At 40.7% G+C, this 288,358-nt stretch overlaps 1 protein-coding gene and 2 long non-coding RNA genes across 13 annotated transcripts; 2 read left to right on the top strand and 1 right to left on the bottom strand.

Annotated features, from left to right (window-relative positions):
- Window positions 1-69,393: 69,393 nt before the first annotated feature.
- Window positions 69,394-176,086, bottom strand: SATB1 (SATB homeobox 1). 10 transcript variants are annotated; one of them, XM_074945678.1, is made up of 13 exons: window positions 156,166-156,294; window positions 154,784-154,914; window positions 153,184-153,419; window positions 149,171-149,347; window positions 148,395-148,521; window positions 147,535-147,658; window positions 125,411-125,522; window positions 121,733-122,187; window positions 113,605-113,817; window positions 99,114-99,269; window positions 73,927-74,130; window positions 73,308-73,403; window positions 69,394-69,988 (listed from the first exon to the last, which is right to left on the bottom strand). In XM_074945678.1, the coding sequence occupies exons 3-13, from the start codon at window positions 153,392-153,394 to the stop codon at window positions 69,533-69,535; spliced, it is 2,331 nt and encodes a 776-aa protein (XP_074801779.1). In that variant the 5' UTR covers window positions 153,395-153,419; window positions 154,784-154,914; window positions 156,166-156,294; the 3' UTR covers window positions 69,394-69,532. The 10 variants fall into 10 exon arrangements, with proteins under 10 accessions (XP_074801779.1, XP_074801781.1, XP_074801778.1 ...); XM_074945680.1 differs by lacking the exon at window positions 154,784-154,914 and adding an exon at window positions 156,005-156,074 and having other exon boundaries at window positions 156,166-156,218; XM_074945677.1 differs by lacking the exon at window positions 156,166-156,294 and adding an exon at window positions 156,005-156,074.
- On the top strand, window positions 157,471-160,832 carry LOC141983024 (uncharacterized). Of its 2 annotated transcripts, none has more exons than XR_012638273.1 (2): window positions 157,471-157,766; window positions 158,704-160,832. It is a non-coding gene; the product is annotated as an uncharacterized LOC141983024 (long non-coding RNA). The 2 variants fall into 2 exon arrangements; XR_012638274.1 differs by lacking the exon at window positions 157,471-157,766 and adding an exon at window positions 157,833-157,867.
- Window positions 176,087-176,594: 508 nt separating the features above from the next.
- On the top strand, window positions 176,595-206,416 carry LOC141981679 (uncharacterized). The gene is made up of 3 exons (XR_012637881.1): window positions 176,595-176,606; window positions 177,425-177,487; window positions 206,107-206,416. It is a non-coding gene; the product is annotated as an uncharacterized LOC141981679 (long non-coding RNA).
- Window positions 206,417-288,358: the final 81,942 nt, after the last annotated feature.

Below are 288,358 nucleotides of genomic sequence, written 5' to 3'. Positions count from 1 at the left end.
CAGCTCCGTTAACCATTGTTACATGGCCTGGTGCATAAAGCAGGAGACGGAGGCTCAAACTCATCACTGGCATGAGTGGGTGCAATGCCGTTTACTTCTATGTCAGCAGGATTGGGCTCCAACTGTGACTTTAGCAGTGTTCTGTTCTCTTAGACCAACAGGAATTTGGCCTTATAAATCAGGAATCCTGGCTTCTATTCACTTGTTCACTGTAGAATAGCACATACTTTCTGTGACTCTGTTTATTTATCTGTAAAGTGGGTACAATAATACTTACCTAACTCCCTGGCATGTTGTGACTTTTATGGCTTGATCATGCTTCCACTAAATTCTTTCATTTATTTCATTAGTAACAGGGGCAGACTCTTAAATCATTAATGCTTGCATAGTGCTTTGAGATCCTTAGAGGAACGAATCCAAGTGAAAAGTATTATAATTATTAGATATTTTATTTATGCTTAGTGGAAAAAGAACAAAGCCAGCAGGAGGCTCAATATGATGAAAAAATATCTATCTACTTATATTGTCCTCATTACTGTTGTATCTGAGCCCCTCGCAATCATTAACAGATTTTATCCTCACAACACTCCTGTGAGATAGCAAAGTAGTATCTCCATTTTACAGATGGGAAACTAACACATTGGGTATATTAAGTACCTTGCTATAGGTCACACAAAACATATGTAGTTGCAAGAAGTATGTAGCTAAGATCTGATCGCAGGTCTTTTGAGTCCCAGTCCAATTCCCTATCTACTAAAATATTGTTCCTCTTTCCAGTGTACCTACAGCTTTTGCTATCAGACTATTGCAACTGGGTGGGCATCTATGGGGATAGGTAGGTGAAGAGAGGCATATTATTGATCTGACGCTTCTCTTTCATTTTTGTGTCATTATTTTGTTCTTTGATTCAAATGAACAGATAAAAAAATTGGATTGGGGGTGGGGGGGAGAGACAGGGAAAAGGAGATTGAGGTACAGTAAAGTGTCCTTCTAATGATAATAGAGGTAGGGCAGGTTGAATTGACTAATGAAATATTTAAATATATTTGTTGTTCTTGTTAGAGATTTTTTTTACAGTGTTCTGTTATGCGATACTTATGCAGTAATTGCTTGTTGACCATTTAATTACACAAGGGCAGATTCTGCCACCCTTACTCATGCTGAATACAAAACTCCCCAAGTAGTCAATGAGTCAATTCACTAAATAAGGCACTACTCAAAATGAGTGAGAGTGGCAGAATCTGGCCCACAGTAATTACCATGTAGTGACATGGTATTTACATAGTAATTACCTTACTCATTCTTCTTATTATAGAGAGTTACATGATTATTTTTGTCTTCCAAACCCAGAGTGCAGGCAACATGGTAATTACTTTTGTGCATAAGTCTAATCGTACAGATACTTTCGTACTCTCCCTGTCATATGCACACACATATACACACACATACTCTACAGGCAGTTATGTATTGAGGTATTTCTCAATATGTCTTATTAAGACACCATGCAATGAAATAGTTCTTTCCTGATACATGTGCCGTGTAAATTAAAGGGTTGTAATATAGGACAAATGTTTCCTTTCAGAAAACAATCCCTCTGTTTATACAGGTTGTGTTTTAAGTCCCATGCTATGTTTTTTAAAAAGATTCTTTTATAGTTTCTTTATATATTTCAATTGCTACGAGTTGTAGGGAGCAAGAAGGTGGTGCAGTGGCTTAATACTTTTACCTTTGAGGACTTGAGTTCAAATCCTACTTTAAAAATGAAAATGAATTTGGGAATATTAACCTAATCTCCAATTATATCAGACATCAGACACTCACCATTGATTAACCAATTTATTTGAGCATAAGCTTTCGTGAGCTACAGCTCACTTCATCGGATGCATACTGTAGCTCACGAAAGCTTATGCTCAAATAAATTGGTTAGTCTCTAAGGTGCCACAAGTACTCCTTTTCTTTTTGCGAATACAGACTAACATGGCTGTTATTCTGAAACTCACCATTGATTAAGGTCACTGACACATTGACTAACAGACTCATTTTTTATGGAGAGACGTACTCATAATGCCATGAAGTTTAAAATATGGCTAAGGAATGCTCAGGAAGAGAAGAAAGAACATACCAGCCAAAGTGCAACCAAGATCACTTTGAATTCTGAACTGGCACTCGTGGTTGGATTATTACAGAATTAGTAGCTGCTGCAGATTGTAACTGACTTCAGATAGCATTCTTCCACTTGCATTATGCTGACATGACTAAAAATAACTTAGTGCAGACATGAGAAGCTATTTTCCCCTATACTTTTTCATCATCAGTTTCTAGTGCAAATCTGATGGGCACAGAAACTGGAGGAAATAATCTTGCCCATGTCTGAGAACAAAGGGCCAGAACCTGGGAGGCAGTGACCATGAGTTGGTTGAGTTCAGGATCCTGACGCAGGGAAGAAAGGTAAGCAGCAGGATACGGACCCTGGACTTCAGGAAAGCAGACTTCGACTCCCTCAGGGAACGGATGGGTAGGATCCCCTGGGGGATTATCATGAAGGGGAAGGGAGTCCAGGAGAGCTGGCTGTATTTCAAGGAATCCCTGTTGAGGTTACAGGGACAAACCATCCCGATGAGTCGAAAGAATAGTAAACATGGCAAGCGACCAGCTTGGCTTAATGGTGAAATCCTAGCGGATCTTAAACATAAAAAAGAAGCTTACAAGAAGTGGAAGGTTGGACATATGACCAGGGAAGAGTATAAAAATATTGCTCGGGCATGTAGGAAAGATATCAGGAGGGCCAAATCGCACCTGGAGCTGCAGCTAGCAAGAGATGTCAAGAGTAACAAGAAGGGTTTCTTCAGGTATGTTGGCAACAAGAAGAAAGCCAAGGAAAGTGTGGGCCCCTTACTGAATGAGGGAGGCAACCTAGTGACAGAGGATGTGGAAAAAGCTAATGTACTCAATGCTTTTTTTGCCTCTGTTTTCACTAACAAGGTCAGCTCCCAGACTGCTGCGCTGGGCATCACAGAATGGGGAAGAGATGGCCAGCCCTCTGTGGAGATAGAGGTGGTTAGGGACTATTTAGAAAAGCTGGACGTGCACAAGTCCATGGGGCCGGACGAGTTACATCCGAGAGTGCTGAAGGAATTGGCGGCTGTGATTGCAGAGCCCTTGGCCATTATCTTTGAAAACTCGTGGCGAACGGGGGAAGTCCCGGATGACTGGAAAAAGGCTAATGTAGTGCCAATCTTTAAAAAAGGGAAGAAGGAGGATCCTGGGAACTACAGGCCAGTCAGCCTCACCTCAGTCCCTGGAAAAATCATGGAGCAGGTCCTCAAAGAATCAATCCTGAAGCACTTACATGAGAGGAAAGTGATCAGGAACAGTCAGCATGGATTCACCAAGGGAAGGTCATGCCTGACTAATCTAATTGCCTTTTATGATGAGATTACTGGTTCTGTGGATGAAGGGAAAGCAGTGGATGTATTGTTTCTTGACTTTAGCAAAGCTTTTGACACGGTCTCCCACAGTATTCTTGTCAGCAAGTTAAGGAAGTATGGGCTAGATGAATGCACTATAAGGTGGGTAGAAAGCTGGCTAGATTGTCGGGCTCAACGGGTAGTGATAAATGGCTCCATGTCTAGTTGGCAGCCAGTGTCAAGTGGAGTGCCCCAGGGGTCGGTCCTGGGGCCGGTTTTGTTCAATATCTTCATAAATGATCTGGAGGATGGTGTGGATTGCACTCTCAGCAAATTTGCAGATGATACTAAACTGGGAGGAGTGGTAGATACGCTGGAGGGGAGGGATAGGATACAGAAGGACCTAGACAAATTGGAGGATTGGGCCAAAAGAAATCTGATGAGGTTCAATAAGGATAAGTGCAGGGTCCTGCACTTAGGATGGAAGAATCCAATGCACCGCTACAGACTAGGGACCGAATGGCTAGGCAGCAGTTCTGCGGAAAAGGACCTAGGGGTGACAGTGGACGAGAAGCTGGATATGAGTCAACAGTGTGCCCTTGTTGCCAAGAAGGCCAATGGCATTTTGGGATGTATAAGTAGGGGCATAGCGAGCAGATCGAGGGATGTGATCGTTCCCCTCTATTCGACACTGGTGAGGCCTCATCTGGAGTACTGTGTCCAGTTTTGGGCCCCACACTACAAGAAGGATGTGGATAAATTGGAGAGAGTCCAGCGAAGGGCAACAAAAATGATTAGGGGTCTAGAGCACATGACTTATGAAGAGAGGCTGAGGGAGCTGGGATTGTTTAGTCTGCAGAAGAGAAGAATGAGGGGGGATTTGATAGCTGCTTTCAACTACCTGAAAGGGGGTTCCAAAGAGGATGGCTCTAGACTGTTCTCAATGGTAGCAGATGACAGAACGAGGAGTAATGGTCTCAAGTTGCAATGGGGGAGGTTTAGATTGGATATTAGGAAAAACTTTTTCACTAAGAGGGTGGTGAAACACTGGAATGCGTTACCTAGGGAGGTGGTAGAATCTCCTTCCTTAGAGGTTTTTAAGGTCAGGCTTGACAAAGCCCTGGCTGGGATGATTTAACTGGGAATTGGTCCTGCTTCGAGCAGGGGGTTGGACTAGATGACCTTCTGGGGTCCCTTCCAACCCTGATATTCTATGATTCTATGATTCTATGATTCTAACCTCAGCTGGTGTAAACTGATGTAGCTCCATTAAAGACGACGGAGCTATGCTGATTTGCACCTGGTGAGGATCGTGCCCAAAATGTAGAATGATAAGCATGAGCTATGATCCTGTATGATACAGTAAATGGCTTTAATTTAGGATGAAGTATATAATTTGAGAGGCATTCATAATAAATGTAAAAATCCCTTAATATACACAAGACTTTTTATTTCTTTTAAATATTTTAAATACCTGTAATGCTACTGAATATATCTTATCCATAGGGATATTAAATTCCCAATTGCTAGGCTATAAATATATTAATATCTTATATACCTGCTCCTTTCCCCCATGCGTGTTGTTCCTTGAAGAAAAAACTGTGGAAGAAACATGGAAGAAAATGCATTGTTTCTCACATAGTAATCTACATTAAAAAAAAAAAAGGAAATGGTTGGGTTTCCTGTTTCCTACCTGGCTATTTATGTTAATGTGTTATCTGAAATGTAAGTGGATTTGGGTGACTGTGTTGCACCAAAGACACAACAAAGGTTTATAAAGCATCATCACAATGAGTAGAACTCTCTGAGAATATTGACAGTGACTAATGCTGTGCTTGTCTCAATGGCAGCACTCTATACCTTACCCACTTTCTACAGAAAGCAATCATATTACTACCGATCAGTTCTTTCTGTCCAGCAACCTGAAAACAACCTTTGCTCATCGATTCACTTAGTTCAGTCATTTATGCTACACTAAAGTAGATATATGCTGGTCAAAATAAATGGTTTATTCATCCTCTGCTCAGTGATGAGGGTGGGGATTCAGGCTTGTGATCCTGAGATATTTTACATGCCTTACAGTAGGTGATCCTCACTTTAATCTCAACCTGATGTGGCATGAACAGATATTGCTGGTTAGAACAAGCACAAAGCAGCCCTTTTTACCTTAGCCTATAGGACATTCTGTCCTGAAATTTTAGTGCACTCTGGCAGACCCTTGGTCCGGGATGGACAGAAGAAGAGGAGGAGGAGGAGGAGGAGAAACAAGGTACAGGAACAGAAATTGAAAGAAAGAGTGAAAAGGAAAGATAGTACATAGGAAGGAAGGATAAAAAAGATAAAGGATAACGTATGAAGTCAAAGAGGAGGAAACAATAAGGTTTGGGGGAAAGGTTTTTACTATGTACAGCAGCATACAAAAGCTACTTCTAGCCATATGATGTGAGCCTTCAAATATTTAATCTGTCATGGACTATGTGATCCCCATAACTTATGTTGATCCTCTCGGCATGGACCTCATAACTACCTTTGGTTGACTGGGTTCCACAACATGCTTATCTACTATGCTAAGAAACTCGATTGGACTGTGTTGATTTTTCCAGGATGCTTTGGGGACTCCATAATGGCGTGTGCAGAAGCAGTAAAGAAATTTCAGAGAGAAAGAAAGTAGCAGTGTGCAACAGCAGATCTTGCATGGGTGGACTGACAGATTGAAGAAAGTAACAAGCAGAAGGTTATTTAGCTGCTATTGCCGAAAGCCATGACTTTGACAAGTCACGTTTAATATGTAATTTCCTACTCTTTTGAATGCTCTGGAGCTGAGTTGAGAACATAATGAGAGGTAGCATCCACAGGAAATGGAGGTTTTCAATCTTCAGGACTCTTAATTCAAATAAAGTTTCTGGGGTGCCTTTGCAGCACTAAAAGAAAGTCAGCAACTGTGTATGACCTTTCCAATTATTTCCCATGGGACGTCCGATGGGCCTACACTGGTCCCAGAAGCGTAAACCCTTCACCAACCTTTCTCCAGTTTCACTTAAGAGAGCAAGTTGAATTTGAAAAAGAGTGTCAGAAGTAAAGGTCAATGCTTTATTTACGTGAGCTTTATATGCTAGACTTCTCCCTCCTGCTTTCACTTTCATTCCCCAGGGATCACTGCCTAAACCACTTCACCTCCTGAAGAACTATTATAGTGATAATATTCCTCCATCTGCAAGCTTGGATCAAAGTGCATCTTCCCTTACAAGAAATTTTATCAGGCCACAGTATGCCACATACTAGCATTTCTTGTCCTTTGTGCTCTTTTTCCCCATTGCCTGGCTCTATCTGGGATTCAATATACTAAAGAGAGAAGTCTGACTCTTGTTGCCCTGAGCCAGCATGAAAGCATAGTTTTAGGAGAAAACACAAGTAACTTACCTCACAGGGAGGAGTTGAGAAACTTAACTATTTACTGTTTGCAAAGCACTTTGAATTCCTCAGAAGAAAGGTATGCTGACATAAGGACATATTATAGCAGTTGAAAAAAACCTTCAATTCTGATTATGGAAAAGCCTCTCCATTTCACCATTTCAAATCTCAGGTATGACTGCTAAATAGGGAAACCTATTTTATAACATTAGAGGCCGATCCAGTGACCACTGATGTCAGACCATTGAGTGTAATGGGAATTGCACGAGGCCCTTAAAGAACTACCAATTTTCTACTAAAGAAGACATCTAGGTATCTGGTACCATTCTGTCAAGCTTCTTAACGTAATCGTTGGTGACAAATCTGAAGCTGTCATGGGAGGAATTTCCCAGTGATTGTAAACTCTTTGTGGCTTCTTTTCTTTTTATAAATAACCATGCCTGACCTACAGTGTGGTGTAAATATGAAATACTGAAAGGGAAAGCTGGGTGAGCACTGCAAAACATTTTGTGCAAATACTCAAACTTAAAACTAAATGTCTTTTGTCTGTGCATGTGCCACTTTTGCTCTCCCTTTCAAGGCACTGAGATACATGAATGCTCTCAGACTGGGAAGTTTAAGCTCCCGCACTGGAGTATTTGTAGATGGCACAAGTTCCAGATGGGGAGGAGCAGGCTACGCTGCGGCCAGCGTTGGGACTGGCCTCTTGTGTTGATCTTTGCCTAAATATATCTTTTGGCAGCCCCATTTCTCCATCCTCTGCTGCAGCAGCTACTTTTTGCCAGTGAGTACTGATGACCAGTAACGGCATTTAGGATGTTTTATATGGGGCACTGCCGAAGGACAGGGTTCCCCAACACTTTTTAAGAGCCTTGGCACCAGAGGCAATTACATGAGCCAGACAACAGCATACCTGTCCCCTGAGCGGGAACCTGTAATTACTTTGTGTGAATATGAGGAGACAAAATTAAATATAATCTTTACACTAGGCCAGGACATTTTTCTGTCGCTTACTGATGAGTTGGGTAAGGCCAACAGCTAATCTGCTGCTCCTCCCTTAGAGATTTAGTTCCCCTTTAATTCCCTACTATAAGAGTTATTTTCATCCACCTTGGTAACAGGAACAACAACATGTGACTCTCTTGACCAATCACAGCTGATAGACAGAGCTAGAATTCTGAATGTCGAGTATCAAATACTCATACTGGCCTGTTTGTGAGCACACCACTGAGTAAAAAAAATATCAAGTGTTACTGAATGTTGAGTAAATTCAAGGAAACAATCTGTTCACAGATGTACCAGGAGCAGAAAAAGAGAGTGAATTAATCAAATACATTATCTGTTGCATATTATCCACTCAGTTTTAATAATAATAAAACAAGTACATATAGAGTATGTGTATATAGATGGGTATGAATTCATTGATATATGTGATGTGTGTGCATACTTTTGAGTGTAGGTATATCTTTTCTCTACATGGTGAAGGCATCTTCCATTATTTTAAAACATCACAGCAAATACTATAACGAATCCCATTTTGCTTGGGAAAGTATGAGCTACTTTCCCTACATGTTGTAAGGTACACTCCCTTTTTGTCTCTATTTCTAATCATTTTAACACCAAGATCCTTTTTGGACCTCAGATGTTTACAAAACTCCCACCCTCTCTCTTAAAAATCACTGCAGTGTAGCATGCACATGCGCACATGTTAAACAAGCCCTCATAAAATGCCTATCACATCATTATTTTATGTTTAAACATTTTTATTTCTCCAGAGAATTTAAAATACACAAACATGTGACTTCATGCAAAAATGATCCAAAAGAGATTATAAATACAGCTATAAATGTCAAAGTTCTCAAAACATTTCACTGGCTCTATCTTCAGAAGAAACTGTTTACATAGAAAACACACGTCAGTTTGTTTTATTATTGTTATTATGTGTTAAATGTTACAAATGCAATCTGTCTGCCTTACACATAAACTATAGTCTCCAAATATCTTAAAAAATCACTTCTAATAGTTGCAAGGAGGGATAGTAGAATAATTTAGTGGGATATTAAGCATTCTCCCCACAGCAGAAAAGACATTTGAGCTTCACAGAACTCTTATCAGATATAAGCTAAAGTTAGCCTTAATTTTTCCAGAAGTAAGTACATTGTAATGGATCATCACTCGTTTCTGCATGCTTGTAAGTGGTATTGGAGAATCTGTAGCTCAAAGTTCTGACCTATTAAAACACATTTCTTTTGACTCTAGGAACAGGCAATTCTGTTTATTTGTTGGGAATAATGACACAAATTTCCTACATAACATTTATTCACTTCCACTTCTAGCAGCCATCAGTGTGAGGCCCTTTCCTCCATAAATGATTCTGAATCAGATAACCTAACTAAACAAATGTTAAGGCTCTTGTGAAATACAATTGGTCTGAATTTGTCATAGTATGTCTAAAATCCCCAGCGTGGGAGAAAGTTCCAATAGCATAACATAAACTAGCATATGTGTGGACTTTGTGATAGATACATAACTTAGGAGCAAGAACATGAGGAATGGAGGATATTTTTCTTTGGTTCATTAGGCTGGGATTCACTGAAATTGACATGTTCCGGTGGGAAGTTTCAGTTTAGGAGAAATGACATTTTCCAGTGGGAAAACATTCCATCAGAAAATTTTCAACTAGCTCTATTTGCTGCCCAAATGGAAACAATTTTACTCTGATATCTTGTAAGCATCTCTTGATGTGCCTGCATGAGAGAAGGACATAGGAAAAGAAAGGAGTGAAGGAGGAAGGAGTGAAGCTTCAGGAAGTCCAAATCACACTTGAGTTGCAGCTAGCAAGGGATGTTAAGAGTAACAAGAAGGGTTTCTACAGGTATGTTAGCAACAAGAAGAAGGTCAAAGAAAGTGTGGGCCCCTTACTGAATGAGGGAGGCAACGTAGTGACAGAGGATGTGGAAAAAGCTAATGTACGCAATGCTTTTTTTGCCTCTGTGTTCACAAACAAGGTCAGCTCCCAGACTACAGGACTGGGAAGCACAGTATGGGGAGGAGGTGACCAGCTCTCTGTGGAGAAAGAAGTGGTTCAGGACTATTTAGAAAAGCTGGATGAGCACAAGTCCATAGGGCCAGATGCACTGCATTCCAGGGTGCTAAAGAAGTTGGCGGATGCGATTGCAGAGCCATTGGCCATTATCTCTGAAAACTTATGGTGATCGGGGGAGGTACCGGATGACTGGAAAAAGGCTAATGTAGTGCCCATCTTTAAAGAAGGGAAGAAGGAGGATCCGGGGTAGTGATCAATGGCTCCATGCCGAGTTGGCAGCCAGTATCAAGCAGAGTGCCCCAAGGGTTGGTCCTGGGACCGTTTTTTTTCAATATCTTCATTAATGATCTGGAGGATGGCGTGGATTGCACCCTCAGCAAGTTTGCAGATGACACTAAACTGGCAGGAGTGGTAGATACCTTGGAGGGTAGGGATAGGATACAGAGGGATTTAGACAAATTAGAGGATTGGCCCAAAAGAAATCTGATGAGGTTCAACAAGGACAGAACAAGGAGTAATGATCTCAAGTTTCAGCAGGGGAGGTTTAGGTTGGATATTAGGAAAAAAAATTTCACTAGGAGGCACTGGAATGGATTACCTAGGGAGGTGGTGGAATCTCCTTCCTTAGAGGTTTTTAAGTTCAGGCTTGACAAAGGGTGGGATGATTTAGTTGGGGATTGGTCCTTCTTTGAGCAGGGGGTTGGACTAGATGACCTTCTGAGGTCCCTTCCAACCCTGATAGTCTGTGATTCTAAGCTACCAGAGACTCCATACAACCTTGCAACATTCCTCCAGCTAGCAGAGGGACATCACCTCCTGACCCAAACCTTCTGACACAAACTTTTAAGCAGTCCCCTTTAAGTAATGAATATTTAGTGTTAGAGCTATGGTGCCTACCATGAATCCCAAGATATCCATACCGGGAGATGAAAGAAAATAGATTTTTCAGATTTCAGAGTAACAGCCGTGTTAGTCTGTATTCGCAAAAAGAAAAGGAGTACTTGTGGCACCTTAGAGACTAACCAATTTATTTGAGCATAAGCTTTCGTTAGCTACAGCTCACTTCATTGGATGCATACTGTGGAAACTGCAGAAGACATTATATACACACAGAGACCATGAAACAATACCTCCTCCCACCCCACTCTCCTGCTGGTAATAGCTTATCTAAAGTGATCATCAAGTTGGGCCATTTCCAGCACAAATCCAGGTTTTCTCACCCTCCGCCCCCCCCCACACAAACTCACTCTCCTGCTGGTAATAGCCCATCCAAAGTGACCACTCTCTTCACAATGTGTATGATAATCAAGGTGGGCCATTTCCTGCACAAATCCAGGTTCTCTCACACCCTCACCCCCCTCCAAAAACCACACACACAAACTCACTCTCCTGCTGGTAATAGCCTATCCAAAGTGACCACTCTCCTTACAACGTGCATGAAAATCAAGGTGGGACATTTCCAGCACAAATACAGGTTTTCTCACCCCCCCACCCCCATACACACACAAACTCACTCTCCTGCTGGTAATAGCTCATCCAAAGTAACCACTCTCCCTATAATGTGCATGATAATCAAGGTGGGCCATTTCCAGCATAAATGCAAGTTTAACCAGAACATCCGGGGGGCGGGGGGGGGGGGGTAGGAAAAAACAAGGGGAAATAGGCTACCTTGCATAATGACTTAGCCACTCCCAGTCCCAGTCTATTTAAGCCTAAATTAATAGTATCCAATTTGCAAATAGAAAAAAGAAAAGGAGTACTTGTGGCACCTTAGAGACTAACCAGTTTATTTGAGCATGAGCTTTCGTGAGCTACAGCTCACTTCACGGCTGTTACTCTGAAACCTGTCAATTTGCAAATGAATTCCAATTCAGCAGTTTCTCGCTGGAGTCTGGATTTGAAGTTTTTTTGTTGTAAGATAGCGACCTTCATGTCTGTGATTGCGTGACCAGAGAGATTGGAGTGTTCTCCGACTGGTTTATGAATGTTATAATTCTTGACATCTGATTTGCATTCCTTCTGCCCCTCCACCCCCACGAACATGATACAGTTCTGTGGTGACCTAGAATCCTATTTTCGACGTCTCCGACTCAAGGAATATTTCCAAAATACCTCTGAACAACATACTAATCCACAGAGGCCTCCCTACCAACATTACAAAAAGAAGGATTCTAGGTGGACTCCTCCTGAAGGTCGAAACAGCAGACTGGACTTCTACATAGAGTGCTTCCGCCGACGTGCACGGGCTGAAATTGTGGAAAAGCGGCATCACTTGCCCCATAACCTCAGCCGTGCGGAACACAATGCATCCACAGCCTCCGAAACAACTCTGACATCATAATCAAAAAGGCTGACAAAGGAGGTGCTGTTGTCACCATGAATAGGTCGGAATATGAACAAGAGGCTGCTCGGCAGCTCTCCAACACCACTTTCTACAAGCTATTACCCTCTGATCCCACTGAGAGTTACCAAAAGCAACTACAGCATTTGCTCAAGAAACTTCCTGAAAAAGCACAAGATCAAATCCGCACAGACACACCCCTGGAACCCCGACCTGGGATATTCTATCTGCTACCCTGGGATATTCTATCTGCTAGAGGTCATCTAGTCCATAAACCTGGCAATCCTGGGCGCCCCATCATCTCAGGCATTGGCACCCTGACAGCAGGATTGTCTGGCTATGTAGACTCCCTCCTCAGGCCCTACGCTACCAGCACTCCCAGCTACCTTCAAGACACCACTGACTTCCTGAGGAAACTACAATCCATCGGTGATCTTCCTGATAACACCATCCTGGCCACTATGGATGTAGAAGCCCTCTACACCAACATTCCACACAAAGATGGACTACAAGCCGTCAAGAACACTATCCCCGATAATGTCACGGCTAACCTGGTGGCTGAACTTTGTGACTTTGTCCTTACCCATAACTATTTTACATTTGGGGACAATGTATACCTTCAGATCAGCGGCACTGCTATGGGTACCCGCATGGCCCCACAGTATGCCAACATTTTTATGGCTGATTTAGAACAACGCTTCCTCAGCTCTCGTCCCCTAACGCCCCTACTCTACTTGCGCTATATTGATGACATCTTCATCATTTGGACCCGTGGAAAAGAAGCCCTTGAGGAATTCCACCATGATTTCAACAATTTCCATCCCACCATCAACCTCAGCCTGGTCCAGTCCACACAAGAGATCCACTTCCTGGACACTACAGTGCTAATAAACGATGGTCACATAAACACCACCCTATACTGGAAACCTACTGACCGCTATTCCTACCTACATGCCTCCAGCTTTCACCCTGACCACACCACACGATCCATCGTCTACAGCCAAGCTCTGCGATACAACCGCATTTGCTCCAACCCCTCACACAGAGACAAACACCTACAAGATCTCTGTCAAGCATTCTTACAACTACAATACCCACCTGCGGAAGTGAAGAAACAGATTGATAGAGCCAGAAGAGTTCCCAGAAGTCACCTACTACAGGACAGGCCTAACAAAGAAAATAACAGAACGCCACTAGCCGTCACCTCAGCCCCCAACTAAAACCCCTCCAACGCATTATTAAGGATCTACAACCTATCCTGAAGGGTGACCCAACACTCTCACAAATCTTGGGAGACAGGCCAGTCCTTGCCTACAGACAGCCCCCCAACCTGAAGCAAATACTCACCAACAACCACATACCACACAACAGAACCACTAACCCAGGAACCTATCCTTGCAACAAAGCCCGTTGCCAACTGTGCCCACATATCTATTCAGGGGACACCATCACAGGGCCTAATAACAGCCACACAATCAGAGGCTCGTTCACCTGCACATCCACCAATGTGATATATGCCATCATGTGCCAGCAATGCCCCTCTGCCATGTACATTGGTCAAACTGGACAGTCTCTACGTAAAAGAATAAATGGAAACAAATCAGATGTCAAGAATTATAACATTCATAAACCAGTCGGAGAACACTTCAATCTCTCTGGTCACGCAATCACAGACATGAAGGTCGCTATCTTACAACAAAAAAACTTCAAATCCAGACTCCAGCGAGAAACTGCTGAATTGGAATTCATTTGCAAATTGGATACTATTAATTTAGGCTTAAATAGAGACTGGGAGTGGCTAAGTCATTATGCAAGGTAGCCTATTTCCCCTTGTTTTTTCCTACCCCCCCACCCCCGACGTTCTGGTTAAACTTGCATTTATGCTGGAAATGGCCCACCTTGATTGTCATGCACATTGTGGGGAGAGTGGTCAGTTTGGATGAGCTATTGCCAGCAGGAGAGTGAGTTTGTGTGTGTATGGGGGTGGGAGGGTGAGAAAACCTGGATTTGTGCTGGAAATGGCCCACCTTGATTATCATGCACATTGTAGGGAGAGTGGTCACTTTGGATAAGCTATCACCAGCAGGAGAGTGAGTTTGTGTGTGTGTGTTTTTTGGGAAAAAAGGGGGGGGTGAGAAAACCTGTATTTGTGCTGGAAATGTCCCACCTTGATTTTCATGCACGTTGTAAGGAGAGTGGTCACTTTGGATAGGCTATTACCAGCAGGAGAGTGAGTTTGTGTGTGTGGTTTTTGGAGGGGGGTGAGGGTGTGAGAGAACCTGGATTTGTGCAGGAAATGGCCCACCTTGATTATCATACACATTGTGAAGAGAGTGGTCACTTTGGATGGGCTATTACCAGCAGGAGAGTGAGTTTGTGTGGGGGGGGGAGGAGGGTGAGAAAACCTGGATTTGTGCTGGAAATGGTCCAACTTTATGATCACTTTAGATAAGCTATTACCAGCTGGAGAGTGGGGTGGGAGGAGGTATTGTTTCATGGTCTCTGTGTATATAATGTCTTCTGCAGTTTCCACAGTATGCATCCAATGAAGTGAGCTGTAGCTCACGAAAGCTCATGCTCAAATAAATTGGTTAGTCTCTAAGGTACCACAAGTACTCCTTTAGATTTTTCAGAGTTTACCACAAAGCCCAAGGTTTTTGATAAGTGAATTATACAGAATTAGGAACATTCCTGATGCTGCTTCAATCCTGTGTCATCTATGTAAACGAGCATGTTTACTCCTAGAGACCTTGAGAGATAAGATCTCCAATCTCATCACCATGGTGGAGCGCTGTAGTCTAAAATTACATTGCCCTCTACTGATACAACACTTTTCAGTATAACCTTAGGAATTTTCTATTATTTGGATGCATGGAGATATCAAGACAGCTATTTTATGTCTTTTTTTTCCGCCAGGAAAACCCTTTGTAAATGACAACTTTTAAGTCCTTGATAATGTCCATGTAAAATAGCTGTGCATGCACAAACCTTCTGTAACAGAGTGGTAAGTCCTCGATGGACTTGGGGACTGTAAAATAGTATTTATTCACTCCTTCCCCACGTTAGATGTCTCAGACAAGCTTAGGAAAGACAAAGACTGGATAAATTCATGGAGGTTAAGTCCATTAATGGCTATTAGCCAGGATGGGTAAGGAATGGTGTCCCTAGCCTCTGTTTGTCAGAGGGTGGAGATGGATGCAAGGAGAGAGATCATTTGATCATTACCTGTTAGGTTCACTCTGGGGCACCTGGCATTGGCCACTGTTGGTAGACAGGATACTGGGCTGGATGGACCTTTGGTCTGACCCAGTATGGCCATTCTTATGTTCTTATGATTGTGTGATACTCAAAGGCTCTTTTACTGGCAGAGGAAATTCTTGTTCCAATTATGGTTAAACATGGGAAGTGACCATCTCTTCATGCTGGAGAACTCAGCCCACTTGTTCACACAGAACTAAGGCAAACTTATCAGACTTACCTCTGCTCCTGTCCCATCTGACCTTGATGAGGTTAAAGACTGAGAATTTTGGCTATCAGGCTAGACATTAAGCTGTTACAGAGAAATATCTGTGATTGAAAATGTAAAATATTTGTTCTGGACCCAATCCTGTTCTCTCTAGCTGAGGGTATATTATTGCAGTTCTGGTAAAATGACTGATTGTGAACAAATGCCATATGTAGTTGTACCCAAAATACAGTGTCGTGAACCAAGTCGTATAATTTCATACAATACCATGCATGCATAGAGTTGTCCACAAGCATGCTTGTTGAAATGCTGTCTCTATGCATGATTCTCATGAGTGATGGGCAAAACTTAAAAGAATTGGGTGCTTATACAAACCATAGGCAAATTATCCAAACCTATTTGATCTATATAATAGGGATAAAAATCTGATAAGAACAGGATTCATTTATGAAAGAATGGGAAAAAATGTAAACAAAAGTTTTAAACTCCCCTCCCAGTAAGATTTTATTTAATGATAGGTTTGTGTCTTATTTCACTTTTAACATATTTCACCAGCCATAGAATTTTTACATTTAGTTGAGATCCTAGGAGGAAAATGTGAAAAAAAATATTAGATGTATTGTACCACTTTTTGTGCTGCAGCGTGTGATACTGAACAGATTATTCCATTTGCTGTACTGCAACTTTCAGTCTTTTGAAAATTGGAAAGAAGAGCTATTTACAGCAATTATTTCCCTACCTTCCATTCCTGTCTAATACAGTGACAAAAACATAATGGATCACTTTGTTCATTGAATAAACAACCCACAAATTCAACTTTATAAGGTACATTCCCAAGAAACAGATATATAAGCCTGGCAAATGCACCAAGACCCCATCAGGGATGTTTGAACTAAATCTTAATTTGTCATTCATGAACACTTCACATGCCCCTCTAAATGAGTGATGTGCTGCATCATCGACAGGAAATGTAACAGACTGCACGTTGGAGATAGAAAACAGGGCTTGTGGGATTGTTTTATTGAACATTGCACAGGTGTTAACAAGAGAGGTGGGCTGCACATATTCATCCTAAAGTGGAAACTCAGATCAAAGGACTGTGCAGAAATCGGATGGCAAGTTACAAACTATTCTTAGCCTGCCTTGCCTGATTATAAACTGGATGTCCACTCCCATCCTGGATGTCCTTATTTCTAATAGGATTACTTAGTCACATTACTTCATAGATTTGCATAGTAATGATTTGCTGATACTTTGACATCACAAGCTCAGTCCTCAGTTGTGCCAAGTTTACACCTGAAATGACCTCAAGGGTGACTTAGAGCAGTCTTAGAGCTTTTGTAAGTTATGCAAGCTGCAACTAGTCACTGCTCCCAGCTGAGCACCCTGACAGCATACCCTCTCGGCACTCCTGTCACGCCCGTTATGTGACAGGAGGTGCAGGGCTGGGGACATTTAGCCATTTATACCAGCTTTGCACCACCTAAGGATTCCCTAGTGTCAGAGGAAATCCTCAGCTGCCTTTACCATTGCCACCTGGATGCTTTGTTGCTACCCCAGCAGTACAAACAGATAGAATGGGGGCCAAGGATTAAGAAGCACCATTTTCCAGGCATAAAAATATCAAGGCCTCACCCATTTGGAGAGTCTACCTTTAGTATGGTAGTTGCCTAGAGAGCACCCACTCCCCAAAATGAGCTGGGAGATTAAAAGACCAAAATTGGGATGCACACCTCTCTAGTTCTACTACTTTGTAATTAACGGCTGTTGTTTTGTTTTGTTTTGCATATTTTCTCGCTTGCCAGTTTTCAGTATGTCTGAGAGCTTTGTTTCAGTCCAGTGGCCATGGCGGCAGGCTGTAGGCAGTGGGCTGAAGCAATGAGATCTTCGTGAGATACAGAAAATATATTTAAAAATGGCAGCAACAAGGTTTTGCTGGTGGTAGCTTGTAACTGAAATAAGGAAGTGAAAAATGCCTGTCCGCAGGGCTCAGAAGGCATTAGTATGCTGTGTGAGCTGCAAAGACATTTGCTCTTGCTGAGACCAAAGAAACAGATGGAGACAGAAGCACTAGTCTCCACTTACACATTTGGTTAACATCTTCTCAGCTTAAGGTTCCCTTCATATCTCTGTGCCCTCCAGTAAGTATAGTAATGGCTACTGAAGAAAAGTCTATGTCTTTGACACCATAGCTTCTGAAAAATCAAGTGTAATGCAAAAAAAGAGCACTTCCCAGTGAATCCACAGGTCTTTATTTGTATAACAGTATTGCTTGGAGGCCCCAACTTATAAGAGAACCCCATTTGTGGCAGGTGCAATACATACAAATAGTAGGAGAGTCCCTGCTCTGAAGAACTTACAGTCTAAATAGACAAAACAGACAAGAGGTGGAGAAAGGAAGTATTATCTTGCCCATTTTACAAATGGGGAACTGAGGTACAGACTAGCGATTAAGTGACTTACCCAAGGTCACACAGGAAATTGGTAGCAGAGCTAGGAACTACACTCAGATCTCTTGAGTCCTGGTCCAGATTCTTTTTTCTCTCCAATGCTAATGTTACTGCAATGTACAATTATAGACTCCCAATATTAAAGGTAGAAAGAGAGGCACTTAGTGTGGAAAAGTCCAGCCTACTAGAAGTCAAGACAAGACAAATCACATCCAGACAATTGCATTTTTAAAGTTTTGTGAAGTGTTTTGTTTTGGATTCTGTTTATTTGCTCTTTCAATCCATAAAGAGCACTACACCAGACATTTTCCCAAGTAGCTGAACTACCCCTGCAGACAGTTCCTCCTTAAGCTATATGCAAATCCTTCTGGAAGCCTGGAATGATTTGACTTATTAGGTTCCTGTCTTCTATACCCAAATCATCTAATTTACATGTATTCAGCTGATTGTTTGTTTACTTAGCATGCTATGCATTCACTCTTTATAGATTCACCCTCCATACATGCCCTGTACAGGGTATGCTTATGTGTTATGCAGGAGCTTTTCCTTTGTTTACCTCCCATTAATCCTCTGGTGAGGCACATGCTAAAGTCTCCCATGCATCAAGCAAAGGCTATCTCTGTGTTGTACAGTGTGTGGTGTTCCTCGTTCATTATCTTCCCTTGCTGTTTGTCAGATCCCTTTACTCTATGGCTGTGTCTCTTCTCTTGCTGGCAAATGAGACACTGATATCTGTTTTGCATTCTTTATGTACACCAAAAATAAACAAATGATGAGCGACACACACCACAGCAGGATTAGTGGGTCAGAGAATTAGCTTACATACTGCTTAGAATCATTGAAAGAATGGCTTCATAAATCCTTGAAGGGAAAACTGGTCTCAGGCCAGATCTGTGGGGATAACCTTTGGCTACATATCAGTTTAATACACAAGTTCAGTCAAACAGAAAGTTTCTGCTTAAAAAGGCTTCAGGAGAAAAGGAAAAATAGGGGCAGTAATAGCCCTTTTCTTTCTAATAAAGAATACATTCAAAATTCTCAGACATGGGTATTTAATGTTGGACAGTAAAACCCATATTTAAGCACTTACATAAAAATCGCCATATTTATAAAGGTATGAGTCACCTTTCCATTGACTGCAATGGGCTTTGGATGAGGCCCTATGTTTGTATTTGTCTTGTAGCTAAACAGAAACGTTAATGTCTCTTGCTTGTAATCCCTAATACATGCGGAGAACAAAATTTGCCCAAGTGAAGTAAGGAAGGAATAAAATAAACATAGAGATCATGCTTGGCAACAAAAGCAAACAGCAGGCCCTCCAAAGTAGCCTACAAAACCCTGCCTGTGAACCGTTCTTGAGATTCAGTGCTATTTTCACATAATACACACTTTCTGGGACTACCGTGGTAATTGCTGCAAGAAAAATAATTTTAATCTGGTAGCTAACTAAATTGGATTGGAAGCCAGTGCTTAGATCATCCTACAATATCATTGACTTCAGGGTAAATCTAAATCTAACATTGCAATTACCAGTTTCAAATTATTATTACTGTTATTTTAAGTCACACATTTGATGGCCTGTATGACCTAGGGAGGATGTGACAGAACCAAGAGTGGTCAAAGGATAGTTTCCTGGGCTGTCCTGGGAACCTATCAATGTATACATGTCATATCTAGCGGAGTTGATTGATCGAGGAAGAGAGAGAGAAAAGGACAAGAGGGATGTTGGTTTTGCATCCCTGTCCATCCTGGCTAATAGCCATTGATGGACGTATCCTCCATGAACTTATCTAGTTCTTTTTGGAATCTTGTTATAGCCTTGCCCTTCACAACATCCTCTGGCAAGGAGTTCCATGGGTTGACTGTCCATTGTGTGAAGAAATGCTTCCTTCTGTTAGTTTTAAACCTGCTACCTATTAAATGTTCATCCATTTGCTTTTAAAAGTCATCATTTCATCCTTTATTCCTGACTCCTCCCTACTTACAACTCTGTATTACTTCACAGCGATGAGATGGGGGTGAAAGGCTTTCCCTGAAAGGTCTAGTAGCACTTTAGAACTTGAACCTCACAACATACCTGTGAGTCAGGCAAAAACTGTTATACCCACTTTAGAGATGTTTAACTGAGACAGGCCCAGGATCACATGGATAGTCAGTCACTAGCAGAGCCAAGAATCCTTATACCTAGTCCCCAGAAAACTCTTTACTCCCTGAAATCTACTAGGGCAGAATCTTCACAAGTAAAATCAGAGAGGTCAAAAAGAATTTTATTAAAAACAGAGAGCGAGTACGAGTGTTTGCCCAGCAGACAGGTTCTTGCAAGCCGTATTTTTCAACATACCAGTAAATAACCATTGAAAATGTCACTAATATTTTCTTTGCAAGCATCTACTTGCAAGAGCCTCTCAGTAGCACAGTGGTTTCTCTTAAACATTTAGCATGTCATCATATGTGTAAAGGCAGGGAATATTTTCTCAGCATACCCCAAACAATTTGAAGTCTTTTGCTAAAATAACAAAATAGTGCTCCACTTAGCCAAACCCACAAATACTTGTACAATTAAACAGTGAGCTTTGTAGTCAGGATGGGGAAAAAAGCATTCTCTCGCGTTTTGTGGCGCCAAGTGGATTTTTTTTTCTGCTGCTAGATTAAGTTACGTTAACCAATCCAAGAAACAGGGCAACCCTGAACAAACAATAAATGAAAGCCTTCTCTTTTAGGAATGCTTAATTCATTAGCTTTGATATCTGGAAGGACTGAAATGCTCTGGAGGTGATATGTATAATCATTCTCACCTGGTGATTAAGAGGTTTGAGGGAATTTTGGAGGATAACAATAAAACAAAATGAGCAGGAGTCCTAAGTGGCACCTTAGAGACTAACACATGGATTTGAGCATAAGATGGCACAAGTCCTCCTGTTCATTTTGGGGATACAGACTAACACGGCTGCTACGCTGAAACCAATGAAGAAATGGTTGGTCAGAACCAAAGGAATAGAGGAAGCCAAGGCTCCTCCTCCTGCCTCCTTCACCTTCCAGAGTTCTCCCTCTTGTACGCGCATTGTAAACTTTGCTTTTATAGACAAGTCACCAGCCACTCTTTCCTAGCCTCTAATTCCTGTCTATAATGGGTAGAGGGCTAGAATGGGAGAGGATACGAAGGGAAGGGTGATGTGGGCAGTGTTGGTGGAGCAAAGTGAGAGGTAGGGGAGATGTAGACTAGAACCGAATAGTGAGCAGCCTCAAAGGTCAGGACAAGAAGCCAGTAGAGAGCTTCAAAGAGAGGGTTGCTATGGTAAGAGGAGTAGGTAAGGAAGATGATCTTGGTGTCAGTATTTTGGGCGGACTGCAGAGAAGCATGGTGGGCTCATGTCCTATGTGCACACGGATTCCATGCTTCTTCCATAGTGCTGCAACCCCCATTACAGCAGGCTCGTTGGTTGGGCTGGGAGTATGGACAACATCATGGTTCATTTTGTGTGTCAGAGCCATTTAAGAGTTGAACCCTAGTGCAAAAGAAATACCTTCATGTGTCAGGATGGTTTTGATTTGAAGAAGGAGCTTATTAGTCACTAAAAGGAAAAAATGCCATTTTTATGTGTCACATCTGGTCTATTGATTAATTAAAATTATCCTCTTCATAACATAATAACTGGAGGACAAGCATTTCCAGAGTTGATTTTAAAAGTATTTTATGCATCTGACAATAATGGGGTATAAAAGATGGTTGTTATAATGTGGAAAGTGTTGACGCATTCTAGCTGAACAACTATTCTGCTGTTATGATACATAATTTCAGCCTTTTCATTACTAGGGACATTTTCATAAAGACATGGTCTTTATCGCTTGAGAGATCATCTGCTCCTGCTGCTTATTCCTCACTTGAAGCCATATAACATACAGTCCTCTGTGACATCATAATCATCTCCAGATCAACTAATTATGATGCCACACTCACAGGAGTGACTTCAAGTGAGGAATAAGCAGCAGGAGCAAATGAACTTGCTAAGTAACAAATAGTCTGTTTTCAGGCAAATGTCCTTAGTAATAAAATACAAGGAGGGAAGAAACCCACGGAAAACATGACATATGGGCAGAAATGTTTCTAAATGGAATGTTCTTTAAAGTTTTTCGCAAGTGCCTCTTTAATATCATACATGCTAACTCGTATTCCTGGGCCAAATTCTGTTTTAATTTACATCAGTGTAAAACAGGAGATTTTATTCAGTTGCATTAGCAGGGAGCATAGAATACAACAGATTACTCTCGATTTGCTCCGGTTGTGTCTCCCATTGAAAATAGTGAAAGATCCATCTCCTGGCACTTTTAAATTTAGACTGGACAAAATACAAGAGAATAGATTATAGGGTATAAACCTTAAATGGCAGGGACTTCAGTGTGTAGTTAGTGATTTACACCCGTGGAGCTGAGAGCAGAATTTGCCCATCTCTAGCCAGTGTCTGAACATGAACCTGTAATTGCCCTTCATGGATAGGAGTGAGAGTGAAAACATCTTTTCACTAATGTCACAAAAGCGACAATACCCTTTAAATGACAGCTCTGAAAGGGAAAATTAAAATGCTAATGGCCACTTTGGCAAGATAATACCATAGAAAACTTCAGTTTCCTCATGTATCAATTTGATTTCAGCGGAAGAACAAAAAAGATTTGTGGAAACTGATGACTTGGTGAAGGAGTAGGGTTTTTTTTTAATTTACAAAAAAGTACACTCTATATTGAACAACAACAGATGTCCTAGGAGTGAATGCAAGGCTGTAATTCACTCTCAAGGCTCTGCGGCTGTTCATAAACTGCTCAAGCCCTTTATGACATCAGCAGAGTCCCTCAAGTGAATTACAGTCTTCCATTCACTTTGGGGCCATACATTATTGTATGTAACTGGCAGCCAACATACAGTTGGCTCATGTCACAGACTGGTTTTGCAAGCAGACTAAGAATGAAGGAGAAATGCATTTTTCTCAACAGGAGAGATTTTTTTCTAAATACCCCTTGTTATTTTGGGGGTGCTTTCTGGGGTAGCTGTAGCTATCACATAGCCTAATGTGTTAGCTTTGGGATTTACAGCAGATTGGAAAGGAGGTGTGATGATGAAGGGATTATGAGCACTATTAAATCACCAGGATAATGTGAAGCCTCAGTTTCATTTTTTCTGGCTGCACTGCGTGACAGTGGTGGGAACGTACATTACCCCTTTGTGACGTGGTATGTGGAACAGGTGTTCTATCCCACAACAGATTAAAATGGCACCAATTCCTCTGAGAAACAGACATTTCACTATTACTAGAGAGTGGCCCAGATGGTGGATATTTTGATATCAGTGAAACTTTAATATTATCTCATAAAGATTTCAAGTGCAGTCTAAGTCCAACACACTTATAAACTCATTTCCTAAAGTCAAACTGAAAAGCTCTATTAGTAGAATATGGTGCCTTGCACTAATAACTGACAAGCTAATGAGCGCTAATAAATGATTTAAGTTATGCTTGACTTCTCTAAAAACATTTTCAGGAAGGAGTGAGAAGATTCTCACTATATCTCTTTCAGGGTTTCCTCTTCTTTTTGTTAAGTGACCTGAAACTATAACTCCTTTTCATCTTTCTACACCATATATTGGAAGAAGACTATTTGGGGAACTTAAATTCTGTCCAGAACTTGAATTCTCCATGTAGAGAGTATAAACATTGCTTCTACAATCCCTTACAGAAAAAATACTTTCTATTCCTAGGGGGAAATATACATAAAAAGCCACCATTTGCATTGAGGGAAAAAAAGAGAATATCTGCAAGTGTGTGTGTATCATAATCAGGAGAGCTGGTGAGCTTGCTTTTAAAAACCTCCAGCTGGAGCATGCTCAGTGGAAGGAGTGGGAGGAGACTGGTGACTCAGCAGTACAAATGAAATTTTATTAATCTCTATTTTTATTACCATCTCCTGCTAGCAAGAATGTACAGGGAAAAGTTAAAATAAGGACTATTTAAAGGGTCAAATATCATTTTTAAAGGATAATTACATTGATCAGTTTTTGCTTTCCTGTGTTGCAAAGCATTATGGGAGATAATAGGCTATAATAAAGCCCTTCCCTGGAAGGTGCTACACTAACATAGATAGAGCTGTGGTTAGGAATAAGGTATGGTGTGTTGGTGGTGGGTGGCCTTAGGGCTTTATAAGTGAATTTTGGAGTACTTCAATTATCCTGTTTTTAGCTGAAAATCTACCTGCAATTTATTGTCAACAGTAAATTAATTGAAATTAATGGAGCTGTACCAGGAATTAATTCTATCCTATGCTCTTTGAGGAGGAGGAACTATCTAATGTTCCTTAATTGCTCCTTCTGGCTAATGCATTCAGTACAAATAACTGAGTGGAGAGGCAGTTGTTTCCAATCTTCTGCTGGAGTAAAAGTTGCTGTGACATAGTTCTTTCAGGGAAGAAGTGGGTTTGGAGAATGCCCTAATGGGTAAGCCTGTACTTTTTCTGGAATAGAAAAACACATACTAGAAAATAACAAAGGTGACGTGAAACTTTACCAATTGAATGTGTTTTCTTTTGGGTTATTTTTCTGAATTGTAAGTTTTACACTCACTTTGCACAAGTGGAAAAACTATGTAAGGTGCCTGGGAGTTCAGATTCAATGTCTGAAGAAATCTTATTCTCCAAGTTAAATTAAATTGGCTTTTGAAAGAACACTGCCTAACGTGCCATAAACACAGAACAATGGAAATGGGTTAAGCAGTGTGGGAAGTGTCCAGAGACCTGTAGTAGGCATGATCTTATTTATCACTTTTCACTAATGATCTGGAAGAGGGAATCAATGACAGGTTAATAAAATTCATAGTCAGCTGATACTAAATTGGAGGGGTTTGCAAATGTCCATGAGGACAGAAATAGTACAAAGGGACATAAAGAAACTAGAATCATCAGCAAAAGAGACTCATAGAAGTGCAGGGCTGAAAGGAACCTTATCAAGTCCAGCCATAGCATAATGAGATTCAGTTTGGGGGTGTGGGTAATAATCCAAAACACTGATATTCAATGGGAAGCAGTAATGCTGGAAGAAAGATACACTGCAATAGGCAGCATATTAGATGTCTTTAAACTGCAAATATGTCAGCAAATAAGGGTCAGTGCAATACTGGGCTATCTATGCAGAGACATTATATCACGGAGTACAGAGGTTATAGTTCTTCAGAAACTAGAGTTCCTCTTTTCTGAGCACCACATTGACAGAAAGATGCTGCCAAACTGAAGGGAGATCAGAGAAGTGATCAGGAGACTGAAGGGTTTGACTTAGTGTATGAGGAAAGAACAAGAGTTGAAGCTATATAAGTTCCATTGGTGGTATACACACACAGGAATTAGATAACGTTAAATACTCTTCTTAGAAGGTTGCAATGTAGTACTACTTATTTCCTAGTATTTAGAACAATGGTACCCAAGATCCCCCAAAACAGAGAGAGAGAGAGACAAAACAGCCTGTTACTGGAAACAGAGAGATACAACTCACCACACCCTACTCTAGGCTGGCTGGCTGCAAACTGACTTTGATTCTTTGATTGCAGGCTTCTCTACAGAATCCTCTATCCTGCAAGCAGGACCAGGAAACCTCCCCCTCCCACACACCTCTCCCCTCCCCTCCTGTTGCTCTATGCTTAAGTGATAGCTTGCAATTCCAAAACAGTCCTCAATACACCACAATATGTATATCGTTTATTTGGCTAAAATCTACTATGAGGTGAGGGACAAAACCAACAAATATTTGAATGGTCGGAACCCTGGAGTTGAAGAGGAATTACTCAGGGTGGTAGATACCCTGGAATATGATTTAGCAATTAAGAGATGAAAACCAGGAAAGCCTCTGGAGAGTAAGCTGTATTAAACTGGGAGACAGTTTCCCAAGGGAATTAGTGTAAACACCATTTTTTTGGGACACACAAAATGAGATTGGACAAAGTACTGTAAGGAACAATTCTGCACTGGCAAAAGGAAAGGCTGAATAGCCTAATAGGACAGAGCTAGATCTTTTCCATCTTAACTTCAATGATTCTTCTGCTAGCAACAGGGGCGCTGGAACAATTTGTATAGTAGGGGTGCTAAGTCATTGAACCAAACTGTAAATCCTGTATATAATGGAAACCACTTCAAGCCAGGGGGTGCAGTAGCACCCCTACTTCCAGCACTTTGGGCTATCAAGCTAAAATGAAGTTAATTTTTGTAAACTTAATAAAAAATAAAATAAAAGACCTTTAGACATTGCAAATGTTCCAATTAAATAAATACCTCCGAACTGTTTGTTAAAGTGCTACTGTTCCCTTTGATCCCCACAGCAGCAAGTTTGCCATCCTATCATAGGTAGACTCGTCCAGACTGGTCTAATGCTGAGTGTTCTCCCAGGTGCCTCCATTATAAAATGGTCTCTCTGCTGACATCTCTGTGCAAGTCGTTATTGCTTTTTTCAGCTTGGAGAGATGCTCTCATCTCAAACCAGTCATCTACATGTTAAGCTGTATTTAGAACAAATCATTTTAAAGCAAAACAACAACAAAAACAACAAAAGAGCGATACTCATTTTTTTCCAGATTTTTATCAAAATGTTTGATGTTGTAGAGATTTCCAAACAATTAATGTGAAATTGGGGCTTGTTGTTCCCATGATTTATTTACCATCTATAGAGAACTCAGCTGTGGTGCTGCTGTTTCTGCTGCTGCTTTTTTTCCCTCCGTATTTAGAGTTGAAAAAACTGGTAAACTCTTCTAAGGGGCATGTTTTCAAAGGATTAAAGTCGGCAGGAATCATGAGGCTAAAGCCAAAGCTGTGTGAAATGCCAGTATAGCCCCAAAACATATGCAAAAGATGTCTGGCTTTGTGGTTTGTTACAAACTCAAAACTCCGATAGATCAGTGGTTAAAGGATCGCTACAGTATGCAAATCAGTCAGAAAAAGCTTTTGTCCATTTTGGTCCCATTTGATCTGGCTGTTTTCAGATCAAAGCTATATAACATTTGTGACCATGAAACCCAGTAAAAACTACAAGGAACATCTGGGACCTAATGGACTGAGCACAGAGATAGAAGTCAAGTGGTATAGGGCCCGATTGTTTGGGATCCAGCTCCTTTACGCAACTCCAGATGCATAAAGAGGCACTAAACCCATCAGATCTAGCTACTATGAAATGCCCCTTGTGCAGTTTCCCCAAATGACACAAAACTCTAATGACTCTATACAACTCATGAGCAAACCCAGCTGGCTGGAGCATTGCTGCATTCTGGTTATACTCAGCTGCTGCAACAGCCCCTTTTCACATTGTTCTGGGGGCAAGGCAGAAAATGGGGAGCACCATGTATATCTCAGCAGGAACAGAGACTCAAGCTTCAGGATTTTTTCTTTGACTCTGCCATTGATTCACTGTGTAGCCACTTAGTCCAAATTTTCAAATGTGGCTTCTCTTGCCTGAGGGAAGGGGTCAAGGAAGCAGTCCTGCGGAGATGGTTGACCTCTGCCACCATATAATGCAGGGGAGATCTGCACACGTATCAGAGGGATATTATCTGATGCCAGTTTTCTTGCTACATTAAGCCATGCACATCTAAAGCAGAGCACCCAAAACATTAAAAACCCCATAATTGAAAATGTAGGCCTTGATTCCCAAGCCTCTCTTACCCCATCTGCAAAACTGGGATAGGAATTCTTACAAACCTTTGTAATATACTTTGGTGTCTATGTGCAATGTATCACGTAATTAATTAATTATTCTTGTTATTTATTTCTGTGTGAGTGTCTGGATTTGTCTGAGTGAAGATTGTAAGAGGAAAATATTTCCGTGAACTCCTGGGAGGCAAAATGCTCGAGTTTCACAAAGCTCTAGCTAAAACCAGCACAACGCCTTGAAGTGTTACCCTGTACAGTTTAACAAAAAGGAAACTTGTGCTTTTAATGCCACATCTAAGATGGCTTTAATTGATACATAATGTTTTTATTCCTTAGATTAAGTGAATTGCTATAATTTGTTTCACTAATCTCATGTGACTCACCGCCACTTTGCCTGCCCTCTACAGAATGAGCCAAAGTTCCACCCCCAACTCTGCTGCCCCCCAAGATCTCCAGGTGGCAACTGTCCCCCACACGGCCACCTTGATTTTTTTAAATGTTCCCACCTACTTTAAATAGTTGAAGCTACAGGTGTAATGAGCTAAATTTAGTTTTCAGGTTCAAGCTTCTAGGTTGGTCACAGACAATTTAATTTAGTGGAGGACCCTGGATGACACTCCAAAGGATGGATCTAACTGTTATTCAAAAGAAAAATGATTAGTTAAAGAGGCATACAATTACCAGTTACACAGGTTCTACAATTATACTCACATTCAAAGATGCAATGGGGTATCAATGGGTGATCAGTCCACTAACAACAAAATGAAGTATACCCTTATAACCCTGTAACCCCAGTACCCATTTGGTGTTAATGGAGATCTCCCCAATTTAACAAGGCTACTCCTTTTATAATCCACTATCATACTAATTAACATTAAACCTACCTATTATCATATTTGCATTTCTGCCACCTATTTATTGGCTCTTTACATAACACATTCTTTTAATTAGCCTGGGAAGGACATTGATGCAGATGTTATCAGTACAGATGGCGTTTTAATAAAACATTCACCGTTCTCAAAAACACTCATTACAAACCCTGCTAAAGCCAGTTCTAACCAGAACCTAGCTGCAGCATAGCCCTCTGTCATTTTCTAACTTCAGTTTGCCCATCTTACTGTCTCCCACTTCGCTCTAACTTTTACTCATACTAACAAACTCAATTGCCCGTACTCCTCTATCTTTAGCCTGACTTAATCAAAATCTCAAGTCGACATAATTCTTAACCTAACCCATTCTATAGGCTGCCGCTGCCTCCAGAGGCTCCTCTGGTTTTCCCCAGCTCCTCCCTGACAGCAACAAATCCAGAGCTGCCCTCACTTGGGCTGCCCCAAGGATCCCTCTTGAAAGGTTAATCGCACAGGGCTGCTGTGGCATGCTGTGGCCTCTTTGGGTATGTCTGAGCCGTAGCTGGAAGCCAGCCTCAGCCTGGGTAGACAGACTCGCACTAACGCATTATAAATAGCAGCGTGGACGTTGCGGCTCAGGCTCTCAAGCCTAGTGGGTCAGGTGGGGTAGAGAGCCCATGCTGCAGCCTGAGCTGCTGTGTCCACACTGCTATTTTTAGTGCACTAGCTCAATCCCCGCAAGCATGAGTCTGTCTATTTGGGCTGGGAGACTCATTCCCAGCTGTAGGGTAGAAGTAACCTCTGGTTCCCACCCACAACCTGCCCTCTCCATCCTGAGGCCTGCCATTCTCTGTCCCACCACTCCCTGCCATCTGCCTAGAACCTCCCTGCTTCCCCAAAGTGCCTTATAGACAACACTCTTGGGGGGTCCCAGGAAGAGGCGCAAGGGAGGAATGCCATGGAAGTAGGTTGACTTTGGCCACCCCGCTGGACAGAGGAGATCTGCAGAGATATCTGGGGGGATACAACTAAGGCCCAGCTTAGGAGAAAATGGCTGAGGGCAGGGGGAAGAAAACAGATTGAATGATTGTTTTTTAAAGTATTTTTCTCAACTGGAAAATGTTAGTATTTCTTACCTCCAATCTTTTGAGAACACCACCACTCCTTGTCTGAAAACATACTGTATGATTACATTTAAGGGCCGTGATGTAGCCTGAATTAGATCTAATAACAGCCATCATGTATAGAATCTTAGAAGTAGTGGCACATAAATAAACAAGCTGGGATATTGTACAAAATTGAAATAAGGAAGGTGTGAAGTTAGAGACTTGATTTATCTGAGGAAATCTAGAGCCAAGAATATTGTTATGGGCCTGGCTCCTAGAGGCAAGATTTGTTAGCAGAGCCTGTCTCTAAATATTTATGCTCAGATAAATAATTGCTAAATAATTCCAGTTCTCATCTGGAAATTCAGGATCAGGACTAGCCTAAATTAGTAGTTCAGTAAGATGGTATATTGGTGTTTTATACAGCAGTTCTGTTACTCAGTGACACTTGTAACTTTCAGGATATAATTAATACCCTTTTATAAAGTGCTCTTCGTGGGCTGACATAGGGAATAGTTCTTTAAGTATTTCTTTAAAACAAATGAAGCACTTAAAGGCAAGATATTCAGTATTATTTATCTGAGAATTATTAAATAACCTGGAGTTTTCAGCTGTGATTGTACGCCCAGCTTTGCATGACTATTTTTGTCAGCTAACTTTGTGTGTGTGAGATTATACTATTACTGTCATTATATAGGCTTCCACAGTTTAGGGACAAGATTTTTTCCCAGTGTTCTTTTTACCATGTTGGCTAATGCTTACTGTGCTCAAGATTAATTGTGTGCCCCCTGTAAGGAGTTTTTTATGGAGAGACTCTAGAAGAAATTACCCCTTATGAACATACAGGGAAGAGAGATCCTCATCACTCAATACAGCTGGGAGACAGAAATCTACAGTACAATATTCTTACATTTTCCTGAACTCAGAGCAATGTTCAGGGTGAGCGAGGGGGGATTTGATAGCCTCCTTCAAGTACCTGAAGTGGGGGTTCCAAGAAGGAGGATGGAGCTCGGCTGTTCTCAGTGGTGGCAGATGACTGAACAAGAAGCAATGGTCTCAAGTTGCAGTGGGGGAGGTCTAGGTTGGATATTAGGAAACATTATTTCACTAGGAGGGTGCTGAAGCACTGGAATGGGTTACCTACGGAGGTGGTGGAATCTCCATCCTTAGAGGTTTCTAAGGCCTGGCTTGACAAAGCCTTGTCTGGGATTATTCAGTTGGGGTTGGTCCTGCTTTGAGCAGGGGGTTGGACTAGATGACCTCCTGAGGTCTCTTCCAACCCTAATATTCTATGAGTATGTGGCAAAGGGGATTTTTCTGCGTTTATGATGAAGAAATGCAGAAACATTTAAAGGGACACTGTCAAGATTGGAAATAATAATAATGTAGGCCCAAATTTGACTGACCTTTCTCCTCTATCCCCCTTAAAACTGATAAAATAAATGAACAAAAGAATTCATGAAAACAAAGTTGCATGCCACAGAGGGAAGAAAATGGAGAAAGAAATCCAGTGAGTGATCTACTGCCCTATCTATCAGACCATGCTGTCAGAAAGGTGAAAGAAGAAGGCGAAGTTATGTGATGTCACGAAGGAGACTGTCAAAAGAAAGATGAAAAGTCTGAGCCAACTCATGGAAGCAATAAAAACATAGAATTATTTATATTCTGAATTTTAAGGACTATCTGAGAAATTATCAGGTTTATGGGAAGTCTTTGGACTCTATCACACAAGTGTACAAAGCAGCAACTAGTCTTCTGAAGCAGATATATTCTGAATGTTTATGCAAAAACAATTCCTTTATATATTTTCAACTGCTCCCAATCTAGTTTAATCAATTAAAACAACATTAAATGCATTTGAATATCTCAGCTCTTTCTCTTATCAATATAATTCTCAAATGTTTTCTTTTCGGAGCCCAAGGTGATGAAAAATAGATTCATTCACTGTATTACTTCTTATAATTGTGGTTCCAAGATTTTTTTTTCTATTTCTGAAGCCACAAGAAGACTTTATGTGGCTCTAAAACTGCTGTTGGTTTTCATACCACAATACACAAGGGCATATCTCTCCTTCAGGCTGCAATTGTTTGCAATCTGGAGATAAAGGCACACTTGATAAAACACTTTTAATGATGTTAATATTAATACTTTGGTAGAATACTTTATCCTCTAGTAATAGCTTTAAAGAGTTTGTTGAGATTTTGTCATCTCATGCATTTTAATAGAAAATTAAGTTTGTAATTAAGAAGAAAAAATACATCTACCTGTTATTTCATTTTACTTACACTGTCATGTAATGGCTGCCAGTGGACTAATGTATATTTTGCACCATATGTAGCTCAATACTCATGGTGAATGCTTGATGTTTCAGGAACAGAACTGAAGTATAAACTAATTAAAAACATAGGGCTAAGTTGTAGCATGTAGTGACTGCCCATAAGAAGGTTCTGTACCAAGTTGCCCTTTCCCAAGGAGGACATGGAGAGGCATTTTGCATGTAGAACATATTGCAGCAGTGTAATCTGGAGGTAGCAAAGGTTCAGATAACTGTGGCAGGGTCTGTAGTGTGGGGACAGAAACACAAAGATCCATGCTTTAAGCAGCAATTTTAGCAAACTCAGGGAGTTTGTAGGTAAAATCCCATGGGAAGCAAGTCTAAGGGGAAAAACCATTGAAGACAGTTGGCAGTTTTTCAAAGAGACATTATTAAGGGCACAAGAGCAAAGTATCCCACTGAGTAGGAAAGATAGGAAGTATGGCAAGAGACCACCCTGGCTTAACCAGGAGATCTTCAATGATCCAAAACTCAGAGTCCTACAAAAAAGTGGAAACTCGGTCAAATTACAAAGGATGAATATAAACAAATAACACAAGTGTATGTAGGGATAAAATTAGAAAAGCCAAGGCACAAAAAGAGATCAACCTAGCTATGGACATAAAAGGAAACAAGAAAACATTCTACAGATACATTAGAAGCAAGAGGAAGACTAAGGACAGAGTAGGCCCATTACTCAATGAGGAGGGAAAGACAATAAGAGAAAATCTGGAAATGGCAGATGTGCTTAATAACTTTTGTTTCGGTTTTCACCAAGAAGGTTGGTGGCAACTGGATGTCTAACATAGTGAATGCCAGTGAAAATGAGGTAGGATCAGATCTAAAATAGGGAAAGAACAAGTCAAAAATTACTTAGACAAGTTAGATGTCTTCAGATCACCAAAGCCTGAGGAAATGCGTCCTAGAATATTTAAGGAGCTGCCTGAGGAGATATCTGAGCCATTAGCAATTATCTTTGAAAAGTCATGGAAGATGGGAGATATTCCAGAAGACTGGAAAAGGGCAAATATAGTGCCCAATTATAAAAAGGGAAATAAGGACAACCTGGGGAATTACAGACCAGTCAGCTTAACTTCTGTACCCGGAAAGATAATGGAGCAAATAATTAAGCAATCAGTTTGCAAACACCTAGAAGAAAATAAGGTGAATAATAACAGCATGGATTTGTCAAGAACAAATTGTGTCAAACCAACCTGAGAGCTTTCTTTGACAGGGTAACAAGCCTTGTTGATATGGGAGAAGCGGTAGATGTGGTATATCTTGACTTTAGTAAGGCTTATGATACTGTCTTGCATGACCTTCTCATAAACAATCTAGGGAAATGCAACCTAGATGGAGCTACGACAAATTGGAGAAAGTCCAGAGAAGAGCAACAAAAATGATTAAAGGTCTAGAAAACATAACTTATGAGGGAAGACTGAAAAAAAATTGGGTTTGTTTAGTCTGGAGAAGAGAAGACTGAGAGGAGACATAACAGTTTTCAGGTACATAAAAGGTTGTTACAAGGAGGAGGGAGAAAAACTGTTCTTCTTAACCTCTGAGGATAGGACAAGAAGCAACGGGCTTAAATTGCAGCAAGGGCAGTTTAGGTTGAACATTAGGAAAAACTTCCTAACTGTCAGAGTGGTTAAGCACTGGAATAAATTGCCTAGGGAGGTTGTGGAATCTCCATCATTGGGGATTTTTAAGAGCAGGTTGGACAAACACCTGTCAGGGATGGTCTAGATAATACTTAGTCCTGCCTTGAGTGCAGGAGACTGTACTAGATGACCTCTCGAGGTCCCTTCCAGTTCTGTGATTCTATGAAACTAGAAAACTCCCTAACCAGGAGTTCCCCTGCTAATTAAGATCTTTAGAGTCACTACTGCCAGACCTCCTGGCACTTTCTGGTATCTGTGGAGGACCAGGAACTCTATAATCACTCTACAGCATCTGCTCATTTCATAAAGTGTAGACTGAAGAGTGCTGTTAACATCTGCTCCTAGCAGGAGCAATCTAGGCTACAACAAAATGCCCATGTTAGTGCCTGTGTTATCACTGGCCATCACACTACCCCCATTAGCAGTTAAGATATACTTTCAGACCAGAAATAAGATGTACACTTTTGACAGTGATGGTAATTAATTTTTTGGAACAATTTACCAAGAGTCATGGTGGATTCTCCATCACTGACAATTTTTAAATCAAGACTGGATATTTTTCTAAAAGATCTGTGGTAGGATTTATGTTGGGGAATTCTGTGGTCTGTGTTAGACAGGAGGTCGGACGAGATGATACAACAGTCCTTTCTGGCCATGGAATATATGAATCTCTATGTTCTACCAACTTCTCTGGCTGTCTTTTCCCAACTCACCAACGTTATCATCTTGTCTCTGTTAAACCTTAGCCAGCTGGACCTCAAAGTCCCTGGGATATTCAGTCCACTGAAACAGCTGGATGACCGGTAACATAGGTGTAGACCTGGGTGAATCAAACCCCATGTCCCCTCACTAACTCTCCCAGAAGTTTGAGACATTGAAGGAGAGGGTTGGAAAAACAGATCTGCCTTGGTACCCTGCATGAGAATGCTATGAGCTACAAGAAGCAACTATCCACCAGATGGGCCCTCTCAAAGTCAGATTCCCTGCTAGGGTTCACAGGTGCCCCATAATCTATGGTATCAAAGGCTTCTGCTACCTAAAAGGGAGGGCCATGAAGTATGTGATGCTATCTAGAGTAGGCATGTTTCACCCTCACACAGAAAAGCTCTAGGAGAAATTCTGCCCCCAAGACTAAATCCCCCCATCCCCAAGTTTTCCCTGTGGAGTGCAGCTCTGCACTGCCCCTTACATGGGACTAACTTAATGGGATAACTGAGCAATATGAGTGATACAAGGACAGATACAGTTGTATAAGTCAATCCGTTTGGATAGTGTGGCATTCTTGGTGGTATAGTTGTTTGTGGCTGCCATGTGAGTAATAGCTAAGATTGCCAGTATAAAGTACTGCACCAGTAATGGGTTTCAGCTAAATAGAGATGGGTTTGAGTATCATTTTTGTCATGGATCTTAATTTTGAACAGGTAGAGTTTAAGGAAGTTGAAATTAAATTCTAGAATTACAGTAAGTGAGTACATCACCATTTTGAACTCAACATTTCACATTGTGATAGTTGTTGTGGGAGCTCTTGATCAGCCATCGTCAGAGCAATAAATTGGCCAACTTTTGTGACAGTTTATGAAAATGCAGCCTGAAAAAGTACAGGTTTTAAATGTCCTTTGACCTTTTATCCAATTATAAATCAAAAGATCTTCATAATAGAAATAAAAATTAATTACCCAGCTTTCCCTCTTCTCAGATTGGCAAAGCTATCACCGTCTCTCCTTGACATGCTCTTTGTGTCAGAGCCAAGGATAGCAAGCCACTATAAAGAAGAGAAAATAAACATTTGCATCTTCCCTCTTATTCCCAGGTTATCTTAACCAAGTTCCAGCAGATTCCCACTTTGCTGGGCTTCCTTACACAGTCCGACTACTTCCTCATCTGAAGGAAATTGCCTCCATTCCTGGCAGCAGGAATAACATTTCTGGGGAGGAAAAAGTTTCCACTCCTCACACCTGGAAGGATTTTAATCCTCTTGTTGCTGTGCAGGGTTCATGCACTGCATCACAAGCTGCCACAATATCCTGTAGCCACTATTAGTGTTGATCTGTAACTCAGAAATGCAAGGAATTGATCTTCCTGCTGTAGGGTTTTCTTGGCTGTATGTACAGCTCTCTTAGTCTCTCCACTTGTGGGTAACGTGAGCTGCTAGTAATATGATCAACCCATATTTTGTTCAGAATGACTTAAATTCTATTGCAGTGAATTATGGTCTGTTGTTCTTCACCAGTTGTTCTGGAATACCAAAATGAGCAAAACTGTACTTCCGTTTCTTGATAAGTACATGTTATGTCTTTCAAATATTTTGTTTCTATATACCTAGAAAAATAATCCACAATGATGAGGTAATGTCCTCTGAATTTACATAAATCTGCAGCTAGTCTCTTCCAAGGTCTCTCTAGTAGGGGTGTTTTGTACGCTGTATGGTTCAGCATTGTCTCTTAAGTTGATTTGTACTTGATCTCCTTTCAACAGACCAATATAATCAAATCCTCCAAGTTTTTCTACCTTTCTCACAAGGCCCGTCATAGCTGCCAGACTGTGGCTGAGAGAGCTGTTGGTCTGTGGCCATGATCACATGCACTCTGAATGCATAAGTTCAGCTTGAAGTTGGTCCAATAAACCTTGTCTCTCTAACTTTTGTCTTCGTAAGTTTTTTCTGTGGTGAATTGGTCCATGCAGTTCAGAATACCTTCAGGGATAGACAGAGCTGTGTCAGGTGACTTCAAGCCCCCTATGTCTGGGAGGGTTTGAAGGTGATTGTAGGTCTCTTCTGAAACTACTGTGATATCAGCTCCTGAGTCAATTTTAAAATCAATAGTCTTGCCATGAATATTCAGTTTCACTCTCCAGGCAGGCTCTTATGTCATCACAAATGACAGATCTCAGAAACAATGGCTCTTGATTGTAATATGAGTCAGCTTCCTGACTGCTTTGGTGTGGCAAACAGCTGCAAAATGTCCATGTTTCATGCATATATTACACCGTGTGCCTCTAGCTGGACATGCATCATCTCTTGGAGTATAACTTTTTCCACACCTTCTAAATGTAGGCTGGAATTTGTCTGTCTTAGCCTGGGAGTTCTCTCCTTGCCTCAGGGGTTTTATGATGACTTTTAATACTCAAATGTCTGTTTATAGCTTCTAAGCTAGTTTCAGGTTTTTCAAGTTGCTCCTGCCTTTTGTTCTGTTTGACTAATTCTGGCTGCTTTTGCTATCTGTATAGCTGTGGTTAAGATTAAATCTTCAATTGTAGCTGATGGGAAAGGTTTTCATCTGTTAGACCAGGGTGAGAAACCTTTTTTCTATCACCAGCAGGAGGAATTAACCTTTTGTGGGCCCGGCGCCAAACATATTTTTGGGGCCCATGGAGGCAATGGAGCATGGCGAGGGGCCAGCCAGAGGCAAAGGGGCATGGCATGATGGGGCGGCCCTGCTCTGCCCATTGTGAGGGCACTATTTACAAACTGGCAGTTGCCAGAAGCACAGTGGCCTGCCCAGCCCTGTGCTGCCAGCATGCCTCTTCCCCTTGGGGACAGGCCCATGCCTCACCACACAGCCCCCCTGCCCAACACTCCCCGACTCCCTATGGCCAGAGGCCCCCCGGACCCACTATGCCCAGCGCCTCCCCCAGACCCACCCACAAATGCACAGCGCCCTGCGCACCCCTCCCCACAGCCCCACCACAATTGCCCAGCACCCCGCACAGAACCCCAACTCCCTAGTGCCCCAACACACACAGATCCTCCCCGTCCCTTCACAGCACCCTCCCCACCATACTTCCCACAGACCCACTCCCCCAAGCCTTGCCTCCTGGCTGCACTCACTGGCCCTGCTGGGAGGCGACTGTGTCTGCTGGGCTGAGCTGGCAGCGCAGCCAGGGCTGGTCCCTGGGCCGGGAATCGCTCCGGCCCCTCGGGAGTGGCGCGATCAGCCAGGCCAGGGCCTGCCCCAGCCAGGGTCCCTCAAGACGCACTTGCCTGGAGGGGCCCAGCCAAGCCCTCCACACTGTTTCCCCCCGCCCCCACACACACACCTGGCTGAGACTGGCCAGGCTTCTGCACCCATCCCAAGCGGCTCAGCTCCAGGGAGACAGGTGGGGCCTCACAGGTGGTGGGAAGCAGAGACTGCCCAGAGCCAGAGGTGCACTGGGGTCTGGCCAGGAGACTGAGAGGAGCAGGGGGTGGGACCAGGGGGCGGAGAGGAGATCTTGGCCAGCCAGCAGGCAGGCCGAGAGGAGCAAGTGGTGAGCAGGGGGAGCCAGTGGGGTCTCAGGGCGCAGTGCAAACGGAGCAGGCCGTGGCCCCTTCTGAGCATGGGCCCGGCTCCATGGAGCCACTGGAGCCATTGTAAACCTGGCACTGATCACCAGTGATTGACCCACAGAAAAAAATCTATCGCGGGCAACACGTAAGTAAAAAGTAATTTGATTTAGGGGTTTTTTTTAGAGCGAGAACTATAAAGCGTTCAACTCACCTGCTTTTTTAGTGTGACAGCTGAGGTTACTTTTCCTTGGTGAGTCTTGTTATAGCTGCTGGCACTGAAGATGTTGCTACTTGCAACTGGTTTTCCAAATTCACGTCTGGCATGCAGGCAGCTCTTCGCAAGAGAAAGCTTTGAAAAGAACTGCTCACAACAGTATGTAGTACCAAATAGTGATACAATTTTCAGCGCATCTCCTCAAGTTTGGAAATTCAACGGCACCTACATAGAGTCTGTAGAATTCCAGCAGAGGCAGGTTGTTGTATTTACCCATAAATTCACTGTTGCTTTGCAGTTCTATGACATCCTGTTGAGAGTTTTCAGGTACATTGACTACTTCAACATTGAACGGTGTGGCAAAAATGTTTAATTCCAGTCCCTTCACTTTTAGGTCTTGAAATTGCTCACAAAATTTCTGAAGTAAATTTGCACACTCCCTGGCATACTCTACTGTCAATGCAGGTTTTTCTCCCTGAAGGGTTGGAAAACGCGCCATGTTGCCCTTTTCCAGTTGCATTTGCCACAGCTTTAACTTAGCTTTGAATGATTTTATGTTTGAAGGAAGAGAAGTAAGAAGCTGGTTAGACCCTTGCAATTTGACATTTAGGTCTGACAAGTATTGAGTAATGTCGACTATGAATGCCAGATCATACAGCCACTTGGGATCACTCAGCTCAGCCACCAGTTTTCCCTTTGTCTCCATGAAAAGTTTCACTTCATCCCGCAGTTCATAAAACCACAGCATACTCCCTCAGCTCAGCCATCGCACTTCACAATAATAAACTAAATCACCATACTCTGATTCAAGGTCTTTCAATAGCTTTTTAAACTGGAGGCTGTTTAATCCTCTACTTTTCATGAAGTTAATGCTTGATATTGCTATCGACATTACATCGTTCAGTGTCACAGATTCTCTTGATGAATGATGCAATGACACACAATCGACTTAGTTGGATGAGGACGATCCATTTCTTTCTTGACTAGGGCAACTAATCCCATCTGAGATCTAACCACAGCTGAAGCACCATCAGTAGTAAGACCACTCAATTTTTCAAATGATAAAATAAGTCTGTGCACTGCCAACATAACCTTCTCAAAAATATCTTCACTTTTCGTGGTGTCATGCATTGATACTAAAAGCAAGTCCTCTCAAATCTCAAAACCTGGTGTGATTCCATGCAGAAAAATAGCCAGCTGGGCTGTACTCATTATGTCTGTTGTCTCATCAATAGCCAGAGTAGAACTCAAAATCAGCCACAGAATCTTTGAGACATTTCAATATCCTGAGTCTTATCGTTAATTCGATTTGACACTGTCCTGCGAGATAAGTTCACACTCTCAAATAATTTAAGTTTCTCTGGAGCCAATAAAGCTGGAGTCACAAGGATGCACTCCTTTACAAACTCTCCTTCTGAATGAGGCCAAAGTTTTTTTGCGATAAGTTCACCCACTACATAATGGGCTTGCGTAGCACTGTCCATCTCCTTTCTTGGTCTTGTGAAAATTGCTTGCTGAGCATTCAGATTCTTTTTAAGTGCTTTAATTTTGTCCACATGCAGCTGTCCTTCAAATTCTGTATATTTGATATGCTTCATGTTGTAGTGTCTTTCTAAGTTTGATTTTTTTTTCATGACAGAAATCGCTCCTCCACAAATTAGGCAAATGGGCTTACATTTCACCTCCACAAAAAAATAATCATTTGTCCATTTTTCATTAAAAACATGACATTCCGCATCTACTTTTCTTCTTTTGTTTGCAGTAGCCATTTTAAAAAGTAAGCATACAGGATTGGAACACAGTTTGTATGTTCAGGCAACCCACAACAACAGGGTACAGTAGCTGAATAATGAACATTGAGAGGAAGGAACATGCTGCATGGTTGGGAGGAAATGACAACCGCGTTGTACGCACAAGATTAGAAAATTAGTTACTGGTTGCCATGCCAATGCAAACATTACCCAGCACCCACTCCTCCATCAACACATTTGAATAAATAACAATGATGATAGGCTGCATGCACTAAAAATACTATTAAAAAAAGTTAAGTGCTACTGTCATAGGTCTATATTTTTAGAAATACTTGCTGCAGGCCAGATGAAATTAAAAAATGGGCTGGCCCATGGTCCGTAGGTTCCCCACCCCAGCGTTAGACCAATAACTAGTCTGTCTCTGATATCTTTGTGTTTTGCATTCCCCAAATCATAATTTTCAGCTAATGTATGCAGAACTTTTATAAAAAAAATTCAACATTCTCCCCCCCACCTTTTTTTTTTTTAATTGTCTGGTGAGAACATGCTCTTTCATAAACCACATTTCTCTGAGGTATAAAGTAGGCATCAAATATAGCCAGAACCCTTTCACAGTCATCTTTGTGATTGTCTTCCGTAAAGTCACAGGATTGGAGAGATGCTCTGCCTGCTTCACGATAGCATAAATGAGAGAAGATACCTGTATATTTCCAGTTTCTTTGTGGAGTTTGTTTGCAATTTGAGTTCTTGGAAAATACTCCTTCCAGGATGTCCATTGTGAAGATTTGCCAAAGCTGATGTTCTCTGGAGCATTGAAGAGTGGCATGTCAATGAGAAACTGCAACAGTTGTTGCTGGTTTCCTTCTGTGTCTGTTCTTAGTTTTACTCCTGACACCATGTCATGTTCTTCTATTCCAGATATGGACTGCTCACAGTGCTTGCTTATGCACACCAGATGTGTTCATCATAAGATCCTTCACTGTTTTGCCAGATTGACTAACCTTTGTTTAAATTAGGCATCTTACACACAGTGCCACCTAATGGCTGAACAGTGTAATACAATTTAGCATTCCATTACAAGTTGCGCTTCTCAAATTTTTGTTTCATTTTCCAATTTAACTCCAGAGTTATGAACACCTCTGGAATGGAAGTTGTTTGTAACTCTGAAATGTTCATAACTCTGAATAAAACCTTATGGTTGTTCTTTCAAAAGTTTACAACTGAATGTTGACTTAATACAGCTATGAAACTTTACTATGCAGAAGAAAAATTCTGTTTTTAACCATCTTAATTTAAATGAAACAAGCACAGAAACAATTTCCTTACTTTGTCAAATCTTTTTTTAAAACTTTCCCTTTATTTTTTTTTAGTAGTTTACATTTAATACAGTACTGTATTGTATTTGCATTTTGTTGTTGTTGTTGTTGTTATTTTTGGTCTCTGCTGCTGCCTGATTGTCTATTTCTGGCTCCAAATGAGGTGTGTGATTTGTATCTCTGGTGTTCATAACTCTGAGGTTCTCTGAGCATATAACTTAGTGCTGCCTGTGAATTGATATGGTTAACCTGAGGATAATTGCTTTGTTGCATAATTAAATGTTTTTGTTTGTTCAGCAATTTCAGCCTAGGTCTACCTCTCTGAGTTTCAGGTAATTATAGGCCTACAGCTTACTTTCAAAGAGGACAACAGATTACATCAGTCTTCCATTGTTTAGTGGGGATCTAGATAATATTTCTTGAAATTTACAGTAATCTCAACAAAATAAACAATTATTCGTTCCCTTGGCGTGAATGAGGTATCCTCTAGCACTTTCCAGGAGTGCTAGAAATATAGGCAATAGAAAAACAGAATTCTTTCTTGCTGAATTTCCAGCACCCATGATATAGTGCTTTCTTTTATTCTGCTTCTTCTGGGATTGGTTGAATAGGATGCCTCCTATCCTCCTTCAGCCAGAGAAATGATTTCTTAGTTAATTTATTATTTGACTTGCTATTCTAGATATAATAGTTATTCCTGGAGTTTGTCCATTCTTTGTCAACTCCCTGCCCCCACCCCCACGACCAGTCATTTCCCTTCCAAATAGGCTCCATTCATTGTTTTGTGTAATTTTGCTATCTAGACCTCTCAAAGGCTCAATTCTACAAATTCTCAATTCTTATTTCTATGAATAATCCTTAATCACCGGAATAGTCCAGATAGCTTCAGTAAGATTGCTCATTTGACTAAGCACTACTCTCTCTGTGTCTTTTTCAGTCTAATAACCTAAGTTCGAACTGGTCAAAAAGTAAATATGATGATGATGATGATGATGATTTATTTGCAATAAAAAGCGGCGTATAAAGTTGTCAGTCTAAAAATTCAAAATTTCAATAAGAAGATTGTCCCAGAACTTCAAGAAAATTTCACAAATGTTTCGACATATTTTTTGGACCAATTCTAGCTATGGTATTTCTAAAGTGCATTTATTAGAAAGCTGCTTTACTTGTACAGTACGTACTCTCATAAGTCTTGTAGTATCATACTCTTAATTTTGTTTTAGGAAAGATGCTAAGTCTGAAGTATGTACTTGTCTATTGAGAGTACCATCATGCTTTATGACTTCTCGCAGTTGTCCGAGGATGGATTTTTATGCAGTTGTCTTCCTCCAGTCACAGGAAGCTTTTTCAAGAGCTGTAATAAGATTTCCATCTCCAGAGGACCCACTGGGTTCTGTAGATAGCAACTCTAAATCAAGTTGTTAATACATACTTGAAGGAAGCGTGTTCCAAGAAAATGGTACTCTCCGCTCTGATGTAAAACAATAGCTCACCAACACAGAATAACTAGTCACTGCAGATGTTCAGGGATCACTGCTAATTATATGAAAAGCTGGCAATCACTAGATTCCAAGCACCATATGTTGTTTCTCAGAAAAGTTAGGCTGCTCCCATCCAAGAGGCTGCCACCACTGTCGAGAAGCTAATACAAGAGTTAAGTGTCTCAGTGGACCTGCACTGGAGCCAAAGATATAACTTTGAAGCTGCCACTTTACAGACATATTCTAATGTTTGTGTGCCTAAGACCTAGACATGAGTACAGCAGCCCAAGTCAAAACCATAGTGGGAGTTATTTATCATTACTTATGACAGCAGTCTCACTAATGAGTATCTGTGATAAACTATCCACTGTGGGAAAATAAATAGCACAGGTAACCCACAACTGCTTATTATTAATACATATATTCTGGTTTTTTTTCTACACTTACAGTTTAATCATAAAAGTGTTTTTAATTTGGGGGACACCATTTTTGACTAGCAGAAATTTCAGGTATGTTGCAACAGAAGAATTTGAGGTTGGGAAATACAACAATTTGTTACTACAACAATATGACCATCTTGTTCAGTGGCTTGTTTGTGTTCATGTTTTGTACTGCCTTGACCTTTCCATTGCATTATTTTAATTAATTTATTTAGTTCACAGGCATAGAAATGTCCTGTCTGCAGATTACGCAGTCAGTCAAGGCTCTTTGACAACTATTTCTTCTTTATAAATTCATCCATATTCTATCTGTAGGAACAAGGGGCCAATTAGATTAGTCAGCAGCAAAATTCCCATTTACTTCCATGGGTGTAGGATTGGTCCCAGGAGAGATGCAAAAACAGGCCCATGAGTACAAGGTCTCATAGCCTTACAGCTAACAATATGCCAAACATATTACAAAGTATAATTATATTGAAGATTTCAAAAGGTCTGGTGGTAAGTGTCTAATGTAGTATAGAAACTCTGTACAGTATATGCTTATACCATAGCCATTTCTGTTGTAGCTTCGATGTTCTATCCAGCCTGTACTCAATACTTTTTCCTTATGTGAGATACCGTGTTTAAAAGCAAATGATAGTGCTCAACTATAACAACTTCAGTGAAGAATAAACTTAAATAAAAGAAGTAAACAGAGGCCAGGGATTTTTAAAATGATGCCTAATGCACCTAAATACATGGCCTAATTTTCCCTTTCCTTGCAGTCCATGGGATAGCTGGGTGCACAGAAGATCTGGAAATAAAGTAACTTATTTAGATGCCTGTGTAAGGACACAGATGCCTAACTTTAGACACCCAGTTTTGAAAATGTTGGACTGTTTTTAATCATATTTGTAATTCCCCTTTAACTTAAAAATGAATGTATTAATCTCATTCGGAAGGAAATGTTTTTGCTAGATTTAAATTAGAAAACAATTATGAACAGCACTGACTAAATACAGTAGAAACACTTACACAACTCCGCTCCTAAATAGCAAGAAAAATAATAGGACAACATAGAAAGTTACAATAATAAATACAGTCACTAAGTCTCATCAAACAACATGGAATTTAGCACATCAAAAGTAAAACCTTTACCTATTATTAATTATGACAGTAATTTCTATCTCACAACATTTCACATAGCAACTGTTACCAAGAAAATCTGCATTTTGTGCTAAAGGTGCATCATCGCATGTGCTCGAGCTGAAGCAAGAGTTGCTACAGTTGCACCTTCATCTGATGCTTAAAACTGTAATGCTCACTATCCTGGTTACACATTTAATATTTAAAAAGTTTTAACTGTTAAATATCACATATTATGCCTCCCTTAGAAAACATCTCCTTTGTGCATACCTACCATATATTTTGATGATGGAATTCATTAGTAAGTAGTGCAATCAATGTTTGAGCTGCACTGTTCCTCCATTACTGATATTCACAACAGTGATGTCTTGGAGCATCTTTATTTCAGGATAGGTTTCAGAGTAGCAGCCGTGTTAGTCTGTATTTGCAAAAAGAAAAGGAGGACTTGTGGCACCTTAGAGACTAACAAATTTATTTGAGCATAAGCTTTCGTGAGCTACAGCTCTCTTCATCGGATGGATTTATTTCAAGAGTTGGAGACCATGTACTGTCATGAGCCCATCTAATTCCATAGGATAATCAGTGTCAAAATCAGAAATCAGGTGTAAGATGGTGCAAGCTAGACTTCATGAAAGTTAGGCTCTCTTACACTCAATTTGAACCCCTTAGGCTCACACTGTCAGACCTATTTTCACCCCTTTACTGATACGTAAGGTACTCCAAAGAAGGTGAAAACAGGGGGTTATCTGCTTCAACTGACACCTTCTTACACACTCCTGTTAGTTGCTTTTCTTGCTAAACTTCTCTTTTCTGGCCTCATGTTGTGACTTAAAGCAAATTAGACCAAATTCAGCATTGGTGAATAAGGACGTTGTAAGTTGGTAAGCGGGAGTCAGTGGACGTGAGTCTCAGTAAATAAGTAAATCTAGAGGGAGTCATCGTTGGTGTAACACTGAGCAAACCTCAAAACACTTAATGTATTTATGCTTGTGAGACACTCGGATAGTATGGTGACGGGGCCTCAAAAGTACCTAGCTAGACAGACAGATGATGAAAAGCCAGAAGAAGGTGTAAGTTACTCCAGTTTAGACTGATACCAACTCTCTAAATTTGGCCCTCAGTTCATGCAGATAAATAACTATTGGAATATATGTTTATGCAGTTAAATTCTGTTAGGCTTGTATTTTAAAATGTCATTGTTACTTTTTTTTAATGAAATTCCTGAGAGAATTTTTCTGGTTGTTAAGCAGTAACATAGCTGTTTGTTACTATAGGCTTGTTTTCTGCTGTGTGCACACCTCACATTATCTCTGTCGAATCTGGGTTCCTTTAGTTTTCCCCCTTACGTTTTCTTTAGATATATACACAACCTGAGGACTTGGCCCCCCTGTGTAAGTGTCATTCCATTGATTTCAGTGGAACATTCAGCACAACATTGATTTACACGGGTCAAAGTTGAAATGTTGTTGTTGGCTATATATGTAGTCCTGTTTTAAGGTTGTGTGTGATGAGAGTAACCTGTGAATGGGTGCACAGTCGCTTTGCATTTGAGTTACACTGCATACCCCAAGACAGCTTCTCTTTATTTAGAGATGTTTCAACTATCTGGTTTTTCCACTAATTAGGCAGTTAAACAAAGCTTAAAGGAAAAGCTACAATTTTTTTTGTTTTTACTTAAATTTTTATTGTTGTTTTGCATGTTTGACAACAAGCCATCCATAATGCATACATAGTAACAGGATAAGTAATACTCCCAACAGTGCTAAGTTTGTCAGAAAAATAGTCTCCTCCCAAGGCTGATGTCAAAGCATGTACATAGACCAAAGAAAGATCTGCTACCTGCACAACTTTTGCAGAGTTCTCTAATAAAGCCCTCCTTAAAACAGGTTTCAGAGTAGCAGCCATGTTAGTCTGTATCCGCAAAAAGAAAAGGAGGACTTGTGGCACCTTAGAGCCTAACAAATTTATTTGAGCGTAAGCTTTCGTGAGCAGTCTCTTGGGGAAATTCTGCAGTGCTTATTCAGTCCTCTCTCTCAACCTAAACGCCCACTGGAAGGTTCTTTGAAAATCAGATCTAACTTTATTTAGGTGCATAGCTATGAATTTAGGTGCCTAACATTTAGACACCACGTTTGAAAATGCTGAGCACAAGGATCAAAGAGAGAGACACTGATGATAGAAAAGACCTATTTAGGTCTTCTTATCCAATCTTCTGTCAATGCCAAACTGTTAATAGCCTGATTAGAAGTTGTTAAGGAAACTATTAGCTAGTCATGGGTAGAAAGACAAAGTTCTGTCATGAATTAGAAGCCACTTAAGTGATAGAAAACAAAATGTAGAAATAGCCAACTTTCAATATGGAAGGAAGTGAATATGATTGAATTTATCATAAGTAAGTTCAAGGTGATGTGCACTGGAAGGAATAGTTTAAACTATTCATACATATTGCTGGGTTGTAGCCAATAAGGAAGAAATATCTAAGCATCATTGTGGACAAAATGGTCTATGATTAGAGATGATAGAATACCAGAAAAAAATGACTTGTTGAACAATTGACAAGTAAAAGCAAATGTAGTCAAATAATTAATGTGATGAATAGTATTGGGCCAACTGTAACTACAGAGGTTTTACACCATACTCTAGTCCTGGCCGCTACTGGAGATGGGCTAATGGAGTAGACCAGTAGTCTGATACAGTATGGCAATTTCTGTATCACTCTGTTCTCTATTGTATGTCATTTAATGCCTTCATGAAGTCCAGTTTTCAATTATTTCAGTAATGGAGATTTCCTTGGGAGCCTCTTCCATAGTCAAATAGATCTCACGGTTAGGAAACATTTCATGATATTCAGGCTAGATTTAACCAAACTACCTAAATCTCTTGAAACATCCATAATGTAAGTGGAAATCTCTCAAGGACATTCTTGTGTGATTTCTGTATTTCCCGCTGCTTTCTGAGCCCAAATCACTGTGAAGACAGCCTTCCTCAGGGTGACTTGGCAATTCTGCTTTACCCAGTTAGAGACTGATTTTTGTACAGCAACTAAGAAGTGAGAAGGAAATGTGTCAGGGAGTAATCACAGGGGCCTGCTGAGCCTGTCACTCAGCTACTTATCATCTATAAGCCTAAGTAGGCACATGTCTCTTTGCCTAAGGAGTTTAAGTGGTCTATGGCTATGTGTGTGCAACGTGCTTCATGAATTGGTCCCCACACCTGAAACCTCCCATACTGAAGAGAGGTTATGCTGGGTTCATAAGTGTCTGTGTGGGAGGGAGGGGTCTGCCTTCACAGCCCACCTCCTGACCTGTTTCTCAATCGCTTCCCATCTCTTAGAAATGATCTATCAGCTGGAAAGATTGTACTCACTGAGCATTAGCCTTCCACCTATCTTGCAGGAATAACAGCTTTCCCTTTGAGTCTGACTGTACCTTTATAGGCAGTGTCCTGAACTGGAGACTTTGTGGAGCCCCCTACCCCAGTGTGGGATCAGGAGGCATTGCGATCATATCCATTTTTTCCTGCAGCTTCTTGGCATGCAATGTACCTACTGTATTTGGCAGCTTGTGCTTCCAAAGCATATCAGCATGTTCTGGAGCATAGAGTTTTTAAAGTACAACACTAGCCCCACATGTCCCTTTTGAAAAAAGTGAGGGTCAGGTTAAGTAATCTTTGGATTTTAAGAACATAAGATTGGCCATACTGGGTCAGACCAGTGGTCCATCTAGCCCAGTGTCCTATCTTCCAACAGTTGCCAGTGCCAGGGGCTTCAGAGGGAATGAACAGAACAGGTAATCATCAAATGATCCATCCACTATCGCCCATTCCCAGTTTCTGGCAAACAGAAGCTAGGGACACTTCAGAGCACGGTTTTGCATCCCTGCCCATTCTGGCTAATAGCCATTGATGGACCTGTCCTTCATGAATTTATCTAGTTCTTTTTTGAACCCTGTTATAGTCTTGGCCTTCAAACTCTGGCAAAGAGTTCCACAGGTTGACCGTGAGTTGTTTGAAGAAATACTTCCTTTTGTTTGTTTTAAACCTGCTGCCTATTAATTTCATTTGGTGACCCCTAGTTCTTGTGTTTTGAGAAGGAATAAATAACATTTCCTTATTCACTTTCTCCACAGCAGTCATGATTTTATAGACCTCTATCATATCCCCCCATAGTTGTCTCTTTTCCAAGCTGAAAAGTCCCTGTCATTAAATTTCAGAAGTACTTGCTTATGAACGTTGAGTGGTTAGAGCTGACGGGTACCTTTTGGCTTCCTTCTGATTCCAGGTGGAGTTCTCCATGATTTGAGCCAACAGCTGCTGCCTGAATAGAAGGGAAAGGGCTACTGCTCCAAAGGCCCTCAGGACTCTGCTGGGCTATGTACCTTCCAGGTGCAAGCCCGCGTGCCCTCTGGGTCACCAGGTGGTCTGGCAGGCATTTTCAAATTCCACACTGTCCTCTAGGGCTAGCCAAGGCTTCATCTTCAAAGTTTGCAGCCATTTGTCTGTCGGCCACTATACATTTGACACTAATACCTGAGGCAATTAGTACTCTTACAAACCAATGGTGAACTGCAGTTATAAACTGAGTTTAACATGTGCCGGGCACTGCTTCTATGAAATGTAAGTAAGGTTTATAACAGCAATATTTGAGTGAATAGGGAAGGGAAATGGACTCTCTCTGCAGCTGAGCAGCTTGCATTATGGTTGAAAGTAAAGGAGGGCTCTGGATTTTTGTGTTTTCTTTGTTTTTGTTTTTTTTCTCTGTGGCATTGGAAGATCAATTTCTTGGCCAGACGGAATACAGGAGAGAAGCTCATACTTTTGTAATTCTCTTTCACAGACAGTGAGTTTGTAAAAGAATTATGGGTTTCTGTAAATTAGGATAAATAACCTCTCTGAACTACACTGTAGTTACATACAAAACCATAACATGTCCTACAGCAATCTCTTTGCAGAGCTCTGGCCTACCTTGGAACTGCCAGTGATTGACTGAATGCTGTCACTGCTCAGAAGCATGGAAATAAATAGAAATACTTGTGAAATCTTCTAACAACAACAAAAAAGTTCATGACATTTCCCTCCATCCAACTCCTGACATATTTATCCTTCAAAAATACATTTGAAAAATATGGGAGTGATTCTCCGCTCTGCTCTGCATTCTGTATACTATAGATTTTGTGCAGTTATGCTGTCATGTAAATTACAGCAGTCTGTACAGCCTCCCGTCCTCTCTCTCTTTCAAGGAGACCTAATGACTGATGCCTCAGCAGGAAGTTGTGGTGATGGTGATTCTGTAGGTGGCACTTTCGTCTCTGAATTCATCCTGAACCAATGCCCCAGGAACAGGGCCTGAATGTTTGATTCTATAGACATGTACTGGGAAGTGGTGTGGGGCTGCATGTCCCCAGTGTGAGTGCAAGCAGGTTTTGTTCTTTAAGTCTACACCATGTCTACGTGAGCTCCCGGCCACACAGAGTTTGGTGCAGCCACAGCTGGTGCTGGTAGCTGACAGCCTGTACATAGAGCAAAGCAACACTACTCAGTAGAACATGAAGACAGTCTGACCCTGCTGAAATGACAAAAGAGTTTTAAGAAGGCAAAATATACACTTAATAGCCACAGAAAGCTCCCAAGGCACGTTACAGACTATGCCTCATCCTGCAACTGGATCCACCTCTGGCCAAGTGTAGGATGGACCTGTCTATCAAGTACATTTCACCCAAACTCTATCTCCTGCAGCCATAGGTGTCTTGCTCACTGTGGGGCACAGGGGCATCATTTGCTATGGAGATGTGGGGGTTAGTTGCCACCCCCTGCCTTTACCCCCTCCTTGCCTGCTGGTGCTGCAAAGTCTTCAGACCTGGAGGGGTTACTGTGGGGCAGGCTAGGCTGGGGCTCCTAACTGCTGCATTGTCAGTGCTGGTCCCCTCTCCACAGTGGCAGACAGGAAGAAGTGGCGTTGGCCTGGAGCTGAGTGCAGAGTGAACTGGGTCCCAATCCCTGCCCCAGGCTGGCCATTGGTAAGACACTCCTGCTGGCCTTCTCTGTTCCCTGGGAGAACACTGGCCTGCCATCTCCCTACCCTCCCTTGGGCTGGGATTGTCCTGCTTACCCCCATCGGAGCAGCCATGGCCCCCATGAGGGAGGTAGAAGTGGGGATGCTCAAACAACTTTGCCCCTCCCCCTGAATTTTTCTGAAATGATGCCCCATTTGTTACCAGATGGTCCCATTACTTTGGGGTATGCTCATTTATTAGGGTTAGTCTTCCGGGGGGGGAGGAGGGGGCGGGGAGGTTCTGTAATTCTATTAATGTACTGCCTATGTCACTTGTGTGTTCATATGGAGCTCTACTTCTCCCTTCTGCAAGTCCCCTCCCAGTGGAGCCATCCTGCAGTACGTAGGTTCCCCAGGGCTGGATTCCTCCAGCCCTAGGACTAGATGAACACACACTAACAGAGCAAGTCTGAGTGGACTGGGTCAATCACCACTCTCAAGCTGATCCCCTTGTATGTCCCTGTACTCAATGGGCTGGGTTAAGCAGCACTTTCAAGCTGTCACCCTTATGTGCCCCGGCCTCAATAGGCTGGGCTGAGCAGCACTTTCAGCCCAGCCCCTTATATGCCACAGGTTTAACACGTCGCTATCCCACCTTCACGGCGCAATTGTACTGGTAGTAACCTACCTGATGAGCAAACCCCACAGTATTTTTGGGCACTACAGGGATCTTTAGCTTAGGTAAAAGAAGCATTGCTGCAGAGTAAATGGGGGAAGCTAAAAACACAAAAGAGTAAAGTTCAGAGAGAGAGAAGCAACCAGCTTAACCATAAAAGTTATTTATTGAATAATAGTGATAACTACACAAGGAGAGCTAAACCAACATAACATACACATAACTACACAAGGAGAGCTAAACCAACATACATTATTAAAGGTTAATACCTGAGATAGAAAGGAAAACAGAGAGAGAGAGAGAAAGAAGGGGATCTCACCCACTCCATGAGGCTTGAACTGGTCAGGGTTCCCAGGTGATGGTGGTAGTTCAGGGTCCTGAGGGCAGGAGACAGGCAGAGGCCCCAGCACGATCAGTCAGGAGAAGATGGAGTCCCAGTGGAACTGATGCATAGTTTGGATCTAAGCATCAGAACACTGACTGGAGGGTGAGTAGGAATTTTTGTAGAGAAAATACAATGGTTCAAGGGAGAACACTAGATTTGTTTATGGGTAAACTGATGACTCAAGGGTTTTCTTTAAGCTAGACAATAGGAGCTGATCACTCGTGGCTATGGGTGGTGTTTTCTTCCAGGGAGCTCACAATGCAACTAGGCTGCTTCAGTATTTTGGATATCAATCAAGGATTTATTACTAGAATTGGTCTGATAATTGCTGAGCTGGGTGTGTGCAGGCATAGGTTCATTAACATCTGGAGCAGAGACTCCCATGATGCAGTGCGTCCCTGCTTTTCTGATCCTAGAGTTCAGTGCGGTTCTCTGTTCTCCATTCTGTATGCAAATTGAGATGTCTTCCTGTCCCATCTTTCATGCAGATGAGGCGAGGGGAGTTGTCTCTGTTTTCCATTCTGTGTGCTAATGGAGAGGTCTTAATCTTGTCACCCTTGTCAGGAGGGGTCTAGGTGTGTCTCCCACCCGCCCTTCATTGCTCTCTGCAAGCCTTTTCTCTGATTGGTTTTGGTTCAAGAGGAGACGGGTGGTGGGGGGTGTCTTTCATGAGTCAGACAGGCTAGATACTGTGCCCTGGTTCCCCCAAAACACAGAGCTGACTGGTATCACTGTTGGGGTGCCTTGTGTCCTTGGGGTACTCAGGAGAGCTTGTGGAGCACAGCTGTGCCTGGTCCCTGTCATGAGGGGTAAGGAAGGGGAAGAACAGAGGGAAATGAGCAAGGGGGGAGTAGAGACTAATCCTAGAGACTCATCCACCCCTGCAAGCTCCAATCCCAGCCCACCCTGAAATGCTGAAGGTGGATGGAGATGCTGTCACTTGAACAAGTTGTAAAATAACAATCCTGACCACTTGCGGTCATTAAAGCTACCACAAGCATTTTCATGACCCATAACTTAGCCATGGCTTCCTGGTTAAATTCCAACTGGTAATTATACTTTTACTCAGCTAGGAAACTCTTCAGGGAAGGGGCCATCTTGCTGTTCTAGATTTAATCTTATTTCTATTAATCCTGGAGCCCCTTCCTTAACGCCATTGCATCTTATCAACATTCTTCCTGTGACTTTCTCCATTTAGGGCTTGTGTTCATAACACTGCCTTATGGTACATGTGCTCTGTAATAAAACTCTAATATTGTGGGCAGATTAGCTGTAGAATAATAAGCTTCATTACAGCTGGCCGTGACACCAGCCTTTTGCTTTTATCAATGCATTAAGAGCTCTTCATCTGCAGTTATTACTTAAAAGAGGGCACAGCAGCAATACTGTAAGGTTGAGAAGGCACTTCCATTTATAATAAGCCTGTTCCTTTACATGTTCTGTGATTCAGTCATGGCAGAGCTCACTGCAGAATCCGCCCCATTCACACAGCACTGTGCGCCGAAACCAAAGCTTTTGTTTTTAAAAATCACATAATTCCAGCCTTTCTTTCTGTCAAGAGCCTATTAAAAAAGGTCATCCAATGTAATGCAATGCACTGATGTCTGCAGACAGCTAGAAACAGTGTTGGGCCTGATTCAGTTACTCAGTTCCTGGACTCAAGACAAGGAGGGGGGTCATAAGAGAGCCATTCAACCCCTTGTGGTAGGCCCTCTGCATTGTTCTCCATGTTCTCAACAATGGAGCTCGCATCTGCTGCCTTAAAGCAGCTTTAAGTCCACATTGTGCTGCTGGACTTACCAATGGCTGAGGATCTAGCCCAGGGTCTCTGTAAGCACCCTTTTCCCAGGTGCTTATATTTTTCTTATAACTTTGCTATCTTTCAGTTCTCTATCGAAGATCAGCGCTTTTAAAATGATCCTTTATGTTGATATTTCTCATGGATTTGGGGGATAGTGGACCATTTGGGGATGTTTGACTGTGAGTAAGGGGTGGTTTTTGTTTTGTTTTGTTTTAAACCAGTGACCATTTTTTTACGTGTTTTTAAAACCAGCTGAAAGTTGACTTTTTAAAAGTCACTTCAAAGTTGCTATAAATGTAAGCCCTACTGGAAAGCCCATTGAAGTCAATGAAAGTCTGAGTTGGTATCAGGCCCTGATCCCTCAATGCTTAGTGCTTTTGGAGAAATTTGGAGTAGAATTAACAAACTTATAACACTTAGAAAACTGCATCTCTGAAACAGCTAATATGAACCACTGTTGGGAGCCCAAAGACTCATTACAAAGATTTCCCAACCTGCTTTTAAAATCCTGGTTATGAGCCTAAATCTGATGCTAATTAGAATGATTGTATTTCTTTCATCTTGTTTTTTATTCCTGGGTCAAACAGTGTTGTCGTCAATTCTGGCAACAAACACTTTTCTTTCCAGAACACATCTCTTATCCTGCAGTCTTTGGACAGCCTAAGAGCTGTGCCTTGTGCCAGTGTTACTGAAGCAAGATGCCCTTCATTTTTCAACCAGAGTTTGAGCGTATGCCAGTGTTACATGCACAAATCTGATTTATGGCTTTAGCTAAGTGAGTGCATGTGTTTCCATCAGAGTTGACTTCAAATAGGTGTACAGATTGCCTGCCAAACATATTGGTGGGTTCATCACCAGCCTTGCCTATCATCACATGAAAACTCCTCCTGTTCCAGAACATGCTTGAGCTTAGAGTGAGTGGAGAGCCTGTGGGATTGAACCACTGACTTCAGAAGGCTTAATAGCAGGTTGTTTTTCTTCTGCAGCTCACTAGAGGATTTGGTTGTTGACTGACAATCCTGTTCCAACACAGGGTAACAATCTCTGGGTTTCTAAGACCTCTCTCTTTTTCTCTCTCTCTCCCTCTCTCATTTGGTCAGTTCTGACACTTAAAATATACCTTGTTTTCTGAAAGATTTCTACCAGTATGAAAGCAAGCCAGTAGCTCCAACTGGAAATTCCCCTGCAATTAGTCATCTATCCCAAAATGGAAGAAACTTTCAAAGTGTAACATTTGGGGTGGGGATGTTGAGGGCATTGCTTGGGAGTGGTAGGTGACTGGATGGATGTAGAAGGGCAGGAGTCTAGGAGAAGGTATGAGAGTTTCTGACAGGAGCAAAAGGAGGAACTTATCCTGCGGGTAGAGGACTGTGGGGCACAGAGGAGGGGCATAAAACTGTGCTGTCTGGTCTCAGAATGGAAAGGATGTGTGAGGGGCAGGAAGAGAGGATGGATGGAGGCAGGAACAGGAGACTGGAGCTTGGATGAAGGGGACTTGGTACTACCTTTAGGCCCTCCTGATTCTGGACTGCTCCAGGGACTGGAACAGCCCCTGGTGTAGCACAGGGTGTCTGCACTGCAATGTAAACCCAGGGTACATGGGACTTGAGTCCGCAGGCTCAGTGTTTGTAAGCCTGGGTTTGAGCATCCACACTGAATAATGACATTAGGTTTAGAATTTCTGGACCTGTGCCCCACACCTGTGCTCACATGTCCACACCGCACTATGCAGACCTGAGTCACAAGCTTCCTAGCACCCTCGCCAGCTCTAGCCATTCTAGCCCTTTGTTCATGGTGCACTGTGGGAAAACTTGACTCTCCATCCTTTAGCACTTTACAAGAAGTTGTCTCAGTCTGCCAGCATTTCCAGCTGAACCATGTTTGGGGCTACATGCTGCTGCCAGATGGAATGAGGAACATGGATAAGTCACCTTTCTGAAGAACTTGTCCTGCTTGGGCTTTCATGCTTATTTCAGGGAATGGACAGAGCATCCATGAGATACTAGTGGATGTTTCTGTGGCATTTTCTGATCTACTGAAGGCACCCCTCAGAGGCGGAGGAAGAGGAGGACAATGCAGACACGACAAGCTGATGCTACTCTGAATCTCTGTATAGCTGCTGATGTCCCCTATCTAGCCTAGTGCTTCTGGAGCAGGGCCACAAGAACAGATTGGTGGGACCTCAACCTCATGCAGACCTGGGATGAGCAGCTGTGGTTAAGGAACTTTCACATGAAGAAAGCTAGATTTCTGGAGCTTTGTGAGCAGCTTTCCCTGGCCCACCAGTGTCACAACACAAAGATGAGGTTGGCCATGCCAGCCCAGAAGTGGGTTGTTATAACCATCTCGAAGCTGGCTACCCCTGACAGCTTACAGGTCCATTGCTAACCAGTTTGGTGTTGGAAGGTTGACTGTTGTGACCGTGGCAGCAGAGGTTCCTGAGACAATCAGGAGTGATTATATCCAAATATGGTGGGGATAAACAACAGCCCTGAAGGGACTGCTGGTTTTGAGAGAATGCGGTTTCCAAACTGTGCTGGAGCCATTGATGGGACTTGTGTGCCCGTAGTTTGCCCCCTCCAGAAGCACAAGAGTTTATAAATGGCAAGGTCACTACTCCATAGTTATGCCAGTGCTTGTGGACCACAGAGGCCCATTTATGGATACCAATGTGGGTTGCATTGGAAAAGTTCATGATGCCAGGGTTTTCCACTGATTGGGAGTTTACTGGCCCTATTCTCACCAAATGAGATAGTTATTCCATTTATGACCAATCCTGACTGTTGTTCTAGGGGATCCCATGGACCCCTTTGTGCCTCGGCTTATGAAACCATATCCTGATCTCAGAGGCCCTGGCAAAAGAAGGTTCAGTTACACTAGCAGGTGTAGAATGGTGGTTGAATGTGCATTTGACAGACTGAAATCCTGCTGGCGCTGTTTACAGAACTGTTTGGAGTCCAGTGTCATCAATAGCATCCACAGGATTGTGCTTTGCTATGTTCTTTGCAATCTCTGATTCCAAAGATGGGTCACTGGCCCTTGAGTGGCCCCATGACAATAATGAATGGCTGAACTGGTACAATCTGCCAGCAAGTGTACCTGTCATAGCTGGAGAAAAATCTAGATGAGCAACAGACATCTGGAATGCTTTGTGCACCCATATTACAGTGCAAGGGAAGAGGGAGAAAGGGATGTTTGTTACTGTAAAAGTTGCTGTACAAATACATGTATGCTACAAATGGTGTGTGTGTGTGTGTGTGGTTGTCATGAATTGTGAATGAGATGACGGCTTATACAATGGGTGGGGGAAGGTTGTGTGACATGAATTATGGCTTTTCATTATGGATTGATCTGAATAGATAGATTGTGTTTGGATGCAACTTCCCGGTTATACCTTATCATGGCTTTACCTTTATTCTTTGAACTACACATTATATGAAGTGATGGTAATACACTTCTGGATTGAAATAAAACCTTTATTTGTGAACATGGCTGTACAAATAAATAAAGAATTGTCAGGCAGGCCAGTTGCCATCAGACCACCAAAAGCAGTAGTAAAATAAAAGTGCATAACACAAACGTTAAACCGTGAAATCAGTGCAAACAATTTCCCTACGTTTGCATGTCCCCTGCATCCCTGTTTCTGTGCCCTTTCTAGTGCATTTAGCTTAGACTTGGTGCCACTGCAGGGAGGTGGAAGACTGCCTGGGGTACATTTAACCTGTTGAACTAGTGTTCGGTTCCAGTTGCATGGACCACCTACCTGTGCTATTGTCTAATGCGTTTCTGGTCTGCAGTGCATGGGACTCAGTATGTGGTGCAGCAGCCTGAACTCTTGTTGCCATTAGTGCAAGCTGCCTCTCAAACAGCTCCTTCTGCTGCACTCTACCTTCCTCCTACAAGCAACATTCCTGCTCCAGAAATTGCAATGCAAGTCTCTCCTCATACGCTGCAATTCTCTCCGGGTGCTCTCCGGATGCTTTTCTACTGGCCAGGAATCCTTTTCCCATAGACAAGGGCTGGTGGCTCTGTGCTGCTCTTTACGGCCTCTGGTTTCTCAGTCTTTTCAGGCATTCCACATTCTGGAGGTCAGATCAATCCCGGAGGTTCCTGCATGGCAAAGGGACCTTCTAGTCCAAGCTAGCCATGGCAAGCCAGCTGTGTAGGGCAAGAGGTTTTCAAGCTTATGATGACTGAGCAACACACCTACTGGCGGAGTGGGCGGATGATCTACAGAGAGGGGCCTTAAAAATATGCCCTTCTCTGAAATGTGACTACTTATCTGGAGCTATCAGCACCTGGAATTGGGTCAAAATGCAAGGGGGAATCAAAATGGATTACTCCCTCCCTATGGCTTATAAAACAGACTGCGCTGCCTACATCTACCTAAGGACTACACACAAACACACTCCATAATATAGACTTGCAAAGAACTGCATAGCCTGCATCCTTTCCTCCCCCCTTCTTCCCGCCCCCCCCGCCCCAGCTTGTAATAAAAATTGCATTGGGTCATAAGCCAAAAATTCCTCCCATTCATGTATTATTAACAACACACATGGAGCCAAACATTTAATCAGTTTCCAAGTATTTCTGCTTCTGTGTCTGCTGCTGTTTCTGTGGCGGGCTGCTCCTTCAGGGTGGGGTCATCCAGGACGTGCTGCAGCTGCTCCTGTGGCAAAATTTCCTCTGGGACAGGGGTGAGCACCAGAGTCATCTTGGCAGCCTGATCCGGTGCCTATTGGCTCCCCTCTGGTGCTGTACTAGATTTTGGGGTCAGATGGTCGCCATCCTGACTGACCAGGCTGTCATGAACTGCTAGGGCCTCAGTGCTTGGCACAGTACCCAGCACCCAGTCAAATGCCGTGTAAAAGAGACGGGGTGACAGGGAGTTCCCATCCAGGGCATTCCGATGGTCGCTCTTGAGCTGCTTAATCCACTCCCTGTGCTCGTCCCTAATGCGGCCAGCTTGTCCGCTAGTTCTTTGTACATGTTATTTCTAGTTCTCTTACTAATGTCAAACATCTTATTCGCCTTGCACCAGAGATTTGCCAGAATCTGACTGTACTCCCGTAATCAAATATCTGCATGGTTGGCAAAGGACTTCTTTTTGTCAGTGCCCATGGGGCTAATGCAGGAGACAATTTGCTCTGTGTGCAGGACAGTGGTCAGAATAAAATGAAAGGGTTAAAGGTAGAGCAGCTGTACTTGACTCAGGGCGGTTGCTTCCATTTCCTGGGAGTTGATTTGCCACTCTTGGGATAGAAAGGATAGGATCACTAGGATCACTAGGCCATTGGTGGACTCTCAGGACCCAGGCCCAAGCTGCATCCATATTGCAACATGATGCATTTTGGCCCACTGGGACTCAGGGTCTGACTCTCCCCCTCCCACCTCACCCCCCAGATGGTCCTTAGGACCTGGATCCTGAGGACTTACTGGTCCAAATCAGACAGCTTTTTGTTTAAACAGAAATAGGTTTCGGGCTTGAGCCTGAGCCTGGGTTTACATTGCAGTGTAGACATACCCTTAGATATCTCTGGTGACCTAAGTTATGGCAGCCTCTCCAAGCTGCCTATGGGGAGCAGCACTGCACAGAACCTCTTCAGCACTGTGTGCTGTGGCCCCAACCCTGGCAAGTCCCCAATGCCAGGGCGTTTCAAGGGGCTTTCAAGAGATTTAAAGCTCTGTCTGCAATGCTTGCACCAGAGAAATCCCACCATCCCCCTTGATGCACACTGGGCTTTTAGGGATCCTTTACCACACTCTAGCACTTTCATGTGGCATAAATAGGCTGGAGCAGAGTCAAGGATCGTAGAATTGAATATAGGTGTATATGAAATCTATATAAATACAATTAAGAACTAAAAAATAGCAAAAATAAATGTGATGGACATGGCATAATAACATGTAAAGGTAGAAAGGATGGTTACTAATCTATTCCACAGGGGAAGTCATCCTTAAAGACCCATTTCTCCCATGCTGCCAGCAGTGAAGCTAATTAAACTTCTTAAGTTATCTCTGTCCATTCCCCTCTTTCCCCTAAACACCATCTATCTTTTTGTCTGTCCTTAGACTCTGAGTTCTTGAGGGAAGAACCTTCCCTTTTTGAACATATGCAAGTTCTCGGCATATAATGGGAGCTACCACAAACAAATACTAAATAATAATGACTGGGGCTGGTCCAATTTTTAGTGTTGAAAGAATTTCGGCTGAAAAAAATACGTTTTAAGTTTAAATTGAATTTTTTTGGTAGGAAAATGTCAGTTCCAATTAAAATAAGTTTTTCGGCAGGAAATTTTGAAACCAAAAGTTGAAAACAATTTCCCCCATTCCGAAGGGCATGGAAAAACCAAAATTTTCCCGACAACAAAATTGAAAATGAAGGTTTTTTTTTTCTTTTTTTCAAAATTTCTCATTAGAAAAATTTGGTTTTCTAAACCGCTGTAATTATACTACTTTGTACGAACCCCGTTGTATCACATGCCGCGGATAATATGCAAACTTACTGTTTGGATCCAATATGAAGCCCAAGGTACAGAAAATTGGCCTCTGCAGCTTCTGGTGGTGTTTAGGGGGCAGAGAGCTAACTGATGGGAAGCTCTCCACTTCCTGGACACCCCTGCAACTCAGTGCCAAAGAATTAGTGGGGAAGGGATCGTAGCTTTTGCAGCAGGCTAGGTTTCTCTCTGGTTGAATCAGTCACACTGTTGCGGTGTCAGCATCTGTAGGCTTCCAGGACAGTCGTGGCTTTTTTGGCCTCCAATATTTTGTGCTGGATTGGGACCATCAACTGAAGTCTGGGCATAAAATAGGAAGTTGTTTTCATCTGGCCTGGGACAATAGTTATCCATCGTACCATCCGTCGTACAGTCCATCCAAGTGCCAGTCACTATCTGTTTTATTAACTCCTATAAAGAACTTAGGTTTGGCTTCCTTTGAACTAAGCTGGGGTTTCATTTGATTTCAACTGCATAGCCATCTCCGTGTAAAGATGAGGCAGGACTAGTTCCATGCCAAGAAGCAGCCCACCCTTGCTGGAGACAAGAAAACAAACATTTTAACAGTATAATCAATCTTATGGAGCAGATGGATGTAGTAATTAGAGCAAAAACAATTTTGCCAAGACTATTAAAATTTCTCCAGTCTATCAGAAAGAGGGTGTTGCCACTGGTCAATAATTTTCTCATTATTGCAAAAACATTATTACTCGTTGACTAGTTTGTGGGAAATAGAAAAATTATTTTTGGCTTTCTGACTTTGTTTACAACAATGAGACTGAGACTTGCAACCCAAAGGCTTAAAAAAAGTATGCATTTTTCTTGAATTCAAGGTGTCTTAAGCCATAAAATAATGCAGTATTGGTAGAGTGTTTTTTTCATTGTGCTCCTCCGCATGCTGTTTGGATGCATATTACAAAACTTAAAACAAACTGTTGCCAACCAGTCAGCTTCACCCATTTTTCTCCCACTCATGCGCATTGATAAGTATCATAGCTATGGGCCCAAATTTTTAAAAGGCCGGAAACCACTTCTACTTAGAAGCTGATATACCAGCTGAATAATGAACTGGCAAATCGTAATGAGACATGGGTGGAATTTTGGAATTAAAAAAATAAATTACACAAAGAAGAAAGATATATTAGGGCCCACAGTTATACAGGAGTATTATAGATTCCAGATATCCGTTTATTTTGTATCATAATGACACTATATAAATCCATCATAAGCTCAAACCTTGAATATTGCACACAGGTATGGCCACCCCATCTCAAAAATAATATATTAGAATTGGAAACAGTAATATTAGAATTGGAAAAAGTACAGAGAAGGGCAGCAAAAATGATTAGGGGTATGGAACAGCTGCCATATGAGGAGAGATTAAAAAGACTGAGACTGTTCATCTTAGAAAAGAGAGGACTATGAGGGGGATATGAGAGAGGTCTATAAAATCATGAATAGTGTGGAGAAAATGAATAAGGAAGCATTGTTTATTCCTTCCCCTAACATAAAAGCCAGGGGTCACCCAATGAAATTAATAGGCATCAAGTTTAACACAAACAAAAGGAAGTACTTCTTCACACAACGCACAGTCAACCTGTGGAATTTGTTGCCAAGGAATGTTGTAAAGGCCAAAAATATAATTGGTTCAAAAAAGAATTTAGGTAAGTTCATGGGGGATAGGTCCATCAATGGTTATTAGCCAAGATGGTCAGGGATGCAACCCCATGCTCTGGGTGACCCTAAGCCTCCAACTGCCAGAAACTGGGACTGGACAACAGGGGATGGCTCATGCAATAATTGATTTTTTGTTCATTCCCTTTGAAGCATCTGGCACCGGCCACACTATCAGTAGACAGGATACTCAGTGAGATGGATCATTGGTTTGACCTAGTGTTGCTGTTCTTATTTATTTATATTTTCCTTTGTTTTTCCCCCTTCTCCTTACTTCATTCTGTTTCTTTTTCTGCCATCCTTCCAATTCCAATGAATTCCTTTCCAATCTGTATGTGTTATTTCTATTGTGGTTTTGCTGTTTTATTATTGTATATTTCAATTTTTGTGCCTGTATACACGTGCAGTGGTACAAAGACATAAAGGATATGTATAACAGCAAGCATGTGGCACGTGTGTTCTCCTTGTAAGGGTGCTCATCCAGGTACTGTAGTGTCCTTGAGGTAATTTTAAGTGAGGGCAGCAATTTAAGATAACCTACCACAGTCCTCTCCTTCCTCAAACAATTTCCCACTCTACAGTTATAATTCCGCACACTTTCAACTGCCTGGGGGAAAAAACAGATAAGCCCATTTATTTCTTGCATTTTAGCCTAACAAATCACCCAAGTGAGGCTCTGGCAGATCACAAGAAGGGGCAAACTCCAGACTGAGGGACCGCACCATTGGGAATTCCCTGCTGTCCACTGCTAGGAGTTCAATGACAGTGGCAGAGAGCAAGAGTATGCAAATAAACAGCAACTGCTACAGTGGTCTGCAGGGGACAGAGCAGGTGCCTCAACTAGCCAACCAATTCAGGGCTTCGTGTGTAGTGGATATATATGTATGTGTACTGCATATTGTAAACAACCTGTTAGCAGTGATGAAACAAATCGAATGTCATGGCTATGGCACAAGATGGCTATGACTTCAGAGCCATACAATATAACGCACCAGATTTGCGTGTGCTTGGTGCAGAACCAGAGGGACTGGGGCAAAGTGGCCTCAAGGCATTTTTGCACAGCCTTGATCCCAGGGCCAGTTAAGGACTAGGCCAGTCCCTGGCACGAGTTAGAACAGTGCGGAGGTTGCTCGAATTTTTCATTGGCTGCCCATGACCCTTAGTGGGGCTATTCCAGCTGCTAAGGATCAGCTGAATGCGTCCTGGCCGCTCCCCTTTTCCCTAGACACAACTCCTGTGTTGGGAGATTAGAGGTGGTGGCACAGTGCATATGGAACATGGAAAAAGGTGGAGAGATGTAGCTGAATCTTAATCCTTGTCAGTATAAATACTAATTATTTGGATTACAGCAGCACATTTGCACCAGTGTTTTCTTTAAAGGGTTTATAACAGATGAAAGTTTGCTTTGAGTTGAAATATGGCATGCCAGGACTCAGAGCAGGTGCACAGTTTTGTTGCCATTCTTAGAAATGAATCATTTTGTCAATATTTTTTGTTGCTTTCAGAAAAAAATGCAGGTATGTAATTAAAATAGTTTCCGAAACAGAATGCAAAAAATACTTATTTACTCATTGAACAGTAACAGCTCTCTCTTTCAGGTAAACCACACATGGATTTACAGTTAGTACAAGGGACACGTTTATTAAATTGTAGCTAGACTGCAATTCTTCCAAAGGAGAGAGATGGAATGGCACTAGCTTCTACAGTGCAGGGCACCCGAGCAATATCTACAGTAAACTGCAGGAGCCTGTCACATAAACTATAATATTACCATATTATTTCTTATCCAATAGTCTGTATGTAATCAATCATTTAAAAGACTACATTCAACTAATGTTAAAGTTATGACACAGTGACTGTCCAGGGCCCATTTTAAGAGGGAGAGAGAAAAATGTGGCAGCTCTAGAACTGGTCTGTTTCTCTGACAATTTTCAAGAAAGAAAACTCATCGTTTGAATCTGTTTTTCATTAACTAACTTAATGTTAGTTGTCAACAGGAAAGGGAAGGGGCTACTCTCTCCTCCCCAAATTTAGTTTGTTTGGGTTTTGTGGGCCAAAAAAGGGGGAAATGTTAACAAAAACAAAAGTTTTCATTTCAGCCCAAAAGCTATTCTTTGACGAAAAAATTCAGCCAGTTGTAGGTGGGAGCAGTCTCTCTAGCAGGGTTAGGAGGGCAGTTTTGAAAGGTATTCCTACATATTGGTTTGACTAGGAGCATTTGCAGTGAAGAGTTGTAGGAACTGAAGTTCTGATGAACCTGCCTGTAGGAATGCAGGATTCTCTGTCCAAAAGCCTCTTTGTGTGTGTGGAAAGAAGCCTTGTTCGGTGTTGGAGTTGTCCTACATCTTATTTTGTACCGTACTGAGTGTACTTGTGTTCTAAAAATGTCCTTTCCCCTCACAAATGTATCATATAGAGACTGTATCTACACCTAGATGCTTTGTAACCATTTTCACAACTGCCAGCTGGTGCAACTTACAGCAGGCCCCAGGTTGCACAAACTCATGCCAGGGTTGGGGCAAAGAATCAGGGAGCTGTAACTGGTTATTGGGTTTCAACCTCACCTTCTTTACCTTTCTGGGGCTGTCCTGGGAGTCTGGGAGGGAGGAGTGCCAGCTGGGTGAGTTTTAAGCAGGAGGCAGTGATAGACTCACATTCACAAGAGCAAGAAAACGCAGAGTTAGAGCTCAAACCATTCTGCCCTGTTATAATGTGATGATGTAACCCATGAAGGGCAATATTATGTGGGAGATGGTGGGAGAGACAGTTTCCTCCCCTGCTTGCACTCCTGAAAGGGCCTGGAACAATCTGCATTCATGCAATCAAAGACAGTGCAAAGCTGGTACCAGCCTATCCAAAATAAATGGGGAAGGAGCAGGGCAAGCATAGGACTTAGGCCCCATTTCTGAGCCCCAGGTCCTAGAGCAGGCTGTAGCAGTGGTTGCCCACTCCGCAGCAGAGCTCCAGAAAGGTGACACCAGCCTGTGCGCTTGTCTACATGTGGATGCTACATCAGATTAGTTTGTTTGCTCTAAGTGCAGTGAATTAACTGCAGCGAACTGAAGTACGACTACACCACGTTGGATAAAAGTTGGATTAAAGTACTTTCCTCGTTAGGCATTGTGTAGTCCAAATCACTTTTTCTAGATCAGCCACTACAGTAAACATGCCGGCCATGCAATGTGTTTGAATGTTAAACTCTATAGTGCTGACGTCTTGAGCAAAGTGGGGGAAGATCCCTGGGGAAGAGGAAGAACAAGCTCTGGAAAGAGGGTTTGGAGGCGGCAACCGTGGCTGATGGTTGTGGGATTTGATACTGTAGGGAAAGAAAACTTCATAGCCTTACATCTGTGGTACAAACAGCACTTTGAGCATGCTAGAGGACAGGGAAGCAGGTTAAAAGCTGAGCAGGCAGAGAAGATCCTAGCTCCACTCAACATGGAAACAGACAGTGGATAACCAGAAACAAGTGATTTAACCCCCCTCTCCCCCCATACAGTTGTATTTAACACAGAACATAATCCTGGTACAGCTCTGCGGTAATTTCAGGCTGGCTGCTAGTAGCGCTAACCTCCACTGCAGTTTCAGTATGGCTGTCCGCATGGGGTTCTTGTATAATCTCTGAATCGGGTGGGTCGTACGGTTCTTGGCTGCCCAGAAAAACCTCCTTTTGTGTGGTCCCCGTGATATGTGGGCCAAGTTCGCTTTCCATGAGAGTCAAGGGGGCTCGCTGGAAAACTGTCACTTGCAAAAATGCAGTCCAGTTCCTCATAGTATGGGCTACTAGTGGGATCATTACTGGAGGTCCTGTTCTCCTCCCATGTCTTCAGGTATTTCTGCCAGAGCTCCTTTGCTTTGACTCTGCACAGGCATGGCTCAGGGAGGGATCCTCATCTTCATTTGCTCTGACAGGGTTTTGTAGATGTCTGCATTACTGTGACTCTTCTGGAGATGAGATTGGATGTGCAGCTCTCCAGAGAGGGCAGTCAAGTCCGGGTCCATGCAGAAGCAAAGCACGCATATCTACTCTAATGGCTATGTGATTCCAGGTGTGTGAACTCATGGCTATGATTGACTGACTGCCAACACTTTATCAGCAATGTGACAAGAGTGCCCTGGAGCAGCTGAGACTACACAAGTACAGACAGGCTGATACAGATGTGAAGCAGCGCAGTATGGGATAGTTGTAGGAGGACTGCCAGCGGTGGAGTAGTGAGGAATAGGTTCACATAAACTCTAAAGTGAACAAACTCCCTGCAAAGTTCCTGTTCCAAGGGAGATTACTGACTGTGACCTAAGACACCAAATAACTGGCTTTAAAAAAAGGTTGAGTGCATGCAAGTTAGTTTAAGATGAACAACCTGAAGTTACCCTGATGTAACATCCCTGTGTAGAAAAGCTCTTAGTGTGTCTAGTCTAATGACCCTTCCACTATGGGCATGTGAGGCATAGCATAATATTAAGTAAAATGATGCAGCGCAAAGTCTCTGCAATACTTGGACATACTAGGGTGTGTTGTATATGCTAAATAACCTTCAACACTGGATGATCGAGTAGGACCTTCTGGGCCCCCGACTTACAGTGACTGCTGTTAAGTGTGGGAATCTCATAGCAGAAAGGAAGGTTGCTAGCAGTGTTTGATACTTGCCCAGTGCACAATCTTGGCATTAATTCAGAATTTCACTATCTAAATCAGGCTCTCCATTGAGCTGGGAGCTTTCCTTTCCCTTTGTCATGCCCTCCTAGTTCAAGAAAGAAATTCAGCAGAGAACCTTATTGAAAAACCCTATTGTTTTTAATTATTTCCTGCATCTTCTCTCAAAACTTAAAAAAGCAGCTCTTCAAACACAACTTTAGAAATCCAGTATGATAAGAAAGGGAGGCCTTAACTTGGTAATGAGCCTTCAGTATTTGTGACTGTGAACACTGATTGACCAAAGTCATATTGTTTGGATTTGGAGCCTTTTGTGTTACATCACAGCCATATAGCAAGTCCAAGGGCATGCACACCTGGGACTATATCACAAACATGTAAATCCTACCCTGTAGCATAGGGAAAAGTGGGGGAAAAGGCAGTAATAATATTCCATTTTCTGCCCTCCTTTTTATTGCCCTTTTTTTTTTTTTTTTTTTAAGTCAATGCTCAGCTTTTGCTTTGTAGCTAAAGCCCTTAGTCTTATCAATCTCCCTTCTCTCCTGCCTACTGTGTTTTGCAGGCATTTGGCCTTCTTTACAGCTTAAATGTTATTCACAATAAACATTTTTCTTAGTATATTTTAATGATACAACATCCGAGCCATAGTTGTATCATTGCTAAGCTTTAAAGATCAACTTTAGTTCCAAAGCCCAACTGGGACTGTTTCAGTGCTCCCAATTCAGTTTCTTAATAGTACTTTGACCTTAAAGCAGCTCAGTTACTTGAAAGATACATCAGCTGGGCTTGGGGGGGGGGGGGGGGAAGAGGACAAAGGTAATGGGGAAAAGGCAGTGCAGTTGTAAACAAGCACTTACAAAAGCAGCATATAGAAAACCCAAAAGGAGAATTTATTCGCAATAGGAGGGAAAAGCAGTTTATAAACTTGATGGTATTTGCTCTTATCCTGCTATTTTGAGGTGTGGTATCTGCTGCCTAAACCAGGGCATTAGAAATACGTACATAGTAATTTATAGAGTGCCAGGATATATGTTCCATAAACAACTGCCCCTCCCATCCCAACACCACACCACAACATTTTAAATGATGCAGCCATACGCAGCCGTTACTGGTACACTTCACAGGCAGATGAAGGCAGCTGATGTCACCCTTCACACTAATATGCTCAGGACCTGATTCTCCTCAGACTAAGTCAAGTCCATTGATTTAGCTAGTTATTCCTGATTTACACCAGTGAAAGGCCCTATCCACACTAGGGATTTGTCCTTATGCCAGCCAGCTGTGTAGGGATTTGAACTAGTAAAGCTTGCCCCTCCTTGAAACCAGGGGGAGCTCCACTGTGCAAACAGTGGCTTCCTTGGTCTGCAGCTAGACTGATTGTGCTGTCACTGAGGGGAGTGGCCACAATGATAGCAACTGGCAGCCAGCAATCAGGACCCTAAAGGGAGCACCAGGAGACCAGGAATGCACACATTCTTGTGTCCGACTCATTTTAAGCATGCAGAGCAAAAAAACCTGTTTTGCTATCTACCCTGTCTCTCCTTAAAGAATCTAATATTGTTATAGGGGGAAATTTTCACAGACACAAATGACTGACTGCCAGTTGTAGCTTGGCAAATTATAATGGGGAAGATTTCCAAAGTTTTAGTTATTCTAGAATGATTACATTGAGTTTGCAAACTCATGTTAAAAATGGAACTCACTGGGGTTTTTGGACTTTTTGTTTTGTTAGGCTAATGAACTATGTAGTATTGTTCTTCAGCTGTGGAGTTTGATCTCACCTCCCCAGTACAGATCGTACAAGCCTAGGCATCAATTCAATGCCTATTAGTTATTACGGCTCTAACAACCACCTTATTAATGATCATTAAAACTGCTTTTGCCTAGTAAGGGATTGTTCTACACAAAGACCATTTTTCCTATTTATTTTGTGACTATTTAATGTTAATACCTAAGTGTAAGGAACAGTGTTAGCATAATTCAAGTACTATAAAATAAAACCAGCTGCATCCATTATACGTGCATTACTGCCAGGAATTGTACATATGTTTTTGCCTGATAGCCTCTTGACTCAATAATATCCTGCTATCTCTGCTGGGCAGGCAAGTTTTTAACCAAGAAAAGACAGGTTATGATTTTCATAATCAGACTGTGTTTCTTTTTAAAGTATGTTATCCAAATTCAAATTTTAAGAAGGTCATCTTAAAAAAGTGTTTTGTGATCTTAACAATTGAAAAAAAGTCATCTTCGAAGTGGTGGCAAGAAGGTACAACATGCACTTAGAGCAGAGATATTTCTTTAGGATATACACATAAGCAGACAAACCCTGCCATATCATACCATACAAACAATTTTAATTGTGTAGTTACAGTCAATAACCACTCCTAGTCAGAACATTTCTGCATAAAGAAAATTGTGATACACTTATAAAAACAGCCAGCTGTAACAAAATAACTGGTGTTTTCATAGCAATAAACTCATAAAAAAGAAATACACCTTTATACAGAAAATTTATACAGCTGTAGCTTTAAAATTGATTGTAAACCAAAGGAAGACACATTGCAAACATCAATTATTTTCACATTAATTGCATAAGTTTCTAAGGTGATCTATTAGTTTTATTTACCTAAGCTTATTTGCATGATAGTAAAAATTGCATACAACAATAAGAGTGAAGCTTATAGTATGAATTGCTTGGATAACATAGAGCACTTTTTATAGGCAACTGTGTAAAGCACATTTTCTCTATTTAAAACTTTTAAGACACTTTGTTTTACTGCCCATCAAAATACATTTATAAATAGAAAAAAAATCAGTATGATAACAAGAGAAGCAATATTACATTTAACGGAAACTTCCCAAAAAATTAATTACAACATGACGCTGCAGGATCTACAAATAAATAAAGACTAAATTGTGTTTCACATTTTCTTTTCATTTTTTTAAAATCATATAACAATGAGAATAGAAAAAAAATACAGTGACCTTTATTTCCAAAACAAAAACAAATCTGAATTACGGCAGTGCCATATAATACAAGGCATTTGTTGGCATATGTTATCTTTAAACTGCATTCCACAGTCTATAGTTCTTTTGTAACATACAATAGACCAAGAGTAACAAAACTCTTTTTTTTTAAATAAACGTGAGTTTCCAAAGACCAAGTGTGGAGTGTTACAGTAATAATTAAAAAAAAAAAAAAAAGAGAAACAAATCACAAAGGTTGTAATGCTTGTCTGAAGGCTCCAGAATCAAAATCACTGGTATCATGCTTATTGGGTACACCACAGTGTAGCCAGTGAACACAAATTAATATCAAACAATCCTCAACGCTTCATCTGTAGCTGCAAAGCAGTTTGTAAAACAGAGTAAAACATCTAGTGCAGTCTGCATTATTCTTTTCTTTTCCCCCCCAACTTTTGTGCAAGTTTTGGAAGATTCATTGACCAAACAATGAATAAGAGAGGTTTCTGACACAATGCAAGATGGAATTTTCGTTTCATTATTAAATACCAGTGGCACTGTTGAATGAAAATAATACTTTTCAGATCAGTCTTTCAATTCAGCATTAATCTCTGTGTTCCCTTCTACTGATAATTCTTCTTCTAGTTTCACTGAAAAAAGTGTGTTTGCATTTTTGTCTTGGATGTTATCTTCTAAATCCTTAAGCAACTCTTCCTCCTTGTATTCTGCAACATCCACCTCCAGCCCGGAATTGTCCTTCAGCTTCCCATGGTGCTTGAGATAATATCGCTGGTTCTGAAAGAACTTGATAATGGTGTACTTGGGTAGGTCAAGCTGAGCCGAGAGAGTCTGGATTGCTTCTTCGTCCGGATATAGGCCTACGTCTTGTATGAAACTCTGTAGGATTCCCAGGGCTTCAACAGAAATCTTTGTTCGTGGTCGGGGTTTCTGACGATTTTCATCCTCTGATTCAGCTGGTGATGCCACTGTTGGTTGCCTTGGTGGTAGTCTGGGACCTGGCTGCTGTTGCTGCTGCTGCTGCTGGAAGACAAAGTAAATCATTTGGTAAATGTATTTTTGCTGATATTTTTATCCTACCCCACAAATCCAGATATCGAAGTATAATTTGTCAAGTTAAAAAGAAAGGCCCTGGAGATTTGAAAAAAGACTTACTACTGCCCAATGAGTCAGAATTAAAATACAAATTAGTTCCCCTCTCTGTGAACGGGTGGTGGGAGAAGGGGAGGAATATTGGTAAAATACTCAGGTCTTGTCTAGATTACGATTTGACGATATGGTGGTAGGACATGTTAGGTAACACTTTCTAACTAACATTTAAAGAGTCAAGTGCAGACGAGGCACGCTAACTTGAATGTGTGTTAACTGGCAGAGTTAAAGCCTAGAGGTGGGCCTAGGATTTAACATGTTCGAGTCTACACTAGACTTGAAAATGTGTTAGCTAATATATTCTCTCTTATTCTGACATGGCATTTTAAAATCCTAGTCTAGACAAAGACAAAAAAATAAAAAAAATAAATAATCAGGAGCTTGGAATTCCTCATTTCTAATCATCACCCTGACAGTACCTTTTTGTGTGACCTTGGGAAGGTCACTTAACCTGCCTGTGTTCCAATATCCCAACATACAAACTGGGAATAAACATACATACTTACCTCAATTGAGTTAATATTTATACAGTACTAAGATACAAAATGCTAAATAAGTTGCATTATTATTACTAGAAGTGAACATCCAGCATTCCAAAATGTCAAGCAATAAAATGACCCAGGATGCACATCACAGAGGAATATGACAAAGCAAATCATGATGTAAATAATTAACTAGAGTTTAAAATGAAGGTTTGGAAGCAAGGAATTCAAAGACATTTTAAAAAGGTGATGCACTGAGCCCTAGGGACAGAAATGTTTTTCTCATCACCGGCTGGAGCACAGCACATTATAAGATCATGTTTAAATCAAAAGTGAATTTGTTAGCTACTGCTTTGGCTGAGAATTATGTTCCTTTACAGCACAAAAAGAATGGTTTAATAAGATATTTTGGATCAGCAAATTTCTTGTCATATGGTGCAATTTAAATAAAGTAATACTTATTGTTTTAAAAAATGAACACTAGATAGATCTAGATTTTCTCTAATAGAATATTTTAATTGTTCTTATATAATGGTAAATTTAGATACAGACAGTGGTGAGCTGGAGCCGGCTCGCACAAACCGGTTGTTAACCCGCTTCCCTGCAGGGGGCGCTGAGGCTTTGATTGGCTCCAGCTGAGAAGTGATGTAATTCCTCCTCCAGCCGCCAGGGATGCTGAGCTGCGGGAGCCATGTGGGCTGCCACCTGGCCCTGGGCACGAGCCCTGGTGCTGCTGCTGCTCCCCTGGCCCTGGGGCTCCCGCTGCTGCCTGGTGGGTCCCCGGCTGCTCTGCTGGGCCTGGGCTGCGTCCTGCTACTTGGGCTGCTCTGAGCTGCTCTGCCCATGAGTGCCTGCAGCCAGCCCCTGCTGCACCCCCTGCCCTGTATCCAGCCAACCCGTCTCCATCCACCCCCGCACCCCCTGCCCGCAGCCAACCCCTGCTGCATGCACCCCCACCTTGCCCGCAGTCAGCCCCTGCCGCGCCCCCGCCCTGTCCACAGCCAGCCCGTCTCCAGCCACTCCCGCACCCCCTGCCCGCAGTCAGCCCCTGCCACACGCACCCCCTGCCCTGCCTGCAGCCAGCCCCGCACCCTCCTGTCTCCAGTCAGCTCTGTACCCCCTGCCTCCAGCTAGCCCTGGCCCATGCCCCACGTCCACTGGTACCTGCAGTTCCCAGGGCAGTAACCCTGCACACCTGCTTCAATGAGGAGGGCAGGGAGCAGCTGGGACCCACACATGTGCACACCTTAAGGTGACCAGACAGCAAGTGTGAAAAATCAGGACAGGGGGTGGGGGGGTAATAGGAGCCTATATAAGAAAAAGACCCCAAAATCGGGACTGTCCCTATAAAATCGGGACATCTGGTCACCCTAGCACACCCCCATGGAGTAGCGGGGACCCACACATGTGAAACGGAGCTCATTTCTAGTTCAGGTCCATCTTTTTAAAAAAGAACTTTAGGTAGGGTTAACATACACCCGTATTTTCCTGGACATGCCCGGCTTTTTGGTTCTTAAATCGCAGGGAAATACGGACGTATGGTAACCCTACTGGTACAAAAAATACATACTGTGGCACATCCCTTAAATCAGAACTTTTTATAGGGAACCAGTTGTTAAGATTTTGGCAGCTCATCACTGGATACAGATACTATAATTATGGCCCCAGTCCTGCTAATATTTATGCACATCCTTATCTTTATGCACTGCAAGTAGTCCCATTCTTGCCTTAAGTCCCAAATAGATGTATGCCCCTACTCAAAGTGCTTAACTTTATGCATGTACTTAAGTCTTTGCAGGATTAGGGCTTTTCAGAGTTAGCACATATATTAATTACACAATTGATGCATCTACAAACAATTACAGTATATAAAAAATTCCCTACCATACTGTAAATACAAATTCAAAATACCCAATCTTGCAACCCTTATTCACACAAGTAGTCAGACTGATATAGTATAATGCAACTACTCGTGTGAGTAACATTTGGAAGATGAAGGACATAATTTTTATCAACAAAGCATGCCAATCTGAGAAAGCAGCGTAATATTAGAATATTTATACTGTGCATAAGCTTTTCCTTTTATCCCCCTAAGAAGTAATGTTATTAAAAACAATGTACATTTTCAAACAAATGCTGCTTTACTACTTAATACAGATATTTCTCTCTCTTTTTTGCTAAATCAAACAGTAAGTTTCCAGGCTTTCACAATTATTTTAGTACTCAATATCCTAAGGGATTTTCTTGTTCAGTTTGTTTTATCTTTAATACACACTCATGTTGTTTCTGGCTGCTGGATAACTCCATTCTTTGTAGATTTGTAAATATTTTTCCATATTGGAAATACAAGTGATCCACTAAGCCTCAGTGGAGGTTGGGAACTCTGAATGCTGTGGGTATTTTCTGCCCTTTGGGGCAGCAGTTAAAGGCTGATCTCAGATCTTTGAACTGACAAAGCTATTTAATTCCTTTTTGTTAAACGGACGCATATTGGAACTATTCTACTACATTTTGTGTGATATTCTATCTGGTTCATGTGTTGGGATGCAGTGGAGCAGAGGGAAAACTACCTCCCCAGGTGAATATTGAGGCCTACCATGGCTAGTTCAATGAGCGTATCTTTTCTAAGTATATAGATAAGCTGTTTCTCGGTTATCTGGGAGTGGGTCCTGAAACCCTCTCCCTGACACATTTAACTCGTGCCAGCTCACCTGAGGAGCAGCACCCAGCCAAGGTCCAGTGGTCAGCAGGCCTGGTAAGAAAGCGCCTCTATGCTCTCCTTTCACAAGGGTGGTGGGAGAGGGGCTCTAAAGGAAAAACAAACAAACATTGACTCATCCCAAGTTTCAACTGGGAGTAAATGGGATGAGGAATTAGGTCTGGTCCCCCTCCCTCCATTTCTGCTTGAAGTGAACCATTGCTGCTGAGTATTTGAGTCTATGGTACTTGGATTTTAAAAGACACCACTTAAAAATATCAGTTCCTTCCACTTTGTAGGTTATGTAAGTATCACAACTGAACAGAGAGTAATGCCATCTTTCTAATTCTGACCTCTAACGAAACTATGTGAAACTAGCTAAGGATGTCTAAGATAAGTAATCAATTATTCCTCCTCCAATCAGATACATTTGACCCATCAGGTCTATGTAAGTAAGTTTGAATATGTTCACACTCTCCTTTTAATTGTGAAGGAAGATAGCAGTGCACTATTATCTTTTACTGAGAAACCTCTGTTTAGTCTGGCAGGAAGAAAAGAAACACTGATTTCCTTTGCTGCATTTAAAGCTTTATTTACTTAGTGCTATATTGGATTGGCCAAGGTAAACTAACCTGAATCTGCTCTGCTGGAACATGGATAATGTGGGAAGGTCTGTCACCATGGTGATGAACTGCATTGCTTTCTTGTTCATAAATGGCATCTCGTTCAGGCTGAGGAAGACTGAGGAACCTTCGGATCATTGAAAGATTCTCCCATAGGGTCCTGTTTTCTGGTGAGGGATCTTCCTTCCAACGTAACAGTTCACAAAGCCACCCCTTGAAGATAACATCAAAGTATCATTTAATAAGGGATAGATTTTACTCTCATTTACATTTCCTTTGGAGTGAATGGGGTTTTACAGGGACAAACAAGGGCTGAATTTGTACTTTTACATTGCCTCATTTCCCTCCCCGCCACTTTTCTTTGTCAGAAATTACTTTCGTTTTAAATTCTGGAGGCCTCTCCTGAAATCTAAAGTAAATACTAAATGTGTCAAGAGTCTGTTATATTATTTTACAATCACAAAATAGGAATTTTTTGCATAACATGTTTTCAGTAGTTTCACATACTTGCTATATATTAACAAACAAATTGATCAAGGCAGTATCCCTTACATACTCCAAATATATAGTTAGTGTTCTGTTTCATCTAACTCCAGTATGTTCTTTCTTCTGTTTATTTTCTTTTATGTAAGCCAATATCCATCTCAGGGTATTAAGAATGTATTTTAGTAGCTAGTAGATGTCTTCTGGCTGCTGCTTCTTATTTCTTCCCCCCCCGAATTCTAGTATGATAATTTTTCTTATTCAGAGTAAAAATACTTCAAAAATATCTCGTCTGTAGTTCTGCCTCATGTAAATTGTTATGATAAAGGAGTTCCATAATGTCCTTTTAAAAGAAAGGAATCCTTTGAGTAGACATTAAGTTATATGTTCTTCCTCATTGCTACATACAGAGGTGGCTTTGCAGGTGAACTTACTCCATATGATAACTTTATCTATTTCAGATCCTTTCCCTTTAAAATAGACTTTAAAATCAGATTCACAAGTTTATTTGATATTGTGGATTTAAAAGGGGATATGTTCATAGGTATGCACAGGAACATGCCCTTTACACCATTTCCAGATTATAGCAAATTATCTAAGAATGCACCCACTCCAACTCAGACATGTTCTAGGCAAACAGACTAAATGTATGACAAAAGACTGTCCCATGAGAAATGTAGCAATTGCTAATTTGCTTCAAAGACAGACATACAGTTTTATCTTGAACGTTTAGCAACTGGTTTCTTATGGTACCTTAAAATTAAATCTGGGGTACTTTCTGCCTTTGTATTTAATGTTTGAAAGGAATAGCGCAGACACAAACTGGCTAATATAGTGTGCAGCGACTCTGCATTTCTTTGCAAAATGTGAAAACAATTACAAAGACAAAACATTACAAGTACACCGGAGCCCCGCTAGAACGCGTGTCTATATAGCGCAAATTCGCATATAATGCGGTCACAGCCATGGATCCCAAATGTAATTACTTTAATTGGAATTAATTTTAACGCGGTACCACGCATGGATCCCAAATCCCGTGTTCTAGCAAGGGTCTGGTGTATATAACATTCACAATTCTTTTTTTAGCTCAAGGATTTTTTTTAAACTAGCTCTATAAAATTTTTATTTCTTAATGCTGTAAGTAAGATAATGTGATATTTTAGTGGACCAACAAATAATAAATTCAGAAACCTTTAGACCCCTTCTTCACGTACTCATGGTTTATCCAGTTTACTATATTTTCTGTAGATACACTAACAATGGAAATTTAGATGTTCTTGGTGCCATACATACTTTGTCCAGAAGCTAATTTCAAAGTGTAGTTTTTAAAAAACCATTAAAGAAGAGAAAACAGTAGAAGTAGGTGATTTAATTCATCCTGTGTTATTTGGAGGGCTGAAAATTTAAAATATATGGTCTTGGTCACAGGTGGCAGATTAAACAATGGATATGGAGGAAAACATATGGAAATAATGAAAAAGAAATGCTTTAAATAAATATGGTGGTAACACAGTTGAGAAACCGAAAACTTAAACAGGGCCAAATCCAGATTTGTGGTGAACAGGTACTCTGGGTAGAGAAGATAATGTATTAGAAAACTGTCCTTTGTGGAAAAAATGGGATAGAAATCCAACCTATTGCTCAAAAGAGTGCTAGTGAGAGAGAATGGCTACTGTGGTGTCCAGTGTAACATAGGCTAAGAGGTCTAGTCTAGGAATCTGATTAGGAAATGTAGCCAGCTCCTTAGCACATATGCCATGATGTCCACCACATGCTAGATGGGGTTGAAGACATTTCCTTTTTAAAGCAGCAGCAAAGTGCACCTAGCTGTACATTTCTCCTGCCTGTCTTAAGGCATCATGCTGTATGGGGGTAGGTTAGTGCATGGACCACACATGCACTCAGCATGATGCTGCTCCTTCCAGTCTTCTGTGTATTTCATAGGCAGAGGGACAGTATTCTGCATTTTTTTAAATTATACAGCATCAGTTAAATTGATGGATAATGTAGGTTTTTGTTTAAAAAATTTCAAAATCCAATATTAATAAAAAATACTGTGAAATTTTTAATTAAAAACAATGAAAATTGTCTTTCAAATATTTGCAGCCTGCTATGCTTCCCACCCAAAATGTGTGGCATTGTGCTAGTGATCCTGAAGCGGAAAATGAAACTGACAAGTCTGTTTAGATCATAGGAAGCAAAAAAGAAAAAGAAACAAACTGCAGTTATCTAAGGTATAAGTAACAAAAGCAAGGACATTTGTTTTTTAGCCTGACACTGTCCATTAGAACCTGGGCATATGTGGTGAACATGTGGACCACAGATGTTCTTTAGGAAAGATTCATCACAATTATGCTGGCTTAACAAATATTTCAGAAAGAGAGCTTTGATTCACTTAAAATATTTTTTCCTCATATTGTCACTTCAGTGTTTCTATACATACTAGATTGATTCTTATTTTTATTAATTGCCCATGACTAACATAACATTTCCAGTAGTTTGCTATTAACCTTTGCCCTGAAATAATATCTCTAATTCCTTATCTAAAAATCATTTGATGAATTGTAAGTTGAAGCGTGTCTCCTTAGCTTTCCAAGGAAATGCAGTGATTTTAAGAGACTGAAATCAGATGCTTCTTACAAACTATTTCAACCTGCAGCCATAGACTGCTATTCTAAAAAAAGTGTCTATTTTTCCATTTTATTCTTCACATATTTTAAAAGGAGCAGATAGACATTTTGTTGCAACATCTGTGTGGCAATATGGAAATAACCAATTTGTTTCTTGTAAAATTACAAGGGTAAAAAAATTTACTGGACTGATCTCTACTATGTATTTCTGAATACTTTTATAAAGCCTGATTTTATTAAGGTTTAAATGATGCAGGGGGTGAATGGGCACTAACAGAAGTTGTATGATCTAGCTCCCACAGGGGACCAAAATCACTGTTCCAACATCAGTTCTTTTAGACTAAAAAGTCATTAATATTTTACATATTTCCAGGTTCAGTGTTCTGTACCAGATAAATGCCTCAATCACAAAATTCAACACACTGAGAGAGGATGTGAGAAATGATTTTATAATATTTAGAAAAACAATTGGATGGACTTTCAAAACCATGACATCTTTTGTTTTCAATCTGTTTTTACTTGGAGCAAAACATGAACAGATGTAGTTAATGTAGCTTTTAAATTTAGAAATGAACCCAACAGGGCCAAATTCTGCCCTTCTATGATAGTTTAAATCTGGAGTAATTTTATTGACTTTAATCAAGTTATTTCTTATTTACACCAGTATAACTGAGGGCAGAATTTGATTCACAGTTTTCATGTTTTATAGCTTCTCAAAATTATAGGACTATAAGATAATAGGCAAAAGACTTACTACTCAAATCAGATCACAACTGTTCTTTAGTGCATACAAAGCACAGTGAAGAAGCAGCAGCCTTTCAAAAATTAGGCCAATTCAAAAATAGCAAGCCTAAAAAACTAAAACATCCTTGGGAACAACCTAAACTTTAAACATAGTATGTTTGCCAGGCAATATTACACTGAATATAAAGAAGGTATAAGACAAAATATAAACATTTAGCTACATATAAATACACTTATAGAACTTTCAGAACGTTACTACTTTTCAAACCGACAAAGTTTAATGTGACACCTTCTGTTCTAAAACCTTTGTTTCTATTCAAAATCACGCCTTTAGCTGCTATCAATCACTATGCTCTCCCTATTACTTAAAATACTAACATGGGCCCTGGATGAGCTGAAAATGCCATGCAGATGAATTCTGAGATAATATGTTCAAACCTGTTATATACAACACAAATCCTGTAAAGTTATGTATTGTAAACCTACATTTATTGAGAACTAAAAGTCTTAAATCCATCTGCCACAAAGGAAATACCGTTATGCACTTTAGAGTAACCAAGAACCATCTGCAAAGGTCTTGCTACAGTAAGCAAAAAAATTAAAGATGCTAAACCTAAATATTATTAAAAAAAATAAGTCTTCTGACTGACTTTTTGTTAGGGTGTCATTAAAGAAACATAAGACATTAGAAAGCAGAGAAACTGCCAAACTATTGCAGGAAAAAAGGAAAAAACACACAAAAAGATAACGACAAATGTTATAGTCCACAACATATACCATTGTATGCTTATTTTAAAGAAAAAATTCAGCAGTTCTAATCTCAATAGCCCAGTTATGTATTTTTCTGAAAATTTTAATTGTATCTGATTTAAATACAAATCCTGATCCTCACCCTTACTCTCACCTCCCACTTTCTAGCAAGACAATTTCTGGTTTCCTCAGCACTTTCTTTTTTGAAGAAGTTGATAGAAGTCAATTAAACATGGAATAGGTAAGCACCAATTCTTATTAAAATCAAGAAGGATTGCCTTTCTGCAACCAATCAACATTTGCTAAGCACTTCCCTCCAGATCTGTGGCAGGGCCAGGAGGCTCACCTTATTTTTGACTGTGCCAAACAACCAGTCTAGAAGGAAAGGAATTCAGTAAAGAGCAACTAAACTTCTTTGTTTGGTAAATCTATTAATGGTAAAAGGAATAAAATGACAAATACTTCTTACTGTATTAACTAGCAAGGAATCAAATATATATTAAAAAAAGATTAGCTCTAACTTGAATTCTAAATGGCAAAACATTTTATATCATGTATGCTAAGATATGAAGAAGGTTCTTTCATATATTACATGCAGGAGTATTTTGTTGCAATCTCTGGGGTATATACATTATAAAAATATATGGCATTAGAAGAAATCAGCCTAAATAGGGAGGTATTTGATACAAAACATTTTAGTGGAAAGCATGAATTACATTTCTGCATCCAGTATGAACAAGGATTAAGTACATTATCCATTAAACAGTACTTCTAAAACTCAAAAAATTCAGTATTGTAGACTAAACTACAGTAGGCATTTTGAATGAGCACATTTTCAGCAATAACTATAAAGCTAGCAATTTATCATTCAGCAAATAATTTTCTACTTTTAAAAGAATCTGTAAGTGTTACTTATGCTAATGAACACCGTTTTTAATCTGCCCACAAACATGCTAATAGAGGGCAATTTTTTTTATTTACAAAGCTGAAGGCACTCAAGTGTAATTTCATATCAATGTTCTATAAACTGGGTAAAATGGGCTCTTAATCGTCTGAGCCACCAAAATCCTTCACCTTTAACACAAAGGCTTAAAGACAGAACAATAGATGCAAACTGATGAACTAAACTTCTAAAACTGACTTTCTCCCTTCAAAATTATTCAACTTGCTTTACAAATCTCATCTTTGTTAAAATGGCTTTGTTCATTGCCACTGATACTTCCATTACTTTTGGAGCTATGAAGGCAGAACCCATGTATAGGAAGGAAGAAATACAGGGTGGAAAGCACTATCACAGTGAATGTCTGTTTTCCTCAGGCTTTAACTTGTGAGCTGTTCATTGTGCAGGAAGGTTGCTTTTGCAAAAAGAAGTCATAATACTTTGAACAATGAGATACATAATGGTGGCAAAGGAGTACTGAAAGCATTTTAAATTATTTACTATGTTAAAAGGGTGAAATGGTACTTTAAATACATCAAATTTCATCATCTGGGCCATTTTTTGGTGGCAAAGTGGTATTGATCTTTCCAAATGCTTAAAATTAACTATTTCCAGAAGGTCATTATTTGATTAAAGACATTAAAGTTGAGGGCAAGAAATGATGCACTTTGTCTTCTTTCCCATTCAAATAATCATGTAATTTAATCAGAACTATCCCTTCATGTCCTGTAATAAAAATGTTTGTCTTAAGATATTGTTCTTTACCTAACATATTAACCTTTAAATGTTATGAAGTTCTTAAGAATAATCTTTGCTAGAGAAGATTCTTCCATAATGTAATGAGAGAAATCCCAACATTTAAATTGATAAGGATAAATTTCCTCTGTACATTGATTAGAAAATGCATTAAACCCTTCAACTATGATTTCTCAGTGTTCAACAGAACCTAGAAATTCAGAGTTCTGAATAACCAAATTTTACATACAGTATTTTGAAGCAAAGATGTGCCAACTATTAAATATATTGCTCCAACGTTAATAAACATAGTAAAATGGAACTATAAACTTGAGGTAAAGTTATATAAAAACATTTCAGTTGGCATTAATTTTGTATTTGAGAAATATTCTATTTTTACTAAAGAACAAGTAGTAGTAAAAATTTAAGGTTCATCATTTTTGGGCTGAGACCATTTAAATTTTACTTGTTACTGGGTGAAAGATCTAGGTTCAGATCTAGGTTTTACTTGTCAAATAAGGTTACCTTTCTCTGGCAACTTTGTAGCGAGCAGGAATGGGAAAGAGCTCTTTCTCTTGAGATGGCTAGTTGGCTATGCTGGAGTAAGGAACACATGCTTGTCTTGTCTGTGTTGTCAGATATCACTTTATCGAGCTTCCTCCCACACAAGATTCCATCTAAGAATTTAAGGCTCAGAGGATTTAATTTGAATAATTAACTGCTGACCAAGCCTGTTTAAGCCTGGCCATTGAGTTAACTGCCCTGGCTTTCATTGCCAATCTACCCACCACTAACACAGTAGGGATGTTTTCTTTACCATTAACTTGTATTCACCCTGGTATCCACTCCTTCCTAATGTTTCTTTGACAGAGGAGTGGGAAATTGTTTTAGTTTTGGATGGGAGATATTTTGTATTTATCCTGCTCATCCTTTTACAGATGCATCTTGTTTCTGGCCATCGCCTTTTCTCTCTAGTTTCAGACACGTTTTTGAGGGTTCTCAGAAAGGGTTATTGTTATCCAAAGCTGATAGTTTCTCTTCTTCAAAGGACTGAGCTAGAGCTTGCGGAAGGAGAATTTGCAGGGATTTTTACTTTTGCCCTTCGGGGGACGGTAGGTGTCCCCATCAGAGGAGAGGTCACTTTTCTTGCATTTTAGGGGGCTTAGACCAGGAGCTGGGGGCAGACAGGGGTCCATCTGTGTGCTTTTTACTCTCCCAAACTAAATTGAGAGGAAGTGTAGATGAAATTCAAGAAACTGGGATGGCACACTGAGATTTCTATCTATAGAAGTGAATTGTACTAAAGGAAAGGTGGACTTTTGGACTAGCTTTGGAGACTCCTACTTGGTGAAGATGTTAATATTTGCAGTCTTGAGAGCAGAGGAAAACAGACCTTCCCTTGTGGAGGTCTCTCTGGAGGAGTCCTAGCTAGTGTCGGGGGATAGAGAAGCCACAATAAGCTGCAAGCACGGCAAACCTCTTCCCTCGGCAAAGTGAAAGTCCATGAGCTGGAAGCCATCATGACAGAGCTCCCCTCCTGTGTCTCCTTAGAAGGTCTCCTCATAGACACAGCACATCTTGACTTTGGTTTGCTCTATTTGGCCTGCTCTGATAATTGGGGAACTAGGAGAGGAGCCTGGCAAGTAGTCCCTGTTTGAGAAATAAAGCCCCTGAAACTTTGGCTCCCAGAGAAAAAGCGTAACAAAAATGATTTTACTTGCTGTGACCCCCATTCAGCTTCAGAAGATAGACAAGGTGCAAGAGGCAGAAAAATCTGCTGTGAGGGTGGAAGGGGCGGGACCAAGTCCTGAAAACTCATGGACAAGCCTAAACTAGTATAGCACTTAAGGAAGCATAATGTAACCGAAGTACCTCAGTTGGGGAGTGTGGTCAGGATCCAGAAATGCTCTGTATGAAAACAGGAAAATGTGGCTGCACAAGTACATAACCAGTAACACAAAGGGTTCATAATTTAAAAAAACTGATTAAAACAAGTTCTCTTACAACTTGGCTTTTTGTTTAAATGTCTCAATGAGATCTAAAAAAACAAACTAAGTTTGAAGTTTCTAGGATCTTCAGTATATGAGTTATCCAAATTTGAACTACTATATTTTAGTTATCTATTCTCTCATACTATATATTACTCTGTCTGTACAGTCACTCCCTTCTTTCCTGTATCTACATACATTTGCAGCATTTGTTCCAGCACTGAATTTTCCAACTGGAACTGTACCAAAAAAAAATAAAAAACAAAAAAATTTTTTTTGCAATGCCAGCCTGTTAGGAAAATGATAGGTCATACCTCATGTTTTAGGCCTTTGTGGAAACAAATACATTTCACCTGCTGTTCAGCATGATTTACAAAGTTTGTTTAATGTAAAAAAGCATATATATGATCGTGTTGACTGTCCGTTTGTTTGCCTTATGAACCCACTACAGCCACATCCTCCCTACTATACTATACTTCTGGGCCACTTTTAATAGTATGTGTGGACAGGAGATGAGAATCCTCTTAGGGCGCATATAATATTGTCTTGGTCCCCTTTACAGGGGGATGCATTGTAAAGGCTGTCAAAGTTCTGTGTGAATTTGAATTAGATTTTTTTTTTTTTTTTTTAGCTCTTATAAGAATAGATGAATAGGCATAAAATGCTTTCTAGAGAAACTAAGGTCTATTACATGAAGGGCAATGGGCTACTTGATTTTTTGGAAAATGGAAATAGGCAAACAGCTTTCGTGACCAAAGTTTCCTAATACTGCACTAACGTGTTTTTGCCAGTTAGAGCCTTTTTAATGAGTTTATTATTGTCTTTTCAAAGTTTATGAAATTGGTTTGTGTGTGTCTGCAAAATTCACAATTTATTCATTTCTGACCCAACAGCACTGCTGTTCTGTCATTCAGTAAATAGAGATTGCTCTTCAGTATATTATATGACCTCTATCGATCTAGCTGAACAAGAACTTCACGCTTCCTCTTGAGGGTAGGCCTTCAATATAGCAGGGATGAGAGGTGTCACCACAAGACCATCTTACAAATACAATTTTAATAGAGACAACCTGAGGGTTTCTTCTCTGCTCTTTAGACTTTCTCCAATCCAAAAGAGGACTACCGCTGTTTCTTTGTTACATAAGCTGACTGATTCCTTTGCATCAGCTACTGGGATTTCCCCAACCCTAAATCAGGAAATTTGAAACTGATCATATGGAAGCGTTAATGGCATCTATGCACTTATTTTACAGTTTAACGGAATCACTAGAACACAGATTGGTTACTTATTCATTATTAACTCTTCAGCTGCACCAACCCAAAGTTTTCATGTTTTAGGATTTTTTTTAAATGATCACTCCTGATAGTTCTGTCAAAAAGGTTGGTTTCTTTATTTATTATATTGGCTTTTGTTGCCAGAGGATCAGCAAAAAGGGTGAGCCTGGATGTGATCAGCTGGGATTAAATAAATAAATAAATCAATATGTAGCTGTCAGTACAACAGATGGGAATTAGTATAAAAGAACTTATAGGGCTTGTCGGAAGAGAGGTAAACTTCAAAGATAAGGGATTCATTTTTTTCAGCTAGGGAAGGATGAAGAAATTGATGTTCCTGTTTCTCGAGGTATCATATTTAATCCATTAACCAGTCACATCATCTTGCAGTTCTAATCTGTTACAGCACCCTCCCTTTGATGTGAAAAAACCCAGCTAATAGTGGTACATAATGGTGTTTTGTGTACACTTTTTCCTGGCATACTTCAAAATAAAAATTTCCCCTCCAATCCCATGTGTGCATCTTTAACACCTGTCCACCAGAAACTTACAAAAATGCCACCAACTTCAATTCATATTTGTATTTTTTTTAAATAAAAATATATAATTTTTAACAAAATACGGAAATGGAACATTAAAGTAGAAAATTCATTTACAGCCAGGAGGTGAGAAAGAAAAGAAAGAAACTGCATATAATTAGCTAGCTGGCTATTGTCCTGATCCTGCAAGCTACTTTGTGCAGGCAGACCCCTGTGCTTACTTGGATCCACGATGAAATCAGGGTGAGCGATACCGGGGGCAAGGACCCAGCCTCATGGAGCAGGATCAAGTCCTAAAACTGTATCAGATATGTACCCTCCATATATACATGCACTTATGGGAGAAAAAATTCTGTGCCTAACTAAAAATGTAATTATTCAACTCGTTTTGTACTCAGCTATAAAAGTAATCTAGATTAAGAGCTGCCCCCAAACTTAGTTCCCTATCTCTCAGCCTCCTCCACTTTTCTTTTCCAACTATATTTTTCTTCACTTCAGTACAAATAGCAATGATAGGCACAAGCCCTAATCAAAAATATAATAAGCATTCTTTTGCAAACCTTATATAAAATGCAACTATATTCATATGTAAAAAGACAAAGAAAAAACAGGAAAAATAATAATGGATTGTATAAAAAAATGGTAGGTGATGCTTTATTCTCCTTTCTTTTCCATCATTCTTTCTTCTACACATACAATACAAACGGCACTGTAAGCACCAACTACACGAGACAAAAAGGTGTTTAAAAATCAAAACAAGAAAAAACAACTGCCAATTAGTTAATAAAGTCAGCCTTAGTCTGGTACATTACCCTTTACACTGTAGGGCTATAAAATGGGTCACTGGGTTTCACAGAAGGGTGACTGGAAAATACAACCCCACATCCCTTACACATACTGAAGAGAAGTTGCATGTAAAAGGGCCTGATTTCACAGCAATAGCACGGCTTCCCTCCATAGAACTGAAAAAAAAAACTACCAATATGCTTAGTGGCCCCTATATTTATTTTTAAAATGTGCCATGAATTTTTCTTTGGCTGCTAGACCTACAGTTGAGTTAAGCAGGAGTCTTTAACAGAAAGGGTCTGGCGATTTTTTCAAACCTTTTTACCACTAACAACTTACAAGCGAACAGCAAATGTTTATTATTAAGCTACTTATAGAGGTTGAACATTTGCTTCTTTGGAAAGGCCTTTGGTAAACAGACCTTGGGGACAGAAGAGCCACTTTCAAAAAATAACTCACATGTTCTTCTTAAAAAAAAAAAAAAAAAAAAAACACGCACAAAAAGCCCTAAAACGAAAAAAGGTTCATAATCCTTCTTTCTAGAAATTCATTCTTTCCTCATAGAAAAATGAACTACAAATTGAAGAATGAGTCCAGATCCCTACAATTTTCAAAAACATTTTAAACTACAACATTCAGTTTGACTGGGATAATTTCCCAGTAAGTTACATCACCCCACAAAAAGTGCATATCCCAAAACATATTTCCATTCACCACTTGCCATATTCTTGACCCAAGTCTCAATTTTTTAACAGCTCCATATATGCATATTTAAATTAGACATTTAAATATTCCTGAACAAATTCCTTCTATATTCCCTTTTGGAACAGGGTATATTCAGTGGTTTTCAGTTTCTGAATAAATGGCACCTCATGCTATTAAAATATGACAACACCTCAGTTAAGATGATGAGGGTAAAAGTTGTAAGAAAGAAAACGTTTCTCCAACTTCTCCTCCAGGTTCTGCTGATATAGACATTTTACTACAGCCAAGGTCAGAGAACTTAGCAATGCCAGCTGTCTCAAGGCCCCTTAGAACCTCTTTAAAATGAAGATCTTAGGAGATGGTGAAGCTCCAAACAGATGAGAAGGCGACAGTGATGAGAACATATCCCACATATGACAAGGAAAAGGCCCCTGCTTATCACATGGTGCCTGGGAGAGTGGTAAGCTGGGTCAAAAGTGAAATAAGGGGAACGGTCTGTTCTCCTTCCTCCTGACTGGCCAAGGCAGGGAAAGCCTACGGGAACTGTCCCCCAATGTTTTCAAGTACTTTGCTTCTGTTTGGTGAACTCTAATAAAAGCCTGGAGGAAAGGCCCTTAAAAAGACTAATGCTTGGATCTTTATTTCCCTTCCCTAGCTAATGAAACTGCCTACCAGCTCACACTATCACTTCTGGATGTCTTCACAAATGCATCTTCCTCTAAGATTTCCTCCACTGAGTCACTTGTCTGGCGGTACTAAGCCAGGTAAGTTTTGTTCCTTATATTTATTTCCACCCAATGGCATTTATTTGGAGTTTCATACAAAAGCGAATAGTTCCAGTGATGTCTGGTAATAAATCTTAGAATCAGGAGCAGCTAGGTGCCACTTGAAGCCGAACAAAGTGAATCTCTTTTCTTAGGCCAACTCCTTCCTCATATTAAATCAGGGTAGCAAATCATTAATTAAAGGTGAACCAAAAATGAAGTTACATTTGAGCCTTTCACAGCCTGTTTGTTTTTGTGTTTAATATAGTTGGAGGAAGTTCCTGTATCTACAACATTCCCCACCAGAGACATTAATATCCTGATTCAGTAAAGTACTCAAGCATGTGCCTAACTCTAAGCATGTGAATAAGGACACTGAAGTTACTGATGTTTAAATACCTTGCTGAATTGGAGCCTAAGGCTTTAGAGAATTCTACTGAGGACCATTTAAGGTCTCATCGATTTTTAATTTGCCTCTCAAATACCACCCTGATGTAACCTGAGAAGTGACAGAACATTATTCTATATAGAATAAAGTTGAGTTGATCACTGAATATCAATTTGGATAAATATTTGTGAACTGGGATTCCCCCTACACCTGCTGTGTCACTTGTATTAGTCTATCCATTGGAATAGTTTGGATATGCTATATTCAAATTCTGAAATATGGGCAAGTTAAATTTGGAGGATAGCAAAAATATGCAATATGAAAATCTATTTAATTTAATTCAATTGAATTCAGACCAACAAAATTTTGTCCTCTCTCATTATGACTAAGAATCCTACAATATTCTTTTCAGTGCTAACAATTTTTAGCTATACAGCTTATAAAAGACAGGAAATACAGATCTATACTCTCCAACCTCTGTTCGCTTTAATTTGGATCTGTCAATCCTCTATTAAATTGCTTCCCAAACTGCCATATAAAGGCCCAGCAAACATATTATCACTTTCACAGAAATTACTTCTTTGTATTAATATACTTGTACAATCAAATTTCTCAGTCTCAGAAATAAAATTCTCACTGATCACTATTTTCCCCTCAAACGGTATAGAAAACAACAAGAGTTGGACAAACGCTCAGTTAATCTAGTACTTAGTCTAGCCCATTTCCAGGCATTATTGATTAGGATCACTAACGCCTTAATTTCTTTGCAGAATCTTTAATTATATTTGCATCTGACCTCAGTGTACCATTAATACTAGCTCACGAAGGCTTTTTCTGTTTTTTACTCTTCCTGTTACAATAATATACTGTCTGCTTATTAACCTCTTTTTTTTCACGTCTACTACATGAAGGCCAAAAATCATTGATGCATGGTGAAAAGGGAGGTAATGAAACGGAGTGATCCAGAACACAGATACTCTTTCTGAAGTGAAGTGGGAGATTGCTCCGTCTTGCTTCTCACCTCTGATATGGATGCAGCACCAACCTATCAGATTATAAAATCAGCAGTGCCTCTGACTAGGGCTATTCTCTCTCTACTGCCCTATGCATGTGTGTCTAGCAGAATAGTAAGCAGAATGCCAGTCAGAGGCATTTTAGGAGGAGAGCTTCTACCCTGCTGAAATGGGGGAAGATTGTGTGAGTGCCAGCTAGAACAGAGGGTGCTTGTACAAAAGGAGTGGGTGTATGCACCTCGGCTGGGGTGACTATTTTACAGGCAGGCTCGTGCATAGAGGTGGCAACAGGGGAGCAGAGAGAGATGGAAAGAGTTGGTGGTAAGGATGTGTGTGGAAGAGAAACAGGGGACATAGTAATGTGAAGAGGTAAGGGAGGGATACAAGGACAGACATAACCAAGGGAATTAGTCAAGGATGACAACAGGGAAACAAAACAGAAGGTGAGGATGCAGAAAAAGAGGGAGAGATTAAGAAAATCTATCCTGCCAGAAACAGCACCTTTTGTCAGACAGCAGGTGCTGCCTCGGGAAGAGCTGATTTACGCATCTGGAAGTGTAGGAGCCAAAACACTTTACCTAAACAGGAAAAAATTAAAAATAAAGCAACTGAAAAAGGAGGGGGAAAGGGTGTCACCCTCATTTTTTGGCATTAACAGACTTCCAGATTGCATTAGTTTTTCATATATTTTCTGAGAATGAGAGGAGGATCTCTGTACCTTCTGTAGAAACCTTAAACAATTCAATTTCTATCCTGGTTATCTCTTCTCAGCTGAATCCTTCCTTACCCTCCCCTTTACCCCGCCACCAATTGAATTCTGAATTAGCTATATGGCCAGCACCTCCAATAGTTCTTTGCTGGGGCTCTTCTGATGGATCCACTGGGCCAGATTCTTCATTGGTGCAGCCATTCTACACCACCCTCCTTGGGGAATTCTAGTCATAGAGATGGTAGATCCAGCCCTATGAGGATCATTTCACAGCTAAGAGATCTTTCAGTGACATAGAGCCAGCATACAAGCTCCTTTGTCACTGTCCTTTCTTGCTATCAATATGGGGAGCATCGCTGAAGAAAGGGGACATCGCTGAGACACCCACTGATTCCTAGCTATAGTTTCAGCCCTCCTGCTGCCATGAACAGCCTATATACATTAGAACAGTCCTCCAGCTGTTCTACCTCAGCACAGAAGGACTTGCCATGCATGTAGTGCCCTGTGTTATGTGCACCTTGGCTGGCCCTAAGATTCTGGCTCATTGTGCCTCCAAGAAGTTCTCCTCCTCCACCTACCAATTTAGCTCATTTTGAATATTTTACTATTTGTACCACAGTTCCCACACTACCAAAATAACCACTCCACCACTAAATGACTGACAAAGGATATAGGATAAATGAACCTTTAATTCAGGACAAATGTTCACCTACCATAGAAGCAGTGTCTAAATGAGAATAGACTTCATGCAAGTGGTATTGTGTATAATACCGCTCACCTTAGGAGAGCTTGCCCATACATCTACCAGTCACAACTACCCAACGAGCCTACTCAATTCCACTCCTGTCCATTACATAATTTTTCTTGTTATAAGAATTGTTTCAACCCTTATAAATAAAAACTTCTCAAAATTACATAACAGGAACCCTAAATGGAAAAAAAATTGCCAACAAAGTGATCTAGTTATAAGTAGACAGTTTAAAACTAATCTAACAATGATGAAAACTTTACGTAAAAAAATTGACTGGAAAATTGGGTTATTGACAAAAAAAATTCTGCAGGCAGTTTTTTATTTCCTTGAAAATATTTGAGGTTTTTTCCATTTGATACTTGATTTTTTTTCCCTTTGGGCAGTTTTTGGCCAAAAAAATATTAAGTTCCCAGTTGCCAATGAACAACATTTTAATTTTTTGAATTTTGGGATAAAAATTAGAATTTTATTTTTTTAATCAAAATTGTGTTTTCTGACCAGCTCTATTTTTAGTCCACCTCAAAATCAAAACTAGAAATTTCCTAGCACATCATTTTTAAAACAGCACGTTAGTACTTTTTTTAAAAAAAAGTGAGCAGAGATAAAAGTAAGAAAAAGAACGAGAGATGAAAAGCAGTGAAAGCATATTCTTGTTTCATTCCTTTGTGTAAGCAAGGAGAATTTCCAATAAAAGTCCTGAGCAAATGACCTTCAGTAAAACAATCTTGAACAATTAGACAATGTCTCTTTTCCTATACAGACTTTGATTTCACCTTCTTTACAGTGAAAACCACACCTTAAAAAAAAAAAAAGGGAGAGGGAAGGAAACAACAACAAACAACAACAAAAAAGCCTGAAATTTTAGTTACACCACATGTGGTTTTCATTTGTAAAAAATGAACAAGCTGTTTGTGGTTAAACTGTCTAATCTGCTGTTATCAATCTAGCGCTGCATTCAAGATTTACAGGATACATCAGCTTCTGTGCCACATTAGCTGTAAAAGGGAGAGGGGTGGGAGGAAAAAGGAGGAGGAGAGAGTTTATCCTGAGGAATAATATTTCCAATGCAGCCACACTCACACTACATCTGGTTGTGCTGGTAGCGGCAGTTAAATTGAAATATTTCACAGCGTGTGTCAGAAACATGCAGAATGGTAATTATGACAGATCTGATTAAGCCTGAGTGCCACTAGCTCCCTGGCCAGCTCCGGTTGTGCAGGTGTGACCTTGTGCGTGCCTGCGTGTGTAAATAAAATTAATTACAAGCGAGAGGGCGAAGGCTTCAGTGACATCACAAAGCGGAGAAACTCCCAAGGGGGAGACCTAATGGAATATTTTCCCTCAGTCTAATAATACAGTTCATATTGACTTGAGGTAATTAGTGGGATCATTAAAGCAGTTTTCCCGGCGTATTTGGCTGCCTGATCAGATTAGTGAAAATGTTCTTCAGAACAAGCCCTGTGTGGTCTGCCAAAGGAGGAGGAAATAAAAAGCAACAAAGCATATTTTAGAATGATAAGCAGTGCTGGACTTTCAGTCCTGCAAAATGCTGTACTGATCTCTGGAGTCTAGAAATCCTACTGTCTTGACCCTTTCAATTCTTCCATACAACTTGCACATGCTCCTGCTTCGTACGGGCTAATTTCCACGAACACCTTCACTGTTTAAAACTGGATAAAAGGCATCTTCACTGATAGTTTTAAAATGACTAGGTTCAATAATTGGGGGGGAACCACGAAAAACAAACACAAACAGAGCTTGATAAAAAATAAACTACATTGGTTTCAAAATTGGTAATATTTTGAGGTCATAATAGGCTTAGCATAGCAAAAAAAGTTTTAAAAAAATAGGTCTTCCATTTTAACAGAACATAGAGCCCTGAACAAGAAATGGACCATTTGTTTAAAAACACTCTATTGAGCATGCTCTATCTTGCAAATGGAATATGCCAAGCTCTGTCACAGATGGCAGGCTTTGACAGTTCCCATCCGTAGCGTCGATACTCGACAGTTCAGCACAAGATCAGTGACATTCTGTCTCATTAGAGCCACGCTAATTATCACAGCTAGTTTCAGGGGAAACCATGTGTTGCAATGGTCAATTTGAAGGAGTCTGTGCATCAACAAACTGGTAATAAGGATCAGACACCTTATTATATGACAGCATGCTGCCTATGATCTGATTTACTGAATCGGAGGTAGTGAGGCAACAGTGAAGCCTGATGGGTTGTGGAACAGCGTGTACACAATGCATGTCTAAAACATGCTTCTAAAAAAGGAATTACACAGAAATATTATACATAAAGATTCCAAAACTGTGAAGTCATAATAATTAAGACTTTTTTCCTTTATCATGAAACCCTACTGAGATGGTTAAAATACCGTCAATTGACCTGATTGTCTGTAGTCAAATAAAATCAATTACTAAAAATGAGAACAGTAAAATTATGGACTATGCTAAACTATATTTCATCTGATTCTTTGGTTTTTTCAATTGCAATAACTACGATGAACATTTCAGTGTCAGGAAACACTGCTCAATTTTTGGATAGGACTTTAGATCCTGCAAAATGTTGTCCACACATGACAATTTCTCTGTATACATCCACAGACCTCAATTCTAATTTTCAGACAAGGATTCCCTCCCCCCAGTACAGAGTCATTCAACTAGCCATTGTGCTTTGCTACTGTTATTTTCATGCCAGTCTGAAAAAGGCTAATGGAGGGTTTTATCCTGTCAGGTGTGGCATGCCCTCAACTCCCACAGATCTCTATGGATCTCTTGCAAGACCTGGCTATGAAGGTGTTAAAGATTAACTCAGGAATAATGTATGACAGGTGTGCAACCCATTCCTCTAGAGAAGCTTTTCTTAGATCTTGTACATAATGTTTTCTGAAACGGGTGCAGATACTTAAAATTGGTTCAGGCTAATGTATTTGGATATGCGGTGGGATAGCTATTTTATAACACTGTTTAAAATGCTTATTGCCTCATCCACACTGGACAGGTTTGTGTCGTTAACGTGAATCAGTTGTAAGCCACTTGTACAAGTTCAGAAAACAGTTTTAGCCTGTGCATAGATAAGGGCAGAGTCTTTTCATCTTCTTTATTTGTTGAAGGTATTGAGTGGTCCATAAAGAGCTACAGGGTGGTTAATCTAGTCCTTGTACATCATATTGAAATGCTTTCCATTCTCACGTTATACATTGTCTTTGACATAAAAAAATTCAGTGTTGTTTGGTTCATTTTATTTATAAAGCTTTTCTAGGGCAACCAGCACCGCAGTATCAGAGCGCCTCAAACATTAAGGAGTTTATCCTCACAATATCCCTGTGATGCAAGGACTATTATTATCCCCATTTTACAGATGGGAATCGAAGCACTGAAACATCAAATGACTTGCCCAAGGTCACAAAAACATCCTGTGCTACAGCCAGGAACAGAACCAAAAACCCAGTTTAAAAGACAGTCAAGTTATTGCCCCCATTTTGCTATTGCCTACAGTCTCTCCAGAAATGTTTTTTTTAAAAGACCAGTCATTTCATGAAGTGCTTACTCTTACTTCTAAGAGGAAAGGTAGTGAAAGTTAGAGAATATGGGCAGAGGTAAAGTCCTGGGGACGTTTAGTACTATCTTTTGCTTCTGCTGTCAAACATAGAAATTTCACTCTCCATGACCCCGTTTAGAAAGAACCCTACGACTTGCAATGTGATATTTTGTGAAAAACAAATTGGCATTATCTGCCAAGTTTCACAGTTTCACTGAATGACACGCGGTGTTATGGAGCAATTCTTCATCCCAGACAGAAGCCAATCACTCTTTCCCAGTTTGCACTTTTCCCCCTCCATTCCTGTTGACACCTGATCCTATCCTGACTCCTGCTGCTCATGGCAAGACTACAACTGTCAGAGAAACCACACTGGGGCAGTCCAAAAAAGGAGACATGTTATATGAGGTGTTTATACTGCTAACATTTTCTACCTATAGAAGCAAAGATTTGAATGGAAACTTGAAATGAAGAAAGATGTAACAGTACATTTTATTTTTATCTAGTGTCTTTTATATGCAGTATCCCTACACACATCATCGAGAATCCATTGTAAGCTTAAGAAAAAAAGTTCTTAAGCCAAGATTTAAAAACAGGAAATGGCAGTCACTCTGAAGGAGACAAAGAAGGGAATAAATTCCAGATAGATGGGATATGATAATTAAAAGATCAAATCCCACTCTGGAGAGTCATTGTCTGCCCAAATCAGAGACCAAGGTTTAGCTGGGCAGAATGTGAATGGTGAAGGGATGGTGTGTCTTAATATATACTCAAAGAGCCCCCTCCTCCCCTTGCTCCCATACTATAACAGGGATGTCTCCGGATAATAAAAGGTTACCTTCCTATCAGAAAGTATTTGTGTGGGGAAAAGAACAGATCAAACATATAGCATTTATAAAACTGCTGGTTAAAAAGATAAAAGTGAGATAACAAACATCAATGTTTCACTATAAATCACTAGGTTTACAACAACATTAACATTTCCAGTAAAAGCAAGGTTTTATATATACCTGAACTCTAATGGCCTATTCTGAAAATATTTGTGCCAGGAAAAGCATGGTATTTCCATGCCAAAAGCAATTTTAGTGCCATTGTTTAGCATTCCCTTCCCAAATTAACTCTTTCCAAATCCATGTGTCAAAACCTAAAATTCGGTGTCTATTTCTCTTTTTACCCTATACCATGTTCTTTGATATGCATAGGTTAAAAACTGAGGGAGCTCTGAGTTGTCAAACGGAAGAAGTTTGACACTTCTGAAGAAATGCCACAGCACAAAATAATCACATTAGCAGGCAAGAATAGAATTTATAGTGTGTCCTTAACCACTGATTCACCTCAAGGCTTATGCATGCAAACCGATCAATTTCAAAGGGGCTAACTGTCTAACCAACTGGAATGACAAACATAGACGGACAGGAAATTAGGCAAAACAGTATAACATACTGCAAAAGAAATTGGTCAAAATGATATCTGACTATATCTGATTTTCAGAAGTACATACAGTACTTTTACTTCCATTCCAAAATTAAATCTCTGAAATTAGAGCTCAATTCCCACCAATTTCAAGAGCAAGGTATTATTATTCAGTGGGAGCTTCTCAAAAGGAATGCCCAGAACCCTGCAGGATTGAGCCCACAGAACATTATCTCCCCCTTTATATTTATTCTTCCAGTAGTAAGGCATCAGATTTAGGAAGAACTAGGCAGACTAACAGCATTAAATTATGATATATTAGGCATTTACAGTAACTGAAAGCAATACTCAAAATAAAGTACTCATTTTACTCAGGTTTTCATAGTGTGTTTCCTGAATGCAAAAACCCCCTCTGAACGTGAGCTGATTTTCACCAGACTGTTTTCCTCCCCATTTGACTTCAACATGTGCAGGTTACACCTTTTTAGGCAAGCCCATATAACACCTCAAAATACAACAAACATCATGGAGGGCTATTAATGTCTCTTTGCTGGACATACAGCTTAAGTCTCAGAGTTCTCGAGGGGGTCTGTGTGGAATAAAATTAGATTTCAACATCTGCCACCATAAGAAAAAAATTCATCTCTGGCTCCCATATGAAAACATTGTAACCAACGAACAGTTACTGAACCATGTTACTTTAATGATTATTACCCAAATCAACATTTTTTGAAACAATGAAATTAAAAATTGTGCTTTCATAATTATTTGAATCAGATTATCGTATTACAATTTTAATAAAATCTCAAAATGATTAAATCGGAAAAGTACTGTGTAGAGTGAAAATATATATGCAGAGGTTTCTTTTGTGTTTTGTTCTGACCTATTTTGGAGCTGGTTTGTTTAAATTTTAGCAAACAACGTGGTTAACCTCGCAAAAAGAACACAAATAGGCATATATCGTGTGTTCAAAATGTTTCTTATATTTGCATAGTGTTTTCTAAAGCTCTGCTTTTAGATCAGATATTATTGGGTAGTCTACTTAAAGTTTATTAGCCAGTCCGAACAATATAAAAAATTAACAGTTTTTGACTTTGAAATGATATGCTTTTTTCAGTTGGTTACAATTCAAAGAAATACAGGAAAGTTGCTATGACAGAGTTACAAAATTCTAAACCATTTAGATCCTCAGTATAAATGCACTGAATTTTTTTTTAAATAGTGTACATTTTTAATCTAATATTCACTGTTTAGATAATGCATTGATGGGTGCTAGAGAAAATTCTAAGATAAATAGAAGATATTGAAGTAAAACCTCAAAAACAAGAAAAAAGACAGACACCCCTCTCTACCTCCCTCCCAAATGTCTGATCATTTAATCTTACAAGCCAGATAGACCCATTTCTTCCAGGAGGCTTATGGACAGTCAAAAAAAAAAATCACCACCAAAATATCACTGTTAAGAAATGAATATCACTCCTCTAAGCAACAGCAATGATATTACTATTATCACCCTAATCTCTCCCCCGCTCCCTTACTTTTTTGCCTTAGTTTATATTGTAAATTCTGCTGAACTGGGATTCAATCTTCATCTGTTTTGTAAACTGGCAGGCCCATGTATGGTCCTATATTTCCAGATTCCCTAATACAATACACTAGATATTCAGTTTTTACTTTAACCCTGCCTAAATATAGACTTCCTTAGTTTCTCCTTTAATAGGCACTTTGTTCTCCAGGGCTCTATTCAGCAGAAATATATCTGCAGTCTTCTAGGCCATGCAAGCCCCACAGCCTTGTGGATACCTGCTACTCAACAACCTAAGCTCATGAGGAGAAAAATTAGCTTGTTGCAAAGGTCTCTCCACTAAAGATTTGTCTTTACCTTTTTGTGGAACTGCTTGGAGAAGGAGAGGTCAAGTAAATGAGATCCTCACCCCATGTACTGAGCGTCCTACACAGTGAAGTTACTCCAGCTTGTGTACAGCAGCAAGAGGTCAGAGAAAAGAACAAGTTCTGACCTTTGGCCATTTCACACCCCCCAACTAAACAAATATGTAATTTGCAAGAAGGATGGGAGAAGGAAAGAGTGTTCCTGCCCAATCCAGTCCACTGGAGAGTGATGGTTAAGTGGTATCCTGCCCTAACTCTAAAGAAAAGAATGGAACCCAATATTCTTGGTGATGCTGGAGCAATGGAGCTCCTCACCAACACCACCAGTCACTTTTTGCTTACAGATGAGGGAGGATTTCGGTCTCAATAAATCCCTCTCCTTTGCGTAGTGGTCAAGCTTCATAATACAACTATAAGCTTAACAGCTGCAGGCTTGATAACACATTTTAATGGAGTTATGTGTAACAGGATGACTAACAGTCAACCAACTATGGAAGACCCACCTTTCAAGCTTCTTCAGTGCATCTCTGGATATTATTGCCATGATCCAATGTTTTACCATATTGGCAGTCCAGCTAGATAGAGCCTGTGACTCTGTCGCTGAAAGGGAATTATCTTGAGAGGCTGTTTTATATCTAAATTAACTTTACGCAGTCTGAAACAGGTGGGAAGTAACCTCCACAGTGGAAGGGGAAGAAGTTCAGGGCCACTATCTCTGGTATATTTTGTACAAGTCTCAATTTTAAAGTAATGCAAATAAAAATAATACTGACTTTTTTGGTATCTACTGTTATTTCCTCTGGCCATCTGTGCATTTTTAAAAGCAAACATTGGAAGGGCTATCCTTCCTGAGTAGTTTGGAATATACAGATTTAAGCAAAAATACATGTAAATGTGAAAAGGTAAAAAAAACAAAAAAACAAACAAACAAAAACCACACGGACTTGTATATGAGAATCACACCATAATTCTGCTTATAATGCCAAAGAAGGTAGAGAGGTGAACAAAATGGACATTTCTCTTTAACACATAGTTTTGACATGTAAATAAAGACATCTGAAGAAGCACACAGGTTTGAAGCTGTTGTAACATTCTATCATAATTAGAAACGTTTCAAGAGCCCTGTAATTTCCAATAAAAAATTACAGTTATTTCCGATATACCAGCCATGATTCATGACAGAATTTTACATTCCATGGGAGATTATAGTGGCCTGATGTATGACATACTGAGTACAGTGCTAACATAAACAATTCAATTTAATGTTTAAACAGCACTTGGTGTTTAGAATCCCACAATAAAAGAAATATTATTGTAGAAATTATCACTTTGACAGTGATTTGAAGGGTAGGCAGGCATGTGGCCTATAAAGCTCTATCTATATCTATATATTTTTGTTGTTTTTTTTTTTTTTTTTTTTTTTTTTTTTTTTTTACAGTCCACAGCTTGAGTTTAATCATTTTGATATAACATTTCCAAAATATCCCTTGAAGTAATTCTGTACAACATATAACTTAAAGAACATCCATTCTCTACAATGAAATGGAACAAGTCCAGAAGGCAAATATTTCCAAAGTCAAAGTTTAAAAATTCTGAAAGGAAAAAACACTGAAGGTCCACATAAACATTCATAAACCTGATCATATTTTATCAGCAGCTTAATGGGCACTGAAAGACAGCAACTTTCTCTCAGAAGCAGTTTTGGGCAGTTAAGAGAATACTTAATAATTTAGCAGACTTAAATAAATTGGCAACCAGTGGTGCCTCTATTTCTTTTGTCAATATTTTTTCCAGTGTTGGTGTTAATACGGTCTTCTTTCCCATTTTACGTCTGACCGCCCTGCACTCTACTTGAGGTTTGAGCACATTCTCACTTGAGTCTTGCTTTTGAACACACTAATGAGCTTTCTTAAGACACGTTACTTAGAATCATCATGCAGCAATCGTCTGAGACAAACATACTGACAAGAGTATCTTATTCGCTGGTCTTCCTTCCCTTGCATAAAAGTAACATAGTTCCCTTCCACTAAACTTGATATTTTATTCAATTTTTAAGAACTTGTTATAAAAACACCTAATAGCAGAGGGTTAAAATTGAACACACATTTTTGTGTGTGTAAGTACTGTGTTTCATGAAGGTTATAATTTATGTCTATCCAGGATTAATTTACATGGCTAGATATGTTACCCTTATTTCTTTTAAATTTGTAAATAATATTTCATAAAATAATTTGCCTTTTGGTTTGGAATTGTGGACTTCTGAAGCTCTAGGGTGACCATATGTCCCATTTTGGTCGGGACAGTCTCTTTTTTAAGCCTTGTCCCAGCCATCCCGACTTTTTTTCTGCAAAAGTTGGCAAGAGCAAACTGGACAAATGCCCACTTTTGTCAAAAAAAGTGGGGTGTGGAAGAACATGAAGGGGAGGGCGCAAGGGGAGATGCCAGCCCCGTGCAGGGGGGCAGGCAGGGCTCAGGGGAGCAGCGACGCCAGCCCCGCATGGGGAAGGGAGGCCAGGCTCAGGTCAGTGGTGCAGGTCAGCCCTATGCAGAGAGAGGGGCTCAGGCAAGCAGCTCGGGCCAGCCACATTCGGTGTCCCGTTTTCTCTTTGGGAAATATGGTCACCCTATTGTTTTGCTATTTTTGCATAACAAGCAAAACAAATGTATCTACATCCATACAGCTCCATTGTGTCCCTATTTCCTCAAAGCTCACTTCTGACACGTCTCTAGCTGATCCAATAGCTGCACTAACCACCCCCACAAAATCCAAACATCGAACTCTCTAGTTATAACACCTGTTATTGCCAAAACTAGTCACCTGATCAACACTGCAGCAGTATAGAGCATTTACTCATTCACGGTCACTATGAATTTAAGAAGTTGACAATTTTGGCCCTCCAGGATCTAACCTTTGGGCAGACAACAAACCTATCTTACTGTTAGGGACAACGTCTTCGTCTTCTTTTTTCAATTCTGGCAAACAAAAGGTATCCTTTAGTTACCTTAGGACTCGGCAATAAATGTAAGTAGCTGTACTACTACATGTTGCTAACCCAACAAATAATTTAATTCATATAGAAAACCAATCACAAAGACTGTAAAAATCATATATAAAACGTAAGTTGTTGATAACTGGTGAGTCCCTACCTGGCTTTTGGTTGCTGCAACCTTTGCAAATAGTGCTTGAGACACTTTAGCTCTCTTCATTTCCTGCTGAATCTCATCATATATGGAAGCATTAATGTTCATGGTATTATTTTCTGGTTTTCCATTCCTCTCCGTTGCAACAGTAGCTGTTTTTACCTAAAAAATATTTTATGAGATTGTCATTTTTCATTATGAATGAGTGACTTTTCTCCTCAAGTAGTGTCTCTCTCCCTTGTATGCTTTTACTCAGTCCTACTCAGATTTCCTTTCATGATTCTCTTTCTTTTCAACCTTTCAGTATTTTAACATTATGAATTATCCATGGTTCAGGAAAATGGGCGTTAAGAAAATCCTGCACACTGGTACAGGTGAACGTACCCAAAATAAAATGGTCAGTCAGCTGACCACTATAAATTACATCATCAAACAAGTTAGGTGGAAACAGCCTCACAGAGACTTTCAAATCCTGAAATGAGTCTTTCCCCCACCCCCAAACAATTAAAGTAAAAATTATAACTGCAGTGTAAAGGGATCACCAATGAAATCAAAATGCAGACAGATATATCTTGATTGATGACCAGTACAGTCAGTTGCATCATACAAATGTAATACAGTTGTCACTTTAGATTGAATCTTTTTATGTTTTTTTCTTATGTTTATTTTTGTATCTTCTATGAAAAATCAGTTTACAACGTTGCACATTGAAATTCTCTGCTCATCCATGAAATGGGAATAGGGAGGGCCTTCTCTAACTACCATAATGGCTAGTTAGTTGTACTTTACTTATGTGTACCTGAACTGTTTTTCACACCATACCATACCCCATCAAGGATACAGCACAGTGTGCACCATCCCCCTGCAGAACAGGCGATGGGGGATGGCACTTCTAACCTGCAGATGTTCGGAGAAATGTGGGGGAAATCTGGCCTCGCTACCTCAGGACAGCATAGTTCCCTGAAGAGGTATGATGGTAATGCTTTTCTCCCAGTTGGTGGCCATAGCATAATGGGGTCACAAGCATTCAACTGAGGCCCTGAACCTGCCAGGTGATACAAGCAGGCAAGGTGGACCTTTAGACCCCACAAAATCCCACTGAGGGTCAACGTAGCCACAAGAGGTCTGCTCAGATGAATCAACTTGCAGGGTCAGGACCAGAGTCTACATTATCTTGGGCTTTAAATTCCCCAAGGATGTGAAGGGAGATGATGATAGCATGATGAATAACTATAGCTCTAACCCCACTTTGCATGAGCTCTAAACTGCAGAGCCCCAAAAGGATGAGTCAAAGGGTTGGGATAAGAGGGGGAATGCAATTTAGGTAACCCCTTGTCCTCTGAACAAAAAAAGGACCAATTTTGTGTGTAATCCATACTATACACCTTCCAGAATAGTCTGAGTATGTTCAAATATGGTCCATAAATTAAGAGTGCACATCAGCGCCGAGGATATGCCTACGAGGCTTCTCAGCAGCAGTGCAGGTATGCGCACATTAGCTGCAACAAGAGATGCCATTGCTAATCATCATGATCCTTCATAAAAGAAAAGCATGAATGTGGTTGTATTTGCCTTCTACTGTGAGGCATGAGTGCCTCCCAGCATGAACAGTGTCTGATATTAGTATGGATGCACAACTGAAAAAAAAAAATACTAAAAATGCAACTACCCCCCCAGCCCTTTACAGTATATTGTGCACATTTTTATCATTAGAATTTAACTTGCACCTACAGGGTGACAGACTGAGATGCTAAGTGAGACACGAAGCTTGTGCTGACCTCACGTACAGTGATGATTTTCACCTATTGACTTTAAAGCAACTGCTGATCAGGCTGTGCTAATAACTGCTAAGAAACACTTGAGATGCCTGGCAATGGGCAGCATAAGCAGTAGCATTAACATTTATGCCTCATACTGCAGCATGAGAAAACCCATACCTTGTTCTCCCTGGGAGACATTCCCACTGAACTCGAACTGGGCAGAAAGAGTATAGGTATGTTCTGAGTAGCATGCAGCAAAGTTATGTGCACGCTATGGACTCTCTAACCTTTATAATTTTGAAATGTACTGAAAGGTTACCTACAACTGTGATCATATTAAATGCCTTATTCTAAGCAGCTGTCAAACTCATGCAAAAAATCAGACTGAACTTTGAGACGAGAAAGCTAAAAGTGGACGGCTTTGTAGTCTAAGCATCTACACTGAAATACTGGGATTCCCTGGGACCATCAGTTCAAATCTTATCAAGGTTGTCATCATACTTCTGAGGCATGCAAAAATTCATGGGAGCGGTTGTGGAACAAAATAAAGAAGTCCTGCCTACTCTGCACGGACATTAACGCTTCCATGGCATGGTTTTGTATGAGGACCAATTTGCCTCTGTGGCCTTGGTCACAATTTCCACTGTTCTGCAGCGTGCTGGCTGGCTGCCACTCTAAAGGTGGCTACATAGTGCATTGGTGCTTTAGGATATTACCGCAGACACTACTCAATCAGTGCAGCGTACTGCCACAAAAGAACCCCCAGCAAAATCTGAGGGAAATATAGGATGTAGATGGATACATGAATTAGTAAGGGTAAATGCTTAATACTACAGTGACAGGAGCTACTGAAAACCCTAATGCTAACAGATAGACTGTGCCTATCTTTATGTTGGTGCAGCACAATACTGACTATGGGCCTGATCCAAAGCCCACTGAAGTCCACGGAAAGACTTCCATTGACTCCAGTGGACTTTATTCTCTATTATTCAGCACTTGATCCACTGACAGCTAAGTAAAATATTATGAGAGCCCAAATTAATGTTAGGAGAAAGCAAACACGACACTTCTGGGTATAAAATGATCGATCTTTGGGGCTGGAGGGAAATTTTATCCCCCAACAACCCTCACCCCTCCAAACTGGCATAATGGGTCAAGTGCAAAAAATGTTCCCCTGTCTCCTTAACAATTTCTCTTGAAACATCAGATGTAGACTATGGCTGGATTAGATGGACCACTGGTTTGTTGAATACTAAGTAACACTGCCAATTAACCTTTGGTAAGATATTCATATAGCAAAATTATTTCATAATGTATATAGCAACCTTCTAGTCTAATCTTGAAGTGTGACATTCTATAATTCTATTCAGAAGAGAAAGGTTTCATTAGATTCAGTTCTTTTTTGAGATAAGCTTTTGTGCTGGAGTTGGACCTGAACTCAAGGCACAACCATTTTCATTCTGGGGCAGAAAATGTGATGTGTTAGGGAAGGGGAAGAGGATCTCCTTTGGGATAAGCTTTTATAAACTAACCACAACTTCCACTTAAAAAAAAATCAAGATCAATTTAATGTCACTAAATATCAGCTAATCATTTTAAAATGGTAACCAAATTATGCTTACACTTGAGGGTGAAAAATATTTTACCACAATGTTTAATATCGTAAGACTATTCTCCTTCTCCCCCCACATTAGTCATTTCAAAAATATTTGAAAAAAACTTCATCCTTCCCAACTAGTCTGCCCAGATAGATATCTCATCACATGAGATTGATTACAGTCATGAGAAGTTCTGGAATCATTCACTTTTCCCAAACAAAGCACAAGGTGTTGATGGAGTAACCACTCTGAACAGGTTTTCACAAATTATGAAGTCTTTTCTTCCCCTCCTCCTCTTAGGCAAAAATCGAAACAAAAATCTTTTATGACACATTCTCATAAGTACTGTTTTAGCTTAAGGAGAAAACCCTTCTTTAATCCTGGTTTAGCTTTTAATATTACATCGTACATTAAAATTCACGAAGTAGTTCATTCCAGGCAAAACAAACTACTTTTCAGGTCTGCTCTGGAAATAGCACAGGAGGTATAGTAAATGCAGTTGCTTTCAGAACTGCTTTTATCAGGACAAGGTTTACTACATCATTATTATAGTGGCACCTGGAAGCAGAGTCCTAGTTAAGTGTCAGTGTTTTCATTAATTCTCTTCCATGGTGGTTTTCATAGGGGTAGAGGGTTTCATTTAATATTTTGTTCATTTTGATTTTAAGAAAAATGAAACTTGGCACAAAGATTATCAATGTAATTCAGACCATTTTTTATTTAAAGATGGGCCAAAAAGTGTAAGTTTCACCACTAAACTTTCTAAAGTTTCACCACTAAACTAAAGTTTCACCATTAAACGTGGCCTGATTTTTTTCTGGCATGCTTAGCACCCACAGGATGCACTGAAGTTAATGGAAGTAGAAAGTATCCCGTGCCTCCTGAAATGCAGGTCCAGCTTTCTCTAAACCAGAAAACCTGAGTCCTGTTCAGCCTTTCAAGTTTAAAGAGTGGGCTCAGAGAGACAAGGTGGGTGAGGTAATATCTTTTATTGGACCACCTTCTGCTGGTGGAAGAGACAAGCTTTAGAGCCTCACAGAGCTCTTCTTCAGGTCTGGAGAAGGAAACCAGAGTGTTCAAGGTAAGTATGAAGTGGGACAGATTAAGTGTAAAACAACAGATGGCTAGTAGGCAGCAGGGGGTGTCACAAGTTGCTGTAATGGACCATAAACCCACTGTCCCTGTTAAGTCCATGGTTTTTAGTGTGTAGTAGAGTTGTGAATTTAAGTTCTTAGGCTGGTCTTTTGAAGGCCCTGCAGGTTTTCTTTAAGGACAAGTTCTGTGAGAGGTCAGAGATTGACTGATCACTTTGTGAAAAGTAAAAAGGAAAGGAGTACTTGTGGCACCTTAGAGACTAACCAATTTATTTGAGCATAAGCTTTCGTGAGCTACAGCTCACTTTATGCTCAAATAAATTGGTTAGTCTCTAAGGTGCCACAAGTACTCCTTTTCTTTTTGCGAATACAGACTAACACGGCTGTTACTCTGAAACCTGTCTTGGTGAAAAGTGTTCATTAACCTGTCAGAGAGCGTTTTAGTCTTTTTTGTGTGAGTTCATTAAAGAGCATAGTGATTGTCTGGTTTCACCCCATAGGGCTTGTCTTCACTGGCAATTAACAGCGCTGCAACTTTCTCGCTCAGCGGGTGACAAAACACCCCCCTGAGCGCAGCAAATTGCAGCGCTGTAAAGTGCTAGTGTAAACAATGCCCCAGCGCTGGGAGCTACGCCCCTCATGGAGGTAGTCTTTTTAAAGTGCTGTGAGAGGTCTCTTCCAGAGCTGTGCCACGACCACACAAGGCACATTAAAGTGCTGTCGCAGTTGCCAGTGTAGACTAGCCCATAGTTGTTATTGGGGCATTTGATGCAAGCCTGGGAACTTAAATTCACAACTCGGTTGGACACTAAACACCATGGATTTAACAGAGACACTGGTTTTATGGCCCATTGCAACAACTTGTAACACACCCTTCTGCCTACTAACTCTCCATCGTCTTACCACTGCAGAGGTGTTAACTGCCCACTTCTTTTTAAATTGTCTCCTACAACGTGTGAACCCCTTATGCTTAATCTGCCCCATCTTATATTTAGTTTGAACACAGTTTTCCTTCTCCAGACATGAAGAGCTCTGAATCTGGAAAGCTTGCCTCTTTCAACAAGAGAAGTTGTTCCATTAAAAAAAAATTACCTCATCAACTGTCTCTCTCTCATATCCTGAGACCAAAACAGTTACAACAATACTACAAACAAGAGTGGCCTTAGATTTTTGGTGCTCAAATTGAGACAGCTTTTGACCTGATTTTCACAAGTATGAAGGAATCGTAACTTCAGCTGAAATCCATAGGAGCTGGGAGTGCTCATCACTTCTGGGGGGAATTAAATACAAAGGTTTCTCAAGTTAAGCACCCAAAACATTGAGTCACATAAAATCTGAGGGAGCGTTTGAAAATGCTGGCCTTGTAGATTATACTTTGTCCTTGATCTGTATACCCTCACTTTCACATATGCTGATGGGAGGGCCGTGTCTGGCCAAAAAGGATCCCACCTGATTGACTGGAGGTTTTTCGGGCTCCCTTCTGCAACAGAGATTATTCAGTTTTGAGAGGGAAGTACCCTGCAGGGTGGCTCAAACAAACATTCTGCAAAGGAAAACCTGCAGCTCAGAACAGCCAGGCATATAGACACATCACAGTCAGCTGGGGTAGAAACTTATAGGGACTCTGGCCTGAAATTATCATGCTCCCACTCTCTCAGGCTTGCTCCCGTTTGGAAGCCAGCCTGTAAGAGGTAACAAAAAGATCCTGAATCCTAGAGATCATTCTTTTAGGGGCACTAGGGAACAGGAATGAGGCAGCCACTCAAGAAGCTCCAGTCCAAGGAAGGAACATGCCCCTACACACCATGACACTGATCAGGATGGAGAGTTCCACCCCAGCAAATCAGCAGCGAATGAAGTATATCTACTGAAAATAATTAACAATGGCTGTTTCTTGCCACCCTTCCATGCCCCCATTTCCTGGCAACTTATTTCTTATTAGATGCTTATCCCTTAGGCTTGGATTAGAACTGCCCATCCCCCACATCTGAGATGGTGCAGGGTTGTTTCTTCCACTGCTACTTTACGGCATTGCAACCTTCTCGCTCAGGGGTGTGAAAAAACACCCCCCTGAGCGCTGCAAGTTTCAGCACTTTGCCCAATGGGGTTGCACTCTCAGTGGGGCTTACTGGGTGACACTGTTATAGGAGAATATTAATTAATATCACCACCTGTATGAGCACAAGCTTCCACCCCAGGATGTGGCAAGTTGAACAACTCTCCAGTGCAAGCTCATACATGTGGTTTGCCTCCTTTGGTTCAGTCAGCCTACATGGCAGATAGCATCTGTAGCTTAAGACCCAGGTAATCTGCACGAGTCTGATGTTGAGTATTGGGGGATTTATTTATTGGAGGAGGAAGAGCAGGGGTAAGGGGCAGAAGAGCGCCTTACAGGTTTTCAAGGAAGAGGTGGAAACAATCCAGATACATTAGCTCAGTAGTAACTAGTGAGCACGCTGTTTGAGTGAGAAACTCAGCACAGCTCTTCCTAGCTCAGGGTTGAACTTGGTCAGCTGTTGCATTACCATTAGAACACCAGGGTCCCGACTGGATTTTTGCATGCAATTTTGTGCACGATTCACACACCCAGTGAGGATGGCCACTAATGGTTAAGTTTGCTCTACTGTCTGCCTGCCAGTTGGCAACACAAGAGATCCTTTTCAGGATGTTTATTTTCACATCCATCCCAAACAGATAAACTTTCAATTGCAAAATAAACCTTCCTGTGTGGCATATTAGATCCCAATTTCATGGTTTCATATCTTAATTGTTTCAAATCTTACTGGTCTTAAAATTTAGTATCAAAATATGTTTGCTGTTGTGCAAGTATGTTGTCATGCTAAATGGTCTGTTTTGTCTTTAAACAATAATCCAAGATGTCCATTGCTGAATGAGCAAAATATTAATTTTCTCATTGTATAGTGAACTTTGTTTGCTAGACTATAACTTCTTATAAATATGCAATAGGTAGGATGTTATTAATTTCAGTGGGTTTTATTTAGTGACAAATAAAAACTAGACAAAAATTCTTCTGATGATAAATATTGAGGCCACTGCTATGATCCATCTAATAGAGGCATCATAATTCAAGCATTTACACTACTATGAACTATTTCCCCTACAATTTATAGGATTTATACTATTTTCCAGTGTAACTAACAAAGAGGAAATATATGTACTGATTATTTAGGACTTTTCATTTTTGAAGTTAGGATTCAGGACATCCCCATATGGCTATGTATACTTACAGATGGGCAAACTGAGGCAGAGAATGAAAGTTACCCAAGAGGGAGTCAGTAGCAGCCAGAATAACAACTCAGACATTTCTGTCTTGATCACTAGACTATGTGTGTGTCTCAGGTAAAATCCTAGCGTATTTTGTAGTACAACAAACAAAAATACTGCATTTAGGAAACAGTCTTCTTATCAGTTTTACAGGACACAAATATTAATCTTACATTTATTTTTATAAAATAAAATATTAATCTTACATTTATTTTTATTTTTTTTTAAACTGTGTGCTACTTCTACTTTGAACTGGCTGTTTTTCAATGACTTTTTTCCAATGGGAATCAATGATGCACATAACATGCTAGTATACTCAGTAACTAACTAAGCATAGATAGATATTGAATATGGTTATAAGAATAACTTGGTCATTAATAGTACATGGTGTCTTCACAGAACCATATATATTAACTTTTTGAAAGATAAAAAATGCAGAAGAACGGCTTTAGAATACATTAGGTTGCTTATGTAGTTTAAATCATAAAGCAAATTCAGACTTAAGGCTGACCCTTTCTTTGACTTAACATTCTGCCTGTCAGTATTGCAGTTAACCTGATTTCTTAGATCACCAAATGGTCCAAGACCACTGGAGACAGTGTGGCATGACCTTGGTATAAGGGGATAAGTTAAGAAGGAAGAGCCTGCCTTAACTGTTAATTACTTGGCTTCTGGGGGCAGGCAGGACTATTAAACCAAACTCAGATGTTACTTTAACAGTTATCTGTATTTAACTATTCTTCCACTAAAACATTACTATATAAATAGTGACCCTCATCCTTTATCTTTAATGGTATCTATAGGGGCCTTCACAGACTAAACTTCATTAATGACAACAAAAATAAACCATTTGCACAGTCTGTTTTGTTCCGGTACAGAAATTTCCCTTCTTCATGCAATGCATTACAGCAGATCAGAAGCTACCTCCATTCCATCCTTTTCTACAAATTTGTTATTAATCAGGATTTTTAGTATTCATTAGCTAAAGTTTTTACAAAAATATTCTTCATTAAGTGTACTATATTCAAAATGCATACAGCACACAGCAATCAGTTGTGTATGATCCTGATCAGTATTGTTACCCTTCAACAGTCATTTACTCAAACAGACTTCCCAGGACCCAAAGCCCTATTCAATACAATTATTTTGGCTTATGTATAAAGCATATGTTTCCCACAGATGCTTGTACAGTAGTGCACATTTTTGTGTGTGTGGCTATTCTAGCAGTGGTACAACTTTGAGCCAGAGCAACACAAAACCTTTCAGCAGAGATGCAATATTTTGTAATAATCTTTCAACAAAGACAGTTTTTCTTTTGCAGAGAAACCAGCACATTCCTATGGCCCAATCCTGTACTCCCCAAAACTACCATCGATTCCGTTTGACAGTTGCTGAGAATTCAAAATTAGGTCTCTGTTGCCTAGTCTGACAGACCCTCACATGAGGAGTACTTATTTGAGCAAGTGGTCCCACTGGATTTCAGAGAAGTGAATAGCAGTTTTACTTGACTGAGGGTTGAGTAAAGACTTACGGATGTTGCCCTAGGCCCCAATCTTTCAAAAAGATCCATGGAGGAAAGACACTTATGTCTACCTGGGAGTCACTGAAGGGACTCCATGTGGACATAAAGGTTAAGAGTGGTACAAATCATTGGAAAACTGGAAAATGTAAAAATGTTGATGTGAAGAGAAAATTTCAGGAATGTTTTAAGGAAATTTCCCCCCATTTTTTCAGCTACTTGAACCAATCTCTGTGTTAAGGACATCTGATCAGGTTCTTAATGAGGCAACACTACCTGCTCAGTGGTAGCACAGGAACCATGGGTCTGCTCCTGCTCCCACTGAAGTCAGTAGGACCAGGAGTGGACCCTAAATCGTTATAGTACCTATTTAAGCTGTTACATTTAATGCAGACCAATAGTTACAAAAGAAATAGACAGCTGCAGCAGCACAGCAGCCAGCAAACAGAGCTGTAAACAGGGGAATTTGAGCGGGAGTTCTGTTGGAGGAGAAGGACTTAAGTGAGACGTCTGACTGATACAGAGGCAGCAGTGGTAGTGACCCAAGCACTGGAACACACAGTGAAGAGGACTGGATGTGGAAGCTGCGGCATGTACATGATCCTGGAGGGGGTACCTGAAAAGAGTTTCATCTGCATGAAGTGCTGCCTGATAGAGCTCATGGAAGAAAAGATCCAAGGACTGGAGATGCAGGTGGAAACTCTGGTTGAGTTTAGAAGGGGGTTCAAGCAGATGATGGAGCAAAGACATGAGGAGGCTGAAGGAAAAAGTTCAGATTTGCAGATGGAAGCAGGGCCAAAAAACTCTAAGGGGATACTGCTGGGGGAGGAAAGTGGACATGTGACTAAGAACTAGGCAGAGGAAAAGATGGGCTAGTGAAGGAGAAACAGAGCTCAGGAACAGGTTTTCGGAGTTGGAAAATGAAGACGGGTCACTGAAGGTGAGAGGGCAAGGAAGAAGAGAAGAGCAGCTAGTCCTCTAGGAAGAGGGGAAGAGTCAACGGAGATAACACCACCAAATGTGAGCCCCAGGAGGATACAGGATGGGTTGAAGAGGATTGCAAGGGACAATAGGAATCAAGAGGACTTGCAGCCAGAGGGAACAGGGGATAGACCAGAGAATTGCACCATCACCAGGTCTACGTGATTGGGGACTCCTTACTGAGAAGAATAGACAGGCCTGTAACCAGAGCTGATCCAGAGAGCAGAAGGGTGTGCTGTCTGCCGGGTGCTAAGATACAGGATATGGACCTGAGGCTAAAGAGTAACCTAACAGGAGCAGGAAAGAATCCATTGATTATCCTTCATGTGGGAACAAATGATATGGCTAGATTCTCGCTGGAACATATCAAGGGACACTATGCCAGGCTGGGGAAGATGCTTAAGAAAATCGAGGCTCAGGTGATCTTCAGTGGGATTCTGGTCCTAGAGAAGGGCAAGAAAAGTGTGACAAGATTATGATGATCAACAGATGGCTCAGGCAGTGGTGCTAAAGGAGGGCTTTGGAATGTATGGCCACTGGGAAGCACTCATGGACAGAGGACTGTTCTTCTCGGGACGGACTTCACTTGAGTAGGGAGGGAAAAACTTCTAGGATGGAGGCTGGCACAACTGATCCAGAGAGCTTTAAACTAGGAATTTGGGGGAGATGATTGGGAGATGTCCAGGTAATCTCCACGCTGGATTTTAACATTGAGAGGGAAGAAAACCAAGAAAGAAAGGATACAGCTGTCGGTAGTAGAATGGACATAAGGAGGAAGGGTAGTGTACATACTAGTCTAATAGGTGATACTGGTGGTAGAATGTCTGTGCCTAATCGGGTAAAGAATGTGAGAGAAGTCAAACAGCAAAAATTAAGATGTTTGTACACTAATGCGAGGAGCCTAGGTAACAAAATGGAGGAACTTGAGCTATTGGTGCCGAAAGTGAAACCAGATATTATAGGAATAACAGAAACATGGTGGAATAGTAGTCATGACTGAAGTACAGGTATTGAAGGGTATGTGCTGTTTAGGAAAGACAGAAATAAAGGCAAAGGTGGTGGAGTAGCATTGTATAATCAATGATGAGGTAGACTGTAAAGAAATAATAAGTGATGGAATGGATAAGAGAGTCTGTCTGGGCAAAAATCACATTGGGGAAGAAAGCTACTAGAGCCTGCCCTGGGATAGTGCTTGGGGTGTACTATAGACTGCCGGGATCAGATTTGGGTAAGGATAGAGACCTCTTTAATGTTTTCAATGACGTAAGTACTAATGGGAACTGCATGATCATGGTAGACTAACTTCCCAGATATAGACTGGAGAACAAGTGCTAGTAATAATAATAGGGCTCAGATTTTCCTGGATGCGATAGCTGATGGATTCCTTCACCAAGTAGTTGCTGAACCAACAAGAGGGGATGCCATTTTAGATTTGGTTTTGGTGAGTAGTGAGGACCTCATAGAAGAAATGGTTGTAAGGGGCAACCTTGGTTCGAGCGATCATGAGCTAATTCAGTTCAAACTAAATGGAAGGATAAACAAAAATATATCTGTGACTAGGGTTTTTGATTTCAAAAACCCTAAACTTTAAAACATTAAGAAAATTAGTTAGGGTAGTGGATTGGACTGAAGAACTTGTGGATCTAAAGGCGGAGGAGGCTTGGAATTACTTCAAGTCAAGGTTGCAGAACCTATCAGAAGCCTGCATCCCAAGAAAGGGGAAAAAAACCTCACAGGCAGGGGTTGTAGACCAAGCTGGATGAGCACACATCTCAGAGAGGTGATTAAGAAAAAGCAGAAAGCCCACAAGGAGTGGAAGATGGGAGGGATCAGCAAAGAAAGCTACCTTATTGAGATCAGAACATGTACAGATAAAGTGAGAAAGGCCAAAAGCCATGAAGAGTTGGACCTTGCAAAGGGAATTAAAACCAATAGTAAAAGGTTCTATAGCCATATAAATAGGAAGAAAACAAAGAAAGAAGAAGTGGGACAGCTAAACACTGACGATAGAGTGGAGGTTAAGGATAATCTAGGCATGGGCCAATATCTAAACAAATACTTTGCTTCAGTCTTTAATGAGGCTAATGAGGAGTTTAGGGATAATGGTAGGATGACAAATGGGAATGAGGATATGGAGGTAGATATTACCACATCCGAGGTAGAAGCCAAACTCGAACAGCTTAACATAGTTACTATTTTTAAGAAAGGGAAAAAAAACGTGATCTGGGTAACTACAGGCCTGTTGGTTTGACATCTGTAGTATGCAAGGTCTTGGAAAAAATTCTGAAGGAGAAAGTAGTTAAGGACATTGAAGTCAATGGTAATTGGAACAAACTACAACATCGTTTTACTAAAGGTAGATCGTTCCAAACCAACCTGATCTCCTCCTTTGAGAAGGTAAGATTTTTTAAACAAAGAAAATGCAGTGGATCTAATTTACCTTGATTTCAGTAAGGCATCTGATACGGTTCCACATGGGGAATTATTAGCTAAATTGGAAAAGATGGGGGTTAATATGAAAATTGAAAGGTGGATAAGGAACTGGTTAAAGGGGAGACTACAACAGGTCATACTGAAAGGAGGTTACTAGTGGAGTTCCTCAGGGATCGGTTATGGGACCAATCTTAATCTTTTTATTACTGACCTTGGCACAAAAAGTGGGAATGTGCTAATAAAGTTTGTGGATGAAACGAAGCTGGGAGGTATGGCCAATACAGAGAGGGACCAGGATATCATACAGGAAGATCTGGGTGACCTTGTAAACTGCAGTAATAGTAATAGGATGAAATTTAATAATGAGAAGTGTAAGGTCATGCATTTAGGGATTAATAACAAGAATTTGTTACAAACCGGGAACACAGCACGTGGAAGTAACAGAGGAGGACAAGGACCTCAGGAGTATTGGTTGATCACAGGATGACTATGAGCCGCCAATGTGATATGGCTGTGAAAAAAGCTAATGCGGTCTTGTGATGCATCAGGCGAGGTATTTCCAGTAGGGATAAGGAGGTGTTAGTACCATTATACAAGGCACTGGTGAGACCTCATTTGGAATAGTGTGCGCAGTTCTGGTCTCCCATATTTAAGAAGGATGAATTCAAACTGGAACAGGTACAGAGAAGGGCTACTAGGATGATCCAAGGAATGGAAAACCTGTCTTATGAAAGGAGACTCAAAGAGCTGGGCTTATTTACCCTAACCAAAAGAAGGCTGAGGGGAGATACGATTGCTCTCTATAAATATATCAGAGGGATAAATACCAGGGAGGGAGAGGAATTATTTAAGCTCAGTACCAATGTGGACACAAGAACAAATGGATATAAACTGGCCATCAGGAAGTTTAGACTTGAAATTAGACAAAGGTTTCTAACCATCAGAGGAGTGAAGTTCTGGAATAGCCTTCCAAGGGGAGCAGTGGGGGCAAAAGACATATCTGGCTTCAAGACTAAGCTTGATAAATTTATGGAGGGGATGGTATGATGGGATAGCCTAAATTAATTGACAAAATGATCTTTGACTATTAGCGGTAAATATGCCCAAAGGCCTGTGATGGGATGTTAGATGGGGTGGGATCTGAGTTACTACAGAGAATTCTTTCCTGGGTGTCTGGCTGGTGAATCTTGCCCACATGCTCAGGGATTAGCTGATCGTCATATTTGGGGTCGGGAAGGAATTTTCCTCCAGGGCAGATTGGAAGAGGCCCTGGGGGTTTTTCGCCTTCCACTGCAGCGTGGGGCATGGATCACTTGCTGGAGGATTCTCTGCACCTTGAAGTCTTTAAACCACAAGTTGAGGACTTCAATAGCTCAGACATAGATCAGGGGTTTGTTACAGGAGTGGATAGGTGAGATTCCGTGGCCTGTGTTGTGCAGGAGGTCGGACTAGATGATCATAATGGTCCCTTCTGACCTTAAAGTCTATGAGTCTGAGTCTAAATGGACCAAATCAAATCCATGATTCATAACTGGTACCACAAAAAGTTACTCTTTGACTATGAATATATTACTAACACTACATTATTTTAAAGTTAGAGGAAAATATACTATTTCTGCTGTGATGTTAAGTAAAGATTTTTAACAAAATAGAGTTTATTGTATTTTTCCTAAATTTAATTTGTGGTGTGCACTGAAGTTAATGATTTGACTAGGATTTTAACATAATTCTATTGAGAAGGCTTTTTCTTTTTTAAAAATAGAAGTTGTCAGGGGGACATTAAGGCGGCACAACGAGCAGATCTGAAAGACTGAGAAAGTAGTTTACCTGTGGAGGACGGCTAGGCGGTGTGCTTATTAGAGGTGCTGGGCCCATAGCAGAGGCTGCATTCAAGCTCCTTTCCCTTTCGTCCTGGTAAATTCGATCTCGTTCGGCTTCTGGCAGCTGCAAGAAGTTCTGCATAGCCCGAAGGTTTACCAGTAAAGACTGTGAGGCGGTCTTGGGGTCCTCTTCCTTTCGGAGGATTTCTGAGAGCAAGCCCTGTAGCAAAAAAGAATGCTGAAGAGTTAGCTTGTGCAATCTTTTGTAAAACATGCTCTGCAAATCCTTTGCTAATCATTCCTTTTTCTTCTCCACTATGTTTAGAAGATGAACAGTCAAAGACATTCACACTGTATAGGAATATATTAATGACAATGTAGGTAGTGGAGAAGAGAGCCTCAATTGTATTCTTAATTTTATTAAGCATCTGCTTTACATACAACATAAACTGAATCTGCCTAATTGGTCTCCTTCCTTTTACTGGCTTAACTCACCATGAAATCTTTCACAGTCAGACAATTGCAAGAAGTTAAGAATAAATGAAATCCACATAGTACAGCAGCACTAGAGACTGTGTAGTTCTCATGCCAGGTAGACAAAGACTGCAGCGAAGCGTCAGTTCAATCTGTAGTAACGGAAAGCCATTTCTAGAAACTCAAGCAGCACTTTGAAAATAAGTGATATTTGAAAACTAATCTGAGTGGATTAACAGATAACACTCCTAAAGCACTACTTAATTGATTAAGGCCCATATTTATTACATGTCAGCATTCACTCCCCCCATCCCCCAAATACCTGAAGCAATAATCATAATCAATACTAAATGGAATATGAAGGCAATTACGCTGACAAAATGCACAGTTTGGGGTGGGAAAAGAGGATGTGTAGAAACAGTCTGGTGCAGAGAACGTCTGTGCGCCTCTATAGTTGCCTGACCCTTGGTTGCATCCTCCATTATTCACAGGAACTGGCAGCCAACCCCCCAGTTATCTGGGATGGGGAAAGAGGCAAATGCAAACCTACACTTAGAGCCCCAACCCCAAGGAATAATTTGGAGGACAAACCTCATGGAATTTTCTTCATCTCTACCCCACTTCTCATGTGGGCTTTCTTGCAAGTGGCGATGATCCAGTGCGTAATTTTGTAGTTTCTACTCAAGAAGTGAACCAGTATAAAATAGCTGAGTTATAGGCAGAGGTCTTACGGGGAGGGTTGGAAATTAGTCTTTTTTAAAAATGGTTGGAGTCAAAATACACTTACTGTTGGCAATAATTTTCAACAATCATACTTATCTACCTACTTACTAGATCTCTGGATGCTAGAAAAATGACCCAGTGCTAAGAATACTAGTTAGCAATGGGTCCCTCTAAATTTTCCAGTAACTGTTCAGAAAGGTTTAACTGCTATTTGTAGGGTAGACAAAGCCATTTTCAGCACAGTTATAGAAAGTGTGTTTGAGATGTGCTTTTTGTAGCAGTGCTGAAAGGAGTATACACAGGACAAAAAGCAATGCATTTATAACACCAGTTAATTAGCCGGGGCCGGAAGAGAGAGCCACTGCTGACAACCATTATCAACAAGGGGTCATTTGACTGGAGAAGATGAATTTATGAAGAGATATGGATGACAAAATAGCAAGTCCTAGACTTGGTCTATAATAGGAAAGGTTTCTGAGTCTAGCTACAATCAGCAAACTCTCCCAATGCAGACAACTTAAAATGGCAAAAAAAGAATGATTTTGTTAGTATAACTTATACCAGTTTCCCTGAACGAAATAAACTATAAGCTGGTAAAAAAAAAAAAAGGGGGGGGGGGAAATACTTGTGGCACCTTAGATAAATTTGTTAGTCTCTAAGGCGCCACAAGTACTCCTCGTTTTTTTTTGCTGATACAGACTAACATGGCTACCACTCAGACCTATAAGCTGGGATAAACTCTAGGGCTTTTGTTGGTTAGAAATGTTATTTAAAAACCACACCCCAAAAATCAACATTATTATATTCACAAAAGTTTTAAGCGTATAACTGGCCTTCACCATAAAACTGTGAAAACACTGAGTTGACATGAGTGGGGGGTTCTAATGAATTGAGCTGAAAGTTCTAGTACATACTGGAATACAGGTGACTATACAAGGTGCATTAACCGAATTGGGAAGTACTATAGCAGTACCTGCCTGCAATACATTGCTTTAGCTGGTACTGCTAGTCCTTCACTTTTCTAAGCACTAAAATTCAGCTAAAAATTGTATGACAAAATATAAACAGGTAAATCCCAGTGAGCATACTGTACATCAAACCTAGCACCCTGTCGAATACTGACACTGACAGATTTACCATCCACTTATAACCAGATTTAAAGTGATTTGCCAAGATACAATTTGTAGTGTGCTCTCCTGATATTATACTTCAGGCTGCAGGAAGACTGAAGCTGAACATGCAAAACTGCATTTAATCTGTCAGCCTGAAAGTCCCATTTCCCCCTCCAGTGGAAATGAATTTTCTTAAGACATCACCAAGCCTCATTTTAAAAAAAAGTTTACAAGTCATCACAAGTATAATTCATTAGTAATTGCACAAAAATGTTCAATAAATATTATCAGTGCTTTCAAAAGCTAATTATGAATTCTTTAAAATGGGAGATAAATGAAAGTGTCTGCCAATATGAACAAAAAGATTGCCTGTCTGGCCCCCAGTTCGTCTCCTCTTTGAACGTAATCACTGATTCAAATAGATTTTATCAGCCTTATAGAACTTCAAAGCTCCCAGAAGAAAAATGTGATTTGTTGAAACCTCCCCAAAATATGCAGAACATCCTTGAGTGCTGTTTCCATTACACTGTGCTTAAATCACATGTCCAGGTGGAAGATTATTTGCAAGCTCCACCCACAAGTTTGGATTCCTGCCAAGTAAGTTACAAGCAGACACATTTATCTATGTCGCTCAGTAGCGAGAGGAGAGCTGTCATGATAGCGTAATAGCACCTTTTTACCTTTTACTCAGTAGCGATATGGATAGTGGGCTTTTTCCTTAAATTACACGATGAAGAATTATACGAACATAGTGGCAATTTCGGTTATACTTAAGCAGGCAAATTTTCCTCCACCACATAATTTACAGAACTCAAATTCAATAAAACATTACATGATGGTCCATTACTGCTATCAATTTTGAATAATCCATCTTCATTCTTCATTTTACTGGAAAATAAAGTGTGCCAAAGACAAAATGAAAAAAGGAAAAAAAGCCTAGCAAGGTGATGGGTATAAACTTCAGGTTTTAAAATGACAGTCTGCACTTTGCTGCACCCAAATGGTTTCCCTTTAAAACAGTAATTGCCCAGAATTAGTAGGTGCGTAGTCTTAAATATCCAGAAGCTTTCACATAATTTTTGGTTGTACTCAACCATTTAAAAACTAAAAAGGCATAAACGAATGAATGGCACAAGAAAAGCTGATATTTTAAACAAAATATACATGGATTGAATGGAGGGGAGGAAGAGAAGGTATCCATCAAAAACATTCAGATATGTTCAGAAATCAAAAAATATTTTCTTTTTCTGAACAGAAAGTGACAATCTACATTCAGACATAGCAAAAGCAGCCAATCAAGCCTCTCTTTAGGCAAAGAGCTTTTGTAGATGAGAACAATGTGCTTTGCAGTCACCTTGGTACAACAAAACCAGAGTTTAGGCAACGTATGTTATGGTCAAGTGTAAACAAAAAAAAAGGCAATCCAAAGTTATGGTTTGAACCATAAGCGTGACTAACAGCTTCTTGCTTGAAATGTACAAAGTATTCATTGCTGTACTATACACATGGTTCAACCTATGCCTTAAAGCGAAATGTGTCAGGCTTGTTTGTGGGAACCTAACCTTTGACTTGAACAACTTGTGTGTGTACAGCACTGCAAATCTACTGCATTTTTTGCAATATTTTTAAAATAAGACTACTGAAATGATTGTGCACTACTCTTCACATTGACTACATGTGATTGGCTCTGGGTGGATACATTTTTCAAAAGGAAAAAAGCAGGGCAGACAGCCTCCCATCCATATACACATGGTGTAACGTCTGTGCAGCTACCCTATGCCATTCCCTCTCCTTGCCCCCCAACATAAAGGGTATGGCCAAAGTGCATTGCACTCCAGCAACCCCTAGCAAGTAGGCAGCCCCTTCTGACTGTTATAGACCTGAGACTTCTCTAAAGTACTCCACCCCTGCAAGGTTCAGGGAACCACAACTGGCTGGCTCCTCTTCATCTCACCCTCCTCATCTGCGCCCAGTGAGGGATTGGGCTCAGCCTATGTATTTCAGTGGGATATTCTCACTATACAAATGTGTGTTATCTGCATGATGCATTGAATTTAGATGGAAAAAAGTCTGAATACAATCTATTCATTCATTTACAGCTCGTAACTGAAACACAGCTTGGTTTATTTTACTGTGGCTATCCATGTGCATATATCTGGATAGCCACACTTGGGGTGAAATTCACACAAATTTTGGCTAAATGAACTTCGCATGGGGCACCACAAAGAGGGGCCAAGGGGATGTAATCTACGTCTCTCTCAGCCACTGGGCTAGAATGGCAACTGCTTCTTTTCACATTCCCTTCACAGGGGTTCCTAGCAGCAAAATCACTAGAACCTTAGGCTCACTGTGCACTGAAGCCCACCTTACAGGACAATTGGGAATGTTCAGCAACAGACTGGGGTTCCACTCTCCTACGCTACTTTAAATCAGAAAGGCAAATGATGTACTGCATATGTAAAGTATGCTAATTTTCACTCCGTTATAACTTTCTCAACTATTCTCTTTTTACACTTGGCCAAACGTATTCTTAACTGAGAACTACATATGTACCAACACTGAAGTTTGAAAAAGAAGTTGTTTGATTATCCAAGAGAAAATTAAAAGCATCTGGTCAATTTCTGTATGTAAAAAAACCGCAACACTATCTTCTAAAAATAATGTTTAGATAGTTTAAAAAAACCCTAGCAGATGTAATTTTACCAAATTCCTGTCTCCTATGGACTGGGACCTAGCACAAGCAGTTCTAATCTAAGAAGAATTTTTTTCCTGAAAGAAAAATCCCCAGAAAAAATGGAGCCAAGTGTTGACCAACCATTCAAGTAATTAGGAATTTCTTCTTTCCTAAAGCATATTTATACCAGTATCACAATGTAATACTGACAGAATTAAAGTCTGTAAGATAAGAAGTGCTGACACCTACACCAGCATGTTTAACCAAAACTGAAGCCCATCTTGAACGCCAGACTGTTATGCTGCATTACTCTCAGTGTATAAGTCATTTCCTTTAACTTCTATACTGAAAATCAAGTTTCTTCTCTCATCTGGGGCCATATCAGACCATCAGTTTTTACACAGAACTCCTAACTGATTTTGGTGAAGTCTTCTGCTTAAAAACTGATGGCATAATATGGTCCCTGGACTGTTTCAGAGAAAGGCTCAAAATATACCTATGACAGTTTTTAAACATGTCACAGTTAAGCCTGGGTTAGTTTTTAACTCAGAATTTACTAGCTGGATTTAAACAAACATTTTCACTTTGCACTACTGAAAAATAAAAATAACTATTACATGTACATACACTGTATTCAGAAATAACCTCTGAAAGATGTAATGAATCATAAAATTCTTCCCCTAAGTCCAGTTAAAGGAGATATATTCTGAATACACTGATTAAAAATAAATATGCTTATCTATAAAATATGGGTTTATATACACAATGTAGACATTAAATGCAGCAGCGACCCTTAAACTTGCCTTTTTTACCTAAGATAACTAGCTAAGGCCCCAGTCTTGCAAACTGTGTATGTGTGAAGAACCATTGACTTCAATTGGGCTTTGCAGGGGCACAAGGTAAGGCTTGCATATCTCTCTGCAAGATTCGGGTCTAAGGTTCCCTCAGCATCTGCATTATTTCTTTCTATCTTGTTCCCTACCTTTTCTATATCCAATACCATGCAATATTGTAAATACACAGATAACATAACGGCAAGTATTTAATTAATTAGCTAAGGCAATTTGTAAGATTCCAAGGGCAACTACTGTTTGTTCACTCAAGCAAAGCTGGATGAATGTTTTGGGTTTTTTGGGGGGGGCGCGGGGGGAAAGATTCCACCTCTTCTCATTTGACTTTTTAAAACAAGTTCACTTTGACGGTGTTTTCTCCCATTTTGGACCATTTGAGTATATCCTAATGAGTTTATTGGCAACAATATTCCTGGAAACAGTAAATTTTAAACAAATTCCCAACTTGTGTGAGTATTTGCACTGGAAACCTAATTCTAAGATTACACAAATCCAATCACAAAAGAAAAATATACTGTACTATATGAGCTAGGTGATCAATCAAAATTAACCAATTCCAACTTGAATTTCAAATATCAAATACTAAGAATGCATTCGTATACAATCTACAGACTAAAAATTGTGTGTAAAAATTAGCTAGCAAATTTTGGAAACACAAATAAACTATTTTTGAAGGGTGGAGGTCTCAAGCTGCTCATGCACGATTCAAACAGAAAGAGGCAAAAACTACTAAATAAATTATTCTCTGAATTATTTGCTCAGCTTTACTTGTAGGCAAGATGGCAGCCCCAGGCCATCATAACTCGAAGCTATTATTTATTTCAATCGGAAATAGTGCCAATAATCAGAAATGTTAAATACTGCAAGTGTGTTAAGTAAAAGCACAATCAAAACCCACACATGCATGTTTATTCACACACCTCAACTGACATAGCCTGATCCTACTCAGATACACTCGTCCCACTGAAATAATGTGTAAAAGACCCAATCCTAAAAACCTCAACTACTGCTAAGGATCTAAGGATTCATGTTTAAGAAAAACTACAACCTTATACAGAAATCACAACATACAACACAGAAGCTATATTTTAGCTCAGCTAAAGGAGTTCCTTTTCCTAATTTATAGTGGTGGGAAATGGTGCATTGATATAAACCTAATATTAGTGAATTTAAAGTGTACTCTCTTTTTCTTTCTTAAATTACACAAGGAAAGTTAAATCAAAAAAGTTTCACAAAATGTACTTTACTCAGAACATAATTGTTAAATTACACACTGGTCAGATACCTTCCCACTAAGTTTTAAATTTTCAGAATTCCAAGCCAGTTTTTTTCATATTAAGAATATTTTAGCCTGTTAAAATTATAATTTGTTTTGTTATGCTTATTAGATATATTGTCATTTCTTTCATAGTGTGTCTTCATTAAATTTCATGTGGCATAGCATTAAGTTAAAATCTTATAGAAGAAGTTATAGCAGCATTAGCTTCTAAATCAAGTGTAAAAAGCTAACACATTAGTGTTGTATCAGCTTTGCTAGAGCTAAAGTTTTTACTGCATTTGACAGCTGCAGTATACACTTTGGTCTGAACACTGGTACTCAGAAAATTAAATGTTTTAATATGAAATTTAATTTTAAAAGTAGACACATGGAAAGAGCGGGAGATCTAAAAATTAAAATCCAAATTGATATATAATAAAAAAATTCTATATCTTTTAGTCGAGGTATGTTTAAAAATTTGGTAGTAGTCACAGAACAAATCTTATCAGGAAAAGAAAATAGTAAAAGCCAGTTGGGTGCTGTGGAGGCTAAGTATAGCTAATGACAAAACAGAGTTTGAGAATACATTTGGGATATGGAGCAGCAGAGTCTGCAGTGTGTTGCAGTTAGTTTGTTCAGCATACACATATGCATGATGCGAGAGAGAGACAGTGTTAATTGCACAGCTGCATCTTTACAACATAGAAAGGGATTCGGTGAGTGGCTTTGAGCTTGGCTCTGGGTAGAGCTGTTAGGTTTCTCTCCTTTTGGAAATTACTACACATCCAAGAATAGCATCTAGAACAAGAGAGGAACAATAAAAGCTGTTTAAGAATGGTGAGAATTTCCACACACTGTGGATAACTTAACGTTTATCTACCATGTCAACTTAGACACAGATGTACTAGCACAAGCCAGTACTGGTGGCTCCTTCATAGGAGGAAAGTGGGGAGGAAACGAACAAGGTGAGAGATGGAAATGGTGGCAAATACTGAAAAGAACAGAATCTTGCATTAAAATACAAACAAAAAAAAAAGTCTGACCTGAGTTCTGTTAAAAGCCACACGTGCAAATACTGCCTGTGAAATTCCTGCTCGTTTCAATTCATCACGCACCCACTGGTAGATTTCGGAAGACACCTCTGTGTTGGTTGACACCTGCTGCTCCAACGGCTTGTTCATGGATCTACTGACGGGAGGAGGGTGGTTCAAGTACTGTTGGTTTAAGGACTGCTGGGCTAGAAGTCTGTTCACTGCATACTGCTGGTTCAGCAACTGGGCCATTACCAGCTGCTGATTTACCAACTGAGGGCTAATAGGAGTTGATACAAGTCCAGGGTGCAGGTTTGGGAGTGGGGTCCGAACAGATGGCTGACTGCTATGAGAAAGCTGAACAGGGGATGGAGGCTGTTCAGCTGTGTTCCCTGGGACTGGTTGCTGACCAAAGTTGACATGGTTGGCACCTTGTTGGGATAGTTCAGAAAGACTATCCATTTCAACTAGAGTGAAAAAGAAACATTTAGTTAAACAAAATACCAGTACAGATTAACTGAAAATAGTATTGCTCCTCTCTTTAGAAGAAGGCCTCTTAATTTAGGTTCTGGCTTACTGTATTGTAAGTCCCATAAGAAGTTTAATAGCAACACCATTCCTGTGTAACCTTACATTTCTGGCCTTCAAAGGATGGTGCAGTGAATTAAAAAGAAGAACGAACACACATGCATGGCACACCAGACAGTAGTGTCTAGGATGAACTAGTGGGGATTCAGTAAAACCCTGTCTCATCTGGTCTAAGTATGGCGAGGGAGGATCCTTTCCTGAAGGTATGGACAAGGGGAATGTAAAAGCCACTAAATTAAAAAACAAAACTAAAACCATGTTTGCAGTGAGGATGCACAGTCATATGGGTCTAAAGCAAGGGTGGGGAACCTATGGCCTGTGGCTCGCCCCGCCCCGCCGCAGGGCGGGAAGCGCCGGCTCGCCCCGCCCCGCCGCAGGGCGGGAAGCGCCGAGCCTCTTTGCCTCCGGGGACAGAGGAGTTGGAACATTTTACAGTTCTCTAAAATAATTCTGTAAATTAAAAAGAAAAGGAGTACTTGTGGCACCTAAGAGACTAATAAATTTATTTGAGCATAAGCTTTCGTGAGCTACAGCTCACTTCATCGGATGCGACTCTGAAACCTGTAAATTAAGTTGCTTTTTACTTGTGTGTGGCCCGCAATTGATTTTTTCTGTGGGTCAATGGCCCGCGATAGAAAATAAGGTTCCCCACTCCTGGTCTAACACATTGTCAATAACCAAGGGCCCAAAAATCAGGAAGCAAAAACTAGATAAAGGGAAGAGATGGAGTACAGGAGAGGGAATGGTGAGCAGTGCTACCCACCTCTAAAGGAATTCAGGGAGGCCCCTCCATAAGCATGAGCGTGCACAACTCTCGGTGCAGACATGCAAAGCCTAGTCATGGTTGTTACTGGGGAGCAGCCTCACTCTGACATATGGACCCACTGGCTGCTTGTGTTGCACCCATGAACTTTTAACTCCTGCAGAATTTTCCCTACTATATCTACAGGTCCCAGATGGGATGGAGAAGGACAAACAATCTAGACATCCCTGTACCCTGCTAATTCCTCGTTGCTGTATCAATCCTATGGCCTGTTAGAAACCAGAATAATTTAATGTTAAATTATGCTGTTGGACTGTACTGGCACGCAGCATCAGGAGTGGACAAAGGCCACCTATACCTTCCTCATTCCTGAGCTACTCTTCAGCCACGCTCAAGAATCTGGATGTGAGAGAGACTGGGGTGGGGAAGGAGGACAGGCTGCTTTATCTTATAGCCTGCCATGTATCATTGTTTCAGTGCTTGAAGCACAGCTAAACTTTTTTTTACTGGCACCTTCCCCAGACACTCCCTCTGAGCTAGTCACACCTTTTATTCTAACTTCCAGTGCCTCTGTGGACAATTTAGACTCCCTTACAGCTGAGCAGAGTGCATACATAGCACTGGAACAGTCCAGGTTATATTAAGACTCCTTTAGATTTTATTAAGAGGCCCCCTGCTCCCATCAAACTTTTGGCCAACTTTGATCTGACAGGGCTCCTTTAAACCAGATTTATTTGGAATAGATCTTTGTTCAAAATTTGTTTCATTTACTGGCAATATTTCTAAAAAGGCAAAAAATAAAAATATCAGTGTAAGGAACAAATCCCAGTTTATGAGAAGGGAGAAAAACATATACGATTTTCACAGTAATTAATATTCCTCATTAACAATTATTCAGCAGATCACCCTCCTGTCAGAGGGGAGTCTATAGGAAGAAATCTGTCCATGGATTCCCTCACACAGATTCCCCTCACACTGTCCTGTCAAGCATGCAGGAAAGACGGGGGTTCTTCTACAAAGAGGCCCCATTTCTCCAAACTCTGGTGAGGACCCACAGCTTACTGTCATCATGGAGCCCCTCTCTAGTTTCACCAGCTACTACGATTTTTGAGATGTAGTGTGGACTTTGTGGCTGTATTCCCACTACCCCTGGCTTGCATATTCTGTGGAGATGGCCAAACCCCCTTCTGTGCAGTGGGGAGATTGGCACAAGGATCAGGCCAATTGGCATCAGTATAAGTTTTTCCACAGATCTCAGTGGGCTTTGGATCAAGCCTTAACACAGACCTCAGAGGGGCAATACAGTTTTAGACTCTAAACTTACAGAAAAATCTGACATTGCTGAAGTTAACATTACACAGAAGCTACAAACAAGTTTAAGGAAAGCAGCCTTCTGTTTTCACCAACTGAAAGCAGAGATCAACCCAAGTGTGCCATTCACTTGGAACAGTAATTCAAGCAATTACCACAAAAGTGATGCATTGTCTTCATTACTGCCTTAAGCTATAAAAGGCAAGGAACCCGTTTTGGTAGATGAATGGTTTTGCTTTAAATACTAAAAGCAAGAACATGCTCAAAATTCAAACCAAATTAGACTCCGTTTTCTTCATTCCAAAAACAGTTTGAAAATTATTATGTAGAAGCTGATGTAAAATGCCCACATTTAGATTAATTGATTTAAAAAAACAAACCGTGAAAGACATTTATAAACACATTAAAGAATTAATATACCTCACCAACTAATTTATTATAATCCTATAATATACATGTACACTATAGCCTTACTGTAATCAGAAAAAACTTGTCCCAATAGCTATAACAAGGCCCTTGTCATAATGGACTGAAGTTACATCCCCAGAAGTTACAGCAAGATATAGTTCATTTGTTAATTCATAAGCTTCTTGTAGGAGGAGAGTGATGGAGAGCAGACTGGAATTTGTTACAGTAACTACAGACTTGTTACTTTAAAATATAAATTTACCATTTTAGAAAAAAATCCACAAATTCACAATCTTTCACAGTTCTACATAAAGCTTTTTAAAAAAATAAAAATAAATAAATTATTCTAGGCCGTGGTAGGTTTCAGATTTACAAAATGACAACTTTATATCTTATTCCAATTTCCTGCATGTCAGACAAGCCAAGTCAGTTTGGCTGGTTTAATAACAAATATTTATTGAAATTAATTCTCTCATTATATACATTCTCCCCGCACCCTCATTAAAAAAAAAAGCATGCTACATTCATCTTGAAGAGCTCTAGCTTCTTATAGGACTGTGACAGACCTTGACACATGTGTAATGGTATATAGCCACCACCACTGCAACTTTTTTGCTTACCCATCATATCTTTTGCCTTCTTGAAATGTTTATACCACCTTCCAAATTCCTGACATTTTGCTGCTGAGACATTTGCATAGTAAGTGCTGTTCACAATGGAAGAAATCATACTCTGCATGAAAAGGGGGGGAAAAATCATCTGTAACACATAGCAGCACAAATTGAGAAAGAGAAATTATTTCAATTGTTGAAACCATAATATTTTTAGAGTCTGAGCACCATACTGCATTTTTAATCCTTTTGCCCAGAGCTTTAAATTTCTTTAAATCCATTAATCAAGCTTAAAATCATATACCAAATACATTGTAAATGAGAACAAAAAACAAATCCACTGAGAAAATACTAAAGTTATCAACTCTAAGAATCTTAGACCACTAGAGATGAGGTGTGGTTTCAACAGATTAAGAATTAAAATCCTAAATTCAGAAAGTGTCATTTATTAGTACTTCTACTGCTTTCAGTTGAAATTGACCCATCCTAGGTCCACACAACACTGCTAAGGATATGCCCATTCCCTTCAGGTCACCTGTGTGCAGCCCAGAACCCAGAGAATCATGGGGGGAAATTTAATCCAGAATGAGGTCTTCTGGGCTGCAGAAGAGTGGTTTAAAGCAATGCTGCACAAGAGTGGATGCACTCTTCTTAACCAAACAAACTGTTCATAGGGAACAACTTTGAGAAACACTCTCATTGTCAGCTTCAACTCTAGGTACTGTGCCATTAAGTGCTTAAATGTAGGACTGCAGATTAATCATAAAATATACTAAAGAATTTCAGACATTTTAAAATTATTAAACTTAAGGATATATTTAGAAAGAAGTTGGTTAGCTAGAAGGAGGTGCCAAATTTTAACCAAATAACCTTTCAATAAAGTGCTGTCTCACAAATCAATCAAGATTGTTTTGCACACTGATGCACTGTTGCAAGTTAAAAATTACACTCAATATAGGCAATATATTTTTGTGATAGGATGTGTGATCAACAAAAAAAAAAAATCAGTGAGTGCAATTCCAATAGACTGATGAATTTCAATAGTATTTAATGCGGAAAATAACTACTATTAGCATAACTAAAGGAATTGTCCAGCATATTTAGAACACAATGACTCTCTAGAAGACAAAGCCCTGATTATTAAGTTTCCTTTGCTAGCCTGCATATAACATTTCATTATATTTGTGCTATGGTGAAATCAACGTACAGCATGGGGCCTTTGTTATATGAATTGTAATAACCACTAGCAAAGCCAGTTTGGGGACAAAGGCAGTAAATATTCCTCTAAGTCTGTCTATTACAAACTATTCCTGATCTAACACACACTGGTTATCTTGATTATTGATTCTACTGGAGTCCATTATAAGCATTCATTTTATAATATGCTGTTCAGTAATATGTGAATTTCTTAGATCCCAAAACAGTTATGCTGACATGTTAATAAGGCAAAATATGGAAACCCTACTACAGAAGTCCTGTAATGAATGTACCAGACAATTACTACTTTATAGCCATCTTCATGTTTTTCCATAAACCACCAAAAATATATAGTCTTTAAGTGTTTACTATTCCTTTACATTAACCCAGTGTTTTTCAAGTGAACTAGAAATCTATTAAACAGTATAAGGAAATCCCGGCAGATCACTATCTACAGCCTGAATCATCTAAAACTAACCTTAACTGAATCCAATTTCTATTTCCAGCACAATGACAATATCATTGATGTCAGATACTACTAAAATTGTGGTTTTAGGTTCCCTTACAGATCTGACCACTCCCCATGGGGACAGCTGGTGCACGACAACATAAAAAAAAAAAAAATCATGAGTCGCATCTGCAATACATATGAATAAATGAACTGGTTATTGTGCATGTAAAACCTGCCTCTGTACATGCAAAATCGGCAACTTCACAGCCCACTTTGTGTGTGTGCACATGCATATTTTGCAGGTGAAATTTAGGTTTTAATTTTTGAAAATCTGGCTCATCTCTGATCTCGTCTCATCTCTCTCTTGCTGATATACAAAAAAGTTAATAATACTTTCAGTGTGCCTCCTGATATTAAAGATGTCTGCCTAAGACTTGCTGTCCTCATCTCCACTTAAATGTCATTCAACTTCATCTCACAATGAAGTTATAATCCTGTGTTTATGACATCACAGTCTGTTACCAAAGAAATAGGATATCATCAGTTCAGCACTGTGACCTCACTGTAGGACCAAACAGAAGGAACTGATAGGCTGAGTGAAAACTCTTGTGTGAACAATATGGGTCAAATTCTGGTCCCTTTGAAGTTAATGGTAAAACTCCCATTGACTTCAGTGAGACCACAATTTCACCTCACAATCTAAGAATTAGCAAGATTGGCAAGGGAAACAGTGAAAGACACGAACAATGTAGTTGTATCTAAAGTATTCCCAGTCTGAAAGTCCCTCTTTAACAGTGGGCTCTTCGAGAACATTTCACACAAGTATGCAAACTACTGTGGTTCACTTGCTAATTCACTTAAGGCAACAGTTTTACAAATCTAGTAAAATGTTCATATCTTGTTAATCCATCAAGAACCTTCACCAAACCTTTTCTTCACTGTTTCCATTCTTGATCTGCCTGTACCATTGTTTTCAGAAGCTCATGGTGTGTCTCTCTGTCTTGGAAGATATTCCCAACATTCTTGAGGGAACCAGAATCTTGATCTTAGGCATACTGAGGTTTCTCTCTCTCAATCACAGGCTACACTACATGCAAAAAGCCCTCAAACTTTGTTAGTGCCTTGTAGTCCTCCATGACCAAACAGTCCACAAGTGTTAAACTAGATTGTCTCATGGTCCATGACTGGACCATTTAAAATGCCTTATCCAGATATATCCAATGTACAGCCTATAGCTGTAGATGCTTCCCAAGAACATGGAAGATGAGCTAGCACAACGTGCAGCCTGAATAAATCTCAGACATATTCAAATGCATCACAGTACTCACCCATGATCTGGCCACAGCTTTCACACTTTCTGTGAAAGAAAATTGATAAACCGTATAAGTTGGCCATAGATCTCAAAGTCTTAGAGAACCTCCCACAACCTTATCCTTCGGACCAAGTTGCTTTAGGATCCAAAGTGTCACACACACAAATACACCACACACACATCCTGCAATGTACACATCCATGTACAGTACTTGCAGTTCTGTTTTGAGAGTCTGATGAAGAGCTGATCTGAAATGGTGCCACCTTGACAGAATCATAGAATATCAGGGTGGGAAGGGACCTCAGGAGGTCATCTAGTCCAACCCCCTGCTCAAAGCAGGACCAATCCCCAATTTTTGCCCCATATCCCTAAATGGCCCCCTTAAGGATTGAACTCACAACCCTGGGTTTAGCAGGCCAAAGCTCAAACCACGGAGCTATCCCTCCCCCGCCTAGCCCCACTACTCTGGAAGGATATCATCTGTTGCAGCCTGAGTTTTCTTTTTCAGCCAGATACATGGTTTACAGTTAGGTCTTAATAATCGTGGTGGAATAGGGCTAGAATTGGTTCTCAAGTTCAGCTTAGGTTTCCTTAGAACGTAGTTTTAAAAACTGAATCTCATCCCTTCAAAAGGTTAAGTATCATAGATATGATAAATAGGCATGAGGTGCTCTCCAAGAAGTTTCAAGCACTCTCTAGAAAGTAAGTTTTTTATATGTCCATTGCTCTAAAAAAAAAAAAAAAAAAAAAAAAAAAGCCAGTGTCAGCCACCTTTTACATTATGATGTTGGAAGCCAATATATGATGTGTTTCACTAGGCAGGAGAAGGAATTTTATGTTTGATTCTCTCTGGTCATTTCAGCTGCCACTGTAGGTACTTTCTGTGAAGTATTCCTTCACTGTAAGACTGCTCACCAACCAGGTAAAAAACTGGTCAGTTATGACTAAAAATGTATTGTTGTCCTTTTTGCAAAACAACAAAAACAATGTTAATCAGGTTAATTCAATCATCCAAACCAAAACTGTTCATGCTTTCCTGCCAAATCAACCAACCACAGCAAAATCTGTTATCAGTGATTGCTCAGCTTCCAGTCAAAAACACTTAAGCCCCACAGTCCCAAAACTTCCCCAATAATAACCTTAAAATTACTCTTACATAAGACTGAAGCACAGAAAACAACCTCATCAAAGGGTATTTGGGATGCAGTATTTGCACAGAACAAATACATGCTAACAGACTTAGTAGAGGGTTCCAGAGACAACAGTTCCCTTACAGGACTCTGAGCTAGATATTAAGGATTTTTTGGTATGAAATTTCCCCCTCAAAGTGGTATCATAACCAAAACTTATTTAGGCCTTTCTGATGGTTTAACTGAAGGAGGGCTTGGGGGCAGAGAAGCATTTATGAAACTGGTTCATCGGTGTTTAAAGCTTTCAAGCTCTATCAGTGGAGGGGGCAAGGGCTGCAACAACTTATTTACACAATTATCTAAATACGATTAAACAGCTGATGGACAAATATTAAACTGGAAAATGTATAGTCATTTCAGCTTAATGTAATCCTCTTTCTGTAAACACCCAAGATGATTTTTTTCCCAACCAGAACAGTCCTGACATCTCATAAGCCTAAGGGTGAATAGCAAGAGATTGTTTTTGATAGTTATAAATATTCAAAAGACATGCAGACCATCTGCTTTCATAATACAGGTAAAGCAAGACTGAAATGGTGACTGCTGTATAAAAATGGCTCTTTTAACAAAGTCTTCCTCTCCTCGCAAACGATAAAGACAGATGTCAAAAACTGTTTATATAGGGTAATCAGGAGCGTGCAAAATGTAATATTCCTTTTACACACAGTGCTTGCTAAAGAGATTTTTTTTCTTTTTCTTCCCATCTGTGTGTTGCAACACATTTTTACAAGTTAAAAACATTTTTTCAAACAGAGATCCCATGAATACCCAAAAACATGCTATCTGCTTTCTGAATGCTAATTAATTTCAACTAAGGAATCTGCATTTTTTCTGTAGGAAGGAATGTATGCTTTTGAAATGGAGTACTGTAGAGATAGCAGACATTGCAGACTGAACACTAAACAACTTCAATTCTGCACTGTTTTGACACTGGCTATTTTCACAACCTTGTCTTGCATGTAATCTGCATCTGTTAAATTTGGTTTACCATAAATGGAGCACATATAATTCTCTCCCTTTTCAATGGAGTTTTATTTATGTTTTGCCATTTATCAAGCTCTTCAATATAAAGCTTTATAACAATGTAATGATTTTGTCAAGTGGAAAGTAAGATATCTTATCTTCCAAGCAGAATATGAACAGAGCTGCCCATAAACCCCTACAGTCAATTTTCAGAATTGAAACACTAATCTTGACAGTAACCTTTTAATGTATTATATTAATGGCACAGAAGCGTTAAGCACCTTTTTTATAATTCTCAATAAAACGAACATTTACTGAACAATCTGTCAAAGGACTGGCTCAAATTTTTTTTAAACCAAACTTTTAGAGTTCTATCTATTTTCACTTCCATAAATTCATCACTTTAGATACCTAGATATTTGGCAAGGCAGGATACTTTGCTACCACCACTATAATCTTCCTAACAAATATCCAAACTGTGAATCTCTGTTTCAGTCCCTAGATAAAGTTTAAATGGTGCTTAATTTAAGAACAGAGTACAGCTCTAGATTGGGGGCGGGGGGAATTAGAAGAGGAGGAACCGTGCATATCTCAATGTAGAACTTTACCCAAAGGAACTTTATGATAAACAAAACTCACCAACAGTGGAGGACAGTAAGGAAGCTGCTTGGATCAATAAAATAATAGTGGTAGAAATCTCAAACAACATAGTCAGAGTGCAGACTGAGATCTCAGAAGTTACTTTAAGTTCCTGTTGAAATATTATTTAATTAAAACTACAGTGTGCATATAGGCCCCAATCAGGTAAATACATAGTCAGAGACAGTCCATGGCCTCAAGAGTTTACACAGCATTTGAGATTATGCCATTCCACACACTTGGAAGATACAATCTGGTGCCTGATGTACTGACATACAGATAATAATTCTCTGACATTTAAACTAAAACCAGAATTACAAATGCAAAATATCTAGACACCATGAGTTGTTTTTAGGACATGGAATGTTAATGGGCTGGTTAACACACAGACATACACACCCTTTTAAGACTCTTTATTACCTTGAAATATGAGTGACATAGGAATTTGCTTTGTCATGCCCACTATAAATATGTTGAAGAAAAAAATTAGATGGACAGAGATACATTTCTGATGGTGAGAAGACTGTCTGTGACTTTGTCAGTGCATACGGATGAAGATTTGACCCCGTACTGTTGCCAAGGTCATGAGAACTATGATGATCTGTAAAGCAAGTGCTGGTCATATAAATTAAAATTGCATAAAGGCGGTCCTAAAAATGATTAAAATGAGGCTTTCCAAAAACTAAAATACCACCCTTGCCCTTTGCACACCTTCTACATCATAGAAGTAATTTAATTTAGACTAGCTCCTCCCCCTTTCCCACTGCTTCTAAAGGCTTTGTCTCCGTACAGAGAGAACTGAAAATTGCCTCTATTATAATGAGGACTGCCACAACCTCTTATTTTGGTAAAAAAAGAATCTGAAGTGTAGAATGAAAAATAAGAATGAACTACAGATTCTTGCATTGCTCTGTCATGCTGTAATGTGAAGATTGGAAATTTACATGACAGAGAAGCAATCTCCCACTCTCCTGATGGATATAAATAAAGCAGAAAAAAAAAAGTCTGCTTTCCAAGATACCAGTCTCATATCCACAGTCTAAAGGCTCAACAATAAAATAAATCATTAAAAAATAAAAGGGTAGGTGGGAAATGCTAATTCACACATACCAATTCACAAGAAATGGGGAAACTGGAAATGGCAGAAATCCAAAGGACACTCTCAGCCATTTTTGTGATTTTTGATGTCTTAGTTTTTGGGTGCCTAACTTGAGTCCCCTTAAAGAGAGCCGATTTTCAAAAAGTGGTGAGCACCCACCCTTTGAAAGTCACCCCTTCCCTTTTAAAATGTCTCAAGTTGAGCACCCATAAATGGAGACACCAAAAGATCAGGAGTCAATCTTGAAATTATTGTCCACTACCTAAAGTCTGTACAAGGGCTTCCAGCAGCAAAGGCTTGAGATTTAAGTGTGCTGCTGACTAGACTCTTCCTGAAATCAACTTGGATAAAATCTGAAAATGACTAAAATAGTGGCAATAGAAAACAGGTTCCTAGCTTTATCTCATTGAGTGAAAATGGCCTTGTGTTTTCAGAAGTAGAGTCTACATTACTTCATCTGAAAATACTTGACTTCAGCGTTCACCTTCCAGTGACTGTAACTTAAACTTTTGAGTCTCTGGGCTGAGTCTTCCAGCAGGGCAACCCACAAAAAAAAGGAGGATATGGATAGTGAAAGGTGCTTGAGCTACTATCCATTTCAGATCAGCAACCCTGGCTCTCAAAGGCAACTTGGTTAAGCAATTAAGATTAAATTTGCTGTTTGCCTGCATGGTGCTCTCAGGTCTTCAGGAATAAGAGGAAAAGAAGGGAACATAAACAGAAAACTGCAGGTGAAGGGTACTGAGAACATATCTATTGCTAGAGCTAGCACACACTTGTACAAGCAGAAGACATGGGACACCTGATGTCAAAGTCTGGAGTCTCCACAGACTGTTCTGTTAAGACATTGAAAAACTGAGCATTCCTTATTTTTATCTTTGCCTTATCCAATTCTCTTTTCCATTCAATCTTCTTGCTAGACGAACTGCATTTACCTGTGACAGTTCTGTTCTTAGGAGGATAGGATACCTCTGACTTCCTAATTGACTTTCAAATTCCTGGTTCCATCTTTTCTTTTTTTTTTTTTTTCCAGGTATGACATGACTAAGGTTTTATTGGTACAAATGATTTGTCAGAAAGGAGAGTCCTTTTGCAATTAGTAAATTAAAGACTGCTTTGAGTATCCAAAAACTGTATATTCCTTCCTGCAGAAAGACTTACTTTTCTCTCTACAGATTGAGAGCACATGAGCCCTGACCATCTGCTGTGGTAATTCTCCAGTTTGGTTCCAGTAAAGGGGCTCCTGAAAGTTGCACAATATTGTCCACCAAATTAAGAAAGACTTCCTTGCTAGGGATTATGACACGCTTTTTCAGCAAGTCCTTTCTCTGGTTCCACTGTTCTGCTAGGCGAGGCACCAGTTGTTTGGCATGAAGCTGAGCCCTAAGGCACAATGTCCAGACAAGAAGTCATCAGACTCAGTATCATTAATGATGGTCTTGCAAAACTTATTTTGGTGTTCAGGATCAAATCTTCCTTTGATCTACTCTCCTATGTAAATAGAATAGATTTTTAAAGCCAGAAGGGGCCATTATGATCATCTAATCTGGCTTCCAACATAAAGCTGTTCATAGAATTTCACTCAGCAATTTCTGAATCTATCCCAACAACTTGTGGTTAAACTACAGCATATTTCTTTCTAACTTTCAGAAAGACCTCCAATTTTAATTTTAAGACTTCAAGACATGGAAAATGTATAACATCTTTTGATAATCTGATCCACTGGTTAGCTACCCTTACTGTTAAAAATCTGTCTGATTTCCCAGTTTGAACTTTGCTGACTTCAACTTTCAGCCACTGGATATTGTTATGTCTTTGATGGCTAGAAAAAAAAAAGCCTTCTAGCATCCTATCTTCTCCCTGTGAAGTTACAGAGACTAAGTCACCTCTTAACCTTCTCTTCAAAAGTCTAAACAGATGCAATAAGAGACTAAAGGAGCTCATCCAAGAAATCTTTACCAGACCACCAATCCATTTTGCAGCTCTTCTCTCAACTATTTCCAATTTTTCACATCCTTTTAAAAGTATGCACACCAGAAGTAGACACAATATTCCAGTAGTGGTCTAACGGATACCGTAAAAAAAGGTTAACTTCACCTCCTTACTCCTGTAAGTAACTTGCGTGTTGATACATCCAAGCAGTCAAAGCAGGGACTGCTGCACTGGGTGTGTGTATAAAATGGGACCCCCCTTTCCCTTCAGCACCTTTTTGGACCCACAACTGTGAGGGAGAGACCCTCTCCCATCCTCTGGGGACACTCGGACCCAGCTGGTTGCTTCTCCCAGTCACATGGCCTTGCAGAAAATCTGTGGGGAGGAACCAGCCAGAGACTCCAGCCCATAGGAACAGTTGTAGAAGCAGGGACCTTTGGACATCCAGAGAAGTTTCTACAGAACTTTCTCTGCCCTGCCATGATGGGCTATTTCCCCCAACTCTCCCTCTCTGTCTCTTCATCTCAATTTCACTCCTCATCTGCCCCTCAGACTCTCTTCCCCACTGCCCTGTCGCCTGCCCACCCTTCCCTTCCATGTCCCCTCTCCTTTCAGCTTTCTTTAAATTTAGCTTAGCCCCTCTTAACTAAACCCACCTAGAAAAAAAAGGTGGAACATGCCACTTACCACCATCACACAGCTGATTCTGCTTGTGGCTTACACTCTTTCCATTCTCCACCCTGCGTGTCTGTCTTGTCTATTTAGAGTGTAAACTCTGGGAAGGCAGGGATCATCTGCTATTCTGTGTTGGTACAGCGCCTAGCAAAATAGGGGTCCACTCGTGGCTGGATTTTTTTTTTTTGGCACTACCCACAATAAACCTGATTATTAATCATGTTAGAGAGATAAGGTGTGTCAGATAATATCTTTGGCTGGTGAAAAGGACAAGCTTCCAATGTTACCCGGAGCTCTTCTTCAAGTCTCTTCTCTGGGCAAGCTTGAAAGTCTGTTGCTCTCACCAACAGAAGTAGGTCCAATAAAAGATACTACCTCACTCACCTTGTCTCTGTACTGTCCTGGAACCAACACGGCTACAACAGCACTGCATACAATAATCATATTAGGCTTTTTTCCACAGCACCACATAAGGCGTTAGTGTTCAGTTTATCTATAGTGACCCTAAATCAGACAATGCCCCATTCATCTAGTATATTTAGCTCTATTGAGGAAGAATGGGATGAATGACTCTGTCCTTTCCGCCAAAATGGACTCTAAAGTGCACTAGGGTCTGAACAAGAGGCATCAAGCCCTTTTTGAAGTTTTCAATGAATCTGAGACTAAAATGTTTGAAGTTCATTTATCAAGTGCTAACTGATTTTGATGGATAAAATGAAGATTTCATTAAGCAGTTCTCTAGTAGAGCAAGTTACACATGGTCTCTCCCCATGATGCTAGCTTTAGCAATGAGAGTTTTTTTTTTAAAAAAAAAGTCCAACTACACTGGAAAGATCCAATATCCTGTCCAGTTTTGTAAACATTAAGACAAATAAGACAAATCTCATTGATTTTTGATAACTGCTTGTCATAGTGATATCCATATTGATGATCTGTTGATTCAAAGAAATCCCTTGGCTCTGCTGCAACAAATTATTTCCTGGAGAAAATCTACATTTTTAATTCCTGGTATACCATTAACTGATGGTTTGGGTTTCACCACACATGTGGCTCCTTTTGTTTTTGTTGAACAAAAAATGGGGAATATACCCCTGAAAACTTCTGGAGTTCCTGGTACTGGAAAAGACATTTGAATTCACTGTAAGGTACATTCAGAAAACACACCTGAGAACAGAGCTGTGTTTGGCCCATCTACTTTTAGAGGATATTTTGACACATGGGAACACACAGTTTTGGGAGAGGGATATAGTATTTTAAAAAATATATCCTAACAAGACATACTTTTCCATGGCAAGCACTAGCCAGGTTGAGAGAGAGATTTATTCCTCCTCGCCCCAGAACAGATGTTAGTAGTGAGGGTCTTAGCAGAAATTTCACTGTCCTTTCTCATCACTGAGTCCATTTTTTCTATCGATAATCTCCTTCAGAGCCACAATATCTTTTAAAGATATGGATCCTTTTTAGCAAACTAGGCCACATCAAGATCACACAAAAGCACATTACCCTACTCTGAGAAATAACTCTTCTCAAGCTTGTAATGTTTTGAGACTCTGGATATATTATGTTTAGAGTTAGGGAACTTGTCAGAATTAAGTATTCTCTAGACTCTTATATATGAGGAGAGCCTTTTATGTCTTCTCACCCTTGGGGAAGACAGATTTCTTTAGCTTGTTTATTCCAAGATTTGGAGGGAGACAGGTCTCAGGCTGCTGCCAAGTGTTTGAGGTTTACTTACTGTGCTCAGGACTGAAAAACCTGTCCTCCGATAAATGCTGCAAGGCATCAAAGGAATTTGATACTTATTTTTCCATTGAGAAGTCATCCAAGGAAGTAGACAGAGACCTCACCCTTCCCCTAGCATTTATTTTGAGGAGACAAGGTGGGAAGTGAAGAGGAAACTATACATCACTTTCTCTTACAAAGCTTCATTAAAAAAAAAAAGTTTGCTTGCAGGTTTCAGAACCTTTAAAAAAATCCCCTCTCATCCTCTCAAATAATCCTCAGTGAGCATTCAAGTCAGAGTTCAGATCAATCTGACAAGGAAGGAAGTATTTGGTCTGTCAAAGCCAGAAGTGCTTATCTCTCTGTGTAGCCACTCAAGAAGTGGGTCTCACTGTGCTTTCATTCCTGTCAGGTGTAAAGGATTATTATGAGTCCAATTCCTTTTCTTCAAACAAGACTGTCATAACTTAGACCACCATCACAGAACTCTGCATAAAGGGCAGAGGATGCAGTTAATACACTTGGGTTAGTTGGGCACCTTTCTTCTATATGCTGGTAGCATTTCGTAGGGGTGAAAAAAAAAATCAGAAAAATGTGTCACAAACTGAGAAAAAACAGCCATGTCTATTTAAAGTCAGGGCAAAATGGACACCGTTAGTGCAGCAAGAGACAAGAAACATCTGATGAATCAGATTCATCTGTCCACTTGCCTTTTAAAGAGGACTTAGGTTGGCTGTCCAGATAAGAGCTCTTTAATGGACAGAAATGAACTTCATTTTAATTCCTAAACTGACACTTCACAATACACAAGTTTACCACATAATTTGGAAAAATTCTTTACCACTAGCAACTTCCTGAGGAAAAGCAACACGAGGACCAGAAAGGCATTAGTGTGGCAGATGTAACTGACCTGCACAGGCAAAGAGAATGAGCAAGTCACACCGCTTGGCTCTAATCAGTGCTAGAATGTTTTTATATAAATTTTTTTTAAAGAGACATATACATAAGTGACATAAATGAATCAGAGACCATATATTTCTTCATTGTTAATGAAATTCAGTTAAAAGTGTAGGAAGTGATAAAAAATACTGTTAGTAATGTGTTTTACATAAGAACACAATATAGAAAGGGAAGTGCAATTAAATCTTAATGTGGACATTTTTTATTTTTAGTTTATCATCTGGTTTACATTTTGAGTGCCTTCACAGACAGTAAATTATGCTGGCATTTCTTAGGGAATAACTGCCATGTTAATTTAGTTTAATAAAATAACTGACATAGAAAAGGGGGGAAAACAAGCAAGAAGAGAGTCCCAACCCCCACTCCTTATCTTTAGCTAAGTACTCAAATGCTTTCTATATGAATTGTCCGTGGTCCAACTCCAGCGCCATGTAATAATACAATACATTACAACACAATACAATACAATCTTGGATTTCTGTAGCGCCCTTCATGCGAGCATCCCAGGGTGCTTTACAATCATTACGAGTTAAAATTAAAACTGAAGCACATACAATTCCTAATAGAATCATTTTAAGAATGCTAAACAGAACAAATAACTTTTAAGTCTAGATTTAAAAGTCCCAACTGTCAGAGCGTTCCTTACTTCAATTGGCAATGAGTTCCAAAGCTAGAGAGCAAAGCGACTAAAGGCTCTCTTATGTTATGTTAAAGGATCTCTTATGTTGTTTATACTCTTATAGTACTCTGCAATCAACCAGTTTCCAATACAATTTTTCTTTTATGTGTTATTTGCAAATCTTGTTTTAAAAGAAAACTGGGGAGTAGCTGGAGAATAACCCTCTAGCGTAAGTTAGAGAAAATCAGGGTTCACACTCAGACACATCTATAGACATAAAATGTCTTAAGTGGTGCATTAAGAAATGATATAAGAAAGCATTTACAATAAATGTGCAATTCCTGAGCAGTGTATTATTTACTGGCACTAAATATGCTGCAAAGATATATATAAAGGACACTTTAAACACTAGTTATTGTATATGGCTTCTGTCAAGATCATCATTGCAGTGAAAGTGAAATAAAACAGAGTTCAGTTTTATAATGTGTACAAGGCATCTTTTCTCTGAAATTAGCACCGTGTTCCTTATTTTACTCCTGCCACTTCCCTAAAACTTCAAGGCCATATTATGCAGACACCCTTCACGTGAGTACAGACTGAAAACCACACAAGTACAGACCAGAATTGGCCAGTACATGGAGAATTGGAAGGAGAAGCACAGAAACATCATCATCTGCCTGCAATCCACAGAACCTCCTCCACTGAGTTTAGGGCTCTGCAGTGTCGGGGCCAGAGGTGAATAAAAGGCTGCTGCCTAGAATCTCAGCATTTATCTTCTGAGAGTCGGTTGTGCAAAGTATCATGCATTAGCTTGCACAAAAACATCCTTCCAAGATAGGAATCCCTAGCCCGAGCTGGAAGCAGATGCACGTGGGGGCCCCATGACAGTAGGTCCCTTCATTGCTGTACTAGCAGGGCCCTCTGAGGTCAGAGCCTATATTGATTTGGTAAGGGACACATGCCATCCCCAATCAGTCAGTGAGTAAACCCAGGAAAAGAAACTGATTCTTCTAGCCCAGTTCATGAATTTCCCTCCTGGAGAGAATGTTTTGAGCCTTAGTTATAATGTTTCAGGTATAAATATCTTTCTACCTCTTCACAGTAATTCTATTTTCCTTCTATTAAATTTTCAGGTCAGGAATTGTTTTATATTATGTACAGAAACATCTAGACATGTTTTAAATCTTCAAAAATAATATCTAAACAATGTTGAGAGTCTGATTTAAACTGGGGTGGAGGGGGTAGAAAAACCCTTAGAAATTCTAATTAGAGAGGAGACTCTTTGTCCTCTACTTAAGTTGTGAAAGAGGCACCATAGCAGCAAAAGTTAAGGATGAAGTTAGTCTTAACACTGGAATTTTCTGGCATTTCTTAGTGAATGGTTGTCCCCCCCCCCCCTTTTTCCCCCCCTCCTGTGTGCCAATGCTCATAGAAGATGTCAGATTGAAAGTACCAGAGACTGAAGATTATTTAAATGTACCCACAGAAAAGGTATAGCAGCATAGGGAATAGCAAGAAAAGCCTCACGCCATATCATGGATATTCTTAACTAATTACTTGTAAGAGGAAAGTTCCTTGAGGAAAGTTCAGCCTCCATCCCCGTCCAGTCCAGAGATGCCAACCTTGGTCTGAGGCTTTTCGTGATTTTTTTTGATAAACATTAGGGAGGTTGCTTGGACTTCTCCCCCTGAACCCAGAAACTGGGACCTCTCCCTCCCTTCGAGGTACCTCTCCTCTAACCGTACCGAACAGTACCTCTCCTCCCCACCTTTCTCATCTTTAGCCAAGGGAGAGAGAAGCCTGGGTCCTCAGGCCCCCATCCCTCATTGCACCACTGACTCCCACCCCCAAACAGGGAGAAGGGGAGGACTGTCCCCAGGGAAGTGCTCTCTTATACTGCTTATAGTCCTCAATTGCCTTGGCCAGTTCCAGGCCTGGACCTCCTTCCCAGGATGATCCTTCTGTTGTATCCACTCAACTGACACTGCCTCCCCCGCAGACTTCAAAGTGAGGGTCTGATACGAGGCAAGCTGGGGTGATTGGCAGTAGGGCTTAGGATGCTGGATTCATTGCCTAAACCGGAGGCTGTGTGTTGGTGTTTTAATAGTCCCTTGCAGACCCTCCTGGCATGCTCTAAGTACCTCCAGCACATTAATGTAGTCCAGCAGGGTATACACAGGGCAGCTACAGCGCAACACACAGCCTGTGATTTAGGCAGTTAATTCAGCAGTGCCTCAACCCATTCAAATTTGTCACAGCTTGCCTCCTCTCAGACCATCACTGTGATGTCTGGGCACGTGCTGCAGGGATGGTGAAGAGCATACTGTCTCTCTCACTCTCCCCCCATGGCATTATTTGCTGTGTTTGTTGAACCCAAGTGGTTGTGAGTGACGCATAAAAGTGTGTGTGTGTGTGCTTGGAAAATAAGTAGATCTAAGCCTAGAAAATGTAAAAATCAGGGGGATTATGAAAAATTAGGGATGGTCAGCATCTCTGCCAGGCCCTCGCCTCTCTGCAAAGGTTGTCACAGGAGTGCCATTCATGATGATGGCTTCTGTCACTGACACCTGTCCACTAAGAACTAGACTAAGCGCAGTACTCATTTCACCTAAACTATTGTATGCTGGTGTGTTGGTATTTGCAGTGTTGTTGTAGCTGTGTTGGTCCCAGGATATTAGAGACAAGGTAGGTGAGATAATAGCTTTTATTGGACCAACTTCTGTTGGTGAAAGAGGCAAGCTTTTGAGCTACACAGAGCTGCTCTTCTAACTTTCAGGCATTACTGTCCTTGAAGCAAAAGGCTCTGTATCCCATTAAAAATACCTGAGCCATATAGATCAGTGTTTTTCAAACCATGGGTCACGACCCAGTACTGGGTAGCGGCATGTAAAGTCGTGGGGTGCCTTGCTCTGGTCAGCACTGCAGACCGGGACGTTAAAAGCCACGTCGGCGGTGCTGCCCAGCTAAGACAGGCTACTGCTTACCTGTTCCGACACCACGCTGCGACCTGGAAGTGGCCAGCAGCAGGTCCGGTTACTAGGCAGGGGGACCACGGGGGTCCGCGTGCTGCCCCTGCCCCGAGCACTGGCTCTGCACTCACGCTGGCCGGAAACCGGCCAACAGGCACTGCCCCCTCCAGCTCCCGTGGTGCTGACCAGGAGCTGCCGGAGGAAAGTCCGTGCTCCAATCCCCTGCCCCAGCCCTGAGCCCCCTCAAAACCTGGAACCCCTTCCTGGACCCCAAACCCCTCAGCCCCAGCCCAGAGCCCTCATTCCCTGCACCCCAAACCCCGCATTCCAACCCCCTGCCCCAGCCCAGAGCCCCCTCCCACACCCTGAACCCCACAGCCCTCACCCCTGCACCACAGCCCTCCGCCCTGAGGCCCTCACACACCCCAAACCCTCATCCCCAGCTCCATTGGGTCGCAGGCAAACAAACAATTTTCTTCAACTGGATCCCCAGAAAAAAAGGTTTGAAAACCACTGATATAGATGACAAAAAAGGTTATTTTAATTAAAAAAAAAAAACACATTTATCAATGTTAACTTTCAAGGTAAAATGAAAGTTAACACTTTAAAATTTTTTAACAAAAAAACCAAACACAGATACCAAGTCAACATGTATAAATACACTTAAATTGTTCCAAAAGTCAGTTTTTCCCTCACTAACCTGCCAAAACCTGTGTCCAGGCCCTCAAGGTTCTGTGTTTCCCCTACAATAATCGAGGGCATCTTTAAAAAAATCTAGAGCAATGTAAAGAATGCGGCTCCCTGTTCTGCTTTAGATATTAGTGATACCATTAACTGTTGCAAAAGAAACAGAAATCTGAAGACCAGAGCTTAGGTCTAGCAGGTAAAATTAAAAGAGGGAGAAACCCACCTTTTAGTTCATTATTAAAAATAATTTTAGTGTACACAAACACGCATTATGGTAAACCCAAATCCTGGTCCCATTGAAGTCAAAAGCAAAACTTCACAATTGTTCAGTGGCCCAGAATATAGTGGTTAATTATTTACAAAAAGTTTTTCAACTGGGAAAAAAAAAAAAAAAGTTCCGTGTTCACTTTTAGTTTCATACAAAAGGGACCTTTTCAATATGGATTACTGTTTACCAAGATGGCCAGAACGTCTACCAGTTTAAGATACTCAATTCCTGTCCCTACTGAACGTAATATCGTCGTAGCTATACAATAATTTGGCATTTAGGTAGCTGAATATTGTTGGGCAGCGTTCTGCTGCCAGGTATTTGAGTAAAAGAACTCTTAAGGAAGAGCTGCTTAGCTCTCTTGGTCTTCCTAAGGGAAGGAAGAAAAGAAGTTGCTTTCTTTCTTCCTCCACACCCCAGCCTCGGCAGCAGCTGGATTCCACTGCTCCGGCCCCTTCAATGGAGAGGGGGATAGGAACCTGCAGCTATGCCCCCTCTCGCCTTGTCTGCTGCAGGGCAGGAGAGAGACAAGATCCCTGGGTGAATTTGGAGGCAGGCCTATTGGATATTCCTCTGAAGGCTGGAGATAGAAGGGAGAGGATCAGCTAGCCACAACCTGAAATTGTCAGGCACTGAGATTGAGGGTGAAGTCATCCAGAAAACCACAAGAGAAGAATGTTGACCAGAGAACTTCTAAGGTCTGATTACAACTCAGTGCAATCATTTCTCCCCAAAAGTAACAAACTGTAAATATTTTGCCATACTATATATATTTGGGTTGAGAACAACATGACGGAGGCAGCACAATAATACACTGATACTTCATGGAAAATCAGAGTTCTGAAGTGGGCAAGATGTGAGGCATTTGCTAATCTAAGAAAAGACTATTTAATGCATTTCCTAGTCATTGCAGTCCCAGATCCTGCAAAATGATCTGGGTAAGCAGAGCTTGGCACCTGTGCCAAGCCCCGCTAACTCTGCATGGACACAGGGGTCTGCCCACGTGGAACAGTTTGCAGGTTCTGGGCCTGATATTTGAACAAAAGAGAAATGTGTTTTTATATACACATATTATGTTTGTGTAAAGTATATACAATATGTATAGGCACAATACAGGACAGTGATATAGTAGAAAGGTTTGATCAAAATGCATTTGGGACAACTGCATTAATCCCAGTAGTGAAGCTATTAAAACCCTTTGTACCATTCTGCATATGCCACATATTTTACAAAAATACAACTTTGGAAATGCTTCTGAATTTCTGTGGGTTTGTTTTTACTTTGTTTTTGTTTCCTTGCGCCTAAAGTCAGTTAGTCAGTCTCAGTTCCAGGAGAGAAACTAGAAGGGTTTCTGGGAAAAAAAAAAAAAAAAAGGAAGAAAAAACAAAACCCCACTGATACGTAAACAATACATGTATAAAAATATCATGACACATGAAGAGATCCCAGACGCTTCCAGAGCTAGAAGCAAGTGCAGCTTGTTCACTGCAAAACTGGTAATCCCCTTTTTCTAATGATATAAAGCTCCTTTATTAAAACCCTGAAAGGCTGTGAGATATCAGGCCTTAAATCTAACACGGATACCAGGACTGGATATTGCCTATCCTGATCTGTAGGCCCGTGTAATCTGAAGGTCTGGGAAACAGAGAAGACAATTCCATGTTTGGAGAAAACAGAAGCACTCTCTCTTTTCCCCAACTATTTCTATAGCTGGTTGATATAACAATATAATTCAAAAGGGCAACGGTTGGTGACTGTTTGAATCGTTTCAAAGGTTTAAAATGCTAGTAGTAGTCCCAGAGGAAACTGATTAGTTGGCAGGGCTCAGGTAAGGTGATCGGGGTGCATGACAAATGTCCTGTCGTCACATACCCACCCATAGCAGCAATGGCTGCTTTGTACAGAAACATTTTCAAAGTCATGTTCAAATACTAATCGCTACAAACACCTCTATTGGGTAGGAAATTAATTAGTTATCCCCATCACACAAAAGGGAAACTAAACTAAATGTAAGTGACATGCCCAAATACCCAACAACACACAATGAGAGAACTCAGGAGTTCCTGTTTCCCAGATCTAGACTCAGGCCACTACCCCATGCTGCCACTCTAATATATCAGCTTATATGAGAAAGAAAACAGGGGTGGCGAGTGAAGAAGTTATGAAAGCCTAGTAAGTCAGACATGAAGTTTCTTGCATAGCATCTACATATTCTGCTAGTCTGTGGTAATTAGAGAGATGAGGTGACTGAGCTAACATCTTTAACTGGACCAGCCTTTGTTGGTGAAAGACTCTTCTTCAAGCTCGTCTGTCTCACCAACAAAAGCTGGTCCAATTAAAAAAAAAAAAAAAAAAAAAAAAGTTACCTCACCCACCTTGCCTTTTTAACATCTTCGGATCAACACAGCTACAACAACTCTGGATAGTCTATGGTAGTGACATTCACTAACCTAGGGAACAGCATGCAAATACCCAGTGGCTTGCAATTCACCATCTGAAATTAGTAGCTGTTCTTTTCGTTTGCCTGCTTGAGGCCAGAATTTGAGAACACTCTCTGAACTCTTACGTTTTTAATTGAATGGTAATTTAGGCTCACATACTAGCTCCAATCCACCCACAGGACGTGATTTATGTCAATGAAAATTCCTTACAATCAAGGCCAGCATAGTAAGTGAAACTTGGCCTTAGGGGAAGTGGGGAAAAACAGGAGTAAGGCACAACATTCTCAAAAACAAGACAGTTACAGTAACCTTGGAAGAGAGATGCATTCCACCCTTTTCACTAAAACAGCAGTGTTACAATGGCATTTTGCTAGAGAAATGCAGGAGGAAGGTATGAAGAAGCAAGAAGGCAACACGTTATACCTAGATGCCACGAGACACCAATTGTACCAAATGATCAAGAAAATCAATGGCAAAATAGAAAAGATAGTAAAAGGAGAAGGAAAAGAGTCAAGAAATAGAGCCTAATAATTTAGGGTCAAGCTGCATCACAAATACAGTTTACATTTGCCTACAGATCATCAACAGTCCATAACTACATCAACATTTTCCTACAAAATATAGTTGGTTTGCTTTTGCAGCAGAGAACTGTTAGTATTTTGAATGAAATTATATGCAAACACTCATGATCAACTGACTGAAGTAAACAAGTTTTAGTTAGGGACATCACTCTTTCTAGCTTTCCACTCTCAAACGATACATTGGCAATGCTGCACATACACAAAACCATTTTACATACCGTATGAAAAACGCTTCCATACCGATGCAAAAAGGGTATTGGTAAGGATAGTTTGACAGACAAAAATCTGACTATCCTTGGGTTATTTTTCTGTTTTTAATAAACTAGATGACTGTGTTAAGAAGTTATAGTTAGGTGTCTATATCTAGCTGATCCCAGGAGAGAGGATGTCTCTAAGCTTTTTAACGCACTCTTATTTCTGATCTCTAGACTGCAAATGCATCTGTTTCGGAGCACTCCCAATTAATTTAAGAAACACAGTTAATGTCCCAATATTGCTCATAAACCAGTGTCTCCCACATGAGAGTAATATACAATTAATTATATCTGTCTGAACATTTAACCATTTTTTGATAATTTAAGGAGAGATGGGCAGGTCAAAGTTTTTAGGTACCACGATCCAAAGCTTACTCAAAGGAATGGAAAGATTCACATGGAATTTTAAAAGGGCGGATCCAAACTCCATTAAAGCTGATTTTTTTCAAGATTCATATTTTTTAAACTTTATAATGGAATTAAAAAACAGATTATTTTCAATCTTTGCAACCCAAACATTGCACCACTGAGCTAGAGCAAGAGGTAATGAAATAAAATCTGCTATAAAACAAAACTAAAAGCAGACATCTCTTTCCCCAAGCTGAAAGAAACGCAAACACTAGAAGATCATAAGGAAAGTCAGGGTTTTGCAATTCTTTGTTTTAATAATTCCAACTGTTATTGTTGTGGACTTATATTTTAAATAGGATTTGTTTTACATGGCATTATCCCTTTAAATCACTGTTACTCAGGGACACTGAATTTGCTACATTATTTAGTTGAAGGAAGTATTTATATACAGTTTTCCACCAAAATGTTAATGTTGAATCTAAAGATATTCCTTTCTAAGTCTGCTTTACTCTACATTATATTGTTGCATCATATGTACATATGTGGACAAGTTGCAACAAGACAATATGCCAAAATGTAAATTAAATCTTGTCTCCAGACAATTTACTTGCTTTCTGTCGGTATCAAATAAAAAAATAAAGCTGGTGAACCAAAGTGGAGCAAATCCTAAATTATCTGCAGTCTCCATGAGCTAGCAGTGCAAGAACGCGCATGCTTGTACAGTAGGTATGTACAAGATAGCTTTGCAAACATATTACTAGAATGGTTTGCAACCAGTGAAGATAATTTTGATTATTTCCACTCTGAAAATTCCTGTATCAGAACCATATCATTGAAGACAATCTAACCAAAGGAAAAATAGTGATGGGAAAACAGTCTTAGCTAATATGTATATCTAGCAGATATATAATATCTTGTCTAAATAAACTAAGGGCCCTGCTTCTGAAAGACTCCAGTATTCTGAGAAAGGGAAGTAAATACTTTTAAAAATAATCTGACTTCCTTTCTCCCCCACCATGACCAGTATCACTGATTTATAAACAGAATTTCTGTCTGAAGTCAACTGCAGCACAGCAAAATACATTTGAAAAATCTGAAGGGAGAAATAAATCCGTTGTTCCTACCTCATCATCACTGGGCACAATACAGTAAAGAAAAATAAATTCTCCTTCAAGACAATTTAAATCAATGACAAAAGAACAACGTAAAGCAAGGTAAGCAGCAGTTCAGTGTTTAGCAATGGGTAATATACGATTTCATCCTTGTTAGATGTATTTTGATTAGTTCTAATAAATGACTGATTTTCTTTTGGTTGTTTGTAATGACAACACATCATCTAAGGAGCTTCATTCTTTTTTTCCCCTCCACTCATTCAGTACGGTAAATAGACTGTCTAGTTTTATGAATTAGCATTTAAAACTGGTGTAGGTTATGCAACAAGCATTCAATTTCAGTAGTACTTTTGACAGCAGTAAGTAAAGAGCCTTTTAATAACTTCAACACGTGCTTGAAAAAAGTAGTTACATGAAAGCAGTTCAAAGCCTGAAGACAAAAAACCAGTAAAAATCCAGTTTGGTATGAGACAATTCTAGTGCACCTAGTGCAGTGTAAACAGCCTTTCACATTTTCCCCAAGGGCAAATACTGTAAGACTATATCTGAAATGAATCAAGCATATTTAAAAAGATCACAAATTGGTGAAATGAATGTGTATTTTTGGCAGATTCACTTCAGATACTACTTGCTACAGTCTATAGAAATCTCTAATCTCACATCAGCGTCGCCTACAGTGCTTCATTATTTATTACATGTTATGCTAAGTACCTGTGAAAGGGGACATTCCTTGGCCAATGAACTCTGGTTCATATCCTTCAGTAAGTCCTTGAGAGCATTTCTTACTGTTGTGTGAGACCACTGTTCAGGAGGCAAGTCTTCTAGTTTAGGGCAACTATTTGAGACATAGATTAGAAAAGGGATTATTACAAGATTGCATCCTGCTGCAGAACATTCCTTTAAGACAGACAGATTTCATTTTGCGCATCAAGCAGATGCATCTGGAGATTGCTCTCGGTCTCCTGATTGTTCCGATTAGTTAATTACTTTATACAACACATCTGCTGTATTGATGCATGAATTATACATCAGCTGCATGTGGCGACTATTTTTTCATGTTACTTCTACCTTCCTGCTCTGATGCGCTTGGTAAAACAATTTAAGGTGTAATGCTTTCTCACAACTGATCATGAAAAGCATTAATATATTAACCAACCATTTTTTCCTTTTTTTGTTACTGTGAAATTTAAGAACTTAGACAGCAACAATAAGTGTGAACAAGTCATTCTTTTACAAAATGCACACAGATGGTACTGTTCATGATATGCAAAAATATTTTTCTCTTAAGTAAACTTTATGTAAAATGCCTTCTTGTAATGCATCATTTAATTGACTAAAATGCAATATACTTTTAATGAGATATCCAGAGAAAAATCTATGTATCAGAGCTATACGCATGAAAGTTTTCTACAACAGCATGTTGTAACTTAAAATTATAACCACCAAAAAGGAATGTAGATAAGCTTTTGAACTTTGAGCACACAGCACAGTGGGAATCAAATACAAGCTATATTAACCCTAACAGTGGACAAATAGCAGTCCATGTCCTAGGACTGGTATGTGTGACTCACCTGTGTAACTGGATTTTCAGTGTGACCACATGATACACATCTTGCAGCATGTCTGCTACTGTAGCATCAGGGGCATCTGTCACATAGGAGAGTGGAACTGGATTCCACTTCCCAACCTGGATTAGCCCTGTGCCAGACAGAGAATTTATTTAATAAACGTACCTTACAAGGCTTTGAAAAACACCTGTGATTTTAAGCAGTGCCACCGTCCTGGATTCCATGCTCATTTATTTGAAGACCAGCACAAAAAAACCCTGCAAGTTAGCTCTCCATGCTATGAAATTATGTAAATGCATTACAGTAAATGATTAAAAATACCTTCCGAATATACTCTCAAGTTTCTCAGAGTTCAATAAGACAATCATTCATTCATACACATTATATAGGATTTTATAATGCAAGACCTCAGTACTAAAAATACTTCACAATCCACAAAACCCATCAGTAACAGAATAAAAAAAACAGAGCTAGATATTTAGTCATAAACGCAAGTTGACTCTCAACAGTCCATCTGCTCAAATATGCTTTACACTTCCTTGTGGATCCTCAGTGGAGCAGATTATTAAGGTCAATAAGCATACTAATGATTCAGTTGAAGTCATTTTTTTTAAATTATAATCTACCTCAACATTCCATGAGCAAAGCATATGCTAACTAAATAAAAATACATTAAGCAAAAATTTAAAAAGAAACAATAATAATTGCACTGCATTCCTGAAAAATTTTCTACATTTTCCCCCATAAAATAAACAATACAGTTTAGCAATCATATTTACCTTTCGCTTGGGCAGCAGAGCTATGAGAATATCCAAGTGATAGCAATGCCATTTCAATCAGTTGGTTGAATAGCATGTCCTTCCTTACCAACACAAATTCTGCATGCTCCTCCTTACAGTCATACTCAATGGAATTTTCATAATGTTCCACTACACAAAAAACTGGAAGCATAGTTCCTATTAAAAAAAAGTAAAATATACAGTATTAACTGGTGTTATTGTAGGGATAAGGAAGAAATCTACAGCGTTACATGGCTAAAAGCCTTATAAACTGGCAGATGAATATCTAGGGGTATTCTGTATTTGTGAAAAACACCACTCCCTCCCCACACAAAAAAAGAGTTATTTAAAATAAATATTTCCATAAAAGGTACGAATGCAAATATAACCCTACTACTACTTCATCTCTACAGAACAGAGAATTACCTGCCTGTAGAAATAAATAATAAGGCTGACAGGAGAGAAGTAAGTTGGTTGTCTCTGTCCTGTCTGATTTGTTGTGAGTAGCATGCAGCGTGAGAACCTAAATACATACTGCAGATGTCTTCAGAGTAAGCCATTTTAATGGCATCTACATAATTTTGTTCATTAATGTTAAAACTTTCCTAATTGTGCCAAAAATATTCAATTACCTTTGATTTAAAAATTTCACCTTTGGTCTTTTGTTAAACCTCCATGCTAATAAACTGTACAAGGAAACAAAGCAAAACTTACTGCTAACTGATGCTGTATTTATTTTCTGGATGTAACCAGACCACTACTAAACTGCAATTCCAAGACTTGTATCTTTAAGAAACAGTAATAATAATTTTAATTCAGTTTTAAATTTACCTGCAGTTGACACATTTTTTGGCATATGTATTTTGCTACTTCACACCATATATTTCTAGTCTTACTGTAGATATGATTTGTATGTCCAAAAGTCATTTTCTTGCTTTTGTTACTAATTTTTTTTTTGGGGGGGCGGTATTTGAAGACAAAATGTTTCCCCACACCTTTTGCTTAATTCAGTGCAATCTACTAGACCATGACCAGAAGATTAACAGAGAGCCCAGCAACACTTACTGCTGGGAAGAAGCATTCTTCTGGAAGTCAGAATTGTGGATTTCTTTAAAACTGTATTTATTTTATACAAAATAGCAAGGTACTACAAAGACACCTTGGAACTGCAGCCCCAATCCTGTTCTTAGTGAAGTCAATAGCAAAACTCCCATTGGCTTGAGACGTGCAGAATCAGGCTCCTTAATGACAGGAAGCAAAAGGGTTAAAAAGCAGATGCACAAGAACTGGCTTATGGCAGATTGCCAGAGGGGTATCATTTTTAGTATAAATGATGACAAGGGTTACTTTAACAGGGCACCCAGGATCTCCAATTAGTCCTGCAATGTTAATGCCTCTGTGAGCACTGCCCTCTAGACTTATAGGGTATGTCTACACTGCAATTAAACAACCACGGCTGGCCCATGTCAGCTGGCTTTCTAACCTGCAAAGGTGCATAAAAGATACTATAATTGAAAAGATAATTTATTGTTGATGATATATGCTTTAAAACCCCTTTGTTCACTTGTACTCCTGTCTGTAACAAAAGATTATAATAAAAAGATAATATGCTTAAAAGGTATTACACACACACACACACCCACCCCACATCTGCAATAAGCTGTTCACCAGAGAGTCAGTCTCTGGGAAACAAATCCCTTCAGGCTCATTTGGAAAAGCTCACAAACTCAGTCCGGTTTGCCCAATAGGCTCAGCATGAAAGACAAGACAAAATGCTTGCCAATATTTATGTAGTGGGGGGGGGGGGGGGGAGAGAAGGGGTTCTGTTGTTCTTGTTTTTAAATCACAGAAAAAGACAAGTCAGGAAGACCAGAGCAAAAAATAGCATATGTAAACTGCCAATTTCTTCACTGGTTTTAATTGCGCTTTGGAGAGAGATTTCCAAAAACAGAAAAACCCCACACAAACTTCACTTGGGAGTGGGTTTTCCCCAGCTCTCACAGTTCAAGTCTGACCTGATAGAAAGTTTCACTGTTAAATATCTGAAGGCAAAATCTACATCAAGCTTTATTTTCATGTGAAATACATAACTGTTTCAAAAACAACAAAAGGCAGGGAGTGAAATACTGCATTTGGTTTTTTAATTTCCCCCACTCCCCCCTACCTCCAGTAGGCTACAAAAATTAGACTATAAACACACATGCACTGATATTTCATTTTATGTACAAATGTCCCATAAGTTACAGCACTCCTAAAAATGTGCTACTTGAAACAAAACAGTAGGACCTCTTGACCAGATTTTGATGCAAATTGTAGATATCAAAAGGTGTATCCTGGTAGTGTGACACAGGTATCATCTGAATACAAATCAAGCTGCTAAACCTTCTAGCGACTGTCACTTGTGTCCTTCTGCTAATTGAAAAACATTATGCAGAAGAGCACAATCTTAGCTGGCTGATCACTCTTGCTAGTATTTGGCAAGAAATTCAAGTGCAGCAACTTTATAACCTTCTAGTATTAAAGGGGAGAGCACTGGTCAGTGCTAAAAATACAACATGATTTAGACCTGAAGGCAGCGTTAGAGCTTTTGCTGAAGGTTTATGAGTCTGTGTAAACAGCACGTCTGCCATAAGGAGCAGTGAAGTCTGTAGAATCCTTGTCTAAAACTGTCCTGGCATTAAAGTTTGCTGTGCAAATATCACATAATACCAGAGACAGCTGAAATCTCCTATTTAGGAATTTATGGAACTTATATGTTTGCAGGCGTCAGAAAGTCCTTTTTATATTGCCCCAGTGCTTCACAGTACAATATTAATGCACTCTGTTTGAAAAGCCATAATAAATTATATTTTTAATGCTCTTACCCTGGCTTTCTTAAGATGCATACATTCTTGGCAAACAATCAATAAATAGGGTAATCATGAGCAGAGGCCAAAGAATTTGCTGAAGTGCTGTTTTTCCATTTTAATAGATAAAGATCTAACAATACGGACTGCTGTGTCTGTTCATTTCAGGATCAATATATTCTTTGTTTTCGCCAAACCAAGGAAAAAATAAATGATTGTATGATAAATGTTACGCATCAGACACAATGAAATTCCACTGCCTAACTTTACGTGTTTAATGGTGTTGGCTGCATTTTACACTTTGCTTAGCAAATGCAAGAAAAATCTGAATTATAAACATATAGCAATTATACTGAGAAAAAGTAGAGGTCATTTTAAAACAAATGCCAAACACATACAGCATGTTTTGATTTAAATTAGCAAGTCTGTAGTATACAGTCAAAAAGATATATTTTGATATACAAGATTAATATATTATGGTGAATTTTGAAGTATTTTAATACAAACAAAAACCACACACACACACCAATCAATGATTCTAAATGTGCCTTTTCCTTGTGAGAATGCCTAATTACAGCAAAACCAGCCACTAAAAAAATATGATGCCCAAGATGTTCATTGTTCAATAATGAATTGTACTTAAGAAAATAAACTGTAAAGATTGACATCATAAATGATTTTTCCAGTGTGATACCTAAAGATTTGAAAACTTTCTTCAAACAACTTGCAACTGTTAATGAAATCCTGTTGACTTTTCCAAGCTTGGATTACCACTAAGAGCAAAGGCAAGAATTAGGTTTTTAGGATTTTGTGTATCTTTTTACATATTTCAGTGCTGCTTCGCAAAACAAACTAACCAGAGAGTTTATTACATTAACTGTCTTTCAATGAAGAATCTGGTCTAATGAGGACAACTAAAATTAAGACAGTCTTTACCTTAACAAAAATAAGACTCCACCCTGGAAAGCAAGATGCTCCACCCAAACATGAAGCATACATTTCCCAAATGTGATTTACATCAGAATTGGGAATAAAATATTTTTAGAATGGTGATTCAGCACTGAAATATAAATGAAGTCTGTGAAAAGTATGTTTCCCCACCTAAATGGCAATGCATATATTAATATAATTAATATTTCTCCGATGCAGAATTATTAAAAGTGTTACCTTTTCTAATATTTGTTTTCATCAGGTGTCCAGAGTGTTTTAAAGGCACTCCTTGCATTTTAGTTCCTGTACTTCCAAGTCTTCCTCTTCCTAATGGGCTCCCATTCTGTTCCAAGCGCGCAATTTTGGCTGGTGGACCCTTCGGATCGCTTACATTGTTAGACATTTCTGAATGTTCTTTCCCCTGAGTTGCCTCGTTCAAATGATCCATACTCAGTCCCGCCTCTAAAGATCACCTGCCATGATTTAAAAAATATATATATGTTGTACAAGTGTGCGTATGTGTATGTAGACAGTTAACACATGTACAGGGATACATATGTATTGTAAGCTTGCAATTAATAAGTAAATGAATATTTTAAAATAAGAGAAGATGGCTTAAAAACAGCAATACATTTATCCTCAGAAAATGTTCCCATTCTCCAAAGATTGAATGATTTGGTGAAAAAAATGCCACCTACAGAACACAAACGATGATGTGCAGCCTAGGTAGTCATATTCTATCTTGAATTCTTAAGAATGAGAATTAAATAGGTGAAGGTGATTACTAAGTTACATACTCCAATCTATCCAATGCTACAAACCTCAAACAAGTGTTTGTTGTAAATCATGAATGCTTTTATTTAAACACCACCACCATGAAAGTGCTTTCTCTCTCCTAGTTAATAAATGCAACTACAACAATGAAACTTTAGGTAAACATGCAACAGATTAGCAACACGAAATATTGTGCATTTAGATCTTTTTCCTAGAAATATGAACAACCTCAATTGCCTTGTAATTTCTGATCAGGTGGGGTTTTGTTTGTTGTTTTTGCATTCTTCCAGGCTGTTTTATATTACGAATTATCAGCTTTTGAAAACTTAAAATATGCATATGAAAATTTTAAGATGTAATGAAGTTTTAAATGTTAGGTCAAATATGGGATCTTTTAAAAAGTCAAAACAAACTAAAAGAAGGTGGAAACATCTCTAAATATCACAAGTGTCTCATGCTGAAAAACCACAATTCCTGTGGAACTTCAGAAACCCTCCAACACAGACACACCCCTGCCAGTGTAAAATTGTGTTGATACAGGTATCTGAAGTAAAAAAATTGAAGTAATTTCAACAATATCAAATTAAGAAAATGGGTATTTTAGCACGTTTGTATTTCTTTTCTAAAAACTTGTTTTTTAAAAAACAAAAAACACATTCCAGCTAAATGACTGGATCATTAAAATCCCTAGACTAAAACACAGAGTAAGTTTGTGATTTTAGTTAAATACATACATACATATACACACACACACACACACACAGAGAAACCTATTTTATCAACTATAAAACAATCAGTTACTGAAAACAGATACTTATCTGGTAGTGGTTTTATTCTGGATTACTATTCTAGTTATATTAGGGTCTACCACCTTTTTCTGAGTGAGAAAGGTATGGTCACGCTGTCAATTATATTATGTATATAATATAATCACAAAGAACAGGTGACTAGACATTCATTTATGAACTAGTATTTACATTACTGAGTACAAACACTAACACTAGGGGAGTCATATTTAGAAAGACTTGCATGAATCTGATAATTGCTACTTTCTTTCAGTTACCTAGTAATTCAACGCATTTTGTACATTTTTCATTGCAAAGCTATTTAGGTCTGGATTTCTTGGGAGATACCATATATTCCAAAGATAATTCTGTAAACAATTTATCCTGTTTGAACACAGGCTGCTTCATCCTACATAGCCAAGAAAAAGAATCTGTGTTAATCTGGATGTTTATTAGCAACCTAAAGAATGCCGACTGAATAACTGTAAAGTTTAGAAAATAATGGTTATTTATCCTTAAGCTGTAGGGTGACATGCTGAGAACCGATGCTTTACCATCGATCGTGGTCCCATCTGTTTTTGGTTATGAGTCTCATTAAACAATAAATGTGACTATTTTAACCACTTTTTTTTTTAAAATCAAGATTACTTTATCATTACATTAACTGCAGTCTAACCAAAAACTGCAGACTCAAATCATTGACATCTACCAATGTTTCCTTACAATGCTGCTTTATTATAAAGCTGCTATTCTGAAACTAAATTCTTGAGAATAAGAGGATTCACTTAAAAAAAGCCTTACAGAAGAAAATCCCTGTCACTTCTGGCACAACTTAAAAAGTACACTACAACTCCAAGATTATTGCTACAAAAAAGTATCCAGTCATCATGAATAGAATAGTACATCATATTCAATGAATAAAAGTGATAGATCATAATTTCGTTAGTGTACTGATTGCTACCAAAACACCAAATAGGTCATTCTAATTTGGCCTTAGAATACCCACCCATAGGCATCCTTTAATCACTTAGTCATCTTGTAAAAAGCTTTACATTACAAAGCAAAATTACATGCACATAAAACACCTAATTTACTCATTTCAACTCCATGCCCAAGGCTAAAGTTCACTGAAACCTCAGTTTGGAATAGCGATGAGCAAGGATCAGCATGGCCTGCCCAGAATGACAGCACTATGGAGTAACTATTATCTCTACAGATGCAGGCAGAGAGCTTATTCGGGTTTCATATTTAGACCTCCTTTACACTAGCTACAAGTTTCCATCCTAGACATTATATAAGGTCGCAGTTTCAACGTACAGTTTCAAAAAGATCACACATGGACACACCAACTAATTTCTTAATTAATTCATTGTAATAGTCCCTATTCCTGAAATAAGGGGAATCAGTATTATTTTATTTCTTTAACTCCTCATGAATTAGCCCCCTCCCCCTTTCATCTTCCCTCCTCTTCCCGCTCCCCAATAAAACCCCATAATCACATTTGAAACAGGCGCTGCTCTTATCCATTCCATATGGCTGTCACAATCCAGGCCAAGCTTTCACTGTGACCTTTTAAAGAGACAAAGAAGCAAAGTACTATCTAGAAACAGAAACACTGCAGTTTTCTGAGTGAAATTAGCAAAACCGACCCGAAACTCACCACTTCAAAACTTGACAGCATATAAATAACAAAAACAAAGGAGGTTTCCTTTGCAGCCCGAGCTCTTGAAGAGGAAGAAGTTCAAGACTGATGTTGTCTAAGTCCTTAAAAAAAACCCCAAAAAACCTAACCCCCCCCCAAAAAAAACCAAAACAAAAACCACCCTACACTCCCCCCCTCCAAAAGCCAGCAGTCCTGAAGGCTACTTCCCCTGAAATTCTATTATTTTCCTTTTTTTTGGTTTTGTTTTGTTATTTTCCTCTATGCAGGGGAGGGGCAAAAATAAATGGCGAGAAACAGAGTAGCCATGAGCAAAAACGGCAATGGACAAAAATATTAAATATCTTTTAGGAAAGCAGTTTTCAAGGTTTTGAAAGGGAAGAAGGAAGTGAGTCTCAAAATTGAACAGATAAGTGTAATGCTAAAAATAAATTTGAAAAACGAAAGTAGTAGATTTAAATGGAGGGGGTGATTTGAGTCTAGCTATTCTTTCAAAAATAATATCAATGCGGACAAGAGCAAGTGGGGGGTGGAAAGAGAGGAAGCTTTTCTATCCAGGGTGAAGAGCAGAAAGTCTACTTCTAGGCTGTCACTTACACTATTATTCTCCAACAAGCATACAGAAGAACAGCGCGCACACAAAAATCAATCTGCTCCTCTCCCCCCAAAACCACTAACAGCCCCCAAACTTTCTGCATGAATTTGTAGTTAGGGGTAGGGGGGAGTGTAGAGAAAACAGCAGGAAAAGGCACTAAAATGCCACTTTTAATTTCGCCTTCCCGGTCCGTTCAAAGAAAACACACAACAAAATAAAGAGAGGACCTGTCTCTTCTCATTTACCCGGGGCTGTTGCGAGAGAGAGAGAGAGAGAGAGAGAAAGAGGAGGAGGAGGAGGAAGGAAACGCACACACAACAAGACACTACCACCACCAAAAGTAGAGAGATTTCACTCCCACCGAGTCCACCAACGAGTGTGTGTGATTATTTCAAAATAAAAATGAACAAAAGAGTGATTAAAAAAACCCCAGACAACTCCACGGAGAGTTACTGCAAAAACAAAGGTTGCAAAGAATAAAAAAATAAAAAATCCTGGCTTTGATGCTTGTTTCCCCCTGGCTGGCTGGCTGGCTATTTATTTAGGCCGGTTTGGTGGCTGTGGCTGGATGTTACATGGGTGTGTGTGTGTGTGTGTGTGTATGTATCTGTCTGTCCCCGGACGAAGCTGCTTCGCTTTGCTCCCCCCCCAACCCCCTCTGTGTTTCTGTCCCCATTAAATTATTAGTTGACTCATCACTCCTCCTCCTCCTCCTGCTGCTGCCGCCGCCGCCGTCCCCTGCTCAGAGCCTCCTCTCCTCCAGCGCTTTCTGCTGCTGCCGCCGCGGCGGCGGCGGCTTCTTCTTCCTCCTCCTCATTTTAATACAACAACAACCACCGAGGCCAGCCGGCTTTTTGCAGCCCGAGACTAGGAAGGACGCAGCCTCCCTGCTGCTGCCCGGAGCCCTTCCCCGGCGGCCCCGGATCATCCGACGCGTCCTGGGAGAGAGAGAGAGAGAGAGAAAGTGGCAGAGGCGGAGGAGGCGGAGGAAGTGGAGGGAGGGAGGGTGAGCGGAGGAGGAGGACAGCGAGCAGGGGTGGAAATGGGAACCGGAGCGAGAAGCGGGATGGGGGGGAGGGGGGGGTTGGAAACCAGAGACCCAAAGAGGTGAGTGGGGGAGAGGGTTGGGGAAGGGAGAAGGGGGGAGAGAGAGGGAAAGGGGTGCGATTTCCGGCCTAGGGCGCGCAGGAATTTGTAATCAGCTTGATTAGGGTGAGGCGGCTCTGCATTGATTATACACAATAGCCAGAATAAGAGGGGGCCGCGCGCGCGGCGCAGGCAGAGCGGAGCGGGCGCGTCTGCGAACCACCTTCCTTGCGCAGCAGGAAGGACGCGGAGCTGGGGGGGCCCAACCAGATCGGGGGCCGGGGGGGGGTATTTGAGCAATATCCAGGCAACCTGCCAAGATGTGCGTAATAATCAGCACCCTCCCTCCCCTGCCCTGGTGCCAAGTAGCCAACCCGGGGCGAGGGACGGGACCCCGGGGGATTGCGCACCGGAACCCCGGGGAGAGGAGACGGGGTGGTGCAGGTGACGCTGCTCCGGCTGCCAAGCCGGACAGCCGCAAGGGCACCCGCCAGCGAGCGGAGGCTTCGCCAGGGAAAGTGTGCGCAGGGCTGGAGCATTGAGCAGACCTCGCGAGGGGCGGTAAAGAGGCAGGGTGGAGAGCTGCAGCCTGGAAAGCAGGTGCATGGTGCACACAAGGAGCAGGCAGATAACAAATCGGGCTGGATAGAGTCCAGCGTAGGTGACCCCCTTAGACGGGGGGGGGGGACCCTTATTTCCCTGCTACCTCGAGTGAAAAAGCTTTTGTTCCTAACAAGAGCCATGGAACAAGTTGTAAATAATAATAAAGTTACTGGCTATATAGTTACTCAAGTTACCAGTCGAGTAAAGGGGAATGCTCTGTCTCTGACTTCTAATATTGCTTCACTTTACTCAAGGTTTTCCCAACCCCTGGAAAAGTGAACAAGAAATATGCTCTTCCCAGAAGTAGTTGCAGTTGGAAACATACCACAGAAGAAACAGAACTCACCTACCAAGACACCTAACACTGCAAATGGAAAGAAAGATTCTCTCTTATATTATGCCAGATGGAAGAGATGGACAAGGCACACTTTAAAAGACCACAGTACAGAGACAGGAGGTGGGACTAAACAGAGTACCTATTCAAGTTGTACATAGAACCATAGTCACTTGCATGACAATCTACTACTGTACAGTTTTACAGCAAGGATGATGGTGATGGACATATGTAACAAAATAAGAAATAGACATAATTAAACAACCCCGTGTCACAGATATTATAATAAAATTACAATACATTGAAATAATATAACCCTGATCAAAAAGCAATGCAATACAGTTGTAGCTATCTACAGTCTATAAAATAGGGTCCAAAGCCCACCCAGTGAAATGCAAAGAATAGCAAACTACTGAAACTGTTAAAGTATTCACAAAATAAATGGGTATATGTAAAGCTAAATAGATAACTTTTTCCCATGATTCATTGGGGGAAGACCACACTGACTAGATAGACTTGAAAGCAACAAGTTTGCACAAGCTATGAGAGAACAGGAAAATTAAACTCATTTATTGATAAAGTGCACAAGTTTAGACACACTGTAAAAGAAAGAAAAGCTATATTAGAAGCAGAAGAAAAAGTTTAATTGATGCATGAAAATATGTACCCAAATTGGAGAAACAGTACTTCAGGATAACAACTTGGGGGAAAAATGTATTAAAAAAAGAGGCAGAGAAGCTGTAATAACTCTAAGTTTACTTTTTAAAGTAGGCAACAGGGAGCTAATAATTATAATATATAAAATGCAAACTACAATAATATAATTTCTGAACAAAGAAAATACAAATCGATAAATGCTGTGAAGAGTAAAGGTATCACCACATATACGTTACTATAACAAAAGCAGAGAATCAAACGTAGGTAAGCTGACATCTACTGAAATAAGTGCAAGCAACATACAGGGCATGCAGGAAAAGAAAATGATAATAGGGTGAAATACATAAAATATTTATCATATTCAGCAATGCACAAAATAGATTATAATCACAGAAGCAGAGAAATGCAATGCTTGAAAATGAATGTATTATATAATATTCAAAGATGTGAAAGTGGAATACTTGTGAAACACAAAGTTGTACACATTGTATGTGTTTCATAAGGTTATTAAAATTATTACTGAGTACATACTGGAAAAAAAAGGAAAACAACAAGAATCATGCTTTACAAAGAAAAAAGAGAAAATGTAGATGACACTTTCTATAATAGATGATCAAGGGATAACTATCTATTCCCACCAGATAGAATGTTTTGGGTAAAGATTTCATCTTTGAATGACTAAATAAAATTCAAACTAACACTTTAAAAATCTAATTTAAATAGTTGAACCTAAACTTTGAGGAAATAGTGGAGAACATCTACACTGGATTAGTTCTCACCTTTTCAAAATAGCCTTTGTGGCACTAAAGTTTAGGAGATGAAAAAAGACTGACCACTGGAGTAGACTAAAGAAAAGAGGAAGATGCTGAAAAATGAGAACTTCAAGTGACATCACATGTATCTGTTGCTTGCATATGATCAAGAATAAGGAAAGTGCAGAACTTAGGGAAAGAGAGGTGTAGTTTAATAAATAGCTATTAAAAATTCTTGGAACAAGGATTATGGCTATAACACCTTGTAAATTGATCACCAGATAATAAGACAAAATTAAAATCTGTGTTTTACATTTGCCTCAGTATTACAATACATATGTGAAAAAGAACTTAAAATGCTCAAGTTAAAAAAATAAAAAATGATTCATCCTAAAGCACCAAGAGTAAATTAAAAGATTGGGGAGATAAAAATCTGATAATATTTGAGCACAGAGGCCTAAATGATATTGTTATGGACACTTACAAACACTGACAAATACTCTGTTAATTATATGATCATGCATATGCGTCTTGGGCTTGAGATAAATTGTTATGAGAAATAACTGCTGTGAAATTGCATATATGTACATATACCCTATAAACGCCACACCACACTAATAAATTTCATTATTGTATATCACCTACCCCTGTTAACGCACTTATTGCAGGCTCTGAACATTGACTAGTGTAAAACTTTGCTTAGAATGGAAAGCAAAAATCGATAGTTATTCCTATATTTGCATATCTGAATAATTAAATTTCTCATCAATAATAGCAAACTCAGTTGAAATTTTATTTCACTGGTTTATGATACCGATATCAGATTTTTGTAGCAAAATGCTAACATTTTGTAAAAATGTGTAATTGTAGACTGACCATTATGCCAATAGATGCTCAAGTATATCAACTTTTTAATATTATAATGTCCCAGTGGAGGATGTTATTTTTATTTATTAAAAGGAAAGAGATAAATAGATAAAGAAACAGAAGATATGTAAATACCCTGGAATGTATGCAGTCAGTAGTTTAAATATCTGATAACGGCACTTTTCAAGTTAGTTGCATGTCAGGTGAAGCCAAATACTTATATTAAAGCTGCCTCATTATAGTAATCAGAAGTAAATATTTTGAATTAGAATATGTCTTTCCAAAACTGTATATGGACACACAGGAAGTTTGTATCCAGTTTTTGAACTCTGGGAGGAGGTGACTCACTAGATCAGTCAGTGCCTCTGTCAGTACCTGGGTTACAGAATGAATGCCTTTAGGGTGGAGCGTTGCCACAGTGCTTTCTAAGGACTCCGTTCTGATCTTCTCTTGTTCAGAGTAAGTTTGTGTATCTCTGGACATTGTGGGTCAAAACTGTGAAGTTGGTAGGATGGTTGGTGTTTAAAGCAAACAGGAAAAGACCTGGAAGCATCACAAAACTGGCACTAGAGACTGCACATTTAGTTTCATCAGATTTTTGTCCAGATCTGGCTGTGGTTGGATTTTCCACATTTGCATTTCTGACAACTATGAAGCTACTAGTGTGACTCAAGTAATGGCCTGTGTTGGAGGTGGTGCAGAGAGGCTGCACTGCAGCAGGCATCTGTAGGGAAATTCTGGCTGGTTCCCAGAGTGTTACATCAGAATGGCAGCTCCTCTGTTTCAAGAGGTGAAGTGTGCACTCTTCCATGCTTGGTCAGTTCTGCTGCTCAGTGTGGGAAAAGAGAATACTAAGTCCTGGCTTTCAGGAAGCTAGCATCCATGGTCACTAGAAGGGAGCAGTGGCTCCCCTCTTGCAGAAGCTTGTACTTAATGCTGCTCAGAGGTAAAGGGAGCATGGGGTGGGAAGGTCCTTGCACTTCCCTTCACACTGCCCCTTGTGCCCCCTGCGCAGAGCTGGGCAACAGTCAAGTCTACGCATATTTTATACCTTTATTTAACATGTGCCCAAGTCTGGCGGTTTAATGCAGTGTGGACTTTCTAGTTACTTCTCCACTGGACGTAACCCTGAATTGCATATTAGAAATGATCACTCACTGTCTGAAACTACAGTCCAAATAGCGTACCTAACCTGACTGCCACAAGCACAAATTACATATCATACGTGTGGTCAATACATATGGCAACATTTTGGAGTTAGAGTTGCAGCATTTGGTGACATCTCTCTCAATGAAGTGAAAAGTGTATACTAAGCTTGCATTTTGATGAAAATCTGTCCCAGTCTGGGCAGTGTGTCTGTCAAAAAGTAAGAGCGCTATGGGTTTCGTTTCACTGAGAAGCATACCACAAAACGCTGCTGTCCCGTCTCATTTTTATGTGTTCTTTCACATGATGGCCTGAAAGTTACATAAAATGAATATTTAACTTAACTACAGTTTGATACAGACTAATGTAATTGCTTATTAATTGAAGTAAATTATCCTTACCATATCTGTCAGAGGTAAAACTACATATGATGCACTCATTAGTTTATGGACTCAGAATCCCCAAGAAAATATCAGGTATCTACATAATGTCCCACAGTGCTGTATTTTACATTTGGATGTCTCAGTTAGCTTACAGTGTAGAAAATCACATACAGGCAGACATCTCCCTATCGACTACATATCTAAGGAGGCCTGTGTTTATTCCTGCAAATGTTTTCTGCAATATATTTTATTCAAGAAATGTTCTTTTGATAAAATGGATAAGATTATGCAAATGCAGTTTAGGGCTAAAACAAGCTCTTTTTAGCCATACCATCATATCCCTTTCCAAATATGCACTAGATAGGTATGTTTCTGTTTTAACTGTGATAATTGTATGATTGGGGAAAACACATACTTTAGTTGATGTGACCTGGCTGGTCATTTAGGTTTGCCTCTAGCTGCCACGGGTCACATCGAGGCAAATTACTGGGAGAAAATTATGGTATAAGTACAACAAAAATATTACATGTTGATAATAAGAGTAGGGATTGAATGGCTAAAGAGATTGATAATATAGAGTCTTTCACCTTTAGGTTGCTAATGCAAATCCAAGTTTGTTGCAATGTTAATGGACAGGTGTCCACATCACAAAAACTATCACAACAGTTAGTACTAATTGCCAGTCTTGTTGGCAGTCTCAAGCAGAGAAATCTTGGACTGAATGGGGACATGGAAACTACACACCTTAAAAGTGGTCCCACAAGGAGATGAGGCTCTTTGTTGGAGCAGCGTGGGAAAGCTTACCTTGCTGCTGCCCAATCTATACCCGTTGTGTAGACAAACAGAGTTCATTCCCTAAGTCAGTATAGCTACTTTCACAAACACTAATATATATATAAGAATGTTTTTATGGCACTGGGTTTGCAAAAGGTGAACCACATTTTAAAAGACAGCCCCATAGATTATCTCTTCTCTCATTCATGATTGCACAGACCACCTTCCCACCAATTCACACACATAACTTCCCTGTGGCAACTACAGTAATTGCTTACATGGAAATTTGTAATAAGAAATTATTTAATATATTCTTTTAATGCAATTTAGAAGCTGGAAGCAAAGAGGAAAGCCAACATCATATGATCTGCCAATTCTTCTACCTCGCAAACAAGTGTTCCACAGATCACCAGTAGCCCTCAGGTCACAGTTTGAAAGGCTCTGGTTTAAGGTAGCATTTTCAAAATACATCTGTGGGAAAAATACTTAATGTTGAGGGGTGCTCTCTGTTAAAACTCTGATTTTCCCAGACACTAGATAATTAGTAGGCAAGGGATGGGGGCGGAGGGTTGGAATTGCAAACAATTATGTCAAAGGACTTGGCTAATAAGCAGGGTTATTTTAGGGACATGTTCAAGAGGCACCTGTATTCATTTTTGGAGCTTGTTGGGATGCTGAAAACATTGTATTGAATATTATAGAAGAGCTTAATATTACAGATGTAAGCGACTAACACCAAACAAAAAAATTCTAAGATCTTTTTATTTACTGAAGTCAGAGTTAAACTGATATTTCCAAACTATTTTGCAACACAGTCGAATGTTGTTTTTTCAGACAAACTACTGAATTTCTTTCTTGATCTTAAGTAAACATTGAGCTAATAAAGAAAGAGGCTTCCAAGCAACACAGAAGTTTAATCCAACACTTTTGAGTAGAAATGAGATTTTCACACAGTCCAAGCAAAGCTGCATATTACAATGCAAAACAGCCCCTGCCATTGCAGTTATCACTACACAAGGACCATTCAAGTACTATTAGCAAGACTTTTGATGCTTGCTCTGATGAGTTCCAGCAGCAGAAATTTGGTATGCAATAGCCTGCTTCATCAACAGGACAAACCAATCATTCTTTTTTCAGCTCTTACAGTACTAATAATTCACTTCCTCAAAAATCTACTGATAATTCTTGTGGGCTGGAAACAGGGAAGAGTTTAGGTTTAAGAAAATGGTTAGAACTGATTGATGACTTGAACTATGTCAAACTTTCATTATGAAACCCAAAACCACATGCAATGTCCTGGTTTCAAATTTCGTTAACTCACAACTCTGCCCAGGTTCTGTCACACTTTTTCTAAGGTTCAAAAAAGTTAAGTGAAACAGTGTACCTAATTTTGACCCAAATGTGGACAGGGGTCAATATTGGATTGGATCTAAAAACCCTGCAAAATATGTGGTTTTGGGGCAAACAAAGTGAAACTTGGGGGGTTGTGCTGAATTTGCTTTGAATTTTGGAGTTTGCTCCAATCCAGAGCTCAGAAGATCCCACAAAAACAAAATTTGAAGAAAAAAAGTTCACAGAAAATGAAATAGTTTTGCAAAGCTCCACTGGCAAACTAACAATGACCACACACCATACCTAGCAATATGGATGTGCTAAAATAAAGGGTATTCTAGCATATCCAGTGCCACTATAATACATTTCATTTGTAGAAGCACACAGGAACATGATACAAAAGCAATCAAGCAACTTAACACTAAAGCAAACAACCTCAAAATGTTACTTTCTATCCCTGTTAACTTCCAGAACACACTGGAATATTTGACTTAGTTGAATAAAAACCAGAAAGAATAACTATAATAATGGAATCAGAATACTAGGTCAATAATCAAAGAAACAAGGTTTTAGAATACTTTTAATGTTTTACCTCTCCAATTTAGTGCTTCCTAGTTCCTGGTAACAATTATAGCATAGCCTTTGTTGAGTAATTAATTCAGGTAATGAATACCTGACCTGAACAGAAATTCATCTGAGTGAGTAATTAGAGATGGGATCCCACCAAAAAATGGGTAATTTTTAGGATCCTTCGTTAGAAGTCAGGTAGTAGATGGGACAGTTTATATGTACTTAAGGCCTCAGCACAAGAAAAGATATGAATAAAACATATTCCCCTAAGTGTAGTACAATACAATACAGTAATATAATATTTTGGGGAAAATGAATTTGTATTTTAGTTGATATCTTTGCAGTTCTTTGAAGAAATATGTGGGGTAAACTGCTGTGTGTGCATGAACTTTCGCCATCAAGCATCATTGTTATAAAATTAATATTCATTTTATTATTTCTTTTCAGTGTCAATGTTCAATTCCTTCTATAGTACACAGTGATATATAGCATTTGTTTTCTGTTCAGCTTTTTAAAATCTTCATGATTTTTCCCACTTATAAAGATAGTTAGCACCTTCATTAGAAGTTGTGAAATATGTTACTCAAGAAAGATACAGAGGGTACTTTTTGTGTTATCTTCCAGTTCATTATAATTTTTTAAGTATATAGATGTGGAATTTCCCTGTGCCATACCTGAGAGATGTGCAGTTTCAAATGTGGGTGGAACCAGGTAAGGAAAGATGCTTTTTCATTTGGACATAACCTTTCAAACAATATAAGATTGGTGTAAATTACTGCAGGCACAGAGAAATAACTTCAGTACCAAGTTACCCCTGTTTTATATAGCTTTTTATTAGGATGTGGGAGGAATATGACTTCTGTGTCACCCAGTACATTGCACAGTGTAGAATATAGAATATTTGTTTCTGAAATACAGATCATCTTCATATACAAGCACACACCAATGTACTACCATCAGTAAATTGTGCTTTAAAACAATAGTCACTCAACACCAAAATTTAAGTTTTCTTTTATATCATTTTTTGTTAAAAATAGCTTTTAGGGGAAAAGCACACAATATTTTTCCATTCTTTCGATTGCTACCATTTTGTTGCCATTGTCAGAATGCAGTAAAGGGTTATGTTTTTTCTGTTTTATTTAGATGTGTGTAAATCTTTCCATGCACAAGAGGAATGTTACCTCCAGTCCATATTGGACTTTTCAAAATAAGGAATAAAAAGAATCTGCTGTACTATCAAATGAGTGAAAGAAATTTAATTAACACCTCTGAAGTGTATGCCTATTTAACTATCATAACAATATGCGTGTTTGTGTATGTATATATACATACACAAACACGGCTAGATTCTGTCCTGTTGAACCTATGTCACCTTACTGAAGGCCATGAGTATAGCTGAAGGCAGAATTTGGCTTATTCAATTTAACATATCATGTTGACACACAATTTTAAGATTAAATGACAGTGTGTAATTTATTACTATTTAAAATGCTAGTTTCATGAGAGGATAATTTAACCCCAGAGTCAGTGCAGAAACCCCTGCAGTCAAACAAATTAAGAACAATAAGTTAAGAACAGGAAAAAATGAGTTTATGCTAAGAAAAAATACAAAGATGCATGAAAAGCAGTATGCTATGTTAGATGTTTAACTATACATAAGAGACAGGTGTCACAAAAACAAACAAAAAAAATCATGAAGTCAAAGAGAAACTTTAACTCACCAGTTTCCATCTGTTAAATCTGAATCTATGCATAATTGATTATCCATGACTGGTAAGTTCTTCTTTTCCTAGCCTAACATTCCACTGAAGTAAACAGTTTTTGAAAAACAGTAAGGACAGAATAAAGATTTTTTTAAATGAAAAATTACGTATCAGTTAATAATATAGCTGACCTGTGTTTGAGAATTTTAATCATGTGAATAATATTAATAACGTAATATGTTATTGTTACAGTATGGTTACAAGCTTCTCCATGCTTAAGGAAAGAGGAAAAAGTAGGAATATGTAACGGGGAGGGGGGAAGAGAGAAGATACAGAAAGATGAGAAGCAGAGTCATAAGGAAAATGTGTCAACAATAAACAAGAGGAAATGAGAAAGAAAGAAAAGATGAAGGTGGAAACTAATCTCTGTGTGTCATTATGACTGCCAGAGTACTGGCAAAGCAGCAGCATCCTTTTATTTCAATTTTAATCATTTCTGAATTTTAATACCCTGTTCCTTTTGTAATTCTCCTGGCATTCCCCATATGCATCCATCCCAGCCAAAACACCAGTGTAAATTAAATGGCACACAACCACACTACTCATGTAGCTTTCCAAAAAGAACCAATCCGGTGACCAAAAGCAGAAAAGGTATGTCTACCTTGTGTCCCTGTGGATGGGTAGCCAATTAACTGACTTAATGTTCCCCACTTTCTTTAATTTTGAAAAGAAATGCAGTGGTTAAGTAACTAGTAATACAGAATCATTGAATAAATAAATAAATAAAGCAAGCCAGTAGTAATACAATAATCAGTGACCATCAGGGCCTGGAAAAATGAGTTTGCTCTCACTGGCACTAAGGAGCATCACATGATTATTTAATTACAGCTCTAATTTTTGTCTCGTGGATGGCAACATATCAACAATTAATAGGGCAAATAGAGGAGACTGCATTTTTAAAGAGACAGAACCTATAAAATACTGCTTGGAAATTCAGTATGTCAAACAGTAAAATGCTGCTTGAGGAATGTCTTTGTGTCACACAAATAGCTGTTTAACTATGTAACAAATATATTAAAAATATCAATTCTGCTAGTATAACTTTATTAGGTGGTATCTGAAAGCATTTTTCAGAATAGTCAAAAATAATAAGCCTGTTTCTCACAGGATAAATCACCCAAAAACAGCATTTAATGGAATCACAAGTCCAATAAATGAAAATATTGTTATAAAATGAACACATCCTTTATTTTAAAAAAGTACTACAGTATTCTGCAGTAATTATAGTCAGGATTATAGACTTCTGTAAGCCAAATTAAATATTACATCTGCAGTGGGACAGAATGACTTCAATAGGAGAATTTCTTTCATAGAGTACTGAATTAGGTTCAATAGCAATACTGCCATGGCTGGGTCTATTCATGAAAAATGCTGTACCGTTGGTCTTGTTTTTAATCATAAAAAACATATCTGTTATCTAAGCACCCACTTTTGCTCTCAGTTACACATGTACAGTTCCCATTATGCCTGATCCTGTAAGTAATCTCAGTGCAAAACAACCACTGGCAACTATGCTGAGTTCTGTATATGGAACACTTACATTATTGGGATCACAGTAATCAGTGTAACCTGGACACACACTGGAGGGGGAAAACTGGCACTAGGTAAATATATTATTTTGCTTATGATGGTCATTTTTTATAGCATCTGGCAGTCCAAATCACTGGTCACAAATATTTATTATATAGAATATATTTCAGACAATAATAGTAGTTAAGAGCTAATGCTGGAAAAGAAGATTCTAAATGTCATGTCATATACGTTAACAAAAAACAAAAAACCACCTACCGTACTAGAATTAGATTATTTTTATAGTCTGGCTACTCAATATGCAATGAAGATATATATATTTTTTAAGTTCTAAAAAAATGCCTGTAAGGATATTTGATTTGAATGGGCAAAGATATATATGAATTGTTTCCATGTACAAGACTGGGAAAGAAAATAAAACTGGTAAAAAATAATTTTTAAGTATTACTTAAATAAAAGAAAGTGTTCATAAAAAGAAATGAAATGACCTGTTCCTACAGAAAAATTTGTGAAGTTGAGTTGTTTTGACTGAAGTCTTGAAAATTCTGGATTGAAGATCTGAATCTATAATCTTAAAAGAAGGTTGGCAAGCAAGAGCCTGCATTTAAGAGTATCTATCATTCTCTTTATGTGATATGTAATGTACAGATAACATGTCTCACAAAGACTGTAATTAAATGTCTAGTGCACTAGTAATGCTAATAAGCATACAGTATTTATATTACAATGAATCCTTAAACTAAAACTGTCATTTTAAAACTTTTAAGATATTTTTAATTGTTCTTGGAACCTTTTATACCAATCAAGAAAAACCCACCTATGAACAAAAACATTCATAGTTAAAATAAACTTTCCACTATTATTCCCCATATACAAATCTATTGGTTTAAATTTTAATTACAAACCTTTTAAACTCAAGTTGAAATTTCACTTGTTTTTGTTTGATGTTGCTATTTGCTGCATACATGTGTGTATATATACGTACACTAGTACTGCATGAAATACTATATAGAGAATTTGAAATAATGAAATGTATTCTGTTCAAAACTTATTTTTCATTGTAAGTGGTTTCATTTATCTGGCCATCAAGAACAGACAAATTCAACATACACTAGTTACTGATGGGCATATGAAAGATACTCTAAATTGCAAGTAAAATCTTTCAGTTTGGGTCCCAGAACAACATCACTGCTTTGCACTTATACAGTCTGATGTTTTTCATCCAAATATATCAAAGTGCTATGCAAATAGAAACAAAGTAACTAAGTAAGCCTTACAACACCCCTCGGACAGGTAGGGAAAATAAGGCAGATGATACGCAGTGAGAACCTTATTTGGAAAAACGCTGAGCACCTATAGTTTCCAGTGATTTCAGCTGAAGTTGTGAGCGCTCAGTTCATGTGAAAATCAGGCCCTAATAGTGGCATTTTCAAAAGCACCTAGGTACGTAACTCCCATTGTCTAGGCACTGTAAGTGAATTGTCCAAGGACACACTTTGAGTCAGTAGCAGAGATGTGAATAGAACCCAGGAATCTTGACATCCTTTCTGCCACTCTGTCTACCAGGAAAGGATTAAGGGGTAATCCTTAAAATATGGTCCCCATAGTCAGATATGTCCCCACTGCTGCAGTGACACAATACACAAATGATTGCTGATAGTCAGCTACTTGTTGCCAAAGCAAGAGCCTGAGTGAAGCAGATGTACTTTGGGTTTAAAGGCCCTCCCTGAGTGCCTCAGGTCATGTCAAAATATGAGCAAAGGGGAAAGTCCAACTCAGCTGGTGTATGGTACATACTGCTGTCTGTCTGAGGAACAATTTTTGTGGATTTATGGCCACATAATCTTAATCCACTATGCATTTAATGAAAGAATCATTGACACAGATGAAGAGGGCTTATTTCATGAACCAGTGTTATCAAAGCAGAGTTGCTGCAAAACAACTGAAAGGGTATAAATAGGCCAATATAAAAAAGAAATGTTACACTATGATATCTCACCCTGAATATTTATATGTAGACACACAATCTGTATCAGAATAACTGATCTCAGAAAAAGTATTTTTAAAACAAATAGTAAAAGGTACAGTTGCCATATATTCTATAATACTAAACAATGTGTGTTAATATTTTGTTCACACCGTATACATTAGACCTGATAGTGATCTCTTACCAGTTATATACAAATGTAGCGCCATTGCTTTCAACGGAGTTACTCCTGATTTTCATCAACATGAGTGAGAGGAGAATTAAGCCCAGCAAGTTTAAAGAGAGATATTTACTATTCAGAACAGCACTTAAGAATGAGAGGTATGTTATCATACTAGACTAATTTTAAGGGGAATCACTTGTATAACTTATCTGATTCATATGCTATATGTGGCCATAACCTACCCTTAAATCTTTGTTCAGAACTTCATCTAATGTTACGGAGATCTGTACACCCTGACAGAGGGCTTGTAGAACCATTAAAAAGTCAACATTTGCCAACCAGTAAACGGATGTTACTTATATCCGATATGAAAGGACAGTAACTGTTGGTAAACACCTACTTTTTAAAAGGCTTGCATCCTTTATGTTGTAACAATTACAAACTGTGGTACAATGTTGGTGAGAATTAGAGTTGTTAGTACCATACATATGGAAGAGGACGTATACCTTTAATTTAATATTAAATGTAGTAAATTTATAACTTATTTTGAACAAAGGGGACCTTGGTGGCAAAGATTAGATACAGAACATCCTGATAGTTAATTTAATGATATTCTCTTCAAAGTGTAAGCTGTTTTTACTAACGTTATCTACAGGTTAGCAGTCAGGTAATGAAACAAAGATTAAAAATAACATGATGGGATTCTCTCAGGTAGGAAACAGACTTTTTAAGAAGTTGCAAAATTTAAGAAGAAGTACTACAAGCTCTTATTTTACAATCAAACTGGAATATAGGTTGGTTTGATTTTTTTAAATAACGTACAGCAACTTTGTAACAACTAAAGTTTAAAAATGCATTAGATTGCATAGTGAAAGAGCTGCAGAACATTTTTCATCATACACACATCCGTGCTTTCAGTTATTAATAAAATGCTTCTGCCCTTATTTGCAGTTGCCTGAATATACAATCTAAGTGGCTCGGTAGGCATATATTCTTAAGGAATGATGTTTTCACTGTTTGAAACACAACCCAAGAACGCTAGGCAAAACTGAATACTGTGTCTTTAAAACTGGCTTCTGCATGCCACAGAAAGCAATATGGAATCATCTTTCTTTAGAGTTCCTTGTGGTGTGGAATGATAACAAAACTTTTCTTTTTCAAACAAGGAAGAGTCAGCTGCCATGGATAACACCGCAGGTAGATATTAAAATGGAGACAGAACCATTATTTTAGTGGCGACAGGAATATAAATACATGCACTAACCTATAAACTGGTATTTACTTCAGGAAAGTAAGTAATATTTTCCCTCTGATTGCTGTGCTGTCAGTTTAATGCAGCGTAAATAAACAGTAGGTGCATGATAGCTTTAAAGTAGAAAGTATTCACTCCACAAGAGGAGCAGATTACTAAAGCCTGATGCCCATAATGGCAAAAACAGAACTTCCATTTAACCAGAAAACTATGTTCTCTCATACTAAATGATTAGTAGCGTTCCTATTAAATCAGGTTTCAGAGTAGCAGCCGTGTTAGTCTGTATCCGCAAAAAGAAAAGGAGTACTTGTGGCACCTTAGAGACTAACAAATTTATTTGAGCATAAGCTTTCGTGAGCTACAGCTCACTTTTTGTCAAAATTCTATGAAAAATGCCATGCAAACAACTTTACCAAAAACATTCATTTTAGGAGCCCTAAATTGGAATAATTAAAAAAGTAAAAAACGCTTTCCTGTAATTTTATCATCCCACTCTAAATGACAACTTCGTATCATCATCCTAGTATAACAAAAAAATTAAAATGATGTATGGAACTGTCTATACTTTCAGTTTTTTTCTCCTTGTATTCCCTGACTGAAAAATCAAAGTTTCCTCTTTGGAAAAGCAATGATTTCTAAGGAGATTGTATATACACTCTACATCTATTAACATAAATTAAAAGGAACTAACATGTTCCACTTATATTTATAACTGTTCTAAAAGGAAAGTTTGTGGGTTTACTAGATACTTAATAAATATATCTAGAGAAAGTAATGGCAGATATGCATAAAAGGGTTATAAAACTCTGCAGTAGTATCTATGATAAAATAGAATAGATCTTAGAAACATGACTGAAATATTTTTTTTTTAAAAAAAATCACATTTCCCCCATTTTTAATAGAGAGATTTAAGTAGTCCGGAATATTGTGTTATCTTGAATAACAATTTCTCTGTAGTCCAGATGCAAAATGTTAATATATTTATCAATTTTATTAATTTGTCTCCCTCCCGCAATACAACTAGAAAGCATAACAAGGATTTCAAATTAATTTTATGGTATTCAGTTAAAAAAAATCTGGCAAACAGCTGTATTTCAACAAATGTATTCCTTGACTGTAATAAAATTTTCCTCTAATTTAAAACATCAAATTAGATTTTTTTTAAAAAAATGCAGAACTTTAATTGAAGACTGCAAAAATTGAAGTCAAATGCATTTAATCCATTCTCCAACCAAAAATATTAATGTAATATAAGTTGTAGTTATCCATGACTTGACTACATGAAAGAGAGACACTTCTGTGATTTGAAAGGGCACACCTGCCTACATCCCTTTGGGATTTTATATTAGAGAATTACTATTGAACTTTGAAGACAGTACACTGTATTTAGTTTAGTACTATCTGTAACCAAAGGATCTCTATAATAATAAGGGACAGGTGCTTATCAGCTGACCTTATGGGCCTACATTGCAAACCATAACCTGTTAAGATAAAAATGATTACTACAAGCTTTGGCTAAATTGGGAGATTCTCTTTTTCTTCCTATTCTGCAAATCAACATGTACCATTAATGAATCACAGGCTGACTTTACCTGCTTTATATTTCTTTCTCAGAAATAAGCAGTATCTAAGTACTTATCCTTAGATAAGTCTTGCTGAAAGAACAGGAGAAGAGAAGGAGGAACTCTTTTGGTAGTTACTTTGCTAATTAATGATTCAAGAGCAAAGAAACTAACTTTTAAAAAATGCATGAACAAAAAGCATTCCACTTAAATATTTTTGTCCCAGTAAACTCATTTTGCATACAAAGAACTATTATTTATTACACATTTGCACTTGTAGGGAAAAGGAGGAATGCACTGATTCCAGGAAAAAAAAAAAAACTATACAGGCTTTTTGGAGACTTCCCTCTTGTTTTTCCCTTGTTTTTCTTAGATTACTGTTTTTTCCTGGGGAAAGAGGAATTCCTTGGAGTCAGTTGTTTCTTTTTCATTGCTGTTTGTACTGAAGAGTGGGTACAACTGTAGACAATGATTTTATTTTTGTTATAGAGCTTTATAATGTATGTGGGCTATCCATTTACATGTATATACACAAACATGTATGCATACATATGCGGTCTTTTTATGTTCACTTTTTACTATACATGATTACATATTTTTGTGTATCAAATATTATTTCCACTTGATAAGTGAGATATTAATAAAATCTGAAACAGGAAATGAGTGTATATATAAAGTGTATAAATAATATACACACTGCAAGTGTATATGATACAAATTATAGATACTGTACTGTATTCAAGCCTTTACACAGTACACAGTTTCAACTTTCTTTTTTAAATAATGCACCAGAGTTAATCTCTTTATATCTGATGACTGCTTTAAACACTTGGAGATAGGGAAATATCCAATCCTTGTATTAACTAACGTTGCAATTTTACACTATTTGTAACCTTTTCTAACAATGTGAGAAAAACAGAGTAAATATATTACATTTGTTTCACAACAGATGCTTAGGTTGTTAATATTTAAGATGCTTATTCATGCTATTCCTGTCTGCACATTTGTCAAAAATGTAAGCTCGAATGCTAATGTTTGCCAGCAGACTGGAGCAGACAGATATATACCAAATGATATACCAATGTACTATACCAAAATGATATAAAGTAGAAATAAAGGACTGCTGCTAAATCATATCCCCAGTAAACGTCTGTTACTAGATCACATGCCTTAACCTTAAGAGTTCTTGAATCTGAAATTATGAATTATTTTCATAGGAAAATTACACTAGGTTTGTCTGAATAAAACTGATTGTTGGTGTTTGCCAATATTTTTTACCCATTTTGGGTAAAAAGCTGGTGTAAAATATTTTAGCAAAGTTTTCAATGCTCTAAGGGTTTCTCCCTCAGTAACACAAGCACTTTAAATTTCTGGGACTGGCAGAGCAAAACTTGGAAACTTGCAGGTGTCTGTCAGTAGTTCTTCTCACTGGAACTAATAAAAGATTTCGACAAAATTATGATTTTCTGTTTGTCTTTTTTTAAAAAAATATCCAAGGCATACATTTGTATTTGAATTATTTTCCCTTGAACTAAATGCCCCTCGTACATATTGTAAAATGACGTTTGAAAGGCGGCTCGGGGGCTTTTAAACAGTGGCACTATCTTGGTGGGACGCTTTAGTTAATGTACTTAAAACTATCAACTTACGAGGATTTTCCAAGTGCATGTTTGGATCGCTGCTTGGAATTAAATATTCTGTTTCCTTTTGGATCCTTCGCTGCTGCTTCAAGGGCCCAACCAGTTCTAAAGTGGAAAACGCCAGGGGAGGGACCTCCAGCGGAGAGGAGATAGCGTACCTGTGCTTACAGTGCCGCCTCACCCCTAAGGTCACAGGCACGCCAGCTGCCACGGTGCGTGCTGCGAGAAACGTTTCCCTCTCAGAGATCGCTGCCAAAGTTGATCTCCTTCGCGTTTCTCTTCCTCCCCCCATGCAGCCTCGCAAGACGATCCTCAGCAACTTTGCGTTTCAGGTTAAACACGTCGGCCAAGTACCCCCCAGCCCAGCCCAAACACGTTTATCAAACGCATCTTTTACAGCGCTCCCAATCCAGGCAACCTGTCGCCAAGGCGGCTGGCCGGTGTTACACCGGCACCCTCCCGTGCTGAGCACGCTGGGGGTGGGGGGAGAAGTTTCCCAAACTTTCCGGGAACTTGCCTTTTTCAAGTGGCTGCTGCAGGGCCAGCGACTCCGGCTCTGCCCCTCGGCAGGGGTTCAGCAGCAGCCGGAGCCCAGGCGGGACAACCCCCCGGGGTTTATGGCATGCAGCCCTGCCAAGGCGGCAGGTGTGTGGAGCGCCGGCGCTGCTCGGGGAAGGGGTTTCCCCCTCCTGGCCTCCCCCCACTTTTCCAACCCCCCAATGTGATTATTAATACGAGAACCGGGGCGCGCTAGAGACGGGAGGTGGGAGGGGGACGGAGAAGGAGGAAAAAGAGACCGACTCACTCACGAGAGCGCAGCGGGCGACACCTTCAGCTTCCCAGGCGGCGGCGAAGTTAATCGCGCTGAAGTTCAAGTTGTCTGTTCACCCATCGGGAGCGGGCGTCTAGAGGAAGGAGACGCGGAGTCGGCAGCGGGGGGGAGCAGGCTGCTCTGGAGGAGCCCGGGCTGGCAGCAGGGCAGCAAGGTACCAACGCAGGGGGCCGGCGTGTGCCCGGCTCCCTCTCTGTGGCGGAGCCCTTGGGCGGGGAAGGACGCCGGGCGCAGGCTTCAGCGGGCGAGCCTCGGCCGGGGGTGGCTCTGCTGCACCCGTGCGCCGTGTCTCGCCGCCTCTCTCCCCCTGGCGGACGCTGCTTCGCGCCTGTGCCGGAGCCGAGCCGCCGCCGCCGCGGCTGCTGCCCTCCCCGGGTGCGCGGCGGCAGCAGCAAGCGGCAGCAGAGCCGGGCTAGGGAGGGGGAGGCGGAGGCTGAGCGCCGGCGTAGAGCGGAGCCGGGAGCCGCCGCCGCCGGAGCCGGGTGTGCGTCTGGCGCTCGCTCTTTCCCCCCTTCTGCTTGCCCTTGTTTTTGGGGCTGAGTTGGTGAGAGTGGTTTGTGTGCGCGCGTGTCTCTGCCCCCTCACCCCGGCTCGCGGTGGAGGAGGAAGTCAGGTGAGAGACACAAATCCCCTCCCAGCCCTTGTGCGATGGGTAGGAGCTAATCACTGTTGTTGTTGGGCTGCTGCTGCTGGTGGTGGTGGTTTTTAATGCTATTATCTTTCCTCCCCTCCCCTCCACTCCCGGAGAGCAGCGCCCCTCGCAGGAGCACCGGGCTGATAACCCCCCCGCACGCAACTCTTGAACCTCCCCCGCTCTTTCCTCCCTCCCACCTCCACTTTCTCCCTCCCTCTGGCTCGTTTATTTCAATATTTATACCCCACATGCTTGGCTGTCAGCTGCTGCCCGCTTCAAGCGAGTGAAAGGATGAGCGAGCAGGCCAGTTTCCGAAAGGGATCTAACAAAGGTGATCAATATTTTAAGGGTCAGATCGTCAAGTGGGACCGGAGAAGAGGGAAAGGCACAGGGCTCCCTCTCTCTTTCCAGATGGGCCGTGTGTGCGCGCCTGTGCCCCGGCCGCTGAGACCCTGGGGTGGGGAGAGAACAAGCTGGCGCAGATAAAGTTAATGGAAAGTGTGTGCATGGGGAAGTGGCTCTGAAATCTGTATTGAGTATGACAGCAGGCAGCCCGTATTTGCTTTAGATAAGGGGAGCAGGGATGTGTTGGATTTTTTTGTTTGTTTTTTTGCAAGCATTCCACTTCTCAGGCTCATGCCGTGAACTGCACGGTGTCAGTTTGCAACTAGCCACGTTGGAGTTACTCAGTGTTGTGTTTTTTAGACGCTGCCCTTAATTCTGTGGTCCTTTCATACGATGTTTTATGTCGCACAAAGTGCCTTTAAATAATTATATTTCTGATTTTTCTTCATTAGTGTTAACTGCCGCTTGGAGAGACTTTTTAGATCTTCAGTCCTTCCTTAGCTGATGCACAGTTTGTAAGTAAAGTTCCTGGAAAGTGAATCTGGCAGTGAATTCAATTTTTCCTGAAAGCTGAGATTGTTTCTTTTCCTCTAGGAGCTTGTGAAGAGAGAACACTGGGGATTCTGAATGCCAATCCAGTCACAATCTGTATTTCAGTCTGTGGCAGATTTGATCTCTCAGCTCCTGGAACAAATAAACAAAACTCCTCTAGACAACTTTATATGTTTTTGAAATAAGAGCTCTTGACATTGTTAAGCTGATACACCTTTCTTTAATAAGCCAGTGCTATACTATTGTATTTATTGGCATAAAACTGCTGCTTTGTAACACCATTTTTGAATAATCATTAATCCACAGGGAATCCATGAAGCCCAAAGGTTACATTATAGTAATAATATAATAATTAATAATATTGATCTTGCCAGCAGGGAGAACTCTTTTAGGTAGTTACTACCAGACACTCCCATTCATACAAGACGTAGTGGGGCAAATTCTTCCCTGGTGTAACTTCATTTGACTTCAGTGGATGAATTTGCCCTACTATCTCAACCTTGAAGTAATGTCCCCCCCTTTCCCAAGAGTATCAAATGCTGAAGTCTCTGACCAGTTTTGGCCTTTCCATCTGAGAATAATATCTAGTTTTGTTAGAAAAATTCAAACTTCTCTACCTGTGACTATGCTACCCGAACAGTTTTAGACCTGTAAACAATTTCTTGGAGTGGCAGTTGATTTTCTGATCTTTAGAAATTGCAGGGAAATATAATGAGCATCAAAGTGAAGAGCACTTCACACATGCCCATTCAAACACTTCTTGGAGATGCCTACCGGATGAGCTCCTCGCATTCAGTGTGTGGCACATTTCCTTTTGTCAAATAAATATCTTCTTTGCGTACATCAACCACTTTTGACTCAGTGGTCAGTGGTTATTAATAATAATACAGTATTTCACTTCTTCAAAGTAGTGATAAATAATTAATCCTCGACTCCCCAGTAAAGTATTTCAGTAAGTGATATTATCCCCAATTTACAGGTAGGAAAATTAAAAAGAAAGATTAAGCGATTTGCCTGAGGCCACACATTGAATCAGATGTAGAGACAGGAGTTAGTGGTTCCTAATCCTGTATTTAGACAACACTGCCTCCTAAAGACCCAAAAATGCCGCATGGAAAACATTGCTCTAAGAGAGAGTTCTAGAATTATATGTACATCATCTTTTTTGTTGTTTTAGAAATAGAGGTATTTGCATAAAAACAAAAGGATTTTATTCCACACATGATAATTACTTAGCTTTTCAATAAACATGGTGATATCTGATTTTTGCAACAGGCCCCAAATTCCGTAACGAGATAATTATCTCTGGAAACAAGAAAATGCTTGACGACAAAAATACAGAAATGGGTGCTATAAAGGGAACAGAATTGCTGCCAGAGCCTCCACTTTTGTGAACATGGATCTCAAAGTTCAGTTTGGTCATGTGTGGATGTGAAAAGGGCTTGCAGATTAGTACTTCAGTAGCTCATAGTCAGTGGTTAACAAACAGGCTGCCCTTTGTGTGAGACTGTATATATTTGAGGGGGGTTATTCAACCTGGGTTTAAAATACAGAAAGGGCTCCCTAGTGATCCTGTTACCCAAAAAGAGAAAACCTAAGTGGGGAAAACAAAACCCAAAGTACACTTGATTTGGTTCTGAAAGAAAGGGTTGAAATGCAATGGAAGATTACTCCATGTTGGATTATTTTCAACAATATAATGGCTGTTGATTGCAGTACAATATTATGACTAGCATGATGTTGCTAACCTGTAGGCCATAAGAGGCATGTACTGACTTTAACTATATAATAGGTTAGTGCTCCTTCAATATTTTCAACATCAAATTATTAGGATGTTTCAGAACACTGAAAAACATACAAGTTACCACTATTACGTGCTTGAATGTTATGCTTTGTAACATTATGCAGTGAGTTTCACAGAGCTTTCATTCACGTCAATGAAACAAGAACATATCACATGCTTTTTGGCTGTGCCATGTTGCCGAGACTGTGGCATCACACTGCTATCTTACGGTATGACAGAGCACAGATGGCATGCCTGAAAAGCAGGTGTACAATATAACTTTCTTTTCACTGACAAACTGAAATTTCCTCTCACAGTATGTATAAGCAGTGTCCATTCTTGTGTTTGCTTGCTCTTATGATACAAGAACGAACAGAAAGTTCTACTCATTTTGCTCATCCCTGAAATCTGGAGTTTCAAAGGACACTGCAAATGAGTGTTCATATATATATTTATCAGTTTATTAATGTTGAGAGCTACGTTTTATCTTTTGAAATGTCAGAGTGATGATTTGAGGGAAATGGGAGCAGTTCTGTTTTAAGTAACATGAATGGTATTGGAATAAGATTCTCTGTCAGAGATTAAAATGGCATATGAATCATATAGTAATCCATTCATTAGTTTATGGATTCAGAGTCTTCCAGGGAGTGTCACAAATCCATATGATACCCCTGAGTGTTAGATTTTTTCATATAGGTTTGAAAGATGTGTAAAAATATATATATTCAGAGAGCTTCCTATTGACCATCCATCTGAAGGGAATTGTGGATATAAATTATTCAAGCTAATGTTGGCATTAACTTAACAAAAAATACTGCTGTCTAGATCTTAATGTGTCAGACAGTGTAATGCAAAGCACTGTTTTTGCCAACTGCACCCATTTTTGGTCAAACCACGCCCCTTCTTGGGTGCTGATATGACAAATCTGGAGGACACACTCATCCAGAGACATCTTTTTGTGTAAGAGAAACCACCAGGTCCTCAGTGAAGAGGCTGTTGTTAGGTGCTTAAAGGAACATATAAATAAAACAAGTGTTGATCTGACAGTAGTATCTGGTCATAAGCATCCACATAGACTTTAGGAGCAGTAAAATATTTTTTTCAGGAAACTGAAATGAGACAATCAAAAGCAGAAGAAATATTTCACTAATGTGTAAATATACTCGAGATACACGCTGAATGCTGGATGATAAAGAAGGCTAAATTGTGCCCAGCGCTACAGCTGTTCAATGAAGTGTAACTCGGGTCCAAGTGCTGCCCTACAGTATTGCTAAGCAAATATCTCTCAATGACAAAACCTTTCAGTAATGTACAAGCTGATCCTGAATCTGATTAATTTTTTGAATCATTCCCATGCAATTTGGGCCTAATACAAATATGGTTCTTTTCCCAGCTCCTAGCATGTGAGTAAGGCAATAGTAGTGAAATACTTGCTCAAGAAATCTAACACTTTTTGATTCCTTGCTTTCACTGTGATTTGATCTAAACTCAAACACACCAAAAACTGAAAACAACGTATTTGAGCTTTTTCCCTGGCATCTAAAAATAAATGGCTGCTCTTGTTGTTTTGGACATGTTTTAGGGCTGCTGAAATAATGCAAAAATATTATTCAATACCAAGGCTCCCCCGGAGCTGTTTTGGTAGCTTAATGAAGTGGTAAGACCATAACCACTCCCAGTAGCTCAAAGTATTGAACAGATACACAGCACACTGGAATTGACCCTACAGGTACAGTTCAAAGGACCACTATCTATTTTAGCATAACCTTCTTTGACAGGTCTATATGATCTAATAAATATTAGAATTTCTGCATTCTTTCTTCCTATTAGAGCATTAGTAGAAGGGAATTCAGGGACTCCTCCTGAATGAGATTACAGCTTTCACTGTTGTCTTCGTACTATACTGCAATCTCCTCGAGTGATCACACTGGACCTGTTATCTTCTGAAGTGGGGATGATGGATGCTAACCACAGCTGGAATTATGTCTTTCTGGAAAAAGAACAGGAGTACTTGTGGCACCTTAGAGACTAACAAATTTATTTGAGCATAAACTTTCGTGGACTACAGCTTACTTCATCTGATGCATGCAGTGGAAAATACACTAGGACACAGTTGGCAACGGGCTTTGTTGCAAGGATAGGTTCCTGGGTAGTGTTTTTGTTGTGTGGTTGCTTGTATTTGCTTCAGGTTGGGGAGCTGTCTGTAAGCAAGGACTGGCCTGTCTCCCAAGATCTGTGAGAGTGATGGGTCGTCCTTCAGGATAGGTTGTAGAGTACCCAGTAGTCACCTACTACAGGACAGGCCCAACAAAGAAAGTAACAGAATGCCACTAGCCGTCACCTTCAGCCCCCAACTAAAACCTCTTCAGCACATCATCAAGGATCTATAACCTATCTTTGCAACAAAGCTCGTTGCCAACTGTGTCCACATATCTATTTAGGGGACACCATCATAGGGCCTAATCACATCAGCCACACTATCAGAGGCTCGTTCACCTGCACATCTACCAATGTGATATATGCCATCATGTGCCAGCAATGCCCCTCTGCCATGTACATTGGCCAAACCGGACAGTCTCTACGTAAAAGAATAAATGGACACAAATCAGACGTCAAGAATTATAACATTCAAAAACCAATCAGAGAACACTTCAATCTCTCTGGTCACTTGATTACAGACCTAAAAGTCGCAATATTACAACAAAAAAAACTTCAGAAACAGACTCCAACGAGAGACTGCTGAATTGGAATTAATTTGCAAACTGGACACCATTAACTTAGGCTTGAATAAAGACTGGAAGTGGATCATAGAATCATAGAATATCAGGGTTGGAAGGGACCTCAGGAGGTCATCTAGTCCAACCCCCAGCTCAAAGCAGGATCAATCCCCAATTAAATCATCCCAGCCAGGGCTTTGTCAAGCCTGACCTTAAAAACTTCCAAGGAAGGAGATTCTACCACCTCCCTAGGTAACGCATTCCAGTGTTTCACCACCCTCCTGGTGAAAAAGTTTTTCCTAATATCCAACCTAAACCTCCCCCACTGCAACTTGAGACCATTACTCCTTGTCCTGTCCTCTTCTACCACTGAGAATAGTCTAGAACCATCCTCTCTGGAACCACCTCTCAGGTAGTTGAAAGCAGCTATCAAATCCCCCCTCATTCTTCTCTTCTGCAGACTAAACAATTCCAGTTCCCTCAGCTTCTCCTCATAAGTCATGTGTTCCAGACCCCTAATCATTTTTGTTGCCCTTTGCTGGACTCTCTCCAATTTATCCACATCCTTCTTGTAGTGTGGGGCCCAAAACTGGACACAGTACTCCAGATGAGGCCTCACCAATCTCGAATAGAGGGGAACGATCATGTCCCTCAATCTGCTCGCTGTGCCCCTACTTATACATCCCAAAATGCCACTGGCCTTCTTGGCAACAAGGGCACACTGCTGACTCATATCCAGCTTCTCGTCCACTGTCACCCTTAAGTCCTTTTCTGCAGAACTGCTGCTGAGCCATTCGGTCCCTAGTCTGTAGCTGTGCATTGGGTTCTTCCGTCCTAATTGCAGGACCCTGCACTTATCCTTATTGAACCTCATCAGATTTCTTTTGGCCCAATCCTCCAATTTGTCTAGGTCCCTCTGTATCCTATCCCTGCCCTCCAGCGTATCTACCACTCCTCCCAGTTTAGTATCATCTGCAAATTTGCTGAGAGTGCAATCCACACCATCCTCCAGATCATTTATGAAGATATTGAACAAAACCAGCCCCAGGACCGACCCTTGGGGCACTCCACTTGACACTGGCTGCCAACTAGACATGGAGCCATTGATCACTACCCGTTGAGCCCGACAATCTAGCCAACTTTCTACCTACCTTATAGTGCATTCATCCAGCCCATACTTCTTTAACTTGCTGGCAAGAATACTGTGGGAGACCGTGTCAAAAGCTTTGCTAAAGTCAAGAAACAATACATCCACTGCTTTCCCTTCATCCACAGAACCAGTAATCTCATCATAGAAGGCGATTAGATTAGTCAGGCATGACCTACCCTTGGTGAATCCATGCTGACTGTTCCTGATCACTTTCCTCTCGTGTAAGTGCTTCAGGATTGATTCCTTGAGGACCTGCTCCATGATTTTTCCGGGGACTGAGGTGAGGCTGACTGGCCTGTAGTTCCCAGGATCCTTCTTCTTCCCTTTTTTAAAGATTGGCACTACATTAGCCTTTTTCCAGTCATCTGGGACTTCCCCCGTTCGCCTCGAGTTTTCAAAGATAATGGCCAATGGCTCTGCAATCACATTCGCCAATTCCTTTAGCACTCTCGGATGCAACTCGTGCGGCCCCATGGACTTGTGCACGTCCAGCTTTTCTAAATAGTCCCTAACCACCTCTTTCTCCACAGAGGGCTGGCCATCTACTCCCCATGTTGTGATGCCCAGCGCAGCAGTCTGGGAGCTGTCCTTGTTAGTGAAGACAGAGGCAAAAAAAGCATTGAGCACATTAGCTTTTTCCACATCCTCTGTCACTAGGTTGCCTCCCTCATTCAGTAAGGGGCCCACACTTTCCTTGGCTTTCTTCTTGTTGCCAACATACCTGAAGAAAGCCTTCTTGTTACTCTTGACATCTCTTGCTAGCTGCAGCTCCAGGTGCGATTTGGCCCTCCTGATTTCATTCCTACATGCCCGAGCAATATTTTTATACTCTTCCGTGGTCATATGTCCAACCTTCCACTTCTTGTAAGCTTCTTTTTTATGTTTAAGATCCGCTAGGATTTCACCGTTAAGCCAAGCTGGTCGCCTGCCATATTTACTATTCTTTCGGCTCATCGGGATGGTCATTACACAAAGTAAAACTATTTCTCCATGTTTATTTTTTCCCCCTACTGTTCCTCACACGTTCTTGTCAACTGCTGGAAATGACCCATCTTGATTATCACTACAAAAGGTTTTTTTTTCCCTTTCCTGCTGGTAATAGCTCACCTTAACTGATCACTCTCATTATAGTGTGCATGGTAACACCCATTGTTTCATGTTCTCTGTGTATATAAAATCGTCCTACTGTATTTTCCACTGCATGCATCTGATGAAGTGAGCTGTAGCCCATGAAAGCTTATGCTCAAATAAATATGTTAGTCTCTAAGGTGCCACAAGTACTCCTGTTCGTTTTGCAGATACAGACTAATATGGCTGCTACTCTGAAACCTGTCTTTCTGGAAGACATTCAGTGAGATCTAACATTTTCCAGTAAGAAGGTCAGTTTTCCTCCTTCCAAATGGACTGAGTTTCCACTAATCATTCTTTTCTGAGAAAACCACATTTCCTTTCCTTGATTCTGTACATCGCCTTTGTCCATTCAACAGCCCTAAACAATAACCTTCTTCTGGTCAACATCTCCACTACAGAAGATGCTTTTGATTCTCTTAGAAAGATAGTCACATCAAATAGACTGCCTCCTAAATCTTCCTTCTGTATCGAAAAGAGGATAGATCCACCTGCTGCAGATGCATAAACAAAGAGCATTGAACTCCTATTCATTTTTCCTGACTGCCTCCTCAGTCTGCTATCAGTTTGAATCTTTTGTGAAGGCTATGGGTTAAGAAGTTGTGCTGATGTGTTTGTGTAATCTTCCTTCCCCCTCTCCTCTTGGTGTCTGATCTGTCTTAGCTGCTTTTGTTAAGATGTTCTATCACCTCTAGCGATAGACTGCCAGATTAAATCAGTAGAGGAGAAACTAAATGACTGGGTTACCTTTACAAACTTACGTCACGTAGAATAAATACCGGTTTTACATTTATGCAAATTAAATAAATCACATGATTCTACTAAAACAAATAAAATAAATCACGTTTCCACTTTTTGTTGAAATATATAAATATTTCTCAACTGATGCTTAACTCATATAGATAATGCTAGTCTGAATATGTAACTAGAAGGCACAAGGTGTGTCACTAGAATTTCATAACTGGGTTTGGAAGAGGAGAAGAAATACTGGAAAATCAGCTTCTCTCTCACTTACATGCTAAGTCCTGAGCACATGAATGGCTCTCCACCCAATAAGTGGTGACATCTTAAACACTGTAACAGTGCTGGGAGTTGGCTAGAGAACCCTCGTTAGGGGTTACTTGAGGTCACACACCTAATCACTGGCAGAGTTCGACTAAAACCCAAGACTCAACTGCCCAGTGGACCATACTGCCTCCGACTGAGTCATAAATCACTGATTGATGGCATTTAAACTGTATTATGGCAGTTTAAATATTCATATGAATTTAGAAAAATGGTGGTTAATAAAAGGATGTAAACCTACATTATTTAGTGTTTTTTTTAAAGTATAAAACCTCTGCATACAGAAATACAAGACACTTTATTGAGGAGAATAAAAACAGACAGCTTGAGCTGTAAACAGAAATTTCATCAACAAAGATTTACTTTCCTTTGTTCCTGGACTCTGCTAGATAGAGCGTTAGAGAGAAGAAACTGGTGCAAGATATACATTCCCCATTAGAAGGTTTAAAGCAAACATATCTGAGCCAAGAAAATGTAGTCAGCAAGACCTTTCTGTAGATTTTCAGTCAGGCAGTGGGAAGAAATTAATCACAATGTCAAAATAAACATTTTGCTCATCAATATTGTGAAGTGATAATAGGGGATTTAACACCATTTTTCATACAATGGCATACATTAATTGTTGGCATTTTTAGTGTGGGGGCCCTTAGCTCCACAACTTGCTTCCCAGCCATTGGTCTACCACATCTTGAGTTTATTGACCCATAAGATGAGCTAGGCATATGTCATAAATATAAAGGGAAGGGTAAACACGATTAAATCCCTCCTGGCCAGAGGAAAAACCCTTTCACCTGTAAAGGGTTAAGAAGCTAAGGTAACCTCGCTGGAACCTGACCAAAATGACCAATGAGGAGACGAGATACTTTCAAAGCTGGAGCGGGGGGGGACAAAGGGTCCTGTCTGTCTGTGTGATGCTTTTGCCGGGACCAGAGCAGGAATGCAGGTCAGAACTCCTGTAAAGAGTTAGTAAGCAATCTAGTTAGATATGCGTTAGATTCTGTTTTGTTTAAATGGCTGATCAAATAAGTTGTGCTGAATGGGATGTATATTCCTCTTTTTGTGTCTTTTTGTAACTTAAGGTTTTGCCGAGAGGGATTCTCTATGTTTTGAATCTGACTACTCTGTAAGGTATTTACCATCCTGATTTTACAGAGGTGATTCTTTTATTTTTTCTTTAATTAAAATTCTTTCATTGTTCTTAAGATCCAAGGGTTTGGGTCTGTGTTCATCTATACAAATTGGTGAGGATTTTTATCAAGCCTTCCCCAGGAAAGGGGTGTAGCGCTTGGGGAGATATTTGGGGGTGGGAGATGTTTCCAAGTGGGCACTTCCCCTGTTATTTTTGTTAGACACTTTGGTAGTGGCAGCATAAGGTCCAAGGACAAAAGGTAAAACAGTTTGTACCTTGGGAAAGTTTTAATCTAAGCTGGTAAAAATAAACTTAGGGGGTCTTTCATGCAGGTCCCCACATCTGTACCCTAGAGTTCAGAGTGGGGAAGGAACCTTGACAGCATATAATTATGGTATGGCATGTGTAGTGTAATGATTAATGATAAATGAGTCTTTCAATATCGACATTGATCAAATTATGTATATACATTTTAAATGTTCAGCATGCAAAGACTACCTGATGGGTACATTCCTAAATTAATGAAGTGAAGGGAGAGAGATTGATTAATACAAAGATGCCTCAGTCAATATTTACATCTGTCAATAAATCTTGAAAGTCAACATTTGTTTATTCATATAACAATTACATACTGTTTTATTTAATACTTGCTAGTAACAGTTCTGTTTTTCTATAGAGTTTCTGAAACTTAACAATATCATTCACATGAAGCTCTCCAAAGCCATTTTTGAGCCATCTACCCACCCTTCCAACTAGTTTCTTTCTGTCCCAAGAGTTGGGCTCCATGAGTCCTGAATTCTCTGAACTGACCATTAATGCAGTAGGTATCACTTAAGGGGGAGGAGGTATCACTCCAGATTTCCCATAAAATGTAGGGTGTGTGTGTGTGTGTGTGTGCGTGTGTGTTAAGAATAAACATATTTTACCTGGCCAATGTAACTGTTTGGGTGTCATGTGCATTTATTTATTTATTTATTTACTTAATCACAGTTTGAACTGCTGGAACAACTTGAGTTTAACTAATGGGACTTACCTGTAGGCTTTTTATTTATTGGTTCTTCAAAGAACCTCCCATGTTTTCCTGCTAAAAATAAATATTTGTTTAAAAAATTGTCAAACTGTTCTTTACAATGTTAAGTGTGACTTTATAAAACGCTGCAGAGTCAAAAGGCAGTAGTGTATCCTGCCCAAGTATGCCCCGTGATTTGTGTTTCTTTCATATATGAAAATCAAAACAATTGACTTGATTTTGACTATATGTGTTATGCCATCAATTGTTTAATTTTATTTGGGGTATCCCAAGAACAGCACCAGAGAACGGGTCAAACTGTGAAATGTTTAAAATGAAAATTCTTGATTTGCTGACATTTTATATTGTGATGAGCTAGCAAGGCAAGACCCTCATCTTGATTTAGGTACAGGTGGATAGCATGCCTAGAATTCTGGTTCAATAAAAGATAAAGTTAAAGATATATAGATATATATAAGCCTATAAACTGCAAAGTTGATAAGGCTTTATTGAAATTTAAAATTCGTAAGATTCCAAACATGGCAGTTCTTTTAAAATGCAGCTACCCCACTCTATGGGTACAGATTTGTCCTGTCCACAGTGCATCTGGTCAGTTCTGCTGCACGGGGGCAGGGACGGAAGAATACATAGATCCTGTGGAGGGTGACTACAGTGCTTTGCAGCAGCTCTCTACACTATATCAGTGAGAGAAAGAGCAAGCTGGGGGAAGGGTAGGGCTGGTTTATTATGGACTCATCTTACTTCCATCCCCAACCCCAAGTGACAGGGCAGGAGAGGAGGTTAGTGTAGCCATTCCCCTTCCGCTTTGCATCCTGCAGTTGGGAACGTTCCAAATCCCATGGACTCTCACCAGCAAACTAGCTGATTATCCCAGCTATGAATTGGAATACAGATTTTGTCCGTAATTAGCACCTGTAGTATAATCAAACAACTCCATATGATTCTGGGAAATCTGAACTCCGGATTTTCTGGTTTCTCTAAAGACAACTACTCTAAACAAAGGGAATGAAAATAAGGGTTTAGAACAGACTCTTTCTAAGCCTTGTTCATGGCAGCTGTGACATCCCTCATTTGCTGACAAACTGGGAAGACCTGAAGCTCAGATTTCTCAGGATCTTAAGATTTTTTTTAATGTAACGAGTTTTAAAACAATGGCGATCTATGTAAACTTTTGGGCTCTTTGTTCTACTTCACAGACTATAATCTTTTCTGATGAGAAATATTGTAGCACAAGAGTACTAAGTTCCAGTAGATACATTTCTTGCAATGCTTACTTAAAACTCAAGTTTCTGTCTTACAAATCACTGCCATGATTATAGTAATCAGAGGCTTCATCTGTGCATTTCAGTGTCAGTACCATTCAGACTTTTATATTCATTAAAAATGGTACAATTACAACATTGGGTTTCATTTGCTTTAAAAAAGTAAGGTTAAGCAATATTTGTTTTGTTGCAGTAAATTCTCTGACTCAGGAAAGTACTTTTACAAAAAATTAAAATATATTTTCTTAGGTGCATTTGTAGCAATCATGGCATGTGTTAAACTACATAATGATGAGGCTTTAGAAGAGTAAAGTTAAGAAAAACAGTGTTCAATAATTGTTTCTCCAGCCATATGGTGCACAGCTTTGGCCATTGTTACTGTATGTGTAGAGTCATTGGAAGTTCAGCAGAAACAAGCTGACTGGATATGAACTTAATATAATATCACCTCTGGTGAGGTAAACGCAGTTGTCAGTATTTCTGCATATTCTAGGTTGTTGAATTAGTTCTCTAGAAAGAGACTGGCTGTTGTAATAGTTGCATCAAAGTCATCAGATAATTAGGAGCAAACCATATACAGTGAACCATGATGTAATTGAAACCTGAAATCTACAAATTTATTTTTTAGTTTGATCAGATACTCACTGGTTCTGTAGATCTAAACAGCTAAGTTTATTTCATACTTCAGAACCAGAATTCAGCAGTCCCAGCTCCTCAACGCATATATTTGCTTTGTACTGTTCTGCAGTGGCATTTAGGGCTTTCACAATACAACACAGAGAGTCAGGTACATTTCTAAAATTAAAATCTTCTACAGAGTTTCATTCTTTTAAAAAATATTTAATTTTTCTTTTAAGTCTAGGGTTTTTTGAAAGTCAGATTGCTATCACAGAAGACAGGTGTCTTCAATTTATCCCCAGGAAAGGTACTGCACAGAAAACAGCAGGGCAAGCTTTCCCGTACTGACCTGCCTTTAAGCCCTACTCTAGAAGAACCAACTCTAGGGGGTTAGACTTTTCAATCTCTCTGCCCATTCAACCCTTGGCTTCTTTGGCTAGACCTTGAACAAGAGTCCCAGTTGCTTCTAAAAGTGGTATTGGATTTATATATGAATATTTGTCCAGTAGTAACTGGACTACGACCACCAACTCACTTCATGTCTGCCTGTGAGCAGTCATCAGATGGTAATAACTATTAATCACCAATGATTTTTGCCTTATTTGAACTGGTGAAATATTCCACACTCCATTATCTACCCCTATGAGCCACTGAGTCCCACAGAATGCCTTAGCTTTAGTTTGGACTATCAGCCAATAGTATCAAAAGCCAACAGATGTTGAATGATTTTTAGACTTGACATATTTGTATCCTTTAGCTTTCCAAAGTACGAGGTTATCAAAAGAAGTCAGCATAACCACTGACTAGACTAACCCAATCCCACCAATGTATCTGATAAAAAATGAAGTAGCAAATGTGAATATGTCAATGGGAGAAATGTTAAAAACTAGGTAATTAAACCATTGCACTGGTAATCATATAATCATAGAAATGGCAGCCTGGAAGGGACCTCAAAAAGTCATCAAGTCCAGCCCTCTGTACTGAAGCAGGACCAAGTAAACCTGGACCATCCCTGACAGGTGTTTGTCCAATGTGTTCTTAAAAACCTAATGGGGATTTCACAACCTCCCTTGGAAGCTTATTCCAGAGTTTAACTATCCTTATAGTTAGAAAGTTTTTTCCTAATCTCTGACCTAAATCTCCCTTGCTCCAGATTAAGCCAGTTGTTCCTGTCCTACCTTCAGTGGACATGGAGGACAATTGATCACAATTCTCTTTATAACTTGCCTTAACGTATTTGAAGACTGTTATCAGGTCCGATCTCAGTCTTCTTTTCTCATAGGTCAGGTTTTCTAAACCTTGTATCATTTTTGTTGCTTTCTTCTGGACTCTCCACAACTTGTCCACAACTTTCCTAAAGTATAGAGTCCAGAACTGGACACAGTGTTCTGGCCTCATCAGTGCTGAGTAGAGTGGGGCAAATATCTCCCATGTCTTACAAACAACATTCCTGTTAATACAGAGCAGAAAGATATTAGTCTGTTTTGCAACTGCATCAAATTAATTTATATTCAATTTGTGATCCACTATAACCCCCAGATCCCTTTGAGCAGTACTACCACCTAGCCAGTAATTCCCCATTTTGTAGTTGTGCATTGGATTTTTCCTTCCTAAATTAACTCCTTTGCTCTTCTCTTTATTAAATTTTATTTTGTTGAATGCAGACCAATTCTCCAATTTGTCAAGGTCATTTTGAATTCTAATCCTGTCCTCCAAAGTGTTTGCAACCCTTTCATCTTAGTGTCATCTGCAGATTTTATAAGCATTCTCTCCACTTCATTATCAAAGTCATTAATGAAAATATTGACTAATACTGACCTCAGGACTGACTCCTACAGGAGCTCACCAGATTTGCCCTCCCAGTTTTACAGCAAACAATTGGCTACTGTTTGAGTACAGTCTTTCAGCCAGTTGTGCGCCCACCTTATAGTAATTTAATCAAGACCACATTTCCCTAGTTCGCTTATGAGAATGTCACTACATTAAAATCCTTACTAAAATCAAGATATATCACTTCTACTGCTTCGCCCCCATCCACTAAGCCAGTAACCCTGTCAAAGAAGGATGTTAGGTTGGTTTGGCATGATTTGTTCTTCACAAATCCATGCTGGCTATTCCTTAAAATCCTATTATCCTCCAATTTGTGCTTACAAATTGATAGTTTAATAATTTGTCCCTGTATCTTTCCAGGTATCAAAGGTTAGGCTGACTGGCCTAAAATTCTCTGGGACCTCTTTTTCCTCCTTTTTAAAGATAGTTACTATGTTTTCCCTTCTCCGGTCTTCTGGTACTTCACCCATCTTACAGGAATGCTCAGAGATAATCACTAATGATTTCAAGATTGCTTCAGCTAGCTCCTTCAATACCCTAGGATGAATTTCATCAGGTCCTGCTGACTGGAATATGTCTAACTTATCTAAATATTCTTTAACCTGTTCTTTCCTTGTTTTGGCTTGCATTCCTTCCCACTTGCTATTAATATTAATTGTATTGAGTATCTGGTCATCATTAACATTTTTAGTGAAGACTGTAGCAAAATAGGCATTAAACACCTCAACCTTCTTGATGTCATCTGTTGTTAGCTCTCCTTCCTCGCTAAGTAGTGGACCTACATATTCCTTTTTCTTTCTCTTGCTCCTAATGTATTTAAAGAAAGTCTCCTTATTGCCTTTTATGTTCCTTGCTAATGTAACTGATTTTGTGCCTTAGCCTTTCTGATTTTGTTCCTACGTGATTATGCTGGTTTTTTGTATTCCTCCTTATCAATCTGTTCATGTTTCTCATTTTTTGTAGGATTCCTTTTTTATTTTCAGGTCATTAAAAAGCTCTTGATGAAGCCATATTGGCCTCCTACTATTCTTCCTATCTTTCCTTCACATCAGGAGAGTTTGCAGTTGTGCCTTTCATATTGTCTCCTTGAGAAACTGCTGGTGCTCCTGAACTCCTTTTGTCCTCAGACTTTTTTTCCCTGTGGGACTTTATATACCAGTTCTCTGAGTTTGTTAAGGCCTGGTTTTTTGAAGTCCATTGTCCTTACTCTGCTGCTCTCACTCCTTTCTTTTCTTAGAATCATGAACCATTTCATGATCCCTTTCACGCAAATTGCCTTCCACCTTTGGATTCAGTACCAATTCCTCCCTGTTGGTCAGGATCAAGTCTAAAATAGCTGTCCCCCTGGTTACTTCCATTTTCTGGAATAAAAAGTTGTCTCTGTAGCAGGGTGGTTGCCTGCTCTGGCCCTGAAGGGGTTAAAATAGCCCTGGGAAAGGGCTGCCCCAGGGAGCCAATAGGCTAGGCTGATTGGGGAAGCAGCCACAGATGGGGCCATGCCCCAATCAGGCCGTAGCTGGCCCTATAAAGGGGCTGCTAGGCAGAAGCTAAGTAAGTCTCTCTCCAGCCTTGGAGGGAGATGGGCCTGGCTGCCAGGGAGTTCAGGGAACAGAGCAGTGCTGGGAAAGGGACAGGCTGAGCTGGGGAGCTCAGGCCTGGTGACCTCCCAGGCTGCGCCAAAGCAGGTACTGGGCTGCAGGGAAAGGCAGCAGGTCCAAACTCTCCTTGTCGATGATGAGTGGTTTACAGACTGCAGTCTGCCCCAGTGAGTGGGGGGCTAGATGGTGACTGGCAGTAGTCACTGAGGCAAGGTGGAGATAGGGGGTTAGGGATTCCCTGGGGAGGGGAGACCCAGAGACTGAGGGTACCGCAGAGGGAAGAACCCCAGGGTAAGGGGCACTGGGGTCCGGGAGGGACCTCAGGCAAGCAGGACACCAGCCTGAAGAGGATGCTTTGGAGGCTGGAGAGCTAATTCCCAGGATGCCCAGCAGGAGGTTGCCATGCTGGTGAGTCATCGTATCACTACAGTCACCAGTACATTCCAAGAAGTTATTGGAAATCTTGTGTTTTGCATATTACTTTTCCAACAGATGTCTAGGTAGTTAAAGTCCTCCATTATTGCCGGGTCTTGTGTTTTGGATATTTCTGTTTGTTCTAGAAATGCCTCATCCACCTCCTCTTCCCGATTTGGTCTACAGTGGATCTCTACCATGACATCCCTATCTTTTACCCCTTTTATCTTTACCCAGAGACTCCCACCTCTTTCTAGATGTATAGTGTAACACCTATATATTCTTCATGTTTAATGCAACACCTCCTCCCTTTTTACTCTGTCTGTCCTTCTGAACAAGCTATATCCCTCTTATTCCAATCATGAGATGTATCCCACCAGGTCTCTGTAATGCTAATTAAGTCTTAATTTAATTTATGTACCAATACTTCTAGTTCTTTGTATTTATTCCCCATACTCCTTACATTTGTGTATAGACTTCTAAGATACTGAGCAGATTTCCCCCACTGATTTTTCCTCTTGTTGCTCCTTGGACCCTTTTGTAATTTTCCATGTCCCTGCATCAAAATCTAACCCTCTGTTAAGGTTGCCATTTTTTACACTTACCCATAGGCTTTTGTCACCTGCCCCTTTGAACCTACCTTAAAGATTCAGTGTGCGAAGATGATCTTCCGCTTCTTGGTGGTCAGGTGGACCCCAATTCTTCCTAGCAGTCCTCTTTCCCATAACAGCATCCCATGGTTCAGGAAGCTGAAGCTCTCCCATACTATGGGCACAGCCATGCATTCATCTCTAGGATGCACATATCCCTGCCTGGACCATTATCCTCAATTGGGAGGATGGATGGGAACACCCTGAACCTCTGACCCCCTTCTCCCTAGCTCCTAGAGCCCTGTAGTCACTGCCGATCTGCTCAGGGTCATACCTGGTACTATCATGTATGAGCAGGATGGATGAGCCTCGGCAACCTTTCCATAACGTCTCAGATGTAGGCTCCAGGCTAGCAGCACACCTCCCAGACATCAGGTCAGCAGATGGATGTCTCCATTCCCGTCAGAAGGGAGTCTTAGATCACCAGCTCCCTACATCTCCTCCTCTCAGGTGCAGTGGCCATGAGCCTCTCAGCCTTGTGGGGTAAATGACTCCTCTTCCTCAGCCATTGGGGGCTGCTTCTCATCTCCTGTTGCTAGTATGGCATATTGGTTCTTCACCTCAATGGGTGGGGAACCTGGCTGGGGGGTGGAGCATTGTCTACTGCCTGAGGTAGCCAGCAGTCAGGCGCCTCCTTGCAGAAAAGCCAGTTCTTCCTCCTCCTCTGGCACTGCTGCAGCAGTTGGTTAACATCCTCCATCCCAGATGTTTCCATGTGTGTCCTGTCGACGAAGTCATAGAATCATAGGGTTAGAAGGGACCACAAGGGTCATCTAGTCTAACCCCCTGTCAAGATGCAGGATTTATTGAGTCTAAACCATCCAAGACAGATGGCTATCCAGCCTCCTTTTGAAAACCTTCAGTGAAGGAGCTTCCATGACATCCCTAGGCAGTCTGTTCCATTGTCCTACTGTTTTTACAGTTAGGAAGTTTTTCTTGAGATTTAATATAAATCTGCTTTGCTGTATTTTGAACCCATTGTCTCTTGTCCTACCTTCTATGGCAAGAGAGAACAACTTTGCTCCATCTTTTTTATGGCAGCCTTTCAAGTATTTGAAGACCACTATCGTGTCCCCTCCCCCTTAATCTTTTCCAAACTAAATATAACCAGTTCTTTCAGCCTTTGCTCATATGGCTTGCATTCCATCTCTTTGATCATCTTTGTCACTTGCCTCTGGAGCCTTTCCAGTTTCTCTACATCCTTTCTATACATTGGTGACCAAAATTGACACAGTACTCCAGCTGAGGCCTAACGAGCACCAAATAGAGTGGTACTATCACCTCTTGTGACTTGCATGCTATTCCTCTGTTAATGCAACCTAAAATTACATTAGCTTTTTCTGCAACAGCATTCCATTGCTGACTCATGTTGAGGTTGTGATCCACCACAGCTCCCAGATCCTTCTCAGCAGTGCTACTGCCAAGGCATTTATCTCCTGTTCTATATTTGTGCATGTTATTTTTCTTCCCTAAGTGTAGCACCTTACATTTGTGTTTGATGAATTTCATTTTGTTGTCTATAGCCCATTTCTCAAATTTATCAAGATCCCTTTGAATTTTAGCTCTATCCTCCAAAGTGTTTGTAACACCCCCCACAGCTCATTCTCCCAACTGCTCTGCAGATGAATCATGTCCTCCTGCAGCTCTCAACCTGTTTCCTGAGGCACTCCACCAACACAGACCTCTCACCTAGTGGTTCCCCCTTGCCTGGCTTTCCTCAGTGGGGATCGATGCAGGTCACATTTCCAGCAAGTGCAGATCAGTGCCTGGGTGGAAGCCTCCATGATCAGGATGTGTACCTGGCGGAGGTGCCCACACGTGCAGGCAGAGGAAGAGCTAGCAGTGGTTTTAGTGACATGCCGTTTTCCTCCCATGGTGGGCTCTTCCTTCGAGTACCTGCAAGTTAAGGAAACAAAAACCAACACATAACCATACCTCCCTGTCTCCCTCCACTAGCAAACTCGGCTGCCCAAAGACACCCTTTTCTGCTTTCTCTGGTGGTGCTTCCCCCCCACTCTGCCTCTTCCTGCCCCCACTCTTCCCCCTCCCCCAAGGCTTTGCCCCCACCCCACCTTTTCCCACCCCTGCTCCGCCCCTCCCCTGAGCACGTCCCGCCCTCACTCTGCCTCTTTCCTCCCCCTCCCTCTCAGCAGCTGCTGCCAAACAGCTGATCGGAGGCAGATGGGAGGCACTGGGGGAGAAGGGAAGAAGCTGATTGGTGGGGCCCACCAAACAGGTGATTGGCTGGTGGCTGTTGAGCACCCTCTTTTTTTTTTTCTTTTTCCCCTGTTGGGTGCTCCAGGGCTTACCATCTTCAATATAATCAATCGTATCTGCTGGTGGTATTTATAAACTTGGTCCATTGTACAAGGGTCTCACAGAGCATGGAACTAAAATCATAATGGAAAATCTATAGATCCCTCTCTTTTTATGCAGAAAGATATCACAACACTTTGTAACAGTAATTTTATTTATCTTTGCTAAACCACATGTGTGTGAGTGATATTGTTACATACATGAAAAAAAACATTGGTTCTTTATTGCCTGAAAAGATTTTATGTCATGAGGCAGGACAATATTGAGGTTGAGAACAATATAAACCAGTTGGATTGCATATGCAAATGATTCATCCTGGTTGAACCCTTAATAGTTCAGAGATTTCCCTGAAATCTTGCAACATGCATTCTGATTGCATCTGCTAATCTTTGATTCTTGATTGTGTAGGGAAAATAGGGTGGTGTTTTAAGTAATTAAAATATAGGATAGGCTCACGTATGATTTTTAATTATTTCACTTTTTTTTCCCCTCCCAAAGTAGGTTACTTTGTCTTAGTTGAAGTTTTGAGAGAGGTACTGCATTGGTCTATCCTTTATAGATTTATTAAAAGATTAAGCAAGCAGTTATAGAACAAATACGAGTTTAAGCAAAATGTCACTAGCTAATTTTATGTATAGGTTTCCTAACCTAATTTACAATAATACAGTGCAATAGTCAAATCAAGGTTATAACTGAAATATAATCAAAAATCAACAGTTAAGTTTATCTAGTCACCAATTACTACAATAAGTAATTAAATCAAATGGTAATGAATGAGTTAAGGAAAACAATTCTCTAAGGTCTTACAGAAAGGTTAAGAGAAGAAGCCTTTCCCTTTGATTTAAGCCATTTAGCTAAGAGTCTGTTTAAGGCAGAGGTTAATTCTTTGTCTTGGTTTTAAGGAAGTACTGATCTTAAAATGATTTTGTGGTAACTTTCTCCTTTAGCTGCTCTCTCCCATTACACTTCACTGTTCACAGAAGTTGCCCACCTTTTGTTTATGTAGTCTATTTTACCCCTTTAACACAATGGCTGCATCTTTCTGGCAGTCTTGCACAGCTTTTGGATGACACTCACCCTTACTTTTTGTATAATAGATTTAGGGATTTAGTGTCTACTTTAGGAAACTGTTAGACACGCACAAATGGGTGCTGGAACAATTTAAGCATCCTCAAATTACTCTAGAGAAGGATCTTCATGCCTTCTTCACTTTAAATCTTTAAGTTATATAATTGGTCTTACTTTAGCATTAAGTTGATATTTACCAGTATTTCTATCAATGATAGGATGGACTTAAAGCTTTTGAAATGCAGGAGTTGGTCTGGTCTCTTCTCTCAGTTGTAGACTTCAGGCTTGGCTTAGCCAATGGTTAGCGTCTTTCACCTCCTTTTTTGGATGGCCAGTCCAGGGAAGAGAACAAGATAGAACTTCAGGTGGCGTTGTTGCTGCAAGAGAGCCCCCCACCCCTACTTCCTTCTGCATGGTTAGGATGTTTTTGCAGGGATCAGTGTGCCCTTACTCTGCCTCAGGGGTCACCTCAATATCTTCACAGGCCAATAAGGTGTTGCAGCCTGGGGGATGTAATTTGACATGAATGAATGGCCTGACATCTTGATGTTACATAGAAGATTCCAGGTTTGTATATACATATCTTGCAACAATTTGTTAACCACAGAGAAACGTCTCTCAGAAAGAGGACACAAGAAGGAGCCACGTGATAAGGGACTGGTAGGCAAGCTTCTGCGTAGGCCCAAGACATAAATGTCTTAATTTAAATATAATTAACGACTCATCAGCATTTGCATGTCCATGTAGTCTCTCACATCCTTGTGACAATGAGTTAGTTATGCCACTGGGAAAGCAATGCTGAGAGGTGGGGGCAGAGTCTAGGGCAAGTGAATGACCTTACTTTAATAACCTTTTGCTTGCAAGCCAGAAAGAGGCTTCAGACATCTTCAAGTAATGCCAATTTTCATTAAACATTTGGCCAACTAAAGTTACTCAGCCCTAAATCCAAATGTGGCCTATGTTACCTGCAACTGACTCACGGGACATAAATTATAGTTTTATCTGAATTTACACATTCCTCTCAAATATAATTTTTAAAAAAATACACAGAAGACATCCATAAGACACATTTCTGATGAAGAAGCTCAGAACCCAAATTCTGCTCTCATTCATGCTGATGTAAATATGGGATAATTCTACTGAAGTTGATGGCTGTTATTCTTATGTATGCAAAGGCCCCTTTACATGGCCAGAGTGATGTAAAGGGGCCTGAGTGAATGACAGTCAGGCCATAGAACTTGTTCCATTTTACACTGGTGTAACTGAGAAGAAATTGGTGCTTAGACTGTATTGAAAGTAGCATTATGCATTTTAGGCCACATATTCCATAATGTGTAGTAAAGAAGTGAATGTGCACCCAATGTATGTCCTCCCTTGCCTAGCTGTCACTCCTGTATTTGTCACCTCCACCTGTGGAGCAGCAAACTTCACTGGTTCTGCAGAACAAGGTCCTTCACAGCAGGGAAGAAAAGGGTTGGATTTACTCCTTACGAAACTAAGATTTTTTTGAAACAAGGCCCTGGCATATTGCATAGGTTATGACTAAAGGCAAAACTTGGTTCTTATCTCTTATGCTGAATACTGATCCTATCCAATAAACATTTATGATTCTACTAAATCTGTTATATTATGAATAAATCTAGAATAAAAACGCTCCTCAGTTTGTATTTTTTTTTTTTTGGCAAGGCTCCTCGTAATTAAAACTTAAATAGGATCTTGCTTTTTACCTCACACTATGGGTTTTTTGTTTTTTTGCTAGGCTAAAGTATGCTAGTCCAATCAGGATCTTCCTACTATTGCAGCTTTCACCACCCATAACCTTGTTTTATAATCAAAGGGGAGGTAAAGGGAAAGCAGCAATATTAATAGGCTTTCCCATGCAGTCTCTCTGGGAATAGTCTTTTTATAAAGTCTTGAACTTGACCTCTTTGAAAGGCACAAAGGTCCAACACACATTTTTTAAAGTTATATATTTTTTAATTCTGTGAAGATGTTTGAAACCTGGCCCTCAACACACATAGCATAAATCTTTCAGGATAGTCATTCAGTAAAAGTGATGCATGAAGCCGATAATTTTAGGAAAACCCCTAAAACCGTTCTGTTGCTTTGCTTTTCACGCCATTTTATAGATAACCTCTCTGCAACACTACCAAAATAATTAAACAAAATCCAATGAATACTATTATGATTTCATCGCCTTGGCATTTGAACTTACAAATACAATTTAGTAATGAATTAGGAGGGAGAAGTTTTGCCTGCCGCACCCTCATTATAAAAACATTCTTGGGAACCAAGCATTTCGGGCATCAGAGATTTACAATAACAGTATAAATAGCTACAATGAATTTGGGAGCAAGAGTGTTATAACAGATTTTCACTAGGAAATAGGTTTTATAAGTAATTTTACCAAGACATAATAAATACTTAGAGATATAATTTTCCCTCAGTGAATCTGTAAGCTAACTAATAGTAAAGTTGATAGGAATTCCATTGAGATGGGAGTATACATACATCTTAGTTCTTGCAGCTTGTCTGGTTTGCATGTGTTCTCATTGAAGGTGTTGGCTTGACAGTCCTGGATGCTGAAGTCCTCTGTCCACAAAAATGGGTACAGTCCTGGCACAGCAGTGCAAGCTTCCCATGCTGCCCCTCATTTCAGATTAGGGGAATAATTCTCTGGGTCCATTCAGTGCTTAGCCTCTTTTTCTGAGACTGCCAACAACAGCGTATGTGGCAGTGAAATTTTGTAGTGTGGATGTCTACTTGGAATTGAACAGTTAGGTGGTAGCTACTGTCAGTCACTTAGAGCTACTAACCTGGGCGGAACTTGAACTAGTGACCTAGAGTGAGGGACCCTATAGACCATCATCAGTATAATATCTTGCTGTCTGATGTGCTTTCAACCAGTTATATTGGCACACAAGGTTTATTCATATTTTCTCTTAACCTTCATTTTTTCTAACTGTATTCAACTGGGCAACTGTTCTTAGATCCAGGTCCTGAGCCAGGCCGGAGCTCTGCTCTATGTATCTGAGGATGGGAGAAAGCATGGGGCAGTTAAGTTATCTTTGCTCTTCACCTCGAATCTCTAAAGCTGCTCTAAATTTCTCCAAGCTTCAGTACACCCTCCTCCACAGCTGGGTTTGCTGAAGTGCCATGTCGCCTCCCTCTCCTGATATGTAGGGCTCCCCTATGCTGGGGGAACTGGGAAAGGGGACCTAGTAGCAGGGAGTCCTCAATTGCTCAGCTGAGGCCTGATCTAAATCCCACTGAAATCAATGGGAGAACTCTCTGAGTGAGTTAGTGAGTTTTGGGCCAGGCCTTTGGGGCAGCCACTGGAGCAGCACAAAGAGACTAGAATCGGACTTGTCACTAGGGTGCAGTGTTCCTGAACACACTTCTAGAAACCACACCAAGGAGAATGTGTGCTCAGACATATCAAGAGTCAGATTCTGATCTCTGTTACACCAGTGTCCATTGACTGACTCAGGCAAGTAGAATTTACAGGACTAGTTCTGAAGACTTTAAAACAAAAGTCATAGGGGAGCATGAAAGAAGGGTGGGGGTATGAAGCTGCTGGAACATCTTAAGAGATAGACCTGGCAGCAACTGGCTGAGACAGGCCTGTCATCCTGCTTAATCAGTAGTCTCTATAACTAAGCTCAGAAGGTGCTCAACACAACTTGCTGCCTGTAGTAGCTAATCGCTACAGATTTCGCCAGCGTGAGCAGAAACCAGGGGAAACTATAATGCAGTATATTGCTTCCCTGAGGAGTCTGATTATAATTTGTGACTTTGGGAATATGGCAGATGAGATGATCAGAGACCAGCTCATTGAGAAAACAACCATGCTTCATGTAAGAGAACGCTTACTTCTAGAACCACAACTTACACTAGAAAAAGCAATAACCATTGCTACTCAGATTGAGTCAGCTACAGCTAAAGCCAGAATAATGAGCATGGATACAGGAGGCACAGTCCAGGCTGTGACTCCTTTGCAGAAAAGTTCACTACTACTGCCGACACACAACTGCAAGAGGAAAACTAATGAAAAACCACTGAATCAGCAAATTCAAAATACAGTAAAAGCATGCTTTTGCTGTGGATCCCCACAACAGCTTGCAAGCTACACAGGATGTCCAGCAAAAGTAGCTCAGTGCAATCACTGCAAAAAGATTAGACATTTTGCTAAAGTATGTCTCAGTAGCCAGTTCAATCAACAGGTGCATGCAGTTACAATACCAGATGTTACTGTGCTGAGCATGGACAAAATCACTACTGCACATATTCCAGAACAGATAAAGTGCACTGTAAACATTTCCGCCATACCCTCAGGCAAACCACACTCTATTCAGCTAATGTTGGACACTGGCTCAGCAGTATCTATACTACCTGATTCCATCTATCTGCATTACTTTAAAGATGTACTTCTTACTGAACCCAAACTTCACTTAGTGTGCTATTTGAAAAACCATATTCCAGTACATGGCTGCCTGCCAGTAATAGTTACTTCTGATGATTGCTGTGTAACTGCAGAGTTCTACATTGTCTACAAAGGCACTCCTATCCTTGGCAGAGATTTATTGGCTGCTTTAAATCTCAGAGTAGTGTGACAAAGTTCTGTCCTTGCCTCTGTGGGTCCTGTGTTTCCTGGCAGATTTCACTAGCCTCAGAGGCTCACTGTGACCCTCCACGTACCCCTTCTCTCTCTAGAGACAAGGGTCACAGTCTACTGAGCCATTTTCATCATAAGCCAGCAAGGGAGGTGAGGAGAAGTTATTCTTCCTTGCACAGTCTCTGTTGTCTCCCAGTCTCAGTGATTAATCAGGGGGCAAAGGGCAGGGAAGCCCACGCCCACCCTCTACTCTGGGCTCCAGCCCAGGGACCCTAATAGTATCAGCTTTGGTACTTTTAGAAACATGACATGTACAATTCCCTGGGCTACTTCCCCCACAGCAGCCCTCACTTCCTCAAACTCCACTTCACTCTTACCTCAGGGCCTCCTTCCTTGTGCCTGTTATGGTGTGTAATACTCAGTCTCTCCAACAGCACAACTTCCTCCCACAACTCCTGACATTCACACCCACCTGACTAACTGGGAGGCTTTTAACTAGTTTCAGCCAGCCCCTGATTGGCTTCAGGTGTCCCAATCAACCTAGCATTCTCCCTGCCTTCTGGAAAGTTCTTAATTGGCCCCAGGTGTCTTAATTGACCTGGAGCAGCTGCCATTTCACTTATCCTGGTACCAGGGATTTGTTTAGCCTGGAGCTAATATATCTATCTCCCACTACTTTTCTATTGCCATCTGGCCTTGCCCCGTCACAGTAGTTAATGGACGAATTGATCTTCCTCAGCAAAGCACTCTTGCGCTACACACACCAGTTTCAGCTGGGACCCAACACCAGGTTGAGGAGAAACTCATCTGTGCTTATGGGTTTCTGCATAAAGTTAAAATATGGAATAACGTGATGCCTGTATGACAGAAGTTACAGCGCTTACCATTTTCAGTCAGGGAAGCTGTTTCAGAGGAACTTAGAAAACTTGTTCAAAAGGACATTATTGAAGAGATCGACTCCTTGGAATGGGTTTCACCTATAGTAGTGACGCAGAAGAAGGGTGGAGGCATTCGCCTTTGTGTGGACTTAAGGGAGCCAAATAAAACTATTGTGATTGACAGCCATCCTCTTCCTCACATAGAGGAAGTATTTGCAGAACTCCATAGAGCAAATATGTTTTCTACTCTTGATTTGCAGACCGCATACTACCAGGTTATGTTGCATGAAGATAGCAGAGACCTTACAGCATTTATTACACATGAGGGACTATTTCGTTTTAAACATGTTCCATACAGTCTCACATCTGCCCCAAGTGCCTTTCAAAAAATGATGTCATTGATTTTGAAGAATCAACATGGAGTTCAGTGCTATCTGGATGATATTATCATGTTTGGAAATACTTCTGAGGAGCATGACAATAACCTGCAGTCTGTACTAAACTGCATCAGCACCGCAGGCCTCCAGCTCAATAGTTCCAAATGCAAATTTAGACAAACTGAACTCTCCTTTTTGGGGCATACAATTTCACAGGCTGGGCTAAAACCTGATCCAGATCATATCCTGGCAATTTCAAATGCTCCTCCTCCAATAGATTTGCAAACTGTACGTTCCTTCTTGGGTCTTACCTCCTGATATGCAAAATTCATTCCTAATTATGCTTCTGTCATTGAACCATTATGGGAATTACTACAGAGAAGTTCAACCTTAGTGTGGACAATGGATGCACAAGCTAGTTTTGAAATGGTGAAAGACTTGATTGTACATAGTCCAGTACTTGCACTATTCAGTCCTGCATTGCCCACAATTGTAACTACTGATGCTTGTGTTTATGGACTTGGGGCTGTTCTCACACAACTGCATGAGGACAACACAGAGAGGACTGTTGCATTTGCTTCAAGGACACTAAGTAGTGCTGAGAGAAAATATTCTACAGTTGAAAAAGAAGCACTTGCTTGTGTCTGGGCTAGTGAAAAATGGAGAACTCACCTGTGGGGTCGCACATTCAAGTTGCGCACAGACCACAGCCCTTTGACAACGTTGCTACCACGAAAGGACTGGGAAGAGCAGGATACCGTATTGCTCGATGGTCTGCAAGACTACTCTCTTTCAATTAGGAATTGGAATATAAGCCTGGAAACCAAAATGTGGTTGCTGATTGCCTTTCTTACCTGCCTTTGCCTTCACCAGATGGTCCACCGGAGAATGAGGATGTAGATATAGTGGTGGCACATATTACAAGCACTTTCACTGCAGTTACAAGAAAAGAATTGCAAGCTGCTTGTTCAGCATATCCAATTCAACAAAAACTACAGGAATTTCTGACAAAAAGATGGCCCAGTCACCCTAAAAACCTTGACCCAGTTTTGCTGCCTTATTTTAGAGTTTGGGATGAACTTTCTTTGTTTGATGGTTGCGTGCTATGAGGTACACACCGGCTCCTTGTGCCAGAAGAATTACAGTCAAAACTCATACACCTGGCACACGATACTCATCAAGGAATTGTCCAAACCAAACAACGACTACGGGATCTGTATTGGTGGCCAGGGATGGACTCTCAAACTGAAGCACTCATAAAATCCTGTGTCACTTGCCAAATGCATGATAAGACAGCAGTGATATGTACCCCTGCATTACAGCCTGTTCCTCTTCCTGAACCTGCATGGGAAAAAATGGTGATTGACATTGTAGGACCCTTTGATACTTCTCCAATTGACTGCCGTTATGCCATCACTTTAATAGACTATTTCAGTAAATGGCCTGAGGTAGCGTTTACATCGCAAATCTCTTCTGCTACAGTAATTAAGTTCCTCTCTTCAGTTTTTAGCAGGAAAGGTAACCCCAAAGAACTGGTTTCAGATAATGGTAGTCAATTTACTTCCCTGGAGTTTGAAACTTTTCTAACACAGAGTAACATTTTACACAGAAGATCATCCCTATATTACCCTCAAGCCAATGGGGAAATTGAACGGTTTAACAGAAGTTTGAAAGAGAGTTTTCAAATGACTAAACCGGAAGGGCTATTGTGGATACCCTTCACTACTGATTTCTTGCAAGCATACTGGGCTACACGACATGCCAAAACGCGAAGATTGCCTGCAGAGTTACTGCATGGGAAACAGATGAATACTAAACTGAACATTGCTGGATTGTTAAAGGCATGACCTGATGCCCCAAATGAGGATGATGTGAGAAAAACACTTGAACAGAACCAAGCAAAGTCTAAGGCTTTCACAGACAAGCGGCGGGGTGCTGAGGAGCCAAAGTTTGAGTGTGGTTCCTTTGTTAGAATACGAAAACCTGGAATTTTACGCAAAGGGGACCATAAATTCACAGCTCCTCTTAAAGTCATAGAGAAGAAGGGACCTTACACCTATTGACTTTCTGATGGGCAGGTATGGAATGTTTCTTATCTTGCACCTGCCTATGCACCAAGAGGAGATTATGCCAACACCCAGTCTGCATTGGATGACTTCACCATAGTACCAACGCAACAAGACATTGCACTGGAACCGGGGCTTGAGAGATGGCCTGTCAGACCCAGATGACCACCTGTCTGGACTAGAGACTGTTATGTGGTATCTACAGTGTTTTCAGTGTAATATTTCTGCCAACAGTATAGAGTCTTGTTTCATATTTGTTCCTGAGGTTAGAACAATAATGTTTATTTCAATTGGGAGAGTTTCTTAAGAGAGGAGGGAATGTGGTGTTTAGGTGTTGCTTGTAATTATTAGAATTGGGAGCACTGGCTGTTGGGAGTCTGAAAGGACACGAAACAGGAAGGAGGGGCAAGGAGTTGAGAGGCTGGGAGAAAGCTACAGGGGTGCAGCAGCAGTTTGGTAAAGAGGTTTCCACTTTGAAAATAAAGTCCTGTTGAAGCTTGTTGGTACCTTACCTGGTTGATACAACACTGCCCTAGGCAAAACTTCAGAGTGGTGCCCTCCTCCTGCCCACTACATCAGAGGTTCTCAAGCAGGGGGAATATATCAGACTTTCTGGGGGAAGGAGGCGCGGAGAGCCTTCTGAGGGTTTATGGTTGTGACAGAAGTGGGGAGGGCACAAGCTCCAGGCTGCAGCACCACTCAAGTTTGGCCTGGCCAAACTGCCACCTCAGGCAGCTGCTTAATTTGCCTATAGCTAGAGCAGTCCCTGACTAAGTAAGCTTCGAGCCCACCTCGCTACACACTTCATTATGCTTTAGTCTAGCTCTGTTTGGATTTTATCACATGCTCAGTGTGTTCTCCCTAAATGTTACTTTTGTTTGTTTTTAGATAAACAGCAGGAGTGTGACTCTTGTTAGGTGCCCCACGGAGATGGAAACTGACTGCCTTGTGACCATAAAGAAGGTAGAAGCAGGAGAGAAGGAAAAGATCTGAGCCTCTGGCCCAAGGCACGGGAACTGTGATTCTCCTCCTGAAAAAGTGCTGTAAGATAGCTGGCTGGGGCCAGCGTAAGCAGAGGGAGAGCTGAATAACCTGAGCAGTGCTAGGTGTGGTTTCTTTCTTTCTTTCCACACATTTCCTTGTGTCTGCATACAGTGGTGGAAAAGACAGTACTGTCATCGCTCTCACAGACTCACATCCAGGCAGCAACATTAGTTTGATTGAAGTGTGATGCTATGACATGAAAACGAGTCTGTTCCCAATCTAGTTCATTCAACTCATACTTTGAAATATCCATAGAATAAAGATCCCTGTACTGGGCATGAGCATTTAGTACTTATGTAGGTGCCTATGTAGGCTGAAAACTGCCACTGAAGTCAAAGTCAAGAGGAATTTTTCTGAGTTAGGATTGGCCCTTCCAGAGTTTTGTTTCTTGTTACCCATTCAAGACTGTGTTCATTGTTTGCTGATCATTGACTTCCTGTCGCCAAATTAACTTTTCCCTTTTTTTGGTAATGAATAGGAGGAGAATATGAGAAGTCTACACATGGCATCTTTTTTTTTTTTTTTTTTTATTTTAGCAGATTAAAAGCAAATCTCATTTCTTCAATAGCTATTTTGGTGTTGCATATCTCAGTTTGCAGTGGAATAGAATAATACCAAAGAAATAAGAATCTGGGTTTATCTTTTTTTGAAAGTTTTGAACAAGTTAAAACAAATCTAAACTGTATTCACAGTAAATGATACTAATTAAAATGTTGAGGCTGCATTTAAAAAGAAATGAAAAGGACTATTTAGAGCCTTATCTTTTGCAATTTGAATGTTTTTTCATGCTCAGCTTTACGTATTCATTGAAGTATTATGCCTTGTACTGTTTCCCTGGTAAATGCAGTTGCTATTTGGCATTTTATGGGGTGTGGTTTAAACAACAGATGGAGTTGATAAATATATAAAAGATAATATAGAATGTTCGAAAATCCCCCAAAATGCTGGTATACACAGATTCAATAGCAGCATTTGGAGTTTCCCCTCTATCTTGCCATTTATCTTCACATAAACCTGATTCCCAATGGGGTCAGCTAAATTAAACAAGTTAAGGTTCTCATAATGCACAAGTGCCTCCACTGCAAATTAACCACTATCTGTACAAAAGACATATTGTGTGTTTGAAACAATATTTGCAACCAGGTTTCTTTTAAAAGTGTTAAAGGGCAGGGAAGTTGGGGGAATGAAGGTCCAGATTGTTAAATGGGGGAGAGAACATGAGGACTGTAGGGGCCAGGCTCCTCACTGCACTGGCCAGTGCTTGGATGAGAGCATACACTGCATCCCTGTAAAAAGTGTAATCTTTGTGCCAGTGTTGAGTCTGCTGTGGAAACCAAGCAGGAGCAAGGCTAGAGTAAGGCAACCAGGTCCCTAGGCACAGCACAACCTGGGGTAGAGGCACAGCCCACACCCTCATTTGGCAAAGCAGTGGCAGGGGAACTCTCAACAGAGGCAGTGGCATGGGGTCACCTCTCCTCTTCTGCCTGGCCAGAAATCCAGGGCTGACAGTACAGTGGGAGCCTGGTACTTACACTCTGACTTCTAGGGCACTTGCTTTGCTTTGGGAAAGCTCACAAAACCAGGGTTTGGGGATTGTTTCTGGTGAGTTTCCCAGTTCTTGTTTCAGAGGAGCAGCCGTGTTCGTCTATAAGCAAGGACTGGCCTGTCTCCCAAGATCTGTGAGAGTGATGGGTCGTCCTTCAGGATAGGTTGTAGATCCTTGATGATGCATTGGAGAAGTTTTAGTTGGGGGTTGAAGATGATGGCTAGTGGCGTTCTGTTATTTTCTTTGTTGGGCCTGTCCTGTAGTAGGTGACTTCTGGGAACTCTTCTGGCTCTGTCAATCTGTTTCTTCACTTCAGCAGGTGGGTATTGTAGTTGTAAGAACGCTTGATAGAGATCTTGTAGGTGTTTGTCTCTATCTGAGGGGTTGGATCTCTACCAAGAGTTCTTACAACTACAGGACAGGCCCAACAAAGAAATAACAGAACGCCACTAGCCATCACCTTCAGCCCCCAACTAAAACTTCTCCAACGCATCATCAAAGATCTGCAACCTATCGTGAAGGACGACCCATCACTCTCACAGATCTTGGGAGACAGGCCAGTCCTTGCTTACAGACAGCCCCCCAACCTGAAGCAAATACTCACCAGCAACCACACACCACACAACAAAAACACTAACCCAGGAATCTATCCTTGCAACAAAGCCCGTTGCCAACTGTGTCCACATATTTATTCAGGGGACACCATCATAGGGCCTCATCACATCAGCCACTCTGTCAGAGGCTTGTTCACCTGCACATCTACCAATGTGATATATGCCATCATGTGCCAGCAATGCCCCTCTGCCATGTACATTGGCCAAACTGGACAGTCTCTACGTAAAAGAATAAATGGACACAGATCAGACGTCAAGAATTATAACATTCAAAAACCAGTCGGAGAACATTTCAATCTCTTTGGTCACTCGATTACAGACCTAAAAGTGGCAATTCTTCAACAAAAAAACTTCAAAAACAGACTCCAAGGAGAGACTGCAGAATTGGAATTAATTTGCAAACTGGATACAATTAACTTAGGCTTGAATAGAGACTGGGAGTGGATGGGTCATTACACAAAGTAAAACTATTTCCCCATGTTTATTTCCCACCCCCCACTGTTCCTCAGACGTTCTTGTCAACCACCTTGATTATCACTACAAAAGGTCTCCCCTCCCCCCTCCCCCCCCGGCTCTCCTGCTGGTAATAGCTCACTTTACCTGATCACTCTCATTACAATGTGTATGGTAACACCCATTGTTTCATGTTCTCTGTGTATATATATCTCCCCACTGTATTTTCCACTGAATGCCCCCAATGAAGTGAGCTGTAGCTCATGAAAGCTTATTCTCAAATAAATTTGTTAGTCTCTAAGATGCCAGAAGTCCTCCTTTTCTTTTTCCAGTTCTTGCTGGTTTTCAGTTAGCTCAGCATACTTTTCCCTTGGTATTCCTATTACTCTCAATTACTTTCAGTCAGGAGAAATAACGTATATGTATGGCAAAACAGTTATATATGAGGTGCAGGAACAGACCCATAATATCCCCTCTGCTGACCTGATCCTTTCTGGGGTGGGTAATGAGCAATTATATGACAATTATACAATTATTTAATAACTACAGAAGAACCCTTGTAATGCATAACCTACGGCACAGCAAATGTATACTTCTAAAAGACTTATATTTTTAAATAGTTATACCTTTTATCTAGTATTTGCTTTAACTGGTTTCACCAGCTGGTCATGATTAGAGTATGGAATAGCTCTAGGAGGAGAGATTGATTAAGACTGGGAATCTTCAGCTTGAAAAAGGGACGACTAAGGGGCATGCGATAAAGGTCTATAAAATCATGACTGGTGTGGAGAAAGTAAATATGGAAGTGTTATTTACTCTTCATAACACAAGGACTAGGGGTCACCAAATGAAATTAATAGGCAGCAGGTTTAAAACAAAAAAAAGGAAGTATTTCTTCACACAACACACAGTTAACCTGTGGAACTCTTTGCCAGAGGATGTTGTGAAAGCCAAGACCATAACAGGGTTCCAATAAGAACTAGACAAGTTCATGGAGGATAGGTCCATGAACAGGGCCAGATTATGACATTCTGAGGCCCTAAGCTATGTCAAGTGTAAGGCCCCATACCATAAAAAATGAATTTATTATTTTCACGGAAAGGACATTGAATATATAAACACAAAAGCTTTATATTTGCATATATACAAAGGTGAAATTGTAAAAATAGAATAATAATCTTTATTTCCAGCAGCCCTCTCTGTCATGATTACATCATGACAGAAATTAATTATAGACAAATTCTTTGAACTAATTTCATATGTAAGTAAAGTAGAAGTAAATGATACAATATAACAAATACAAAATAAAAAAATACAGTAAATAATACAATTTGCTAGAAGAGTTCTTAGGACATTTTTCTTCTCTGTTGGGGCATCTAAATTGTGGAATTCCTTGTCTTAATACATAATGAGACTCTTCGAGGATATAAGATAGCAATAGAGGATATAGGATGAGGGTAACCCACAATCTTAAAGCTCAACTATTAGTTATGTTGATATGAATTACACACAGGTAATAAGCAAATCATCAGAAAATTGTATGCAGGTTGTATTTGTTCAATAAATTGATTTGTTTTGTTTTTATAGAAGGTTATGCTGAATTATCTAATGGTACTAAAATTAGTAACAAAGTTTTTATTGAAACCAGTAAAAAATTAATTTTATATTATTAATATTGAGGTTTATTTATCTATAGAACAACAAATTATATATATATATATATATATATATATATGACAAAAACCTGTGTTATTTCACCAGGATATTTCTGTGCAAGTTAGTGCTATTTTGTCTGTGTTCTCACAGGAAAACAAGAGAGGATATATATATATATAATTTTTTTTAACACCATGAATAAGGAAAATTATCCTTCTTTTCATATGAATAAAGGAAAAAACATGTGATTAATTTTGTTAGAGAAATACAAAGTTTATCCAGACTATATATAAAATATATTTACAAATGTTTATTCCAATTTAATTTTCACTATGAAGCAATGAATTGTTGGGATTTTTCTTTTGCCATACTATAAAATACAATGTGTTATACATATGATATGTGATTTATAAGTCTATATAAGAATTTTTACATAGTATACTATCTATAATAAAATATTATCTTGCACGCTCCAAACCCACCGAGCAGAAAATCTCAGTCTTTTTTTCTAGGCAGGCATCTCTCTTTGTGTTCGCTTCTCTATCCTCTGTCTCCCCCAGGACCACTTATTAATCTTGAGTAAACACCTCGGACACACAGAGTGACAACAAGCTAAATGTGCAAAAGAGAAAGAAAGAATTTACCAGAAAAAGACTGGTAATCTCTAGACAGGCATTGAGGAAAGTGAGAAAAACTAGCCTATATTAAAGCAAATATAATGAATATTATAGGCTTTAATAGCCTATAAATTACATATGCACATAGTGTGAAATAACTTGCTCACCAAGTACACAGAATATTTTGATAAATATGTATATCTTCCTTCACTTCTCTCAAAACTCTCTATTTATCCCTTCAACACTCTCTGATATTTACTGTGAAGGTTCCTGAAACTGATGGAGGGAAACCAACACAAATTTGTCCTCCTCAACATCCACTTGACCCTAGTCCATAAGACAATCACCTGCAAACTCAGTCATGTGAAGCACAGACAGCGCATGAAGCAGAAAGCGGTGTACACTAAAATACACAATCGTACATGTGCACAGAACAAAAGAAGAAAGACCACAGTAACATCTGAATATGAGCTTGGCAGGATTGCTTCGCAACATTGCTGTCTCCGACCTCACATTTTTCCCGATTTTATTTGCAGTGAGATTAAATAAAATAAGTTATGAAGGTGCGGTCAGAATTTTACCAGTAGCATCTGGCCAACAAAATGCTCTCTTAGGAGACTGATAGCAGGCTTACTCATAGAAATACTAATTTTACAAGTGCAATTATCGTTTTTTTTCTTAGCCTCCCACCTGTCAATAATGAACTATTTGTAGGGCTGTTGATTAATTGCAGTTAACTCATGCGATTAACTAAAAACTATTAATCATGATTTTAAAAAATTATTTGCGATTAATCGCAGTTTTAACAATTCTGTTAAACAATAGAATACCAATTGAAGTTCATTAAATATTTTTGGATGTTTTTCTAAATTTTCAAATATACTGATTTCAATTACAACACAATACAAAGTGTACAGTGCTCACTTTATATTATTTTTTATTATCTTTTTATAGTGCAAATATTTGTAACAAAGAAACAATATTTTTCAGTTCACCTAATACAAGTATTGAAGTGCAATCTCTTTATTGTGAAAGCGCAACCTACATTTATAGATTTATTTTGTTATATAACTGCACTCAAAAAACAAAAGAATGTAAAACTTTAGCACCTACAAGTCCACTCAGTCCTACTTCTTGTCCAGCCAATCACTAAGACAAAGAAGTTTATTTACATTTATGGGACATAATGCTGCCCATTTCTTATTTACAGTGTCACCTGAAACTGAGAAAAGGCGTTTGCAAGGCACTTTTGTGCCGGCATTGCAAGGTATTTACATGCCAGATATGCTAAACATTCGTATTCCCCTTTATTCTTTGGCCACCATTCCAGAGGACATGCTTCCATGCTGATAATGCTCATTAAAAAAGAATGCATTAATTAAATTTGTGACTGAACTCCTTGGAGGAGAATTGTATGTCCCCTGCTCTGTTTTACCCACATTCTGCCATATATTTCATGTTATAGCAATCTCAGGTGATGACCCAGCACGTTGTTTGTTTTAAGAACACTTTCACTGCAGATTTGACCAAATGCAAAGAAGATACCAGTGTGAGATTTCTAAAGATAGCTACAGCACTCGACCCAAGGTTTAGGAATCTGAAGCGCCATCCAAAATCTGAGAGAGATGAGGTGTGGAGAATGCTTATAGAAGTCTTAAAAGAGCAACACTCTGATGCGGAAACGAAAGAACTGAACCACCAAAAAAGAAAATCAACCTTCTGCTGGTGGCATCTGACTCAGATGATGAAAATGAATATGTGTCCATCCGCACTGCTTTGAATCATTATCAAGCAGAACCCATCATCAGCATGGATGCATGTCCTCTGGAAGGGTGGTTGAAGCATGAAAGGACATATGAATCTTTAGAGCATCTGGCATGTAAATATCTTGCAATGCCAGCGACAACAGTGCCATACAAACACCTATTGTCACTTTCAGATAATGTTGTAAACAAGAAGCAAGCAGTATTATCTCCTGCAAATGTAAACAAACTTGTTTGTCTGAGTGATTCACTGAACAAGAAGTAGGACTGAGTGGACTTGTAGGCTCTAAAGTTTTACATTGTTTTATTTTTGAGTGCAGTTTTTTTTGGTACATAATTCTACATCTGTAAGTTCAACTTTCATGATAAAGAGATTGCACTACAATACTTGTATGAGGTGAATTGAAAAATACTATTCCTTCTGTTTTTTACTGTGCTAATATTTGTAATAAAAATAATAATATAAAGTGAGCACTGTACACTTTGTATTCTGTGTGGTAACTGAAATAAATACATTTGAAAATGTAGGAAACACCCCAAAATATTTAAATTAATGATATTCTATTATTCTTTAACAGTGCGATTAATCACAATTAATTTTAATCACATGATTAATCGCAATTAATTTTTGGAATCATGCGATTAATCACGATTAATTTTTAATTGCTTGACAGCCCTAGCAATTAGTGAAGGGTAAGGGTAGGGTAAGGGTATTTGTGTAGCCAGATGTGTATTTTTTGGTCATATTTGAATGAAAATGTCTATATTTAGAGAGAATCTTCTTTTTCCCATGTCTTCTTTATTTATCAACTGATTTTGATAAAATTTGAAATGGAGTCAGTTTTTTCTTTTTTAGAGGCCCCTCATATTGTGAGGCCCTAAACTGTAGCTTAGTTATCTTATTCCTTAATCCGGCACTGCCCATGAATGGCTATTAGCCAGGATGGGTGGGGATGATGTCCCTAGCCCCTGTTTGCCAGAAGCTGGGAATGGGCGACAGGGAATGGATCACTTGATGATTACCTGTTCTGTTCATTCCCTCTGGGCACTGGCATTGGCCACTGTCGGAAGACATGATACTGAGCTAGATGGACCTTCGGTCTGACCCAGTATGGCCATTCTTATGTCAATCATTGACAAGCACAGAACTCAGATCTCCAGACTTCCAGTCACATGTTCTATCCACTGGATCACTCCCTCCAGAGTAATACCTGCATTATGATACTTTATCATGATGTAGCTGTGCTCATCTTCATGGTATTGTGATTATGAAAAGAGGAATTTAAAATGCACAAGTGAAAACTTGTCTAAATTATTTTCTTTCTTGACTTTTTCCCCTTTATCCTCTCTCCTCCAGTCTTTGCAAATCTACGTGGCCTGTGAGCATAGAGTAAAACCTTTTTTGTTGTTGCTTGTTACTTATATTCTGCTATGGGCCAAGGGATGCCAGTCACTTTGTTCCCCTAGATGACTAGACAATTTCACAACTCAAGTCCTCAGAAACCTGATGGCTTTAACTGGCATGTGTTGTCTCCCCTTCAATTCTATGTCTGGTTCAGTTTCTGGATGCAATTTTGCATCACTATTCAGAGTACATTCACTGTTCTAACACACTTTCAGAGATGTAGGCTGCAGAGTCAGTCTCTGACATCTCTGGGTTCCCTGTTGCATTGATTATGAATTATACACCTGGAGTGATCATATCCCCTTGAGGGGATCACAAGTGAGGTATCCTGCTATGAAGAGATCTGATTTTCATTCACAGAAGCTATCACGAATCAAAAGTAGTCATCCTGTGTCCATGTCCAAACTGACTGCCTTTATTGATTGAGGTTACTTGAACAGCCCACCCATACCATTTTTTAAAGGTAGGATTTCAGACTGAACCATTGGAATGTGAATGGGCAAGTGTGATATCTCATCTTGTACTGGACCACACAGAAACAGCCACCTCCGTTCTTCGGCTCCACTAACCCCCTTTGTTTTAATAAAGCCTAACTAGTTTTGAATTTTTTCCCCATCCAAAATGTGTATGTAATTCTACTGGCCCAAAGTCTACACTCAGTTACACAGGTTTTGAATCTGGAGTAAATCAATAAAGCTGCTGTGGAATATCAGCCATGTAACTGAAAATGGAATTGGCCCGGTATAGTGCCTGGTGGTGGTTATTTACAAAAGTGTATCTCACTTGATGGAATGTACACAACTCCTTTTATTCCTAATTACTCTTGACGTTTCACCTCTGATACTGAGGTGTGTCAGAGAATAAAAATAAGCCACCTTTGTGCATAAGGTATAAACAGAATCTATTTAAATGTCACTTTGCTCTTACAGCCCCAACAAAAAGTCCCTTAAGATTTAGTTTTCTCAAAAGTCTGTGAACTTTATGCAAGACTCAAGGTGCTGTCATTCCCGTATGATTCATAAGAAATAGTTTCTGTTTACACATGTATATAAACCGCAATAAGTGGAGTTTACAAATAGTTAGAAAGGTGGTAGAGAAATCAAATGTAATAATGAAAGCATTTGGTTTTCCCATAAAAGTACTACAGTGGAACACCTTGGGTATAGAAGGTGTTCATAACTCTGAAATGTTTGTCACTCTGAACAAAACATTATGGTGGTTCTTTCATAAGTTTACAACTGAACATTGACTTAAACAGCTTTGAAAGTTTACTATGCAGAAGAAAAATGCTGCTTCCCTTTATATTTTAGTTTACGTTTAACACAGTACTGTACCGTATTTGCTTTTTTTTTTTTTGGTCACTTTTTTTGTCTCTGTGGCTGCCTGATTGTGTACTTCCAGTTCCAAATGAGGTGTGTAGTTGACTGGTCAGTTTGTAACTCTGGTGTTCATAACTCTGAGGTTTTACTGTAGTTACAAAGTCAGCATCTGAAACTGATGAGCACATTATTAGTAGTAGCATTGCTTCAACAGGGCTCCCACTACACAACCCCTTATTAAGGGGTTTGTAATTCAGCAACATAAATGTGTTGTGGCTCTATCTTGGTGCAAAAGATCTCAGCCAAGAAGTGAGGCTTTTTTTCTTTTGTAAACTAAATTGTAGTAAAGGAATACAAGAAGAGTTTTACCATCTTAAAATTGTCAGAACTGATACAATGGAAGGTTCCCTTGCATAAGGTCTGTAGGACTGTATCCTATTAATGAAGAAATAAAGTACATAACTTTTGGATACTGTTCTGTGATCATACAAATCAAAAACAAATTTGGATCAAAATTAAATTAGTGTGGAGGAAATGGCCTGATTCCAAATGGTTATACTGATGATTTGTCAAAGCAGATTTAAAATAATATTTTCAACAACTTAAAGAAAGAAATACTCCTCTATTCTTGGGGAAAATTGCATGATATTTATAATTGACTCTAACTTCTCAAAAGAATGATCTTCTGGAAATACTGGAAATACTTAAAGAAACAGCACATCCTCATAAGTGTAATTGCATTAGAAATGGGTTCTTTTAAACATTTCTACCCTGTTTTGAAACATGTTAACCCAACAGTGCCTATTGACTTGATGTGAAATCACATGCCTAAAACCTTGTAGAATTCTAATAGTGTAGGGGTTGGTACTTTTGTAAGTCATTCTTTTCTGAGTCAAATGATTTGGGGGTGGAAGAGGTAAGAGAACCTCGAATGATTCCTCCATCTGATCTGAGTGAGACAATATTTATATCGGATTTTAGCTTATTTTTTTGGCTGTGGGCGTGGTGGTTTCTGGAGCTCTTTGAGTTTAGCTACTATTTTTCCCCCCATAGCATTTGGTGAAGTTGATGTCCAAATGCTACAGATAACATACAAGAAATGGATCCAGTCCTGCAAACATTTGTATAATTTTTTTGCAGGATTGGGGTTCACCATAGCTAAAGCCCTAACAAATTCACCATCCATTTTGGCAATTTCACGGTCATAAGATTTTTAAAATAGTTAATTTCATGATTTCAGCTATTTAAATCTGAATTTCATGGTGTTGTAATTGTAGGGGTCCTGACCCAAAAAGTTGTGTGTGGGGGGGTTGCGGTACTGCTACCCTTACTTCTGCGCTGTTGCTGCTGGTGGTCCTGCCTTCAGAGCTGGGCAACTGCAGAGCGGCAGCTGCTGGTCGTGAGCCCAGCTCTGCCAGCAGCAGCGCAGAAGTAAGGATGGTGTGGTATGGTGTTGCCACCCTTACTTCTGCGCTGCTGCCGCAGAGCTGGGCCCTCAGTTAGCAGCCGCCACGCTCCAGCCGCCCACCTCTGCAGGCAGCAGTGCAGAAGTAAGGGTGATATGATGGTATGGTGTTGCCACCTTTACTTCTATGCTGTTGCTGGCGGGGCACTGCCTTCAGAGCTGGGCACCCGGCCAACAGCCGCTGCTCTCTGGCTGCCCACCTCAGAAGGCAGCACAGAAGTAAGGGTGTTAATACCGTGACCCCCCGTAAAGTAACCTTGTGACCCCCCCACAACTCCCTTTTGGGTCAGAATCCCCAATTTGAGAAACGCTGGTCTCCCCCCCTGAAATCTGGATAGTATGAAGTAAAAGCACACAGAAGACCAGATTTCAGGGGGGGAGACACCAGATTTCACGGTCCATAATGCGTTTTTCATTACGTAATTTGTCAGGGCCCTAACTATAGCTAAAGCCAACAACCACTGCACCATGGCCACTGCAACGCGGATACACAGACATTTAGCTATAACCCGATGCTGCAGGGCCAGTTTGGACAAATATTCCAAGGGCAAAACTTTCAGAAGCACCTCAGTGACTTCTCACCTCATGTTGTAATAACAACCACACTCTTTTTTTTTTACAGTAATTTTGAATGATAGTATGGGGACTTACACCGGAAATCATGGCTTACTTTGAACCTCCTACCCTTTCCTCCTTGATGGCTTAAAATAAGTAGACGCTCTTATCAGACTCTTGTAAGGACTTGTAACTTGTCTGCAATAACAAAGTTAACCAGCAACAGCAGTCAGTGCTCAGTGGTTGCATGTGAGTAATGCGCTGACTAAATGAAAACTGTAACGAGAATGAATGAATTATGAATATGCCCAGCACCTTGTCACTTTTACAATAGAAACTGCAGTCATTTTAAGTAGCCTTGTTTTAACCACCCCTTGCCTCTTGAAATAGGGGCCCATTTTAAACCTATTGTGCTGTAATATAGTAATAATAAATTATTCTGTAACCCTGAGGTTCTCAGGACATGAGTTTGATGTGATTTTTGCTGCTTAGTGTATTCCATCTTACTACTTACTAACTTATTACTTAACAGTAAATAAGATTGAAAGTTAATAACAAGTCTGTTTCATAAATGAAAACGTAAACTGTTCAGAGATTGAATAGTAGTTTTAATTTGTGGGCAATCAAATCTTCAAATAGTGGTTGTTCTACTATTTTTGTTTTGTTCTGGTTGTATTTTAACTTTTACAATATGTTCATACAATTGTTCACTAATAAAATGCTTGAAAACCATTTTCCAACTATGAACTCTCCTAAAGTAAGCTGTGTGACATAATTCTTTAAATCTCGCCTAGGGTTCCATGAACAGGAGTGTATAGCTTCAAGTTTTTTATTAAAATGTTTTAAGACTAGTAAGGGGTAAAATAGTGGGTCAATGTGTTAACTCTTCACCTGTGGAGCTATAGGTCTAAATCTCACAATTTATATTTTAAAGTGAAGTGAACTTGGTAGTTTTGTTCCACTCCACAGTGTATTTTAGTTCAGAATACAAAACAACACAATATCAGATATTTGGTACAATAGTCAGCCTTTGGCAAACAAAAGCTTTAAGCCACCATCGTGGCCTCCGTATTTTGAGTTTGGTTTGGAGCTGAAATGGCCCCTGGTGTAACTTAGGCAGCCCAGGAAGCTGCTGTATGCCACAGCAGCCCTGTGTGAGCCATCTATGGACGACTCTGCAACCCAGTGGTCCCAGGCAAGGTAATGGAGCAGCTGATATGGGACTGGATTAACAAAGAATTAAAGGAGGGTAATGTAAGTAATGCAAATAAATCTGGGTTTATGGAAAATAGATCCTGTCCAACTAATTTGATATCTTTTAATGATGAGATTACAAGTTTTGTTGTTAAAGGTAATACTGTTGAAGTAATATACTTACCCTTCTGTAAGGTGTTTAACTTGATACCACATGAGATTTTGATTAAAAATTAGAATGATATAAAATTAACATAGCACATCTTAAATGAATTGAAAGTTAGCTAACTGATATATCTCAAAATGAGAGAGACAAGGCAAGTCAGGTAATAGCTTTTATTGGACCAACTTCTGTTGTGGAAGAGAGAGAGACAAGCTTCCAAGCTACACAGAGCTCTCTTCAGCTCTGGGAAAAGTGATCAGAGTGTCACAGATAAATACAAGGAGGAACCAATTGTCAAATTTAGGAGTTAACACAAGTTGCAAGGGACCATACAAAATGAAGTGGGCCATTAACACCTGAGCAGTCATAGGACAAAGGAGAGTTAGTGGGTTACACATTGTTGTAACAAGACATAAAACCAAAATCCCTATTGAGTCCATGATTTGTAGTGTCTAGCAAAATTATGAATTTAAGTTCCCAGGCTCATCTTTTGAAGGTGTTGTGCAGGGTTCCTTTGAGGACCAGGACCAAGAGGACAGATATGGAGTCATTGTTTTGTGAAAAGTGTTTGCTCATGGGTAATAGCATGTTTTTGTCTTTTATCATTTTTCCGTGAGAGTTCATTCAAGAGCGCAGTGATTATCTGATTTCACCCACATGGCTGTTGTTGGAGCACTTGATGCACGGGATGAGGTACACCATGTGCTGTGATAGGCATGTGTAAGACACATAGATCTTGAAAGGTGTGCTGTGGAGGGTATTGATCATCGTAGCTGTGGAGATTAGCAGGTTTTGTATCTGTTATTAGGGAAGGGCCTACTGCCACTTTCAGTTGGTATGACGTGGTCTGTGGGGAGCTTGCTTCTGATGATGAGGTTGGTGAAGTTGTGTTCTTTTATTTTTGAAGGCCAGAACAGGAAGTTTGGGAAATATTTCTTTCAAGATGTCATTGTAATTGTTTGAAGATGTCCCTTATAGATTCCAGTGTGGGGTGGTAGGTGACAACTAGGGGTATGGGGTTGATGTTTCCCTCCCCCGCCCCGTATTGAAGCAGGTTCTCTAAGGGTATTTGGGTCAACCACTCCATGATGCACTGTATTTCTCTGGTGGAGTGTCCTTGTTTGATAAAAGCAGTTTTAAGTGTGTAAAGGTGTGTATTCTGGACATTTTCATCAGAGCATATTCTGTAGTATCTGAGAGTTTGATTGTAGATAACAGATGTTTTTGGTGTGTCTGGGATGATTACTGGATCTGTGGAGGTAACTGTGATGAGTTTCTTGTGCACTGTTGTCTGTAGGGCTCCATTGCTAAAGCTGATCATGGTGGCCAGGAGGTTGATGCTGGTATGGGAGTGTTCTAGAGAAAGTTTGATGGATGGGTTGTGGTTTCTGAAGTTGTGATGAAAAACTATGAGGGAGTTTATGTCATCTATCCAGAGGATGAAAATATCATTGATGTATCTCAGATATATCTCTGGTTTCATGGCGAATTTGTCCAGAAATTTTTCTTCAAGGTGGCCCATGAAGAGGTTGGCGTATTGGGGAGCCACCCTAGTACCCCTGGCTGTTCCCATGGTTTGGACGAAGTGTTTGTTGTTAAATGTAAAATTGTTATGGGTGAGGATGGAATAGATGAGTTTGGCAATGTGTTTGTGGTGGATAGCTGGGTGCTGCCCATTGTGTTGTAGATATTTGAGGCAGGCAGCAATGCCAGTGAGGTCAGGGATGTTAGTGTATAGGAAGATATAAGATGGTATTCTGAGAGAGATTGTTAATGTTGCAGAGTTTCTAAAAGAAGTTGGTTGTGTCCTGAAACTGGCCCTTTGTGTGGTGAGTGGTTTGAGGATGATTTCTATGAGTCTTGATATCCCTTCAGTAAGAGTGCCATGGCCACATACGATGGGTCTGCCTGAGTTCTCTCAAAATGTAATTGTAAATGGGGAATCATCATCAAACAGGTGTGTTTCTAGTGGGGTCCTGCAGGGATCAGTTCTTGGCCCTGTGCCGTTTAACATTTTTATCAATGACCTGGAAGAAAACATAAAATCATCACTGATAAAGTTTGAAGAAGACACAAAAATTGGGGTAGTGGTAAATAATGAAGAGGACAGGTCACTGATTTGGAGCTGCTATATTGCTTGGTAAACTGGGTGCAAGCAAATGATGTATGTTTTAATATAGCTAAATGTATACATCTAGAAACAAAGAACATAGACCATACTTACAGGATCGGGGACTCTATTCTGGGAAGCAGTGACTCTGAAAAGGATTTGGGAGTCATGGTGGATAATCAGCTGAACATGAGCTCCCAATGTGCCGGTGTGGCCAAAACAGCTTATGCAATCCTGGGATACATCAACAGGGGAATCTCAAGAAGGCATAGAGAGGTTATTTTACCTCTGTATCTGGCACTAGCATGACTTCTGCTGGAACACTGTGTCCAGCTGTGGTGCCCACAATTCAAGAAAGATGTTGACAAATTGGAGAGGGTTCAGAGAAGAGCCTGATGAATGACTAAAGGTTTAGAAAACATGCCGTCTGGTGATTGGCTCACACAGCTCAAAATATTTAGCTTAACAAAGAAAAAGTTAAGGGGTGACTTGATTAGTCTATAAGTATCTACATAGGTGTAAGTAGGGTCTGAATGAGCTACCCCCTGACATCTAGGGATGAGCTGGGGGAACAGACTTCAGGAACAGACTGTATTTGCATAAACACACCTACTCTGCCTAGGAATTCAGCAGAGGGGGCTGCTTTGCCAAAGGGCTCAATTTTGGCTGGTGTTGGGTTACAAATCTATTTAGCACAGGAGTAATGAAATGTTGTAACTCTGATGGTGTGAGTAAAAGGCAGCAGAACTGTACTTAGCCTGCCCTCAACTGAACCTCACTTGCTAAGCAGGGGGTGGGGATGCCAATTCCCAGTGAAAGAGAGAGAGGATGGGGACAGCTGTTCCTACCTGGTGGTGTGGGCTCTGCCAAAGGAGTCCTAGACACCATCTGATTCTCCCCCTCTCCAGTGTTTAAAGACAGAGCTGATTAGACTCAATGGAGAGCCCTTGTTTTGTTTAGTGATCATTAGAGCCAGGTCTATGTGCTGAGCCTTAGACCTGATGTGGGACAGTGTTTCAGTGAAAGAGGCTGCACCGCCTGCACTAGCAGTGAGGCTCCCCACTAACTGCTGAAATCACTGAGAGCTGAGCTAAGTGGTGGGACCTCGAGATGTGGCATCGCAGAGGCAGGTGGCAGCAGAGAAGTGAGGAGGCAGCAGAGCAAAGGATGGCACAGCAGCCCCTGGTGGCAGTGTGCACAATGGTGCAGCAGCCCATGGTGGCAGCAGTCAGCAGTGACGCAGAGGGAACGGCAGCAACCGTGAGCCAGTTGCAGCGGCGGCTGCAGCAGCTGAGGCATTGCTCGACGCCTTCCCCCCTTCCCAAGTGGGAGGTGAACTCACATGAATGCACCTCTGAACTCTGACTCTTCGCTGACCCAGGACAGCAGCTGTGAGTGTGGTGCAGTGAGAGAGAAAGCACTGGCTTGTTAAAGGAACATTTGTTTGTTGGGCTTTCACATTGCACGGTGAGAGGCTGAGGCAAAGGACACTGCCCAACATACTTTGGGGTGGGTGTTTAGTTCACAGTCATATGCTTTCGAATCATGGTTGTGATGTTTACCCAAATTAATGCGAGGTTCCTTTCCCCTTTTTATTAATAGTTTTCTTTGCTGGACACAGTCTCAGTGCTTGCGAGAGGGGAAGTATTTCCTCTTAGATGCGCACACGGGTGGTGTTTAATTTTCTGAGATTACTGGGTTGGGACTTGAGCTGTTTCTGTTTTGTATTGCTAAAAGGAACCCCTTGCTATTGAACCCAGCCCTTGTTGCTGCCAACTCCACCTGGCAGACGGGTTACATAGGACACAAATATTTAATAATGGTGTTTCAATTTGGCAGAGAAAGGTATAATATGATCTAGGGATCAAAGCTGAAGCTAGGGAACTTCAGATTGGAAATAAGGTAAATTTTTGACAGTGAAGGTAATTAACCATTGGAACAATTGACTGAGAATCATGTTGGATTCTCCATCATTGACAATTTTAAATCAAGATTGGATGTTTTTCTACAAGATCTGCTCTAGGAATTATTTTGGGGCAGTTCTACGGCCTGTGTTATACAGGAGGTCAGACTAGATGACCGCAATTGTTCCTTCTGGCCTTGGAATCTATCAAACAGGGTAGGTCTCTTGTGCTCAGGTACCCTAATGTTATATCTAATAAGTCAATTCAATAATACATCTCTACAAACTGTCCACCAGAGGCCCTGAGCCTGCAACGTGATCCATAGGGGCAGGCTGTCAGCCTGCAGTCAGTTGGGGGTCCACATCAACAGATGGGTCTGTCAACACAGATCAGCTTGCAGGACTGGGGCCAATCTCCACTTTCCTATTTCATTCTCTGCTCTATCCATGGGGAATGATAACCACTATCTTCCATGCTGCTGGGCTCAGGTTCACATTAATTTCCTGGATTACCCTCAAATTTTACTTCTTGAATAGAAATGATACCTTTGCTTCTCTCCTACTCATTAGCCTTAATTCCTTCTTTTTCAGTAGTTAAAGAAGTTGGTGGCATTGGCTTGGCTCCGGAGTCTGGAAAAATGTTGAATAAAACAGATGAAGGGGCTGAAGGGACAGCATTAATTTACTCATAACTCCTTCAAAAGATATTACATACGGAAGCTATGCTCAAGAATAATTTTCTCTTTAAAGAACTGTGTAGTGAGGCTGAGTGGCCTCCCTCCGAGCGGGAGAGCGAGGGACCATTACGCTCCCCTTGAAGGGTGGAGCCTAGATCGCTCCGTCCCCATCGCCGGAAGTACTGGGGTGTGGCCGGAAGTATAAAAAGCAGACTCTGCAGCACAACTGGGGGAGAACCTGCGGAGGAGAAGGACACTCTGCTTGTTCTGCCATGTCCCCGAGAGGAACCTACGCCTGGCTGTTTCCAATCCCCAGACGCCGATGAGGACTGGCCTGGAGTGCCTGCCACTGTGTACCCTGAGGAGCCAGGCGAGGCCTGGAGGCCACAGGTACCAAACCCCGGGGAGGCAGGAAGTGGCCCAGGGGCAGCCACGGAGCAGTCAGCTGCAGAGCCAGGGCTGGCTCAGTTGGTGTGTTGCGGCGGGATCCCCGCCGACGCAGGGGCAGCCAATCCTGCCCCTGCCAGGTCCCTGGGCTGGGACGCGGTGGAGTAGGGTGGCTCCGTGTCCCTCTGCCACCCCACACTGGGGTGGTTGGCTCTCTACACAGTTCAAAGAAGGTCTAGCACTGAAGAGGAGTCTTCCTGACCAGCTCCCTGAAAGACAGTTTGTTTGCTGGTTGCCAGAGCTCCGCCCAGGCCAAAGCTTGCCCTGAAAGACTGTTTTGTTTGCTGGCTGCCTGAGCTCCGCCCAGGCCAAAGCCAGCTGTGATAGACTGTTTTGTTGCTGGCTGCCTTAGCCTCTGCAAGCTCAGGCCCTAACCCACTGATAGACTGGTTGTTTGCTGGCTGCCTGAGCTCCCCCAGGCCAAAGCCAGCCCAGATAGACTCTGTTTGAGAGGCTGACAGCTTGAGCCACCCAAAACCAGGCTAAAGCCTGACTGTAATTGTTGATCGTCCAACCCTATTGTGGGCTCCTGGCTGTCCTGCGGACTCTGATCCTGGCCAGACAGGACCAGCCTGAGTGGCCTCCCTCCAAGTGGGAGAGCGAGGGACCATTACAAGCTGATAGAGCTGCATTTCACACAGGAATAACTTTATTAAGAAGAATGAACTTTATTAAAGGTTGTAGCTACTTCCTCTGCCAAGTTACTACCATATTGACAAGTTCATAGAATCATAGAAGATTAGGGTTGGAAGGGACCTCAGGAGGTCATCTAGTCCAACCCCCTGCTCTAAGCAGGACCAACCCCAACTAAATCATCCAAGTTCAGTACATATTTCTCCTATTCTTTCCCTCATGCTTGGGAGAAGCTTCCAGTAAACATCTGCAAAACTAACTAATTTTTCTCCTTCAAAACCTTCTATAAAATTCAACTTTGCTCTGAGACCTACATAAAACTTGACAACTGTTAAGCTGCTTGTGTGCAGAGACCACTGCTGATTAATATTGTCTCAGCGTTTCCTTGTACTCCTCCATTGGTCAGTCTGTCTGTGTCCATCTATTGGCTCTTGTCTTACACTTCGATCGTAAGCCCTTTGGATTGGGGACTGCCTCTTTTCTTCTGTGTTTGTACAGAGCCTAACACAATGGTGTCCTGGTCCATGACTAGGGCTCCTAGGTGCTACAATAATACAAATAATTAATAATAATTATAATACATATTTAATCTTAGTGGGAGTGAGGGAAAAATCTACATGTCCCTTTGACTTTTTCCTGAACTATATACTAATGATCAAAAAGGGATTTATAGCAAATTAACTGTAGATGCCATAAAATTAAGCATTATTACATACATTTTAAAACAAGACAAGAGCAAACTTAACCTAATGTAAAGTTTACCTTTATTGGAGTTTTCCTTTCTTATGGTTCTTACCATTTTAGCTTTTTGTAAAGTCATTTGAGAGAGGTGGAAAGATATAATGCCATAATATTTGCCATATAGAGTTTAGAAAAATATAAATACAAAGCTTTGCAGTGCAGACAAGTCCTAAGTCAATGAAAGAAAGACTTAGCAGGAATGGCATTGGTGAAGGCTGTGTTTCAACCAGAGCAGAGCAGGGGAAACAAAGAAAATGTGATATGAAGAAGCAGATGAGAAAATTGCCCTCAAGCTTTCTGAGCAGCAAAGATTGAAAAGGTTTTTTGAACAGCTGCTCCACAATTGCATTCTCCTGCACAAGAAGCAATGCTGCAGTGAAAAGCAGAAAGTTGCAGTCTTCAAGACAGGTCAAAGTCCAATAATCCTGCAGAGACTACCTTGTCTGTCAGGGCACAGATAAGGGCAAACTCCTGGTGATTTATTCCACCAGCTTCTATTCTCCTTTTCTTTCTCAGACATCTCTCTAAGAAACTGTTTGCAGCATAAACAGCATAATATGCATTATTGTGAAAGTGAGAGAATTACAATAGAGTGAATATTATGCAAGCACTTCAGCAACCAAAGTGCCATTGCCCAAATATATTTCATTGAAGGAATAGACCTATTGTTTTTTGGATCACAAGAGAACTGGCTTTGACAGTTCTCCCCACAAAGCATTTAAACAGGCATTTATCGCTAGGTAATCTGCTTCCTTCCTAGTGTTGCTTGTTTCTCTTAAACGATGCACACTTTTGCATTTCTATTATTTAGTGGTTTTTGAATGATCTGTTTAACTACGTCGAGACAGCTTTAGCAAGCAGTATTAGCAGGATAAATATATCTTTCAAAAACGTACATTTGATCTTGCCTGTTTTCTCATTAAAGCCATTCTTTCTTTCTCTAAATAAGCAGGCTTGCACTTTTTTGTAGGTATCCTGCCAATATAGTTGTCATTTTAGGGTGCCAGTTTTTAGTTTTCACTCAAAATCTGATTCACTTATTCTCCATGAATTTAGAATCATCTTCAGATGGTTCTACTCATTGTAGCCACAGTTTCATGTATCTAATTAAAGGTTACTGTATCCATATAGTACAGAGGGGGGCATACTACAGTCTGCAGGCCACATCCGGCCCACAGGACCCTTCCCTCTGGCCCCCGAGCTCCTGCCAGGGAGTGGGGTCAGGACAGGCTTGCAGAGGAGCCAGCCCAACTCCCTGGCAGCGCGGTGAGTGGGGCGGAGCCTAGCTCCTGGCCCCTCCCCTTCCTCCCTGCCTCCCTCGCAGTCACAGTTCCCCCAGCGCCTGGGCAGCATGGCTGCAGCTTCAGCTGGGTGGCACAGCTATAGCGCAGCCAGACCTGGTGCTCGAGGGCGGTGCGGTCAGGGGGAGTTCTGGGGTGGGGTGGGGAGGTAAGGAGCACAGGGGGCTGCAGGGGGGTGGTCAAGGGGCTTGGGCTCTGCTGCCGGGGACAGGGGCAGAGCAAACCAGGGCCCCCCTCTACCTCCAGCATGCTTGGCCCCTGTCCCCAGCAGCCAAGCCCAGACAGGGAGCGAGCCCTGCCCGACCACCAGGGAGAGCAGCCAAATGAGCAGGGGAAATGCACAGGGAAAGGACTGAGCCCCCCTTTCCCCCACCCCACAGGTAACGTGGGGCGGGGAGAGCAGGGAGAGTTGGATTGAGGGTGGGGGGCCCCCGAGGGGTGGTCAGGGGGTGGGGAGCAGGGGAAATTGGATAGGGGCGGGAGTCCCGCGGGTGGCCAGGGGGTGGGGAGCAGAGGGGATTGGATAGGGGATGGGTGTCCCGGGGGGATGATTAGGGGGCAGAGAGCAGGGGTGTTTTGATAGGATGCAGGAATCCCAGGGAGCAGTCGGGGTGGGGAGCAGGGGGGGTTGGATGGGGGTGGGAGTTCCGGGGGGCTGGAATGGGGGTGGGGGCCAGGCCATGCCTCGCTCTTTGGGGAGGCATAGCCTCCCCCAACCTTTCCTACCTGGCCCTCCATATATTTCTGTACCCAATATGGCTCTAGGGCCAAAAAGTTTGCCCACCCCGATATAGTAGATCTGTGCAGATGTAGCAGACATGCTTTAGCTGAAGGAGAAATTATGGGCCTGATGCAGGAATGACTGGGTGAAATTCTATGGCCTGTATTATGCTGGAGGTTATTTTAGATGATTATAATGGTCCCTATGGCTTTAAAAATCTGTGATCTGAAGGAGCAGGATGCACTGCTCTATTCTGTTTAATTGTTTGGAGTCTCATAAGATGATTAATCACTTTTTGCCATATTTATTTCAAAGACATTGTATGAGGAGGATAAAAAATATTCTACAAAAGCTCCAGAAAGATGATACTTAAGCTTTAGGACAGTCAGAAGGTGAAAGAAAGAGAGTGACATAGAAAGACAAACCTAGGTCTATGCAGCTGTATAGGAGCAATTTTTGATTTGTTTAGTAAATTTATCATGAAGGTCTATGGAGATTTTTATGAAATTCAGGATTCATATGCATATAGTCCCAAGGGAGGGGGAGCTTTGTGAGCTGAGTGCCTTTGAGGTAACTTTATCACTCTTTCTTGATTTTTTCTGCAACAACATAATCCTTTTGTGTGCCTGATAAAAAAAATTAAACCAATTCAATGGCCTCCTCATGGAGTAAGGAGCTACCCATTGTCAGTAGGGATTGCAGATTTGGCCCTAAGTAAATTAGGGATTGTCTACATGGTGCACGGTCTACTCCAGAGGGGTATACATTCAAGTGCACACTAGAATGTCATGAACAAACTCTCTGGTATGGACCATACTGGTGCGCACTAAAAGTTCCTGAGGATGCATTAATGTAGTACTGTTTGAAACAGAACTACATTAACATGCACTAGGGAACTTTTAGTGTGCACTAGCAGGGTCCTCACAAACAGTTAGTGCACAAAATGCTAGTGCACACTAGAATTTACACTCCTCTGCTGTGGACTAATGCACCATATAGGCAAGCCCTTACAGAGCAAAACACACAATTAAATACAATCTCCTGTCAGTGCAGGAAGGTTTTACCTTGTACATGGGGATAGATAAACATTTTTAACACTATTCTCCTTGTGATCTGATGCAAATAAAATATTTTGTTTTGCTCATTTAATCTATACACTAAACATAGATATCTGCAATTCAAAATCCGTGTAAGACCGTTGTGCTTTTGGAGGTCTTTTATCATTATTTTTTCTGCCTCATCATTAAAAGAGCTGACCTGAAAACAATAAAACTAAACAACTGCTTGTAATTACATTTTTTAAACTGTAAGGGCCAAATTCTGAGATTTATTTACACTGAGGAGTAGTTTACTCCATGAGTAATTTCCAGAGGGACTATTCAAGGAGCAAGTTGTTAGTCGACATAAGTAAAGGTGGCAGTGCAAAAGAAAGGGTATGTCTTCACTGCAGAGTTAAATCAGGCTCTTGCTTGCATTTTGCTCCAATCCTTTCTCCCATCTACACACAATAACCTCTGACCTGGGTTTAGTGATGCTTTCAACCTAGGTTCACATGTGGGTTAGAGCCTGGACTCTGTTTTCACTCAGGCTGCTAACTGCCCCCTTCACAGTGAGGACTGTGAGGGGGATGTCTACCCCACACAGGTGTAAAAGGGATTAATTCTGGGTGTGAATAGCAGAGGTGAGTCCTCCAAGCAGCCTAGAGTGGCTGCGTTGTGTGCAGCCAATCAGGGAGAGGCGGCAGGGAGCAACCAATCAGGGCCAGAGGTGGTCAGTTGCTGCAGGGAGCTCAAAGAATCAGGACAGTGGGGTCTCTAGCAGGCTCAGAGTCCTGTGGCTCCATGGAGAGAGCAGCTGCTGGCAGGGACCAGAGGAGCAAGAGGGAGCTGGCTGGCTACTAGGACTGACATGCTGGGGCGAGGGTAAAGAAGGTGCTGAGGCCATGGGGAAGTGGCCCAGGAAAATGTACTGAGCAGTTGGAGGGGATGCAGCACATGGCTGCTATCTACAGGGTCCCTGTTCTGGGACCCAGAGTAGTGGGCAGGCCTGGGTCCCTCCCCCACTCACTACTGGGGGAGTGGCTGGACTACTAGACTGCGATACTAACCCGTGGAAAGGGGGGAACACAGATGGTGACACAGCCAGAGGGCTGAGTCACAAAGAGGGCGCTGCGGTTCCTGAGGCTGCGAGAGGAGCTACAGGCAGATGTAGCGATGGTGTGCAAGCCATGGACAAGGGGTGCTAGCCTCGAGATAATCCCCAGAGTGACCAGGAGGAGGTGCCAGTCTGGCAGTGAGTGATGCATCCCATGACAAAGACAAAGGCTAAATCACTTAAGTGCTGATAGTCCTCCAATGTCTTCCCACAATTCCTCCGGTGTGCACAGGATAGACAACTTCTCTGAAAATTCACTGGAAAGGAATCATAGAGTGGCTCAGCTTACAGCAGCACAAAGAATCATGGGATATGTTTCCAGAAGTCCGAGAGACAACACGGGGGGAGCCCATCACCAGCAAGGACACAGTAACTCAGGTATGGCTTTGCACTTATAACTGCTCAGATGAGGCTAGGCTAACCTGGCTGCTCAGAACTGGGCTAACTCTGCAGTGAAGACATACCCTAAGAGTACCCTCACTTCCGGGTTTTCAGTTTAACCACTGATTGCCTTTCACAAATATTTAAGGGATGATTTTTTTTCAGTACTGTGAACAAGAATTATTTAGCCAAGCAACACCCATTATAACGATATAGGGAGTCATATAATGGAATCCTTGTAAACCAGCTGAAAATGGGTCTTTGGGGATTCTATTTTTTTAATGTGAAATTGGCATGAAGAGTTGGTTACCACAGTATCTTTCTGAGAAGCTGGTATTTTTATATTCCATGTCATGAACAAACTCTCATCTATGGTTCGAGATCTCTAGGTACTTTAAGCCTTTTACTGCCTCAATTGAGAAGCAGTCGAAGACAGAAAGAATTAATTTTCTTATAGGTATGGCATGAAATCTATTCCCTCTTAAAGAGATAACAAACTTGTTGACATTTTAATGAAAACTGTTAGATGTCTTTAAATTAGGTGGTAAATGTAGGTGAAATTTTATAATTTTTTGAACTGCTGCTGCCATGCTGGCTTCTCTCTGGAGCAGAACTGCCTTGGAAATAAGGTGATGGAAATAAGAAATAAGATGTTCTCGTTCTCAGTGGTAAAAGGTAGAAATATATATATAATTCATCACCATTAGAAGGTAGGTTTCAGAGCAGCAGCCGTGTTAGTCTGTATTCGCAAAAAGAAAAGGAGTACTTGTGGCACCTTAGAGACTAACCAATTTATTTGAGCATAAGCTTTCGTGAGCTACAGCTCACTTCATCGGATGCACTGTATTTTCCACTGAATGCATCCGATGAAGTGAGCTGTAGCTCACGAAAGCTTATGCTCAGATAAATTTGTTAGTCTCTAAGGTGCCACAAGTTCTCCTTTTCTTTTTTCATTAGAAGGTAGATTTTCAAGCAAGATTGGGGATCTGATCCTGCAAACACTTATGCACATGCTTAATTTATGGCATGTGTCTCCAGGATCGAGGCCTACATGACCAATAGGCTTTTTCTATGTAATCTTCATAAACTGGTATTATTCTTATTTAACATTTATATTGTGTTTATGTATTACCTAGCCCCTCAACCAACTTGGCGTTCCATTGTGCTAGACTCTGCACTCACTACTGGCATTTACTATTAAAAGGGAAAGTAGGGAAATGGATGTGAGTGGGTGCAATGCAAGGAACATGCCTCAACCCCAGAAAGGGATCATCATAAGCAAGTAAAACCCCCCAATTTCTGGATGCAAAGCTTGCACAACTTGTTATACAAGTTAAAAATAGGTGCAAGCAAAGTTATATAGCATCAGTAGCTTGTTCTTGTACAGTACCTAACACAATGGTGTCCTGGTTCTGACAGGAGTCTCTGGACACGACCAAAATATTAAAAACAATAATTGAAATCTAATACTTCAAGATAATATTATTTCAGTTCCAGAGACCTAAGGGGGTTCCCACAGCAATGATAAAGGATTCTTAAGTAGTGAGGTGACGAACATTTAAAAAATATAACTGAACATAAAGTTTTTGCTGAGCAAATGATAAACTTCCATGCTATCGCGGAATGACTGTCAGTTCTTGTCTCACAATCTCTGAAAGTGATTAATCTAACTGAACCTCCAGGAATAACTCATTTCAGGAATCATGATCAATGAACTCAGTTGAACCAGCCCAGCTGCCACCTACATCTCCAAACAGCTGCACCATTCATTCCAGACATAGTACCTTCCGTGTTGTCCATTGCACCTCTTCAAAATATGGAGAAAAGAACTGTTACAGCTTCAGAAAAGTTCACAGAAACGTTGACACCAAAGATGTGTTTTTCCTTTCTTGATGTGCTAATTTTCTTTTCACATTTATAAACAGCGGCTGGTATAAATTTTGGCAGGATTGCGCTTCTGGGTTTATTTGCATCGTTAATGACAGTTAAGTAAAGTTTTTCCAAGAAGTTCAGATCATTTGTGGTTAGAGGCCATTGACATAACCGCTTAAAGAGTTTTGTTATTGCAAGATTTCTTTTTCCATCTATAACAATTTTTTATTAAATGAAAATGCCTTTAAATAGACTAAGTCTGCAATAACTGTATGACTAATTCTACCATTTGATTTTTACATGTATATTTCTAGATTTTTAAAGAAATATGCCAAGAAACAAGATTGCAAAACCAACTAGCGCTTATTCATAGTGGTCATCCATAAAAAACAAATTGTCAATTGTCTCTGTAACTGAATAATATTACTGCAGTATTTTCATTATTCACTAGGTAATCCATATACCAACCACAGTGAATACCATGAATACCACAGTAATGTTATCAAAGGCAAAACTGGAACATTTTTAAAACAGCGGGCCAAATTTAGAGAACATGCGAGGGGTTAGGAATGTAAATTACAAATTAGTAATGGTTGTGAATCCAAGTGATTCTGGGATAATTAAGGAACTCTAAAGGTGTCTAAGTACATCAAAAGAGAGCCAAAGACAGTGTAACATACTTCTTCAGGGCTGAAAGAAGGTGTAAATTACACCAACTTAGACTTACTTTGAAATTTGACCCAACCATTGCATATCCAGTTCTTTGTAAATTCACAAAGCCAGATATCACAGGCTGTCAGTTTGTTAAATGTTTTAATTAAAGGGATTCTGTCAAGGTATTTCTCATGATTATGAAAATATTATATATAAAACAACTGGGGAGGGGTGAGCTCATTTTACCTAATTACAAACCCATTCAGACATCATTTTTGCACATGAAATATTACTGGCTTTTTGTTCTGTTTGGAAAGACTGAAAAAAGAGCAGTCACAATAAAATCCAATGATAAAGTAAGGTAAAGAACAGAGCAGAGAAAGCAAGCAGTATGGGATACAATATGAAAACTTGTTTGGAGGTAAGGAGAAAGAAATATCAAAACCATAATAATGATATTATAAGAGGTTCACAAACCCTCAGATTCCCAGTTTGCCCAGCCCTAATGATAATTCCTTGGGAAATGTAAACTGGCATTTGTTCAGCAACCAAACGTTTTCCCCCCTCATCCACGGTATGCACTCACATGCTGGTTTGTTATTGTAATGTAACTTATGAGTGCAGGTCTCTCTGACTAGATGAACATCATTACTGAAGAGCTGATTTTATAAAATAGATTTTATATATAAAGATAATGGACCTCGCAAACAGAAATAGGAATTAAATGGAGATCAATTAAAAGGACAGGTCAGCATGGAATTGTGTGCTTTTAAAAGCCTGTCTGTAAATTATCCTATGTCTCTTGATTATCTTCCATTATATCACACATGTTTCTAAATTGGACAGGTCCTATTGGTACAAAATATTGGAATGACATCCAGATTCCAAAAAAATCTCAGCGTGGTATATTTTACCAACACATGAAGAAGAAAATTTCAGGTATAAGTTTGTGGCTCCTAACAACATTTTACCAAGTTTAAAATAACACTGTGATCTGGTCATACAACTTCTGCAACACAGTTACTGGAGTGTGAAGTTTGGCACAGATGTACATAGAGGGTGTTCCTTGCCACTTCACAATGAGCCTGGAGGGAGAAATCAGGTTGCCTCTTGCTGAGGTAGATTGAAAATAAAAGGACTCCCAGTGAGTGGTTTTACATGTTTCGGCTTAGTGAGGGGTGCACATAGCACTGGGCAATATAATTTTTTTTAGTTCAGGGCACAGATGCAGATGTTGGTACACAGTATGTGCTTGACATCATACAGTATATAATTTCCTGGGATCAACTTTTCTTATGGCAACTGGCAGATTTTTATGTTCTTCATCAGGTCTTTTAATAACAAGCTACTAGATCTTTCAGTCTAACTGTTCCCATGTAAATCATCAAACTACAAGGTGTTCTTAACTCTAAGCTCTATATATGGGAAAACACGTAACTATGACACCCCAAGAGGAGCCCTGAGAAGGAACTGTGATTCAGAACCAAAATTCTTTCCCAGCTTTCCCCTTGCTTCAGGGGAAGCATCTATCTATGGTATTTATATGGCCCCCATTACCACAGTATCTGAGTGCCTCAAAAACTTTAATGTCTCTGTCCTCTCAACACTGATGTCAGGTAGGGAAGTACTGTTAGCATTGTTTTACAGATGGGGAACTGAGGCACAGGAACACTAAGAGAATTGCCCAAGGTCACAGAGAAAGTCTGTAGTCAAGCAAGGACTTGAACCCAGCTCACCAAGTCACAGACTAGAGCCCTAACTACTGAACCATCCATTCCATTTACCACAGCCTTGAAAAGGCTGTAACTTACTTCACCCCTCCTCCTGCCAGATCAGCTGAGGTGAGGGGGGAAACCACCATTCCAGTCATTCTGTATCCCTCTCCATCCTTTCTCTGCTCACCTGTTTTGGGTGCTGGAGTGTTGGATATGCATCCTCTGCTCCCTCACCATTCCGTGGCTAAGAGCCATGATGTCTGGAACCCTAGTGCAGCTGCACAATGGGGAAAATATGTGGGTCTTTCTCCCCCGCATGTCTGTGTCAGGGCCAGTCACAGTCTGACCCACTGTGTGAAAGGCCACATCTACTGGGGCAAAATTTGGATGTACTGCGTAGTGGGTGAAGGAGGAGGTGGCCAACATGTGCATATGTTTTATTGTACAAATTACAATAAAATTACCAGCTACACACCTACTTCAGTCACTTTCCTTGTATGCTCTGGAGCTGTTGTGTGGAGAATTGTTGTTTTTGTTTTGCTTGTTTAGGGAGCCATCTTTCATACCGCAGTGCTGGAAAAACAGATTCCACTGGGTACTTGGAAGTGCAAATTATGTGAATTTCCCATTTCCTTAAGCTCTCAGGTTCTACAAAGAGGGTTGCAAGCTGACTGCGAACATTCTGTTGATGACGTTGGCTCTGGAGGGAACAGGTTGGTTTCTGTTTCCTTTTCCCATGTTTCTTTAATAGAAGGTTTCAGAGTTGCCCTATTGGAAACAGACCTAAAAACAAAAATACAGGAGCTCCAGCCACTACTCTTTTGCTTATGTCCCTTCTCTAACCCTCCTACTACATGACCTACATACAATTACCTGTCTTTTTGGATAAAGCAGCCCGAGTCACAGATCCTTCAGCCTTTTCTCAGACAAAACTCCCTTTGACTTTACTTAACATATCTGAATCTAAAGAGTGGGTATTTGCCCATGAATATTTGTCAATATTGTAAGCATTAATCATACTTACAAAATATATTGCCTTGTTTATACACTTACACTTCTGAGCATGAAATCACATTTTTCACTTACAAATATCTTTTTCCTCTGGTCAGTACCTACTCAGGCAAACCTCCACTGGAAAACATGGCACACTGTGAGTGGCCCCATCTGACTATAAAAATGGTAGCTTCCACCCCTCTTATGCAGTATACGCAGTCCAGGAAAAACAGCAAATGCTGTACTCTCAGAAGCACAAGGACTTCTACTGCCTGGGAGGAGACTAAGGAAATGAGATAGGGAGGAAGTGAGATCAGGTCATGGACTGCTCCCATCCCTCTGAGATGTTCTGTAGAGTTGGGTCAGTATATAAGGGAGAGTAATCCTGTGCACAAGGAGCAGCATTGCAAAAGGCGGTGCTTCTTGTGACAGGTCTGCACTGCCTCTCTTCCCAGGACTTCAGCTAAAAAGCCATACTCTACTAGGCTGTAGTCAGGTACAGAGTGACTTTATCTTACACTATCTGAGCAGTAGCTCTTCCTGCTACAGTACCCAAGTCTGCTCCCCTGTGTTTGAGTTACATAAGCTTACATTAAGTTTCACCACCATTGATATCATCAGTTTGTTTGAAGACATAAACAAAGAAGACAGTCACTACTGACTGGGAGGGGGGAGAGAAAGACGGTTTTGATTATTTCATCTCGTCATAAATGAGCTGGAAGGATGTCACAGAAAGGGGTAAATGTAAGGAAAGGAGAGAATTAAGAAGGATGAAAAGTGTGTAGAAGCATAAAAAATACATTGTCATGTGCTGGTTTTTGTCTACTTGTCATTCTCTTCACATGCCACAAGATGGCTCAGTGCAGAATGGCCTGAGCACAAACTGTGAATTCCCAGAGGCTGCAAGAGGTGAGGAAAACATTGGTGTTTCTAGTTCGATCACATTTCATAGGTGCTTGCTCATTCCTTCTTACTGAAGAACAGACACACCCCTATGGAAAATTATAAACTGTACTCAGAAAATAGAAAGACTCAACTGAAGCTGTGCTGTGATTTAGGCTTGTGCTCAGACTAAACACCCTGTAGCCTCACAAAGTCAGAAAATTATTGGCAGTTCTGTTTAGGTATATACATTAAACATGGAAATAGCTGATTAATTTGTAGGCAAATACATGTATGCCTTGGTTTTAAAAATAAACAGTTAGCAGTAGAAAATGGGTGGGGTGACTAAGTAGCTAAATGAAAGCCATTGCAAAAACTTTACGAGCTTAGAAAGTTAGAATCAAACTTTCTTACCCCTTTGAGACAGAACATTTCTGAAAAGAAAATTCTGCTCGCATTACAGAAGGGGGATGTCATGGGGTTTGACTGTCACTGAGGTTGAAATGAACTTTGTCACCCTGTTTAAATATTTAAAAACTGCAAAATCTCCTGATACAGGCAAATACATCATGAAGTGCTAAAAAAATACAGCTGCCTTTGAGATTAAGCATTCATATTCCTGCTGTATCAGTTCACTTTGTTCCTGCAACCCATGAATTGTCCAAAGTACATTATAGGGTAAGAAATAGTTCACCAGAGAAGTGTCTCCACTATACTATCAGAACCTGGATCTTTGTTTGTTTGAAGTGGTTCTTGAAGCCAGTTAAGGCTTGTAGTTTCAACTAGTCCGATAGCTTTACTGATTTCCAAGAGGTTGTGCATAGTACTGGTATGTATGAGTGGCTTTTTGGATGCTACCAATCAGATTAATGTTCCATTCCAACTTGTGGTTATATTTTTGACGAAAGGTTTCACAGATTTTAGAGTTACTTTTAAGGGGACTTTTTTGACCTTCTCTCCCACGCTCTCGCCCATTTTCCTGCACAAATACAGGATTTCCTCTACCACTACTCCCCATCTGTAAAATAACGATTTGTCTTGATTCCACCAAATGTGGGCTCCTTTGAGGACTTCTACACATTATTTCACAGCCTGATTTACTTCAAAGTGTAACAGGGGGCTTGGAAGGCTGGGCAGCCTAGTGATTGGAGCACTTGATTTCCTGCCCCATGCTTGGTCAAGGTGCCTTAGTCTTTAAGGTGGGAGGAGTTAGGGAGACTTAGGTCCTCCCACTCCACTGGTCCCAGCCAAGGGCCCTGTGTAAGTCAAACCCTGAGTAAGGAACCTCCAAGTGGGGAGTCTAAGTAGACTGCCCTGGGCTACTTTCTTCTGCTGTCCCATCAGTTTGGGGCATGGCCCTATAATCCAAGTTGCTTGTTTCTAATAATTCTCCCTTGTGGACTTTGGGGGTTGTCCTACTGCAGTCCCAGGTTCCTCCAGACAGGGCAGCTGTAAATTTGGCGGGGTCAGAACCCCACAAGGTCTCCATGTTTCAGCACCCAGTTTTGTCTTAGGCTGGGTGCTCCTAGGCCTCTTCTTTGGTCTCCTTTGGCCAAGGAGATGGTGCTTGTTCCCTGGTGACCCTTCCCCTCAGGTAGGGGGGCATCTGGCTCCAGCCTCTTCGCCAGTCAGCTCTAAACTGAGCCAGGTTCTCTCCTTTTCTCTCCCTTCCAGGCCTGGCAAGTGTAATGGGGAGCGGCTAGCTGTGCCCAAAGGCTCTTTTTAACCCCTTACATGCTGGCGGGCAGTTTCTCTGCTTCATCACATACTCTTAAAATTATTCCTAATATATTATTGCCAACTGCAAATATTCAAAAATCATGAGCCCGGTGCCAAAAAGATCATGAGATTAAATATCTACCTGTCTATATTATGTTTCATTACCTTCTAGATTTGGAGCCTTTAGGATACACTCAGATCATCTTTTTAAACTACAGAGTTCCTCCATTTTTAGTTGTATTCAAAATACTGATTTAAGTTAGAATACAAGTGTTCTTTAAAACCTGCCCCGTAACATTTTCTTGTTTATGCTGCAGTGCTGCTCAGGAGATTTCACCGACACAGGGTAGAAGAAGGAAGTGGTAAAGAAGGAACAGGATGAACTTTAAAATGAAGGCTCAGCTTTCTAAATGGAGTTTGGTAATGAGGTGTGCTACAGAATCCATTTTTTTTCTCAGTCAATTCTGCTAAGTTCTCAAAGACTGTCTCAATAAGAGCAGTGGCCTCTTGAGTGACTGAGAGTGGCAGATTCAGCTGGACAGAGCCCTTGAGTGGAAGCAGGTGAAGAGATCATTTAAAATGTTATCATAGGGCCTAATTGTACTCACAATATGAGTAGCACAGAGGAGATGTTCTATTCAGATTTCCCCCATCACAGGAGAAGGGAGTTGAGGGAGAGGGTGGTCAATTGCCTCCGGGACACCATCTTCTCTCCAGGACCCCACTCGTTGTAGTGTTTGAAACCCATGGCCTGGAAGGGACAGGAGGGGACCAGCTAAGGATGAGCTCATGTCATCCCCATGGACAGTGGTGGAAATGCTACCAGAAAATTATTGTAGCCTAATAAAAGCAGGAAGCCACAATTATGCCCATCTGCTGACATGGGACCTGACCCTTAATTCACCACAAAGGAAGTGCCGTGCAGCCTCTAAATGCCTGAGACTTCCACAGCTGTGTTCAGAGAAGTTAGCTTTTAGAATTTTATTTACAAACATATCAAGTAATTATAGGACTTTCCTTTAGAGAGAGGAGACCTCTCAGGACATGCTCTGTATCTCATAGCACTAAGGCCTTAGGGGCCTAATCCTAAAAAGTACAGAGCCCCCTGCAACTCCTTTGAAATTAATGGAGGTTGTAGGTGCTCAGGGGTATTAAGAAAATAATAATCACTGCAAATTTCCCTTCTAATGTGCTTGTTTGGGGTCTGAGGCAATATCAAATCATATATCATGTTTTGTCTTTCATGGCTTCCAGCTGTATGACATCACTTATCACTTCACCCAGATTTGTTCAAGCTAAGTCAAAAACCAAAGCAGAGCCTGGGTCTGAAATCTAAACCTCTAATTACAACCAAACATCTCCTTAATGAGTGACTCCAATTTTTATTACTCTTATTTTTGTGCTAGTGAGAAATGAACAAGAAATCAAGAGTTAAGGCAAAAGCTAAAACATGCGTTAGAGAAAATAGTAACTAAAATGAGCACATCTAAACCCACATACTTTGTCTTTTAGTTATATGAGTAGTCCATACTTAAGTAAGTACTCCCAATGGATAGGGTTTTCTTAAATCAATGGGATTATTCGTGGGAATAAGGATGATCTGTATAAGGGTTTGCATGATTGAATTCCATTTATTTTGCCCAGAATGACTTGATTTGCATTTGTGAGTAAATGTGGGTTTTGCACATGCTCAGAAAACCAGAGACCATTTGAAAATCTGGGCAAGTGGTTTAAGTAATCTAACACACTTAATTTTTTCTGCTCATGGATCCATATCTGATATAGCTTTTTAGTTCATGAACGAAGCTATTCACATTATGTGTGTTTTATGCTGTCACTAATCTGTCTGTTTGTCTGAGTGGTATGTGAACACCTCCAAAATGTATAGAGTTTATACATAAAGATATAATTTTCTGCCTCACTTTCCTGTCAACAGGGAGTGGATATTGTTAATTTTGCACTTGTTTTGTTTTTAAATGTGTGGGTTTTTTTTGAAAGCTTCAGTGGAAGAGGTGGGTTTGTATTTTGCTGTGATGGTGCTGCAGTTCATGGTCATTGTGAGTTCTTTTGGAAGTGAGTTCCAGTTATGTGGTCCGGCTCCCATGAAAGCTGTCTCCTGTACTACTGAGTTTCAGCCTTGGGACTGGCAGTTCCCTTGTTCTTGTGGAAACTGGCTGACATGGAAGGTTGTGATCGCAGAGGATGAGGCCATCCCACAAATAACTTGGGCCAGTCCTACATATGGTTTAGAAGATGAGGGCCAAAACTTGAGTTTGACCTAATATTCAATAGGAAGTCACCACAGGGAGTGGAGCAGTGAAGTGATGTGCTCTCAGCAGTTGATGGTGCTCAGCAGATGGGCTGTTATGATCTGAACCAGTATTTTCAAGGTTGGCGGTTTCATACTGAGATACAAGAACTACAGTAATAAAACTTGGAGGTCATGAAGGCATGGATCACTGTGACCAAGTCTAAATATGACAGCATTGATGGAAAAGAGCATTTCTGACAGCTCTGGCTGTTTTGACTTTCAGAATCAGAGAGGAATCAAAGTGAATGCTGAGACTCTTAATGATTTTAGGGCAGGTGCTCTGGTTGAAGGGAGATGCTATTGAGTTGGTGAGATCTTCAAAGTGCTTTCTTCTGCTCACCATCTAATGTGGTATACTGTATGTGACTATGTCAGTGCAGTTTAGCTGGCCTGATAGAGAAGGTCAAAGAAGTTGGGGGTATCTGGGAGAGGGAAGAAAAAGAAGAGCTCAGCAAAAAGGGAGGGTGGAAGGAAGGAAGAGAAGAGCAAATAACTAAAAAGAGACAAACAATGGAAAGAAAAATAAAAAAATGATATGTAGATGGGAGTAAGACAATGATATGGAAGAAGAAAAAAGAAAGGACAGTGTTAGGTGAGATAATTTTGTTTGATTTGTTTGATGCTGGAAGACAACGAGAGCTGAAAAGTGGGAGAGTCCACTTTAAGACACTTCAGGCTAATTGCAACATTGGCCTGGAGCAGCGAACCGTGGCCATTGGGAGCCGCGATCGGCTGAACCTGCGGACTGTGGCAGGTAAACAAACCGGCGCAGCCCGCCAGGGGCTTTCCCTGCACAAGTGGCAGAACAAGTTTGGGAACCACTGGTCTAGATAATACTTAGTCCTTCCATGAGTGCAGGGAGTGGACTAGAAGACCTCTCAAGGTCTTTTCCAGTCCTATGATTCTATGATATATCTATGTACCATGAAAAAAAACTAAGTTAATTTTACATTTTAGTTTGAAACTTTAAAGCACAAAAGTCAGTAATCTCAAGTTATTATTCACAGCAACTTTAAGACGCCTCTTCATGTTCAGACACAATACATGGTTTTGTTGTATATCCTATTAAAATTGGGATCTGTGATTAATGCAGCTGGGCTGCATTTGATGTGGGAACTGCCACTATAGATTTCCTAACTTTTGTGCATTTAAAATTTCAATTTTAACACTTTGCATTTTCATATAATTGTATATTTAATTTAGATTTTAATATGGAAAAGGAAAAAAGAAAATAGAAAAAACAAAAAGAAATGGGTAAAGATCTGTATTTGACTGCACAGGAATCAGCACATTCAGATTAAATCACAGCTCCAGAGTGTGGGAAATTTTTCAAAGGAGTTGATATGGGGTGGGGATGAGGGAGAGCAGAGAGTTTATCAGACATGCTGGTCCCTTGCTGATGTTATCTTTCCGGTGGCGGAATTCAAGTAGTTGTGCAAGACAGGGAATGATTGGGTTGATCTGTGGAGAGTTCTAAGGATGAGGGTGTCTCAGTGGATAACTCAATTTGTATGTATATTTTGTTGTTTCACATATGTATGTGCCTATCTTGAAGTTTTATACCAAACCATTCTGAGTTATCTGAGAACACAGAAAACATCTGAGGAATTGTCCTAAAGTGTAAAACCAATAGTTTTCTCTGTGTTTGGAAACACTCACAAAATAGCTGCATGCATTTGCTTTGCCTTGCCATAAAAGTCCTCTCTTCGCAGAGCCTGAGGGCCAAATCTTACCCACCTCAGATTGGTAATTGTAACTGGATCTATTGGCGTAAGTGTAACAAGTACAATGTTGCCATTTGATTTTTGTATTGTTTTATAGAGTGTTCTAATGGTCAGAATACTTAATTTCTTTGTCTATAGTGTAGATACATTGTGGTGGGGAAAAATGCCGCTCAGTCCTGTTTGGTGGTGGTTTGTGACTGTCAAGTGCCATCTAGTTTCTATCAGAAAACACAGGGTAATTTTAATCGAGATATTGATCTTTCATGAACTGAAATGTCATTAGTCCAGACAAAGGAAGACTTGAAATATTTGAAATGAATTGTATTTGATCAAATTACTGTTGTTTAATGAGAGCCAGTACAAGCATCAGAAGGTATGAGAGAGTCTGCATCTGCTGCAGTCTGTGGCAAACCAACACTGACATCAATGGCAGTAGGAGTAGGACCATGGACCTTATTCTGAGGAACCAATTGTCAGACTAGACACAGACAGTGCAAATCAGGCATACGTAATACATATGTTTCCTTAGACTCCAATTCAATCAAGCACTTAAGCACATGCTTAACTTTAAGCATGTGAATAGTCCTGTTGACCTCAATGGGCTTGAAGCTTTACTTGAAGCTAAGCATACAATTATGTGCTGTGTTGGCCTTAGGGACCAAACTTAGTGCAGTTCCTTTAGACTAAGGGGGAAAAGTTCTAGATATATGTGTAAGGCAAGAGAAAGGCTGCATAGGGATTTGAATAGGGGAGTCCTGGCATCCATAATCATGGGAGAGGAAGATGGTTTTAGTTTAAATAAATTAATTTTATAATATTAAAGTGCTGCTGTTGTGTTAACAGTAGAGCCAGGGGGTAAATTAGATCTTATTCAGATGTGGGGTAGTTGATTAGTCATGTTTTGTGTTCATTGATTCTTTCTGACAGATTTTCCCTTTAAAAACATTAAGTAAATGTTACATAAAGAGTGAATGTTGTACTTTGGCTTTACAAAGTAATAGCACCCAAGCCCTTTTGACATCATTGGAAGTTTAGCTTGAATAGAGACTTCAGGATGGGGTCCACAGAACCAGGATTTAGCTCTTAGTTTCTATCTAGCTCTGAAGTGCTGTGCTTTTTGGCCTACCCTGGTTATTATTTAGAGATCTGATGAGCCCTACAAGGATCCAGTAATGGGACCTATCCCCAACAGGACATCCCTCAGCCTTACCAACCCCTCACCTTGCCTAGGTTCCAGGATTTATGACTTTCGTCCAGTTTCCTCATCTAAAATGCTATACATTTAGGCAAAGATCTCCGTCTGACATGGAGATGGAAAGGCATGGGGGGAGAAGGAGGAGAAAAGCATGAATTCAGTCTTGCTGATCGATTGTGATAACTTTTTTTCAATTTAAAATTTAACAAATTGAAACAAAACCACCCTTCCTGGTTCCCTTCTCTCCCTTTGGGTGTTACAGAGGGGTTACAGTACGGACAGACCACAGACAGAGGATCGCTCAAACAGAATGCAGAGGAAAAAGCAGCAATGGAGACATACATCCTGTGTGACTGATGCCTGAGAAACTGAGGCCCAAAAAATTTTGGGAAAGGTATAAGTTGGTGTAAATATAATGAAAAGTGCCTTCTCAAGGATGCAGGTAATAATTGTGTCAGTAGTGTGACTTAATGATGTAAACATGCTGTTCATTGCACAGACACACAAGGAAAATTATCTGTAATATAGTTTAAAAAAAAAGAGAGAGAGAGACAAAAATCTATTAGTGCACGATAGATAAAATATTTAAATGGCTATAGCTGTACAGGCATGGAAATAGAGATATTAATCTGATGTGCATGCATGCACTGTACATCTTTATACTAGAGTTGCAACATAAATGACCTCATTAAATCCTGTTATTTTCCTAATCCAATAAGCGCTTAATCTCATTGCAAGTGTTGGAAATAATTATTCATTTATACACTTGTTTTTGCCACACATTTGATGTCAACAAGGAGTGTGCCTTTGACTAATCAGTTAAAAGAGCTGGTGGATAAAGTAGTGAATGAGGATCAAGACTATGCTATTCATAGAAAGAAGATTGTTGATAGCTTTCCTTTGGTCTGAGATGTTATTGCATATACAGAAAGAGACATTTTATTACACATAGAGGAAAAACTCTGTGAATCATATTCTTTCCTCTACTAAGATCCATTCAGGACAAAAGGTGGAGAAGGAGGATGTCAGGGAGCCATAACCAGCTGTATGATTCTCAAGCTGCCCCAGCAGGGCCCTCTAGGTTGTTCTAATTTATGACATCTGACAGGTTTCTGAAGAACCGCACAACAGCTGTAGATTACTGTAGCAGAGTTCTGCCCTCTTCCCACCCCCTCCAACATATAACTCATCCTTACACCAGGTTGGGGTGAGGGTAGTTGGTGTAGCAGCCAGCTGTCCATGCACCAGTTGAGAATTCCGCTTCAATTGGGAAATTTTTAGCCTGGCAGCTGCAGTGAGATTTCAGCTGCTTTGCACTGCTCAGACAGCACAAACCAGGATGGAGGAAGAGAATCTGTCCTGGCAATTACCTTTGGCTGCACTGACATTCAGGAATGTATCTTGTTTCTGCCTACAAGTTCTGGACAATGATGTATTTTTAGGTGAGTTCAGACCAATTTCACAATTTTCCTGAATCCTCCCCGTCCCCACTTTGGGGTATTTGAATACCTGATGGAGATAGTTGCTATGCACTTTAGGACCTACTATCCCATCCCTCCAGTCTCTTAGGATCCAGTCCTGTAAGGTGCTGAGTCCTCCTGTGAAGATCTGAGCACACTCAGTTCCCACTGACTTCACCATTAGCAGGCAACATGATCACACAGTCTTGAGCAGGTTTGGTACCATTTTCAGTAGAGGGCAGTGCCACACGCACACACTGTAGGAAGGCAGACATAGTGACGTAGCATTAGATATATGTAGAGATATTTTCATCCTAATTTGGCCCTCTATTAATTATCCTTACTACAGATGTAGAGACACATACATGTGGATACGTAATTAAGCAGCTGTACTCTACCTTGTCAGAACTACAGAAAAAATGTAAAAAGAAAAGGAGGACTTCTGGCACCTTAGAGACTAACAAATTTATTTGAGCATAAGCTTTCGTAGCTCACGAAAGCTTATGCTCAAATAAATTGGGTAGTCTCTAAGGTGCCAGAAGTCCTCCTTTTCTTTTTGTGGATACAGACTAACACGGCTGCTACTCGGAAACCAGAAAAAATATAAGAAGTTTTGCTGCCATTTCTATACAGCAGAGCAAAATGCAGCCATAAAAACCAGCTCCATTTAAGAAATGAAACATTTAAAAGGCTAAGGATCACTTCACAGTGGATCAGCATGCAGCTATTTTTACACTTGTTTCTGTAGTGGTGACATACCGTATCAGGAAACTTCACAGTTCTGAATGGCACTCAGGCTCACTATTACACCTGTGTAGAGTGGTTGCATAGTGTTAGTAACTTAGGCTGTAATATAATACATGTAGGAACACTGGCAAGCTCTATTACTGCTACCGATATTTTCCTTTGCACAGCCATGCTTTTTTGTATTGGAGATTATTTCTGTACTTACTTGGACCCACATTGTTACAAAGGGTTTAGCTTTGTAAAAATGCTGTCTGTGTAGCTGAGATTTTCCTATGCTACATGCAAGCTGTGGATGTACTCTACTCCAAAATTTGACAGTGGGAAAATGAGGGGTGTATTGGTTCAGAGTCTATAATCAGTGTGTTCCAAGGTGTGATTGTTTGGGCAATATCACTCTGAGGTTTCATTTAGTAAGTAGTTTGATCTATGTGTAGCCAGGGCAGCTCAGCTCAGATCAGATGGAACTTAGACAAGCCCAATTTACAACTAGCCAATGAAAACAGGTATATCTCATGGATATTCCATTCTAAGGAGAATGGACAGGACATTCTGCAAGGGACAGAGGGACCAACAGGACAGCTTGCTGCTTCCAGGAGCAAAGACAAGGATATCATCCAAAGGATAAATACGATTCTGAGGTCAGTAGGAGAGACTCCTTTGTCAGAGATCTACACTGGCACAAATGATGTTGCATCTGGCATGGTCGCAGAGATCCTGGAAGACTTAAAGGAAGTGGGAAGGGAGCTGAAGGAGCTGAAGGAGAGGAATATCCAGGCTACTGTCTCAGAAATCCTTCCTTACCTTGAGTGAGAGAAAGAAAGCAGAAGATACTGGAAGTGAAAACAGAGGCTGCTCTAGCTATATGGCAGCTCCATCATATTTGAGTGGTGCTTCAACCCTGTGCACCGGGTCGCAATGCCACTCACTCAAATATGGCCTGGCCATCCTATGGCATGACATTGTTACCTGTTACAGAGTCATAGACAATTCAGAATCACAGCTTAAAATCATATGAATTAAAGTTCTAACTAAAAGTAAAACTAAAGATGGGCTACTGGCTGGCATCTGTTACAAACTACCAAATTCCACTAGTGAACAGGATGAACTGCTTCTTAGCATGTGTCTATAACTGGTAGGAAATAAAACTGTGTTATCAGGGTAACTTCAGCCAGGGAGACATTTACGAGTCATCTTATGCAGCCAGTATCAAAATTTCACTGGAGTTTCTAAGAATAATAGATGATGATTTCTTAACACAATTTCCTAACACAGTCAACATGGGGCAGGGGCGGGGGAACTCAATATTTGACCTTATTCAATAGACCAAAAAGAGTCAATTGTTGACTTAAAATCACAGTCTGGTTACAGTTACTTTGTGCAAAGAGAATATAGCACCAACTAGTGATTGGAACTTCATTAAGGTGAATATTCCAAAGCTTAAAGCAATTGTCAGCATAACTGACTGGAAATGTAAATTTAAATTGGGACGTGTTAATAAAATTTTGGAATTGTTCAAAGAATCCTACTGGATGCCCAAACAGCCATGATTCCACACACACAACAAAAGGCAAAAATGTTCAATAGATATTTTTTCTGTATTTTGGAACAAAGCACAAGAGGATATTCCATATGATATTGTGGTTGTTTATCATCTGTAATAAATGAGGATGTGAGGCAGCATCTGCTAAACTTAAACATTTTCAAGTCAATATGGCAGACAACTTACACCTTAGAGTCTTAAAGAAACTAGCTGAGGAGCTCTCTGAACCAATAAAGTTAATTTTTAATAAAACTTAGAAAACTGTAAAAATTCCAGTGGACAGGAGGACTGCCAACATAGTTCCAATATTTTAAAAGGGTAAAAAAGGAACTATAGGCTGGTTAGCCTGCTATCAGTCCCAGATGAAATACTGGAATGGTTAATTGGGACTCTAGCTATGTTTTAGCTGATAATTAAATAAAAATAATAAAAGAAAAAAATATAAAGAAAAATAAAAGAGAAAATATAAAAATATAATTACTTCCAGTCAGCATGGTTTCATGAAAGGTAGATCTTGTCAAAAAAACTTTTTTTTTTTAACAAGATTACAGGCCTGATTGATAAAGGTAACAGTGTTGGTATAGTATATTTGGTTTTCTCTGAAGCATTTGACAACATTATACTTTGATTTAAAAATGTGTGTTATATGGAATTAATAAGGCACACGTTAGATGGTTTTAAAACTGGCTTACGGACAGATCAAAATATCAAAAATATATATATCAAAATTATCAATATATATATATATATCAATTGAGAGGTATCAATCAGTGGGGCAGTTTCTAGCAGGGTTCCCCAGGCATCGGTTCTTGGTCCAACGCTATTTAATATTTTTATTAATCTTTTAAACAGTGATCTAAAAACTTTGTGGGTAAAGTGTGCAGGTGACACAAAGATTGGTGGGGTAGTAAATAATGAGGAGGATAGCTTACTGTTACAGAGTGATCTGAATCACCTGATTAAATGGTCACAATCTGACAAAGAGATTGGCCACAGCATACCGATTGGGTTAGATTGGTGTTCTGAGGTGGTACAAAGAATCCTTTGTTATAGATACTTGGCTGGTGTGCCTTGCTCACATGCTCAGGATCTACCTGACTGCCAGATTTGGGGATTGGAAGGAATTTCCCCCCAGATCAGATTGGCTGGGACATTGCAGGTTTTTTGCCTTCTTCTGCTGCATGGAGTGTGGATAACTTGCTAGGATCATCTGGGCAAATCTCACCTTATCAATTCCCTGGCATTTCAGGGGCTTGGGGCATTGGTGGCACCTTCATGTCTGCTGTTCTCTTTCTGTGCAACAGTTTAGTCTCCAGAGGACTGAAATGCTTTATTTTAACCAAAGTCATTCAGCTCGACATAGGGGTATTTGGGGAGAATTTAATGGCCTATTAAATGAAATGCTCAGGGAGATTAGAGAGGCTATTAAAATAAAAAACTCAATAATAATGGGGGATTTCCAACATATCACCCATACATGTCACCTCAGGAAGGGATGCAGAGATAAAGTTTCTTGACACCTTAAATGACTGCTTCTTGGAGCAGCTAGTCCTGGAACACACAAGAGGAGAGGCAAGTCTTGATTTAGTCCTAAGTGGAGCACAGGATCTGGTCCAAGAGGTGAATATACTTGGACCACTTGGTAATAGTGACCACAATATAATTAAATTTAACATCCCTGTGTCGGGTAGAACACCACAGTGGCCCAGTACGATAGCATTTAATTTTAGGAAGGGGAACTACACAAAAATGAGGAGGTGGGCTATACAGAAATTAAAAGGTACAGCACCAAAAGTAAAATCCCTGCAAGCCGCATGGAAACTTTTTAAAGCCACCATAATAGAGGCTCTACTTAATGTATACCTCAAATTAAAAAACATAGTAAGAGAACCAAAAAAGAGCCACCATGGCTAAACAACAAAGTAAAAGAAGCAGTGAGAGGCAAATAGGCATCCTTTAAAAAGTGGAAGTTCCTAATGAGGAAAATATAAAGGAGCATAAACTTTGGCAAATGAAGTGTAAAAATATAATTAGGAAGGCCAAAAAAGAATTTGAAGAACAGATAGCCATAGACTCAAAAAGTAATAGCAAATTTTTTTTTAACTACTTCAAAATCAGGAAGCCTGCTAAGCAACCTGTGGGGCCACTGTACGATTGAGATGCTAAAGGAGCACTCAAGGATGATAAGGGCATTGCGGAGAAACTAAATGAATTCTTTGCATTGATCTTCACGGTTGAGGATGTGAGGGAGATTCCCAAACCTGAGCCATTCTTTTTAGGTGACAAATTTGAGGCACTGTCCCAGATTGAGGTGTCATTAGAGGAGGTTTTGGAACAAACTGATAAACTAAACAGAAATAAGTCACCAGGACCAGATGGTATTCACCCAAGAATTCTGCTCTTTGCTTGGTTGAGTGTAAATATAACATCCTAAAGAGCATGACCATTCACTGGCCACTGATTCTGTTAGGAAGAGTGTTGGAGCAGTTTTTGGGGTAAGGAAGAGTTAGGCTGGCGCTACAGGAAATTTTTTGGATGTTTTAACCCTTTTTTTTTCCAAGGCCACTTCAATCAGGGTTCAATATATGACCATATCCTTTCAAGGTTTATCTACTTGCTTCTGTGCCAGAGTCTTGGCCAGGACGATTGTGTGGTACTAGCTGCAAAGAGTGTGATGCTGGTACTTTTAACCGCATTAGTGCACAGGATCTGGCCTTGGATGTTTTAAAACACAGTCCCACTTATGGTGCTGCTGGTGTTAGCTATTACACAGGAATATTTCAGATGCATTTACGGAACTGTAGGGAGCCAGGGTGGCTTCCCTCTGAACCAGAGGGTAAAAGCCACCCTCTCAGCCTGAGTGGGCGGGGCCAGACCAAGCTTACTCCAGTCTCCAGAAGGGGAGGGGTGGGACAGGAAGTACACAGGGCTCCAGTGAGGGGAGCACCAGGGAGGGAGACAGACATAGGCTGCTGGCTGTTCCCTCCAGACCCTGCTGCCGACCCAGGGGAGGCCCTGGGCCAGGAGAAACCTGACCTGGAGGAAGGACTGAGGCGACCAGGACTGCCCGCCACCGAGTACCCGGAGGGCCTGGAGGGGCCAGGCTGTAACCCGGCACACCTTCTCCGCTAATTCCCCAGTGACCGAAAGGTGTGACTAAGGCCTGCCAGTGGGACAGTAGCTCTCCATCACCCCCTAGAGGCTCAGTGGACCGATTGAAACCTGTATGTAATAGTGTACCCTTTTTTGTCACCATGGGTCATGAGCATTAACACTTTGGTGCAGGGTGCATATATGGCTGTGGTGCTAGATAGGAAGAGACAGGCATGACTTTAACTGCATAATAGGTGAGTCAGGGTTCTGGCCAGGATTTATGGAACATTTCGACAATTTATTTGGTTAATTAAGCCTTGGCAGTTATATTTGTATCTGCCTTTACTAGTCATCAGCATACACAGAATGATCAAGAGAGATAATTGGCAGGAGAAAGGTCTGGTGGTAAACTATGTTTAGTCCCTGGCAGACACATGAGAAAATACTAACATGAGCAATGTCAGGATGGCTTTGTCTTTACAATCTGAATCTTCTGCTAGTGTCAGACCATGGTGATCTGTAGCAAAGAAACAGAAAGCTTTTCTGGACAAGTATACTCAGAATTATTCACTTTTTAGAAGTCCAGTCAGTATGGTATTAGGTGGGTAGCATTTGTGACCTGCAGAACATGTTTATAATTATTAATGAAAGGGTTTGCTTTGTGAAAGGTTAACTATTATTCTGCTACAACTTTTTTTTTAGAAAATTACGGTTTTACCCATAGTGATTCAAATGCAGATATTTGGTCAACTGTTTCTTTAAAAATAATTTAGTCATGTCTTGTTTTCCAGCAGATAGCCAGACAGAGGGATTCCAGTTAGCGGAGACCTTCATATGGCAACTGGATTTATTGTATATGTGTCCTGCATATTGGGACAGCCGAGACTCACGCCAGAATTCTTACACTTTATCAGAAGCTGGTGTACCAAGTGAGTTTTTTAAAGGAGTTGTTTTCCTGTGGCTGAGTTAGTAGGAGCTAGGTGCTAAACTTGTTTCCGCTTGACATTGCTCTATACATATTTGTTAAGGCTGAATGTTTTACCTTTTCACCTCTCCAATAGTGGGTGTGAAACATGAGCCTCTAGGTGTTTCCTGGTTGGCAAGAATTCAACAGTAATAAAATTACTAGTAGAATAAATGTTTTAGCAGCAGAGTTATCTTCTCTTACTGGTTTGTAATTTTTTATTAGTTATTACAAATGTGTTTTAAGTACACTGACTGATTTTAATCAATTGTGTGCCCAGAGTTTACGTATAAAGGTTTTTCTCCCACAGAATAATAAATGATAGCCTATCGCAGCGCAGAGTGATGAAATACTGAAGACTGATGTTACAACTACTAGCAATAGTTCATCTTGTAAAGTGCTAGATTCTCTAGGTAATTCCTTCTTTATGGCTCTGATCCAAAACTCATTGAAATCAGTCTAAAGATTCCCATTAACTTCAGCAGACTTTGGATTGGGCCCTAAGTTGCCTTTGGAAGTAATCATGTTGCTGGTATTATTAACAATTTATACATCATCATAGGTGTGAATGGCACAGATGTTTTCCCTCTCCCAAGGAGTTTAACATTAAAGTAATTTGATAGTGCCAGATCCTGAAGCTCTTACTCATATTTTCCCCTTCTTTATTCAGGCAAACACCAGTTGGCTTCCATGAGCACTGGAGTCAATGAGGTCATTCAGATGAGTAGCTGCTCGTCTACGTGAGTAAATGATTCACAAACTGGCCCTTAGGAAATAAGTCAGGATTGGGAAGATGACACTGACAGCTACAAAAAGGTAATTTCATTATTTATTACCATATTAACAGGTTCTAATTAAAATAAAAACTGATCCAAAGCAACACCCTAAACTCAGACTGAACTGAGTGGGGCATACCTCTCAGCTGTCCCCCCTTTTAGCCCCAGATGACCTACATCTCATAGGTTGTGGAGTTTCCATTTTGTTCAGCAAAATTCAATATTTTCCATTGTTTACGCTGTTGTTGTAGCCAGGTTGTTACTCTGAGCACCTTGCCCAGACCTGAAGAAGAGCTCTGTGTAGCTTGAAAGCTTGTCTCTTCCACCAACAGAAGTTGATCCAATAAAAGATATTACCTCACCTGCCTTGTCTCTACATCTCACATAAATTTGGTGCCCCATCACTTGTACTGTTGAAAATTTACATTAAAATAGAGAATCATGAAAGCAAGGGTATAGAGAGAGTCATTTACAAAAGGAATGAAGCCTACAGCATTTTAAATTTCCTGCATGGGTAATTTTTTGTGTCCCTCTTTCTGGCTGTGTGTTACACACTGTATCCTACATTTGGGCCTTGGCAGGTTGAAAGGGATGGAAGTGGAATATTTTTGAGGTTAAAAAAGTGGGTTTTGTTTGTTTTGTATCTTGTATTTTTTTTTTGGAGGTGAGGGATTACAACGTGTACTTCTAAACTCCCTAATTTATTGAGGACTGGAACCAGAGATGCCAAAATACTGTTCTAAGGGTATATAGTATTTGTGAATGACTCAGAATCAGCAAGTAACAAAAATCTTGATACAAATGAAGGACTGGGTTTTTAAAGCAATGCTGATGGACCTCTAACTGTAACCGCACTGCTGGGTGCTACTATTCTATGGGCAAGTGTCAGATAGAATTTCACATCATAACTCAAAAAACACCTAACAGCCTTGTCTAGCAGATAGGATTTATAAATATGAGCAGTTAGTGTTTGAAAGTTCCTTACTCACAAAGACACAGCAACAAAGCTATCCAATAGAGGCCTCTTCTTCTCACTTTCAAACTCAGAAAGTGATTTCTCTGAAGCCAAAGTGACATCAAATGCTTTTTCAGATAAAAGGTTCTACAAACAAGAAAGATCCTCCAAGAGAGACTTTAAAATGTCTTTCAAAATTAGGAAGCACAAAAAGCCTGTAGGTCAAGAATCAAGTCTTAGCCTATAATCCATATTCACACTTTCAGCGTTTCAAACTCATGCTTCTGGAACTGACCTTGAGAAAGTCATTTCTTCAGGAAAGGGGTGGTATGATATTGTCACCATTCATCCACCTCTCTAAACACTTAATATCAGCCAGAGTTCAAAGGAATCAAACAATTGAACTGACCCTTTCAGAAAAAAACAGCAGCATTAGGGCTATAGGGCAGCACTGAATGGTGAAGAATGGGCATCAATAGACAGCAAATATGTGAAGCAAAGAGTGTTGAGTGGTGCTTACAGAGGTTAAAATATATTGTTATTATTGTTGTTATAAAAAAGTTTACTTGTTGTGTATATTCTATTTGTAAATATTGGCTTTTTCCTTTTGCTGGGTCGACGAATTGCCTGGAATTAACTAATATACGACTCAGGGTGAATTATAGCTGTGCGAATGACAGTGCTTCCTTTAACTTCATACTTGAAAATATCTCAAACATTTGCAGGGCAGAAATACACAATAAATAGAAAGTAATAGAAATGAACAAGTCATAGAAGCGCACCAAGATGTTGAATGATGCTGTAGGCTCCTCTTTTGAGTTTCACTCCAGCTATTTTTGCTATGTGAGGAGTATAGTTGCTGTTTAACGTATTGTTTACTGGTGCAGTACCCTCCAAAACCTAGCTTTGTCTGCTGAAGACTTGACCTTGTTGTCCCAAGATCCCAGAAGCTGGAAAATGGGCTGCCTTCTTTTAATTTCCCATCAATATGATCTGAGCTACCCAACTATATCAGATACAGGCGTTTGGTAGATATTATTGAAATGTGATTCAAGCTACAGTAGGTGCAGTGTGTGATAGCTTTGTGTTAAGATGGCAAGGGAGATAAGAGAAACATGGAAAACAAAGAGATAACACTTGATGTACACAATACCATTCTATCTGAGACTAATAACTGCAGCAAGCAGTGAGAAATCAGCTTTCTGACTGGGAAAACAATCTCAGATGTCCTGATGGCACAGAGATGACAGAAATCAGGATTTAGTTAAGAGTCTTGAAGTGCTGGGGATCAGTAAGTTTGAATGGATGAGCTGGTGCACTTACACCCAGAGGAACTTGAGGAATGTGCACCTCTTAGAATAGAAAACAAAGAGGTGAAATTAGCTCAACAGTTTGAATCTACAGTGGTTTGGGGGGGGAATCAAGAACCTCATTCTTTTAGGATTGCAGCCTTGTTCTACTTTGTCATTAGAAGACATTTATGACACTTTAAATAAGAAAATGTGGAGCTACAGAGACAGACTCTCTATTGAGATCCAGCCCCTTTGCACCACTCAGGAAATATAAAAGGCCTGGATTCTGGTCATAAGTGCCCATCAGGGAATATCCCTAGTGTTGGAGAACTGCCTGCTGGTTTAAAGGTAGTAGAAGTGGCTCCTCGTCAGCTGCCCCTTCTACCCACTTCCCCTGTCCTATCAGAGGAGATAGTATTGAGTACGGTGAGATCATCTCAAGGTGGAGAGAGGGCATGGCATGGCAGAGCAAAGCTCTGTTATACTTATGCTCCACTGATATAGGGTCCATTAGGGACTCTATGGAAGGGATGTAAGTTAAAACAGCCCTTTGCTCTAAATCTTGCCCAGGTTGGCAGAGACTGGCCCTCAGAATCAGGGCTCCCTAATGCTCTCACACTCTCTTCTATGACTAGCAGACATTGACTGCAACACTGAATCTAGCCCAGAATATCCAACCAGACTACAGGTTGTCTGGTTATCACATTGGCAGGCCTTTCTTCCTCCCCTGAATACTATAGTATTTTTGGATAGGAAAGAAGAAGACTACATCTGAAAAGTGAAAAAGTAGCTTAAAGGATTCTGGGGAAAGGACATTGAAAATGATCTGATGTGAGCTTTGTCTTGCTACTCTGTCTTTAGTGAGGTGTATGGGAGGATGTAAAAATGACTGAGCCCTATGACTGTCCTGGTCTTGTTGCAGTTGATGGGAGCTGTAAGTGTTCAGTGCCTTTGAAAATCAGGCTGCTCACTTAAGGTATGTCGACATTACACACTAAGCCTTGGCTCTGACTCAAGTTTGAGCCCAGGCCCTCTTCCATCCACACACAAATCAGTCTGACTCAGGTTAGCAAGCACTCAGAGCTCAGGTTCTAGGATCCTGGTAGGGGATGGGTCAGAGCCCGAGTCCCATTGTAGGCTGAGTACAAGCCCTGTCATTTTGCAATGTGGACACAGGTCAAGCTGCAGGCCCAAGTCAGAAGATCTGTGCAGTACAAAATGCATGTATTAGCATGGTTGTTAGACCCAGGTCCAGCAACTGTAAATTCAGATTTACAATGCAGTGTAGACACTCAAGCATGAGCCTGGAAACACCAAGTCCACCAACGTGGCTCCCACAGACCTAGGCTTAGAGTGCAGTGTAGACATACCTTAGGTGTCTCAATAAGGATCTAGGATCCTCTTCAATCGTCTAACTTTAGGCACTCATATTTGAAAATATTGGCCACGTTTTTTACCTTTATCTGATTTATACCAATGCTTTGCTAAAGTGTCTCCTTTTGGAGGAATTCTTTTAAAAATATTTATCTTGTCATTGGCTGTTTTTTACATTTCTCTTGTATATGGTACAACTAAATACACTATATGCCAGAGTCCTAGAATCCCAGTAATTTATCAAGAAATTACTCCAAAGTGTCAGTGTAATTCATCTGCCAATATAGATAAAATTAAATGAGGACCAATGATTTTATGACAGATTTTAAGACAGACGTGTCTTGTAAAATATGGACTGTACATTAATGTAGCACTCATGGCATGACTCTTTTTAGTTGATTTATTAACAATACTCAAACCATAGCAAAAACAGATATGTTTTAAAAAGCAACCAGATTCTGATCTCCGTAACACTGGTATAAACATGGAGTAAATTCATTGTGTTTGAAGGAGTTGATCCAGATTTACACTGGTATAACTGAGAACTGAATCTGGCTCTCGGAGTGACTTAATATGACTCAACAAGCTGAATTGTTGCTCCAAATAGTAGCTATCAAATGCATCTTGCCTTTGCGTAAATGACTAATATAATTAGCTTATAACATCACCATAGGCATTGGCAAAAGTAATCATCATTACTATCCATTGTGTTCACAACATCTGAACCATTCATTTGGAAGGCTGCAGAACAGAAAGTTCTCTACATCTCAGGAGAACTTTGTTTCCCTGCCCCCCAACACATTTTCCATGGGGGCCTATTTTCTATGCCTCCCCATCTTCCTGCCCATTCTTAAACTGCAAGCTAACCATAATTATCTTTGTTTCTATTTGCTTTGTCTTTTTTTTTTTTAAAGGAACTGAGGCGGGGCTGAGAAAACATACTTTTACAAGACAAAAAACTCCTTAGTACACAAAATCTAGTCCTGCACGGTTAGCTCAACTGAACGCATGCAGAAATAGGCACACAAAAGGTGTCTTGTTTTGCCCTCCGTTTCACTCATGCAACCCTGAGGTTGTATGGGTATAACCAAAGACAGAATTTAGTCGGTGGTGTGACAAAAAGTGTGCATTGGTATAATTTGATTTTGCACTTTTCTTACACAATTAATGTGGCACATTAGACATGAAAATAGAAAGGCACGATTTTAATGGATCAGCAGTAGCAGGATGTTTGATAATTAATATGGCGTTATGACAGGTTTCAGAGTAGCAGCCGTGTTAGTCTGTATTCGCAAAAAGAAAAGGAGTACTTGTGGCACCTTAGAGACTAACCAATTTATTTGAGCATAAGCTTTCGTGAGCTACAGCTCACTTCATCAGATGCTGTAGCTCACGAAAGCTTATGCTCAAATAAACTGGTTAGTCTCTAAGGTGCCACTAGTACTCCTTTTCTTAATATGGCATTGGATGCTTTTTAAAGCACTATGACTAATAAGACCATGGCAGCAATATGATCATTTAGTATAGCACTATATAGATGTTAAAAGATGCCAGTTTCCATTGCTTTGTTTTCTTGTAACACACACACCACACACTTTGTAATTAAATAGGAATTTTGCTATGAACTCAGCTTTCAAGTTGGTTCTGTCCATGATCATAGAATCATAGAATCATAGAATATCAGGGTTGGAAGGGACCCCAGAAGGTCATCTAGTCCAACCCCCTGCTTGAAGCAGGACCAATTCCCAGTTAAATCATCCCAGCCAGGGCTTTGTCAAGCCTGACCTTAAAAACCTCTAAGGAAGGAGATTCTACCACCTCCCTAGGTAACGCATTCCAGTGTTTCACCACCCTCTTAGTGAAAAAGTTTTTCCTAATATCCAATCTAAACCTCCCCCATTGCAACTTGAGACCATTACTCCTCGTTCTGTCATCTGCTACCATTGAGAACAGTCTAGAGCCATCCTCTTTGGAACCCCCTTTCAGGTAGTTGAAAGCAGCTATCAAATCCCCCCTCATTCTTCTCTTCTGCAGACTAAACAATCCCAGCTCCCTCAGCCTCTCTTCATAAGTCATGTGCTCTAGACCCCTAATCATTTTTGTTGCCCTTCGCTGGACTCTCTCCAATTTATCCACATCCTTCTTGTAGTGTGGGGCCCAAAACTGGACACAGTACTCCAGATGAGGCCTCACCAGTGTCGAATAGAGGGGAACGATCACGTCCCTCGATCTGCTCGCTATGCCCCTACTTATACATCCCAAAATGCCATTGGCCTTCTTGGCAACAAGGGCACACTGTTGACTCATATCCAGCTTCTCGTCCACTGTCACCCCTAGGTCCTTTTCCGCAGAACTGCTGCCTAGCCATTCGGTCCCTAGTCTGTAGCGGTGCATTGGATTCTTCCATCCTAAGTGCAGGACCCTGCACTTATCCTTATTGAACCTCATCAGATTTCTTTTGGCCCAATCCTCCAATTTGTCTAGGTCCTTCTGTATCCTATCCCTCCCCTCCAGCGTATCTACCACTCCTCCCAGTTTAGTATCATCTGCAAATTTGCTGAGAGTGCAATCCACACCATCCTCCAGATCATTTATGAAGATATTGAACAAAACCGGCCCCAGGACCGACCCCTGGGGCACTCCACTTGACACCGGCTGCCAACTAGACATGGAGCCATTGATCACTACCCGTTGAGCCCGACAATCTAGCCAGCTTTCTACCCACCTTATAGTGCATTCATCCAGCCCATACTTCCTTAACTTGCTGACAAGAATACTGTGGGAGACCGTGTCAAAAGCTTTGCTAAAGTCAAGAAACAATACATCCACTGCTTTCCCTTCATCCACAGAACCAGTAATCTCATCATAAAAGGCGATTAGATTAGTCAGGCATGACCTTCTCTTGGTGAATCCATGCTGACTGTTCCTGATCACTTTCCTCTCATGTAAGTGCTTCAGGATTGATTCTTTGAGGACCTGCTCCATGATTTTTCCAGGGACTGAGGTGAGGCTGACTGGCCTGTAGTTCCCAGGATCCTCCTTCTTCCCTTTTTTAAAGATTGGCACTACATTAGCCTTTTTCCAGTCATCCGGGACTTCCCCCGTTCGCCACGAGTTTTCAAAGATAATGGCCAAGGGCTCTGCAATCACAGCCGCCAATTCCTTCAGCACTCTCGGATGTAACTCGTCCGGCCCCATGGACTTGTGCACGTCCAGCTTTTCTAAATAGTCCCTAACCACCTCTATCTCCACAGAGGGCTGGCCATCTCTTCCCCATTCTGTGATGCCCAGCGCAGCAGTCTGGGAGCTGACCTTGTTAGTGAAAACAGAGGCAAAAAAAGCATTGAGTACATTAGCTTTTTCCACATCCTCTGTCACTAGGTTGCCTCCCTCATTCAGTAAGGGGCCCACACTTTCCTTGGCTTTCTTCTTGTTGCCAACATACCTGAAGAAACCCTTCTTGTTACTCATGACATCTCTTGCTAACTGCAGCTCCAGGTGCGATTTGGCCCTCCTGATATCTTTCCTACATGCCCGAGCAATATTTTTATACTCTTCCCTGGTCATATGTCCAACCTTCCACTTCTTGTAAGCTTCTTTTTTATGTTTAAGATCCGCTAGGATTTCACCATTAAGCCAAGCTGGTCGCCTGCCATATTTACTATTCTTTCGACTCATCAGGATGGTTTGTCCCTGTAACCTCAACAGGGATTCCTTGAAATACAGCCAGCTCTCCTGGACTCCCTTCCCCTTCATGTTAGTCCCCCAGGGGATCCTGGCCATCTGTTCCCTGAGGGAGTCGAAGTCTGCTTTCCTGAAGTCCAGGGTCCGTATCCTGCTGCTTACCTTTCTTCCCTGCGTCAGGATCCTGAACTCAACCAACTCATGGTCACTGCCTCCCAGATTCCCATCCACTTTTGCTTCCCCCACTAATTCTACCCGGTTTGTGAGCAGCAGGTCAAGAAAAGCACCCCCCCTAGTTGGCTCCCCTAGCACTTGCGCCAGGAAATTGTCCCCTACGCTTTCCAAAAACTTCCTGGATTGTCTATGCACCGCTGTATTGCTCTCCCAGCAGATATCAGGAAAATTAAAGTCACCCATGAGAATCAGGGCATGCGATCTAGTAGCTTCCGTGAGTTGCCGGAAGAAAGCCTCATCCACCTCATCCCCCTGGTCCGGTGGTCTATAGCAGACTCCCACCACTACATCACTCTTGTTGCACACACTTCTAAACTTAATCCAGAGACACTCAGGTTTTTCCACAGTTTCGTACCGGAGCTCTGAGCAGTCATACTGCTCCCTTACATACAGTGCTACTCCCCCACCTTTTCTGCCCTGCCTGTCCTTCCTGAACAGTTTATAACCATCCATGACTGTACTCCAGTCATGTGAGTTATCCCACCAAGTCTCTGTTATTCCAATCACGTCATAGTTCCTTGACATCACCAGGACCTCCAGTTCTCCCTGCTTGTTTCCAAGGCTTTGTGCATTTGTATATAAGCACTTGAGATAACCTGTTGATCGCCCCTCATTCCCAGTATGAGGCAGGAGCCCTCCCCTCGCAGACATTCCTGCCTGTGCTTCCTCCCGGTATCCCGCTTTCCCACTTACCTCAGGGCTTTGGTCTCCTTCCCCCGGTGAACCTAGTTTAAAGCCCTCCTCACTAGGTTAGCCAGCCTGCTGGCAAAGATGCTCTTCCCTCTCTTCGTAAGATGGAGCCCGTCTCTGCCCAGCACTCCTCCTTCATGGAACACCATCCCATGGTCAAAGAATCCAAAGCCTTCTCTCCGACACCACCTGCGTAGCCATTCGTTGACTTCCACGATTCGACGGTCCCTACCCAGGCCTTTTCCTTCCACGGGGAGGATGGACGAGAACACCACTTGCGCCTCCAACTCCTTTATCCTTCTTCCCAGAGCCACGTAGTCCGCAGTGATCCGCTCAAGGTCATTCTTGGCAGTATCATTGGTGCCCACGTGGAGAAGCAGGAAGGGGTAGCGATCCGAGGGCTTGATGAGTCTCGGCAGTCTCTCCGTCACATCGCGAATCTTAGCCCCTGGCAAGCAGCAGACTTCTCGGTTTTCCCGGTCAGGGTGGCAGATAGATGACTCAGTCCCCCGGAGGAGAGAGTCCCCGACCACCACCACCCGCCTTCTCCTCTTGGGAGTGGTGGTCGTGGAACCCCCAACCTCAGGACATCGCATCTCATGCCTTCCAACCAGCGGAGTCTCCTTCTGCTTTCTCCCCCCAGACATATCATCTGGTCCACTCTCCGCAATGATACCTGTGGAGAGAACATGAAAGCGGTTGGTTACCTGTGTCTGTGTTACTGGAACCCGGACATTCCGCTTACCTCTTCTGGAGGTCACATGTTGCCAAGCTTCTTCACTGGCCTCTTGGCTCCTCTGTGCAACCTGCTCTATATCTTTAGAGCTTTGTGCCCCTAGAAGCCTATCCTGTGTTTTGTCCAGAAAATCCTCAGATTCTCGTATGCAACGCAGGGTCATTATCTGTTGTTCCAGACCTTCAAATGATGATCAGATCAGGTTTGAACCTCCAAGTTGCTGCTCACTCAGATTCTGATTCTGCAAGACACTTAAGCACACACTTAAGTGCTTTGCCGGATCGGGACCAAGATGGTTAGCACTTGCAGCATCAAGCCCATCCACAGTCCTGTGTGGTGTATTGAAAATTGTGATCTATCACTTTACATTCTCTTGGGGTTCTGGTCCTGCTTACAGGCTGGGGGCTCTGTAGGGAAGAGTGTGATCCAAGCAGAGGGTCTAGCAGCAGTCAGTCTGCAAACAGCCAGCCTAGACTGAGGTGGGGTGAGTTGTGTCTCCATACCTCAAGGAACAACTGCTTTGTCTCTCTCTGGCTTGTGTGTTAAGGTTCTTAATTCTAAGAAATAAAGTAGTGGTACATTGCAACCTTCCAGCAAGAGTATTTTTCTCCCTAATTTTTCTGTTTGTATGCCATGAACATAACATCCTGGTCCTCTTTTTTTAGTAACCTGTATCCTGTGAACCAGGTCTTCTGCAGTTTCCACGATATGCTATGCATCCGATGAAGTGAGCTGTAGCTCACGAAAGCTCATGCTCAAATAAACTGGTTAGTCTCTAAGGTGCCACAAGTACTCCTTTTCTTTTTTCTTTTTACAGATTCTGATACTTTCCTTATGTTGGATAATACCTTACTCCATGAATAGTCTTACTGAAGTCAGTGTGATTATTAATGGAGTAAGGTGCTATGCAGTGTGAGTAAAGAGACCAGAATCTGTTCCTATATTACTTTTCAAAAAAGTGAATGAGGATGTTTTTGTCCTATCTGCACTGGAAACTTCTCCCAGTGCCAGGACTGCATCCCTTCACTTCTGCTTTGCTCTTCCTTTGATTTTTCTTAGCAGAAGTGCGTGTTGGATTTCTGATATGCAGTAAACCCTCTTAGAATATCCCATTCCTATAGAATTCATTATTCAGTCTCAGTAATCATTCAAACAATTTTGCAAATAGTCTCCTGTTCTTCTAGAAGATGTACATGACTGGACAGTTAGACATTAAGCTTCTTTGTATAAGATCAGGAGGTTTCCTCCTTTCCATTATTTATAGTAGGTGTGTTTTGATTAGACAGTCACCGAGGCAAAGCTTTTTTATGAATAACGGAAACACTGTGCAATACTATTGGTTTATTTCTAATTTGTGTAAAAACAAACATGTAAAAAACAATCACATGGAAAAGACTGGCTTCAGAAGTTTGAACAGGCCATGCAAATAGCCATAAAATAAACCTGTGCTTAAATGTTTTTTTAATAAAAATCTCTGAAGTCATTAAATATTATTTTTAAAAAACCCAAAACAACAACACTAACAACAAACCCAAGGCTCAAGATTTCCATAAATGGGTGCCCAAGGCTGGGTAACAAAATCATTATTCAAATGCCTCAATAAGGATCTGGGGTCTGGTCTTCAAAAAGTTTTCAGCATCCAGATGCTGAAAAGAGCTCAGCAACCTTTTAAGTAAGTGGTCAGATTTTCAAAAGAGCTTAACATCCAGCAGTTCCCATGGCTCAAATCAGTGAGAGCTGCTAGATACTGAAATCTGCAAAATCTACATCTTGGTTTTTAACTTCAGGCATGCATTTTCTTTTAAGTCGTGGCCAGGATTTCTAGTGGAGATTTAATTATACAAAATATGGGCCAAATCCTTGGCCCCATTCTGGCTGTTTTCCATCATTCAGGAATGCAGAGGTGATTAAGCCACTGCTGGTGTATTGGTTCTATTTAGGGGAATCCCCAGGAGGTGCTGAGCAACCCTAGAAGCTCTGCAGTGAAGGAGGTGTGGGCAGAATATCCCAATGCTCTGGTGATCCCCAGCTGCCAGATGCCTCAAGGAGGCCATTGGTAGCTAGCTCAGTTTCAAATAACCTGATGGAATTTGTGCTGAGAGACTAGACCAGATCTGAGTCAGTGGTCAGGGAGCAGTGGGGGTGGGGTGGGATGCATGCACAAAGTACACTTTTGTACCCCAGTTTTTGAGCTATGCTCAGCATTTTTCAGCCACAGCTCAGGAGCTAGCTTTCTGTCTTATCTATGCTACACAAATGTGATCCAATATCATTAAAAAAATCGCCAGTAAGATATAAATCAAGACACAACAGTATCTAGAGGTGCTATCGGATGCTTACTACCAATCAGGAACATACCATTTCATATGCATTAATTTACAAATTTACAAGTTGGGATAATTGTATGTAGCTTTAAGACATGCAAGCTTTGTGGCTGCATGTCTGCAGTTTTAGAACCCAAGCAACAACTATTTTCATTGTTTTTCTTTACCCAGGGTCTTCTTTAAAGTGTCACAATAGAAAATTGACTACATTAAAAGCATACCGATTAATCTGCTTTAAAAAAACACATCAAGACCTTCATAACACTATACTCTCTTTATGGCTCTAACAAACAGCGGAAAGATTTGAAACCGGCACAAAACATGTCCAAAGAGCTGCACTGTTGTAGATTAATGCATTTGTAATGTATTTTACTTGGACTTATCTCCGTTCATATAGAATGATGTATTTTTCCCCAAGAACAATACAGATAAAAGCTGAAGATTACGGTTTATGTTGGAGTGGTTAAGGATAGATAAGGGTATTTCTCTTTGTGAAAGATGAAACAAGTAAAAGAAAAGCCTAAAAACAACAAAGGTGCTCTTTCACAGCAGGGGATATATTTGATGACCTACAGTAAATGCTTGAAAGTGCTTTTATATACAAGTATTGCTTTGTAGTGTATATTTTTCTATTCTATTCCAACACAAATAAACACACAAGGCAAGCACCAGGCTAGTGGAGTGTTATATAATTGCAAGATTATGCAGATGATGAAAATGCATCATTGCCAGTAATTACTGTCAAATGAGGGAAAGATGTTGGGTACCTTGTAAAGTGACATGACCTCCATATGCCATCATTTGTTATACCTAGGCCTAGTGCTATTGGAAGTACTGTAACAGGCAAGATGGCATGGAGGCCAAATGCTTATTACAGCTGAATCCACCTTAATAAAAGATATGCTGTAGCTCAAACAGAAGGTATGGGTTTGATACACAAAAACTACAGAGTGAACTTCTATGGCTTGTGTTACTCAAGAGGTCAGACTAGATGATCATAATGGTCCGTTGGGCCTTATAATCTCTGAATCCAATGTCTTCCACTCTAACGGCTGATTGGTGGCATTTTGCCACTGGGCTGAGTAGGGGGCAGTGCAGCTACACCACCTCAGGGGAGTGCAAGGAGAGACGGGACAATCATTCCCCAAGTGGCTTGGTCAACACTCCAGTCACATCGTGCAGACTGCCAGGGCCGTCCCTACCCATGCGCAAAGTACGCAGCTGCGTAGGGCACCAGGAAATTTGGGGCACCACATTTCTTTGTGCCCTGTGCAGCTGTGTGCTGCTCCAGCCCCTGTCCCGCCCCCACTCCACCCCTTCCCCAAAGCCCCCGCCCTGCTCTGCCCCAGCCCCATCCCTTCCTGCCCCTGAGGACTGAAGCAGGGCTGGGCCTGCACTTACCAGCAGCAGGAAGTGCAGTGACCTGGCCCCAGCCGTGCTGCCAATGAGTGCTGGGGGGCAGTTCCCTCCTTCCCCACAAGCCGCCAGCCCCCACCCCCGAGGCCTGGGGACCCACACCCTCTTCCCCCCCCCACAGGAGAGCTTTGTAGGGCCCCAGAATAGCTAGGGACGGCCCTGTAGACTGCTTTCCCCATGTGGCTGGTATGCTTGTCAGTCACTGTGGAACAGCAAGGCCATGTCCCCTCCTCCATCCATCTCTCTAGGGCATGCTAGACTTCAATCCTGCAACAAGCCAACTTGGTTTCTGAGGTTCATTGGGGATTGAAGTTGAAGCTAATTGAAAAGATTGAACAGGGCAGGATGAGGAGAAAATATCCAGAAAACAAATCTGTTTTTTTTTATGGCATTGCACATATCTGCATTCATTGTACTATTCATTTGGGCATTGATCCTCCAATCTGATCTGTGTGGATGAATCACTGAATCTGCTTGGAGTACCATTGAAATCAGTGGGGCTCCACAAAGGGGTTTGCCAGAACAGAACAGTTGTGGTGGGAGATGGGAGATCTGGACTGCAGGCCAAACTTTCCAAAAGTGTCTGCTAATTTTGGGGAGCTTCAATTTTAGACACCAATCTTGATACCTAGAGCCTGATTTTTCAGGGGTACAAGCTGTGAGTGCCCAGTACCTGTGAAAATCAGGCTCTAGGTGTCAAGTTGGGCACTCAAAGAGAGTAGATAATTTGGTGAATTTTAGCCTTACTATTTAATTTGATAAACACCAGTTTTGTGATAGATCCCCCTGCTTTTCAGGCTGAGATGCAGGTTTCAGTGTGCTCCAGGGTACAGTATTTGTGCTGCAATAATCAGGGGATCTTGCTGCAGAATTTAAATTCAGTACATCATACACTTTCCTTGGCTCATGGTTTGTGGTGAGAGGCTGCATTCACTTTCCTTCTCCCTGTTGGGGGATGGTGGGGATAGGAGTAGTTTGCAGTCAGAGGGAAGATGTGGGCTCTGTCCTGCTTGAACGGGATAGGAGGAAGCAGTGAATGGAAAATGGCATTAGGAGTCAGTAGAGTTATGACCCCTTTTGAGCAGGGGGTTAGACTAGATCAGTGGTTCTGAAAGCCGGTCCGCCGCTTGTTCAGGGAAAGCCCCTGGTGGGCTGGGCCAATTTGTTTACCTGCCGAGTCCACAGGTTCGGCCGATCCCGGCTCCCACTGGTCGTGGTTCACCGCTCCAGGCCAACAGGGGCTGCGGGAAGGTGGCCAGCACGTCCCTTGGCCCGCACCAATTCCCGCAGCCCCCATTGGCTTGGAGTGGCAAACCACAGCCAGTTGGAGCCGCGATCGGCTGAACCTGCGGACGCGGCAGGTAAACAAACCAGCCCGGTCCACCAGGGGCTTTCCCTGAACAAGTGGCGGACCGGCTTTCAGAACCACTGGACTAGATGACCTCCTGAGGTCTCTTCCAACCCTAATCTTCTATGATTTTATGACTGTCTACACCAGCAGTGAATATGACCTGCTTGGCCTCTGCTTGGTTTTTTGAAGCAATATTGTAGCTTTTTCTCTCTGTCTTTCTCTGTCATTCCCTTCAGAAGACACTTGGAAGGCAGGAGATGGAACATTCTTCTGAACTGCCATGACTGGCTAGAATTCTAACAGTCAGCATGTTCCAGCCAGTCCGTCTGAGTCAAAACTTAGACCATGAATTAACAGTGACATTGTCAAGAAACTCTCACACTTACTGTAAATAGATCAAAAGGATAGATAGGGACTTTTGGTGCCTCCATGGATCATGTAATTTAAATAAGCTTCTCTCACCAGTGGTGATGCTTCACTGAAGTCCATAAGTAATACATTGAGATTTTTTATAATCTAATCACATGTCATCAGTGAACATATCCAAGATGGCACAGGCAATTAAGTCAAAGTACTAGTTTATTCTGCCTTCTGCCGTTAGCGTTGGCCTAGAGACTATAATCTGTCAGTCCTGTAGAAAAGATTTTAAAAGTATAAATATTTGTAGGATTCAGTATTTGATAAAGGTTGGCTTTATTCATAGAACAACCATAATCTCCATTTGTAATTTGAAAAACACTTCAAATTTATGTTTAAAATTTTAGTCAGATTTAAACGCCAGCCATCGGAAACATCATTCCATTTTTAGAACATGCATTTTCCTTCAGAGCTAGGGCTGGTCAACGATCAGGGTTCTGTTTTTTGGAAAAGGAAAAAAATGTTGGGTCTCTTATATTCAAAATGGTTACAATTTTTTAAAAAACCTTCAGAATAACACGACAATTTCAGTTTTGTTCAAAACTAAAAATTTTCATTTGGTTTATATTTATTTTAAAGGGTTTTGTTTTGTTTTTTTTTAAAGAAAACACACCAAAATTCTCCACTTTCTCTTACTTTCCTGCTTGCACCACCGTCCCTCCATGTGCTACACAAAGCAGGACTGAGGCCTAGCCAGTAAAGTGCTGAGAACCTGTAACTCCAGGGAGAACTGAGGCCAATCAGCAGCAGTAAAGGTTGGGTCTTAAACCAAGAACTGCTGTCTTGTACCTAGCAGTCAAATGAGAAAAATGAAGAACTTTAATTAAAACCTGGTAATAATGAAGTCAATGCCAAACCTTCCACTGAGTTCAGTGGGGCTAGGATTTCACCCAATATTGTTAAACATTTATACTAATGGAGAATCATGGAATAAGAGGAATTGAGAGTCTGTTGAAGGAACCTACCTGGAGAGATGGGAAGGAGGATTGGAAGGTCTGATTATGAGGATGGGAGGTTTGGGGTCTATTGAGGGAACCTCAGAAGCTGCCTAGAACCATTCACTGTCACAGAGCTGGCACAGTCACTGGATAGCATCAAGTGTGGAACAGCTGCGGGCTATGACAACATATCTTCAGAATTCCTGAAAAGACTTGGCTCCCATGCTCGGCCTTGGCTTGTGAAATTCTTCACCAGGGTCATCAGTGAAGGGAGGCTACCGAAGATATGGCGCACCGCAAAAGTCATTGGCCTCCTAAAGCCTAGAAAGGACCCAAGTCAAGCATCAAGCTATCGTCCCATATCATTATTGTCGGTGTGCTTCAAGGCACTGGAGCGCTTGGTCCTACAGCACATATTACCCGACGTGGAGAGAATTTTGAGCCCTGACAAAGCCGGCTTTCACCAAGGCCGTAGCACATGCGACCAAGTACTTGCGCTGACCACATTTGTTGAAAATGGCTTCCAGAGAAACTTGAAAACGGGCACTGTTTTCATCGATCTAACAGTGGCGTAGGATATGGTATGGCACAATAGCCTGCTCATCAAGGTATCCTGGGTCATGCTACCTTGGGTCACAGGCGTTGTTGAACTGTTCCTCCATGATAGGCAGTTCAGAGTCCATATGGGGGAGAAGACGAGTGCTTGGAGATGACAGAGCAATGGGTTACCCCAGGGCTCTGTGCTTTCTCCAACCCTATTCAACCTTTACATCAATGACCTGCCAACAATGGCGTCATGAAAGTTCATTTACGCAGACGACATCTGTTGCGGTACCCAGGCCTGGATGTTTCATGAGCTTGATGCCACCTTAAACTGGAACATGACAAAGTTAGCTGACTACTGTAAGACTTGGCACCTCCAGCCAAGTGTCATAAGAAGAGTCTCCAGTTTGTTCCATTTTCATCACGCCAGCGCAACCTGAGAACTGAATGTTTATCTGAATGGTCAGAAGGTGAAGCATGAAGTAGAACCGGTCTATCTAGGTGTGACCTTAGAACGCACACTGAGTTACCATGTCCACCTGAAGAAAACAGGAGCTAAAGTTAAGATGCACAACAATCTTCTTAGCAAACTGGCAAGTTCGTCATGGAGTGCTTGTGCTATAACTTTCCGGATGTCAGCTCTTGCCACCTCGTATTCGATGGTGGAGTCCTGCGCACCAGTTTGGAGTCGATTGTCACACACCAAACTGGTGGATACACAGTTGCATATCATATCTGGCATCCTGTGTCCGACTCCACTCCCATGGCTCTCAGTTCTGAGCAACATTGCTCCTCCTCATATCAGACAAGATGTTGCCACTGGCAAGTTACTGGAGAAAGTATGCGCTAACTCAAGCCTGCCACTGCACATTGACCTTTTTAAACCACCAGCTGCACGTTTGCCATCACGTCGCCCATTATGGTCTCATTCACCATGCCAGGATGTTAGGGTGGAAACGCTCTGGTGAGAGGAATGGATATCTGTTATAATCCCCAACCAGTCCCTCATCGCCGACCCCACAATTTGACCTGCCCCGTCACCAATGGTCCCTGTTGAACAGGTTTCGGACCAGGCAAGGTCTCTGTGCAGCCAACCAGTATCGCTGGGGCCTTCGTAACAGCCCTTTGTGCAGCTGCGGCGCAACACAGATGATGACGTACACTGTTGATGAATGCCTGCTGATTAGGTTCAGCGGTGGCCCAGAAGAACTGCATCACGCCACTGAAGATGCCATCTCTTGGCTAGACGACTATGCGCCCGCTAAATAAATTGAGGGAACCTGATTGTTAGTGGTGAGGGAGAGAAGCTGATTAGAAACTTTTGGGGATAGAGTTTGAGGCTCTATCTGGGATCCTGAAAGAAGGCTGGGAACATTAAACAGCTGCAAAAAGTGGAAACAGTGTCTTTCACCATTGCACAAGCTCAGCAATCAAGAGTTTCTAAACTTAATTTTCAGTTTATTAAATGAGATCCTGGATTCAGTGTGGGCTGTTTCAATTAGGCCTGTACACATAGACAAAATTAATGGGTCAAATAAGTAATTAATGATGCTAATATATCAATCAGATTTCTAATGTATGTGTCTAATCTAAATCAGGGAAAAATAATCTAATAATTAATTGGAAAGCTGCTAAAGCTTCAGTCAATTTGGATCAGAAAAAAAGCAAAGAGAACAGAGAATAATTACCAAGAATTAGAAAACAATATCACTTTTAGCAATCCAATGGGAAGATGACAGTTAAATAGAAATGTGAATGAAATGCCATTTTTTATCCCTGTGAGAGGATTGGGAAAGTCATATAAACAACAGCCGTCCTTTATCATGAAAGGGAATGCTATCCTGGCCCAGTCCTCCTTCACTGTTAGGATATGTCTTCTCTCCTCAGTTAGCTTGGGTAATCAGCATGCTGGCCTCAGCACTCGTGCTTCCCTAGCCTGGGCTGCAGAGCTCTACCCAAGTTACTGTGTTCTCATTGTTTCTGCACTTGTGAGCTTCTGTCTGGGGTTCTGTTATATTCTGTGGTTCTTTGTGCTCAGACGCTCTCGGATTCTTCCCAGTCAGTTGTGTCCATCATGGGAGAATTTGTCGGTCTTTCCGGAGGTTGTGTGGTGGAGGGAATTGTGGGAAGGCACTTAAAAATGATTTTTGCCTGCATCCTCACTGCCAAGCAGGTGGGCTCTAGCCTGAAGTAAATGGTGGCTGGCCACTAACCTATTCAGCGAGGTAAGCCAACTTGACCTTACAGCACTTTCAAACCTGGGCCAGAGGCTTTTCTGTGTGGGTGGTAACAGGGGTTGGGCTGAAATCCAGGGAAGAGCCAAGGTTAACTGTGGAGTGAAGACATACCCATGGTAAGGTGAGTGATCCTTACTCTTATGGGAAGTCAGTGATGTTACTTGCGGTGGTAAACCTACGACTGGCCCCTAATATTGCACTTAAACATTCTGAGCACAGTCTCTCCTCAACTTAAAAATTTATTTGCAGATACTAATAATATTGTAGTGAGAACAAAATATCATTTTCTTCTCCTTGTGATCTGCAGCTGAAAAAGGAAATACTGGATGCCCATAGTGGCTTTTCTATTAGTTCCTCATTTTACCCATCAGATATTTGTATTTTAACATAAAAGGAAGGTGTCGATCAAAGTGACTGTTAGGGCATACTATGGAGAAGAGGAGAAAGTACAGTTAGGGCAGGAGGCTTTGACTGAGGTTGTTCTGAAGATTTTATCAGGGTCAAGAATGGTTGTTTTTTTTTTGTTTTCTTTTTGAGGAAACGTTTTGAGATTTTGTGGCTGTCCTTAGTATTGGATTAAAATGCGGGTTGTTATATAGTCCACAGGGTCGGTGCAAAAGTCGTGAATGAATAACAATAAGCATAAGATATATAATTACTGATCGAACAAATTACAGTGCGAGTTTGGATATTTCAGTTGTGAAAACACAGTTCCTAACTCATGAAGTCAAGTTGGGTTTGTTAACATTGGGCTGGATTCACCTCTATTAGCACAGGGGAGATGCAAATCACATCTCTGATTTATTTGTTCATTTACTGCTTTCAGCCACCCCCTTTGGGAATTATAGCTATTCACTAATTTCCTCACTATGCTGGCTCTAAAAGTCATAGTTGAGCTCCATCCCTGGGGCTACTCAGGGGGTAAGGTACTACATATTGTGAGAGAGTGGCAGAACCAAGCACAAAGTTACTGGGGATCGAACTCTTCTCACTTATACCCAGGCAGTCTGCAGGGTTGTACAAGAGTAACTTAGAGCAGAATTTGGCTCACTTTGCACATGCAAACCAGAAACTGATTCTCCAAAAACAAACCTGCCAACATAAAAAGGTGTAACCATCCCTAGCTTGCAAAGACAACTAGCAAGTGATGCACATGCACAATCACACAAATAAGGATCACAACAATATCCATAACTGTCAGAGCTAGTGCTTTGCCGGCTACTGCTTACTTTAGTTGGGATCCTAAAACTGAAAAATAGGGAATAGCCAGATGGTTTTAAGTGATGAGCAAAAAAAGAATATATCATCTGTGAACAAATTTCAGGTGTCAGAAAATAGGACTCTAAAAGCTTATAAATGGAAGGAATACAGGTAATTTTACAATTATGACTTCAGCATCTACATCTCACTTCACAAGTGACAGCTTTCATATAGTTATTTTTAAGTTAAAACATGAAATAACTCTTATCACTAGAAGGCAACTAAAGCCAGCTTAACACAAACCCTATAGAAGGGTACATCATGAATGTTAGGAATCAGAGAAGTGCGTTGTTTGTCATTAGCCATTTTGTCCAACAAGCTTTGGTTGGATTAGTATCTCTTCCAGTCCAGCCGGCTTTCTTCTAAGGTCTGACCCACCCTTTTGCACTTGAAAAGGAACAACTTTCTCCTCTATGACAAGGTTAACCTGTTTGAACTCCCTTCTTCTCTCTTGTGCAGTTTTCTGGCCTGATGCAAGAGGGACAGATATCTGGTGTCTCTGATCTCTGCTTCACCAGAGTTCCCCTCATCTTTGCTTCAGCCAACTGCTGTTGGGTATTTACCTCAGACCACACAGGAGTTGGAGCTTTTCCAACCCAGCAATTGTTGCTAAATAAACAATTATTTTAGCATTCCTGCATTGTTGTAAATTGACACTAAGTAAAGGATTTTTACTTATAGATTATGGCTAAAAGGAGATCCCATAACTATGGGCCAATGAGGAGGAAAACACATTAAGATTGTGTTAAAAGAAATGTGCTACGAAAGAAAGAGAAAACAGGGCAATATTTCAAATAAAAATACACAATGAGTAGAATCTTAGTTAATAATCTATGGCATATTTTTGTTCCATCTATTCCTTATTTTTACTCTTCATTCTGTTTGTCCTATGTGCAAGTAATTCCTGCAAACTATGTGGTTTTTTTAAATAGCCAAAAGAAAAACAATATTTTGTGTTCTACTTGGTATGTTGCCCACAGCTTGTACTCAACAATCTTCATTCCTAGTTTTGTGCTGACATAGATCGATGCTGGTGAACAAAGAGAAATGTTTTGGCATGATAATGCACTTCACATGTTGAATTTCTAGTTGTTAAACAAAAATGGCCATGTTAATTTCAACTTCATTTAACACACAGGGGAAAAAATCAATGTGGAGAGGAAAAAATCATTTTCAAACCTCTAAAAGGGTGTTATAAACAATGGAGAGGAAGAAAGCTAAAAACCCATAACAAGTCACTTAACAGGGTCCTTTTAAAATAAAGAAAATATTTTCATCTGAAGTTGTCTTCTACTAATTTTAGATTCAGTGTTGGTTTTTTCAGTTCAGTGAATTGCTTCAGTTTTAATGGTTCACTAAATTGTAACTACTGTATAAATAATAGCAGATATACTTGAAAAGGTCTTTACTAGGACCTTGGGCAATACATATATTGTTATGGTAAAGGAAGAAGCAAAGGGGTAAGATGTGACCTTTAGCCACTGGCCTGAGTAGAGGGATGCATGCATAGGACTGGGGTACAGGGTGACTTCTGTGGCTCTACACTCCATCCCTTTCCAGACGCCGAGTAGAGGCACAGGTTTTCTTATCCTTACATTAAATAATACATTTACTCTCTGAGTAGTCACATAAAACCAGTGAAACCATTCATGAAATACAGTGCTACCCATTGTGAATTGGGTGGTCCGGTTGAGCTCACAGTGAATAATCCTGTGCTAGCTGAGTGAAGGGACTGCAATTGTGGAAGGCCCTCATGGGGACTATACAAGGGGAGGGGAAGTTGCCAGTGTGCTGCACCAGTAAGTCCTGGCACAATCTGGCCCTAACAAATGTACTGAAACAAGCCACTTGCCATGGGTTCTCATTGATTGCAGGTGCACCCAACTCTGTATTGTTAACAGGCACTTGGCTCAGTGGTGAGCTGGAGCTGGTTCGCACCGGTTTGCTAGAACCCGTTGTTAAATTTAGAAGCCCTTTTAGAACCGGTTGTCCCTCGCTGGACAACCGGTTCTAAAAGGGCTTCTAAATTTAACAACCGGCCAAAAGTGGTGCCTTAGGCGCCGACTCCATGGGTGCTCTGGGGCTGGAGCACGCACGGGGAAAATTTGGTGGGTGCAGCACCCATTGGCAGCTCCCCTCCCCGCACCCGGCCCCAGCTCACCTCAGCTCTGCCTCCCCCTCCTCCCCTGAACGCGCCGCCCCGCTCTGCTTCTCCGTCCTCCTGGCTTCCCGTGAATCAGCTGTTCGTGCGGGAAGCCTGGGAGGCCTGAGAAGGAAGCAGTGGCTTTGCGCTCAGGCCAAGGGAGGCAGAGTGGAGGTGAGCTGGGCCGGGGGGGCACAAGGAGGGCTGCCCGCGCTGCAGCAGGTAACCCGGGGGGCGCAGAGGAACTGCTCCCCACCCCAGCTCGCCTCTGCCTCTGCCTCCCAGGCTTCCCACGTGAACAGCTGATTCGCGGGAAGCTGGGGGTGGAGAAGCAGAGCGGGGCGGCGCGTTCAGGGGCAGAGGCGGAGGCGGAGCAGAGGTGAGCTGGGGCCAGGCGCAGGGCGGGGCGGGGAGCTGCCGGTGGGTGCTCTGCACCCACCAAATTTTCCCCGTGGGTGCTCCAGCCCTGGAGCACCCACGGAGTCGGTGCCTAAGGCTCCACTTTTTGATGTGATCAGTGGGGGGAGCGACTGCTCCCCCTGCTCCCCCTCTAGCTACGCTACCCCACTCCTAGGAGCCAGAGGGACCTGCCGGATGCTTCCTGATAGCTGCCCCAGGTAAGCAATGCCAGAACTCCCCACCTAGCCCCCCGGCAGGTCCCTCTGGCTCTTAGGGGCAGGGGGGGCACCCACTACGATGGCCCACGAGACCCTCCTGCCAGGTTCTGGGGGCAGTCAGGGGACGGGGAGGGGGATGGATGGGGCAGGGGTCCCGGGGGGGGGCGCATCAAGGAACGCGGGGGGGTTGAATGGGGCAGGAGTCCTGGGGGGTGGGGGTGGGCCACGACCCCCTCGTGGGGTGAGGAGGGAACCAGTTGTTAAGATTTTTGCAGCTCATCACTGACTTGGCTGAGGTATGTACATACATATTCATTGCCACATTGAAACCTATTTTTTTTAAAGGCAGTGGTCCTCTCCATAGATAGGGGGCAGAAGTGAGTAATCATTTTCTCTGGCAGCAAAATCCAAGACTTCAGGTACATGTTGGTTCTGGCTAAGGGGTGGGTAGTTTTGAGGACCGATCCAAAGCCTCCTGAAGTCAATGGAGGTCTTTCCATTGACCACAATGGGCCCTGGATTGATCCCTACATGACACACATCCCATGGGGGACTGGTCAAGTACATAAAGAATTGTTAATAATGTATTTGGCATGCTACGTAATTTGTAAACAGAATATGGATGGTTGGTATCCTTACTTACATTATAGCCAGTTTTATTCTCTCTTCTTTTAGCATTCTCCTAGCACCTTTGTTTTTCTGTTTGCTCCCCTCCTTCTACAGTGGAAACATATTTAACACTTTAATTTAAAGTCACACCCACAAACAAAATTAATCATTATTACAAGTGACTAATAAAAATTGATCTTTAAAGTGTTTTAATCCTTTGTACAACCATGTCTCGATGATTTCAGAATCCTTAGCCTCTTGATATAACTGGTTCACTGGGCAAAGTGCACTTCCAGCTGTGCCACTGGAGTGGGGAATCATGTGATGCACCCCACAGGTCTTGAATCCAGATCTGCGGAGTTCACAGGAGCAGCTACGCTCCAGCCCTTCACTTAGCAGCATGCTGCCAGCTACTTACCTAGGACCCAGGAAGTCAGCCCCACTTTGAGCTCTGCCCCTGAGGGCCTGTTGGCAGAGTCCCAGAGAAACTGATTGGCACCCTGGCCCTACTTAAGACAGCCGCAAGAACAGGAAGCTGTCTGAACAGCTGCGTTCCTTTCTGTCCTGGGATATGTGCCTCCTGATCCCTGATTTCCTGGCATTCTGACCCAATGTAACTCCTGGCATCTGATTCATGGTTCTGATATTCAGTTTGTCTCCTGCCTCTGACCCGCTGGTACCTTGACTTGGCCTGACTCTGGTTCCTGACTTGTGTTTCTGACCTCAAATTTGTGTTCTGCTTCTGATCTCCCAGTATCCTGACCCAGCTGACTCTTGATTCCTACCTCATGAGTGTGGACTCTGGCTCTCACCACTAGGTTTGGCTGCCCACAACCTAGCCATGACATCATTTTGCCTTTGATTTGATAACATTCCAGTGAGACACTGGCACGGCAAAGAAACACAGCCACATTTTGGCACAGCGCAGACGCTACTGTAAGGACTGGTACTAAAAGGCTTTATAAGTGGAATAATGGAGACCTTATAAAGCACTTATGGACTGTAGTATACAGGCCTTCCTGCAACATGTTATAATAACCCATTTGATGAAAAAGTAGATTTTAGTAATCATTTAGTATTAATAATAAATGATTTTATTAATAGAGTATTTATAAATGCTACATGTATTTAATATGTTTAATATTTAATATTGAATGGTTTTTTTGGATTCCAGATACCTCAGGTTTCATTCTTAAGACCTTTTTTTTTTGTTGTTTTTATTTTTCTTCTTTGGCTTTACAACATTTACAATGAATTTGGGTTTATGGTGAGTCTTGTGGAATTTTATCAATCACAATACTAATGAGGAAAGTAAGAAAAGTTTGCAAATAAAATTGGACTTTAATGTAAGTCTCTTTCTCCCTTTTTCTGTGGATTGCACATGAGTCCCCTGTCCTGGCACCTGGCTTTCCGGTGTGCTGCTTGTTGGCTGCCATGTACTCTGTAATTATATCAGATCTGCTCTTGGATCCTTTCTTCCCTGGAAAGCGGCATTCCTGTGAATGACATTTCCAGAGCACACCTCAATCTGATGATTTATTAAGGTAATATATCATCTGAGCAAGGTGCTTTAATGATCTTTTCATCAAAAGATGACACCATCCAAAAAGAAGCAAACAGGGGGTGCTCTTTAATTGTGTGACAAAAGGTATGCCAGGAAACAAGATGCTCTGAAACACCAAGCCTGTTTGCCTCCAGGTATAACTGGCATTCTAGCACCTTCTTTTCATAAATGTGTTAGTACACTGCGTAGGCCTCCTTACCTGGTCGCTGTGGTCTCAGTCTCCTTGACAACAGAACTTTTCAAAGATGATATGAAAAAATGTTTTCTTCAGCCCTGGAGCTGTTGTAATGTTCTAAAATGTCAAAGAAAAAATCCTCCAATCCCAAGAGCAGGGATGATGTAGTGATGGAGGGGAAAAAGGATATTTAAGAACATGTTTATAAAATAATTCAGCACCACAGGGCAGCTCAATAGGCATTCCTTAAAAAAGGGGGGGGTTCTGAAATTAAACATAGTAGATAGTGACTGAAAAGCTTTTCTACCGCAAAGCTCTTTAGTTGCCAGTGAGAGATGAGTTTGTCTCACTCCAGTTCCCAGAGGATGATTGTCCACTCCAGTTGTCACCTTTCTGGCAATCTTATAAAAAATAAGAGACTGAGTTAGCATGAAGACAGAACCACCCCTCCAGGTCATGTTGAGACAGCAGCTTGTGAATTATAGATACTAGTGAAACTAGATATTAGCTAGGCCACATGTTTCATAACATTTTTCAAATGTTACCTATTTTCACTTTAAAAGTATTTGTACTACTTGGTAATTATGTTGGCACTACTCCCACAATTGTGTGTTTAACAAAGCTCCTGGGGGCAATGCAAAGTTAACCCTAGGCCAGTGCTCAGTCAGAAACTACACAGAAGTGACTCTGTATGCAAGAATGGGTCTACTCTTTCAGAGTGCAGGTGCACTGCTAATGCTCACTGCCTTAACCAACACTTGTCTCTTGTAACTTGTAACAAAAAGCTTGTCTCTCTCATCAATGGAATTTGGTCCAATAAAAGATATTACCTCATCCACCTTGTCTCTCTAATATCCTGGGACTGACATGGCTACAACAACCCTGCATTAGCAAACACTGCCAGCCCAAGCAAAGTATTAGCATATTAGGAAATGTAAGGAAAAACCTGTTCTTCAGGCTGATCTCCCACTCCAGCCCCTCCTGAAATTCTGCCAAAAGGATAAATGGGGAGAAAACAGCACTGTGACAAGAGAACTAGAGAAACAAGAAACTAGACAAGTCCAGAAAGGAATCCCAGAAGAGGGTAGCCTGCACTGGGAACCCAAATCCTCCTGTCATGAGCTCCATGTCCCTCAGCCAGCTGTTCTGTGCACAGACAGCTGAGCTCTGCATCAGTCACCAGCTCCAGCACTTTGCTCAGGGAGGGGAAAGAGACACTCTCTGCTTGCTTGCATTGGTTCACAGACAGCCACTGCTTTAGGCTAACCAGCTTTGACTCTTTCCAAATTGAAAAAGAGGAAACAGGGAGCACAGAGACTGCCCTTCTAGGACTGACACTTTAAGTCACTCTCTGATGAGGAGCCAAAGAAGCGGCTTGTCTAAAGAGGAAATCACTCCGAAGGATCATTGGGCCCCATAACTTTGTGCTATAGGTGTAACATGACTGGTATGTTCTTGTTCTAGAGATTCTGCTCACCTTGTTCAGAAAGTCTAGTGAGCACCCCTCTTCTCTGTTCTGTACTTGTTCTGTACCCTACTGATTCTCACCTGTAAATGAGGAATTAGTGAGATTATTGCTGGAGGGAAGTCTAAGACCTAGAACTTTATTTGCGCAGGCCTAAGAGAAGAGCCTAATATCTGCAGCCCTAGAAAGCTGATTTGTGGAACTGCTTGTCTGTAACTAGTTCCTGCAGTTCCTGTCTGGACTTCTGACTTGTCTCAGGCTGTCACTGTGATTGTGTATGTGTCTATGCCAATCTGCAAATGCGAGGCCTGAGGAAAAGTGGAGCTCCTAGAATCATGATATGTGCATACACTTACTGGTAGGAGCAATAGGATTATGCCTGAGAAGTCTGGGGACTGGGAAGTGAGGCCAGAGATGTGAGATGGATGGAAATACTGTAATTATTGTGTTTGTTAGTCCAGATCTATTCTAATTCTGAACTAGTTCACTGACTCCTTAGCACACAGTATAAATCAAACATAAATAGTAATGCTTCATATTTGTTGGGCAATGCTTATTGTGTAAACACCCTCTGGGAACTGGGCTTATTGCACAAGAGACACCACTGACTGATGACAACTAATTGTGTTACTACCACAGAGATGACCCCAGACAAGGTCAGTTTCCTTCCAAAGGTCAATTTAATTCTACTTCCCTTCTGTACAGTGGTTAGTGCCACCTAGCAGAATAAGGGCTATGTGTTTAAATGGACATAGCATCAGAAAGAACAGCTGATGGTATTTTGTTTATTATTGATTAACCCCGAATGGACTAGTGGCAGTAGACAAGCACATAATAACCTAGAAGATGTAAATATGGCAATGATCACTGGTGGCCTGATTTTCCACTGCCTTGCACCTTCTGTCATCATTTATACCTGTGCAAAACAGGTGTAAAATGCTTTATATTATTCACTGTTCATGTTGTGTGATTGACCACACAGTATTGCTTCTGTCCCCTGACTGGATGACACCCAAATTCACAGAGATCTTTTAAGATGGACTCGTGAACATTTCTGGTGCAAATACACACCCATATGAGTTTTCACACCACTTCAGTTTTCCATGGACATTTGTGGAAACAAAAATTTCCATACAAATATTTGAGGAAAGTGTGTAAAGAAAGTCATGATTGCCCTTGAAATGAATCCATGGCTTTTCTTTGTTCACAAATACTTTTTTTGCAGTATTTACCCAGCTCCATTTATGCTGATGCAGAAGAACCATTATAGGAAGTAACAGACCAAGAAAAAATAAAAGAGATGGTGGGAGGGACAGGTCAAGCTTTTAGAGGGGAAGAAAAAATTGACCAAAAGTAGCAGAGAAGCAGACCAGAAGCAGTATGAAAGAACATTATGTTTGCTGGGTAGATGTGGAGCTATGTTTCTCAGCCTTGAGAGTGAAAGTCCACAGTGGGTTACAGGGGTTGCCTTGTGGTTGCCAGAAAATCTCCACAGTTCAGACTGTTCAATACAAGGCATATGGTAGGACCAGGGTGGCAGCCCTCCTATTTCCATTATTGCTACCCCACCCTGTCTCACCTCTTCAGCAGCTCCACATTTCTCCCTCCTACTCTTCCCTTTCCCATCACCCGCACAGATCCCATATGGTATGGAGCCAATATTATGGTGTAAGAACTACCATACTGGGTCAAACCATCTAGCCCAGTATCCTGTCTCCAACACTGGCCAGTACCTGAGCTTCAAGTAGGAGTGATCCACCCGTCTTCCCCTCCCAGCTTCTGGCAATCAGAGGTTTAGGGTTTTCTGAGGCATGTGATTGCATCCCTGGCTATTTTGGCTAATAGCCATTGATGAACTTATGGCTAATGGCCATTACATGAACTTATCTAGTTCTTTTTTCAACCCAGTTATAGTGTTGGCCATCACAATATCCCATGCAAATGAGTTTCTCATGTTAATTGTGCATTGTGTGAAAAAGCACTTCCTCTTGTTTGTATTAAACCTGCTGCTTATTAATTTAATCAGGTGACCCCTGATATTTGTGTTGTAAGAGATGGTAAATAGGAGTCCTCTATTCACTTTCTCCACAGCAGTCATGATTTTATATACCTCTGTCATATCCTCTGTCTCTTTCAGATGAACAACCCTAATATTGGTAGTCTGTCCTTACATAGAAAGGGTTCCATACCCTTGATCATCTTTGTTGCCCTTCTCTGAACCTTTTCCAGTTCTCCTATATCCTTTTGGAGATGGGGAAACAAGAACCAGACATAATATTCAAGGTGTGGGCACACGATGGATTTATATCGTGGCATTATGATATTTTCTGTTTTATTTTCTATCCCTTTCCTAATAATTCCTAACGTATGGTTTGCCTTTTTGACCGCTGCTGCGCATTGAGCAGAAGTTTTCAGAGAACTATTCACTGTGACTCCAAGATCTCTTTCTTAAATGGTAATATTTAATTTAGAGCTCATCACAGTGTATGTATAATTGGGATTATTTTTTCCAAGGTAAATTACTTTACCCTTATCAGTGTTGAATAGCATCTGCCATTTTGTTGCCCAGCCCACCCAGTTTAATAGATCCTCCTGTAACTCTTCGCAGTCAGCATTGGACTTAACTATCCTGAATAATTTTGTATCAGCTGTGAACTTTGCCACATCATTGTTCATACCCTTTTCTGGATCTTTAATGAATATGTTGAACAGCACAAGTCACAGTACAGCTCCGCTTTTTACTTCTCTCTATTGTGAAAACTGACCATTTATTCCTACCCTTTGTTTCCTATCTTTTAACCTGTTGCTGATCCATGAGAAGACCTTGCCTGTTAGTTTTCTTAAGAGCTTTTGGTGAGGGACCTAGTCAAAGTCTTTCTGAAAATCCAAGTGCACTATATCAACTGGATCACCATTATCCATATTTGTTGAGCCCCCCAAACAATTCTAATAGATTGGTGAGGCCTGATTTCCTTTTACAAAGTCATGTTGACGTTTCCCCCAACAAATTGTCTTTATCTATATGTCTGATAATACTGTTCTTTACTGTAGTTTCTGCCAATTTACCTGGTACTGAAGTTCACCGGCATCTACATAAGAATGGCCATACTGGGTCAGGCCAATGGTTCATCTAGCCCAGTATCCTGTCTTTTGGCAATGGCCAATGCCAAGTGCTTCAGAGGGAATGAACAGAATAGGGCAATTATTGAATGATCCATCCCCTGTCATCCATTCCCAACTTCTGGCAATCAGTGGCTTGGGACACCCACAGCATGAGATTGCATCTCTGACCATTTTGGTAATAGCCATTGATGTACCTATCCTCCAGGAACTTATCTAATTCTTTTTTGAACCTAGTTATACTTTTGGCCTTAACAACATTTCCTGGCAGTGAGTTACAGAGGTTGCTTATGTGTTGTGTGAAGAAGTACTTCCTTTTGTTTGTTTTAAACCTGCTGCCTATTAATTTCATTGGGTGACCCCCTGGTTCTTGTGTTATGAGAAGGAATAAATAACACTTCCTTATTCACTTTCTCAAAACCATTCATTATGTTATAGACCTCTATCATAACCCCCCTTAGTCATCTCTTTTCAAAGCTGAACTGTCCCTGTCTATTTAATCTCTCCTCATATGGAAGCTGTTACATACCCTTCATCTTTTCTGTTGCCCTTCTCTGTACTTTTTCCAATATTCTAATGTATCTTTTTGAGATGAGGCAACCAGAACCTCACAGAGTATTCAAGTTGTGGGCATACCATGGATTTTTATAGTGGCATTATGATATTTATGGTCTTATTATCTATCCCTTTCCTAATGGTTCCGAACATTCTGGTAGCTTTTTTTGACTGTCACTACACATTGAGTGGATGTTTTCAGAGAACTGTCCACAATGAGTCCAAGATCTCTCTCTTAAGTCGTAACAGTTAATTTAGATCCCATCATTTTGTAGGTATAGTTGGGATTATGTTTTCCAATGTGCATTACTTTGCATTTATCAACATTGATTTCATCTTCCATTTTGTTGCCTAGTCACCCTGTTCTGTGAAATCCCTTTGTAACACTTCACAGTCTGCTTTGGGCTTAACTATCCTAAGCAATTTTGTATTGTCTCCAACTTTTGCAGCCTCACTGTTTACCCCTTTTTCAGATAATTTATGAATATGTTTAACAGTATTTGTCCCTGGATAAATTCCTGAGGAATACCACTGTTTTCCTCTCTTCATTCTGTAATCTGATTTATTCCTACCTTTTGTTTCATATCTTTTAACCAGTAATGATCCATGAGAGGACCTTCCCTCTTATCCCATCACTGCTGAATAGACAGGATCGCCTCAGGAGCCCTTTTTAACAATCAGTGTTACATTAGCTTTCTTCCAGTCACCTGAAACTGAGGCTTGTTTCAGCAACAGGCTACATGCTACAGTTGTGCAATTTCATATTTGAGTTCCTTCAGAAATTTTGGCTGAATTCCATCTGATGACTTATTACTATTTAATTTACCATTTTGTTCTAAAACCTCTTGTATGGGATAGCACTTCAGATTTGTCACCCAAAAAGGTTAGCTTTGATGTGGGTAACTCCCCCACATCCGCTGACGCAAAGAATTCATTTAGCTTCTCTGCAATGGCTTTGTCTTCCTTGAGCACTCCTTGAGCATCTTGGTCATCTAATGGCCCCACTGCCTGTTTGGCAGGTTTCTTGCTTCTAATGTACTTTAAAAAAACCTTACTGTTAGTTTTTGTCTCTTTAACAGGCTGCTTGTCAAATTCTTTCCTGGCTGCATTATTATATTTTTATACTTAGCCTGCCGCTGTTTGTGCCTTCTTCTCACTAGGATTTGATCTCCAGTTTTTAAAGGATGCCTTTTGACCTTTAATGGCCTCCATCGCTCTGCTGTTTAACCATGCTGCCATTCTGCTGGTCCTCTTATTGTCTTTTCTGAATAGGGTTAGACATTTAGTTTGCACGTCTGTTATGGTGTTCTTAAATTGTTCCCATGCTGCTTGTAGGCATTTAACCTTTGTGACGGCGCCTTTTAATTTTAATCTAACAGGCATCCTCATTCTTGTGTAGTTCCCTTTTTTAAAGTTGAATGTTACCAGGGTGAACTTTTTGGTATTATCCCCCCAACAAGGATGTTACGTTTAATTATATGAGGATATTCTGGTCCCCTTTGCTCCACTACCCACAGCTCTCAGTGGGGCCTCACTAACTCGGTGCAGTGCCTTTCTTGGAATGGAGGGTTGTGTAGACTGGGGACTGAGGGGAGGAGAACTGAGTGCCTTTGAAAAAAAATCACCTGCTACACCTCATCCCCCATTTAGCTGCGCCCACCCAGACCCACCACCAGGAAACCCTGCCATTCACTACTCACCATTTTCAGCACATCACTCCCCCGCTACGCCAGGACCCCTCCAGCTTCCACTGAATTCCCTCACCCCTATTGCCCAGCACCCACTCTCTCAAAACCAGATGTAGTTTCTTGCTGTGACCCCAATTCCTTTTTTGGTCACAGTGGTGTCCTGAGTGGAGAAAGGTAGAGAACCCCTGAAGCACAATAAACCTTGCCATGAATGTATCTGAAGCTATGCATGCATCACATAAATTTACATCTGATTTAAAATCTTCTAAAGGGGTATCGGGTTTATCTGATAGAGACAGAGGATAAAAGTCTTCTCCATCTGAAAGCTTGATTGATGGCATAAAGTAGGTGCAACAGATACTTCTTATTATGACTCAGTCTTCATCTATGGGGTTTCCCGTGAGGTTTGACAATAGATTTATGTGGGTTGCTTGGCTTTCTTTTTGTCCGTCTTGTTAATGATAGAAAAAAAATTCCAGTCTATACTATCATTTTCACAGAGAGATTTCTTGTGTAGAACTACTATTAAAAACACTTTTTTGCTGAAAAGATTTGACTATCTGTAGTTTTGTATTGCTGTGATTTTTAAAGCTATTACCCATGCTTCATCTCCATACCTTGTGCATTTATGGTCCCTACACCTCCTTTGGGAAACTAGTAAAACAAGACATGTTACTGTTTATCAAAAAGCACTTCATATCCCAATAAAATGCTTGTCTGTCTGATTAGCACCCAAGTATTAACTCCTTCCCTGCTACAGGCACTTACAGCTAACTAACATGGCTGTAGCAATTATGTCATTTTGTGGCTAAGATATTTCACACCTCAAGCAAGGCATTTTTCTATTTGGAATCCTCTGCATACTAATTTGCTTGACACACCCAGTTCTTGTCATTGGTTTAAAATCTTGTTGATCTCTGGTCAAGGGATAATAAAATTACAGGTGAAATGGTAGCAGAATTACCCAGCTAAAATGTAATTATTTTTGCCTCTGTGCTCTTAATTGACAGGTGCATATCTCTGAAATATAACCATATAACAAGGTATAGTCTTTCGGTGTGCAGGAATAGCTCCCTTTAGTGTCAGTGAGTGTTTTATCAAGGGGACAATAATACACTCCAAAGACTTCTCCAGAATGCCAGGAACACTTAGTCAGTCTAAGTAACCCTTTGTCTGTCTAGCTGTCTATTCACTGAAGGTTGGATTATGCCTGATCAGCAGAGCCTCATGTTGGGGACGTGGTGGAGCTGCAGTGCCCCAGGGAGCTTCAGGAGGCCATTTCCCAGAGCTCCCCACTTGCACTGAGGAGAGTGCATGCTGCTGAACTCATGTGAGAGTGGTGCAGCATACTCCCTTCACATGTAGGGTTGACAACCCTCCAGGGTTGTCCTGGAGTCTCCAGGAATTAAAGATTATGTCATGATAAATCTCCAGGAATTCATCCAACCAAAGTTGGCAACCCTACCCTCCTGGCTGGCCGGCTTTGTAAAGGGGATTTGGAGCCATGGCTCTGCGTACTCCCTGTCCCTGTTCTCCTCTTCCTGCCCCTTTTTGAAGGCAAGGGGCTGAAATTGTGTCTGGTCCTTATGTAAGCTATGCAATAGAGAGAGTTTCCCCTCCCCCAACTTTTTGTATTGTTGCACAAAGGGCAGCCACTATCTGGCCCTAAATAATTGTCAGCCATAGAGTTCAGAGCTAGAACTATGATTCTCCAACACAGGTACCTAGCTAGATTTAAGCATATATCAGTGAAAGAAAGGACAGGGCCCCATGCATTCAGTGATGGAAGACTTTGGAATCCAGCGTTACAGCAGAATTGTGCTCCAGAACCCAACCTCCCATTTGAAAACATTATTTATGGTCCTGAAGGTTGTGAAGCTAACCTTGAAAAGGTGTACTGAGTGGAAATCCATGCTGCGTTGTCCTCCCCAATCTACAGACAGCTTGAAACAGTATGTCCTGGGAAAAGTTGTTCAGTGTTAAAGGTCTGACTAAAAGCCAGGAAATAAAGATGAAAATGTACAAGTCTGGCTGTGTAGGAATCTATAGATTTGTGCTACTGTAGTTTAAAAAAAACAGCGCTTCCAATTGATGTTGAAGTGACTGTAAGACAAGTCAGCACTGTAGGTTCCTGTGTTCGTGTCTTTCAGCAGAGCCTATCTTGTGGGTGTTCATATCTACAGTATATAGAATTATCCTGTGTCATTAATGTGTTGTAAAGTGTAGTGCCCAGCATGCTGTTAACCTAAACTATACTACAGGTGGGGTTTTATGTGAAAGAAACTGGAAGTGTAAAGAAGAGGAGAAGCAAAATGAAACAGGGTTAAAAATGCATCAATTACAAAAGAAATATAGGGCCATCTTCTATTGACTCTATTGATTTCAGTACAGCTAATTTTTTCATGCACCCATTGCATTTACAAAGTGGGTAAATATTATTTATATAATTATTAATTCCTTGCATTTGTATAACACCAGTTATCCAAGGCCTCAAAACATCTTAGCATAATAGGGATTGTTATTTCCATTAAACAAATGGAGAAAGTTGGCCATATGGAGGTGAAGGACCTGACTCTGTGAGGTACTGAGTGCCTTCCGCTCCCATTGGCACAGTGAGTCAGTGGCATGAGTTTGGAAGAGAACACAAATGTCCCTGGACCCTTAGCTCCTTGATCTAAACAGTACACAATGAATAAATACCTGCAAATGAAAGTAAAGGGAAATGTAGATGTGTAGTATATTGTCTCTGTTCACAAATGTCCGTATTGTGCACAAACCAATGTTATAACTTCAATGTAATATGACAGTTTTGGTATTTTCACCTTAAATATAAAGCAGTTATTAAGATTAAAATATTATTATTTATATTGGGGGGAGGAGAGGGACTGGGGCTAAAATAGGCATTTTTCAAGTTTTTATTTTTTTAAAGCTTCTTGTCCAGCACCTAATGCAAGTGCCAATGATCTATTTACTTCAGTGGGAGTTGCATGAATTGAGAGTAATGTGGCTTTACATTTGGCTTGTCAAAATAGTGCTGGGCGATTCCCTCAACTGCCTCCAGCTACAGTGATCAGATTTGTGGAGACAAGGTTCAGAGGGGGAGATCCAGAGGAAAGATAGCAGAGGTTCAACTGATGTATTCTGATCTCCAGCAAAACACCCCTTTATAGATCAAGCATGAAAAATGAATGCAGCCCCCTGATACCCACTAGGCAGTAAAGAGGTTAAAGTGATCCTTCATGCTCTGGGTGTGTCATAAATATAAAGGGAAGGGTAAACACCTTTAAATCCCTCCTGGCCAGAGGAAAAATCCTCTCACCTGTAAAGGGTTAAGAAGCTAGGATAACCTCGCTGGCACCTGACCAAAATGACCAATGAGGAAACAAGATACTTCTTGTTGGAAGCTGGAGGGGGGGAGAAACAAAGGTTCTCTCTGTCTGTGTGTTGTTTTTGCTGTGACCAGAGCAGGAATGCAGGTTAGAACTCCTGTAAAGGGCTAATAAGCAATCTAGTTAGATATGCGTGAGAGTATGTTTTGTTTAAATGGCTGATAAAATAAGTTGTGCTGAATGGAATGTATATTCCTGTTTTTGTGTCTTTTTGTAACTTAAGGTTTTGCCTAAAGGAATTCTCTATGTTTTGAATCTGATTACCCTGTAAGGTATTTACCATCCTGATTACAGAGGTGATTCTTTTACTTTTTCTTCAATTAAAATTCTTCTTTTAAGAACCTGATTGCTTTTTCATTGTTCTTAAGAGCCAAGGGTTTGGGTCTGTGTTCACCTGTGCAAATTGGTGAGGATTTTTATCAAGCCTTCCCCAGGAAAGGGGGTGTAGGGTTTGGGAGGATTTTGGGGGGAAAGACGTTTCCAAGCGGACTCTTTCCCTGTTATATATTTGTTAGACGCTTGGTGGTGGCAGTAAAAAAGTCCAGAGGCAAAAGGTAAAATAGTTTGTACCTTGGGGAAGTTTTAACCTAAGCTGGTAAAAATAAGCTTTGGGGGTTTTTCATGCAGGTCCCCACATCTGTACCCTAGAGTTCAGAGTGGGGAAGGAACCTTGATATGATGGCAGAGCCGTGGGATTAACTTGAAATCATTTTGAGTTCAATTTGAGATTTTTTTGAACCAGAAGCACAGATTTTTTTAAAAGGAAATATTTTTTTCCTTTGGACTGCTGGAAAGCAGGTTTTAAGCTGAAAGCAGTTAGAGGCTTTTTTGTCTTTGCTTGGGGGCCAGAGCAGAGACAAGAGGTGAGCTGGAGTTACTTTTCTTTCTGTACCTAAAAACAGGGTAGTTAACCTCCTGCAGGGAAATTCACAAGTCTTCACAGACCTGAAGTTGTTTTTATCTAAGAGCAACTAGAGGGGTTTTCTGTCTATTTGCCTGGAGACAAAGGTGTAAGTTTGTTTTTTTTTTTTTTTTTTTTTAAGGATTTTTCTGTAAGCTGACAATCACTATCAGAGAACATAGGTATCCGGTTACAGCACAACCTATAGCTATATAGATATATACATTTTTTTGACAAGCCAAGTTTTTTTGTTTGTGTTTTATTTCTAACTCTCGGGTGTAAAGTTAGTTAAAAACAGAGAGGCAAACATGACCGAAACCAAGGAAAAAGCCCAAAAGGTTGCCCACAGGAGAGCTATGGAGACAAAGGAAAAAGAATGGAAGCATGCTGAGGAGGAAAGGGAGGCTGCCCACAGGAGAGCTATGGAGGCAAGGGAAAAAGAAATGGAGGAAAAGGAAAAAGAGAGGAAGTATGCTGAGGAGGAGAAGGAAAAAGAGAGGAAGCATGCACTGGAGATGGAGAAGGCAAAGGCTGAGCGGAATCTACTGGATAACCTAACCATCCTTCCCCAACAATCCACAAATGGGAGCGACTACGTCCACAGTATGATGAATCCAGTGATATTGCTGAATATTTTCTCACCTTTGAGAGACTGTGCACTCTCCATAAAATTCCTGAAGATCACAAGATGACCACATTGGTCGCAAAATTAACTGGAAGAGCTCTGGACATATTCAATAAGATGCCTCTTGATGAGGCTTCTGACTATAATAAGTTCAAAGATTTGGTTTTAAAGCAATTTCAGATTACATCTGAAACGTACAGAGTAAAACTTCGAACCCTTAAGAGAGGGCCTGGACTAAGTAATGTGGCTTATCCAAACCAGATGAAGGATCTGTTAGATAAATGGGTCCAAGGAAGGGGTGTCACTAGCTTTGAAGGAATGTGTGATTTGA

This window comes from Natator depressus, chromosome 2 (genome assembly GCF_965152275.1).
Source record: "Natator depressus isolate rNatDep1 chromosome 2, rNatDep2.hap1, whole genome shotgun sequence".
In the NCBI taxonomy this organism is placed as follows: domain Eukaryota; kingdom Metazoa; phylum Chordata; order Testudines; family Cheloniidae; genus Natator; species Natator depressus.
Note: the sequence above shows the minus strand (reverse complement) of the source record. Positions and strands in the feature narration are given on the sequence as shown.

Excerpts from the sequence above, each read along its gene's own strand:
- SATB1 (XM_074945679.1), bottom strand. The coding sequence starts at position 153,394 with ATGGATCATTTGAACGAGGCAACTCAGGGGAAAGAACATTCAGAAATG. Across the intron at positions 147,659-148,394 it reads CTGAAAATCCAGTTACACAG|TTGCCCTAAACTAGAAGACT; the intron begins GTGAGTCACACA and ends TGTCTCAAATAG. Across the intron at positions 99,270-113,604 it reads CGCCTAGCCGTCCTCCACAG|GTAAAAACAGCTACTGTTGC; the intron begins GTAAACTACTTT and ends AATATTTTTTAG.